This window comes from Podarcis melisellensis (assembly GCF_964234715.1).
Source record: "Podarcis melisellensis genome assembly, chromosome: 6".
In the NCBI taxonomy this organism is placed as follows: Eukaryota; Metazoa; Chordata; class Lepidosauria; order Squamata; family Lacertidae; genus Podarcis; species Podarcis melisellensis.
Window position 1 is genome coordinate 77197672 of NC_138538.1, and position 288358 is coordinate 77486029.

General features: G+C 43.5%; 2 protein-coding genes and 3 long non-coding RNA genes across 8 annotated transcripts; 3 read left to right on the forward strand and 2 right to left on the reverse strand.

Annotated features, from left to right (window-relative positions):
* Window positions 1-6358: 6358 nt before the first annotated feature.
* Window positions 6359-29641, forward strand: LOC309372436 (pancreatic alpha-amylase-like). Its single transcript, XM_081916051.1, is given in 12 exon segments — window positions 6359-6390; window positions 6392-6451; window positions 10280-10501; window positions 12685-12831; window positions 14572-14769; window positions 15952-16182; window positions 17851-17984; window positions 19661-19783; window positions 21723-21822; window positions 28712-28833; window positions 28973-29098; window positions 29321-29641. Coding segments are annotated over 12 exon segments (1683 nt in total). The 5' UTR covers window positions 6359-6360; the 3' UTR covers window positions 29511-29641.
* A 6595-nt stretch (window positions 29642-36236) lies between these two features.
* On the forward strand, window positions 36237-46237 carry LOC309372440 (pancreatic alpha-amylase). The gene is made up of 10 exons (XM_081916059.1): window positions 36237-36472; window positions 39994-40140; window positions 41520-41717; window positions 42063-42293; window positions 42472-42605; window positions 42717-42839; window positions 42964-43063; window positions 45211-45332; window positions 45492-45617; window positions 45941-46237. Exons 1-10 carry the CDS (start codon window positions 36305-36307, stop codon window positions 46128-46130), a joined length of 1539 nt encoding a protein of 512 aa, XP_081772185.1. The 5' UTR covers window positions 36237-36304; the 3' UTR covers window positions 46131-46237.
* A 1688-nt stretch (window positions 46238-47925) lies between these two features.
* Window positions 47926-73761, forward strand: LOC309372467. The gene is made up of 3 exons (XR_014169513.1): window positions 47926-48092; window positions 71856-71932; window positions 73552-73761. It is a non-coding gene; the product is annotated as an uncharacterized lncRNA (long non-coding RNA).
* LOC309372463 lies at window positions 52184-196032 on the reverse strand. Of its 4 annotated transcripts, none has more exons than XR_014169498.1 (4): window positions 195980-196032; window positions 164052-164166; window positions 67764-67844; window positions 52184-52296 (listed from the first exon to the last, which is right to left on the reverse strand). It is a non-coding gene; the product is annotated as an uncharacterized lncRNA (long non-coding RNA). The 4 variants fall into 4 exon arrangements; XR_014169499.1 differs by having other exon boundaries at window positions 195939-196025; XR_014169500.1 differs by lacking the exon at window positions 195980-196032 and adding an exon at window positions 193266-193382.
* LOC309372479 lies at window positions 102447-118180 on the reverse strand. The gene is made up of 3 exons (XR_014169524.1): window positions 117247-118180; window positions 103340-103427; window positions 102447-102778 (listed from the first exon to the last, which is right to left on the reverse strand). It is a non-coding gene; the product is annotated as an uncharacterized lncRNA (long non-coding RNA).
* Window positions 196033-288358: the final 92326 nt, after the last annotated feature.

Below are 288358 nucleotides of genomic sequence, written 5' to 3' on the forward strand. Positions count from 1 at the left end.
AGAGGAAGATTCCTGTCAGCGCTTGTCCTACTTCAGAAATGCAAATATTAAAGTGCAGCTGGAATTAAGTTAGGGTGGGACAGACTTGTCCATCCCTATTCCCACATGGATATTTTGAGGTAGGAAGGAGGGAATAGCTCAGTAGGGCACAGGGCTCTTAATCTCAGGGTTGTGGGTTTGAGCCCCACATTGGGCAAAATATTCCTACAATGCAGGGGGTTAGACTAGATGATCCTTGTGGTCCCTTCCAACTCTACAATTCTATGTATCATATTTTTCGCCCTATAGGACACACTTTTTCCCCCTCCAAAAATGAAGGGGAAATGTGTGTGCGTCCTATGGGGCGAATGCAGGCTTTCGCTGAAGCCTGGAGAGCGAGAGGGGTCGGTCGCACTGACCCCTCTCGCTCTCCAGGCTTCAGGAAGCTATCCGCAAGCTGTGGGAGAGTTGCACGACTTCCCGCCGGGCTCCCTAGGCTTGCGGATAGCAGCCTGTTCTGGGGGCTGGGGTCGGGGGAAGCTCAGGCTGGGGGGAGGGGAAAATATTTTTTTTTCTTTATTTCCCTCCCAAAAAACTAGGTGCGCCCTATGGGGCAAAAACTATGGTAGATTATTTAGGCTAATGATGGAGAAATCTTAAGGAAACTGCTCTAAAGCATCACAAATAAATTGAGTATTTGCAAGGTGGAGAGAAGGCCACTTTCCCTTCTTGTTTTAACACACACTGCAGCTATTCCAAGCATATTTACACTGCATCGCCTCTGCCACACCCTTTAAAAATTATATTTAAAATTGTGCAATTGTATGTCCAAAGGGCCAGATTATTATTTTTTAAAAATGGCTCCATCCATGTTGTATCGGTGAGGATAGCTCTCTTTTTGTCCATACGGTGTGGTTTTGTACATAGTTACATGAGAAGTATTTTTACCCAGTAGGGTGGTGGTGTTGAGCTTTGAAGCTGCCCATGCAAAAAGAAGAGGCAACAAGTGGTCCACTCTCCAAAGTGCAACATTTGAATCAGTCCTTGAGAAGGTTGAGTTGTACGTTCCGTGCCAAAGATTGGGATCAATGGGATGAAGGAGGGAGAATTACGCTAAATGGTATTTTACGATCACAGTGTTTGGAGCACAGAAGAAACGCCACAGTGCTGCTGCAGCAGCACAACCAGACACCTTCAGCTGCCCTGGTCGCAACAAAACATGTCTCTCCCATATCCGGTCTCTACGGCCACAGCAGGCGCTGTAACTCCCCAACGCTTCGACCACCCCAGAAGCCTCACTCTTCCATTGTCTCCCGAAGCAGAGGGATGCCAATGTTCCATTCCAAAGATTGCTTCAGTGGGATGAAGGAAGGGCACATTACATCAAAATTGGAGGCCAAGCCAAAATCCTCTAACTTTCCTATACTGTATTAAGCACAGGATCTCTCTAAATGTCTTCCATGTCATTAGGTTTGACAGAGGCCCTGTTCCTAGGGCACTGAAAAGTAATGAGCGATAACAGAGGAGGATGACAAATGTTCTTACTAGAGCTGAAGGCTGCATTTGTGTCTCGATAGTCATTTCCCAACCATGGGCTGATACATGCACCTAAATTCAAAACCCACTCCTGGATTTTCATTACAAACTCGCCAAGACTCTTTATTATTATTATTCAACAAAAAGCTGAAACGTGCTACTAAAACAAAACAAAAAACAGTTACAGATAGGTAGCCGTGTTGGTCTGCCATAGTCAAAACAAAAAAATTTCCTTCCAGTAGCACCTTAAAGACCAACTAATTTAGTTCTTGGTATGAGCTTTCGTGTGCATGCACACTTCTTCAGATACCTGAAGAAGTGTATCTGAAGAAGTATCTGAAGAAGTGTGCATGCACACGAAAGCTCATACCAAGAACTAAATTAGTTGGTCTTTAAGGTGCTACTGGGAAAACCAAAAAACAATGCCACTTGCTATGTTGTCGCTCCTGTCTTTAAAAAGTAGCTAGCAAATATCTTAGTTGGTAGAGCAGGAGACTCTTAACCTGAGGGTTGTGGGTTTGAGTCCCATGTTGCAGAGGGGTGGATTAGATGACCCTCGTGGTCCCTTCCAACTCATATAATTCCAAAGGAAATAAACAACTATCTGACTTTTAGAAGACCTCTGAAGGCAACCCTTTTTAAGGAAGTTTTTAATGTTTGATGTTTTATCGTGTTTTAAATATTTTGTTAGGAGCCTCCCAGAGTGACGGGAAACCCAGCCAGATGGGCGGGGTATAAATAATATATTATTATTATAACTGCAGTGGTACCTCAGGTTAAGAACTTAATTCATTCCGGAGGTCCGTTCTTAACCTGAAACTGTGCTTAACCTGAAGCACCACTTTAGCTAATGGGGCCTCCTGCTGCCGCCACGCCACCAGAGCACGATTTCTGTTCTCATCCTGAAGCAAAGTTCTTAACCCGAGGTAATATTTCTGGGTTAGCGGAGTCTGTAACCTGAAGCGTCTGTAACCCGAGGTACCACTGTGTACAATCCTATGATTCTGAAACCAGGCAGAGAGAAAAGAGCACCTTGCGGTGAAAATTAAAAGCATGAACGCTAGAGGGCAGCATCCAGGTGTTTATGTAACCAGGCATGAGAATTTTGCCCAAGACTTGAGTGAAAGACAACCTGAGCCACACAAGCCGGTTGCAGAGGCGGGACGTCGTTTGCTCCCTTTCCAACGATTGGCTGCCGTCCCCTCTACTCCGAGCCGTGCATTGCAAAGGTGGGAGCCCTTAGGGGAGCCGCGAGGGGAGCCGAGCCTTGTATTAAGCCACCCAGCGCGTAGGTATGCGACCTGCAATGCATTCAATGGGATTCTTCTCTGCTAATCCGGGGAGGGAGGGTGCCTGCAGGAAAACGCCAAATAAAACTCTTTCCTTCTCGGGAGAGGTTGCAGCAGTAGAAAAGTGACGCAGCAATTGAGATTGTTGCAAGAATTTTTTTTTTAGAAATCCCGTTCTTGGCAGTCCTACTTTTAGGTTCTGTGCTCCTAAAAATCCGGATTAAAAACAAAACGAGAGCTTTAGTGTGATTGTTCATGGGCCCCTGAAATTTAGTGCGAATAGGATTCACTCTCAGAGTCCTTTAACTGGCTCTGAGAAGGGCTGCAATTCGTTAATTCCTGTATTGCATGGGGTTGGGCTAGATTTCTCTGAGGGTTCCTCCAAACTCTACAGTTCTGTGATTCTGTTCGAACCATAATGCAACTTTCATGGATTTTGTAGAGCCTATTTCTAACTAGGCATGCGCCAGGATTGCTACCAGATTTGCAAGGGGTTTAGCAAGGCGAGTCCCATATTTTTTCATGAAGCGCTGCCCAGTAAGGCTTGATGATGATAGTGATGGGTCAGGCAGATCTCTCCATATTTCTGCTTATTCCAAGGAAGTATAACCAGACCCAGATAAGAGCCAAACCATGTGTAATCTAGAAGTTTTGAATCTCCCAGATTTTGCTGGCCTGCAACTCCCATGGTTTCTTAGCATTTCCCATGTTGGCAGGGGCTGATGGGACTTGGAGTCCTATTTGGAGAGCATCAGTTCACCATCCCTGATCTGGAAGAAAATCCTGTCTATGTCCTGCCCACTTTCTAAGGCTAATGGCAGCTCTGGAAGGGTAGGGCATTTGCACTGCAGTAATGTTATTTCCACCTCCTCCCAAGTCTTACATCCTCCCCTCCATCTTCCTGTTTGTCTAATGGTGACAATTTATATATGTGTGTGTGTGTGTGTGTGTGTGTGTGTTAGATATACTAGCACTCCATTGCAAATTCTGCCAAATACCAGGCGGCCTGGGAACTAACTGTGTGCATGTACAGTGGTACCTCGGGTTAAGAACTTGATTCATTCTGGAGGTCTGTTCTTAACCTGAAACTGTTCTTAACCTGAAGCACCACTTTAGCTAATGGGGCCTCCTGCTGCCACCGTGCCTCCGGAGCATGATTTCTGTTCTCATCCTGAAGCAAAGTTCTTAACCCGAGGTAATATTTCTGGGTTAGCGGAGTCTGTAACCTGAAGCGTATGTAACCCGAGGTACCACTGTAATTCCGATATATTTGGACCTTGAAGCATCCCTAACATTGCATAATGAGTTCCCATTGCAGCAAGGTGGGATTAGCGAGCTATCAGCATTTTCCACAGCCATTTGGGGATGCAGGCTGCTGGCTTGGAGATGTGCCTTGCCTAACATAGTTTCAGCCACAGTTGATGGCCCTGTGTTAATGTCTCTAGCACCCTTCACTTTAAGTGGGACTAAGCAGGTACAGTAATCTCAGCTAAAGCATCCCTGACAGAAGGTCATCCAAACTCTGCTTGGGAACCTCCAAAGGAAGGAGAGTCCAAGAGTGGATAGACAAGCTAATATCATTTGTGGAGGCCAGTAAGTTTCCTGGGTTTATTTGCAAGGCTGTCTCCAAAAGTCACTTCTGATGCACAAATAGCCTGAAATATACTCTCTTAAATAGTAATATCCTCATTCCGCATAATTCAGCAAACAGGTTCTATTTTCCCCATGGGAAAGCAGGCAAAGCATCCTAATCTTACAGTAAATTAATTCCTCCGCTATGCTGGCTCACATTTAGTGAGAGCTGAGCTCATTAAACAGTTCATGGGTGGCTGTTTTGTCTCTATTCTGGCGGGTCTGCCGCCGTTCCCAAACTCGATTTCTGTATTGAAATGGGGCAGCGTCAGTTTTGCCCGTTCCAAGCAGTTGTGCTTCTAGCTGCGGCTGCAAAATGCGACGACAGCTGGTGGCAACTGCGTCTGGCAGGCCTGCACATTGTCGACTGGCACACTGCGCAACGAAGCAGGTTCCAAAAGAGCACATTGGCACACAGAGGTTCGTTCTTTCTCCTTTGTAGCCGAAGCAACAGCAAGGAGATTGCTCTGCAAAAATAAAGTGCAGTGTAAGAATTTTCTCTCCCCTTCCAACTTAGGGACATACATGCACAGAGAGAGATTTCTGGGTGTGCATCTGTGGCTGAATGGGAGACACCACATGCAGTAACCGTTCCTGTGCATGCATTTCCAGTTCTGGAAAACTGGTGTCCCGCTGATTAGTTGTTTGGAACAGAGAACTGGATTCTGTTCTCTTCCCTGCCAAACAGCTGATTGCTGGGTGTTCAATGCTTTAAAAAAATGCATTTTGAAAGGCTCTCCTTGCATTCTGCTGGATTGGAATCTTGGTGTTCAGAAATGCAGGCTCCTCCTTTCAGTCCCTCTGATTGGCTCAGGCATGGATTCAGAGTCATCAGAGCCCACCTGCCACTCGATCCATGTGGTTCTGAGAGATTCTGCCCATCAGTCTCAGGATGCCATTGAAGAACGAAAACTTATGCTGCTCCTGACTGTAGGTGAGGCAGCCCTTCTTCCTTTTTTAAAAAATAATAATTTTTATTGAGTTTTCCATATTTCATTTCAATTCAATACGCATATTCACAACTTATATTATTTGCTCAGAGGGAGCACTGACCTCCTGCTCTCCCTCTTTCTGACTTCCCTATAACATTAACGTATCTACCACATTTCCATAATCACTTCTTTACCTTATATCAGCATTTTTAAAAAATCACTCTCTCATTTGTAAATTAGCATCTTAATTTCACATTACTAAACATTTCATGTTAAAGCTACAAACGTTTTCACGTAAGTACAGTTTTCTTTCAAATAATAAATAAATTTGCTCCAGTCCTTTTGAAATCTTTCATCAGGTCAATTCCTGATTTCCCCCGTCAACTTTGCCAACTCCACAAATTCTACCATCTTTATCTGCCAGTCCTCCAATGTGGGGAGTTCTTGCTGTTTCCATCTTTGGGCCAGGAGGATTCTTGCGGCGGTTGTGGCGTACATGAATAAATTTACATCTTTTTTTATGAATTTCTTCACTAATTAGCCCCAGTAAGAATGCCTCTGGTTTTTTACTGAAATTATATTTTAGTATCTTTTTTAATTCATTGTAAATAATGTCCCAGAAGGCCTTAACTTTGGTGAGGTCCCTTCTTCCAACCACTTGCCCAGTCAGAAATTGGCCACCTTCTCTCTTCCTATAAATAAAATAATAATAATAATAATAATAATAATAATAATAATAATAATAATCCATCTGAGGATGAGGATGAATGGAGGAGCGCCTCAGTTTCCTTGCAGTTTATGTGAGTGGGAATAATATTTCCATAGCCTAGAACATAGAATAATAGAATTGTAAAGTTGGAAGGGACCACGCGAGGCATCTAGTCCAACCCCCTGCGTTTCAGAGTTGCGGGGTGTGTGTGTGTGGGGATGAATCTTCATGCCCTTGCTGCCTAAAAGTCACTGTTGCAAAATCCGCTTCCTGGCAGCTTACTATGAATGCTGGAGTGCAAGCGACCTCGGCCTGCGTTGCGAAGAGTGACTTGGCTGCATTTGGTGAAAAGACCGCACACACTTTTCCCCGAGGTATTTCAACCGATTTGTATGCTTTCCAATCTACAGAGGTGATATGCCGATAGGGTGGGATCATTTTAAAAATTTATTGAGCAACATAGAGCAATAGAATCGTAGAGTTGGAAGTGACGCTGAGAATCATCTAGTCCATGGGTAGGCAAACTAAGGCCCGGGGGCCGGATCCGGCACAATGGCCTTCTAAATCCGGCCCGCGGACAGTCTGGGAATCAGCGTGTTTTCACATGAGTAGAATGTGTCCTTTTATTTAAAATGCATCTCTGGGTTATTTATGGGGCCTGCCTGGTGTTTTTACATGAGCAGAATGTGTGCTTTTATTTAAAATGCATCTCTGGGTTATTTGTGGGGCATAGGCATTCGTTCATTTCCCCCCCAAAGTATAATCCAGCCCCCCACAAGGTCTGAGGGACCTGCTGAAAAAGTTTGCTGACCCCTGATCTAGTCAGCCCCCCTGCAATGCAGAACTATGAAACTCCTGTACGGGCATCGAACCTGCAACCTTGGCATTATCAACACCACGCTGTAACCAACTGAGCTACCCAGGCACATGGAATAGAGTGTGAAATGGGGCCGACTTCTTCCCACTGCTTACATTAAGAGAATTGTGTTTTTAAGGCTGTTTTAAGCATGTATATTATTGCAAGACAAAGGGAAGGGAAAGGTTACAGCCTGATCTGTTGGTACAGAGCAGAGTGATGAACATAACAAAAGACCTTTTCAGTCTTTTTGGTGCATAGCAGAGGTTGGTGAGACTGTAGACCTTCAGCTGGACTTGTCGCCTTCCCAGTTGGTGGTAACCTGCCCAGTGGGTCTGTGGCACCATTCATATAACAAAAGCTACCATGGAGATGTAACTTTTTCTTTCTTTCTTTCTAAAGTAGGGGACCCATAGCTTGGCTTTTGAAAAACAAGGGGTCTGCAATACTTACCGTATTTTTTGCTCTATAAGACTCACTCCCCCCCCCTCTTTAAAAGTAAGGGGAAATGTGTGTGCGTCTTATGGAGCGAATGCAGGCTGCGCAGCTATCAGAGAAGCCAAAACAGCAAAAGAGATTGCTGCTTTCACTGCGCAGCGATTCCTCTTGCTGTTCTGGCTTCTGGGATTCAGAATATTTTTTTTCTTGTTTTCCTCCTCCAAAAACTAGGTGCGTCTTGTGGTCTGGTGCATCTTATAGAGCGAAAAATACGGTAGCTAACTGGGGACCACTAGAGGGCATGACAACAACAACAACAACAATTTTATTTATATCTCACGCAACTGGTTGGGTTGCCCCAGCCACTCTGGGCAGCTTCCAGCACATATAAAAACATGATAGAACACCAAACATACTATAGATTCAAATTCCAGACTGACCCTGTTTAGGGAGATGGCTTTGCTTATGCAGTGGTACCTTGGGTTAAGAACTTAATTAGTTCCGGAGGTCCGTTCTTAACCTGAAACTGTTCTTAACCTGAAGCACCACTTTAGCTAATGGGGCCTCCTGAAGCTGCCGCGCCGCTGGAGCACGATTTCTGTTCTCATCCTGAAGCAAAGTTCTTAAGCCGAGGTACTATTTCTGGGTTAGCGGAGTCTGTAACGTGAAGTGTGTGTAACCTGAAGCGTCTGTAACCCAAGGTACCACTGTACCATTATATATGTGGGAATTAGCCAAAGGGCTTGCTTAGTATGAGGCATAGTGGGGACTTCTGTTACAAACAGAACCTGGACCTTTGCCTGATCATACAAGGCAATGAGTCTGTTTTTATAGGCTTAGGTGTTCTCCCACCCACCCCCCAAAGAAAATACCTGAGTGAAAGGCTGGTCTGCTACAGAACTGTGCCACAGATAGAGCTGGTGTGTGTAGTGCTTAGAGCTCAGAGTCACTAACAGTGGCGTAGCGTGGGGGGTGCAGGGGGGGCCGGCCGCACCGGGCGCAACATCTGGGGGTTAGGGTTAGGGGGCGCAAATCCACGGGTTAGGGGGCACAAATTACTTGCCTTGCCCCGGGTGCTGACAACCCACGCTACGCCACTGGTCACTAATGCAAGCCGAACTCATAATTTGGTCCCTTCCTTGCTTATGGTTAGCTGGCATAGATAGTCAGTACCTGCAGTGAGGTGGTCATGGTGCCACTTTGTCGCTGCTGTTGTATAAACCAGCAGGCTTTGAAAATCAAGGAGGGGAAGATTTAGGCCCCCACCCATGTCAGGGCTCTACAGTTTGACTTTCGATGGAAAAATCCAAGAAAAAGGCAGAATGATCTTTGAATAAACATTTCTGCTAAATAGGTCCGGGATCCTAAACGAACACCAAAAGTGGAAAGAAAAGATGTTCCTCATCATCGTAGTTTGTAATCTCAGCCTTCAGCAGTCACATCTGTCAATTCTCCAATTTGTTTTGTTGCCAGAGTAACTAAGGTATTCTAACGCCAACTTGCACGGTGTTACATCTGGGCTTTCTAACAGCTCGGGTTTTTTTGTTGTTGTTGTTGTTTTAAAAATTGGTTTAAAATTTAAAATGTTAAATCCAGTTTGAAGTGTTGCTAACGTGCTGAGAGCTTTGCAAAGAGCTCTCGTTGGGTCTGGCAGCTGGGGTTGGGCTAAGCTTTAACTGGAATTCGTTTGACAAGTTCTTTTCTTTGATTAAGCAAGCTCAGTTAGGGGAAATGAAGCTGTGCTATTCAATATCACCTAGGGAACTTTGGCAAAAGTGAATGCTTAAAACATAGGTCAGATCATTGGATCAGGAATCGGGGAGGATTGAATGCACACCACCTCAATATAGCAACGTTGTGCCCTTTCCAGTTTGATACGATGCTGCAGTGGATTTATATTTATTATGATTTAATGTTTTTAAACGAGTCACATTCCTGTGCCGAAAAAGCAGTGCCTGCAGCAACATGCAAAACCATTCTCTCTCTCGGGGCTCAGTGTGAGATAATAACATATTCAAAACTGAGAGCTAAAATACAGAATTTAAAATGAGGATCTTTGGAACAGCAAATTTAAGCCAGGTGAAACTCTCATCTCATGCCCCGGCCTGAGACAAAATTCAGGATTTCTAAAATTATTATTCTGAAGAAACATGAGCAAGGGTGGGTATTGCACATGGGTTTTTGCCCTTCTGTGGTTGACACAATTTCCCTTATTATAGACTCGTAAGTTCATGAATGCTGAGGTGAATGCACACTCTCCATGCTTCGATTTGGTATGGCCACACACATGACCCTAATCCTGATGAAATCTGTGTTTATCACAGTCTCTGTGTGTGATTGCATACCCTTCAGCATTTCTCCACTGAAAACAGTGACATCCTATTCCATAATAATATTACTTTTATTATTTATACCCCACCCATCTGAGTGGGTTGTCCCAGCATATATAGAAACATAATAAAATATTAAACGTTAAAAAACTTCCCAATACAGAGCTGCCTTCAGATGTCTTCTAAAGGTTGCATAGTTATTTATCTCCTTAGCTCAAGGGTCACATAACTCCATACCCTCCGACATTTCTCTGATGAAAATAGTGACAGTAGCAGCACATTCCAGGATCAAATACCGGCTTCTGTAAATCCAGAACTGTCCCTGGAAAATAGGGACACTTGGAAGGTCTGTGATTGGGACTGAATGCAGAGACTCACTATAGATTTCTGAACTTGTCCAACACGGTGACCACATTAAAACAACAAGCACTGTCTCTTTCACCCCACTGACATTTATATTATTGGTAGCAGCCTGTGCCACAGATTCCCCACAGTCGTCTGTGCTTTAAAACTACATGCTACAGACAAGGTGGAGTGTTGGGGTGAAATTGTTAAACTGTGCTTTACTCTCCCTCCAGAAGTGCAGAAGGCTGTTGAGAAGGATGTCGCCGAGTGTCAAGGACAACATGAAGAACCTGTTTCTTCTTCTCCTGGTGGCCTTTGGACTTTGCTGGACCCAATACAAGACCAATCCGAAGCCCGTAAGGGCATCTATTGTCCACCTCTTTGAGTGGCGCTGGATTGACATTGCTCTTGAATGTGAACGTTACTTAGCCCCAAATGGATTTGCAGGTGTCCAGGTTAGTTCTCTCTCTTGATTGCTGAAGGCAAAATAATTATCTGGTAGATTCTGGATGAGTTTCTACCATCCAGTTCATAGCACCCAGTTAAGACACTCATAGTCTTCTCACCATGCATGTATGAAATGGATGGTCCACTGATAAACCCATGTTTGTCTGGGCCTCACCTCACAAAGGATATTGTGGAGCTGGAAAAGGTTGAGGAAAATGGCGTCTCATATGGCTACTGTGCTGGAGCTTCTTCGCTTAGAACAAAGGAGGATGTGACAGAGTTGGATAAAATGATGCCTGATCTTGAGAAAGCGAATAGGGAGAAGGTTTTCTCTTCTCTCGTAATAATAGAACTTGCGGCCATCCAATGAATGTTAGAAATACTAGAATCTGGGGCCATGTTCAGGTCAGACAAAAGAACGTCTTTCTTCACATAACATGTAGTGTGCAGTTTGACAAATTCATGCCTAGGAAGGCTATCTTCTACCTCCACTGTTGCATTTAATGTAATATTTTTCTCCCCCCTTAAAGAGGAGAAGAATCACACAAATCGGTCTTCTCCGCCTGTAGACCAAGTCATGGGGTGACTGACTTACACGATACCTAAATATGCCTAATGGGGAGGAGTGTATTTGCTGGCTCTGTCCACTATAAAGCAACAATTCCCAGCAGGTGATTGTGTGAACTTGCCCTCAGTTTACCAGAATACCATTTATTGAGGATCTGCACTAGGTTAAATATTAATAGAGTTTAGAAAAAGAAGTCCTAGTCAATGAACTTTAGTAACAGGGTTGTGAATGCTCTGTACTGAGATAGTAACAAAAATTGTCTCACTAAAGGCTGGACAAGGATATGTTATACAAATCAAGACACTTGACACGTATTTAACAGCTACCATGTGGGAATCAGGCATCAAGTTCACCGGGGCTGACCAGTGAGATCCCTGGCCTACTTCACAGGGTTGTTCTGAGGATAAAATTGCTGTGGAGGTTGGAGAACCTTCTACCACTGCAAACTTCTTGGAGAGCTGCTGCTGCAAAATGGAATGAATGAATAACTTTTATATATATATATATAATCCTTTTAATCATTTATTCTGGTTCTGCGAAATAAATGATAAAAGAGCTAGGCAGGCTACTGAAACTCTGCACCCTAAGAACTGGAAATCCCACTCAGCAAATCCTCTCCTATCACGACTTCTAAGATATTGCAAGCACCAGCTGCATGCCTTTAAAACTGCCTTTGCAATCACAAGAGGAAGAAATGAGCTTTTGAAAGTAAAGGTTACGCCAAACCAGAATATACCTCAAGACAGGCATAGGCAAACTCGGCCCTCCAGATATTTTGGGACTACAGCTCCCATTATCCTTAGCTAACAGGACCAGTGGTCAGGGATGATGGGAGTTGTAGTCCCAAAACATCTGGAGGGCCGAGTTTGCCTATGCCTGTCCTAAGGCCAAACCGGAACATACCTCACGAATCCCTGCATCCAATACTAATATCTGAGTATGCGCAGTTGGATTGTGGGATGCTTATTATTTTGCAAAATCCCACTTTCTTCTCATATCATTTGATACATTTTTTTTCCTTTCGCTTGGGAAGCCATTTTTCATGCTCCCCATCTATCTGAAATGTAGCAATCAGAGACTAGAGAGGGGACATTGTGGTCCATGGTGCCCAGATAGTGGAAGTCGAGGCCTGGCCTCCCAGCTTCAGATGTGAAGAAAAGATGGTAACGTTATTCCAGTGAGCTTTCCCGTGGGCCACTTCTGGATTACATAAAATGCTACATAGCCAAGGTATTGGCGTTTGAAATGAACCCATATGGAGAATAGCATCTCCATATGGAGATAGCTATTGTTATGCATCAGTTAAGAATACTTGAAGGTAATAAGAGTGTATGAGTAAGGGATGCAGGATCTGTGATCCCACCGAAATTATCTTGGAGGGGGTATTACAAACCCCATACACACACACACACACACACACACACACACACCCCTACCCAAACTAACCATCCTTAACATAATTGCTAATGTTTGCACTGCTGTATTTATTGTCACATCCGTCACATTCTTTAGTTTAAACTATGATTTAAAAGGGACCTATCTACCTTCAAACATCAGACTGATAGGAAGAGTTCAATTACGTTTTTATCTCCTACTCGCTCACTACATTTTTGAATTATATAGGTTTCTCCTCCAAATGAAAACCTTGTCGTTACAAGTCCCTGGAGGCCGTGGTGGGAAAGATATCAACCAATCAGTTACAAGTTATGTTCGCGTTCTGGAAATGAAAATGAATTTAGAGACATGGTGGCCAGGTGCAACAATGTCGGAGTAAGTGGCTTTGAGTGGCTGTTTATTTTTGGACAATCCTGCTTTTCAACCCAAAGAACGTTGAAGAGCATAATAAACCAACAATTGATTAAAATGGTAAGACTGCAAAATTCTGAGACGAAGTGATGGGAAGCCTTTCCAAGCTGGTAGATTGGGAAGGCTACATCCTGAATGCTAAGGACTAGAAACCTGAACAAATATAGAGAGATGCTAGAACAGTGTTTCCCAACCTTTTTTGGGCAAAGGCACACCTGTTTCATGAAAAAAATCTCGAGGCACACCACCATTAGCAAATGTTTAAAAAATAAAAAACAAGTTGATTGAAATAAAAAAAAATAATAAAACAAGTTGATTGAAATATAACTTAAAAACAAGATTAAAATACAACATTTAAACATCAAAATGCGGTTGAGTTGCAGAATTCTGCAAGCAGAATAAATTCCACAGCCCCGATGCATTGGCACCTCGTGCCGTTTGAGTTGCAGAATTTATTCAGCACACAGAAAATGGCCTTTTGGGGGGTGAATGTGGATGAAGCAGGAAGAGAACTTAAAAAAAAAAAGGCATGCATGAAATCTAGCCCCAAACACACACACGCACACTTTCCCCAAAGTGGTTGATGACGCAGGATATTTCCACATGCTTCAAAAATGCACATTAAATAAAATGAGAGAGAGGAGTGCACGCACTCACCTGCCAGCCTCGGAGCTGTGGAATGCAGCGACATGAAGCAGTCTGTGTCCTTCCAGGCACCAACTCAGACCTGCCGTGCTTTTTCGTTCCCCCGGCGTCGCTGCCTTCATCCAGCCGGATGCCTCTCCTGCCCAAGGGACGTGTCAGCAGCCACCCGGCGCAGGACGGCCCCACTTCCTGCTGCCCACAAGGCTTTGGGGTGAGAAACACGGAGGGGCAGGAGAGTGGAGGTTCCCTTAATTGGAAAAAGCAGGGAGGCAGGCTGCTTGATGCCTGTGGAAGGGAATCCCCCAGGCAGCGGAGCAGCTCGCCCGTCGAAGCCTGCACGGTGGCTGCTGCACGATCACCCGCCGCGGGGAGCCGGGGGCGGCGGCGCGGTTGCCGGGCAGCGGGGGTGGTGGTGGCGGTGGCTGCTTGCCGCCCTCCTGGGTGGAGGCGGGCACGGTGGGCACCGGCACGGCCAAGGGCCCCTGCTTGGTGCCGTCGGCTGTGGGAGCTCGCTCGCTCGCCGCCCCGCGTGTGCTCACCGAGCATGCACAGGCCCAGTAGCGAGCGGCGATCGGATGTAGCGAGCGGCGATGGGGCTCGCCGGAGAGGGCGAGCCCCCTCCGCTCCGGCCCTAAAAAGGGCAAGCCACACCCCCTCCAGCCAGCCGATTGCCTGGCCAGGAGGCGTGGCCGGATGGGATTCCCCTGCTCTCGCGGGGGCTGAGATGGGATTCCCCGCTGACGTGGGGGCGGAAGAGAATCCCCGCTCACGTGGGGAAGGGCAGGCCCAGTAGCGAGCGGATGCGCAGGCCCAGTAGCGAGCGGCAATGGGATGTGGGAGCTCGCTCGCTCGCCGCACCGCGTGTGCTCGCCGCCGCCGCCCCGCCTCTCACTGCCCGACTCGCCCGCCGCCACGGAACACGAGGCAAAGTTCCACGGCACACTGGTGTGCCGCGGAACACCGGTTGGGAAACACTGTGCTAGAAGAAGCTAAAACAGATTACTGAAAATAAGTGGCTTGCTAACCACCATGCAACTCTGCTGCTTGTATCTTCTGCAGGTGTATATCTATGTGGACGTTGTAATCAACCATATGTGTGGCTCCGGGGCTGGCTCTGGGAACCGGGGGACTTGTGGCAGTTATTTCAATGCAGGGACCCGAGATTTCCCAGCCGTCCCATACTCTAGCTTTGATTTCAATGACGAGATATGCAAAACACCCAGTGGGGATATTGAGAATTACAGTGATCCTGTTCAGGTAAGCTTTACACTATTGATACCTGATATCGCTGGCTCTCTTAAGATGCTGTTGGGCTTCATCTCCCATCAGCCTCAGCAATGTGGCCATTGGTTAAGGCATCATGGGAGTTGGAACCCAGTGACACCAGGAAAACTCCAGCTTCCCCTCTTACCATATAGATAAGCTCCTACCAATACCATTTATTTCCTTCTCGGGATCTTATTGGGTCTTAGGTTTGAAATTGTGTTCGAAATGTATTTTGTTTTCTTTAAGTGGCTAATAATAATAATAATTTATATATTTATACCCTTCCCATTTAATATTCCAACCGAATATTAAAAACAATACAGTGTCAGACATTAAAAACTTCCCTAAACAGCAAAAACCCCAACATTAAAGGAGTAGCAATTTAAATTAATGGATTATTTAGAATTGGCAAAATTGACTCAGAAAATAAGAAATCAAAAACGTACAAAATTTAGTAATGAATGGGATAAATTTAGAATATATATGGAAATAGAGACAAAGGGAAAATCAAAATGTTAATCAGAAATATAGATGTATCTAAAAAAAAAAATTCACAGTAGGCATGAGATAACGCTTACTATGTTATAAATTTTATTTTGGAATAGATACAGCAGAAAGATAATTAAGATAACATTATCCAAAATCGAGATAAAGGAAAGTCGATCAATGTTGTTGTAAAATTAATGTAAGTTGTGTTGTTCATGTTGTACGTATTTTATGTTCTTTTTCTTTTCTTTTTTTCTTTTCTTTTTATGTTTATTTCATTTACTTTTGTCTGTTGTATGTCTGTGAAATATATTTATGCAAAACTTAATAATAATAAAAAAAAACTTCCCTAAACAGGGCCACCTTTAGTTGTCTTTTAAAAGTAAAATAGTTGTTTATTGCCTTGACATCTGCTGGGAGGGCATTCCACAGGGCAGGTGCCACTACCGAGAAGTCCCTCTGCCTGGTTCCCTGTAACCTCACTTCTCACAGTAAGGGAACCACCAGAAGGCCCTCAGTGCTGGATGGGCTGGATGATGGGGGGTGGAGATGAATAAATTGGTGGGGTCAGTAGATCCTAAGAGCTTTTGTTCAGGGTGGGTGTTGGGCAGCTGTCACAAGTACTTTGGGGATTGCGTGTTTATGCTTTGGCCGCTGAACCAATGGTGGTTTTCCCCACACGCACAGGTTCGGAACTGTCGCCTGTCTGGTCTCGTCGACCTCACGCAAAGGAGGGATGACGTGCGTTCAAAAATGGCCGACTACCTCAACCACCTGATTGATATTGGTGTAGCAGGGTTCCGAATCGATGCTTCCAAGCACATGTGGCCTGAGGACATTGCTGCTATTTTAAGCAAAGCACATGACCTCAACACACGGTGGTTTGCCAAAGGTTCACGGCCTTTTGTGTATCAGGAGGTAAGTAACAGGAATTTTAAGCATTTTGTCTAGCACTTTCCAGTGTTCAAACTGTTCTGCATGCCCTACTTACTTATGTGTCAGGCTTCGGGGAATTGGCTTCCTCCCCCTGTGGCAGTAGATAAGAAGATCGAAGAAAGGAAAGCCTTACCTGTTCGAAACTTTAATAATCACAGCACGAGAACAAAGAACACATTTGCTCGAAATGGTGGTGTTCCCAATTAAGGATTACACCCCCTTCCATTCCTATTAATCTACGTCACTCCTACACCTTGTAATCTGAGCTTGTACCCTCTGTGTTTTCTGTTCTGCCACTTTCTGAGCTCTTCTTGACCTTGGGCTGAGCAGAGGAAAGCTGTCCAGAGACTGTGAATCTGTTAACCCTCTCCCTTCCATTGTTGCTTCTCCTAGCTGTTCCCCATCCAGTATTTCCCAACTTCTGCCTTCTGAACTAGGCCCCTCTGCAAACCACTGTTCCAAATATATACTGTCCTCCTGCTCCTGGGAAGATGCAGGAGCAGGGGGAGGGGTGGCTCCCACCATTCCTCCTCAGTGCAGCCCTCCTCAGCACAGTCCCTGACACCGCACGTTCTCTCCCTGGGGGGCTCTTGGGCTGGCGGCTCCGAGCTCTCCTCCTCATCCAACCAGGTTCTGGCAGGTGGACAGGAAGCACTCCACAATGCAACATTTTGCTGGAAGTCTAACTTGTATGCTCTGAATGCCAGATACATGGGCATCTGCTATTTGGAACAGAATGCTAGACCTCATGGAGCTTTGGTCTTACCCAACAAGGCAATTATTTTCTCCAAGTCAACCCTTAAAGGTAAAGGTAAAGGGACCCCTGACCATTAGGTCAGGTTGTGACCCACTTTGGGGTTGCGGCGCTCATCTCGCTTTATTGGCCAAGGGAGCTGGCGTACAGCTTCTGGGTCATGTGGCCAGCACGACTAAGCCACTTCTGGCGAACCAGAGCAGCACACAGAAACACAGTTTACCTTCCCGCCGGAGCAGTACCTATTTATCTACTTGCACTTTGACGTGCTTTCGAACTCCTAGGTTGGTAGCAGCAGAGACCGAAAAATGGGAGCTCACCCCGTTTTGGGGATTTGAACCGCTGACCTTCTGGTCGGCAAGTCCTAGACTCTGTGTTTTAACCCACAGTGCCACCCGCATCCCAAGTCAACCCTTAGACATTGCTTAAAAGAATGGAAGAACACTTGGGCACAACTGCTGCTAGTGGAAATATTGGGTTGGGAAGGAGTTTGCTGTTCCATGTGGAGCCCTTTGTAAGAACCGTTAATTTTAGTGCATTGCGATTGGGGGGGCTTGAAAGTGCTTCAGGTCAGCTGCTTCACATCCTGATATATTTCCATTATTCACGCTAGTGCCTCGTTTCAAAAGTGTAAGATGCTAGAGCCCAGAGGAAACCAGCTCCATAAGGTAACGGCCATAATAGCCGAAACCATTTCTCTGGTCATATTGGAGATAAGTCGAAATTGATACCACTAGATGTAACACAGTACGTACCACAATATATTTACGTCTTAGTTCAGCTCGCCGACTATTCCTACAGTAGCCTACCTTCTCTCAGTGATGTTGGTTTCTGCAGCAAATTGAAATCAATATCATGTATCCTTTTTCTCTGTGTCTTCCCCCGGCTTTTTCCAGGTAATTGACTTGGGCGGTGAAGCGGTCCACAGCTCTGAATACTTCAGAAACGGCCGGGTGACTGAGTTTAAATATGGCGCAGAACTCGGGACAGTCCTCCGCAAATGGAACGGAGAAAAGATGGCAAATTTAAAGTAATTTGCTTTAGACTCAATCCATGCCCAGGGGCCCATGCACTATTACCTGTTTTATGACAGATTCTGGGTGCTTTTATAACCCCAATCCTGACCTGGCTTTACTGGCTGCCAGTTAGTTTCCAGGTCCAATTCAAAGTGCTGGTGTTGACCTATAAATTCTTCAGCAGCTCAGGACCTCAATAACTTAAGAACCACTTCTCTCCATATGAACCAACCCACACCCTGTGCTTGTCACCTGAGGCCCTTCTCAATGTTCCCGCTCCCTGAGAGGTCCAGAGGGTGATGATGACGATGATGATAATATATTTATAGCCTGTCCATCTGGCTGGGTTTCCCCAGCCCCTCTGGGTGGCTTCAAACACACTCAATAATAATAATAAAACATCAAACATTAATAGTAGCAATCAGATCCTATAAAAAAGGTTACAATAACTTTAAAACAAACAATTTATTTCAAATAAAGCAATATTCAACAATCCATTAGAATCTAATAGTAAACAGTAAAATTAAACATCGGCAAATAATAATTTAACAGTTTACATTTCTTACAGTAAAGAATTACTAATCTATACAGTGGTACCTCGGGTTAAGAACTTAATTCATTCTGGAGGTCCGTTCTTAACCTGAAACTATTCTTAACCTGAAGCACCACTTTAGCTAATGGGGCCTCCCGCTGCTGCCGCGCCGCCGGAGCACGATTTCGGTTCTCATCCTGAAGCAAAGTTCTTAATCTGAGGTACTATTTCTGGGTTAGCAGAGTCTGTAACCTGAAGCGTATGTAACCTGAAGCATCTGTAACCCGAGGTACCACCGTAATCAGTAAAATAACAGCAAATTGCAACGTATAAAAAAGGTAAAGGGACCCCTGACCATTTTTCACATATAAAAAAGGTAAAGGGACTCCTGACCAGTTGTGACCGACTCATCTCGCTTTATTGGCCGAGGGAGCTGGCGTACAGCTTCTGGGTCATGTGGCCAGCATGACTAAGCCACTTCTGGCAAACCAGAGCAGCGCACGGAAACGCCGTTTACCTTCCCGCCAGAGTGGTACCTATTTATCTACTTGCACTTTGACATGCTTTCGTATAGAAAACAGTAAAACGTACAAAACCATGTAAAAGGATCAAATTGAGAAACAAGGACACCAACAAGAAATAATAAAATTATTTCTAAAAACTGTCCCTGAACATAAGAATGGGCTTTTTCTGTGATGGTTCCTCGACTGTGGAATGCTCTCCCCAGAGAAGTCTTTAGGTGCCAAGCAAACCATTTCTCTTTTCCAAGGCCTTTGACCGTTAAATAATCTATGGCCTGTAAAAGGTGGGGATTATCAGACCATTATTATGATCATTTTTTATTATGCTATCTATCATCATACTTTTTATTATGTTATTATTATTATGCTCTGTAAAATGTGTTTTATTTCTTGATAAAAGGCAGTATATAAATCAAATTAATCATTATCATCATTATCATCATCTTCACCAAACTTCTAAAGCTGCGCTTTTACCTGCTCTTAAGCTGTCTGGAATGGTTTTTGTTTCAGTTTGGCTGTCACCCCCTCAGAGATCGTGTAATGAGCAGTGGGCTAAAAAAATATACCTGGTAAATAAATAATAGTTTGCACCGAAGTGAATTGTAAATAAAGTTTTGATTATTTCTTCACAATTTAGGCGCTGGGGAGAAAACTGGAGTTTGATGCCTTCTGACAAAGCCATTGCCTTTGTAGATAACCATGACAACCAGAGGGGCCATGGTGCTGGTGGAGCCTCCATTCTTACTTTCTGGAACCCAAGGTAAGGCACGTCCTTTGGGGGTTATTGAGCAACAAGGTTTATTTCCTGAGGTCTGAATATCCAGGCATGTTGAAATGGACCGTTTCCCCACCTGTGCCACTGAAGGCAAGAAATATGTGTTCAAAAGCTCATCAATAATAGGAGGGATGGATGTACAGAGTTGTAACTGGTTTATAAAGCAACCCTCACTCCCACATCAAAAGCAGTTCAAAAGAGAAGGAATCCTATTGGTCTGCTGGGTACCCAGTGGTAAAACAATAACAACAAACCTATGGTTACGTGAAACATTCTCAATAAACACACAAGACGTAACCGGCTGCACTTTTGAATAAATAAGGTATACTATTCATTGTATCAAATTGTGGATTTCAACGGAAGTCTCATAAAGTTCAATGAAAAAAGCAGAAGACCCAGTGGATCAGTTCATTCTTTAGTCAGTTCATGCATAATGTCCATACATGTATAAGTATCGATTCCACCTGTCTATTCGTAAAGTCCAATAATCCACATGAAGGGTTGTTACAGTTCCACAGAATCCTTTCACAGAGTCTAAGACAAGGATTTCTGGTATATCAGCCTTGTTTTGCCACTACTATTCTATAAGATCCACTATCCTATAACATTACGTGGGGCTGCCCTTGAGATTGACCCAGAAACTCCAGCGGGTGCAAAATGCCATGGCAAGACTCCTTATGGGGTCTTCGCTGCGAGATCACATTCATCCGGTACTATACCAGCTGCACTGGCTCCCGGTGGAGTACAGGATCAGGTTTAAGGTGCTGGTTTTAACCTTTAAAGCCCTATACGGCCTAGGACCCTCGTACCTACGGGACCGCCTCTCCTGGTATGCCCCACAGAGAAACCTACGGTCTGCAAATAATAACATCCTCAAGGTCCCAGGCCACAGAGAGGTTAGGCTGGCCTCAACTAGAGCCAGGGCTTTCTCGGCTGCGGCTCCAATCTGGTGGAACGCTTTGTCACAAGAAACTAGGGCCCTGTGGGACTTGACATCTTTCCGCAGGGCCTGCAAGACAAAGTTGTTCCACCAGGCCTTTGGTTAGGGCGCAGCCTGACTCCCTCCTCTGGCAACCTGCACAGAATTTTGCTTAACGGTTGCCATCAATTTGATTTTAATTAATTTTTATAATGAAATGTTTTTAAAATATTGGATTATTTGATTGTTGTTAGCCACCCTGAGCCTGGCTTCGGCTGAGGAGGGCGGGATATAAATAATAATAATAATAATAATAATAATAATAATAATAATAATAATAATTACATATGAACCTGTTCTACTGATGAAGCCTAGGCTAATGTGGATTATTGGACATATATTAATATATAAAAATGTCTTCCCATACATTAATATATAAAAATGTGTATAGTCTTGTTATCCAAATACTAATTTCTTTATCAGTAACCTCATATATTCTATATAAAGTCATTCCAAATATCATTACATTTATCCAAAGTAATTATTTGTCTATAAATTGGAACATTACTGTGCTGTATCTAATCTCTGCTTGAATGATCTTCCTATTGAAGAGATTTTTGCTGGTCTGACTCAGTGTTTTAAAAATGTACATATTTGGAGAAAGTGCCAGGACTCAGAATGTCCTCTGGATGGTGCTAGCATCTAACATCCTTGGCTATTGGCCATGCTGACTGCAGCTGATGGGAGTTGGTCTCCATCAATGTCTAGAGGGCAGCATGTTGGCTGCTTCTGCACTTGTACAAAAACTACCTATAATGAATTATTAGCATGGTGCAAAATTCAGGTTTCCTTGGCAGTATACACAGCATGAATATAAGACACCTGAGAACTGTACTATTGGGAATGGGGAGTTGCTTTGGAAGAGAATATGAAATTCTTGGGCCTGCTTATTTTCTGTACTTTGGTACACTTTTGGCAACTAGGTGCCTCTTATCCATTTTTCAGACTCTATAAGATGGCAGTTGGGTTTATGCTTGCTCACCCCTACGGATTTACACGAATAATGTCAAGTTACAGGTGGCCAAGAGTTATCCAGCATGGAAAGGTAACTTTATTCCGGTTCACAACAGCTGTTTGTTAATTCCATATCAAAGGCGTTCTGTCTTAAGGGATAGTATTGACACTTAGAAAACAGGGGGTTTTTTGCCCCAAAGCCAGAGCAGCCGTTGAAATCTATGCTTTAAGTTGACTGTTTCCAACTTAGCAGTGTTATCCTGTGCATGTCTACACCCAGAAGTAGGATTTACTGGATTCAGTGGGACTTAATTTCAGGTAACCGTCATAGGACAGCAGTCTTTTGTCTTGATTAGTTTTGGTGAGATTTAAGGAGGACTCATGTTTTTGACTGAGATCACTGACTGCAAAGCCCTCCTCCCTGTTGGGATTTGCAGGATACTGGATAAGCCTGCAGGCTTCAGGATGATGCAATACTCTGCTGGGTCAGAGTGACTCAGCAGGAGTGTAATTAGTATCACCTGCTTTAAAAGGAAGGCCTGTGTAACAGTGGGAGTGGTTGGTGTGGTGGTTGTCCTGTATGGTGGTTGTGCTGTAGAGCTGTGGTGGAGGAGAGTATTCGTTTGTAAGTACTCTGTATGGACTGTTTCTTTTGTATATGCCTGTGTAAATAGCTCACATTAAAAAAGACAGAACTGGACAAACCTGGAACTCTTAGCGTCTCTGCTGAAAGCTTCGCGTAGAATACGCGACAGGGTTATGGGCCCAGCACGCTTCCGCTGCGCAAGAGTACAGGTGGCAGGTATCTAGCCGTGGGTGCTGGAGGTGAGCTGCAGGGATGGAGCAGTCCAGAACTGGCGTGTTGCTGGAGAAGCTGACGGCCACTAACTACAGCATCTGGTCGGTCCGCATGCAACACTTCCTCAAGCGTGAGGGACTGTGGAAGGTGGTGGAAACTCCACCGCAGCCCCCTGAGGAAGATGAGGACGACGACGAAAAGCTGGCACTAGCAGAGGCCCAGCTTGAAAAGGATGAGAAAGCTTTGGCTACGATCATCCTTGGAGTGGACGACAGCCAGCTAGTCTACGTAGCTGATAAGGTGACAGCAAGTGAGGCGTGGAATGCGCTCAAGGCTGTCCATGTGCGAGAGACAGCTGGCTCACTGATAACACTGACCAGGAGACTGTACCGGTGTCGGAAGAAACCGGGGGACTCCCTGGTAAACCACCTAAAATTCCTAACAGGCTGTTTCCAGGAGCTAGCCTTAAGAGGGAGGCCTGTGGGGGAAGAGGACAAAGTCTTTATAGTCCTGAGTTCCCTTGATGACAGCTATGATATGCTGGTCAACTCCCTCGAGTCTGTAGAGACTGATAAGCTGACTCTGGAATACGTTACCGGACGGTTGTATGCAGAGGAGGACAGGCGTGCAGAGCGAAAGATGACCTCAGCCCAGCTGTTGGAGCATCCCAGAGGGAACAACAGCCGGGAAGAGCAGAGGTGTCGGGAGCCGGAGAAACAGCCAGGAGGAGCTACTGCAGACCAGCCGGTGGTCAACAGAGTAAAAAGGTGTTTTTGCTGCAAGTCCAGTGGACATCTGCTGCGGGACTGCCCGAGAAAACAACAAAAACAGCAGAAGCACAAGAGGCAGCAGAGAGAGTCTACCGCTTGGGTGTCTGCAGATGGTCAAGAAAATGAAGAGCTGTGGGTTCTGGACAGTGGAGCTTCTCAAACCTTTTGTAAAAGAAAAGGACTGCTAACTGATGCTAGGGCTTCAAACAAAAAACATGTAAGTCTTGCTACGGGCCAGAAAGCTAATGTGGTTTGTGAGAGGGAGGTTGTGTTCCCACAACTGGGACACACATTCAGGAATGTGTTGTGTGTGCCTAGTTTGCAAAACAATCTCCTAAGCATTCCTGACTTGGCAAAAGCAGGCTTTGAAGTAAACTTTGTGGGAGACCAGTGCCAGATAAAGCAAAATGGGGCAGTGTTGGCAAATGCTAACCTTAGAGCTAATATGTATGTACTGCAGTGTGAGTCTAAGGTTGCTAATGTGCAAAATGTCCCAACCCATGATATGTGTATTCATCTCCTGCACAGGCGTCTGGCTCATGCTAGCTATAAGGTGCTAAACAAAACATTGGAGTTGTGTGGGGGGATGAAAAACATAAAAAGTTGTGATAATTACTTAGACTGTAATATCTGCAAGGAGGTTAAAAGCAGGGCTTGCCCAGTAGCAAGAGCAAGCCAGAGAGAAACCAAAAAACCACTGGAGTTGATTCATGCTGATGTAACTGGTCCTTTTCCACCAAGTGTCTCCCATAACAAGTACTGCTTGATCCTAGTGGATGACTATTCTAGATTTGGCTGGGTCTATCCATTGAAGCAAAAGTCTGACGTTGCCCAAACTTTGAAGTTCTGGGTAAGAAGGGTAGAACGGCAACTTGGCGAAAAGGTGTGCTCTATTCAGTCAGACAGGGGAGGAGAGTTTATGGCAAGCTCCCTAAGAAACTGGTTGCGTTCCCAAGGGATCAAACATAGGCTTACCAATGTGGCGACGCCTCAGGAGAACGGAGTAGCAGAACGTAGGGGAGGTGTCTTGCAGACACAAATGAAAGCATTGCTAGCAGATGCAAATCTCCCAATTAAGTACTGGGCTGAGAGTATTAAGACCGCAAATTATATTGGGAATCGCTTGTGGTCAAGGGTACTAGATGACATACCCTATAAAATTCTCTATAACAAAAGTCCCAGTTTGCAACATTTGAGAATCTTTGGGACAAAGGCATGGGTTGACATACCTGTAAAGAACCGAAGAAAAGGTGGGAAAAGGGCACAGCAGTTGCTATTTCTTGGGTATGAAAGTGGTACGAAAGCTTACAGGTTTGAAGATGATAAAAATCTTTTGAGTTATAGTCGATCAGCCAGCTTTAATGAGCAAAGAAATTGGCCCAAGATACATGCAAACCTGCTGCCAGAAAAAGTTTTACTGCCGAGCATACCTGATAAGGCAGTTGAAACAAAGCTGAGAATTGGCAACTCTCCCAGAGAAACTGAAAGGGAGGAGGTAAAGGTTGAGCATTTTTCTCCAGCTGCTAGTATGGAGCAGGGGAGAAAAGAAAGTGCAACAGGGACAGGAGGAGGTAGATCTACAGAGTCAATCCACCCCAAAAGCAGTCCTGAAGGTAGCCCAAGGGATGAGATTAATGAACCAAGGAGGTCTGCAAGAAGTAATAAAGGTCAGCCTCCAGACCGTTATGAGTTCCCAGCCACCATAAACCAGGTTTGTGTAACTGAGCCAGAAAACTTTGAAGAAGTGCAAGAGTTACCTACTCTAGAGAAAGAGGCGTGGTTAAAGGCAATGCAGGCAGAGTATAACTCTCTGCTAAACAACAATGTGTTTGTCCCTACAGAATTGCCTGAAGGTAAAAAGCCCATAAGCTGTAAGTGGGTTTTTAAAGTGAAAAAGCTGGCTGATGGTAGTTGTCAGAGGAAAGCCAGGTTGGTGGCAAGGGGCTTTACACAAAGGAAAATGATACATTATGATGAAGTGTTTGCCCCAACAGCAAAGGCTGAAACAGTAAAATCAGTTTTAGCAATGGCAAGTCTGAGAGGGTTAAAAGTTAATCATTTTGATGTTGCCTCAGCATATTTAAATGCTCCTATAGACGCCGAGGTGTATTTACAGCAAATACCAGGTTATGAGCTGGAAAAAGACAGCATGGTGTTAAAGCTGCAAAGGGCACTATACGGGTTGCACCAAAGTGCACGTCTATGGCATGAATGCATAGACACAACTTTGAAAAAGATGGGATTCAAACAAAGCCTGGCTGATTCCTGTTTATATTCAGCAGTGGTGCAAGGAAGTGTTTGTTATTTACTTTTGTATGTTGACGATATCTGTCTGATAACAACTGCACAAAAGCAAGTGTCTTGGTTTATGAACAGCCTAGGTAACAAATACAAACTGAAGTATTTGGGCGAGATTCAGAATTACTTAGGAGTAGAAGTTCAGAGAAATGAAAAGGGCATCTACTCTCTGAGTCAGAAGGAAAAAATCGAAAAATTACTAAAGACATATGGAATGGAGAGGGCAAATGAGGTTGATACTCCCATAACTACCCAGTACAAAAATGAACCAGAAGGGCAAAAATGTGAGAATGCAACAGCGTTTCATTCTCTGTTGGGTTCTCTGTTATATTTAAGTTGTTGGACAAGACCTGACATAACATTGGCAGTGCACATGTTAAGCCAAAGAAGTGCAGACCCGGCTCAGAGAGATTGGCTAGCACTTAAAAGAATCCTAAGGTATCTGAAAGGCACAAAAGATTACAAACTGGTGCTGGATACAGGATATGATCAGCAAGTGTATGCATACGCTGATGCCAGCTGGGGGGACAGAGAAAATGGAAAGTCTACCACTGGCTATGCCATATATATTGGAAATGCCCTGGTTCAGTGGAAATCCCAGAAACAAACATTTGTTGCCACAAGTACTTGTGAAGCAGAGTACTCAGCCATAAGTGAATGTGTATCACAAATAGAATGGTTTGCTTGCCTAACAAAAGAGCTTGGAATACCTTCTGAAATGCCAATCACTGTGCTAAGTGACAACATGGCTGCACAACAGCTTGCTAACCAACAGAACTTTAAAAGCAAGAGCAAACATATAGCTATAAGATACGGAAATGTGAAAAATGCTTTGGAAAGAAATGTGTTAAAGGTACAGCACTGTAACACAAAATGTAATGTGGCAGATTTGTATACAAAATGTTTGGATGCTCCTAAATTTCGAGACTTAAGAGAATTATTAGGTCTCAAGCCTTTGACTTAAGGAGGAGTGTTGGGATTTGCAGGATACTGGATAAGCCTGCAGGCTTCAGGATGATGCAATACTCTGCTGGGTCAGAGTGACTCAGCAGGAGTGTAATTAGTATCACCTGCTTTAAAAGGAAGGCCTGTGTAACAGTGGGAGTGGTTGGTGTGGTGGTTGTCCTGTATGGTGGTTGTGCTGTAGAGCTGTGGTGGAGGAGAGTATTCGTTTGTAAGTACTCTGTATGGACTGTTTCTTTTGTATATGCCTGTGTAAATAGCTCACATTAAAAAAGACAGAACTGGACAAACCTGGAACTCTTAGCGTCTCTGCTGAAAGCTTCGCGTAGAATACGCGACACTCCCTCCCATACGCACAAAATAGACTTAGGCGGGCTTCCACAATAAATTTAGCCTGAGGCTGTGCCTCACAAGTATCAGGCCATCAAACCTAGTGTGCAAGGATGGGCTATGTCAGGGACTGGCAGGATGAAGAGGAGTGGTGGGAGGCAACAGCCGGGGAGCCTTAAGGGAAGCCTGAGAGAAGGAAGGCTCAGAGCCTGGAGAGTGGTGGTGGGACACTGAGAACAGGTCAGAGGATGAAAGAGGGGTACAGAATGGTGGGAGGCTGAAGAAGCAACAGGTTTGAGCGAGAGAGAAGAGCCAGTTGCATGTCGAGGTCCCCAGGGCCACATCAATAACTCACACATCACACAGAATTTTTGTTTAAGATTTTTGGCATAATTTTGGCCACAACTTTATTGAAATACAAATTTGTGAGTGGTTGCTTAGGCATTGGTTGCGACTATCTGCCCCCACCATGGGGAACAGATTGACATTCTGCACGATGCAAAAGTCAGAATAGGGGAATACACTTGGGGGTTACGCGGAGCAGGGAACCTGCCCTCACCCCAAATGCAACCAGGAGCTCATTGCTATGGCCCGAGCCCCCTTGACAGAGTGGACAAGCAATAGTTAGCCCCCAATTCCTTTAACGGAATCCCTTGCAGCAGCAGCATTAGAGGGGCAGGCACTCAACCTACCAAGGGCAGGCACTCAACCACTTCCCCTCAACCAACCAAACCATAAACCAATGCCTAACCGCAACCTTACAAGTTGTGACGATTTGCTACGCAGTAGGCAAAAACCAAATGGCCCCAGCCAATCAGCCAGATGGACAAAATTCCTATCAGGCCCCTGCCCCAAGAGGAGATGACCCCATGACAGGCATAGCAAGGTCAAAGTGTAATTCTAGGGAGGGAGGGACGGGCAATCCGATGCACTGTCGAAAAGAGGAAGCCCTAGCCTTGTGCAAGGAGTTTTAGCATTTCTGGCTGTCAATCAACAAATGGCAACATTAACTTCTTCCCGACAACAAGGGAAGCCCCAATCGCATCAGTGGCCAATGAACAATTAGCCCGCCCCCAACTTTGGAGTGTCCTGGAGGCCCCCACCGCAACACGTGCTCTCCATGAAGGAGAACACGCTGTGCAGAAAGCAGTGCAGACTCAAGACATGAAGCAGAGGAGGGGCCAAAGGCTGAATAAGCTGTAGTAAGCTGCCCTCCTCCCATGTCTCCAAGGTCCTTGACATAGTTTAAGGCTGCTGGGGAGACATCCAGCTGGGGAGGAGACAGTGGGAAGTAGAAGGCAAATACCTTCAGTTCTGGCAACAATTTTCTATTTGTAAGCAATGCTGCCTGGTATGCTGTTTTCTTGAATAAAGAGAAAGCTTTTCTGCCTGTCTCTGCATCTTGAGTGCTGGCCTGGATCTGAACCAACCCTGACAGACAAGCACATCAGTCTCAGAACCTTTGCTTGCTATGAGGTTCACCAGTATAATCAAGTAAATTTTGAAGCCTTGTTGTTGTACCTTAAATCAGGCCAGGTCTGTCATAAGTCACATGGCCCGACTACAAATCCCATCATACCTAACTATTTCCCATGCTGGTTGGGGCTGAGAGTTGGAGGGACACAGGTTAGCTACCCCTGTTCTAAATGGAGGCCATGACTACTCATTTGGGGAATAAACTAGTCTGTCATGCTGCCATGACTTACGACAGACCTGGTCTGGTTTATGGTACATCAACCAGCATGTTGAGGCTCATGGCCAGCAAATTTTATTCAGCATGTTATAGTCTAATCACTTTAAATATCATCTTCCATAACTAGGACCTAAATGACTGGGTTGGACCACCGAGCAACAGTGATGGATCAATTAAACCTGTTACGATTAACACAAATGGCACCTGTGGTAATGGCTGGGTCTGCGAACATCGTTGGAATCAAATAAGGTAATGGAAGCCGCCAGATGTGTCATCTGTTCCTGCGGGAGCCTTCTTGAGATGGAGGAAGCCTTTTTCTCCAGATGTTTAGGATTCCAGTGACTTGTGCCTTTTGCATAAGGGCGTGATACACGTGTCTCATTTCTAGGAACATGGTGATATTCCGAAATGTAGTGTACGGCCAACCTATTACGAGGTGGTGGGATGACGACAACAACCAGGTGGCATTTGGACGTGATGGCAAAGGATTCGTTGTGTTTAATAATGATGACAGGTAATGTTTTTATGTAGAGATGAAGGCGTTCAGAAATTATGCGTAGCAAGTCGTTTGCCAAATTTGTATAGCAGATTAATTTTGCTGCTTGTCTTTTGCATGTCTGCTTGTGCACCCAGGGAAGCAAATGATCCAGAATGACAATGTGACCAGAAGCATATAAACCGAGTATGCAAAATGGCATTAAAAATACAATTATTATTTTTGTTTTCTTTTGTACAGGGCCTTGTCGGTAACGTTACCAACCGGTCTCCCCCCTGGCATTTATTGCGATGTTATTTCGGGACGAAAGGAAGGCAACCTTTGCACTGGAACGCAAATCCACGTTGCTGCTAATGGCACTGCTCATTTTCAACTGAACAGCCAAACTGAAAATCCATTCATTGCTATTCATGTCGAAGCCAAGCTGTAATCCACACTGAATCTCTTTTTGTTTGTTTTTCAGTCTTAGTTCTTCTAAGCTTTATGAAGCTAAATTAAAGTAAAATGCAAAACCTCATAAAATATCTCCGGATGAATAAAAGTCACTTGTGGCTCAGCTTATTTCTTTCTTTTCTGATTAGAAGGAATTTTAGAATTCCTTTCTCATTCGTCCTTCAAAGAAGGTAAGTCCTGCTGAATGAGAGCAGTGTGCCATCTTAGTGTGCCATCTTGTTCTTGGCATCACCCAGCCACATGCCTCTGGGAAACTCACAAACGAAGAATGAAGAGGACACCTTTCTCCATCACCGCCATTGTTTGTCCCCCAAACAAGCTACCCCTGCCAATTTTATGCTCTTCAGATCTTTGCTCTTTTTCTTTTGATCTCATGCGAATTTTGTGTGCACTAAGAAGACTTCTTTTTCTTTATATTTAGATATTTCTGTATGCATAAATGAAACCCAAAGATTTGCAGATTTCTTTTATTTAAAAAATGCAAGTCAACCAACACTAAATGAGCTCAGTCGTCCTTGAACGGTGATGGACTTTGGGGTGGGTGGAAGTGGAATAGAACCACTGGAACTGCTTCGTGCTGGAACACTTTGCTGCAGGTCCCATGTGTCATGCAATTATGCAGTCCATTCCTGCATAGAACTGTTTGCTGGAGGAGTGTCTACAAAGACAAGGGAATCGATCCCTGAGTCCAAGCAGAATGACTAAGGAGTCTTGATAATCATTCATCATTTGAAATCTTCATTGCTTTGCCCAAGGCAAAGTTGGCAATCTACACCCTGTAGGAAACAGTAGTAACTTCCCCAACTAAGCGTGAATAATGAACCATTGGGATTAACGTTTGGAGATAGGGTCATACTGACTCTTATTATATTGTTTGGGCTTATTTATGCAATAGTTACAGGTAATATTTCAGGAAGAGAAATCTAGCTCTGGGCGACTCCTGGTGACCTCAAGCACCTTAGAAAGCAGTTCTCACGGTTCACATGCTGCAGGGAGCTTTTGTTTTTGCTTTGCCACCCAAATCTTTGCACCTGTGCAAATATGAAAGCTTGTTTTCCTTTGGTGCATATCAACAGCCAACCTTGCTTTTGCTCATGGTTTCATTGATCGACTTTTCAAAAGCAGGTGTTGCAAGACCACCTTAATTTTTGACGCTGTTTTATTTCAAGGAACTGTAAAGCTGATTATATTAAAGGAATCGGCCTTTGAGTGTGGATTGGCAATAGCTCTGACCATATTTGCAGCACCTCCTGTGATTTGCCTAGTTGGTGGCACAACAAATTCTCTCTTTTTTATTGCGATTTAAAATTCCAGGTACACATTAACTTTTCCTTTACATTAACATACATCTTATACTTTATTCTTCTATATATATATATGCATACTCTAAATAGTAATTTTTGACTTCCCTCTACCTCTTAACAGCTTCTTCTCTCTTTATTTCATTTTCTTTTGTACTGTGTCAAAATCCTATCAACCTTCTCTTTATATATAATAACTCCTCTACACATTTTGTAATTTTGTGAAATTTACTCTAGGCACATCCAAGTTTTGACTGGGGAACCCTGTTTACACAAATAGTTTTTTAAACAATCCCATTCTTTTTTAATCCTTAAGCTTGAGTGAATTCTTATTGCTTCTGTCATTTTGGCTAGTTTGACATACACACTTTCTTTTGCCATTCTTCCTTAGTTGGAGTCAAATCCCTTTTCCAGTATTTGGCAGTTAACACTCTAGCTGCAGTTGTTGCATAAAAAAACACTCTTTTGCTTTCTCTTGAGATGTTTATTGACATGCCCAGTAGGAAGGCCTCTGGTCTTTTGGGAAATGTTTGTCTGAGCATTTACTTTAATTCTTCATACACCATGTTCACCCCCTTTTTTAAAAATTTGGTGGCAGGTGGTGGCACAACTAGTTCTCTACCGATGAATTCTCTGACCATTTTAAAATCTTCACAATTACTTTCCATCAAACAGTCCTGTTCCATGGTAGTGATAAAGCTTCCTTTTCCTTTCATTTTTCTTACACTTAACCATCATTCATTCATTCATTCATTGCATTCTTCCTTTCCAACAGGGAGCTCAAGGCAGTATTTGTCCTCAAAACAGACCTGTGAGGTAAGTTGGGCTGAGAGATGATGATTTGCCTAAGGCCACCTGGGGGGCTTTGTGGTTCAAGTGGGTCTTTAATACTTGGTCTCTCAGGTACCAATCTGACATACTAACCACTACACCATCTTAAGCCAAAGAATGAGCAGTGGTTTGGACATTGACACAGAGGGCCAGGGTGGCCAGGTCAGATAGGCCAATGAGAAAAGCTGTGAGGGCACTGAAACTGAACCCCCATGAGCTACGGACTCCAGTTGTGGTCCCCTAGAAAAGAGGTGGAGAACCTCAGGCCCAGGGCTTCTGTATTTGGTGCAGGAAGCTGTCCTCAAGCCAGACCTTCTACCTCCCTGGCTACCCTGGCCTCATTTCATACCCTCCTTGAGTGTCGTCTCCCCCAGCTGGACTGTGCTCTTGAACTCTGCTTTTGTTTGCCTTGAATGAAGGATGTGTGTGTGCGTACAAATTAGCCTACCGTACTGAGGTAAAATTGACATAAACCGTTCCACCCGCTTTTGTCACTGGCCTTGCCCAGCCCTGGCATGTGCATACTCTTCAGTATTTCTCCAATGTAAACAGGGATGTCCTATTCAATGACAACAATTTTATTATTTATACCCCACCCATCTGACTGACATCCACTCTGGATGGCTTCCATCATGTATAAAAACATCATAAAACATGAAACATTACACAACTTCTCTATGCAAGGTTGTATAGTTACTTATCTCCTTGCCTCGGGGGCCACATAACTCCACACACTCCAACATTTCTCCAATAAAAATAGGGACGTCCTAAGTGGGATAAGCTCCCGTTGCTCGGTCCCAGCTCTTGCCAACCTAGCAGTTTGAAAGCATGTCAAAGTGCAAGTAGATAAATAGGTACCACTCCGACGGGAAGGTAAACAGCGTTTCCGTGCGCTGCTCTGGTTCACCAGAAGTGGCTTAGTCATGCTGGCCACATGACCCGGAAGCTGTACACCGGCTCCCTCGGCCAATAAAGCGAGATGAGCGCCGCAACCCCACGACTGGACCGAATGATTAGGGGTCCCTTTACCTTTAAGTGGGACATTCTGGGATCAAATCAGAAATTGGGGTGGCCTCTGTAAATCGGGACACTCCCTGGAAATTAGGGGCACCTGGAGGTTCTGAATGTGGCCTCCAGAAGAGAATGTGACCCTTCTGCAACCTCTTTAGAGGCCAGAGCTCTCTTGACCAGGAGTCTCCTGCTTCCCCTTGCCCCCCCCCCCCGGCAATAAACCCAGTTGGAACTAGCCGAGACAAGTAAGTGCTTGGTTCTGGGACAGAGGGCTGTCCCTTTAAGTTTCTCCACTCCCTGGGAAGAATGCAGAGTTTGGGATATAGGTTTGGAGTCAGAAATCTGTTGGTCATCTGCTCCATGGGATCTGTCTAGTATACCAAGAGACCTTTCTCTCAGTATCCTTGCTCTCCAGGACATAATTCCTGAATTTATCATCTGTATCAGGGGTTCACAAACAGAGATCCATGGACCACCAATGTTCTGTGAGCTGCATTCAGGTGGTCCATGGTGTGTCTGTGAAGAACAGAGCCTCCAAGTGTCCCCATTTTCCAGGGACAGCCCCGGATTTACAGAAGCTGCCCTGCTTTCTGATTTGGTCCTGGAATGTCCTGCTTTTCCTTAGAACGTCCCTATTTTCATCAGAGAAACGTTGGAGGGTATGGTAGGATGTCCCTATTTTCATAGAAGAAATGTTGAAAGGGGCGTCTCTATTTCGTGGAGAGTATGAGTACAGTGGGTGATTTACTGACCATACCGTTTTTTAATTGTATTTTGATTGCCTCTTTTATTTCTTATCTTGCACTTTCTATTTATTATTGTAGTTTCTACTGTATTCTACAGAATTAAAACTGAAATAAAATTAAGATATGAGATACAAAACACATAAAATGTAGAAGAAGCATTAGAAATATAATTAAAGATCACACAGCATTTAGCACAGCTCATTGCTATTGCTGAAATAGGCAGAAAAATCATTAAGTGGTCCACCAAGACTTTCAGCGATTTTCAATGCTCTGCAAGGGGCTGTGAAGTTTGAGAACCACAGACATACCAGTACATATCAGCTCTTCTTAATGAGTTCCCACTCAGGTTCACAACAGAACACTGTCAGTGACTCTCAGTACTACCGCTTTGAAGCTCCTGAGATATCTTCAGTACATCTTGTCATGTTAATATATTAACAATACTAGCTTAACCAAGTTCCTTCTTTTTTCTTAACTCAGTATTCCTAAGAAACAGTAGGCAACAATGAAGTCATAAAATAAAATGTTACTAGGAAGCTGTTTAGCCACTAGCCACTTAATCTTTGTTCTAATCTCTTAAGGGTAACTTTGAAATACAAGTGTATTCTAAACTTTCAGAGAGGTTAATATAATCAAGGAGATATGAATCTGAAGTCATCTGTTGCTGAAAAATTACCTTTAAACCTATCATTCACTTATCAGAATCTTCTGGTTATTCAACAAAACTGGTAAATATGGAGATGTCTGTCTCTCTGGGAATTGTGTATGTGTGTGTTGGGAATTGCTGCTTAGGAAAGTACTAGACTTTGTGGCTATGGGTAGTAATCAGCTAGGTTTTCCTCAGAGCAAACCCTCTAAAATGAATGGATCTAGTGAAGTCATGCTTGTTAATCTCACTGGCTCTAGTTTGAGCAAAATATCCGAAGCACATTTTTCAAATAAAAGAATTCTGGGCACTGTAGTTTACCCCTCACAGAGTAACAATTCTCTTCACCCTTAACAAACAAAAGAGCCCAGAATTCTTTGAGAGGGGAAATGTGTTTTAAAGGTATGTGTGTGTAAGCAGCCTTAGTCATGTACCACCCTTTGTAATTGTAGGTTATGCTTCTCATACAATGTACCTTTTTATACTCTGTGGAATATAACAGGAGTTTTCAAAGAGCCTCTATTTCTGCAGACTCCTAATTTGAATGTTTAACACCAGTACAATCCTTGGAACCCAGGGCAGACTGGGACACTTCTCTTATGGGTAATTGTGACACATCTAGATTAATACAGTTGACATACAATTTGCTTAGGTACAGAAGTGTTAGGTCTTGACTATAGGGAGCAATTGATTATATGGAAGTGAGATTGCAATGCCTATAACTTTTGGTTGCTGTATCACTGAATGAATATGCTAGTGGGGCATGCCACCCCAATTATTAATTACTTGATTAATAATATTTCTATACTGCCCTTTGTCCAAAGATCATAGGGTGGGTTACAATATAAAAACACAAAAATACATACCATAATAACAAACAAAAACAATACCACACCGCAGTACAGAATGGCATAGATCAGGGGTCAGCAAACTTTTTCAGCAGGGGGCTGGTCCACTGTCCCTCAGACCTTGTGGGGGGCCGGACTATATTTTGGAAGGAAAAAAATAATGAATGAATTCCTATGCCCCACAAATAACCCAGAGATGCATTTTAAATAAAAACACACATTGTACTCATGTAAAACACGCTGATTCCCAGACCATTTGCGGGCTGGATTGAGAAAGTGATTGGGCCAGATCCGGCCCCTGGGCCTTAGTTTGCCTACCCATGGCATAGAAAGTTTAATTAGCCAAGGATCTAGGAGAAGAGGAATGTTTTTGCCTGGTGTCAATGTAGCTGCATATGGGCAGGGTACAACATGATGATGATGATGATGATGATTTAATGAAGGTTCCAGGGAGGCCTCCCTGGAGAGAGCATTCCACAAGCAGGGAGCCACCACAGAAAAAAAAGTCCATTATTGTGTTGTTAAATAAATATGAGCATCCTTAAGCCTAAGGTCACCTCCTTCTAAAGTAAACCAAATCTGGGTAAGCGTTGTGGCCCTGCAACATCTTGCAGCTTGGAGACGTAGGGCAAGTGTAAAAAAAAAGAAAGAAAGAAAGAAAGAAAGAAAGAAAGAAAGAGAGAGAGAGAGAGAGAGAGAGAGAGAGAGAGAGAGAGAGAGAGAAAGAAAGAAAGAAAGAAAGAAAGAAAGAAAGAAAGAAAGAAAGAAAGAAAGAAAGAAAGAAAGAAAGAAGAATTCACCATGATGGACAACAAGTAACAAGCTCTGAATGGTGTAACCTATGAAAAGGGATGATTGGCATTGTGTTGAAACCTGTGTGTGTTGTGAAAAAACATGAGGACACCAGGAATCACTTGCACCGTCTACTACTATTCACAGTATTTGCAATGACACTGATTCCAATTAATAGGTTCCCATTAAAATATACTCCATGCACATAATAATTTTCACTTTGCAAGTGTGGAACGGCTCCTTCTGTTGAAAGGAATAGGAGAGTGTGTCCATGCAAACTCTTCACGGTGCATACAAGTTCATGGATTCAGCCTCTGAATGTCTGTTCCCAGGACTATCTAATCTATTTAGCTGCGAACACAGACATGAATAATCACACGGAGCCTTATCCTGTGGATTTGAAGTTATTAGCCAGAGAATTTGGTCTGTTATCTTCACCTGTTACTTTTGTTTAAACCACCAAATGGAATGACCTTTGATTAAATATAGCCAATTGTGTTGAATGCATCACGACTGAAGTGTACTTTGATCTGCAGCAAGAATATAAATAGAAAGGCAAAGCAGAGCACTCAACAACGGCAATTGTCCAAGACAACATGAGGGTCTTTCTTCTCCTAGTTGCTTTTGAGCTTTCTTGGGCTCAGTATAACCCAAATACAAAGCCCGGAAGGACATCAATAGTCCATCTCTTCGAATGGCGTTGGGCTGACATTGCTCTGGAATGCGAGCGTTATTTGGCACCTAATGGATTTGGCGGAGTCCAGGTAGGCAACTTCTATTCAATGTTTGCTTGTCACAGTTTATTTGGACCAAAGACAACAAGTGGCGATTTCAATATAACTAACAACTGGAAATAATAGATGCTTACAGGAGTGTGCTTAGACCAGTCATTGGAAACAGACCAAGGTGAAGGACTCAAATATATAGTTAATGCTTAATGGTTTAATTCAGGGGTAGCCAATATGATACCCTTGAACTCCATGTCATAACCTCCAGATTTTGCTGGACTCTTAACTCATATCAGCACCAGACAGCCTTGCCAAAGAACTATAGTCAAGCACCACCTGGAGGTTAGGATGTTAGCTACTCCTGGTTTAATTAATGTGTCCGAACCAATAAGACTATTGAAATACAATGTCAAAGTGACAACTGAAGCTTTTGAAATTTGTTCGGAATGTGGGACCGGTTCACATAGCCAACTTGGCAACATCCAACAATGTAATTTGGGGTAGGAAAAAACACCCCAAATAATATTTTGGCCAAGGCTTTATTTATAGGTCTGGTTTAGAGTTAAGCAAACCACTCCATGAATAATGGTGTGTGGGGAAGAAGATGGAAGCATTTTGCTATGGGCTTCATGATCTTTAATGATTCTTCTGTGCATAACAATGAGACACTCTTTTAATATTAATAGAGATAATGGATAATGAAAACTACTCTACAACTTGCTAAGTCACAACGACCACAATTTTGCCAAGAATTAAGTTAGCAAGGAATGTATAAAATTAGCTGGTAAGCCAGACAACTCTATTGTCCAGCCAAGTGATAATGACCGCTCCCCGCTTAAAACGGGGGGCACCCTTTGCGTGGACGCGTGCAGCCCCTAGACCTGGAGCGGCTCCAACAGCATAGGCTAGGCTATGCCATCCCTCAGGTGGGATACCTGGAGGTCTCCGCCTACCTCAGTCAGTTGTCCAATCCCACCTGGGGGAAAGGGTTGCCAAGGAGACCAGGCCAGGTGGGGGAGGGATTACCTGCCCACACAAAGGAGGGAGGATTTTACCTGGGAATTCTCACTTGGCTCCAGAGCTTGCGTTCCGCCACCCGCCAAGCGCGGTTGTGCTCCACCTCGGCGAAAACGACTTGGTCGTGCGTAAAAGCATAATTCTGATCAAAACAGCGATCGCAGACCTGGAAAGCATACACGCCACTCACCCCAGTATCACATTTTTCTGGTCCGAACTTCTGCCACGCTTGCATTGGCGTGGCAACATCAAACCCACTAGACTGAATTACACGGTGGAAAAAATCAATAGGGCAGTGCGCTCTGCGACCACTCGCATGGGAGGTCGGGTCGTGAAACACCCCAACATTAAAGTTTACATGCAGGAGCTATTTCGGCCCGATGGCGTGCACCTATCGGACCTTGGTAACGAGCATTGGCTGAGCGACATCAGGCATGGCCTGATTGACTGGTTGGAGGATGGCAAAGGCGTTTTTCAGATGTAGGTAGTCTTGGCGGCGAGACCGCAATCTTTGCGGTCTCGGGTGGCGGTATCAGGCCTTGGGCGGAATCCTTTTGTCCATCTTCCTCTTTGCGGCGGCGATACCAGGGTTCCCCGTTAAAGGGGTTTCTGAAGGGAGGCTTTGACCGTACGCCGGAAGGTCGTCATTGCTCTCCCCTGCGGCGGCGGCGTTACGGGGGCGGCTATCTCTGCTTGAACATATGTTCTCCAGAGCCGGCCCATCCCCCACACACACACTGGATAACCCTGATGCTCCCTAGGTCCCCGGCTGGGGACTGGGGAGGGAGAACGCCCAATGCCTGAGCCAAGGTCTACCCACATTTGAAATTTAATAAAGTTGTGGCCAATTTAATCCCATAGCACGTTGTCTTGAGTCGTTATTCCACATGACGGGGGGACCGCGCAGGATCTGGGGACTCCGCCTGTCCACGCAATGACCGCTCCCCGCTTAAAACGGGGGGCACCCTTTGCGTGGACGCGTGCAGCCCCTAGACCTGGAGCGGCTCCAACAGCATAGGCTAGGCTATGCCATCCCTCAGGTGGGATACCTGGAGGTCTCCGCCTACCTCAGTCAGTTGTCCAATCCCACCTGGGGGAAAGGGTTGCCAAGGAGACCAGGCCAGGTGGGGGAGGGATTACCTGCCCACACAAAGGAGGGAGGATTTTACCTGGGAATTCTCACTTGGCTCCAGAGCTTCTCCCACCCTACCCACCCTCAGTCAATGTCTTATGTTGCAGGTTAATTTTCCTCACATGTTTTGCAAGTTAATTTTCTTCACAGGTATGCGGGCGCTGCTACGTTAAGGTCGCTGTTAAAGGGCCGGAAAGGAATTTCCCTGCATTGGCAGGTTTCGCCTTTCCCGTAGCAAAACGTCACAACTTTGGCAGTATCAGGCCTTGGGCGGAATCCTTTTGTCCATCTTCCTCTTTGCGGCGGCGATACCAGGGTTCCCCGTTAAAGGGGTTTCTGAAGGGAGGCTTTGACCGTACGCCGGAAGGTCGTCATTGCTCTCCCCTGCGGCGGCGGCGTTACGGGGGCGGCTATCTCTGCTTGAACATATGTTCTCCAGAGCCGGCCCATCCCCCACACACACACTGGATAACCCTGATGCTCCCTAGGTCCCCGGCTGGGGACTGGGGAGGGAGAACGCCCAATGCCTGAGCCAAGGTCTACCCACATTTGAAATTTAATAAAGTTGTGGCCAATTTAATCCCATAGCACGTTGTCTTGAGTCGTTATTCCACATGACGGGGGGACCGCGCAGGATCTGGGGACTCCGCCTGTCCACGCAAAGAACATCTTATCACACTTCCCCATTAGAGCAGAGTGGTCCAGTGCAATTGGAGAGTGATAACATTCTACTCCTCATTCCTACTCCTCAGGGCAATATAAATCAGGGAGGGAGAGAGAACACAAGAGGTAACTCCATGCCTGTTTTTGTTGTCTTTTACAACATGCAACATGGAACCTTCTGTATCCATGGTGTCATTTGGAAACCTGGTTTTTCCTGTTTCCCTTCTGAAAGGATGGGTGAATTGGCAGCAGGAACACCTTGCTAGTGGAGCCAAGAGAGATTTCCCTGGGTTCTGCTTAGCAGGAAGTGGTGTTCCTGGCCATAGTCATTTTCTGTCAGGATTCTTGGGATTTGTAGCATTCAATTCATTTGAATCATGGGCATAGAAACATTAAAATTCCTGTGAATTCCAGAAGGCAAGGACACTCCTGACTTTGTTGCATGAGTGTCATTTCCAAACGTGTAGATGCCTGCAAGGCCTCCCTGTTGCTTTGGATGAAATGATGCTGTCAGGGAGGGCTGGGGGCAGTTCCTCTCACATTTGGTTCTTCTGAAGACTCTCTGAGGAAGATTGGGAAAGCTTTCTGAGGAGAATTTACTCATCACTTGTTTTGTATTGTCTGTACATATTCTGGCTATGTCAACCACAGCCCACAATAACTTAAGCAGCAGCATCAGCTCTCTACTAAATTGTTGAAATGGTATTTATTGGTGTATGGTGTTTTAATATCTCTTAATTCACAGATCTCCCCTCCAAATGAAAACCTCGTTATTACAAATCCATGGAGGCCATGGTGGGAAAGATACCAGCCCATCAGTTACAAGCTGTGTTCACGATCTGGAAATGAGAATGAATTTAAAGACATGGTTACCAGATGCAACAATGTTGGAGTAAGTGGTTTGGAAATCCTGTCTATACCTGTAGCGGGGAACTTCAGATCAAATCAGCTATGGTTCTATGTCAGTGACATGTATTCAGTTAGGGAGACAATTATTCCAGGGAGATGCCTGGTAAAATTCACTTGTCACCCCAACAAGCTAGGGATGGGTGGAGTCCGCCTAACTCGATTCAGAATGGACCCATTTCAGTTGGATGAATTTGGAGGACATCCCCTGGACGCCCTTAAATTAATCAAATGTAAAAGCAACACTAATCTGAATCAGTTCTGAGAATGCAACAGGATCTAGAACCACTTTGCGATCAAGAGCCCTGTCTGCTCTCCCCTTACCTTTCCCAAACTAACTAAAGTTAGTTACTTGAGGGGTAACTCTGCCATATGTAGGGCTTCACAGTTTAACTTTCAAGGATCCTGCAAGCATATACAAAATCATCCAGTCCCACAAAAAGCTATGGGAAATGTCCAGAAAGGTCAGAAACCATGGAAATGGCATTTGCTGTGGTTCCTGGAAGCCCCCGAAGAGCTACTGTGCATGTTCTCTATGTCGGGAGACATAGAAAACTACCATTCCTTTAACTTCTAGTTAAGTTAGTTATACACAATGCTGTATAAGCATGTGTGGTTTAAATAGTGAGGCTCTTTTATTATGGACAGCTGTCTCTTGGAACCTAATATTGCCATTTCAGTAACTTTGCGAAGGAGGAGCAGGAGGGAAAACTCTAGGGTTACTGCAAGGTCAAAACAGACCCCTTAATGAATTTTAAATTGTGTTTCTCACTTATTATATGCATGTTCGATGTCTCCTTTGCAGACATTTTAAAAGTAAATAAAGGAGGAATGGCCCAGACTCTAGAGGACTGGGTCCATGAAATGTGCTGCTTTTAAACCTTCCATCACTGACACAAAGTGCCTTGTTTTAATTTACCGAGATTTCTAGTCAACCCCATCCTTAAGATGTGGAGTGGTTAACAGATCAAGCACCTGCAAGACAGAATTAATATTTCACCTACATTAATAACACTTCTCACCAACTTAACTCTGATCCCTCTAGGCCATCCCAAACAGATAGGTCCTACGATCCATCCCAAAATGCCCTCGAGCTTAGACTTGGGAAATCTGCAGCAGGAAAGTGTTCCGTAACTGGGGAGAAGGGCCGCCACCAAGAACATCTCTCTTCATTCAGTTGGTAACTAAGCACAGATGGTATGATTAAGAGAGCATCCTCAATGGAACTCAGTGCTTGAGAAGGGACCCAAGAGAGGAAGTATGTTGGGCCTTCATAGGATATAACCAGCTCCTTGAATTATGCCTAGAAGAGAATAAGAAGCAATGATAATAAATACAACCTGGTCATGCCTTTTCTGTACTCAGGTATATATTTATGTTGACGCTGTAGTCAACCACATGTGTGGAGCTGCTGCTGGATCTGGTACCCACTCTACTTGTGGAAGCTATTTTAATTCAGAGACCCACGATTTCCCTGCTGTCCCGTACTCCGGCTGGGATTTCAACGACTGGAAATGCAAAACTGGAAGTGGAGAGATTGAAAATTATGGTGATCCTTACCAGGTGAAGCTCTTGCATTCATTTTTTTACCCACTTTCTCCTTTCTTCCCTTGTATATTTCTTCTCTTCATCATCCTCATGCAGTTCCTCTTCTTCAATTCTTTTCTGCATAGGAGAAGTTGGTTTAAATGTGACACCCAACCCACTAATGATAAACTGGGCATCTGGGATAGCTCAGCTGGTAGAGCATGAGACTCTTAATCTCAGGGTTGTGGGTTTGAGCCCCATGTTGGGCAAAAAGATTCCTGCATTGCAGGGGATTGGCCTGGGCAGCCCTCGTGGTCCCTTCCAACGCTACAGTTCTATGATTCTATGAAATTGATTTCTCAAAACAACCTTTCGAAACAGGTCCGCGACTGTCGCCTCGTTAGCCTTCTCGACCTTGCGCTCGAAAAGGACTATGTGCGCTCCAAGGTTGCCGAGTATATGAACCATCTGATTGACATTGGAGTAGCAGGATTTCGAATTGATGCTTCCAAGCATATGTGGCCTGGGGACATGAAAGCATTCTTAGACAAGCTGAAAAATCTGAGAACGACTTGGTTTGCTGAAGGAACAAGGCCTTTCATCTTCCAAGAGGTACTTTGACTGTCTGTTATGTTGAAGACAACCATTAAGCACATATAAGGCTAGCTTGAGAGGACGGCAAGGGCAGACATTTGAGATGTAGAGCTGATTTCAGAGTGTACAAAAAACACTTTATTTTCTACTCATATGTTGCTGTATCATAATAACTTTTCTTCTTTTCCCTCAACAGGTAATTGATTTGGGTGGAGAGGCAATTAAAGCCAGTGACTACTATGGAAATGGCCGGGTAACTGAATTCAAATATGGTGCAAAACTAGGAACGGTCATTCGCAAGTGGAGTGGAGAAAAGATGGCTTATTTAAAGTAATTCAATTTTATATACTTCAAAGCAAAACTGAATACCGAAGCTTAGAGCCTTGCACATATTGAAATTCAGTGTTTAGCTAAATTTGACCCTTTCTCTCTTTTCTTCAGGAACTGGGGAGAAGGCTGGGGTTTTATGCCTTCTGACAAAGCCGTTGTCTTTGTAGACAATCATGATAACCAGAGGGGGCACGGTGCTGGTGGATCTGCCATTTTGACTTTCTGGGATTCCAGGTAAGGGACACTTTGAGACTTGAAGCCTGACTGGCTCCTCCTCCCCACCCCACCCCTGAAATAAATATAAATCTCAATTTCTGATCCTCCCTTTCATGTTCATTTTCTTAAAATATATCTTCAGGCAATACAAGATGGCAGTCGGCTTCATGCTCGCTCACCCATATGGTTTCACCCGTGTGATGTCAAGTTTCCGCTGGCCAAGATACTTTGAGAATGGAAAGGTCAGTTTCTATTGTGTGATAACAAAGAGCCTAAATAAATTGGCAATGGGCATTCATTATTTAGTTTTAAAGGATGTGCGCCCCACTTTTCTAGATGTGTACCACATCTTCAAAGAGGTCTGCACTGAGAGCCAGTGTGGTGTAGTGGTTAAGAGCAGTGGACTCATAATCTGGTGAACTGGGTTGGCATCCCCGCTCCTCCACATGCAGCTGCTGGGTGACCTTGGGCTAGTCACACTTCTCTGAAGTCTCTCAGCTTCACTCACCTCACAGAGTGTTTGTTGTGGGTGAGGAAGGGAAAAGGAGATTGTTAGCCGCTTTGAGACTCCTTAGGGTAGTGATAAAGCGGGATATCAAATCCAAAGTCTTCTTCTATATAGGTGGCTATTTCAGTTTTCAGTAAATTGAAATGGGGTGGTGGAAGGAAGGTATATCCCAGGGAGGTTCAAATCTTTCAAGGCTACAAGCCTAATCCAATTGATTTGAGAGTAACTTCTACTGAGTTCATTGAGATTTATTTCTGAGTACACATGGTTGGGATGCGGGTGGCGCTGTGGCCTAAACCACTGAGCCTAGGGCTTGCCGATCAGAAGGTCGGCGGTTCGAATCCTTGCGATGTGGTGAACTCCTGTTGCTCGGTCCCAGCTCCTGCCAACCTAGCAGTTTGAAAAGACGTCAAAGTGCAAGTAGATAAATAGGCACTGCTCCGGCTGGAAGGTAAACGGCGTTTCCGTGCGCAGCTCTGGTTTGCCAGAAGCAGCTTAGTCATGCTGGCCACATGACCCGGAAGATGTACGCCGGCTCCCTCGGACAGTAAAGCGAGATGAGCACTGCAACCCCAGAATCGTCCGCGACTGGACCTAACCGTCAGGGGTTCCTTTACCTTTACCCATGGTTATGATTACACTGTTATACTCCAAAAAGAATTAATTTATCTTAACTTCACTTTTGGTATGGTTGCTTTGTAATGATTGGGCATGTGGTGTCCCTGACGAATAATCACCTGCACTCTGAAGCACACTTGCAGAGAAGGTATGGTGGGCTTGCAACGCTTACCTGACCTACCTTTGGCAACGTTGCTGCTTCACACCAGGATGGGGGGAGGCTGAGGTGGTAGCAAGGTTGACGTGGTGCAAACAGACCGGCAAGAGCACCAGATTAGACTCCATCGGCCTAACTGCATCTCACCAACCTTACTCTTTCACGTGATGATATGCACTAAAAATGTAGCTGGAGGAAAGTCAGGTGAGCAGTGCAGGCTAACCATGCTGTCTACCACTGGGTTTTATTTATTAGACTTGAACTACTTATGGAATGCAGGTGCTAACTCTGTCCTTTAGACTCATTGGCATCATTAATATGCACCTTGCTCCACAGAACCAACAATCCTACACATCCTAGAGATTGACCAAGTCATGTGTGTGGTCTTGCGCATACAGCAGAATGTCAAGGAAGGTGGCAGATAGTACTGTACTATTTCAGCCTATCAGTTTTGAATGTTCCTCCACATAAAACAAAAACCCTGACTGAAACAGACAGTAAAAGTTCATCCAAACCAAGAAAAAACCCTAGTGTATTAGTTATTGAGGTGACAGCCAAGACTGTTGCTTTCTGTGAACCAGACAGAGGGCGTTCTTGGTAGTGGTGCCTGCCCTGTGGAACGCCCTCCCGTCAGATGTGAAGGAAATAAGCAGCTATCTTCTTTTTAAAAGACATCTGAAGGAAGCCCTGTTTGGGGAAGATTTTAATGTTTAATGCTGTATTGTTTTTAACACTTGATTGGAAGCCGCCCAGAGTGGCTGGGGAAACTCAGCCAGATGGGCAGGGTATAAATAAATTATTATTATTATTATTATTATTATTATTATTATTATTATTATTATTTATTATTATGTGCTAACTTTCTACTGGTAGGGGTATAAGGGAATATCATGATATGATCCTCCATCTGAAGTGGCATCATCCATTCTAACATATTGGGACCCTAGCAGCTTCTCAACTCATTATGTTACATGTGTAGACCAGGCCTTTGCCTCCCAGAAATATGATAACCTGCAAGTTTGGTTAGTTTATACGTTCCAATAAATGTGTCCTGTTATTATTTTTCACCTCTAATATTTATGTTTTCTCAATTCTTTGACAACCAGGATATAAATGACTGGGTTGGACCTCCGAGCAATGGGGATGGGTCTACCAAATCTGTTACCATTAATCCAGACACAACCTGTGGCAATGACTGGGTCTGCGAACATCGATGGCGTCAAATAAGGTTGGAATGTGCACATGGCTTAATGGCTACAAGCCAACACATAGATTAGCACTCTTTAAGTCCCCTTAATCATGCTTATCTCTTTATTGCACTTTGGCATGTCTGACTCTGTTCTACAGTACATCAATTACCAATGAACCCATTTTTCCCCCTCCAAAGGAATATGGTGATTTTCCGCAATGTTGTGGACGGACAGCCATTTACCAACTGGTGGGACAATAACAGCAATCAAGTGGCATTTGGCCGTGGCAACAAAGGATTCATTGTCTTTAATAATGACGACTGGTAAGTAGTAGGAAGAGATTTCTCATGTGTTTAAAGCAGAGAAGTCTAGCTGGCACCTAGAGCTATACAGAATCTAGCAATAATGTTTAAACCAACCTTGCAAAGCACCCCAGAATCTTCCATAGAAGGAAGGATGCAGTGGGCAATTGAGCATCATCAGTTTTATCCTTAGAAAAGCAAGGATGGGGACAAACTGAAACCTGACTTTATTGTTAGCAACGGCATAGCAGAATGGACCCACCAAGGTAGCTTAGCGTGCAAAGCTTGATGATAAAGGATAGCTCACTACATTATCATTATTTTTGACTCTCTTTTTAAAACAGGAACATGTCTGAAACTCTGCAAACTGGCCTCCCTGCTGGCACTTATTGTGATGTCATTTCTGGGCAGAAGGAAGGCAATGGCTGCAGTGGAATTAAAATCCAAGTCAATGGCGATGGCACAGCTTATTTCCAGATCAGCAACTCTGCTGAAGACCCCTTTGTTGCTATCCATGTTGATGCTAAATTATAGCTCGGGGAGAGGAATGTCCTCACCTCGGTTTTGCTTTCCTAAAGCACTTCTGAGCGAGATGGAGTAATTTTGGAATCCCTCAAAAGAATAAAAAGTTGCAATGCTCACATGGATCTGCCATTTGTTTCCCTGATAAAACAATGCTTGCCACCAACACACACACACACACAGAGCCCCCATCTATCTAAAACAGCCCACATGTAGCTATTCTTTAAAGGAGAGCAAGAATGCATAGAGCAGTCGCCAAGAGAGTCAGTGTGGTGTAGTGGTTAAGAATGGTGGACTCGTAATATGGTGAACTGGGTTCGCGTCTCCGCTCCTCCACATGCAGCTGCTGGGTGACCTTGGGCTAGTCACACCTCTTTGAAGTCTCTCAGCCTCACTCACCTCACAGAGTGTTTGTTGTGGGGGAGGAAGGGAAAGGAGATGGTTAGCCGCTTTGAGACTCCTTAAAGGGAGTGAAAGGCGGGATATCAAGTCCAAACTCCTCCTCCTCCACCATGTGGATGATACCAGCATAGCAGTGACTTCCATCCCACCGACTAGCTGCAACAAGCTAGCCAACTTCTAGTGCAGAGTGGGTGCTTTCATACTACACACTACATAGTATAGGCACTGAATGCTGAGATTGCTAATCAGAGGCTGTTTTGAAAAGCCCTCATAGTGGCATCAGAATGCATGGACTGGCCCTATGCTATACTTCCAGGTTTCTCCTGTGTTCACCCCGGCTGGCCACCCACTGTCCATGGATGGGTGGGAGGGTCTGCAAAATGGAATCTGCCCTCAGCATCATGCAACATATCTAATCTGTCACCAGTCTGTGCACCACCAGAGACCATCACCACTTTCAACCCAGACCTGTTTCCTGATTGGCTGTTGTTTGACACTGCTGTCTCCAGCACTTTCGAATGGGAGCCAAGCGGGGATTGGAGCCAGTATGCTTCTGAATATCAGTTACTGGGAACCACAGTAGGGGAGAATGCTGCTGCTCTCCGGTCCAGCTTGCAGGCTTCCCACATGCATCTGGTCAGCCACTGCCAGAACAGGATGCTGGCTCCTTTTAGGTTCAAAATACAGCACCAAGCCCAATGTCAACTGAGCACTGGCTTAGGTCCCATTCAAAAGTGTGCTTTCTCACCATCTGAGGTGGGTGAGGTGAGCTGCAGTGAGGGACTGGTGGTCCCATCAGCAGCGACAGCAACATTTTCCTTCCACAACATCATTTTTATTGTCACTTTGTAGTGGAGATTTATGGGAATCCATGTACTTGTGTGCTAGAAAAACTTTGCCCACAGAAGTTGTTAAGCTATCATTTATTTCCATGCCTTTCAGAGAGAAAGGCCCAAGCTGGTTCAAAAGGGGGTGAAATACAAATGCAATGTTTGAGCCTGAAACACTTTTTCTCAACCCCACCATCCCCCAGCATCGTACAGCTGTGAAAGACACACCAGTGGTTTGCGAGGCTGGTGGTTGTTTTTTAAGCCAACCTAATCGGAGCTCTCTCTCTCTCTCTCTCTTTCTCTCTCTCTCTCGCTCACTCACATCCTTTCAAAGTCAAAAAAAATACGAAGAGACCTTCAAAGACCATTTCGTTAGGAAACAGACAGATGGGAAAACCCTGCAGTCTGTTTGTTCTATCTGTCCTTGAGTATGAATTCTGGGGGAAAGTGTGTGTGTGTGAGAGAGAGAGAGACACAGAAGCAGTTAGCTTGTTTTGGAACGAGGTACATAGTATCTGACAAATAAGCACAGGTACAAAGTACTCAGTGTACAGATTGCAATCACAATGATGAGCCTGGGTAGCTCAGTTGGTTAGAGCATGGTGCAGATAAGACCAAGGTTGCAGGTTTGATCCCAGCTGCATATTCCTGCATTGCAGGGGGTTGGACTAGATGATCCTTAGGGTTCTGAAATTCTATGGTTTTGATTTAAAACAGCAACAGCATCTGATGCCTTCACTATGTGAGTGAGATTTTTTCTAATGCTTTCGAGATGTTAGAGGTTAATAATTGAAATGCTAGCTTTGGATCTTAATATAAATGTTTCTGTGCCTGTACTAATGACCAAAGACTTCACCGTACAACTGAATAATCATCACATTAATATATTTTTTTAAAAATAAATCTTTGTAACTGGAACATTTCCTGGAACAAAACAGGATGTGTAGAGTACGTTTTCCTCATTGTGCCAAGTGCCCAGTACTGATTCATTGCCACAGATGTTCATTCTTTTTATATTTCATGTTTTTGTAGATGTACATCATAATAGTCAACTCCTCATAATAGTCTAAATCAGTGTTTCCCAACCTTGTGCCTCCAGCTGTTTTTGAACTACAACTCCCATCATCCCTGACTAGCAAGACCAGTGGCAAGGGATGATGGGAATTGTAGTCCAAAAACAGCTGGAGGCACAAGGTTGGGAAACACTGGTCTAAATCTTGATCGTTTGTGCCAATTTTGACCCAGCATTCTAGAACCACTTTGGCTGTGTACACCCTATAATTCTCAAGCACATTTGAAGCAGGCTTTTGTCCAGTGCTTTTTCCTGGGGGGACGCAGAGGTACACATACCCCTAAACATTTTGTGAATCTGAGTCTGGTCTCATTGAGGGGCAGTATTTCAATATGAGGAGGAAAATGAGAGTACCCCTAAACATTTTTAAAGAAAAAAAGGACTGCTCTTGTCCACTCAAAGAATTCTGGGCACTGTTAAGGGTTTCTGGGAATTGTAACTCTCGGTTGGGGGTGAACTACAGTGCTCAGAATTTTTTGAGGGGACAAAAACATGGGGTAGGGGGCTACTGAGGAGGCAGCAAATCCAGCCTCCAAGGAATGTATTGCCTGCTACTGCAGTGCACTCCTTGAAAGCTGAATCTGCTGCCCTTGTGGATTCTGCCACCTGAGGCAGTCACCTCACCTTGCCTCATGGGTGGGTCAGCCCTGCAAAGACACTCTGTGTCTTTAAAGCTTCATTCTTGCATCCTGCAGTAAGAATCCTAACAGCAACGTTGTTTTTGGTTCGTTTTATTTTCTCCTGTTATTTTCCCCACCTTGGTGCGACATATGCAAGTGGATAAAATAATTTTTTTAATTTTAAAAAAAGAGACAAGATAAGGAGCAGATGGGACTGGGAATAAGCTTAGCATGGAGAAAGCAGGATTTGAAATGTGAGAACGTAGTGGTCCTTAAATAAAGAACTTCACGTGAAAGATGTGTGCAATTGTAGTGGTTGCGTTGGTGGGAGCAAATTTTATAGATGCCATAACCCAGATTAATCAGTATCCTGGAGATATTAAGATGTTGTTCAAGCTTGGTTTGTTTTGTGCCATATAACATATGGAGGCATTTGGGAGAACTGGTCCGGAACAGAAGGAAGATCAATGATATGATAATTAATTTCGAGTGTAGGTGTGAGAGAATGCCTTGATTTATACCACCCAGATGGTGAGTACTGTATACATCCGTTACTGGCAATGATAACTATAAGCTGGGCTTGTAGAATGTTTTAGAGATTTAAGCGCTCCACGAAGGAAACCTTAAGTGTTGGTAAAAGGAATAGTGATGTCATGGCAGCATTGTACTAAAATGTCCCCCTTTCAAGTTAGCTCCTTTTCATTGAGTTGTCAACTAAATGGGGAGAGTCTTGCTCAGAGAATGGAGATGGGGTGGGAAGAGTCTTAGCCAAATTTCTGCCCCTGTTAAGATAGTTCGCTTGGATTCACAGAATTTCCACTGATTTATACCTAAAACAGGAATCAATGCAAATTTGGAACATCCAACTCAGATCTGTATTTCTAAGGAGTTTAGAAGGAATTTAATTGCATTCATAGAATCAGAATTAATGGTTGTAACCTGCAGTGTTGTCCCATTGCCTCAAGGCCTTCTGCATGGACGTCAGGAATTGGCTGGATAAGGAAGAGTGGTGGGAGTCCTCTGCCCAGGAGCCCCCAAGAGACGGATCCAAAGATGGTGACTTAGGTCCCAGATCCTGGTGGTGAGACACTGAGGAGCAGCCTGGAGAAGGGAGGTGCTAGATACAAGGGGGGTTGAGTAATCAAGAAGGGTCAGGAGAAGGACCCTGGACAGGGTTAGAGGCTGAGAGTTGCAATGTGAGTGCAGACAGTCCCAGTCCTGCTGGCTCTCCTACCCCACTTACAACCCACTCCAGGAGAGTTCTGCATGTTGTTGAGCAACAGGCCAGACAGGTCCAGAGCAGAACTCCACACCCTCAAGGCAGCCTTCATCTGCTTGAAAGGTTAAAAGAGGCGGGTGGAGCTAGTGGTCAGTTTCAGCAACGTCAGCTGGATTAATATGAACCAGAGGATTCTGCTCTGTTGTTATTTTCTGTTAATAAACAGCTAATTGCATTCCGTGCTTCTCGTGTGTGTGCCTGGTTCACTTGGCTCCTTGACATTGTACAACAGAATTCTATCCACCCACCCTGCTCTGCTGCCCATGTGTCTCCATATATGCTATGGGTTTCTTCTCAACTCTCTGGAGCAGATTTGGGAAGGTGAAGGGGGAAGTTGAATACAATCATTGTTTTATTTATAACACACCTTTCTTCCAAGGAAAGCAAGATGGGATAAATGGTCCCCCCTTAGCCTTGCAACTACTTTGTGAGACGTGCTAGTGTGATACATAGTGGCTCCTATATGGATTCACTATTCCTAAAATTACCGAGGTGTCATGGGAAACAGGCATAGGATAGTCCATCCAAAGATGAAGATGAGACAGAATGAGACAACCTCTCATAGGCATAATCTTTGATTACTATGCCTATTTAATTTCTGGTGTAATAGGCATACATGCCACCTGTGTAACATAAGTGCCTGACCTAAATAATAATAATAATAATAATAATAATAAATTTTATTTATATCCCGCCCTCCCCAGCCAAAGCCGGGCTCAGGGCGGCTAACAAAAATAGAAAGAAAGAATGGAGGAACAGGAGAGCACAAAATGTAAGCAAATAAAGAGTAGGGTGGCTGGATGGGAGTGAAACAGGGTACAAATATATCAGGGACTAAGTGTAAAGGTAGGACTGGACCATTAGGTCCATCGTGGCCGACTCTGGGGTTGCGGCGCTCATCTCGCTTTACTGGCCGAGGGAGCCGGCGTGCAGCTTCCGGGTCATGTGGCCAACATGACTAAGCCACTTCTGGCGAACCAGAGCAGCGCACGGAAATGCCGTTTACCTTCCCGCCGGAGCAGTACCTATTTATCTACTTGCATTTTGACGTGCTTTTGAACTGCTAGGCTGGCAGGAGCAGGGATCGAGCAATGGGAGCTTACCCCGTTGCAGGTATTCGAACCGCCGACCTGATCGGCAAGTCCTAGGCTCTGTGGTTTAACCCACAGCGCCACCCGCATCCCTCAGACTAAGTGTAAGGTAAAGGTAAAGGTACCCCTGCCCGTACGGGCCAGTCTTGACAGACTCTGGGGTTGTGCGCCCATCTCACTCAAGAGGCCAGGGGCCAGCGCTGTCCGAAGACACTTCCGGGTCACGTGGCCAGCGTGACATCGCCGCTCTGGCGAGCCAGAGCCGCACACGGAAACGCTGTTTACCTTCCCGCTGGTAAGCGGTCCCTATTTATCTACTTGCACCCGGAGGTGCTTTCGAACTGCTAGGTTGGCAGGCGCTGGGACTGAGCAGCGGGAGCGCACCCCGCCGCAGGGATTCGAACCGCCGACCTTTCGATCGGCAAGTCCTAGGCGCTGAGGCTTTAACCCACAGCGCCACCTGCGTCCCTCAGACTAAGTGTAGTTCTGCTCAAATTCGAAACACTTGGGGGAGTCACTCATTTGGTTGCTCCCTGCCCTCCCCCCTATCCCAAGTTGTTTTATTGGTGCAGTCCAGGCATTAAAGATGGAGAACATCTGCATATCGTGGCAATTGGAATGAAGTGTTATACCCACTTAACAACAATTTACTGACTAACAAAGTCTATTAGGAATAATTTAGTATCAATGATAAGCTTTCTTCCCCCACTTTGGTAATTGTACCGGTGTTTAATTGTGCTGTAAATAAAACTGCATGCTTTGCTTCCCAAATAAATGCTGCAATAAGGTGCTTTAATTGAGCCAAGGTAGAAAGAAGAGTAGCCTTTTGCTTGAATGAACCGGAATCTAAGACGGAACAGTCACTTTCCCCACAGAAAACAGGGCTGCAAATGAAAGGAAAGAGAGAGCATGATTTAGAAGCAAATATCATTGGCTTTGCAGCTGTTGTCACTGACTGCTGCCAGCATTGCAGGTTTTGCCAGTTGCGATTATAGTTGTGTGCATTTTTCTCTTTAGACTAAAGAGAGAACCTGGAGCCAACAATTTACAGTACTTACAAATAGGAAAAGAATGCCTACTCCAGCTGTGAATTTAATCTCTAGCCTGGTAGACAAAGGCGACCAAAAATTGCATGCAGGTGAGTGAATCAGGTTCCATGCAGGAGATTGAGCATAGAAATGTGGCTCCTGTCCTTCCTCTGCCAGCTCCTAACTGTGATTGTTAAAAAGAAGTTATAGGCTAGTCATTTCGGTGGCCTTATTTACAAGACTGACCTATTCTCATATCAATCTGCCTTTGGAAGTTCTCCTTTATCCCCTGCCATCTGAGGTAAGATGGGTGGTGACCAGAGAGAAAGGCGTCTCAGTGGTACAGCCCCATTTGGGGAATTCCCTCCCCAGAGAAGGCTGACTGGATGCCAACGTTGTTAGGCAAATATATTTGACTCTTCTGGGTTTTAAAACTGAGGCATTTCTGTTGCAGCTGTGTTTTGTTCATTTTTGTTTGGACCCCCTGTATTAAGTTTGTTGTTGTTGTTGTTAGAATTTACGTGAACAGCCCAAGACGTGTGTGTGTGTGTGTGTGTGTGTGTGTAATACACACACACACACAGAGAGAGAGAGAGAGAGAGCTTTAAAAATTAGGTATAATAAAGGGTTTTATCTTTGAACTACTAAACAGGGCCAGCGTTACCATTAGGCAGTCTGAGGCAGTTTCCTCAGGTGGCAGAATCTTGGTGGGATCCAGGAACAGCAGATTCTGCCACTGTGCCTGCTGGTTGCTGCTGCATCGCCAAAGATGCCTGCCGCTTCTGAAGCATGTGACCTCGGCACTAATTTGGGAGGCCAAGGTGACTGCTTCACCAGTTCCTTCTGGCGCTGAAGCAGCTGTTGTCATCGCCTCCAAAATGGCATCAGTGCCAAGGCCTGTGGCCTACCCCTCTTTGCCTTCAGTGGCAGCTGGACCAGAAGCAGCCAAAAGACCAAGCCACATCTTCAGTGCTCTCCTGGCTTCCGGCTCTCCTGATTGGTTCGCCACTGCCTCCTGGCTCTTCTGATTGGTTCTTTATTCCCGGGCTTTCATTTGTCTTGTGCTCACTGCTGCAACAAGGAGTTACTTTTCACCACATTGAGAGATACTGGTGTTTTGATGCTTGTTAAAAAAACCCTGCATTTACTCAGAAATAATCCAGCTACTTGCAACTGGAGGTGTAGTGTGTTCTGGATTTATAGTTGGATGGTTTGTTTGGTTTTTTAACTGCCTTTACTCAGAAGTAAGCCCAGCCGTTGTTGTTGTTTAGTCATTTAGTTGTGTCCGACTCTTCGTGACCCCATGGACCAGCGCACGCCAGGCACTCCTATCTTCCACTGCCTCCCGCAGTTTGGTCAAACTCACGTTGGTAGCTTTGAGAACACTGTCCAACCATCTTGACCTCTGTCGTCCCCTTCTCCTTGTACCCTCCATCTTTCCCAACATCAGGGTCTTTTCCAGGGAGTCTTCTCTTCTCATGAGGTGGCCAAAATATTGGAGCCTCAGCTTCAGGATCTGTCCTTCCAGTGAGCACTCAGGGCTGATTTCCTTAAGAATGGATAGGTTTGATCTTCTTGCAGTCCATGGGACTTTCAAGAGTTTCCTCCAGCACCATAATTCAAAAGCATCAATTCTTCGGCGATCAGCCTTCTTTTTGGTCCAGCTCTCACTTCCATACATCGCTACTGGGAAAACATTAGTTTTAAGTATACGGACTTTTGTTGGCAAGGTGATGTCTCTGTTTTTTAAGATGCTGTCTAGGCTAATTACTCCGAAATCTGGTTCCAGGTATAAAAGTGCATAAGGTCAAAACCTGTCTTGGGGTATGTATAGACATGGATAGAATTGGGATGCAGGCCTCACCTCTGGTCCCAAAGCACTATTATTGTTGTGGTTCTGGCTGCAATTTGTATGTGTGCCCTTGGTTTGTGTGTGTGTGCTCAGTTCTGTTGAAATAACCAAAAATATTTATTTTCCCTGGTTTAATGTATTCCACAGCCAGAGTAAGTGAGTAACTATGTGCTTTGGACAGGCATGATGGGGGCAATTTAGCACCCGTTAAGTGTTTGATGTCGTAGTCAGGTCAGGTTATTTTTGTGGCAGAGGAAGGCTGCAGAGTGGCGTTTATTGGAGTTGTTTTTAGAAGTCTGGTATTGCATTCCCCCCCCCCACCAGACAAAGCAAAATTTATTCCACACCATCACCTTCACCAGAGTGGTGTGTCCTTGTGTGGTTTGCCTCTGCTTCCAGAATGTCTTGGGCCAACTCTGCTACCCAAACATTCTAAAATGGTTCAGTTTATTTTCAGTGGTACCTCGGGTTACAGATGCTTCAGGTTACAGACTTCACTAATCCAGAAATAGTACCTCGGGTTAAGAACTTTGCTTCAGGATGAGAACAGAAATTGTGTGGCGGCGGCGTGGCGGGAGGCCCCACTAGCTAACGTGGTACCTCAGGTTAAAAACAGTTTCAGTTAAGAACGGACCTCCAAAACAAATTAAGTTCTTAACCCGAGGTACCACTGTACTTTTCAATCAGCACAGGCAGCAGAACTTCAATTAAAACCAGACTGTGATTAGATAAAAAGGAAAGCTCAATCATCCAAAATAAATAAATAAACACAAGACTTTTAAAGTCCTCATAATAAACCATCTAAAAGTTAGCATTGTCAACAGCTGGGGAGGAAACTGGGGGACACCTGGGTTGACAGCAGTACATGTGAAAAGGATCAAAGGGTTTTATCAGTAAACCACAAGTTTACCAGTGAAAGCTTCCAGACTGCCTCTGTTTTCCAGTGGGAGGATTCAATCACATAGCAGTAGTTTCAAGTTGCACAATTACGGGTGATTGGGAGGTCTTGCTTGCACAACAAAACCACTTTCCCAAGACTTTGGGCGATAAGGAAAACGGTGGGAAAATGCACTGAAAAGTGTATGATAACCCTTGTGTTGATGCAATATCCTCCAAACTCCTCACAAACAAATCAGAATGAATGAAATAGCCAGAGGCGACTAATCTCCCTGAACAAAAGTTTATCCATTTGTTGTGGGCATCCGTTTGTCTGAAGAGACAATGGAGTGCACCTCCGAGGGGAGGGGGTGAAGCCAAGCAGCTGCGTAACAGCACCAAAGTGACTTCCCTGGGGTGAAAGCCTGGGCAGTGTGTATGGAGGTCCTGGGTTGCCCAGATGACAAGATCCACCCCCAGACCTCACTGATGTGGTCCAAAGGAAAGCAGAGCAATACATGTGGACAAGGTGCCATCCAACTGTCTTAGGGACTCCACTCTGGATTTGTGTAGGTTTTCCTCCTTAGCCTTTTCTTCTCCTGAAGCTATCCCACAAGGCAGTGGAGGTTTAGAGTCAGAGTTTCCTTCTCCTAGATGGGCTACTCTCCCAAGTGGATGAGCCCTATCTGCCCCACACTTCCCTTTGAAGCATGAGCTTTAACCATTGGCCCCACAACTGGTTTCATCTGCTCAATCCACTGGGAGCCTGTCTTCACATGCCTTCAAGGGTTTGAGACCCCAAGCTGTTTCTGGGGTGTGGGCACATGCCGACAGCTTCTATACTTAGATACACACATAAAAATAAATAAATCTCTAAGCAATTCACATTTCAAACCAATAGACAACATCATTGCAACCAATGGGCTCAAAATACAAAGGGCTGGGGGGAGAAATTCATGTGTGATAGATTGTAAGACTCTCCTTGTTAGAGTTTTTTAAGCAGAGCATATCAAGGAGGGTTTTTAAGTGAAGTCTGGATGGCCACCTATCAAGGAAGCTGCAGAAGTAGATTTCTTGCATTGGCAGGGGGTTGAACTAGGTAACCTTTTCAGGGTCCCTTCTATCTATATCTATAATGTACGATTCTATCTACCTGGGAAGCCTGTTTCACAAAAGCAGCAGTTCCCAGAGTGGTTTAACAATCTATCTCTCTTCACAGGGAACTCTGGAAACTGTATCTCTGGGAGACTAATAGCAGCCTCCTAACAACTCTCAGCATCCTATAGCTCCCAGAATTCTTTGGGAGAAGCCATGACTGTTTAAAGTGGTACCCTAGTTCTTGAAATGAATGGTGTGAATTAGGGCATGGCCGTAGCAGGTGCCAGACTGACAGACCCTCCAAGTGTCTCTGTTTCCCAGGGACACCCCTGATTTAGAGAAACCATCCCAGTTTCTGATTTGATCCCAGGATGTCCCGCTTTTCCTTAGGATGTCCCTATTTTCACTGGAGAAATGTTGGAGGGTATGGAGTTGTCTGACCCCCAAACCTTGTGAAGGCAATCCTGTATAGGGAAGTTTTTTTAAAAAATGTTTAATGGTTTATTATGTTTTTAATATATGTTGGAAGCCGTCCAGAGTGGCTGAGGCAACCCAGTAAGATGTGTGGGGTATAATTAGTAAAATCATCATTATGGAATGGGATGTCCCTATTTTCATCGGAGAAATGTTTGAGGGTTTGGACTGATGCCAGACTGGCCAGTAACCAACACTTTGGTCCACATCTATGTCCGCTTTGAAAAGTGGCAAGGATGATGGTCAAGCAGCTGAACACAGGTACAGACAATTAGCATGCAGCTGTGGGTTAAACCACAGAGCCTAGGACTTGCCGATCAGAAGGTTGGCGGTTCGAATCCCCGTGATGGGGTGAGCATTGCTCAGTCCCAGCTCCTGCCCACCTAGCTGTTCGAAAGCATGTCAAAGTGCAAGTAGATAAATAGGTACCGCTCTGGCAGGAAGGTAAACAGTGTTTCTGTGCACTGCTCTGGTTCGCCAGAAGTGGCTTAGTCATGCTGGCCACATGACCCGGAAGCTGTACGCCGGCTCCCTCGGCCAATAAAGCAAGATGAGTGCCACAACCCGAGTGTCGGCCATGACTGACCTAATGGTCAGGGGTCCCTTTACCTTTACAAAATAGTGTGCAAACACCACCACATGCTAAATGCGTGCACAGCTTGTGTACCTATGTACACAACAGCTGAGCTGTACAAATCAAGAAGGGTATACTCTCTCACATAAACACTTGTAAATGTGTAGAGATATTTTGAACCTGTGTTCACTGCAAAGTGTGAGCGAGCCTCAGTTGTTTGCTATTAAAGGCCTTGTCTCTTTTCTTTAAAAATAGGCAGCTCATATCCTTGGGAAAATATTGCCACACTACAGTAATTTCAGTTTAGAATATTAATCGTTGCAATATTTCTACAGTGTGTGTGTGTGTGTGTAAAACAATTCCTTGCAACAGCTTTGAATGGTTTGGGGGCAAGGAACTCCAGTGGTAAACAAGCATCATGCCCTGACACGAGCAAGGTAAACCCAAGATTAAGATATCTCTGACATTCAGATAATTATGGCTTGAGTTAAAGAACAATACCGCTCACTGCCGGCTGCCTACAGTGAATCCATCGATTGGGTTTCAGCTGTTTAGATTGTACTCTAATTTACACATTGAATTTCAAGACCTATAATACATTACAACCAATGCGAGACAGAAGAATCATTAAACTGACCAGATTAATAACCCTCTCCTATGTGGCAAAGGAAGGTAATTGTGTGGTTCCCCTGCCCTAGCACAGCTGATATTGAAACCAATGGTGCATCGTAGAAATGGCTTGCTATCCTTCATTTAAGTATAAGCAGTGAAATAAACAAACTGGATTATTTATTAAATAGTTCAAGATTCATAGACTAGCCTATCACTCTACTGGTAGTGAGTGTGTTGTTCTGAGGTACCTATATAGCTTTTCCATGGGATAAAACATTGCTTTGTGTTCCCAGTTCCCTAGACAACTGGGAAATTCAGAGTAACCGTTATTCCTTTTGAGAAAGCAACTCTCCTGAGAAATTTCACTAATCTTATTGAAATTCATAGATCTCTCCTTGAAATTTGCAGTGTTTTGCCCATTCAGCTGCTACCATGTGTCCTTGCCTACCTACACATAGCCTCAGGTCCTGCAATGGCTCAGTGAGTTTGGCTGTTAACCACAAGGTTGGTTTGTTCGACCCACTCACACAGGGATAGCTGTGGGCAGTGTTCCTGCATTGCAAGGGGTTTGACAAATGACCCTGAAGGTCCCTTTCAAGCCTACAATTCTATGATTCTATGGAGGGATGTGGGTGGCGCTGTGGATTAAACCACAGAGCCTAGAACTTGCTGATCAGAAGGTCGGCAGTTCGAATCCCCGTAACGGGGTGAGCTCCCATTGCTCGGTCCCTGCTCCTGCCAACCTAGCAGTTTGAAAGCACGTCAAAGTGCAAGTAGATAAATAGGTACTGCTCTGGCGGGAAGGTAAACAGCTTTTCTGTGCGCTGCTCTGGCTCGCCAGAAGCGGCTTAGTCATGCTGGCCACATGACCCGGAAGCTGCACGCCGGCTCCCTCGGCCAATAAAGCGAGATGAGCGCCGCAACCCCAGAGTCGGTCACGACTGGACCTAATGGTCAGGGGTCCCTTTACCTTTACCTTTTATGATTCTATGTGTACAGTCAAGGAATACACACTAGGCGATTCAACAAAATTCACAGTATGCCATGGCAAAAGTCAAGTTTTCTTAGATGGAAAATTAGCAACAAGACAGTAAGTTTTGGTATAGGATTACAAAAATAGAGTAAGGTCCCACAATATAGTAAAAGAGTTGTTAGGAGACCTCTATTGCTCGGGCAGGTGCATTATGTGACCCATGAGAGCAGCAAAATAACCAGGCTGTACAACAGCGACGGAATAAAATCAGGCCAAATCTTTGTTGACAGCAGCAGGCAGCGCAAGGGTTGGCATGGCATTGGGTCCCAGGATCAATTCATCATTCCACGAGCCCCATGTTGATGGAATGGATCTGCTGGGTTTGGGCCACTCCAAACCAGTGCCATGGGAGTTGGCTAGTGTTGAACCTTGCCGTGGTGCAAGCCAACCAAGCAAGGCCTCACTGGGTGACCAGGGTGCAGATTCCAAACAAGCAGATACCGAACCCACGCTTGGGTTTGCTATGGTCATTCCTCCCCTCAGACCCCTTTATGGGCTCCCCCATATTATGTTGATCCTGACCAATGCCATTTCTGCACTCATACAAACCATGTTCTTCTGCCTAACAAAGGAAGGCCATAATTTCACTGAAAGGCAAAAAACCCCCCAACCAACCGCCAATCAGGTTGAGAGAGAAAAATTCACTTCTGGCTCTGTCAACCAGTGACCCAAAACTGCTCAATGAAGATTCTAACCTGACAGTGGGCAGGCGGAAAACTCTCAAAGTAAAATGGCTGTGAGCGCCAGGGGAAGCAGCCTTATATAGGCTTCCCTGTCCTCTCTGCAGCAAGGGCTCATGGGATAGCTTTTTCCCATGAGCCCATCGCAGAGCGAGGATAATGGGCAAAACCTTGGCCAGTATTTTGCTGCAATATATGGGCCACAGTACCACTGGTCAAAGTCGTCTCGTGCTCATTGAGAACGGAACAGGGCTTCCCCTCATGCAGCTACAATTACCAGGGTGTCCTGGGAAAAGGGATTGATTGCCAAACCACTCTGAAGACTGTAGCTCAGTTGTCTCCCCACTCCTCCATGTGTTTCATAGCTCTCCCACTGTCAGTTGTTCACATCAGCATGGCTTCAATCATTTCCGTTTGTGTACACACCAGGAACCAATTGGTGTGAAGCTGGTTTGAGAAACCATGCATTCTGTAACAAAGTACAGAAACATATGCATTTTGGATAATGCCACATGAACTTGGATGAAAAACCCAGCACTTGGAATTCAGTATAAGAGTGTGGACTCTGCCAGAGTGCCAATAACAAGTTACATGTGTTCCAAGTGGTTCCCCCAACCTGGCAGTTTACAGGGCCAAACCTGCTTGCTTTCAGAAGTAAAATTATATCACATGCCAAACCACATTCCCACAGCCATTCTCTGCATAAGTTTCCCAATTTCTGGGAATGATCACTCCCTATCAGTAGCAATAAACTTTGTTATAGGCACCTGTCTGTCTCAAGATACAATAGAGCGCTCCTCCGGTGGTGAAGTCAAACCACAGCGTTAGCAGCACTGAAGTGATTTCCCTGGGGAGCATACCTGGACAGTGTGTATGGAGGTCCTGGGCTGCACAGATGGCAAGATCCGCCTCTCAGACTCACTGATGTGGTCCAAAGGAAAGCAGAGCAATACATCGGGCACCAGCTTGGCTGCAGGAGTTACCAGAAGGAGACATACAAGGTGCCATCCAATCATCTTATGGACCATAGCTGTCAACGTTTCCCTTTTTTTAAGGGAAATTCCCTTATTCCGAATAGGATTCCTCACAAGGAAAGGGAAAAGGTCCCCCCCCCAATTTTTTAATTCATTTTATAACACAACTAAACAACACAAACAGAAAAACAAACAATACAAACAAATTCTTGTCTTATCCTTATTTTTTCTAAACATTGTTAGGTGGGCTTCCCCAAGTCCCCGCTATCTGATTTTCATTTTACCTCATCTTTAGCAGTTTACATATATCATAATTTTTAGGAAAAGGGAAAAGTTGACAGCTATGTTATGGACTCCACTCTGGATTTGTGTAGGGTATACTTTTCTTAAACTTTTTTTCTTAAACTTTTCTTAAACATTGAACCCCCCCCCCCCCACAAATCTGCAGGAGTCCCATACATGGTATCTCCAAAATCTTCCAGACATCTTCCCCTTCTGTCTAGCTCAGCCACAGAGTTTTAATCTTGCTGAATTCAAGGCACAGCTTCCCTTCCCACCTATCTACAAGTGATCCTTGAGTTCCCTTCTTGATAGCTGACATGACAAAACAAGGCACCCTGGTGACAGTGACAAAAGAGTGACAGACAGACAGCATGGCAGAGCAATTAGGTAGCTGATAAGAGAGAATAAATAAATACTATTGTTGACAAATAGCTGACATAAAAAGGCCAATACATGATACATGATAAGATAGAGCTCAAACAGTAGAATAGAGGCAATTCCCTTCTGGATCACTTGATGGAAGCAGGAACCTGCAGAGATCCCCAGGTAAGATTTGCAAATAGCTGCAATTGCAAAGGGAACTGCCAGCTCTTTGTTAGAGAGAAAGGAACTTCAGCTGCACACAGTGTCATAGGAGGCTGGAGGAAACAATCATGCAAATTTAGCAGGACCAAATAAATTGGGCCAATATTTATTTTTTAAAAAAAATCCAGTAAAGTCATACCTCATGTTACGTTTGCTTTAGGTTGAGCATTTTTAAGTTGCGTCCCGCGGCGACCCGGAAGTACCGGAAAGGGTTACTTCCAGGTTTCACCGCTTTCGCATGCGCAGACGCGCAAAATGATGTCACGTGCATGTGCAGAAGCAGCGAATCGCAACCCGTGCATGCGCAGAGGCGGGTTGCGTTCTGCTCATGTTGCAAACAGGCCTCCGGAATGGATCCCATTTGCAACCAGAGGTACCACTGTATATATATGAATCAGAGCATGTGGAAGCAGGGAAGACTTCCCTCTACCTCATGACCTTGATCCAGGAGCTGTTTTTTTAGCCAAAGTAGATGGTGTGAAGTGATCCAGTCATGGCTATCCTGTGCCAAGTCTAGTTTGGCCTGAAACATGGTTCAGTTTTACATGATTTTCTAGCAAAGCTGCTGCTATGCTCTGGAATTAACTGCACTCTGCATTCATTCACCCCTTCATTGATGCCTGCAAAATTATAATTAATAGGTGCTGTATTTCCGTGCTGAATACTGGTCTAAATGGAGCATTCACACAGGCTGACCCCACACTGCAGATATTTCACCACTGCTATTTCTTTTTCTTCCTCTTTTTAAAGGACAACTTTCCCACTCTAAAAATTTATCACATTCTTTGTAATTGCTTAGCTTCAACGAGAGGAGAATTGTATTTCTATGCTCCAGCAATAATATTATTTGCAGGAGGATTATATAAGCCATAAGTCTTTGTCAAAACCAATTACTGGAATTTTCAAGAAGCACTCCTAACTACTAGAGAAACTTCTGAAGCAAATGGAGGCACTAGATCCGTGCTGTTTAAAATTACCCTGCTGGGCTTCAGCCAATATTCAGGTAGTATGAGGACAATGGCACCACATAGGGATGAATGTTCTGCTTCCCTGGCTGGTTTCCCAACAGCCTGAAGAAATAGAGCCATTAATCTTCTTATTTAATTTTACAGGTGTCACCTATATCTAAGTTTCTGAGAATTATTTTCACCTGTTTTCCCTTCAAGAGAACAGGAACGGGAGATTTGGATGCAGAGTACGAGACTGCCAAAGCAATTTTTGTTTGAGGTATTGTGTTTCAGGTCGCTTTACCAAGATTGGAAGAATTATTTTTCCTTCACAAATGGAAATCATGTGATTATGTACAAAATATACTTGCAGGAAAGAGGTGGAAGAAAAAGCTTCCTCTCTCACCTTACTACTTCTTTATGAGCTCTCTAGGACTGATAGATAGAAGCTTACCTAATAATACAATAATGAACAGTATAATAACATAGCCCCAAAGAACCAACATGGGAAAGTAAGTCAGCACAGAGGTGGCAGCTGCCATTTACTAAATCAAACTATTGATCCACCTGCCATAGGAGAGTTTTAGGTAAGGGTTTCTCCCAGACTTACCTGGACCCACCAAGGATTGAATCTGGATCATTTGAATATAGAACGGGTGAGCTAATGGAAACAGCATTCCATTTTTAGTATGGCCAACAGCTAGATAATAGCATGATTGTATCTCCTGTTGGTTTATGTCAGCAGGGAATTTTGAGTATGTTAGGAAATTTCATCCTTCATAAGCATTGGAAAACAAGCAAACCCAGAACTAAAATAAGAATGTTGTTACATACTCTGCTTATGCTCATGTGAGGACTGGAAAGAACTCCTTTCAATTGAATTCTCTTTCCATTGCAATACCAGCTCCAGGAGACCCACAAGGAAGACACACCCAGAACTCTCAAAATGTGAGGAAATGGACCTCCACTCAGGTGCCCCCACCCACTCTAAGCAGTGCAGGATTTAGAGCATTGCAGGAGGCTTCCCTGCACAGGAGCTGAGGGGGTACAAAATAACCATAATTTAAAACCCTATATTTATAAGGGTAAAGGTAAAGAGACCCCTGGCCAATAGGTCCAGTCGTGGCCGACTCTGGGGCTGCATCGCTCATCTCGCTTTATTGGCCGAGGGAGCCGGCATACAGCTTCCGGGTCATGTGGCCAGCATGACTAAGCTGCTTCTGACGAACCAGAGCAGCACATGGAAACGCCGTTTACCTTCCTGCTGGAGTGGTACCTATTTATCTACTTGCACTTTGACGTGCTTTCGAACTGCTAGGTTGGCAGGAGCAGGGACCGAGCAATGGGAGCTCACCCCGTCACGGGGATTCGAACCACCAACCTTCTGATCGGCAAGTCCTAGGCTCTGTGCCACCCGCGTCTCAAAATTGGGAGGGATGCCAAACTTTGTCCTGGCTCAGGGTGCTATATTATTAAAGTCCGTCCCTGCCTCTATGGGCCCTGCACTGTCAGGGCAGGGCAGCCCAGCAAGCATGCCACAGCATCTGCTGCCACCTCTCTTCTCCTGCCACCCCATGCTGAGCGTCCAAACAAGCAAAACGGTATGTGGTGGGAGCTACTGCTGCTTCTCCATCTAGTACAGCCTTTCTCAACCTGTGGGTCCCCAGATGTTGTGGAACTACACCTCCCATCACCCCTAGCTAGCAAGGCCAGTGCTCAGGGATGATGGGAGTTGTAGTCCAACAACATCTGAGGATCCATAGGTTGAGAACCGCTGATCTAGTAGATAGGACAACAGCCAGAGCTGCATGTGAGCAAAATTGGAAGCAGCATGGAAGCTGGAGACACGGGGACATGCTTGTTCTGCCCTAGAGGTCAGGGCTCCCCTCAATAGAGAAGCAAGATCTGTGGGGTGTTAACACGGTGAGCCATTCCATCTTACGTTCAAGCTGTATACTTGTGGAAATAAAACCATATATCCCGAAGACACCACAGTCACTCCAAGGAAACCTAACCCTAAATGCAGACACCCCTGTAGTCTCTCACCATGTGGAGATTGGGGTGGCATGTAACAGTACAGTGGTACCTCAGTTTACATACGCTTCAGGTTACAGACTCCGCTAGCCCAGAAATAGTACCTCAGGTTAAGAACTTTGCTTCAGGATGAGAACAGAAATCGTGCAGCGACGGCGCAGCAGCAGCAGGAGGCCCCATTAGCTAAAGTGGTGCTTCAGGTTAAGAACAGTTTCAGGTTAAGAACAGACCTCCAGAACGAATTAAGTGCTTAACCCGAGGTACCACTGTACGTCCCCAGTGAAGGCCTCTGTTTTTAAGCATAGATGAAGTCTAAGAAGGGTGTTGGCTATCACATAATCCTTCATTTCATTTCCCTTTTCTCCACAGGTCAAAGGTATTATTAGATAAGGTGCCCTATGACTGTAGCTTGACTAACTACTGCCATTTCAACATCCCTTTATTAAGGCATCCTTCTATTTCCTTGCACATCTTCTTCAGCGAAATTGTCCCAACTTGAGCATCCCGTAAACTAAGCCTTGATATTTAATAAATACTTGCTGCAATTTTCACTTTATATGTGAAATGGCTTGTTTGAATATCTCAAATGCGGAGATATATAATATTAGCATACTGTATCTGAATGAGCCACTTTTCTCTGCACCTAAAATTGTCCAGAGTAATGGTGAAAAGTAATTCTGAAGGTTATATTAAGTATAATGGGATGCAATCAGAGCACAACCACAAATCTTTTGAAGTTGTTATAAACTGTGGTGCAAACCACTTCCTCGCCGACAGTTTGCTGAGCATTTCAATGAGGCTGAAGAGCCCAAGCTATCTATTTCAATTCCATTCCATACACGGCAAATCTTATCATGCTCCAATACGCACTACCAAAATTCAGATCTGAAAAAAGGGGGGGAAATCTGGCACTTAAAAATCTAGGTGCTCCCCAGATACCTGCACCAATAAAATTACAATTGTAAAATAAATACACAACTATTCCTATTTACCTTTCTCCTTTCTACTTGTCTCTTGTAAACAAAAACCCTCTGTCCCTATTTCCCTATTTTGCCATTGTGGGAGTTGTCAGGGATGCCTTTTGAACATTTTGTTAGTGTGTTCACATGCACACTAGAATGATTCTGGTGTCTGGTCCCTTCCTCAGGCCTGTAAAAATAAAGAAATCTTTTCACAATAAGCTGCTCAAGAAAGCCAGCCTCCATCTCAGGTTGTACAAGTTAACGGCAAAGAGTACTTTGTTGTGGATTTAGCCCACGTATATTGCTCAAAGAATATTATCGGTCTCCATGAGGCTGTTCTTAGTAGCAGGCAGTTCAGACTTCCGCATGGGTCCCCAGGGGGTGGGGCCAAGAGCGTGGTCAATGCTGGGGTGAAGCCAGTTGACTGTGACTGCTGGCTGCATAGAAGCAGCTGCTCACGCCTAGTCTAGTGCAGTCGAGATGTCTAAAAGTAAAGGTAAAGGGACCCCTGACCATTAGGTCCAGTCGTGGCCGACTCTGGGGTTGCGGTGCTCATCTTGCTTTATTGGCCGAGGGAGCCGGCGTACAGCTTCCGGGTCATGTGGCCAGCATGACTAAGCCGCTTCTGGCGAACCAGAGCAGCACACGGAAACGCCGTTTACCTTCCCGCTGGAGTGGTACCTATTTATCTACTTGCACTTTGACGTGCTTTCGAACTGCTAGGTTGGCAGGAGCAGGGACCAAACAACGGGAGCTCACCCCGTCGTGGGGATTTGAACCGCTGACCTTCTGATTGGCAAGTCCCAGGCTCTGTGGTTTAACCCACAGCACCACCCGCTTCCCTGTCGAGATGTCTACTCCACACCAATGCATGAGTGTTCACATGTAGGAGCATAGCCAGCAGTGCAGCCCTGCTCTGTGATAATTGTACGGCATATCCTTCATGCCATTCCCAATGAAGGGGTTAACCCCTCCTTCAACAGAGGCAGGGATTCTCCTTGTTCCAACCCCAAGGTTAGAATTTACCATCAAGTTAAGGCACCCTCTAGGGCAGCCTTTCTCAACCTTGGGTCCCCAGATGTTTTTGGCCTACAACTCCTATCATCCCTGACCACTGGTCCTGTGAGCTAGGGATCATGGGAGTTGTAGGCCAAAAACATCTGGGGACCCAAGGTTGAGAACCACTGCTCTAGGGTTATTCTTTACAGCAGTGAGCTGCTGGTAGCAGTTCCATCAGGCGTGCGCAACACTTGGCATTTTCATTCATGGGCAGCAATGGTGGCTGGTGCCCATTTGGGTCTGGTGGGGTGAAAAGCGGACAACACAAGGAGGGGCCAGAGCCACCTATCTAATGCTCGCTCTCACCCATATCCTCCTCCCCGGTGAGTTCTACAAGGGGTAACACTAAGATGTGTATCTGAAGAAGTGTGCATGCCCACGAAAGCTCAAACCAATAACAAACTTAGTTGGTCTCTAAGGGGCTACTGGAAGGAATTTTTTAATTTTGTTTCGACCATGGCAGACCGACACGGCTACCTATCTGTTACTAGAACTAAGACAAAGGAAGGGGAAGCTGACAGGCAGGGCCACCGCCTGGGCTGGATATCAGCAAGAAGGCAATTGCAGGTGGAGGGTTGGCTGAGGACAGACTGGGGTTGGTGGGACAGGGCTCCATTTATTCTAATGGACCAGCCCCAATGGATTTAGGAAGCAGGGCTTCTCATCCAGGTAGCTGCACTTTGTTGTTCCCACTTCTTCCCAGTTCCAGTGGTGACTGATGGAAGCACAGGGTGGTTCAAGCTTGTCCTCTCCACAGCCTTTAGGTGTCAATGCTGCTGCAATGGGTGCTAAGAGTCATGGGGATATTTCCCTCCTTTGGAATTGTGCCATGTAACAAATGGTGAGGTAGAAACTGATTTGTTTGCCTCTACAGAACAAGATGGGACGCAGGTGGCTCTGTGGGTTAAACCACAGAGCCTAGGACTTGCCGGTCAAAAGGTCGGCGATTCGAATCCCTGCAACGGGGTGAGCTCCCGTTGCTTGGTCCCAGCTCCTGCCCACCTAGCAGTTCGAAAGCACATCAAAGTGCAAGTAGATAAATAGGTAAGGTAAACGGCGTTTCTGTGCGCTGCTCTGATTCACCAGAAGCGGCTTAGTCATGCTGGCCACATGACCCGGAAACTGTATGCCAGCTCCCTCGGCTAATAAAGCGAGATGAGCGCCGCAACCCCAGAGTCGGTCACGACTGGACCTAATGGTCAGGGGTCCCTTTACCTTTACCTTACAGAACAAGATTATAACCAGTGCCATTTTTATAGAAAAAGAGGTGCTGGAACTCACCATGAACACCTTCCTCAGTCTCACTGAATGGCAATGGCGCTCACCTGGGAGGTGCCAGAACTGAGTTCCAGAGAGTTCTAGCTGAAAAAAAGTCCAGATTATAATTATTACTGCATTACTCTTAAATTATGTTACTGAAGCTAGAACTCTTTCTCCCTGCTGACACGAGAGCTGCCCTTCAATTGATCCAGTTCCAAAAGCAAGAAGATAGAACCAAAACAACGGCCCATTCTTCCTGAGAAAGAACACTTAATTTAACCCACCCTTACATCCTGTCTCCTGCCTGCTGGATGGCTGTGATAAATGTTTTTGCACAATATACACATTTGCTCAAATACGAAGAGTAACAAGGAAGCGATAAGGGGGTTTAAGATTAATGAAGTGTAATATAACCACTGCAAATTTAACTTGAACGCCAGAAGTGGAAAAATCCTGTTTTTAAGGCATATTACCCACTAGACTAGTTTGTCAAAGGAGGAAGGTTACAGAGGTACCAACCACAATGTTCTCAGGATGACAAAATAAGACACTTAAGAGATTAGAAGAAATGATAAGCTTGTAATAACAGAACAGTCTGGATAGCCCAGGCAGTCTCTTCCAGACAGAAGATCTCTGACAGTGTGACATAAACTAAATATAGGCACACGGAGCCAAACTCTTTAGGAAGACAAAAGTGAGGGTGCTTGCAACCCAGATGGATTCAAGTCAATGGGAGTTCAGTCACCGACTTGAACAGGGAATGGATTACTTGACATAATGAATAGTTCCTTGGGTTTCTGTTCCAAAGAAAAATGTAGCAGAACACAAATCTCCTTGTGACAAATGAAATATAAATACCAGCGCCTTAAGAGAATTGGCAAATAATACAGGGTCAGCACTAGGATACCCTCCAACATTCCTCAGATGAAAAAAGGGACATTTCTCACTCCTCTACAACTCAGCCTCCTTGGCCCCCAATTTTTGTACCTCCCCAGAGTATTTCTTTTTAGAAGAAGGGATGGGCCACCAGCACTACGCTAATGGAACACAACACACACACCACCATCCTGAGAAAACCCCTTAATCCCATTTTTAATTCAAAAAATCAAGACTCCTGGCACTCCACTCTGCTCCCCCTTTCTTCCCACCCAGGGTGCACCTGTCTCAGAACCGGCACATTGTGTGAGGCTGGGCCGCAACAGTAGCAACCTGTCTTCCTCCTTTTTTTATAAATATTTTTATTGGGTTTTAACATACAAAATTATAAAACATACCACACAATTTATCACAAATACATTCTTATTGAACTTCCATCAGCACCTCTGATAATCCTCCGTCTTAATCACTTCTTATGCATTTCCTAACTTAATATTGCCTTTACATCTCTTAACATATCATCTCCCCTTCTCCATTTTTACAATATTTCTAATATTATTCCTCACAGAACTTCTTGCAAACCTACAAACGTTGTCTGGACATCACAAATACTTTTCAAATAATCCGTATATTTACTCCAGTCTTCGGTAAATTTCTGGTCCCACCGGTTTCAGATCCTTCCCGTTAGTTTGTCAAGTTCCGCGTAGTCCATTAATTTCATCCTCCATTCTTCCATCGTTGGTAATTCTTCTTGCCTCCATTTTTGGGCCAATAGTATTCTTGCTGCTGTTACTGCATAGAGAAAAAGCTTACATTCCTTTCTATTTATTTCGCTTCCAAGAGAAATGCTTCTGGTTTCTTTATAAATGTATAATTCAACATTTTGTTCAACTCGTTATATATCATCTCCCAGAAGCATTTCACCTTTCTACATTCCCACTGCAACCTGTCTTCCTCTTTGCCCACTCTCCAGCAGCTGCTACGAGCTGCCCAACAGAGGGTGCTGGCAGCAGCAGCCATGGAGAAGCAACAGAATGCTCCCTTACAGCTGCCACTGCTAAGGAGAAGTGTCAGCTCAGCTGCCTCTCCCAGTTTAGCAGTGGCACTAGTGGGGGAAATAGGGACATTCCAAGATAAAATCAGAAACAGGGAGTGTGGTAGGAAGATTCAAGCTCAATCAATTTTTTTTTTTGGGGGGGAATGATTCATGTTATTATGTACAGAAGCTGCATTGTTTTACATTTTCTGGATGCCTCATGATCATGTTATAAAGTAGTCGTGTTTTGTGTTATAAATCAAGCACGACTAGGAGTTGCTTCTCTTTGTTTTCTTGTCAATTAAAAAATCGGTGCAGTGTGAGCAAATTTTTATTCTGAAAGTGTGGCCCAGAGAAAAAAAGTTTGAGAACTACTGTTCTAAACTCTTGTGAGAACCTTAAATTCAATGCATATTTATTGTTCTCTGTGATGTTCTCTGATTTTTCTATTGTTGTAAGTTGCCCTTGTACTGGAGAAATGGTAGAAGAGAAATTTAAAAATATATAAATAAAATCTACCCTGGAAAAACGTGTGGCAGTGACTATGCCAGCGTATTAGAAAATATGAAACTGCACAGGAGGGTTTTGCTGCTGCATTGTGCCAATAACTCACCTGTCAGCAGCTATTCCACCTGGCTGCAGCAGAGGGAGACGTGAGATAGAGGGAACTGAGATTAACAGCCACTTGCCCATTCTCAATCTGCAGAGAGAGGGCTGTGTAATCCTTGAAGGGTGCTTTGTAAATAATAATAATAATAATAATAATAATAATAATAATAATAATAATAATAAACAACAACAAAAATGTTAAATATGTTGGTGTTTATGTAGAGATCTACAGCTTACTGGCAATTATCTTTTTTTGCTGTGCAGAAATGCATACACAGAGAGAATGCTTTTTAAATGGAGACAGTTCACACATACGGCTAAGAGTTATTCAGTGTTAATTGATCAAGCGAGGAGAGATCTCTCATCTCATATTGTAGAGGAGATGACAGTAGGTGCTAAAAATAAATGTGTCCTGTTGGGATTAACTTGAGATAGCAAAGCCACATATCTGGTCATTGCGTGACACCTCACTCAATGAATGTGCATGTGAACCAGCCCACCGAAAACTAAATTATTATTTTTTTGACAATTTTTTTATTGGTTTTCACATATTACATTACAATACAGTGGTACCTCAGGTTACATATGCTTCAGGTTACAGACTCTGCTAACCCAGAAACCCAGGTTAAGAACTTTGCTTCAGGATGAGAACAGAAATCGTGCTCTGGCGGTGTGGCGGCAGCAGGAGGCCCCATTAGCTAAAGTGGTGCTTCAGGTTAAGAATGGTTTCAGGTTAAGAATGGACCTCTGGAACAAATTAAGCACTTAACCTGAGGTACTACTGTACCACTGTACCAAAGCAAACACCATTGCTTCCCCATCCCCCATACATTTACATTTATATTTCCTCAATTCATCATATTGTAGTTTTCGAATTGAATCGAAAACTACATTCTTAAGCTCACCAACATACTTAAAGGTTTTGGTCCCAGTCCTGATCTATGAAAGCAGCGTTATCAGCAGGGCTTTTTTCAGTAGGGACTCACAGGAAATCAGTTCCAGCACCTCTCAGGTGGGTGCCATTGCCATTATAAGAGAATGAGGGAGGCGTTCATGGTGAGTTCCATCACCATGTTTTCTAGAAAATTAGCACTGATTATCAGCATTATTGCGTAGCAAAATTCTTCTAGGACTCTAACACCTCAGATGACTTTGAGGGGGTCAGGTCTTGCAATGCTCCTTCATGAGAGGAAAAAAACTCTTCAAGACGAAAACTAGCTCAGACACCTAATTCCTGATATCTGGTTTTCTATGTATGTTTTCAGAGAGAGAATTCTCCCATGCCATCCCCACCTCTTAGTCTGAAATGGTAGAGTCCAGAACCAATGTTAACATATGACCAGCTGCTTATGTACATATTGAAATTGTCACATTTACTTTACATAAAAGAAGTGTATTCTTATTTGTATTACTATTCATTTTTACATGAACGCCTTATTATTCACGGAGTAGAATGAACTTTTGACAGAGTATTTCCTCCTCCCCACACCTTCTAATTTAGAATACATGTAAAACATTTTAATTGTCCTCCCCCCCATCTCCAGCAGCACCTCTGGCTGCTCTGTGACCATCTAAACATTTTTGTCTTCCAGGTCAGCACTCACAGCTATAGATGAATGCCACTGAAGTTTTGCTTGTGCTTAAGGGAGAACAATGCGTGGCTAAGCAGGTGATCTTTTGATTTCGCTTCTTGAACGAGATCAGTGCTGATGACAGAACAGATGGTCATCTTTGTTGCAGGGCAGGGGGGAAGAAAATTAAAATAACCAGATAGAATTGGGCAGATGTTTGCTTACATCCGTGCTTAAATAGAACTAATCCTTATTGGTTAACTCTGCAATCTGGACTCTTGGGCGCAAGGGAAAGGTGATAGAGTATACACAAGTACAATACGCAGTGAGCAAGCCAAACCCATTTAAGATGGAACCTTTGAATATCTATTCCAAAGCAGAAGATACAGAATATGGTGGGCTTATTCTAAAGGGTATGGTCAGCAGAACATTTCTTGAAGCAAGAAGAGCCTTTCTGAATTCTTGCAGTTTCTCTTTGTTCTGAGATTGTTTTATTTGTTTTGCCTTTCCTTGTCAGAGATTGCAGCACATGTGTGATGTATGCAAGTTTCTTCTGTTTTATATTTTTCAGGGGGTTTTGAACAGCATTTCACATTGATCAGCCAGCTAGGTGGATGGCTCTTTCCCCATCCATCTCAGAGTTCCCTACAGCTTTTTCTGTGCATGATGGAATCTGTTACAAAGTCAATGTCTTTGTGATGATTCTCTCTCTAGGTTAAAAAAAAATCCAGATCTGTGTTCTTTCTATGAGTTCCCAACAGCTGCATCACTCCTGCTGCATTAAAAAAAAACTGGAACATGGAACGAGACTATGGTCCGTAAGGTCAGAAGGAATACTCATATTTGGGGCAAGTTTGAGTCTGTTATCACTTCATTGCAAAGGCATTTGCAGTAGAAGAGGGAGAGGACATATCATCCTGGCATTCATACATCACAGTGACTTTAAAGCTCTCTGAGATTCCTTGGAAGCCTATCATTGGTTCCTCAATGAGAAGATCAGTGATGCCAGGAAGCTTCCCAAAAAGACAGCTTGCTCTTCATTACTGATGTCCCCGTAGCCCAGAGAAGAGGATGCAATTGACTTAGGCTGCAATCCTGTTAGTGGGAGTTGGTTCTACTGAATTTACTTCTGTTCTGACTCAACATAATCATGATCACACAGTTAGTTGTTGTGGGTGGTGATGATGATTCAATAGACTTGACCAATGAACTGGCTATGAACTTTAGCACAGACTCCAGACTTCTCAAATATTTTGTGCAGGTAAATGTGGAGAGGATTCCCAGAAGGTAGACAGTTTGAAATCCCCCAGCTCGATAAAATACTGCACTGCTGATCTTGTGGCAGTTGCCAACAATTAGCTACCATTTTGTAGCTGCATATTGATTCTGCTCACAATATGTGGAACTCTGATCACCTGACCATACTTCCTGACCCAGGTGATTTGTTTTAAACCCCCCCCCCTTGACCAGTGGCTCATTGAGGTCATGTGTTAGCATAAAACAGCCTCAATCTTCTGAGAAATCATTCAAATGCTTTGGCAGTCATAGTGAATAATCCCTTACTCTTGAATGACGCACATTTATGGTTTGCAGACCCCACAAGTGCCTCTATTTTCCAGGGACCCCACAAGTGCCTCTATTTTCCAGGGACAGTCCTGGATTTACAGAAGCTGTCCTTGTGTCTGATCTGATCCTGGAATATCCCCCTTTTCCTTAGGACACCCCAATTTTCATCAGAGAAATGTTGGAGGGTATGGAGTTATGTGACCCCCAAGCCAAGGAAACAAGTAACCATGCAACCTTTAGAAGACATTTGAAGGCAGCCCTGTATAGGGAAGTTTTTTTAAAAATGTTTGATGTTTTATTAAGTTTTCTGTATGTTGGAAGCCACCCAGAGTGCCTGGAGCAACCCAGTCAGATGGGTGGGGTATAAATAATAAAACGATGGTGGTGGTGGTGGTGATGGAATAGGACATCCCTATTTTCATCAGAGAAATGTTGGAGGATATGGGTTTGTAAGACTGTGTGGCCAATGCACTTAATTACCCATGAGGCAGAATTGGATCTTGCCACAAGGTGGCAATAACGATTAAAATATAAAAGCATTACCTGAAATAGATTCTATTTGCTTGATTAAGTATGACCCAAACATTGTGACCAGTCATATAAAGAACAGTACCTATCCAATTCTCTCTCTCTCTCTCTCTCTCTCTCTCTCTCTCTCTCTCTCTCTCTCTCTCTCTCTCTCTCTCATAGAATGACAAGTCAAGGACTATGGGGAATGATTTCCACTTTAGCATCCCATGTAAGGGGTGCCTTTATCCTGTTTAGGACAAACACAATGATAAACTTACAATGCTGATCATGCTTTCATAAATATATGCTATTGAATTCCAAACCTGAACTGGAAAAAAAAATAATGAGAGAAAGAAAAGAGCTGTATTGCAGTTGAGAATCAAATTGTCTGTTCATGTTCTCTTGTACCGTAGGTTCATATTCTTTTTATACATCTCCCCATTAATGCTCGCAAGCGATCTACAATCATTAAGTAGCGTGTGACAACGATGTTTGTTGATTAGCTATCATGTAATAATAATTACTGTCACTTTCAAGCCAAAGACGGAGAGCAGATGAACGTTGCGGTGTTTTAATCTGGAAATGTTGATGGTGGCAGAAGACGACAGCAAATAACAATAAAAACTGGTGCAATGCATACACAGCGCCACTCAAAGCAGCTAGATGAAATGATACCCCATTCTCCTGTGTAAACACCAGCTCTCTGTCATACGCGGATGTCAGGGAACTGACATCTAAAGCGCCGGAGGCGCAAAGGCTCACTGAGGGTGAGAGAGCAGTAGCAGCGGAAGAGGGAACCAGTAGAGGGCGAGCAAGAACTCCAAGGGAAAGTGAGTCGGAGGGATGGCTCAGAGACGCTTCAAGCGAAACCAGTGGGGAGGTCTCAGGACCTCCTATAGGGACACCCACACCTCGACGGAAACTGTCACGCCGAGAGGCCAGACGACGTGTTTCCGTTAAGGAGCTTTTATGTTGGAAACGTTTCCGAAAGCAGCCACTTTCGGATTCTACTAGTGATTGACGCAGCCATGCTGGAGGGGCTCCGTCACAGGCAGAGGTTTGAAAGCCTGATCAAACTCTGAGGGACTTGCATTTTACGCACAAGCAGCTCATCGTCCCATCACAGCAATCCGAAAGTCTCCGAAAGCCAGCTTGTGCAGGGAGAAGCATCATGAGCAATCCAGCCGGAACCGGGGAAGCAGGAGCAGCTGGAGGAGGTCCAAGCCTGGAAGAAAGGTACAGGGCGTTGGAGATCCAGTTGGCGCTGCAAACGGCGAGGCTTGAGGAGAGGAGGGCTCAGGATGCAGAAAAGGGAAAGGAGAAAACCACCCCGCTCGCCAGAAAGGTGCCAGGATTGGTGCAGAAATTCGGGGGGGATCCCAGGAACTATCATGCCTTTAGAACAGAGATGCAATACGCTCTAAACTTGCAGTTTGATGACTTCCCCGATGAGGAATCGCGAGTGGCGTATGTGATTGGCCATCTCGAATCCGGGGCGAAAGATTGGGTTAGACCCCTGATGGCAGCGAATAATGAGATCTTAAAGGACACGAGGAAGTTTTTTCGTGCCATGGACCTGATGTTTTCCAGCGATATTGAGCAGGGGGTGGTGCGAAGGCAGTTAATGGCTTGCCAGCAAGGAAGCAGATCTGTCCGTGAGTACTGGACTGAATTTACCATGTTGATTCACAAATTGGGGTGGGACCTATCGGCGGAGCCCATCCAAATGCTTTTCGAAGAGGGGCTTTCTTCAACCGTCAAAGATGAGCTTTCCCGGGGCCCCAGGGCGGAGTCTATGGACCAGTTAACCAAATCTGCGCTGGCCATAGGAGCGCGCCAGGAGGCGAGGGCTATGGAAAAGCGGGAAGGGAAAGGAGACCGTTGGAGGGAGTTCCGCATTCCAGACATTCCAGAGCCACCTTTCCCGCCGGCAGAGCCGATGGAAGTTGGAACAGCGCGGGCGCGCGCAGTTTCAAATCCCAGTGAAGGGCGGAAAAAGGAGGGAAAGAGCGCCAAGAGATGTTATCTCTGCCAACAGCCAGGGCACTTTGCCAGAGTTTGCCCACAAAGAAAGGAATGGCAAGGGATGGCAGGAGCTGTTGGGGGAAAGGAAGAGGAAGGCAAGGAGCAAGTAAAAGCCAACGCCTGGCTGCCACCGTTGGGGCACAGCAGCCAGGCCAAAGAGCAATGAAAGTGCCCATGCCAGAACCCCCCAGACCCGCTTTAGTGATAGAGGTGTTACTAGAACTGCCAAACGGACACCCACTAAAGGTCAAGGCGCTTTTGGATTCAGGCAGCTCCTGTAATTTCATGAGTAAGGAGTTTGCAGCTGAGCACCAGATACAGACTATCCCTTTAAGTAACCCCTTGCAGGTGACTACGATTGACGGCAGAGAGCTGTTGGGGGGAGAAGTTAGCCAACAGACTGTCCCGATGATAATGAGAGTGGCAAGGCACACCGAACAGATAGCGTTTAATGTGGCCATCCTGGGAGGAGCGCCCATCATTTTGGGGATGAGCTGGCTGGCGCTACACGATCCGCTAGTGGGCTGGCATCAGAGGGTGGTCTCCTTTGGGTCAGCGCATTGCCTAGAACACTGCAAGGAGGGGAAGGTTTCGGGAGGAGACAGAGTCACCCTAGCGGGGATGGAAGTGATGGACAAAGGGAAGGTGCCCCCGCAATACGAAGATCTGAGCAACGTATTCAGCGAAAGGGAAGCAGACAAACTGCCACCGCATAGACCCTTTGACTGTCAAATCAACCTACTCCCAGGGGCCCAACTCCCAGTAGGCAAGCTGTACGCCATGTCAGACAGGGAGATGCAGGAGCTGAGGGAGTTCATTGACAAAAACTTGAAGCGAGGTTTCATCAGAGAGTCCCGAGCGGTGGGGGGCAGCCCAGTGTTCTTTGTGGACAAAAAGAACACAGACAAACCGAGACTGGTGTGTGACTTCAGGGCCCTCAATGCAGTGTCGGAGCCCCTGGCTTTCCCTATGCCCCGAATTGATGACATTTTGACCAGAGTAAGGAAGGGAAAGATTTTTACAAAACTGGACCTGCGGGGGGCGTACAATCTGATACGCATAAGGAAGGGAGATGAATGGAAGACCACCATGTTTACCCCGTTGGGAGCCTTTGAATACCTCGTTATGCCCTTCGGTCTACAAGGGGGCTCCGCGTGTTTTCAAGCTTTTATAAACCACGTTCTGGGACCTTTGCTCTACAAGAATTGTGTGGCCTTTTTAGACGACGTGTTGGTGTATTCGGAAAATGAGGAACAGCATGTGAGGGACGTTCGAGAAGTGTTGGGCAGGCTGCAAGCCAACCAGCTGTGGGTGAAACTGGAGAAGTGCCAGTTTCATACCAAGGAGGTGGAATTCCTGGGGTACCGCTTGTCAGACAAGGGATTGGCCATGGATCCAGGCAAGGTCCAAGCGGTACTGGAATGGAAGACACCGAAGACCAAGAAGGACGTGCAAAGATTCTTGGGATTTGGGAACTTTTATCGGAAGTTCATCAAGAACTTTGCCCACTTGACGGCGCCCATCACCGACTGTCTCAGCAGCAAGAAGAAATTTGTTTGGACGGCAGAGGCGGATCGAGCCTTTGAAGAACTGAAAAGGGCTTTCGCCTCGGAAGAACAACTTCTGCATGTGGATTTACGAAAACCCATGAGAGTGGAAACAGATGCATCCGACCGGGCGGTAGGGGCGGTCCTTCTTCAACCGGGGAGGAGTGCGTCGGAGTGGAGACCGTGTGCCTTCTTCTCGCGGAAGCTGAATAAGTCCGAGAGGAATTACACGGTGTATGACAGGGAACTACTTGCCATTCACGAAGCATTCCGGAGGTGGAGACATTTATTAATTGGGGCACAACACAAGGTGCAAGTGTGCACCGACCACAAAAATTTAGAGTATTGGAGAACAGCTCGAGTGCTCAACCAACGACAAGTGAGATGGGCACAGGAATTCTCCAAATTTAACTTTGAGATTTGTTATGTGCCAGGCCCAGAAAACGTCAGGGCGGACGCGCTCTCACGCAAACCAGAATATTGGGAAGGGGAGGGGGTGATCGAAGAGAGACATGTCATCCCGGAGGACCGCTGGGTGTGTGGGGCGGCGATGGTGGGGCAATGAGAACTGGTGGAGGAAACGGAAAATGATGAATATGCCCAGGATAAGCTCAGAGGTCTCAGGGGGGAGGGCGAGAGCCCCGGAGGTTTTGAGGAAAGAAATGGGGCATTGTATTACAAAGGGGCACTGTATATACCCGAAGGTGAATTGAGGGGGAGAGTACTCAAGCAGTTGCATGATAGCCCCACGGCGGGACATTTTGGGCAACACAAGACCATGTGGTTGGTTACCAGGGAATTTTGGTGGCCTAAGGTGAGGGAAGATGTAAGGGAGTATGTAAGAGGGTGTGACCAATGTCAGCGAGCCAAAGGGGAAAGAAGGGCGCCGGCAGGGTTATTAGAACCTTTACCCACACCAGAACGGCCTTGGGAAGCGATATCAATAGATTTTATGACGGATCTGCCAAGGTCCAAGGGGAAAACAGCCATCATGGTAGTAGTAGACCTGTTAACTAAGATGTGCCACTTTGTAGCATGCTCACATGCAGTCACAGCGGAAGAAACGGCGAAGTTGTTTGTGGAACATATCTTTAGGTTGCACGGGGCTCCCTCGAGGGTGATCTCAGATCGAGGCAAACAATTTACTTCCAGGTTCTGGAGGAAGCTCATGAGCTTGTTACACGTGGAAGTCAATTTTTCAACTGCCCGGCACCCTGAAACCAACGGGCAGGCGGAAAGGGCAAATGGCATTCTTCAACAATATCTTAGGTGTTATGTCAATGACAGAGAGAACGATTGGGTCGAAAAGTTGGCGTTGGCAGAATTTGCCTACAATAATGCGGAGAATGTGTCCACAGGGATGAGTCCCTTTTTGGCTAATTACGGGTGTCACCCCAGGGCATTTCCAGGGGAAGGAGGGGAGAGATGGAGCGTCCCAGCGGCTGAACATTTTGTAGAAGAGATGGAAGCCATCCATCATCAGCTCCAGCTCAACTTAGAAAGGGCTAAGGCACAATATAAGAAGCAGGCAGACAAGAACAGAAGGGAAGGTGAAACCATAAGGGTGGGGGATCAAGTGTGGTTGTCAACCCAAGGGTTGCCGTTCAAAGGGGGTTGTAAGAAACTGAGGCCCAGAAGATTGGGACCCTTTGAGGTGATTCAGCAGGTCAACCCGGTAGCTTTCAAACTCCGATTACCCAATCACATGAAATTGCACCCAGTGTTCCACAGGTCGTTACTGTCACCATACAGGGGAGGAGGTGAAGGGGAGCACGTCAGGGGACCAGCCTTGGAAGAGAGGGAACGCCGCAACCATGTAGCGGAAATCCTCGATTCCAGGTGGAAGGGAAATCAGGTGGAGTATTTAGTGGCGTGGGAAGGGGAACCGGAGTCAGAAAACACCTGGGTAAGTGCGCAGGAAGTCAATGACGAGGTTTTAACAGAAACGTTCCATCAAAGGTTCCCGAGGAAACCTCAGCCGATAGCAAGGTTTAGGAGGGAGTATTTCGGCACCACCGATGAGGAAGAGGAAATGGAAGGGTTCGCGGAGTCGGAGTTGGAAGAGGGAGTGGACTCTGATGACGAAGAGTACCTAGAGAGTAGGAACAGCAACAAGTGGAAGGAAGTGTTCGCGACGTCGGAAGATGAGGGAGGTTCTTTCAAGGGTTTTACCTCCTCACCGCCAGTAGGAGAGGAGACGGGAGGGGGTGAAGGGGGCCCTGGAGGGGAGGTGGATGTCAGGGAACTGACATCTAAAGCGCCGGAGGCGCAAAGGCTCACTGAGGGTGAGAGAGCAGTAGCAGCGGAAGAGGGAACCAGTAGAGGGCGAGCAAGAACTCCAAGGGAAAGTGAGTCGGAGGGATGGCTCAGAGACGCTTCAAGCGAAACCAGTGGGGAGGTCTCAGGACCTCCTATAGGGACACCCACACCTCGACGGAAACTGTCACGCCGAGAGGCCAGACGACGTGTTTCCGTTAAGGAGCTTTTATGTTGGAAACGTTTCCGAAAGCAGCCACTTTCGGATTCTACTAGTGATTGACGCAGCCATGCTGGAGGGGCTCCGTCACAGGCAGAGGTTTGAAAGCCTGATCAAACTCTGAGGGACTTGCATTTTACGCACAAGCAGCTCATCGTCCCATCACAGCAGCTCTGGCGCACTAGTTGTTCATCTGCATTATTCATTATTATTGTCTGCAAAATTAAAAACGAAACCTTCCAGGACAAAACATCTAAGCAACAAGAAGCTAAGGTGGGAGGCACGGCAACCTCTAAATTTTGTTTGAGTGCTAGATGATCTCAGTAGAAGAAAAAGGTTGTGTGAAAAGATAGCCCTGGTATTAACGCAGGTCTATTTGAGTCTGTGCTTTGTAGTTTGAAAACAACCAGTTGACAATAGCTAGAACTGTACATATATTAATATTCCATCCTTTTCGTACAGTAAGCCTAGGCTGAGGGCAGATCAATACCATACATTTAAAGGACACTTGGTGCAAATTTGAAGCGCATTACTTCCCCAAAAGAATTCTGGGAATGGTAGTTTGATACCTGGGAATTATGGGTCTGTGAGAGGAGGGAAAACTACCATTCCCAGAATTCTTTGGCAGAAGTATTCAGTGTCCTTTAAGTGTATGGTGTAGTTCTGCCATCAGTTCAATTTCCCCAGTACCCTTTCCTTGTAATCATGCCTTGAAGTTTATATGCTGAGCAACCAAATCCTAAAATTTATAGTTACAGATATCTGAAGTGTGTATCTGAAGAAGTGTGCATGCACACGAAAGCTCATACCAAGAACTAACTTAGTTGGTCTTTAAGGTGCTACTGGAAGGAATTTTTTTTGTTTTGACTAAAATTTATAGACTGCTGCATTTCCTGACTTTTTAGGGAAGAATGTCCTATCTATCTGCATACATTCCCAGCATTTATTTGACATGCTTTTATACATCTTGATCTGGATAGGACTTGTGAAACCAACTCTGCACCTCTGCAGAGTGAATGTATTTCTGGGTGGATGTATCAGCCCTTAAGCTTCGATAGGTCTTTAATGTAATGGCATTCTGTAGTTATGAGGAAAATACTATATGCACCCTTATAGTCCTAAACAGCACAGTGTTTGCAACAGATTAACCCATAGACAAAAATATCAGAAACTTCAAATGACTCCAAACTGTTTCCGGGCATGCTCAGATCAATCGTTACAAAGGATGTTGCCTTCTCTTCCTCATCCTAATAAATAAACAGCATCATCCTGCTCTGCTTCTGGTGACAAGATGGTGTGCAAGGGAGCTGCAGCTAAATAATAAATAAAGTGACCTGCAGAGTGATGTTCTCCTAAGTTCAAACATATTAAGTCATTTTCGTGTATATATTTTAGGTTGACATGCCATTAAAATAAAAAATTTAATACACACAAGCAACAGAAAGCAGCACATTTCATTTCACATTAAAAACATCTAGGCGGCTTGTCACTCCACCATTTCTGTCTCTGGAGATGGGTGGTGAAAAAGCATATAGAGAAGGAAAGCAAATAATGATAAAATCCTTGATGTTTGAACACAGGGATTGCCACACAAGCTGAGAGTTGTGGTTCAAGTAATTTTGCAAATGCTGTTTCAGAAAAATGAATTCACTATGTCCTGTGCTAATGCTTTCATTACCCAAAGCTTCCATTTTTAAAATAAATAAATACATGCTTAATACTTGAATTTGGCAGAGGGGAGACTACAGTCTCAAAGAGTGAATTTTTCTTTGTTTCAAGTATGCCAATAGATTGCAGGAGGAAGATAATCAAACCAGATCAAGCAATAAAATATAAATATTGGAGAAAATCTAACATTACATTCAATGATAGTTTTCTGCAAAGATAAGCATGCTCCTTGGAATAGCTATTTCTAGCCTTCCTCATCTGTTTTTCTTTGCTATCTTTACATACTGAAAATTTCTTCCAAATCACTGAATTCCTCTTTTGAAGGTTCACAGATTGATGGTGTTTGCTTCTATCTCTCTGTTGTCTGATGACAGTTTCAAAGAAACCCTTATGTTTTGCTGCTCGGCAAGACTGGGTCATAACAGATGGAAAGCACGCAATTCTAATCTGAGCTCCTCCTATGTGGTATATTCCTCTTACCCTACCACAATCTTGTACACCCTAGATTATCACTCTTTCCCATAAGAACTTCTAAAATGATCTGGCTGCTTTTTCTCCTCCCTACAACTGGATGTGAACTAGACTGCCGATGCTGGTGCAATCACAAGACTAACTCTACGCTGATGTTGCCACAAGTCCTAGTTGTAATCATGCCTTGAAGTTTATATGTCCCTTATTGATGATGTCCCTTAAATGTTGTCCCTTAAATTTCAAAGGAAGCAGCTCCTCTCCCTCCCTGCCAGCCAGGGAGGAGGGAGGCTCCAACTGTGTTGCTCACCCAATAAGAAGTCTAAGAATGACTGGGGGTGGAGCTTGCATGCCTTGTGCTGATCAAATCGGCTGTGTTGCCTGGGGACTCGCCTTTGCTCAGCGCTTCCCAGCGGAGAAGTGACGGTAGTTTTCCTTGAGGCTTCATTTGGCTGCTGGCTGGGCTTTCTGCCTTTGGCTCAGAGGGGCTCAGAAGTTGAACATACCTGTACAGAGTGCTCGGATTGGAATCAGATACATCATCAACGGCCCACTCACCCTTGCTTGTGAAAAGGTCTGTCTGGAGTGGGGGCACATGGTGGAGGAAAAGGAAAGGAGATCTCGTGGGAGGGGGGGCTTTTGAATTTGTTTTGGATGCTCCTTCGATTGACTTATGGAGGAAAAGAAAGGAGCTGGTTGACTAAAATGGTGGGTGACTGGCGATTTCGTGGCGAGGGGGGAGGCTGTGTGTGTGTGGCTAGTTAATGCAAGCTGAGGGGGTTTTTGAATGCTGGACGTCATTTTGTTGCACGTGCTGCTGCAAACTTTGCAATGCAAAGCCAGGCCGGGGAGCCATCTTAAGTTGAGGCTGCATAGGCCTTGTGGTGCATGTGATTCAGATTCTATTCAGTTGAACCTCTGGTTACAAAGTTGGTTGGACAGTGTTCTCGAAGCTACCAGCATGAGTTTGACCAGACTGCAGGAGGACAGGAAGACTGGAGTGCCTGGAACAGGTGAGGCTGCAGGTCCCTTATTTTGGCTGCTTATCCCTTATTTTCAAAGCTGCTGGTCCCTTATTTTCAAATCTGTAAGTTGACAGCTATGTGTTCCCCTCTCCTCTTTTTTCTCCTGAAAAATATATGCAAATATCCTCCATATTTCCCCTCTTCTATGTGATGAACAAGACACAAAGATTGCATTCCTCAGACCTCTGCCTTACTAACCAGAGTCTCTGAACTCCAGCCTTCCCTGTTGTGTACTTGTGTTGGAAAACCACAAAGTTACCCAGTGAGCATATTTTTAACACCACAGGTTGCTCTCCAGCTTTCCCTATGTCTGTTCGTTAAATCCTGCCCTATACTCAATAAGCATTTGGATACAACTGTAAACAATGGTTGATCATCATCAACCATCATCAACAAGTCTAGGCAAGCTCTGGGCTCTCTTTTCCTTCATCTCTTCTTCAGCACCGCTGCTAAGATATTACAGACCCTCCAAGTGTCCCTATTTTCCAGGGATGTCCCTGATTTAGAGAAGCTGTCCCAGTTTCTGATTTGATCCTGGAATGTCCCACTTTTCCTTAGGATGTCCCTATTTTCATTAGAGGAATGTTGGAGGATATAGAGTTGTCTGCTTCCTGAACCATCTGAAGGCAATCCTGTATAGGGAAGTTTTTAAAAAATGTTTATTGGTTAATTATGTTTTTAATAAATGTTGGAAGCTGCCCAAAGTGCTGGGGCAGCCCAATGAGATGTGTGCGGTATAAATAATAAAAATTATCATGATGGAATGGGATGTCCCTATTTTCATCGTTGAAGGGTATGATATTAAGGTATATTGGAGGGTATAATATTAGAGCTTTTGCTTCTGTTTTTTACTATCCACAGTTTAGTGACTAATGACTAATCTTAACTGATTAACTTAAATAGAACAGTTTGATAAATGATGGGTTGAAGGAGGCTGGCTTTAGTAAACCATAATTAAGGATTTGTGACATTTAGCTCATTTTGTTTTTTGTATTCACATTTCAGTTGTTGTATTTTTTCCTCCCTTTTCTTGTAAACTGCCCAGGGAATGTAACTGAAGGGTGGCATAAGAAATACTTACAGTGATGAATGATTGAACAACATACTCCTTTAATTACTTGCCGATGGTGCATTTCTTTATTATTAACAGCAATATTAATACATCCGAACCAGCAATGAAAAACAGCAAGGATGTTTACTATTAGTATTATATTGTAAAAATTAACCACAAAGTGTAATAATGCCTAATGAAGACCACATTTTTAAGAAAGGGGATGCTAAAGAAGATGGTTAAGGATAACTAGGGAAGCAGTTTCAGTATTTCAGGCATGATGGCCAGTGTGGTGTACTGGTTAAGAGCGGTAGACTCGTAATCTGGTGAACCGGGTTCGCACCCCCGCTCCTCCACATGCAGCTGCTGGGTGACCTTGGGCCAGTCACACTTCTCTGAAGTCTCTCAGCCTCACTCACCTCACAGAGTGTTTGTTGTGGGGGAGGAAGGGAAAGGAGATTGTTAGCCGCTTTGAGATTCCTTCGGATAGTGATAAAGCGGGATATCAAATCCAAACTTCTCCACAGCTAGGTAAAGGTACCTCTGCCTGTATGGGCCAGTCGTGTCCAACTCTAGGGTTGTGCGCCCATCTCACTTAAGAGGCCGGGGGCCAGCGCTGTCCGGAGACACTTCTGGGTCACGTGGCCAGTGTGACGAAGCTGCTCTGGCGAGCCAGCACCAGCGCAGCACATGGAAACACCGTTTACCTTCCCGATATAAAGCGGTACCTATTTATCTACTTGCACTTAGGGGTGCTTTCGAACTGCTAGGTGGGCAGCTGGAGACCGACATTTGGGAAACACTGAGTTACATGAAGGGAAAGGGCTGTTTTGTGCCTGTTTTGCATGCAGAAAGTCCTGGGTTCAGTCCCAATGGCATCTCCAGATAAAGCTGGGAGAGAACCCTGCCTGAAATCATGGGTGGCCGCCAGTGCGGGCAATACTAAGCTAGATGCAGCAATCGTCTGTGCACAGCTCCAGGCTTTATAACTGGTACAGAAAGCACACATGGCTATGTTTCTACTGCAATTTGTCCCCTTTCTCAGCGCCTTTGTGCCGCAGCAGAGCTTACATCTTTATAAGGAGGACCGTGCAAGAAATTGAGACTGACTCCCATCTATAACTATCTTATGTTATGTGTAGTTTTAAAATCAGCATCCGAATTAAAGCTGTCAGGGAAAGATATTGCTATTTCAGGATTTGCTGATTGCCTAAAGTCGTACTGTCATTCCAGGAAAGATTGCTTGTCAGGAGCCGTCCTTTGGGAAATTACGTATGTCAAATGAGACTGCCTGGAGTTATGCTGGTCAAGATGGCGAATGGGGGACGACGACGGGCAACAAGCTGATCCATAATTGGATCAAATCTCCATTCAACCCTTGATCAAAGAAAATTAAACTCTCTTAAGACGGGCTTTTGATTTAAATCGCATCCAGGCTATATCCAAATGAAGCAATACTGCTGGGGACACATCTATATCACAGGCATTTAACCTTGACGCCCGCAAAGTCATGGGAGGGGATAGTGATTTCTAGCAGAGAATTCTGATTGGATACCCTCAACAAACTGTGCTTCCCAGGATTCTTTGGGGGAAGAATTCTTCAATCGAATGTGTACAGGCAGGAAGCTCCTCTCCTCACTTGGCCTAAGACACAGAACACACAGAGGAGCCCTTGATGCAATGACTGGAAGCACTGTCAATTTTAAATTTCCGGAATCAAGCTTTTGCTTTATCAAGCAAGAGGTATACAAATCTTGTTTAAAAAATATATATATTAAAAAATACCTGCTTGTTTATTTTTCTTAGGCAGGATCCCTTTCCTTCTATCAAAATGGTTCTATGTTTAGGGAAATTTTCCTCAATTTATGAATACTGATAGGGAAGAACTGGAGGAGAGAAGAGTATGCACTTCGTACCAGTGACTCTTAAGATCCAACAATTTTTGGCACAGAAAAACCTTGTCTAGTCAGCTGGACAACAATATCTGAGAGAGAAAAAACAGCCATTGTTCTTGCCTGTCTTCTCTTCTCTTCCCTTCCTTCCTTCCTTCCTTCCTTCCTTCCTTCCTTCCTTCCTTCCTTCCTTCCTTCCTTCCTTCCTTTTTTTGGTATCTAGCTAAAAAGCAAATGATGAGGCATTGCATCCAATATAAATCTTCCCCGCAGTAGGCCAACTGGAATGAATGGATAATCCTAAATTAGGTCCATTAATTTCAGCAGATCTACTCTGAATAAAACATTGTTGGGTACAGCTCACTCTTATTTCTTGTCAGCTGGCCGCCCAAATTTTGGTGTAAGCCTGCTTTGTGTGGAAAACACACTGATTCTGCTGTTTCTGCTTGTATCAGTTCTCTGGTCAGCGTTCCTGTAATGAAGAGGGATTGTTTTGAAATTTCATTTAGGTATTCCTTAATGAAAACAGGTAAGCAAGGCTGAATCGTACTTTAAGTGTGGAGGGAGGGCAGGCAGGCAGGCAGGGACACACACCTAGCCAAACACCTGTCTCTGGAAAATTTTATGCATCACCTGGGAGGACAGGTAAACCAATGCCAGGGTACTGGAAGAAGCAAAGATCATCAGTGTCAAAGCAATGATTCTTCAACATCAACTTTGTTGGACTGGCCATGTTGTGTGATGCCTGATTATTGTCATCCAAAGCAACTACTCTATTCTGAATTTAAAAATGGAAAGTGTAATGCTTGTGGTCAACAAAAGAGGTTCAAAGACTGTCTCAAGGCAAATCTTTAAAAATGTAGTATAAACACTGACAACTGGGAAACACTGGCCTGCGAGCACTCCAATTGGAGAACAGCCTTTACTAAAGGTGTAATGGGTTTTGAAGAGGCTCAAACTCAGGAAGAAAGGGAGAAATGCGTTAAGAGGAAGGCACGCTTGGCAAACCGTCACCATGATCAACTCCCACCCGGAAACCTATGTCCCCACTGTGGAAGGACATGTGAATCCAGAATTGGCCTCCACAGTAACTTAAGGACTCACTTTTAAAACAACAATAATAAAAAATCCTTCCAGTAGCACCTTAGAGACCAACTAAGCTTGTTATTGGTATGAGCTTTCGTGTGCATGCACCTGAAGATATCTGAAGAAGTGTGCATGCCCAAGAAAGCTCATACCAATAACAAACTTAGTTGGTCTCTAAGGTGCTACTGGAAGGATTTTATTTTTATTTTGTTTCGACTACGGCAGACCAACACGGCTACCTACCTGTTTTTAAAACCATGTTTAATGAAGACAATCTTACTCTGCTACGAGTGATTGTCAAAGAAGAAGACACCTAGCCAGTTTGTAGAAGCATTTGCATGTCGAGGTCCCCAAGCCACCCTCAAATAAAACACAATTCACACAGAATTTTTGTTTAAGGTTTTTGGCATAATTTTATGGCCACAACTTTATTGATTACAGAATGTGAGTGGTTGCTTAGGGATTGGTTCGCGACTATCTGTTCCCACCTGGAGGTAGGAACAGAACTGACATCTGCAAGCCTGCGAAAGTCAACATTTTGGGGAGAGAATAGAGCTGGGTGCCAGGCCCTCACCTCTCCCCAAATGCTCCCAGGGTCTCTTGTGTGGCCCTAGCCCCTTGACAGGGGTCTGAACAAGAGCATGGTGAGCCCCTGGATTCCTTTAATGGAATTCCCTTGCAGCAACAGCATTGAAGGGGCAGGCACAGCCAACCATACCCCCTCCACCAACCAAATTTAACCAATGCCTAACCACAACTTTACAAGTTGTGACGATTTTGCTATAAAGTAGGCAAAAAACCAAATGGCACCGGCCAAACAGCCAAATGGAAAAATTCCTACCAGTCCTCGCCCCAAAGCAGACGACCCCATGGCAGGCATAGCAAGGTCAATGCAAAGAGCCCTAAATATAGGGAGGGTGGGCGGGTGATCCGATGCGTGCGGCAAAAAGAGGCAGCTCAAGGCTGTGTGCAGGGAATAAATAGCCCCTTGGCTGTCTTGTTTGCCCCCACCGCAACACATACTCTCCATGAAGGAGAACACGTTTTCACATTTCTTCAGTATCTGGGGTCTTTTTTTAAAAAAGGAAATGTAACGTTAGGAAGCTGCCTTATACCACGCCAGACCATTTTTTCATCTAGCTTGGCCCTGTCTACCTTGATTGGCAGTGCTCTCAAGGGGTCTTTCTTGTCCCACCTGGAGAGGCCAAGAATCAAACCTGGGACCTTCTGTATGCAGAGCAAATGTTCTGCTGCTGGACCGTGACCCATAATTCATGCACTGATTCTATAAACTGCAGGTGGGGCTCACAGGATTAATTTCTCTTTCTGGCCTATCTAGTCCAGTATTGTCCACAATGAGTGGCAGTGAATTTCCAGGGGTTCAGACAAGGGGTCTTTCTGTTAGGTTTCTGTTTATTGCCACTGTGCAGTGCTTGGAGTCACAAGACTCTGTTTACATTCCAGACTGTTGGAAGTCTCATGGGAGACGGGAGACGGATGTTGATATTACTGTTTTCCTGTTTTCTTTGTACCAGTTGCCTCTCGGCTTTCACAGAGAGAGGCTGTATATTTCTTTTCTGTCTGTGTAGTTAGAAATAAAACTCTTAGCATGTAGCTCATATTTCTTGTCTTCTGCTGCTGCTGTATACTCTGCGTAATGAGGGAATGTGCCTGGAGCCTCATTAAAGGCTCAGGTTGTTAATCAGCGTCAGAGGGCTTGACCGGAGGAGTAGCTCGGCCAAACACAAGTATGACAGTTTTGGTTATGGGCGCCTAGAGATGCTGAAGATTGGAAGCTTCTGCACTCCAAGCAGATGCTACTGACCTCTGGCCCTTCTCCTTTCCTCTATGGAAAAGTGAAGGTAACACCTGCTTACCATGAAGGATAAAAATATAGAGCTTAAATGTTTTAACTGTTTTAAAATGTTGACAGCTAGAGTTAAACGAGGCAGAGTATCCTGCCCCCAAATAAAATGGCACTCTTTCAACCCTGCTTATTTTATTCATCGGCAAAATCACTCCCCCCCCCCTTTCCCAGAGGCGACTTTTTAAAAAAGAAAGAAAACTTTTCTAGCTAGCGGAAAGCCAGCACTGTGTGTTAGTGATAGAAAAATCCCCCCATGGCAAGAATGACACAAATGGATGCTTCTCCTTCTGAATTTATATCTGATTCTCTTTCTATTTCTGCTATTTTGTCGTAGCTCTGTACTGAGTTTCTCCTAGTCCGCCCTAGTTGGTGTAAATCTGGTTCTGCAAATGCAATAGATTTTCAAAGAACAAGGCACATCATATGATAAAGGAGGGACCTTTCTAGAAGCCCTCAGGGCTTAGCTGAGATCAAAATTAACTCATCCATTATCTGCCAAACAGCAGATAATCTTTAATTTGGGCTTCCCTTGAACAAGCATGTCTGTCATGACTCACAGACACATGCGTGGGATGACTCCATTGGAAAAATCCTGTCTGAAAAGTTGTTAAATACATAATTTTTGATAGAATATGATTTAAATATGGATTTAAATATTTTTGTTGTTGCTGCAGAGTATTAATAACAAAAATTCACAGATTAATTCAGAAACAGAGTGGAACAGATTCATGAATGAATAAATGCAAAGTTGCCATTGAGTGGAACTAGATCAGTCTGCCCTTCCTGATGGAAATTAGTGCTTGATACTCTTATTCTTAAAAATAATAAATAATTATATGTTAAAGCAATTAGCTTTATTTTGGAAACTTGCTACATTAAAGGAGGAATCAGCAGTGATAGGTAATTCAAGGCACCCCACTACTTTCTTCCTAGCTAATGCTTTGACAACCTGGCTTCTTATAACCTGGACATTCTAAGGGAGTTGCTCGTGAGACTTTCCATTGGCTTACCCCACAATAAGGTAGTCTAGGAATAAATATTAAGTTGCAGCACAGTCACCCTCACTTATCCCTAAACATGACTACTTATAAGGTTTTCACCACTTTCTTTACATCAGAAGATGGAAAATTAGACAGAGCATTCTTTCTTTCCTGGATTCTGTGAATTCTGTGAATTTTTTGTGTAGACGTTTCTGAGCACAATTGGTCAGTGCAGGTGCTGACCTTTAAAGCCCTGAATGGCTTTTGCCCTGTATACCTGAAGGAGTGTCTCCACCCCCATTATTCAGCACAGATACTGATGTCCACCTCCAAGGGCCTTCTGCCGGTTCCCTCACTGTGAGAAATGAAGTTACAGGGAACCAGGCAAAGGGCCTCCTCAGTAGTCACGCCTGCTCTGTGGGACACCTTCCCAGCAGATGTCAAAGAGATAAACAGCTATGTGATTTTTAAGATACATCTGAAGGCAGCCCTGTTCAAGGAATTTTTTAGTGTTTGATGTTGAATTGTGTTTTTACTATTTTTTGTTGGGAGCCACCTAGAGTGGCTGGAGCAACCCATTCAGATGGGTGGCATACAGTGGTACCTCGGGTTAAGAACTTATTTTGTTCTGGAGGTCCGTTCTTAACCTGAAACTGTTCTTAACCTGAGGTACCACTTTAGCTAATGAGGCCTCCTGCCACCGCCACACGATTTCTGTTCTCACCCTGAAGCAAAGTTCTTAACCTGAGGTACTATTTCTGGGTTAGCGGAGTCTGTAACCTGAAGCATCTGTAACGTGAAGTGTCTGTAACCCGAGGTACCACTGTATAAATAATGGCGTCTTCTTCATCATCATCATCATCTTTGTCTTCGTCTTCTTCAGAGGGAGATGATGGATCCTTGTTGTGACTCAACGCAGGCCAAAGCCACAGGGTGGGAAAATGTCTAATGTTGGGCTTCAGAATTTTAGAAGGTTGTTGTACAAGATACCCTCCACTGGCTCTCTTCCTCAGTGACTCTATCTTCTCACCGCAGAAAATTCAGGGGACATTTGTCTGTGATCCCCCTTTCTGGCGTGCAGGACCTACATCTTACACACCTAGGATTCTGGGATAAAGTTGCAACAGCTGCTCAAAGTTGGTCTTGTAACCCAGTTCTTTCCCAGCCTTAATTGAAACTGCTTTGAATTTTATGGAACTTGAGAAATCTGCCTTGGCAGTTTTACCACCTAAATATAATAAAACCAAAATTTCAGCACTTCAGGTTTACACTGAGGGGAAGAGCTCTCTATGTCTCTTTGACATATTTAATGCTCCTAATGGCACAGCATTTCTTTTAAAAATAAAACCTCCCCCAACTCCTTGTTTGAAAATGAAATCCAAAGGAAAATGCAATGCAGTTGGGGAAGGACTGATAAATCGTTTGTTTCTGATTTGTTGCTGTGCTATCATGCGTGTATGTGTTTGGGGGATGGGGTGAGGAATGAAATTTGCATCCCCTGAGTTGTGTGCACAGATACTATTTTTAAAATAATTGCTAGAATTACAATAGAAATAAAAGAGTCCCATGTCGGATCATCAAGATAAAAACAATGCAACAAATCAAATAGCAACAATGACAGCAGGAAAAGCAAACAAAAAACAAAAAACACACCCTTTTGCATTCCCGAGATTTTGATTTGGGTTAGATCCAATAGAGATCTATGGAAGACTTTGGAAATGGAGCTTCCAAAAGGTTTAAATCTTCTTGTCTTGCCCCCTTAGTGAGAAAAATGCTCCTTGGATAAATTTTGGGATCCTTAAATGAAGAGGTGGGTAACCAATGGCCCATGCACTGCATCCAGTCCCCGAGAATCTTTTTTTTGGGGGGGGGCTCTGTGACCCACAATATTTTTCTTTTCTTTTTTTTAAAAAAAGCATTGACTGTTCCTGTGCGTGATACCTTGATGTTGAAAGGTTTTGGTGGCCCTCAAAGCTCCTGCATTTTTGTTGTTGAAACTCTTTTTTAAAACAAAGGTTTTGTGGGGGGAGGCACCTGTTTCAAAGACCTGTTCAAACACACGATTTGGCTACGTATGTGTTATGTACTGAGTTGAATAGGATCCAAAATGCAGCAGTCTGATTGGTCCTAGAACAATAGGATCCAGAATGCAGCAGTCTGATTGGTCCACAGGAGCCACCCAATCCAGCTCCAGGTGGAAGTGAATCCGCAACCTGATTGGCCTACAGGAGAATCCCAGAATTAGCCAATCACGTGGGGCCCATTGTGTAAATAATGTATATAAAGCAGATATTTTGGGGGAACTTCCATTCCTCCTCACCACTATGAGCTGAATAAAGAACACGAAATCCACTCTCAACTCCAAGTATATTTCAATATGTTTTTAAATTTATCAGGTGCTTTAAATTTTTTCAAATTACAATGTTTTCAAAATGTTTACTTTATTTTTAATGTTACTGCTTTATCACAGAAGTGCTTGCTGCTCTAGGCTCTGTCGGGAGGAAAGGAGGGATAGAAATTTAACAAACAAGTATGGCTGTTTTTCAGCTGGAACTCACTGGAACTCAGTTCTGGCACCTTTCAGATGGGCACCTTTGCCATTATAAGAGAATATGTTGGGTTCTGGCACCTATTTTTTTAGTAAAATAGCACTGCAAACAAGTAAAACAGCCTTAAGGAGCCCTAAGCTTGAGCGTGATGAGTGAGGTATTCACTGCTTCCGCCCTCATCATTTCTGGTAAGTACAGCAATTCCCTCAATTGTAATCCATGGTGGCAGCCAGCAGTTCTGACTTTACCAGCCACCACTGCTGCTAACAATACTTGATCCAGCTTATTTAATTCAATTAAACAAAAGATAATGCATGCATTTCTGGAAAACTGACATTTGAATACCAGAGCCACAGGAGGTAGGAGAGGAAAAGTTCATCTCAAGGAATAGAAATGGAAAAGTTCCTGTCTTCCTTCCTTCCTTCCTTCCTTCCTTCTTTCTTTCTTTCTTTCTTTCTTTCTTTCTTTCTTTCTTTCTTTCTTTCTTTCTTTCTTTCTTTCTTTCTTTCTTTCTTTCTTTCTTTCTTTCTTTCTTTCTTTCTTTCTTTCTTTCTTTCTTTCCCTTTCCTCCAGGCTTCCATATATTGGGATAATATCTAGAGAGGCAGAGTAGCAGAGCTATATTTAGTAAGTACGTCATGGAGACTATTTCATTTGTTGAGCTGAAGAGCTCTACCCTTGCGCTTGTCTGAGTTCTCATGTGTGGCTTGCGCACCACAAAATCCTGCTTGCATCATCAAAACAAAGGCCTGTAAGGACGCCTCATAGAAATTTCATGAAGCAACAAAGCGCAGATGGTAGATGGCATATGCTCATTCTTCAGTTGTAAGTTCGCTCCTTTGCTGCAAAGACTCTTTTCTTTGCAGCGCCCCAAAAGTACTTCTTACACAGCCCCATATGAAAATGAGGATGAAAACGCAACAAAGCAACATTCTGCTGGGACCTTTCCAATATGCTACAACAGTAGTACTTGTCCAGAAGTTTAAAGGCAGAACTATAGGTTATCCACCACACAGGCTTGCTGCCCCAAATGGTATCCCCACAATGGGATCTCACTCCACTCCCCTGTAGTTCACAGTAATGGAAATTCCTGTCATGGGTCACTATCATCTCAATCTCAAGAAACCGATAAAAAATAATTTAGCATTAAAAAAGAAAAAGAAAATAGTCATCAAGTCCACATTGTCATGAAAAGTGTATTTGTTTTTGGGCCCTCAATATTTATCTTTGGGCTCTTGGGTGTTTAGACACCACAACATGAATAATATGAGATGGGTTGTTTCCAATGTTAGCCATACTAAGAGTAGACCCATTGAAATTGATGAAATTAATGAACCTTACTAATTTAGGTGCACTAATTTCAGTGGCTCATCCACACCTCCACTTGTTCCATCACTTTCTAATGGGAAAACTTGCTATTTATTTATTTATTGAATTTATATCCCACCCTAAACCCGGAGGTCTCAGGGAGGTTTACCCCCTGAATAAATATGGGTTGCGGGATGCGGGTGGCACTGTGGGTTAAACCACAGAGCCTAGGACTTGCTGATCTGAAGGTCGGTGGTTCGAATCCCCACGACGGGGTGAGCACCTGTTGCTCAGTCTCTGCTCCTGCCAACCTAGCAGTTCGAAAGCATGTCAAAGTGCAAGTAGATAAATAGGTACCGCTCTGGCGGGAAGGTAAACGTCATTTCCGTACACTGCTCTGGTTCGCCAGAAGCGGCTTAGTCATGCTAGTCGCATTACGTGGAAGCTGTATGCCGGCTCCCTTGGCCAATAAAGCAAGATGAGCGCTGCAACCCCAGAGTCTGTCACGACTGGACCTAATGGTCAGGGGTCCCTTTACCTTTTAAATATGGGTTGCAGATAATGTCATGTGTACACCACTTCCCAAACCAGCAATAATAATAGTAATAATAGTAATAATAATAATTTGTATCCCGCTCTCTCTGGCCAAGGCCGGCCTCAGAGTAGCTAACATCATAAAAACAACATAATATGCATAAAAACAGACATCAATTAATTAAAATACATCTTAAAATTAATTCAGATAAGTTAAAATTTGGGAAGGCGGCAATTATCTGGTTGGAACTGAGAGTGGTTAAAACTTGCCAGGACCAACTGTTTCCACTGATCATACAAGGACCTGTGAGTGGGTTGGGGGCCTCCTTCGGGCTTCTTTTATACAAAGGAACTTGTCAAACTGCATCCTATCCAAAGGCCTGGAGGAACAGCTCTGTCATGCAGGCCCTGCAGACAGATGTCAAATCCCACAGGGCCTTGGTCACTTTTGGGAGAGCATTCCACCAGGCTGGGGCCACAGCCGAAAAGGCCCTGGCTCTAGTCGAGGCCAGTCTAATTTCCCTGGGGCCCAGGATCTTCAAGGTGGTGTTGTTAGCAGACCGTAAGGTGCTCCGTGGGGCATACCAGAAGAGGCAGTCCAGTAGGTACGATGAGAGTGCACTGGATGTAGAGTTGGAATGTGCTTCTTGGCAATTTTGTGTGAAGTGGTTGCTGCCACATGGGAAGCCAGTCACCTCCACATGGTATGGAAAACTGTCCCATGCCTTACTACAAGCTGGAAATGTAGGAAACTTGCCCATGTGTTACTGGTTTCTCCAAGTGCTCAGATCCAGATTCAAATATGGCCACCCATCGGATTGGTTTGGCCGTAACAGTAAATTCATGCAGAAGTCGGGGGTGGAGAAGAGCCAAACGGCAAAATCTAATGCTGGGACAATTACTATACATTGTTATGAATGACTTAATAGCTTCTCTTGAGAATCTGAGAAGCAGAGTGGGAGGGCAAAACATGCATGGCTGATTTTAGGGATCATGAAAAGGCAGCAAATTGTTAGCGACTTAATTTATTATTACTGTACTTTTACTGTTAAGGAGGAAGAGACAGATGACCTTGTGTATCATGAAACTTGTGGATGGAGTCTAATGTATCCTCTGTGAGTTGTAGTGCTTTTTTATACAACTTGGCTTGTTTGCCAGCTGCAATTATGCCTTAAGAAAAAGACAGAAAGAGAGAAGCTGGCTGTAGGTATTCCCCTGTATTTCAGGAGGTTAGACTAGATGACCCTCAGAATTCCTTCCAACTCCACAATTCCATGATTCTATGTTCTGATGGGTAAATTAAATGACCACAATGTGCTCCCCATGAGGTTGCCTTTGGAGATTGTTCAGAAACTACGGTCGGTACAGAACACAGCAGCTAGGCTGCTAACTGGTACAAAGAATAAAGGACACGTCTTGCCAGTTTAAAAAGAACTGCACTGTGCCCAAAATGTGTTTCTGGCCACAGTTCAAAGTGCTGATTTTAACCTTTAAAGTGCTAAATGGCTTGGAATCTGATTCCTTGGAGGACTGCTGGTTCCTGTATGAGCCTGCCTGGCTTTTAAAAGATCATCAAAGACTTTGCTCAGGGTATCTGCGCATTTTGAAACCAAATGTCTGGTAATGAGCAACTGGGGCTTCTTAGTCAGGATGCCTCTCCTCCAGAACACCCTCCTTCTGCTTCTTCATCAAGCCTTAACTTTGATGCATTTTAGGAAGAACATATATACAGTGGTACCTCGGGTTACATACGTTTCAGGTTACATACACTTACGGCTACAGACTCCGCTAACCCAGAAATATTAGCTCGGGTTAAGAACTTTGCTTCAGGATGAGAACAGAAATCGTGCTCCGGCGGTGCGGTAGCAGCAGGAGGCCCCATTAGGGTTCCTGTGGTACCTCAGGTTAAGAACAGTTTCAGGTTAAGAAGAGACCTCCGGAACGAATTAAGTACTTAACCCGAGGTACCATTGTACACTGTTCCCGCACCACCACTTTTAACACAACATGAGCCTGCTGTTTACCTGATTTTTATTTATTTTACCTGTCTGCTTATTGCTTTTTGTATTGTGAATCTAATGGCCAAATGTGAGTTTTAAAGAATCTTTTACATGCTGCCAGTGCTTTTTTTCTGGGGGTATGCAAGGGTATGGATACCCCTAATCATTTTGTGAATCTCTGTACTTTTGTCCATTTATTGTATTTATCTCCCCCCGATTTGAACTATAAAATGGTGATTTTCTTGAGTCAAAATGAGATTACCCCTAAACATTTTTTTAAAGAAAAAAAGCACTGCATGTTGCGAGCTACGTCATGAACCTTTTTTTTGGTTAAGAAGCTAGGGGGAAGATAAGGTATATACCAAATAAAAGTTTATTTGTGTGGCAGTTTTAAAATTTGATCTGGCTGAGAAAATCCTTGGTAGACGGCAATTTAGAAAGAAGAAGAAGAGTTTGGATTTGATATCCCGCTTTATCACTACCCGAAGGAGTCTCAAAGCGGCTAGCAATCTCCTTTCCCTTCCTCCCCCACAACATACACTCTGTGAGGTGAGTGGGGCTGAGAGACTTCAGAGAAGTGTGACTGGCCCAAGGTCACCCAGCAGCTGCATGTGGAGGAGCAGAGACGCGAACCCGGTTCCCCAGATTACAAGTCTACCGCTCTTAACCACTACACCACACTGGCTCTCATTGAAATACATTGAGGGCATATTTCTAGACATTGGCGGTACTTAACCAACTCCGTTGGCTAGTGCGTGGTGCAGATTTGATCCCCATATGGGACAGCTGCATCTTCTAGCATTGCAGGGGCTTGGACTAGGTGATCCTCAGGATCCTCCAACTCTACAATTTTATGAGTCTATGATTCATGTGGCCACTTACCTGCCTAAGCTGAATCTAAACAACTACTTGGTCATAGGAAGCCAAGACCCCTGATCAGGTGTGAATCCTACAAAATGGCCCTACTGTCCCATATCCTTGCTACGTCAAATATTTGTGGTTATCATAGCTAAAGGAGCTCTGGAAAGTGTTACAGAAATGTTCACCAACCAAAAATTTGGTGATGGAACTCTTCCTTTCCCAGGGAATTATTATTTCTCCAGCAAAAGGAACTGGGTTTGAGTTGATTGTTTTGTTTGGCAACATGAGCAGAAAGAGGACCTGGATCGACTGGTAGAGCTCTATAGTGGTGGGTTTTTGTTTGTTTGTTTTGTTTTTAAGAAAAAGGGGTGCTGGTAGTCACCATGAAGTTCTTACAGTGATTGCCACACTTTTGACATTTGGAAAAGGTGCTGGTACTGTATACCCTTGAATATGCCCAGAAAAAAGCACCGGATCATCTCTAAATGATTGGCAGTAAATTGGCAAGGATTTCTGATTCTAATTGTTTAACAACAACAGCGTCAAAATGTGCTCCCCCTGCAAATTATACTATTGAATTGACGAAACTTTGGAGTAACTAGGAGGCAATTTTTTTGTCAGAGGACTGTGTGTCGGTACCCAAAATAAACTTCAGGGAACAGAATTTTTTAATTCTAAGGGCCTGCAAGTCGGTGGTTTTCACAGTTATTCTTTAAAACAAAGTAGATTCCGAAAACCTGAAGTCTGTCCACCCTATTGCATTTATGTCAACTGTCCCAGAATTGCAGAGGCCACCCTGGCTTCTGATTGGATCCCAGATTGTCCAGTTCCTGCGAGAGTGCAGTCCCAAAAAGTGCCCATTTTGGGGGGGGCGTACTCTCTGGCAAATCACGTGGTTCCTGCAAGAGCACAGCCCGGAAAGACGTGCATTGCAATTTTCCTCTGCAAGATATTGGAGGGTATGCCATTGTTCAGCAATCTTAGATTAATCCCTGTTCATGTCTTTCTTTCTTTTTGCCTTGCTGTCAACCCTCTTCCTTTGCACGGAATTTACTTTCACAAAATATTACGAAACATAAACATGGACTGAGAAATCAATACAATCTGTGTAAGGGAAAGGGTATCTGTTTGCATCTCTCCTTGCTATGCTTTGTCATAAGAGGGCTATTGTTCAGCGAAAGAGAATGTCCTGGGGAAAACAGATAACTATCAGCCCCTTTGGTCTTTTCAGAACTATCACTCGCAATGAAAGCTCAGAGGGGAGAAAGGGGATAAAGAAAAGCAAGACAGAATTTGGATGTGATGGATGTGCAATGTACAGTTCTTACAATCCCACAGCAGCTGTATGAGCTCTGTGTTTCTGAACTGCCCTGTTTCCTCCTAAATGTTCAGTCCATGTCTGAAGCATAGAGTTCACAGTGGTTGGTACAGATATAAAAAGCTGTTATGAGGAAATTATGAGGAAATTAGGGATGTGGGTGGTAGTGTGGTCTAAACCACTGAGCCTCTTGGGCTTGCGGATCAGAAGGTCAGCGGTTCGAATCCCTGCAACGGGGTGAACTCCTGTTGCTTGGTCCCAGCTCCTGCCAACCTAGCAGTTCAAAAGCATGTCAAAGTGCAAGTAGATAAATAGGTACCGCTCTGGCGGGAAGTTAAACGGTGTTTCCGTGCGCTGCTCTGGTTTTGGTGTTCCGTTGCACCAGAAGCAGCTTAGTTATGCTGGCCACATTACCTGGAAAAACTGTCTGCGGACAAACGCCAGCTCCCTCGGCCTGTAAAGCCAGATGAGCGCCGCAACCCCAGAGTCATCCACAACTGGACTTAACTGTCAGGGGTCCTTTACCTTTTATATGAGGAAATGGGCCTAAAACTATTTAAGAGCTGAAAATGCACATGTGCAAATATGAGTTTTATGAATTTGCTAATTTTGCCACTCAGATTTTGAGAATGAAATTTCAAATTTCTTATCAAACTAGCTCTAAATCTCTATCAAATACAAGATATTTAAGCCAACATTTTAAAGTAATAAGTAGTAGTAGTAGTAGTTAGGATTTTGGCTGCATGCCAAGAACATATCACTAGTTAATTATCATCACTGCAAAATGCATGTTTCATCTATGTTGCAAGGATCACCACTATTTACTAAATGGGTCACAATCCATTTGCTCCAGTGAAAAAACCATTGGGAGCTGCTTTTAAGCTCCTGAAGTTAGGCTTGATTCAAGGCTTAACAGGGCATTCTATAGTGGTATAGAAAAGCAGAACTGATTACTTTGCTAGAAACTATCCTTCTAGCAATTTACTGTCAGCTGTAAAGAAGCACAGGCAATTGATGAGCGTGTTTCAACACTTCCTCAGTTGTTCTTTTATTTGAATAAGAAGGCCAATGGTTTCAAGTTACAAGAAAGGAGATTCCGACTGAAGATCAGGAAGAACATTCTGACAAAACAAAAAAAAATTCCTTCCAGTAGCACCTTAAAGACCAACTAAGTTAGTTCTTGGTATGAGCTTTCGTGTGCATGCACACGAAAGCTCATACCAAGAACTAACTTAGTTGGTCTTTAAGGTGCTACTGGAAGGAATTTTTTTTTGTTTTGACTATGGCAGACCAACACGGCTACCTATCTGTAACTGGAACATTCTGACAGTAAGAGATTGTTTGACAGTGGAACTGTCTCCCTCAGTAGGTAGTAGACTCTCCTTCCTTGAAGGTTTTTAAGCAGAGGTTGGAAGGCCACCTGTCATGGATGCTTTAGCTGAGATTCCTGCAATATAGGGACTAGATGACCCCCAGGGTCACTTCCAACTGTACAATTCTATGCTTACTCCTTTGAAATCTTGGCCTAATGCAGCCCATATATGTCCTGATGTCATGTACAGCATGGGAAGGCATGGCTTACCCTAAACTGGCTGTTCAGCCCAAATGGGGAGGGTTGGAGGGCCCAGTTTGAGCTGCAGGCCAGAGGTTCCCCATTCCTGAAGCAAGTACTACAATTACTTGCCAATAGAAAGACTGGGGAAGTTATTCAGGCCACAGAGTATGCTGCAGTTTTTATGTCCATGTGTCCAAGAACTGGGCGGGTGGACAGCAAGTTTCTTCTACTAGCACAAAGTGATGAATCAGATATTTTGTCTTCATAAGTTTGGGTGCTTGATGTGCTCAGTGAAAAGTTTGCATCCAACACACAACTCTAATAATTATTGCTGGCTCTCATGGATATATCTTGCCAGTATAATGGGCTCCCCCCCCCTTTTCTTTTCTTTTACTAAACCTAGTTTCTATTGTGCTGGATTCCTCATACTGTAAAACTGTGTTAAAAAGAAAAACAGCATTCTTATTGAATAGGAAGAATACAAGGCTTGAGATCAGATAAGCTTTCTTTCCAGAATGTGAGTTTCCTTCCATTTGCTTAGGATTCGCTCCCACGTCCCACCATGTATCTGAAGACACTTTGATGGTGAGTACACTTTTGTTCCTGTGTCTGCAAGGAAATTTTAGATGGACGGAAATTTCTTTGGCACAACATGTTTTACACAAAGACAAATAATATTGCTAGGATGAGGGGGAGACAGCTTGGACTTGCTGCCAAGAAATGTAGAGTGTGATAAAAGGACATATATTTACATAATGCAAGTATTGGAAGTTGTGGGTGTGGGATTGTAAAAATGGAAGGGAAGGAGGGAAGAAGGGAGAGAAATCTTAAAAATAGTGTGTATCACATAAAACGTACAAAAAACATACTGGATTTTGTACCAATGAAAAGAATGTGCATACATTAGAGTGGAAAACTACACATGCTAACAATCTCATAGCCAGTGTTGCCCAGGAATTCTAAGAAACTGAAAAAAAAATCAATGCTACTTTCAAATGGTTAAAATCTATGCAGTTCTGAAAGGTTCTGCTTGATTCAAAATGGCATCCTATTGTATCCAAACTTCAGTGAAAACCTACTCCTTGATCACAGGCACCACCATGCAAAATTTAGCTTTAATTGCCAAGTACACAAAGCCCATGCTCACCCCTCCCATTCACCATTTTAAAATATTATGAGAGATATTCCACCATGTTGCCTAGTTGTGCCCTGACAATTTGCCATCATAGTGCTGCCACCTTCTCCAGCCTGTCCTTTGTCCCCCCCACCCCTGTTATTTTTAATTTTCTGACCAGTTAGAACATTTCTAAAACATTCTGTAATATCTCAATAGCTGAGCCAATGAATAGCGATGGCTCTTTTCAGTCAACTGAAACTAGAATTCTAACTCTCAATAGCTATGAAACTTTCACAGCCTGTAGCCTGGGTTCAGTGTTTGTCCTTACTTTGAATTTATCCAATAGTGAGGGGATATTGCAACACTGCCATGTGTCCTTGCAAACCTGTGTAGTAGTAAGGGTGTATTGGTTAAGAGCGGTAGACTCGTAATCTGGGGAACCGGGTTCGCGTCTCCGCTCCTCCACATGGAGCTGCTGGGTGACCTTGGGCTAGTCACACTTCTTTGAAGTCTCTCAGCTTCACTCACCTCACAGAGTGTTTGTTGTGGGGGAGGAAGGGAAAGGAGAATGTTAGCCGCTTTGAGACTCCTTTGGGTAGTGATAAAGCGGGATATCAAATCCAAACTCCACAACTTCTTCTGTGTTTTAATTTGAAGCCCCATTATTTTCTCTTCAACCACAGATAGTGCCCTAAAACACAATCCAAACCTGACAGTGATACTGATCATAGATCTCGATACCTTTGAAATGCATCTTTTCCAAAAAGAGGCGACTGTGCACCATTCCCAAGGTGCTTGCAACCTTAGCCACTTCACCAGTAACTTTCCATGTGCAATTCTGTAATTTTTCCTACAAAAACATTTTCTCAAACAACATAAACAAACCACAATTTCAAGAGGAACCACCAAACAGTTGATATTTGCCAAGCCTAACTCTATGCACCAGAACAGCTGAGACCCTTGCTCTTCCCTAATGTACTATTTTGTATAGTCATACCTCTTATTACATCAGTCTCCAGTTGCATTTTTTCAGGATATGAATGCGGCAAACCCGGAATTGTATACTTCCAGGTTTCATCACGCACGCATGCACAGAAGTGCTCTGCGCATCTTGCACATGTGCAGAAACATTCTGCGCACCTCACATGTGCACAGAAGCACTCTATTGCGCCATGCACAGAAGCGGCGCTCTAGTTGTGGACTTTTTGGGGTGTGAACGGCACCCCAGAATGGATCGAGTCCGTAACTAGAGGTATCACTACACTATATAACAGGATACCCATGCTAAATGGGATTTTAATATTCATTGGCATAAAAGAACATGGACAGATGTCTTCTCTTCACTATTGTTTGTGGCACATACCCTCTCTGCCAGGCACACAAGAAGCCATGGGTGATTCATGCAAAAATGCTTTTTCTGGATTTGGAGTGCTACTGTTTACATGATGACTTGGATGCCTAACGCACGTTGAACTTTTTCAAAATGAAAAAGGAGGAGGCTCAGTTTCATGTGAAATATCCTCATGGCAAACATTTCCATACTGTGAACAAGAAGTGCAGGTAAATCATAGTCCAATAGACACTATGTGGATAGTATGAGCACAAGCCTTATTACTTGGTTCTCAGAGCTGTTTTGCTGTTGCAAATATGATAAATATATACATATATATATTATATACCAAAAAGTAACAAATAAAATCAAACAGAATACATTAAACATAATTTCCCCCCAAAAGAGGCTCATCTGGCAAGGTTATAAAACAAAGAAGCCATTATCATAAAAATGGTTGCTAAAGTACCAAGGCTTTTTGAAGCCCCAGTCAATGAAGAACACCATATAAGAAACATTGTACCCATCTGCAATTTGCATAATTTGGGAAAGACCACAGAAAAATGGCACTACATAGTCGGCTAATAGTATTTCTGTCCTTGGAATTCAGTTGCCCTTGTTCTGGAGGAAGGGCTAGCCATGTGTGGGTCAAAATTCACAGCCACAAAATGACTGACCATGGTCCCATCCAAAGCACAGACATGGAAAAATAATTTTGGAAATAATTCTGAATATTATCTGTCCTATTTATGCTTGGTGACGTTAGGCTTACTAACTGGGTGTTTTGCTCCCAACAGCTAAATTCACAAGCACACATCCATAGACTGTTGCTCCATCTTATCTTCTCCTAATTGTTTATTCTACACACAATAAAGAAATGTCATAAGACACTTGGAGAAAGCAAAAGAGAATTAATGTTTACATTTCCCCTGGTAGGTGTTAATCTCAGATTGCTCTATGTTGAACAACACGCCTGTTGTTTCTTCAGTGTTTTCCAAACACTCATAAATACGCAGATTAATATATATCTTATCTGCTAATCCAGGCATGTGCTTCTGAGCAGGACACTGCAAAGACGTACGACATGCTGAAACACTTATTTGTTGATTGACTTATGAACGCTGCCCTCCACAGAGTAGAGGTCCAACAGTTTCCATATGAAAAGTTCTAAAAATCCAGTGTTACCACAGTCAGATATATATATATATATATAAATATATAATGTGTGACATCCTTCATGTTGTGCAGAAGCTAAACAGCTAGTTTCAAGTGAAAAACGTCTTAATGTGATTGGTACCATAAAATGACAATATGAAGGACATCTCATTAGTGAAATAACATAGTGCTCTCCAGCTATTCAGGGCCAATTCACATATGTGGCAACAACTGCCTAGTTTCCCCACACTTTGCACATATGGTGTTGGAGATGGAGCCACTGCCAAGCCTTGTCTGTTGTTGTTTTTTAATGTATTCTTATTAAAGATTTTCTTGGTTTACAAAAGTATGTGTAATCTCTCTCTCCCCCTCCCCGTAACATTTTTTTACAAATCAGTTTCATTTGTTGAGACATTAGGAAGAAGAGAGGGAAAGAGGTGGAGGGGGGAAGGTGAGTGGGGGTGGGGTCAGGTGGCGATGTTTCTATTTTACTTAATATATGTAGGGTTTGGTGCCAGCGTTGCTTGTGCAAGTTCTCTGCTATTCACTTGTGTTCCTTTGGTGGTGAGAGAGGTTGGGGCTGGCCTAAGGTGTGGTTGTTTGTTTGTGATTGACTGTGGTGATCTTTGTTTTCATGTGTGAGTGGGGTGGGTGGGTGTTTTGGATCAGGTTATTGATTTGTATGCTGTTGGTAGATTTTTGTCATTGTTTTGTTGGGCTGTGTATGTGATAAAGTGGCGTTATACCGGGGTAAAGGCGTCTTCTTGTGTTTGTCCCCATGTCAGTTTCAGTTTATTGGTTAATTTTTCTAGTAAGGCTGTTTCCCATACTATTTGGTACCATTGGCCCATGCTTACTCCTGACAGGTCTCTCCAGTGTCTGCTTATGCTGTTTCTGGCTGCTGAAAGTAGGTGGGTTATGGGTTCTTTGTGGTGTAAATGGGCATTATTGTCTTGGAAGATGTTTAAGCCTAGTTCTTCAGCACATATTCTATCCTGTAGGCAGCCAAAAGCAATCCTTTTGCCCCAGAAGGTGCATTATGTGACCCATGATTGCAGCAAAATAACCAGGCTGTACAACAGTGATGGGATAAAATCAGGCCAAATCTTTATTGACAGCAGCAGGCAGGGCAAGGGTTGGCATGGCATTGGGTCCCAGGATCAGTTCATCACTCCCCAAGCCCCATGTTGATGGAATGTATCTGCCGGGTTTGGACCAGCCCAAACCTGTTCCATGGGAGTTGGCCAGTGTTGAACCTTGCCATGGTGCGAGCCAAGCAAGCAAGGTCTCACTAGGCACAAGGGTGCAGATTCCAAACAGGCAGATATCCCAGGTTTGGGTTTGCCACGTTCAATCCTCCACTCAGGCCCCATATCGGGTTCCCGCTATGCTATGTTGATCCTTCCGAATGTCACCTCTGCCCACAACAAACAACATTTTCCCACCTAACAAAGGAAGGCCATAATTTTACTGAGGGAAAAGAAGGGAAAAAACCCAACCAAGTGCCAATCAGGTTGAGAGAAAAATAAATTCTGGCCCTGTTGGTCAGTGAGCTAAAATTGCTCAGTGAAGGCTCTAACTAGAGGGTGGGCTGGCGGGAAGCTCTCAAGGCAAAATGGCCCTGAACTCCATGGAAAGTGGCTTTGCAAAGGCTTTCCCTTCCCTCCTCTGCAAGGGCTCATGGGACAGCTTTTTCCCATGAGCCCATCACACAGACAAGATACTGGGCCAAACCTTGCTTTGTATTTTGCTGCAATCTATGGGCCACAGTGCTGACAGGCAAAGGCAATCCATGCATATTGAGCAAAGAAAGCGGCTTTCTGTGCTCACATTTTAGATGCAAACCCTGGAACACTGCCCCCAACATACATTTCATGGGGTTATGGCTGCTGCAACCCCCCCCCCATTTCCCTGGATGATTCCACATGTCATAGTCATTCCACTGCTATTCTGGAAAAAAGTAGACTGCTTTTACTTGGCTTGTAAAAATACTGACAGCTGTGAAAGGTTGAGAATGGTGCTGCAATATTTTGATTGTGCACAATTCCTTGCTTTTATGTATGGTGGTAGATTGAGAGTCATCTCTTTCACATCTTCTCCAACAGAAGGCCTGTCCCTGCAGTCTCAAAAATGGTGGATTGCTCAGACCAGCATGACAGTGGAGTAAGAGACGGATCTGCATATTGCAAGAAGGAGAGGAATCATGTGACCCCTTTGCGGATCCCAGACACACAGAGCCAACTCCAGGTTTTAGGGCCTGCACTCAAAGGTTCTCTGGTGGCCCCCATCCTATGTCAGCACACGGTGGGCTTACTTGCATTGGATTTGGGGAAGCGGCAGTGGTCCAGTATTGGGGAATCTAGGGCATTGTGGGAAATTTAAATGGGGCTCCCAGCCTCCTGCTGATCATGAATTACCATTTTCCCCCTGTGTATAAGACGCTTCCATGTATAAGACAACCCTAATTTTTTTTACCCCAAATTAAGAAATCAATATTTTAAACATCAAACAGAACAACTTTGATATTTTATTTAATACTCAAAGTACTGGTATATTTAATACCATATATTTAAACACCAGCAGCAGTCAGCCTGTAATGGGTGGTGGAAGTGGTAAGCAGAGGCAGAATGTGACCCACCGGTGCCAGGCATGCATGCACCAGAGGGATGCAGAAGCTCCAACTCGGTGCAAATGCAGAGGCAGGTAGGGGCAGAGGCAGGTATGGGTTGTTGGTGTGCCCTGTTGAAGTACTGGGGCACCAGCAGCAGTGCAAGTGTGCTCCTTGCTGAGTCCAGGAGGCTGTAGAAGCATCGTGAAGCATGGCGTGAAGAACCACAAAAGCGTAATGCAATGTGGTGTGTGCTAGGAAGACAGATGTTTGCCATTTCCTTCGCAGATAGCTAAATTGACAAGAAACGTTCATAGCCAGCAATATATATATATATATATGCAGAGGAGTAATCTGTTCTACAGATGAGGGAAGTAGTTGAAGTTAAGTTGACTAGAGTCTGTAATGTTCTGGCAACCTCTGGAGAAGAGCAAAATCTGCTTTAAAGCAGCAGGAGAAATGTGTAATTGAATCATCCAGGTTAGCTTTAAACAGGTAAAGGCCAACTGAGGCACATATGACTAAGTCGTAAGAAAAGTGCTACAAATGAGAAGCAGATGGCTGTAGAAAAATATAAACCATCTGGAAGGAAGGAAAATGGCAGGAGTGCCAATTTTGAGCATTTGAAAACCAAGGGATTGATGGGGACTCATCTCTTCTTTAAAACCAAACATTACTTTTTAATTGTGCTCAGGCTTTAAGAATGTTTGCCTGCCCCCATTTCTTCTATTGCATGAAATTAATAGGGTTAGCGGGACTTCCTGTATTTTTTTTAGCAAAGCATTTCTATGTCTTCTGCTTTGGTCTCTGGAAATGGGAAGAAAAAGAGGTCACATGCCCACATTAAAACCAAGTTAATGCAATAAAAATCTCTTTGTAAATGGGACCATAAAAAACAAACAGAGCTTTCCATTTCATCAAACTCCTCGCAAACATTCCCTTTCCATCTTCCACCTGGGCCCTTCTTTTTCTGGAAAGATATCGCCAAGTTTAAACACAGAGGAAAATAGCTCTCGAATCCAATAATATGTGGAAGGCAGAGCTTGCAGCAATACCGAGGGATTTTCACCCAATATATTTGCCAACAAATCAATAACAAGAGTAAATCCGTCTGTGTCGTGTGCAATCAAATGCTCACTACCAGGTACTGCTGCCTAAATTAATATAATCCCTGAAGTGCACAGTATGTGTCAAAGTTAATACCGAGGGAAGCTTACGCTTCACATGAGATAAGCTGAAGGATATCTCTTAATAATGGTTTAAATAACAGGAAATTATGTGGAGATTTTGAATTAAATGATCCTGAACTCACTTGGCTCAACACACGCTGAAGTCTCTCCCAAGATGGTGTGCTTTCTCATCCTGTCAGCCTGCTGCCCAAAAAGTCATTTGAAATGAAGTGACTACACCACTGAGAGAGAAGCTGCAAACACACACACACATACACACACACAATTTTACAAGGCAAACATTATTCTTAAAAAAAACAAAACCAAAACAGACACCATTAATTCCAGCTTTTCTTTCATACACAACAGGGGTAGACAAGCAAGTGTCTCTTGGTGAAGCAAGACAAAAATCTCAGGATGTGTTCAGCATTTGTAGGAAATCCTTGCTGTGTTTTTTGGTTCACTTATGATGTAGATCCTAAATTTCAGGAAACCTTCATTATCGGATCAACAATCTTGTGATGGAACAGCTCTATAGAAAGCATTTTTTGTTAGGTGGGGCTGCCACATTTCTAGGTGTTTATTTTCTTTCAGGGAGGGGCATAGCACCAACCAATTGTCAGGAGCTCGTCCTACACTTGAGTAGGACTCTGGCAGAGACACATGCCCGACTGGCATGTTCTCTCCCTCCTGGCCATTCACTCAGGAGCTTCAAAAGCTTTCTTCTGCCCAAACATCACAGAAACCGATGCCAACAGACAACGGCACACTTAGGGATCTGCAGAGTCTATACAGTTCGCGTGACAGACCTCAGCAACTCAGCATTTTGGCTAATCTACTTTATTTACATATAAACACACACGGAGCACTGCAACATGTCTCCCTCTCTCTCTAGCATCAGACAGCAAAGACAAAAAGAACAAAGGACAATAGTCCCACTTCACGGAACACAGTAACACAAACATCCTGTCTCCGTCACTTCCCACTGTGTGGAGTCAAAACATATACCCTCATGTGATAGACAACAATCCCATGACTGCAATCATGGAGCAAGAATTCTAACACCAATAACCCCACCCCCTCACCTGGTGGAGAGGATGTGAGGGCTAGGCTAGGGGACGGGGAAGGCAGTGACATTGCCCCTCTGTGCAGAGTGTGTGTTCGGGTTAATAACTTAATTTGTTCTGGAGGTCCGTTCTTAACCTGAAACTGTTCTTAACCTGAGGTATCACTTTAGCTAATGGGGCCTCCCGCTGCTGCACAGCCACCACATGATTTCTGTTCTCATTCTGAAGCAAAGTTCTTAACCCGAGGTACTATTTCTGGGTTAGCGGAGTCTGTAACCTGAATTGCCTGTAACCTGAAGCGTCTGTAACCCGAGGTACCACTGTAAAAAGAAAACACCAGGAATTAATTGACTGATAGGAATTCCACCCCTTCCTCTCTCCCACCAGGCAGGAGCTGCCAGCAGGTTCACATAGGAAACTGTTATTGGCTGCCACTGCTTGTAAGAATTTGCTGTTCATAATCTTGTTAAATGATGTGATGGCACAAGGTTTACAAAGTATGTCAGCATCTGTTTAGTAATCCCATTGTTAAGCAACAAAATTGGAAGGGTGTCATGGCTGCTGCAGATAGCAGTACCTTTCTTTTAAACAACCACCACAATAACCACCACCAGGTGCATAATAATAATAATAATAATAATAATAATAATAATAATAATAATAATAATTTATTTATACCCTGCCCATCTGGCTGGGCTTCCGCAGCCACTCTGGGCGGCTTCCAACAAAATATTAAAATACAGTAATGCATCAAACATTAAAAGCTTCCCTAAAGCATTCTGTTGTATTGCATTTTTTGTTTTCACCTACATGTTACTATTTCTAGACAGGAGGTGGATATGGAAGGCAACCTTCTCCAGACTACTGATAAGACATCAGACTTCTGGGCAGAGTTCAACAGCGTTGATAAGCATCTGAAATGCTTTCCACCAGATCCTTGCCTGATGATTAGCAAAAGCAACATGGAGCTCAAGAGCATCTTTCAAATGCAGATGACTCTTGTATTTGCTTCCAGGGCCAATATCCACTTACCACCCCTTGCAGCCTATATGGAGTCCACAGAGATTTCCAACAGTTCCATGTAAAATGTCCCAGTTCACAAAGATGTGGTTGACTTACAGCACAGTCCTAACCATGTCTACTCAGAAGTAAGTGAGGGGTTTATGCACAGGTATGTGGGACACAAGAGAGACAAAATGTGGTTTCTATTTGGCTCTAGTATGGGGGGGAGGAAGGTGGAGAAATGCTGCAAATGCTTTCCATTAACATCATTAAGGTTAATATGATGCTGAAGCAAGCTGAAAGTAAGGAAACATATTATTGGATAACAAGGGGTTCCAGAGAGATTGCTGCTTCACTTAAGGACTGGTGGTTATGGAAACAATAGCATGATCATTACTTGAAGTAGGTATATAGGAACAAAGGATGCTGACAAGGCATTGACCCATTTAACTCAGCGCTGTCCACAATGATTTCAGACAGGAGTCAGCCCATGTGCTACCTGGATGCTGAGGATTGAATCTGGGACCCTTTCCATACAAAGCCACTGCTCAGCTGCAGACCTTCACCTGTACAAGCTTGTTCAGGAGAATTTATATTATAGTGCAATCCTATTCGTCTTCATTCAGGAGTAAGTCCCATTGATTTCAATGGCGCTTATTCCCAGGGAAGTGGGTATAAGATTGCAGCCCTCGGTTTGCTATTTCCCCCTGGCGCAGTCATTTTTGATACATCCAGCAGAGTTCTGACAGCATACCACCTTTGAAAAGTAAGGTGACGAGGGACTCATCCATACTTGCTCCGTGCATGGGTCTAAACAGTTTTCCACCCGTCAAGTGATTTCTAGGCATGGGTCTGAGCGGATTTGCAGCTTCCCCCTTGGAAACCCACTCCTGTAGTGCTAAATTGGAGCAAACACCCATCTGGAGAAAACCCAATTGACGTTTGCTCTGGTAAAGGTAAAGGGACCCCTGACCATTAGGTCTAGTCGTGACTGACTCTGGGGTTGCGCCGCTCATCTCGCTTTATTGGCCAAGGGAGCCGGCGTACAGCTTCCGGGTCATGTGACTAGCATGACTAAGCCGCTTCTGGCGAACCAGAGCAGCACACAGAAACGTCTTTCACCTTCCTGGTGGAGCAGTACCTATTTATCTACTTACTCTTTGTGCTTTCAAAGTGCTAGGTTGGTAGGAGCAGGGACCGAGCAACGGGCGCTCACCCCGTCGCAGGGATTCAAACCGCCGACCTTCTGATTTGCAAGTCCTAGGCTCTGTGGTTTAGCCTACAGCGCCACTTGCGTCCCTGACGTTTGTTCTGAATCAGTGCTAATGATTGGGTTTTCCCCAGGGGAATGCAGCAGGGCAAACGGAAGTGTGGAGGAGCTCCAGCGCAAGCAAGCCAAGCCATGTGTCATTAAAATATTAAAAATAAAAGTATCAGCTTCCAAGTTTTGGCATGCCGGTGCTGTCTTTAATTATAAGGAAAGTGAAAATTGAGAGGACAGCAAAGACCACACAGAGTATCTGCATGAAGGTTTGGTCTAGTTTTCATAAACCTCATAAGTGAGTCGGTAGCTGTCCTGAAGGACAGATCGTGAAGCTGAGGCTCCAATACTTTGGCCACCTCATGAGAAGAGAAGACTCCCTGAAAAAGACCCTGATGTTGGGAAAGATTGAGGGCACAAGGAGAAGGGGACGACAGAGGACGAGATGGTTGGACAGTGTTCTCGAAGCTACAAACATGAGTCTGACCAAACTGCGGGAGACAGTGGAAGACAGGAGTGCCTGGCATGCTCTGGTCCATGGGGTCACGAAGAGTTGGACATGACTAAACGACTAAACAACAACAGCTGTCCTGAGACACTCAAGACCCTTGCACCTGCCCTGTCTTGCAAACCCATACCTCTTGCTATCATTCTGTGAGGAGCTCACTGTTGTAAAGTCAGCCCAAGTAGTGAAAACGGAACTTTGTTACCTGGAGGGCTCCAACATTCAGTGGGAGCTGCATCCACTCTGTGTCGGATAATGATGGCAGTTTCAAATCCCACTGGTCTGCCCTGTTGTCTTGCAAATGTATATTGCAAAGATAATTGCGACTCTTCCTTGTGCCATCATTCCTACCGATTACCTTGGTAGCATAAGGACTTTAAAACTTAGCAGGATGTTGTGATTCAAGCCTCACTGTGCTGTCAGCATGATGCTGCTTGGTCAAATTGAGAGTCACAGCTACTTTTACTGCTTTAACATCCGGGGGTAAAAACAAATCAATAAAATGACTGAAGCTATTACTAAGAAAGACGGAGGGGGCAGAGGTGAAGATTTCAGAAGGCAGATCGGTGACATCCAGAAGACAGCCTCGAGAATGCTTTTAAACTCATTTGCTGTTCTGAAATTGTGTAAAATAGCATACCACTAATTTATCGATTGTTTTCATTACATGTTCCTAAGAGAGAGTGAAATGATTTAACTTTTTAAAACATGCATCTATACTCTGCAATGAGAGCTGAAGGTTGCATTTAGTTCTGCAGATTGTTGAAAAGAGGCCAGCCCTGTCAGTCACACAGAAAGGTGTTTTTATTTGGGCACCATAACGTACTATGCCTCTTATCCTCTTAACAATCAAGCAGGTATTTTTATCGTATGATTTATGCTCTCATTGTCATGATTTTTTTATGTACTGCGCGTCTGCAAGGCCTAGTCAAGAAAAATCACCTCAACAACAAACAAAAAACTACACAACCCAAATATCTTTAATTAGGTGAAGCACATCCTTGGAACTTTTAAAAGCAAACTTACTTGTGAATTCATTGACAATTTATTCTGTGTTTCAAGGGTGGGTGTGGGAAATTTTGAGGCTGATATACTGCATTATTCACACATCTCAACAGAGATTCAATGCTCTGTTTTAAAAGTGTGAATTTCATATCTTTAATCGTGACAATTCTCCTACTATGTTCGATCAGAAGTGAAGTATTTTCAGTGTAACCTTTTAGCTTCTATTTGTTGTGCATTGGTTATCCGAGAACAGAGATTACTCTAAACACCAATTGTGTCAGGTCAGTAAACGGGTACAAAACTGTAGTTATTCTGAGCACAATGTGGAGTCAGATCTACCCACAGCTAAGCCGTGTAAGCGTGGAAGGGATGAAAGAGAATGCTGGCTCTTAACACAGATACATTCCCACAAAAGAGACACAGAAGAACATTAGTCAGCTGTGTGGGAGGAATCTGCTTGGGTGAAGTCCCATTTTTACCTCGTTTTCACTTCTTACATAATGACCACTTATCACATTATGATTACAGCCCACTGATTGTGACTATGGTCAAGCTAAGGTTGTGTTTGCTATGCCTCCTCTTTTGATGATGGACCAAGGAGTCCTTAACCTACTAATTCATAAAAAAGAGCTTGTTTTGCTTATATGCATTCATGCAAGAAAAGGATTAAAACAGTACTAGCTTTCTTCATTCTTCTTTGTGCCTGGAATGCTAGCAAGTAATTATCTCCTTCCTATCCAATATAAATTAACTGGTACAAAGAAAACAAAAGAACATGACATCAGAGTCTGCACTGGTTTTCTGGTGTTTTGGCATATTATAGAGAAGGAAAACAGGAGACGAAGCAACTTAATTCACACCTCCTGGACTATTAATTTTTGGCATGCTTTATGAGCTGAGAACTTTATCACAAAATTCTGTTGAAGTGCAGAATCCAAAGGATGACTGCATTTTGAGCTGTATCTGAGGCCCTTCCATACTATAGATGCAAAGCAGCACCATACCTCAATAAACAGCCGTGGGTTTCCTCAAAGAATCCTGGGAACTGTAGTTTGTTAGGGGTGCTGAGACTCTCTACAGTTACAATTCCCCAAGTGCTATAGGAAAAATGATTGGCTGTTAAACTAGAGTGATATCACCTGCCACTGAGAACTACTGCACAGATCGGGAGTTTCTTTGTCAGCCTTGTACAAGACAGGTGTTAATCATAGAATCACAGAATCAAAGAAGGATGAGACCCTGAGGATCATTTAGTCCAACCCCCTGTGATGCAGGAAAATGCAGGTCTCCCATACGGGGATTGATTGAACCTACATCTTTTTTTGTATAGTTGCAATTTTATTGTGTAAAAACAAAAATCTACCTCAGCTTCCCTTTTCCCACAGTGGCCAACCAGATGCCTTTGAGAAGCCCATGACTGGGACATGAGAACAATAGCCACCTCCCATGTTGCAGTCCAGTAAGTCTCAAGAGGCACATTGCCTCTGATTTTGGGTGAAGCATGTAGGAACCATGACGAGTAGCTCATGGACAATCCAATGCATACGTGTTCCTGAAGAAAATGTGAGTGCTCAGTCCTCATGACCAGGCACAGGCAAACTCAGCCCTCCAGATGTTTTGGGACTACAACTCCCATCATCCCTGACCACTGGTCCTGTTAGCTAGGGATGATGGGACTTGTAGTCCCAAAACATCTGGAGGGCCGAGTTTGCCTATGCCTGCTCATGACCCATGTGATAAATCCAAATTTGTATGGGACTTATAGAATAGTATGAAGATGCCATTCCAAACTTTATTTCCATAGCTATGAGCAGGGCCCCTGTTGGGTTTTGCATTGTTTTAAAATTAAGCAGAGTACTTACATATGGAGGGAATATGACATAGTATGAATATTACTTGAATAAAAACAGTGGAATGTTGTTTGGTAGTCCTTGGACCCTTGCTTAGCTTTTGGCAAGGAATCTGAGCCCAGACTTAACTTTTCATGAGCCCTATAGGGCAAATCAATCACTCGCCAGCTTTTGAGCTCTCTTGGACTTTTAGGATTCCAAAGGCAATGTCCTCTACTTGTATTTACAGAGGACAGTGAGACAGAGGCAGGTGGAGCAGCGACTCACATGCCAGGTACCGGATCCCAGCATGATATGCAATAATGACCTGTCACGAAAGTAGGCTGTGTACCGTCACACTGTGAAATATCCTGGGGGACTTCCTTTATGAATTCTAAAAAAGATACAGCAGCCCTTCAGGCAAGAATGAAGTCACAAATCATTTAAATATTTGTTTTGTGCCTTCCTCTAAGTATATTTCCTCTTGTTTTCCGATTTATTTGTATTTGTGTTTCTTGTAATATGCTGCATAAAGGATGCACTGAAACAGCCTAAATTTTACCTCAAAAATGTTGTATTTGCTCAACTGTTGCACCAATCCATACACTAACATTAGCACATCTACGCTCCCAAGTAAGGAAATAGAAAAGTGGGAGAGAAAGAACAATTTGCTTCTTCATCTTCATAGCGTGATGTGAAGTTGGCGAAAGGCATTTAACATTTGATCCAGGAAAGCTTTGCAGGATGATGATTCCTGTGTGTGGCATATGTCAAAATGTCTAGGCTGGATACAAGATCTGTTGCAGGGGTGAGGAATCTCAGGTCTGGGGGGCCAGTGCAGCCCTTCAAGGTCTCCCTATCTGGCTCCTATAAATCTTTCCAAACCACACCCCTCTGTGTAGCCACAGCTACTTTCTTGATTTTCCCTATTTTTCTAGGCCTTCACACTTCTGTCCCTTTACCATTGGATTATTCTTCCAGGCTCAACCCACATATCAGGTATTTTGAGAACTGGCAATAATAATAATAATTTATTATTTGTACCCCGCCCATCTGGCTGGGTTTCCCCAGCCACTCTGGGCGGCTTCCAACAAAGATTAAAAATACATTAAAATGTCACACATTAAAAACTTCCCTGAACAGGGCTGCCTTCAGATGTCTTCTAAAGGTCAGGTAGTTGTTTATCTCTTTGACATCTGATGGGAGGGCATTCCACAGGGCGGGCACCACTACTGAGAAGGCCCTCTGCCTGGTTCCCTGTAGCTTTGCTTCTCGCAGTGAGGGAACCACCAGAAGGCCCTCGGCGCTGGACCTCAGCATCCAGGCAGATGGGGGTGGAGACGCTTCTTCAGGTATACTGGGCCAGGGCCGTTTAGGGCTTTAAAGGTCAACACCAACACTTTGAATTGTGCTCGGAAACATACTGGGAGCCAATGTAGGTATTTCAATATTGCCAGGCCATACCTCATGGCATTATATCACTAAGCCCTGACATGTGACAGACACCATCAACATACTGAACAACTGTCTTGTCTTAAGCAGAACATCCCAGAATTACAGGAGCTCTCCCGGTTTCTGATTGTATTCTAGGATGTCCCACTTGTGTTTTTGGGTCCCATGCTCTGGTGTGGGTCAGTTGGTTCCCACAAGATGCAGGACCAAAACATGCACATTTTTGGGTGCCACACTCTCACCTTGTGCCCGTGCACTGCCCCCTCCTCTTGCTCTTTCCAGAGCCAGTGCCGGCAGGATGGCGCAGTGGGGGGGGGAGTGGTCAGCCCCGAGAGAGGGAGGAGGAGCCAAGAGAGAGGGGGACACAAATAAGAGGGGAAAGACCTGAGTGAGAGGGGCAGGGTCTCCAACAAATTCATGTCCCAATTTGCCTCAGCAGGATGTTGGAGGGTACGCACTAAGCCCTGCACATTAGATACCGGAAATCTGGCAACCCTGCAAAAGTTTCCATATTTCATTACAAAATGGTGATAATAATGCAGCAGGATAGTCAACTGATTAAGAATAAAAAGGGGCAGGAACAAATCTGGAATTAACATGTCGGAAAAGAGGGGAGTATATCACCAAATCATGAGGTAAAGTACAGCACCTGTGTATGGCTGGATAATATAGAACAGAATTTTTTACATTATCTGTTGAAATTATGCAGTGAGTCACTCTTGCTCCGGGGCTGCCTGCATTGTTATATCTGTTCCTCTTAAATACACAGGAGAACAGCTTTTAACAGGGTCCCCAGCACTACCCCCCTCTCTTTGCTATTCTGCATATATTCCAGACATTAGATGTTCCAGAATACTTTCTGAGGTGTGCTAAGCCTTTCATGTGGCTCTTTTTGGTGTATCAATGGAAAAGGGCTCATCATTTCTTTGCCGTAAAAGATGAGGGAAATCACAGTAAAAAGCACCCGACCCATGGGATAAAAGGTAGCCATTTACCATTCTAAATAAAGATTTGAGCCCCTGAATTTAAATTACCTGATTTCTATAGGGGGCAGGGTGAGAGGGGGAATGAGGAGTGAGTCAAGATTCTTTTTTAAAATAAATAAATAAGGGCTCCATCCCTGCTATATCCACTTCTTAATTTAACTCCTGGTGAGTACACCTTGTGTTCTGCTTGTCTTTCTATATAAGCAAGTGAAGAAGCAATCACGGGGAGAGTGATGACAGCTCTGAATCCATAATAAATTCAACCCAAGGTGCCCTTTTGCATGCATTAGACTTGTGGGTATTTTAGATACGCGGCTTGGAACGATTGCCTCTCCCACTGTAACACCTCCCAAAATAATTTCAGAAGCAGGGGCTACTGAGATTATTATTATTATTTCTCCTCTGTATATGAGAGAGAGAGATTTTATCACAGCGGCTCTGCTGCACAAACACAAACATCAAACAATAATTAAGAGCATAAATACCCCCCCACAAAAATATTTATGCCTTGAGGCCTGTCTCTACATCATTCATTTAAATTGTTCATTTAAAACGATCTCCCAGTTTAAAATTCATGTGTTTCCCAAATAGGCACACATCACGTTTTGCACATATTATGCCATGATAGCCAAGGCAGTGCCTTGCAGATGGTGTTGGACCATCAGCTACTGCCAGCATGGTCAATAGTCAGGAACAATGGGAGCTGCTGCAGTGCTGGATCTACAGATTTTGCCATGGGGGACAAAGGTCTGCGCTGCTGTGAATATTCCTGTGAATAAACCTTGACATAAACACTCACATTTGCAGAAGATCAGGAAGCATTTCTGATTCTTCCTTTTCAGCAACAACTCACTACCCCCATCTTTGCTATGACAGAGAGGGGAACCCAGAAGTGGATTTTTGTGTGCAAGGATAGCAATCTTGGCTGAGATACACAAATGACCATGTATATCTGCCCCTTCTTCTATTTTACACTTGGGGCTAGATGATGGACCTCAGGGAGGCATTTGGGGTCATGGGGGTGGTGGTAAGTAGCTCCCACAAGGTTGAAGTCCATCTACCCCTGGTCCACTAGGGCAGGTGGACCAATGGACTAACTCAATATAACTTTCTCTCTACGATCCTACATGGTGTTGTGGAAAGAGTGTGGCCCCAAGGCCTGAGGTTTCTTATCTCTGAGACAAGCAGGGATTCAGGACACTTCCATGAGAGGACCCCTATGCAGAGACCTTTGCCAAAGCCCCCTTAAGAGGACTTCTAAGCATCATTTGTTCCAGAAACTGTGATACCATCAATAGTTCTGGAAACTGGCAGCCACATGGCAGACCTGAATGTTAACCACTCTTCCTAAGCCATCCAACCCAGCTCTCACTATTGCTCTATTCCTCTGTGGCGTAAGCATGGTGCTCACAGGTGGCCTATTGGATAGGACTGAGTTTCTAATGAAAGCAGGAAGATCTTCTAGGTGCTCATCATCTCTGCCAGCTCAGGGTCCTCAATCCACAACATTCCACCCTACCGCAAAGCTTCAGGAACCTGAATCTTCACCTCATCTCATTTAACAGACAATGATCTATAGAGGCAGGGCTAAGAAGGGTTTTCCCCATGTCTCTGTCAGTTCAGCCCTATTTCCTCTTCCGAGGTTTTCTTGCCTTCAAGTAATTACAGCCCCCCCCCCAATATATATATATATATTGAAAAGCATTGAAAGTAATCAATTAACTGGAGAAGCCTGTCCCCCCCCCCAACCAAAAAAAGCTCTACCACTTTGGCAGTTCCCCTTAAAAAACACAACTCAACAATTTGGGCGGATCTGGCCTGCATCCCCCACTGCCATTCATGTGGTGGGTGAGAGGCAGGAGAGGTCTGAGGCAGGGAGCCTGCAATACAAGTACAGGCTTTGCAGAAAATTTGAAAGCCTAATCACACAAGTTTAGACAACGGTTATCTAAATTCTGTTGCAAGCCTGATGCAGGCAAATGTTGCATGCTTCTGAAAAATCCTTGGATGTCAAACGCTGCTTGATACCAAATATTTGCCAGCTTTCAAGAATATGGAAGAATATGCAGAAAACTTCAAAATCCATAGGGGTGGGGTGTTTTTTCTGGGTGGGGGCATATTGGTTTCAGCTTACTACTGCCTAAGAGCATATGCATGCCTGCATGCATATTCAAATACTACAACAAAAGAGGGGGAGTGTGGGCTTTCTCTTTAGAGAGGTATTTCATTTGAGAGTTGACTGGCATTATTTTCCATCAGGATTCTCCACCCTCGACACCTCCCGATTATTAGTGAAGGTTCTCTGACAGCATTCCCTTAATAAATGTATATGGAACATCATTTAATTAATCTGATCCATTTTTCAGGGCAACAGATGTTTGAGCTTGTTTATTGATTGCACACAGCCGTCAAATGAGCAATAATGATTAAAATACTCACAAGCATATTTCAGCAAAGTGATAAACCTCATTAGATTACCGAAAAGGGAGGCATTTTCCAGCAGCCATATCTTCTTCTATGCATCCAAAGAAAAGGAAAGAGGAATAATGGGGGCACATCTAAATCCCAACATGGAAGTAAAGAAACAAAAACATTGTGTTCCTCATCTGTGGCTACAGCCACAGATTCTATGTCTAGGACCATACACAGAGCCTTAGGATTATTTTTATTATTATTATTATTATTATTATTATTATTATTATTATTATTATTATTAAATCTATGTCCCACTTTTCCTTCACAAGCTTAAGATGATGAGCATGACTCTTCCCCTGTCCATTTTATCATCACAGGGAGGTTAGATGGAGAGACAGCAATTGGCCTAAGGCCACTTGGTGAGTTTCATGGCTGAGCAGGGATTTGACTTCTGGGCTCTCAAGTCCTATGTCACAGGCTAAGTTCCTGACTCTTACCCTCTGCCTTCAACTGAGTCAGACCATTGGTCCATCTAACTCAGTATTTCTACATCAACTGGAAGTGGCTCTCTAAGGCTCCAGGCAGGGGACATTCCCAGTCCTACCTGGAGAAGGTTGGGTTGAACTTGGGACCTTCTGCATGTAAGGCAGATGTTTTGCCACCACACCATGATGACTTTGGTTCACACATGTATGGTCAATACCTGATGCCCATCATGGGTCTAACTGCATACATGGCAGGCTTCCTTTCACCTCACTTCCTCTCAAACACAAAAGGGAGTCAGAGCCTACATTCATCTAAAAGCCCTCAAAAGGTAAAGTGATACACTTGCACATGTGAACTGGCTGTTTGTGAGCTGGAGAAGCAGTAAAAGGGGGGGGGGGAAATGCTTACAACATGGATATTTATTGTCTACTGCATTAAAACCTATTATATATTTTGACTTCTCAGCTTTTATCCCACTACAGCTTAAAACAGCAGTTTTCAGATATATTTTGAGTAGCTTGTTGGAATTGGCACACGTCAACCATCACAATTATATGTTGACTATGCAGAAGCGTATCCCCAGATAAATGGGCATAGAATTTTCTTATTCTTAATTATATATAAAATTATGTCTAGACTGCCCCTCATGCAAAATATCAGGGTGGTGTACAACAAGAGCCACACATAAAACTTCATAAAAGTGAAACATAAAACTTCATAAAAGCGAAACAGAATGCAGCCTGGGACTCATTTTTCATAATTCTACAGACATCAAATTATACTAGGATTCCTTGAGTGAAGAACACAAAAGCCCATAATTCATATAAGGGCAATACCTTTATTAGGCCAAAAAGAGTGAGCAAGACTTCAAGTTCTCCAACTTCATCAGATAAGAGTGTATATATATATATATATATATATATATATATATATATATATATATTTAACTAAATGTACCCTATTCACCTATTACAAAGCAGGCAAGCCATTTACAACACGAGGCTAGAACAAGTTGGGATGTCATTGCTATTATCAGTAGACAGACAATAAATCAAAGTTCAGTAAAAGAGAAAGCTTTTAAGCCTTAGCAAGTTGGGTCAATCAACTGAGTGCCTCACCCATAATGAGAAAAAGGTTGGAAAGGCAATGATAGGACTCAGGTGGCAAATGTTACAGTGATGAAAGAGACCGTAGTGCTTCTTAAAAAACAAAAGCAAGAAACCAAGAGGGAAATGTAATTTAGATGTAAGGACTAAAATGAGTGAAGAAGCAGGGAAATAAAATCCAGACTTTTAACATTAAAGCAGCCTATTTCAACATAGTCTGAACAAACACTTATGCTGAGCAAGGGTTCCATTCAGCTTTCTGTATCAAGCAGAACTGAACTCCCCCTAGATCAGCTGATCATATATAATGACACCAGGTGTGGGGCAGGTGTGTGTGGTTGTGGTGGAAACAGCCTTGTAAGCTAAATACCCTAGGATCAGAGGTACCCCATCCCTGATATGGATGCCATCCCTTTGTTGATTGCATTAGCCTCATCATCAGCCTCTAGAAACAATAGGTATCACCCCGCTTTGGCCAGAGATCTTGGGCAGAAAGTAGAACATCAAAGGGTAAAAATCTAGCCACAAACAACAGTTTAACAAAGCACTCCCAAAAGGGAAATGGGGGGGGGGGAGTGAGACAGTAATCTACTGTGGAGAGATGCCTGAAAATAGGTACAGTCAGGACAGATGGGAGGTCTGTGGGAATGGTACGCTAGGACCTGTAATGTCTCCAAGGCCAAGCAAGACAAGGCAGCTGCCCAAACACCTCATTTGTAGCCAGCAGGAAAGTGGGAGTTTGTAGTCCATGCATGTCACATTAAAATTATGTAATACAGTGTAAGTGGTCAGGTTGTCAAACCCTAATGCTACCCTTGCTTTTTAAGGGAGCTTTCACCTTTGAGCACATAATTTTCTGCCCACATAACTTTCTGCTTGCAGGAATAGGAGTTTAGTTTGCATTCCTGTGCTGCCTTCTATCCAAGATTCTCAAAGAATGTCATTAAGACGTTATCCTCACGCCTCCTTTGTGCGATGCTAAGCACTACTCTGGGCCTATCATTACCCTTTTCTTTAGATGTAGAAACCGGTATTTCGATCCATTAAAACACTTCACTGTGTACTGAGTTTTCAGCCGCTCAATGTCTCCACAGTCCCAAATGGAACAGTGAAATGTTAAGCGTGGGTTTATAATGCTTTGCCGGACTGGGGCCTAAGGCTACAGAGATATGGTTGATTTCAAGGTGAAGCAGGATGCCTTATGGCTGCCAAATCAAGCTTCCATTTGTTAAAAAGCCCTGCCAGCATTTGAAAAATTCAGAATGATAGATTTAGGGTCCTCCCTCCAGGCTTGGGTCAGTACTTCAAAGAAAGTGAGTGTGGGCATTCTGGGTCTCTCAGGCTACCATTATATAAAATCTCCTCACAACTTCAAGCAAGGGCCAGTTTTTTCCTGTGCAGGGTTGTGCCAGTAATGTTTCACAGGGAAGAAAATTGCAAAGTAAAGTAAGGAAATATGCTTTCCTTCATGCAGTATAGCTGAGATATTCTGAGATAATTTCAGCAAAGTTCTCAGGGGAGTTCCTACTTCTGTGTTATTATAGGAAGAGCTGCTTTTTTGAGCTGCAAGGATTTTATTTTATTTTTTTTAAAAAAAGACTGAGACCAAGAAATTGGAAAGAGGTGGCAGTGGAACCCAGTAAGAATCATAGAGTTGGCATAGCAGACTCCACTGGGCTGCCAAGCATCTCCTTTGGCGAAAGAGTCTACTTGGGAGAAGACCCACCTGTAATCAATGACGTAGCAGATGGTGAACATTCAGATGTGAGCCAGCCCTCAGAAAAATTTAGTTCCTCCCGAAGAACTCTTTGATCTGCTGCACTATCTTGATGCTTGATCTCTCTTTGTTGTGCACTGTAGTGTGGATCATGGAGGTTTACCTGTGGAATGCTGTTTTTGGGAGGCCAGGTGATGTTCTAAGGTCAGATCATGTTCTGATGACTTCCTGTGTCTATGAAGTTATCCACTGTCCTCACTTTGTCCCCATTTACACAAGTTAATCACATCTAAAGGAGAGTCACTTTAGGCGTAACCCAAAAGAAGACCTTAGAGTTGAGTAAGAGGACTTCTGTGATGGCATTTCCAAGGCATTTGCCTTGAAAGTTCTGGGTGCCTAATCCTTTTCTTGTAGCAACTTCATTGTTCATTTAGCCCAAAGTCATGCCAAGAGAAAAGTCGAGACAGCCTGACAATTTCCTTAATCGAAATGTGTCTGTTTGTACTAAGAGGGAGCCTTTCATGAAAAGCTTTGTCCATCTTAAAAGCGAGTTCATAAAGCAGTTGAGACATGTGATGGCGGTCATTAAAGGGAGGAAGGATGAATGCTGGTTTGTGAAGTGCTGCCTTTGGAGTCTCAGGAGAGTGACTGCCAAGCGCAGTCAAGGAAGAGGTCTGAAATCAGCCATCTGTATGTACATTGCATCCACCATATTTGCTCTGAGGAGACAGAACCATATGAGGCAAGACAGCAAAGGTGAAATCCACTAAGGCAGCCTACTTTATTGCCATGGCAACCCCACCCTGATGAAAAGCAGAAAAACAAAACATCTTTAGGAAAAAAAACTGGGGGTGGGGGAATCAGTGCCATCTACCAAGGGAATCCAGGAGAAGATGTGATTTAAGAAGAGCATGACATTTCCACCATTTGGCGACTCCTCTGAACAAAAGTAGGGGTTGCAACTTTTTGCAAGCTGCCGAGTTGGAACATATTGTACTTGTTAAATTATTCAGCATGTTTTGAGGCTGAACTCGAGATGATAAGTGAAAGCTGTAGTCAAAGATTAGAATCATTAGAGCCAGACGATGAGGTCAGAGCATTGCCACTGCCATTTTCTTTGATGTTGTCTGACATGCCGGTGGCCATTTTGCACTTGGAACTTTTGCTGGAGTTGACTCTCTCATACAGAGGCTCCTAACTCAAATGGGCTGGAGGGGCCTGTACTTCATCCAACACATGTCCAGTGGTTCTCAACCATCATCTGCCGAAAGGAATGTCACTGTTGCCTAAATTTGACCTCAAACCATCTATTTCACCTCAAATTAGACACTAAAATGTGGGGAGGTGGAGAGAAAACACTGTAGTTTCACCAGTTTATCTGTTCATAAATGTGCGCAAATTGAATACAATAACAAAATGGAGTGGCACATACAGTACCTAAACTTGCCTCACAGTGGCCTGGGACCTCCAGAATCAAGCTGTTACCACTCACAAAAAGTTGTAAAACCAGTGTCCTCCACAGGTTCCCTCACAGATTGGTTTATCCCATTTGAATTCTTCCCAGTTCAATTGTCAGCCCATTTGTATTCTCTATGTGGAAGTGGACATTGTCTTATTCTTTGCCTCAGGCAGCAAGATGTCTTGGAATGGCCTCGCTTGCCCTTCTGCCAAAGCAGAGGAGCATTCTGAGGTTCATACACAGCGGCTCTCCTATTTTATGCTCATAACAAGGGATGTGAAGCAGAGAGAGAGAGAGAGAGAGACTCACCCAGGGTCACCTATGCCTGAGCAGGGATTCAAGTCCAATACTTTTTCTGAGTAATTTCTAAACTGTGCCAGAGTATAGAAAGTGTGTCACGAAAGAACTGCTAAGAATTTATGGACTAAATAAATCAGTGGTTCCTTATCCTGAAAGCATTCATCCACAGAAGAGTCTGCCCACTATGTATCGGCATGATTTGTTCTACGTACTTCAATTGGCCTCCCTGAAGATAATTTCTTCCGCATTTGTGCAATTGTGTATGATTCGTTCATTTTTTTCAAAGTTTTTTTCATTAAGTTCTCCAAAATTTCACACATACCGTACTTTTCAATACTTAATAAAAACTTTTTTAAAAAACAACTTCCCACCTTCTTTTCCATGGTGTTTCTGTTTCTGCTGCAGCCTGTCTTCTATCTCTTCAACCTTAACAAAACTACTGTAATCTTTAATCCCTTCTGTTGTTCATAGTTCAAATCCTGCTTGCCTGTTCATCATATAATACTATTTCTTTAAATAATCTGAAAGGGGGTTTCCATTCTTCCACAAAACCTTCGCCATTAGGTCGTCTTATTTTTAGCTGTTAACTTTGCTAATTTTGCAGAGTGTGATCTGTTCACTGAGTTGCTGCTTGTGAAGGTCTGAGCAGAATTACCCACAGAGGAAGCTTTTCAGTGAATCTCTGCATGAGTTCCTGTTCTGGACTTGGCTCCTTCCAAAGCACATCTCTGTCAGGAGCTTGTCCTACACTTGAGTAAGACCCTGGCAGAGACACATGCCCGACTGGCATGTTCTCTCCCTCCTGGTATTTTGTTTGGGAGCTTCAAAAGCTTTCTTCTGCCCGAACATCACAGCGACTGATGCCAACAGACACCGGCACACTTAGGGACCCACAGAGTCTTTGCAGCTTGCGTGACAGACCTCAGTAACTCAGCATTTTGGCTAATCTACTTTATTTACATATAAATAATAATAATAATAAATTTTATTTATATCCCGCCCTCCCCAGCCGAAGCTGGGCTCAGGGCGGCTAACAACACACACGGAGCACTGCAACATGGCTCCCTCTCTCTCTAGTATCAGACAGCAAAGAGAAAAAGAACAAAGGACAATAGTCCCACTTCATGGAACACAGTAACACAAAACATCTTGTCTCCGTCACTTTTCACTCTGCGGAGTCAAAACACACACCATCATGTGATAGACAACAATCCCATGACTACAATCATGGAGCAGGAAATCTAACAATCTCCACATTTAATTCAGGAAAAAATGTGCTGCAGCTGTCAGAAAGACACCATCCTGGCTCCGTAAATAAGCAATGTGAATGTTTCTCCTGGAGGAGGCAGTGCTTATTAATTAGGTCCACTGGATCATAGCATAAGCTACCAATCCCTTAAACTGGATTGGCTCTCAAGAGCGATCCTTGGGTAGAAATGGTTTCATATTACTGCAGTGATTAGGATGCAACAGGAAGAAAGAGAAAATTGGACTTGTAGCTAAATTAATTTGTAGTCTTGTAACAAAGCAGCTGTTTTAGCTTTTTGTTGTTAAACTAAGTCACGTGCAGTAAATCTTAGGCAGCAAGAAACTCCCCATGAACATCTTTATTACAGCAATCAGCCAGAACTACATTCCTGAAAATATTGCAAGCATTTAGGACCATACTCTTCTCCTCATTGCACTGATGGGGAAAAAAGAGAGAAGCGTAACTTTGTTAATTGCGGAGGTGCTTTATTGCACTTTGAAATTTAAGAGCCCAATTCTGGACATGTGGAAGGAATTAGACAGAGAAGAGGGAGGGGTAGATGTTAGGTTCCAACAGGATATTATTTTCTTGTGATGAAAAGTAGCAGCTCCAGGAGATGGGGATGATTTAGACTGGGGAAACAGCAGCATGGAAGTGGGATGAATGAAGTATCTTCTTAGTGCCATTTCCTGAGCTGATTCAGGTCCTTGTCTTTCTGTTGCTGCTAGTTTGGCCCTTATGGCTAGTTCTTCCTCCAAAGAGCTCAAATAAGCTTCCATGTGGCTTCCGGGTAGGCTTCAATCCAGGAATGGATGTGGAACCTTAAATTCTTCAAACCTTGGTGGACATACAACTTCCATCAACCTGGACCACTGACCATGCTGACTGGGGCTGATGGGAGCTGGAATCCCAAGAACATTTGTGGAGCCACAGTTCCCCAACACCTAATCCAGGCAGTTTACAAGGCCAGCAGATGTATTTGGACGCAGGAACTGAATTTCTCTCCTTTGTACAGCCATGGAATATGTACCAGGTCCAATGCACATGGCTTTGCAGTTGTCACAGGAAAAGCGTGGCAACCCAAGCAATGCTGAGTAAGCTATGTGAATCTGCCACCACTTTCTGCCCTTGTTTCTGTTTTTTAATGCCAGGAACCCATCAGGTAACAGAGCACAGCTATAATATAGTACTAAGCCATGTAATTGCCACCGTTCAAATCTTGCCTTGGGCAGGCAACCCCCCAACTTTTGTGGGGATTATGTTCCTGGTTATTTCACACGTTGGCATGTATAAGCCCACTCTGCCTCCAGGTCTGAAAACTGCCCACGCATGCACAATTGTGTGTGCTTTGAATGCATGCAAAATAGGAGGGGCCTGTACATATTAGGATGGGCTTAGGCAAGTCACCATCTTATACTGAGGAAGGGCTGTAACAGAGCGGTGGAGCACATGCATCACATACAGAATATTTTACAGAATAGATATAGGATGTTTAACTGAAATCCCAGACAGCCAATCAGTGCATACAGTATTGAGCTAGATAGTCTAATCAGGTTAACTCGCTATGAGGCAGCTCCCTATGTTGTTTGTTCCCAGGTTTGGGGCCTCATGCCCCATCATTCACATGGAGATATTATTATTCATACAGCACCATTGATCTACAGTGCTTTACAAAGAAGATGTTTGATCGGTTCTGGTCCTAAGAGGTTTGCAAGCGAAGATACAGGGAAACAACTGAGGAGGAGGGTGGAATGGATCCAGGAGTGCACAGCAGACAGTAAGAATTACAGGTGAAGTACTTTTACAATTCTACACTGCTATATATAGTCATGATTACAAGGGTTCCGAAACTGTGATCCATAGGCAGCGGCAGACTTTGGGCTCTCAATATCTGTGGCACTCTAAAATTCGACATGCCCCCCTTCTCACACTCCATTCTACAGCATTGCTGTTTTACCTCTTGAACTGGTCATGCTAGCCTAAAACTGCCTCTGCCATGGACCTCCAGTTGTGTGAGAGTTTTATTCCGGTTACCTATGGCATGTCTGTGGATTTGTGGCTGATGAAGGGAGGCAGCACATAAACTGCATTAAATACAGCTTTCACATTGATTTTTAATTTTATTTTTATTGCTTCTTTTACTCCTTTTTATTGTTATTGCATTTTTGTCTTGTATTGTATTCTATGGTATTCTAATTGCAACACAATAAAATACACTATACAAGAAATAAAAGAAGCAGTAAGAGATGCCATGGAAAATCATACAGCATCTAGCACAGTGCACTGCAATTGCTATAGCAGGCAGAAAATCACTAAGTGGCCTGCCAAAACTTTCAGCAATTTTCAAGTGGTCTGAGGGGTGGGGGGAAGTTTTGAAACCACCGTACTACACAATGACACACACACCCTCTTCAACAACCTAACTGGTTATGAAAGAACTGCTATAGGCGGTTACACAAAATATGCCCTGTAAGGATTGCTCAGACAACTATTTAACACGATAAACTGAAAGAACAGAGCTGGTATATTGAATAAACAGTGCAACTGGCTTCAGAGCTGTTACGGTCTACTGGGCAAATAACAATAAAAAATTTTTAATGCTCCAAATATTTTTTGTTAACAGTAGAACCAAATGGCTTGAAAGAAAACTATTGAGTATGTTTCAAGCGGCTGATTTCCTTCCCTTTATAATTCTCCAGGTGATTTGTGATTTACATACGCCATGAATAAGCTTTACGATGGCCATAGCCACTTGTGTATTCACATTTCTAATAGCTTATTCCTCAGAGTTAGGGTAACAACAATTTTTATTATTATTATTAAATGAAACATGTGCCATCCTAAAAAGCACATAAAGCATACTTGAAAGTGCTGCAGTCATTTCTGTTTCTATGCCCTTCACCCTTCAGTAAATCTTTGGATGTACAGAACCTGCCCCCCTCCCTGCCCCGATAAATTTTGATAGTCAGGTCAGAGCTTTTCTTTTCCCCTCCTGAGCAGAAAGCCCAGATTAGCCTCGACATTTTGCTTTTAAGTGAATATCACTGACAACTTTAATCCCAGATTGTATCAGCTCTTCTGAGTGCAAGGCAAGTTTCTACGCAGCCCCAGACACTCAGCAGGATATCCATGGTAGGTAAGAGGTAGATTAGCGGGGCTTCATCAAGATCTTCTGAGTGCCCCAAGTATTAAGACTCTGCTGATAAATGTTATAAATCTCATCAAAATTAACCTGCCTCTCTTCCCTGAGCATCACTCTCACGTTGGTGTTTTTACTAAGGAGGGACCTCAATGCGAGCCTCATTGAAATTTGGTGGGAATTCTGAGGAAACCTCCTATAAATAGTGCCACGGGCTAATCTGTGGGATGAGAAATCTGAACTCTTGAAAGAAAATGAGGTCCTAGATCTCCCAACAGAGTGAACTGGGCATCAACTGTAAGCATATGCACTGTCCATCTAATAAAAATGTGTACATCCCAAACTTTCATCTGCACAACAGAACTTCCCCCTTCTCTCCTCCCCCCATGCTCCACTCAAGTCTGCTGTGGGAGTTCCAGAAAAATGTACTTGCTCAGTAGCTTCACTGGATTCATATTATTATTATTGTTACTATTATTATTACTACAGTGGTACCTCGGGTTAGAAACACCTCGGGTTACAAACACTTCGGGTTACAGACTCCACTAACCTGGAAGTAGTACCTTGCGTTGAGAGCTTTACCCCATGAGAACAAAAATCGTGCAGCAGTTAGCTAAAGTGGTACTTCAGGCTAAGAAAGGTTTCAGGTTAAGAATAGACCTCTGGAATAAATTAAGTTCATAACCAAGGTACCACTGTAACCAGGGTAGCACTGTGTTGTTGTTGTTAGATTGAGACCCAGCCTAAATTACCTCTATTGATTTCAGTGAGAAATGCTTACTGATTTAGGAGTAAGTGTCATGCATCCCATATTTCTGAGTTGACATGCACAAGTTGCTCTAACTCCATGCCTTTATGTAGCAGCAGTGAAGTACCCCAGTACTTCTGTATTTTTCACCTATTCGTTGTGGCAGTGGTTTTTTTGTTTGTTGAAATCTCCTTTGTTTATCTCCTACTTCTAAAATAATGGGAACATATATTTTCTACCATTCTGCAGTTAACAAAAGGGTGGGAAGAGCCAAGAATTGTGATCCCATATCCACTGATCATCTAAACATCCCTTGTATCCCATTCTTCAGCATTAAAAAATGCAGAGAAAACAAAACTAATCACAAGTTTGCCGCATCCATCACGTGAAATGCAATAAATTAACAAGCTGATGAAAACTGATTGCTACCCGCCACTAACAAGCAGTCTGTTGTCTAATGGTCCAGAACCAAGTTGTTTGTTGTTAATGTTCTAAGAGGCTGGGAGCAGCTAAATTCACTGAGCCAAATTCAGCCTTTCAATGTAAATCAGAGGAATGCAATTTCAAAGAACTTAATCTGGGCAGAAAGTAGGTAAGAATCATTACAATTTAGCAGACCAAGCTAATCTGGATGTAAAAATAGGATCAATGCTTTTCATTATGTAGAAAAAGAGATGAATATCTGGCTATCCTGAAGGTTATTCGGGGAGCAATCCTATGCACATTTACCTGGAATTCAGTTGGATTTACTTCTGAGTAAACACACAAAGGGTTGTGCTATTAGAGCTGGGGAGAGATATTGCTGCAGTCTAACTTCTGAAAATTTTAGTTCTCCTTGGAGGTTTTTAAGCAGAGTTCCGGGTAACAAAATTTAAGAAGGACATTGACAAGCTGGAATGTGTGCAGAATAGGGCAACTAAGATGATCAAGGGTCTGGAAACCAAGCCTTATGAGGAGCAGTTTCCAGGCTAAACAGACCCAGCTCCTTAAAGAGGAGACAGAGGAGATATGATGGCCATCTTCAAATATCTCAAGGGCTGTCACATGGAAGATGGAGCAAGCTTGTTCTCCCCTGCTCCGAAGGGTAGGACTCAATCCAATGGTTACAAGAAAGGATTCCAACTAAACATCAGGAAGAACTTTCTGAGAGTAAGACCTGCTTAACCATGGAACCGTCTCCCTGAGTAAATGGTGGGCTCTCCTTGCTTGAAGGTTTTGAAGCAGAGGTTGGGTGGCCATCTCTCATGCTTTGCAGGGGGTAGGACTAGATGACCCTTGGGGTCCCTTCCAACTCTACAATTCTACAAATCTATGATTCTATATGTGCGGTCTGTAATGGAAGGAAACTGCTTGCTCCAGTGCCAACCATATGGGGTAGGCTTGTAAGAAAGGATGTCCCACTGTATTTCTTGTTCTTTCTGCTGCCACTAGCCACTGATACATCACCTAGAGCATTGGCTGTGGAATTTCCACTGCCCTGCAGTGATCTCCCTGGAAATAGGGATTCCAGATCTCCTGCTTAACAACTCCAATCTGTCTCCCCACTGCTCTTGCTGGCACTTTAACAACCAGAAGCACAGCCCAACCCATTTGAGCAACATGGGAGAACAACTAGTCCTTGAGTATGTCCAGAAACCAAGAAAGCCCAGAAATCTAGCTCAACAGTTTGTTCAAAAGGAGTATACGTAATAAAGGGGAAGAAACAGCAGTATGCCAATCAAAATGGAAATAACACACCTTTTGGTCTGACTGTTCCTGTTCTAAACCTTGTTTCCAGAACATGATGTAGTTCATCCAGGTGGCATAAGTGATGTGCTCATCAGCATGGTTACCTCTCTGAGCACTATATAATCTGCTAGGATTATAGCTCGGAAGGCAGTCCATCAAAATGTTATATATTGGCAGGCTGCACTTAATTGGACAGCGTGGAACTGGGACGGCAGCATTATGGGGTTATCACGAAAGAAACGGATGGCAATAAATGGTAGTGACTGCTAGTTAATCAGGGCGATATTGGCAGGTGCTTAATGGGGGTGCAATTAGTGACAAATGGAGTGTTGCTTAAGAAGGTGATGCATTGGTGCATAATTTTTAAGTCCAGACTTGAAACATACAGTTTGGAAAATATATATTTACCCTATGGACTAGGGGAGCAATGATCAAGATCATTTCAGCAACTTCAGTAATGAACTGTAGATTTCCTTAAATAATTTCTGGCTTTTCTTCAACTTCCTGTGCACCATCTCTGAGGTTTTTCTAACAGTCATTCAGTTTCTACAATCTTCTGTTTTGCATACAGCTGACATTATTTTCAAAATGAAGCCTAAAAAGGTTTCCAAAGTTCAGTCACCAGCCCCAAATAAGCAAATGGCTGACCAAGGCCAAACCTCAGAGGATAATTTTAGAAAGGAGAACACTGCCATTCTAACATTTCTAATTATCTGTACTGTGCAGTTCAGCCTATTGGTCTTTATTATTCCCAAGTTTTTTTAATTTGCTGATACCTGGTGTGGGTGAATTCCTATGCGCTGCAGCCGTGGAAACCAGGTGTCTCCTTCAATTGTGGTTGAAGCTGTTGGAGTCAGTTAACTAAAAACAAAATTCTCATAGGACGAGAATTTAAATGAGAACCACTTTCACCCATCACCGAAATGTGAATGTGACACGCAAGTTCTTTAGTGCAATGCTGCACTACTGTTTATGCCTCAAGCAAAGTGTAAGGCCAGGGTCCATGAGGAAAGTTTGCTACTGGTGCTGTTGACACATGATTTCTTTTCCCCTTTTGCTGGAAGGCAGTGTTAGTCTGGCACTACATCTCAGAAAGCTTATTTTAGCATGTGGTAGGTGAAATCACTTCACACTTTCCACCTAACAACCTAAACCCTAACTTACGTAGCAGCAAAGGATAGGCCCTACTTAAAATGTTGTGTCCCTTCTCTTGTTCAGGGAGTTCAGTTCACCGCAGTTCCATCTCTGTCAGTGACATATTTACATAATCACAAAAATAATCAGCATCTTACTGCACATGTAATATAATATTTTTGTATGGAGTTTTGTTTAATCCACACGTTTGCAAGCAGTTTCCCCTGATACAATGTATGTGTGTGTTTATGCTGTCTTTATTAATGTGTTGTCATGGACTGGCTGGATGCAGAGGAATGGTGGGAGGCAGCAGCTGGGGAACCCCCAATGGGACCCCCTAAGGGATGAATGTTCAGAGTCAGGTTATTGGTGGTGGGATGACGATGAGGGGTCAGAGGGAGAAGAGGGAGCAGACTGGGAGGAGGAGATGTTGGAGGCTGAAGAGGTGACAGGGTTTAGTGAGCAGGAAGAGGCTGTGACAGAGGGCAGTGCAGAATCAGAGGCAGAAGTGGAGGCTGGAGAGGAGGCGGGCCAAGAGGCAGAGATGTGTCAGGCTGCTAAAGACAGGGGGTCTCCCACTCCTGCTGCAGCCAGCTTCCCTTCCCCCTAGTTTCCCATGACACAAAGAGGAATAAAGAGGGTGGAGCAAAGAGAGATAAGACAATGGAGCTGGGGGGAAGGAGCGGGGGGGGGGAGGAGCCTTAGAGAGCAGTAGGAAGGCAGGGACCTTCTGCCCTTGCAACTGCCTCATTGGGGCAAGACCTACTGGGAAGTGTTGCTGTGATCACTAGGCCTGCACTGTTTGGGTTTCTTTGAATAAAGAGTTAGCTTTGCTGGCACCAGGTGTTTTATTGCTAACCTACCCTGACTCTTGCTCCCAACTTTCCTTCAATCTACACATCTTTGTACCCATCTTTTGACTGAAAAACTACACCACAACATTCAGGGAGCTGCAAACAGTGAAGGACAGCTGTGTTTCGGTTTGCATATTGTTTCAGGAAGCACAAATTCTCAAATTATGAAGCAGCAAGTCTTCTTATGGCAGGGGTCGCCAATAGGGTGCCCTGCAGAAGTTGTTTTGCTGCATCAGCCAGCCTGTATAATGGTCAGAGATGATGGAGACTATTAGTCCACCAACATCTGGATGGCACTACATTGGTTACCCTTGCCCAAAGTCAAGACAGTGAGTGCTTCATGCCTTCTTTTCCTGAAGGTCGAACTAGGGCTGCATTCAAACAGCACTTTCTTCCAATGTTTCCTTCTCTGGTAATTTCCATGTTTTATATAATCTTTCACATGACACAAAGTCACTTCTGGAAATGTCATGGAATCCAATGGAGTTTTGAAATGACAGTGATGTGGGAATGGTGACTTGTAAGTTGGTGGGGTGGGATTCATTTAGTCCACAATTCTAGTTAAACCGCCATACTCTGCAGCTCCCAGATTAATAAAGGAATCGGAACACAACCATCCTGTGGATTTTCCACTCCTAATTTTGCAATATACAGGCAGTGAGTATTTTGTGTAGGGGTTCTGTTCCCAGCCCCCCATGTGAATCAGTGGAGCATGCCTAAGTGTGCCCAACCCATCATCTTCCAGGTCCCAAAGGGCCCATGTGTCTATAATCATGCGCCAATTGGACGTACATAAAATGGTTGCCACCTGTAATTTTCAGCTCAAAACATTGTACCAAGATGCATTAAAACTTACATTTTAGTACAAAATACATTTAGAAATTGGAACAAATGTATTTTGTTTTAGAATATTAATTAAATATGGATTTTTGTATGGTTTGCTTTTTGCCAAAAACAAACAAACAAACAAGAGCCACCTATTAATGTGGGGAAAGGGAGAACATGTTTATAAATGAACACACATAGAATTGACATGGACCCAGAAATAATCTGACTCATCCCGTCCCCACTTGAAAACCACCCCTAAGCCTCTCAAAGTGGGACACATCTCCCACTTGAATAATCGTTGCTTGTGTTTACCTCTGATGCGCACTCACCCCTTTATTTATATCACTTCATCGATCATGGTGGAGTTTTTTATTTTTTTTATTTAATAAGGCTAACCCAACATTGTGCAATAATCAGCATTCTAGCTGAAACTGGAAATTACTCTTAAGACAATGCAATTTCCAAGAGGCACAGTGTTTCCGTCTCCATACCGTTAGGACTGTGGCTAGTTTCTCATTATAAGTTCCATCTTCACAATCCTCCGAGCTTCAGCAAAACTAATTCTATTCATTTGAAGTTGTACTGGCTTGCTACTACCTCAGGGTAGAGAATTTGATGAAAACCTGTCATGGTTTTGACATCTGTTCGGCAAAGTGTAATGAGTTAACAGAAGATGTAAATGCACAGTGCCAACTTCAAGATTGTGGCAGGAGGGGGCTGTTCTTCGGTCAAAGCATCTTCAGTGGACCCCTCTATTCTGGGAGATACTTTTCTCATGCTGTCTCGGACATTTTTTTGGTGTTCTGTATAAAGTGAGAAGGGAGGAAGAACTGTTGATGTAGCAGGCCTTCCGCAAGGCTCGGGTGCCTAGCAACTTATTGACCTCTTCACCCACTGAAATCTGATGCATACAAACCACAAAGATTTGAAGCAACGCACTTTGGCCATACAGTTAATATAGAAGGGGTTACTGTAAATTAACTGATGACATAATCAAATCAGCTGTTTAACTTCTTTATACAAGTCTGGGAGAAGAAGAAAATATATATGCACAGTTGTATGAATAGATCCCCCCCTTTATCTTTTCTCTTTTAAACCTGAACCTTTCAAATAAAAATTGAATTATGCAACAATTCTTGCAGGCTGCTTTTCTCGAAATGCTACCATTTATGAAAATGCGAGTATAGGCTAAGGCCTATAGGTGGCAACATTGAATAATTTTTTGCAGAAATGCTTGCCTTCTACAGCTGCCCTTAATTAAAGTTTTATATATTTATATGAATTATCTTTCCCCTTTATTTTCAGCAACCTTGAATACATATGTTTGAAAATGTTTGCTTTTTTAAAAAAAGAAAATAGGCTGCACAAATAAAGTATACAAATGTAAGCACCCCCATTTTCCATTTAAAAGCAGAATAAGGCTTTATCTGCTGTAGGTTTTTTGTCTAGACCGTACATTGATAGACCTATTTAATTCCAACTCCAAATCTGTTTACTCTTTCAAGTGGAAACTTGGTTGTATACTCAGTCATTTCACCTGTATTTAGGGAAGGCTTTTGTTTTAGAAAGTGATGCATTCATCAGGTAACAAGACATGACATTATGTGTGATGTGCTCAGTTTCTACAGAGTCTGAGCACAATACAGAGTGTCAGGTTATAGCCATGGTGGTGTATGTTGAAGGAGAGCTTAGGGTCCAGAAAACAATTATACCGGAGGAATGTTATGCTGGGTGCCAAAATAATGTGATGATATTTTAAAATTAAGTTCTTAGTTCAAAATCTACTCAGTTCAGAGATGGAGAACTTGTGACCCTCTGATCTCATTGAAGAAGAAGAAGAGGAGTTTGGATTTGATATCCCGCCTTTCACTCCCCTTCAGGAGTCTCAAAGCGGCTAACATTCTCCTTTCCCTTCCTCCCCCACAACAAACACTCTGTGAGGTGAGTGGGGCTGAGAGACTTCAGACAAGTGTGACTGGCCCAAGGTCACCCAGCAGCTGCATGTGGAGGAGCGAAGACGCGAACCCAGTTCCCCAGATTACGAGACTACCGCTCTTAACCACTACACCACACTGGTTCCCACCACCCACAAATTGTGATGTGCTGACTTATTCACAGCCCCCTCTTGTCTCCTATTTTTACAGTCCCAGCCAGCCAGCAAAACCAGGTCTATCCAATCCCTTGTGGGTTGGTAGATCACAAACAGTAGCAGATGACATGCTGGGGCAATGGCACTTGCCTGACCTCCCTATTAGAAGAGAGAGTGGGGGAGGTGGTGGAAGGTCAGCACGGCGCAAACACACTGGCAGGAGCATCACATTTGCTCTGCCAGCGCACTTGCACTGCATGAACCTCCCCACCACCAGCAAGCAGCAGTGACTCAGCTGTCAGGAGGTCATGTGACCTCCCACCTGCCATGCTGTGCACTACTGATTACAAATGACATAAGCCTGAGATTCACCATTTTGGGGGATACTTAAGACCTGCTTGCCCTGAGGGAAGACAGAAGAGAAATCCATTTGAAAGCCATCAACAGGGGCCACCCGGAGCATAAGAAATAAGAAGAGTCCTACTGGATCAGACCAAAGGCCCATCTGGTGAGATTCCTGCCTTGACCCTTCTATTCTATGATTCTATTCTATGCTTTTATTATCTAGTCCAGCATCCTATTCTCACAGTGCCCAGCCAGATGTCTATGGCAAGTATGTAAGCAGAACCTAGAGCATGGCAGAAATGTGATATATGAATGCAAAGAAGAAGAAGGAAAGAATAATGGTCAACTTAAATAACAGTTTCCCTTTACTTGATAACTCATTGAGAATTAAAGAGCTTTTGACACTTCCTGTTCTCTTATAAGCGTTCTTCAGGTTTTATACATGATCAGGGAACTTAAGCATGAGTAGGGAGTGGAGAAGCATGTATGCTTAAAGAATCTGTATAGTCAGGAGCCCTGAGGAAGCAGCGTTCCCAGTCAGGTCAAGGCTTCTAAATGTATTCAATCAACACATGTGGGATGGTGGGGGATAAATCATGCAGGGACCAGCATGTGCAAGGGCACTGGATTAAGTCTGGTGTTGGTGCCCCCTACTCCTGTTTCCTTTCCCTGTTCTATCATGATGTCTGAATAAGGTATCATGGTAGTAGCAGTGTCAAAGGTAGTCTCCTAACTGATAATGGACATGGTCCATCTGGACTGTTCTCCTGCACCAGCTTGATTGTGAATGTACTGTGTCGCAGATCTTAAACACTGCACAGTTTGAAGTGACTGGAAGCATAAGAACGGACTCATTTGGAAATGAAACATTCTTCAGGCCCATAGAAAATATTATTTAAACTCTTCCTGGCAGAATGTCCCTTCAAAACGAAATTAAAACATCAAAAACATTCTTACTTTATCTTGTGCTGTCCAGCATCTAACAAAATATGAAACCATCTGAACAGACCTATAAGCAAAGGTCTCTTTCCCTCAGGCCTACTTTCCAGCCTCCAGGCTGTTTGCTCTCCCTTCAGCTGAGCCATTTACTTGCATTGCTCTCCCTGTGCCATTCAGAGAGACAACTTAACTCCATTTGCATCTTCACTCCATCAAGTTTGGGAGGCAAAGATACAAAGACAACTCCTTCCAAAATGGAGATCGCAATCCGATACTTCTCATATGATCCCAGGTTTACAGCCCTCACATTTGAGCTACCAGAGAACAGCAGTCAGTTAGTTAATCATGCTCAGAATCCTTTAGAAAAACTCTTGGGGGGGGGGGACAATGTTAGCAATACACAAACAGTGGTACCTCAGGATAAGTACTTAATTTGTTCCAGAAGTCCGTTCTTAACCTGAAATTGTTCTTAACCTGTAGCACCACTTTAGCTAATAGGGCCTCCTGCTGCTGCCGCGCTGCCGGAGCACGATTTCTGTTCTCATCCTGAAGCAAAGTTCTTAACCTGAAGCACTATTTCTGGGTTAGCGGAGTCTGTAACCTGAAGCGTATGTAACCTGAAGCGTATGTAACCTAGGGTAGCACTGTATAGCCATTTTCCATTTTAAACCTTCATTAATACACATACATTTTCCATTTCTCTGTGAATTAAACCATTAACATACAGTGGTACCTCTGGTTATGAACTTAATTTGTTCCAGAGGTCCATTTGTAACCCGAAACCATTCTTAACATGAGGCGCGCTTTCGCTAATGGCGCCTCCCGCTGCTGCTGCACCGCCGGTGCGCCACTTCCATTCACATCACGGGGGAAAGTTCGCAACCGGGAGCATCTACTTCCGGATTAGCGGAGCTCGTAACCCAAAGCATTCGTAAGGAGGATGGTACGTAACACGAGGTTCCACTGTACTATAGTAATGGCAGTGCACTTGTATAGCTTCTCTTCAGTGCTGAGAGGCTTGTGTAAGAGTATGTCTAGGCCAATCATGCACAAGAGTTTACTGACCTGATGTGGGTTGGGGTTCAACCCTTTGGGGAATCTTCATTGTCACTGGAGGCATTTCTCTGGACGCCCTCACCATCAGAGGTGAGGTGGTGGCAACTAGAGAGTGGTCTTTCCAGATGTGGTGCCCTGATTGTGGAGTTCTCCCCAAAAGATTTGTCTTCCTCCTTCTCTGAGGCCATTTTGCCACCAGGTAAAGGCCTCTTCACCCCAGGCTTTTAATTCCTTCATTTTAAACTTTTTGCAGGCTCTTTCTAGTTCATTTTGTTGTGATCTGAACTGAAAATATTTGCATTGAACGGTAGCATATAAATCACAGAATCATATAATGGTAGTTAGAAGGGACCCCAAGGGCCATCTAGTCCAACACCCTGCAATTCAGGAATCTCAACTTGATCATCTATGAAAGACGACCATCCTCTAAACCTCCAAGGAAGGAGAGTCCACCACCTGTCAAGGGAGTCTGTTCCAGTATCAAATAGCTGTTATTGTCAGAAAGTTCTTCCTGATGTTCAGTAGGAATCTCCTTTCTTGTAACTTGGATCGATTGGTTTGGGTCCTAGTCTCTGTAGCAGGACAAAAAAAGTTAATAAAAACAAGCAATGAAATCTTGGGCTCTGGGATATAAGTAACACTGCTGGAGCTGGACATCAGATTCTGGGAAGCAAGAATGAAATGGCAGGATGTCAAATAAGAGCAACTTTGTGAAAAGGCTTTGAAGTGCCAGATCAAGTTACATTATAGAAATAAAGGATGGCATGATAGCAGCCTGGGAGTACTCAAAAGGAATTAAAAATAAGCAATTGAAAGGATATGTAATAGCACTTTTTTTGGGTAGAATAATACAGACACCTGTAGCAAATATGGCTCTAAATTATAAGAGGGAAAGAGCCTTATAAGACAGCAATCCTATACCCACACAGGCTGCAATCCTAACTATGTATACATAGAAGTCCCATTTAATTCAATGGAGCTTACCCCCAGGTAACTGAGGTTAGGATTGCAGCCTTACCTGAGAGTATGTCCCACTGAATTTAATGGGATGTACTTTTGAATAGACTTCTTCTTCTTCTTCATTTAATTTCTATACTGCCCTATACCCGAATGTCTCAAGGTGGTTCACATAAAGGATCACATACATAAAATCAAAATACAAACAACAACCTAATAAAAAAAAACCCCCAAGAGCCAGCATTTTAAAAAGGGTATAGGATGTAGATAAGATAAGATAAGATAAGATAAGATAAATTTATTCTCATTGTCCGTATATACACAGTATACACAACAACGAAAATCAAACACCCAAAGACCGGGTTCACATTTGCACGTATCTCCAACACTCTCATCCTATTCAAACATAATCTATAAAACATAACATAATCCAGAATATAACATAACCTATTAAAGGGAAGATAAGATCAGGTCAGGCAAAGGCCTGGTTAAAAAGGAATGTTTTTGCCTGGCACCTAAAGGTGTATAATGAAGGTGCCAGACGAACTTCCCTGGGGAGAGCATTCCACAGATGGGGAGCCACTGCAGAGAAGGCCTGTTCTCGTGTTGGCACCCTCCTGACATCTTGAGGAGGCACACAAAGAAGGGCCTCAGAAGACGATCTCAGGGTCCAGGTGGGTTAATATGGGAAAAGGTGGTCCTTGAGGTATTGTGGTCCTGAACCATTTAAGGCTTTATAGGTCAAAACCAGTACTTTGAATTGGGCCCGGAAACTAACTGGTAGCCAGTGCAGTTGTACCAGGATTGGTGTAATATGATCAAACCCTCTTGCTCTGGTGAGCAACCTGAAAAAATGAACCTATGCTGCCAACTCTCATAGTAGACCAGTATAAAGTAAGCAGACCATAAGCAGCTTATGTGCTGCTTACTTTATACTGGTCTACACCGGTGAGCAACCTGGCTGCTGAATTCTGCACCAGTTGAAATTTCCGAACCGTCTTCAGAGGCAGCCCTACATATAACACATTGCAATAATCTAACCTTGAGGTTACCAAAGCATAGACAACAGTAGTTGGGCTATCCCTGTCCAGATAAGGGCGCAGCTGGGCCACCAACCCAAGCTGATGAAAGGCACTCTGGGCCACTGAGGCCACCTGAGTCTCAAGCGACAGCAAAGGATCCAAGAGTACTGCAATTATGGAATTGCTGCAATTATGGAATTGCAGTGATGTCCACCACCTTGGAAGGATTTAAGAGAGAATCGTACAAATTAGTAGAGACCATGACTAGTAGCCACGATGGCTAAGTTCTACCACCACTGTCGAACACATTACTATATGCCACTAAAGATCAGTTGCTGGGAATGGTATGCAGGTGGGCAGAGTGTTGTTGCCCTCAGGTCCTGCTTGAGGGCTTCAAACAGGCATCTGGTTGGCCACTGTGAGAATAGGACACCCAACCAGATGAGCCATTGGTTTGATCCAGCAGGGATCTTGGTTGGACCACACCTGGAATACTGTGTCCAGTTCTGGGCACCACAATTTAAGAAGGTTGTTGACAAGGTGGAATGTGTGCAGAGCAGGGCAACCAAGATGATGAAGGGTCTGGAAACCAAGCCTTACAAGGAGCACTTGAAGGAGCTGGGTATGTTTAGCCTGGAAAAGAGGAGACAGAGAAGAGATATGATAAAGGTAAAGGTACTCCTGACCGTTAGATCCAGTCACGGACGACTCTGGGGTTGCGTGTTCATCTCGCTCTATAGGCCAAGGGAGCCAGAGTTTGTCCGCCGACAGCTTCCGGGTCATGTGGCCAGCATGACTAAGTCACTTCTGGCGAACCAGGGCAGCGCACGGAAACACTGTTTACTTTCTCACAGGAGAAGTACTTATTTATCTACTTGCACTTGATGTGCTTTTGAACTGCTGGGTGGGCAGGAGCAGGGAGTGAACAATGGGAGCTCACCCCGTCGTGGGGATTCGAACTGCCGACCTTCCGATCGGCAAGCCGTAGGCTCAGTGGTTTAGACCACAGCTCCACCTGCGTCAGCCATCTTCAAACATCTCAAGGGCTCTCACATGGAAGAGGGAACAAGCTTGTTTTCTCCTGCTCCGGAGGGTAGGACTCAAACCAATGGCTTCAAGTTACAAGAAAGGAGATTCTGATTAAACATACAGTAAGAGTAAGAGCTGTTCAACAGTGAAACAAACTCCCTTGGGAGGTTGTGGACTCTTTCTTCCTTGGAGGTTTCTAAGCAGAGATTGGATGGCCAACTGTCATTGATGCTTTAGCTGAGATTCCTGCATTGCAAGGGGCTGAACTAGAAGAATTTTGGGTCCCTTCCAACACCACAATTCTATGATTCTCTTTCTGCTCTTATGCTTGCCAGTATTGGTCTGGTTCATTGTTGGTGCATGTATGTCACATCCCTTTCTCTACCTTCCCATGTTCCAGTTCTGAACCCCAGAATTTCCAGCAGGCTTATTTTAACTTTGCTCTTACCCACAAACTCACATTGGTAGGATATCAAAGAGAAGCCTTAAGGAAGATTAGAGAGATAATCCTTCCATGCTGGGAGTTGTATTTCTCCAATTAAATGTCCATTGCAAGCAATGAAGAGCCTGGCACAGCTGACAGGGAAGGAAGATATCACTGAAGCTCTGGCTCTTGAGTGCTTTTCTGGAGTCAGTTTAAATTATCAGTTAATAGATAGCTATTACACACACTTCTCTCCTTCAGTGAAAATGTATGATGTATATTATATCAGCATCAGTCGTTAATGAAGTTTCATTAACACAGACAGTGCCATATTAATTGGAGCTGCATATTTAATTTTTTCCCCTTTTCTTTTCCTGGGGAGAACCTATCAAGAACATAGCCTTAAAAAATGAAAGAAGAAAAGAAAAATCTGTCCCTTCCTTCCACATTTAAAATAAAATGAATACATTTTTTGTAGCACGTCAAGGAATTTCAGCAATTCAGCTCTAAACCTGTGCAAGGGATATTAAAGCTTTGCCATGGCATTTGATAAAAGCGGAGGTTTTGCATCAGGCCCATCTGCAATGACAGATGAAGGAGTTTCTCGATGTTAAAAATGACTGCCACCAGTTGTGCTTCTCGACACAGACGGCAGCCATACGGGGAGAATTTGAGTACAATAAAAGCGACAAATTGTGTGTGTGTGTGTGTGTGTGTGTGTGTGTGTGTGTAGGGGGAGGGAAAGAACTGGAGACATGATAATCTCATTAAATAAATATGTCTGTCCTTATTGGGGGTAGGGGAAAATAGATGTAATAATCAACACGGAAGGCGAGGCACATGCAGAATTTTTAAAAAGGCAGAATTGCCCCAGGGCTGAGACATCCACATATTTGCCACTCTCATTAGCTATGTGCCAGGGCCAAATGGCATGTGATGCTAAATCCCTAAGCGCAGGATTTTTCCTTCACAAATCACCAGTGGTGGTTCCTGATCCACCTGGAAGCCTCACATGGGAGGGGGTGTAAGCCATGCTGTAGCTAAAGGGGCACTAGCTGGGGGTTTTGCCCTGGGTGAAGCCTCCAGAAGCGCACCACTGAGGCTCACAACCTGTGTGTGTGTGTATGTGTGCATGCGCGCCAAACTGGCCCTCTGACCCAGGTGAAATAAAGCCTAGTTTCACCCCTGGTTTAAGGGTTTTTACTCATTGTAGGCTGCTCTGCCACCTCAATCCATGGGAGCTTTCCCTCTATGCCAGAGCTTTCCAAACTTTCCATGTTGGTGATACACTTTTTAGGCATGCATCATTTTGCAGCAGAGTTTTACTCGCAAACCGGAGGTTAAATCGACCCCTATCCAGCCCAGGGAGGAGCACAGGGAGCGTTCACTCGACACATCTACACACTGTAGCCGATGCACTAACGTGTCACGACACAGAGTTTGGAAAGCTCTGCTCTATGCCAATGATAGGTAAGGTCCACTGATCCAGATCAGGGCCTATCTATCTGACCTTCGAGATTCTCCCCCAAGCTACACACCTCCTTGATGGCTCTTTGCTTAGCTGGGTTGTGTCTCTGATCAGGCTTCTTCTTTGTCTGGCTACAGAATATAGAGGGATATGCAGGTGTGTAAAAAGTAGCATTTGCCGCTCTGCCCACTTTTGTCTCTGACTATTTTTTTGCCTCTGGCCCCACACAGCACTGCCATGTGGCCCCCAGAAAGTTGTCCAGCAGGGAATCATTTGGCAAATCTTTTTAAGAAGCCATCTAAGCCAGCGGGCATCACACTTTATGGCCAAAGAATTCCAGAAGTGTTGTTGTTTTTTAACTGCATGAGAAACAAAAAGATTAAGACTCTCCCGAGATAACTCAGAGAGTATATTTGCATGGCCATGTTTTCACACTTGATCATTACAATCATCACTCATCATCTAGGCATTGGGAGGTTTTCATTGTGTCAAGTCAGGGGGAAAACCATTCATTTGCCCCTCCTGAGTTTGTCAATGGGTATTCTGAATCCACCCCAAGGCAAGACAAAAATTAAACGGCTGGCTGAATCCTTTTTTTCCTCTCTTATCACAGGCTTATCATTCAACTGAACAGCATAGGCACGACATGCTTAAAGGGTAAAAATTACATGTTTCAAAGCAGGCATCAAGTTCCCAACCTTGTGTTTGCCTTTTAACGGTTATGCAGAGGCCAGGAGAGGTGATTTGTAGGAAAGAATCAGTGAACAGGAGTGCATGCTTAATCCTTCCCACAGCCAACACTTTTGCAATCGTACTTTGGATTTTTTAAAATAAAAAAACCTGTTCCCTCCCCAGTCAGGCTCTGAGATAAGAAGAATCCCAGCTATAGAAGCTGGAACAGATAAGGGATAATTTATAAGGCACCATATAACACCGGTCCTAAAGGATCTACACTGGCTCCCAGTACATTTCTGAGCGCAAATCAAAGGTACTGATATTTAAAGCCCTAAACAGTCTCAACCCTGTATATATGAAGGAGTGTCTCCACCTACAACGTTCAGCCCGGACAATGAAGTCCAGCTCCAAGGGCCTTCTGGAGGTTCTCTCACTGTGAGACGTGAAGCTACAGGGAATCAGGCAGAGGGCCTTCTTGGTAGTGGCGCCCACCCTGTGGAATGCCCTCCCATCAAACAGGTAAACAACTACAGTAGTACCTCGGTTTTCAAACGTAATCCGTTCCGGAAGACTGTTCGACTTCGAAACTTTTGACAACCGAGGCACAAAGGGCGGTCTGCAATTTGAATGGGGAAACTTAAAAAAACCTCAGTGGAAGCCATTCAACTTCCGATAAGCGTTCGAAAATGAAAGCAACTACTTCTGGGTTTTCGGCATTTGAAAATCGAATTGTTCAGCTTCCAAGAGGTTCGGAAACCGAGGTACCAGTGTATTTGACTTTTAGAAGACATCTGAAGGCAGCCTTGTACGGGGAAGTTTTTGATGGCTGATATTATATTGTGTTTTTAATACATTGTTAACAACAACAACAACAACAAATTGGAAGAGAGTTAAGCCTCCCCCTTGTAGACTACCAGTTCTCACTTCAGCCTGAGATCCTGCCCCCGCCTCAGCATTTACATCAATAAGCAGAAACGGGTTCGAGGCACATGAGTTTACTGCTACGACGTGCTATAATCCCACCTCCAAGAGAAGGGACTACAGAAATGCAAATATAAAAATCTTTTTTGGGGGGGCATACTTCACTTGCCCCCAACTCCTACATTGCTGAAAGAGGGACACTACTTTCATTGGCTCTTCAAACTAGTTCAGCTGGTACACGAGAGTCTTAAACACAGGGTTCTGGGTACAAGCCACACATTGGCCAAAGATTCCTGCATCTAGGGTGTTGGACTAGATGTTCTTTGTGGTCCCGTCCAGCTCTACAATTCTATGATTCTATGGCTATTCTATGAAGTGAGTCTAATATGGATCCAACATTGTCATGAAGTGAATTGCATGTTTTCTGCAGATGGAGATGTGAGTCTAAGGCAGGGGTCAGCAACCTTTTTCAGCCGTGGGCCGGTCCACCGTCCCTCAGACCATGTGGTGGGCCGGATTATATTTTTTTGGGGAAAGGAATGAATTCCTATGCCCCACAAATAACCCAGAGATGCATTTTAAATAAAAGGACACATTCTACTCATGTACAGTGGTACCTTGCGTTACAGATGCTTCAGGTTACAGATGCTTCAGGTTACAGACTCCACTAACCCAGAAATAGTACCTCGGGTTAAGAACTTTGCTTCAGGATGAGAACAGAAATCGTGTGGCAGCGGCGCAGCGACAGCGGGTTGCCCCATTAGCTAAAGTGGTACCTCAGGTTAAGAACAGTTTCAGGTTAAGAACGGACCTCCAGGACGAATATAGTTCTTAACCTGAGGTACCACTGTAAAAACACGCTGTCTGTGGGCTGGACTGAGAAGGCGATTGGGCCACATCCGGCCCCTGGGCCTTAGGTTGCCTACCCCAGTCTAAGGTAATGAAATGAAATCATACACAGTTCTATATGAGCAGCTCATTATAGCGCTTCACAAGTCAGTAAACAGACTACAGACTACCATTTCTCTCCTTAGCACTCTCGTGGCAGGGGAGCACACTTGACTACTTATTTGTAACTACTAGATCCTATGCTAAGAACTGAATCGCTTGATTAAATGTACCAGTGAGCACTGTCATTCAAGCCTGTCGCCAATAAGTAATAAAAGCAAAGTTGCTAACACACATACAGTCTGCACTGAGAGATGAAGGCTGACCTATTAAAAAGGAGTCCCTCTCTTTTTCCTCTCATAAATCAAAATTTGCAAGAGGCTAATGAATGCATTTCGAAGTCTGGCATGATACTTTGACTTCCTCCTCACAGCCTCCCTTACTTTGAACCAGCTCTTATAGATGAAAGAGATGCATTCAGGAAACATTATTTCCATTTCAGCATCCTCACTCCTTTCCTGTAGCATCCTGTGCTTTCCCTTTCTGATCTGCCTTGTCAATCAAGCAAAATGAGGTTCTGAATCTTTTACTTACCATTAGCAGCAAACACTTGCGCACCCTGGGAACTCCACCATTTACACATACATATATAGCTGCCAAATCTTTGCTGTCAATAAAATTGACGGGGCATCATTCTCTACCCCCGTAATAAACATAAATAGCTTAATGAAGCTCCATTGTGCTGTAATGCAGTACCTACCTCTTCTTTTTATCATTTAGGATTTTTTAAAAAAAATATCCCTAAAATATGGTGTGCACTAGCAAGCTGTCTTGACCACTTTGTTGAGAAACTGATGGACAGTAGGACAAAGCCATGTCTCCCCTTATCACCACTGACCAGCATAGGTCAATTTTGGTTTCTCTCAGTTCTTTTTCCTATTCTGAGTTCAGATCAAGATCAGGTCAGGTTCTACATTTCCACATCACATTGTAATAATAATAATAATAATAATAATAATAATAATAATAATAATAATAATAATAATAATCCTTATGCAACTCATCAGTGATATACATGTTTGTATGCAATTTTGCCTATAATATGCATTTCTGCAAAGCAGCTTTCCTGAATTTAATGCATGCTTAAATGTTATTTTTACCAATATATGCATTTTTATGTACACTTTCCCCGGCATTTGCCTTTTTGAATGCATTACTTTGGCACTGCAAAATTTGGAGCCATGCAAATTGTGAAGGTGGCAGTGTTTCAATTCTGGTATTGTTTTGGAAGGTGCAAATTAGGCCAGTTTTCCTTTAAATGTGGATGGAATAGAATCTCTCCATCATCCCTGCCATCGACACAAATGCTGCTTGCTCAAACCCCAATTTCGCTTCTTGAATGGGCAACCGACACGCTAGGTAGTATTGCTGCAGGGGATAGATTTGGATCGGGGTGGCAAATTGTTTACTCTCAGTTGTCTGTTTATGGTAAAATCTGTGAAAATTTCATAAACATTGGCAAACCTCAATGCTTTCTCTCTATTGCAGCATGGGGGTATTAACACTACCCATCTCCTGAAGTTTTGATGCGGACAGATTTGCAAATGATGGCCACAGAGTATCCTTCAGAACCTCATTTACTCTCTTGAGACCACATTTGGCAAGACTTAATACATGAGACACTCATTTGTTAGTTATGACATTTTCTTAAATTAGGTCTTTAGCTGAGATTTCCCTCCTTAAGGTTTTTAAACCCCGCTGTGTTTTCCAGAGCCTAAGCCTATTAAGCACCTTTCATTTGATACTAAATTGCAATATACTCCAAAATGAGGAGCTCAAACGTGCTTTTGAAGGTTGATGCAGTGTAGGGGGGACCAATATAATAATTGCTTTAAGTGGAGATGCTTCAGTATAATCTCTTTTTTAAAGAAATACATCCTTCAATTTGCCAAGGACAACCATATCTAGTGATAACTCACTATAGCAGCAGATAGAGAATAATGAAAAGCCACTTGTTACATCCATTGTAGGATTCAAAGCCTTATGCTATCCATGCTTAATTTGAAGTAAGTCCTGTTGGTTTCAATGATATTTAGTTCCAAACAATTATGGACTTGAGATAGGGATTGTAGCTTTAATTCCTGACTTTCATCTCTCGATTTCCCCATTTGTCCTCCCTGATTCTCAAAACTGTCATAAGCCCACCTCAGGAATTCTTGGAGGTAGAGTCCACAGACTCCCCAGAGGATCAGAAGATGACTGAGATACCCCCATAGCTTGAAAACCCAGGGCTTAGCACAGGCTTCCTCAACCTCGGCCCTCCAGACATCTTTGGCCTACAACTCCCATGATCCCTAGCTAGCAGGTCCAGTGGTCAGGGATGATGGGAATTGTAGTATCAAAACATCTGGAGGGCCGAGATTGAGGAAGCCTGGCTTAGCAGAAGTCAAACACTTCAGAAAGGCACCATCCCTTTAATTGGTCAGATACAGCATTCAGGGGGTGTGGCCTCTAGTTAACTAATACCTAGTCCAAGCTATAAAGATTCAGGACAAATATGACATATGTATGTCCTGTCTCAGCTGCAGGATTATGAACTGTGGCCTTCCTCTCTGGTTCCATATCCAATGGAAGCTATGAACAATTTCCAAATGTCAAATTGGCTCTAAAAAGAAGCCTAGCTAGTTCTGTTTTCTACCCTCAAGCTAATTCAATGTGAACAAGGGACTAGCTTAGAACAGTTCTAGACAAATATCTGCACCCTGACTGCAATGTTCATTTGGATTGTACTGAACTAGATTAATGTACCTTTTGATACAGAATAGACTGCTAGGTAGTTGCATGGTAGTTAGTGATAGAACCTTGCACTTCTTGGAGAAATTTGCCTTACACATTTCAAAATGTAATTTCAAGTTTCAATATATGAATGTTTCTTGCTGCTTTACATTTGGTGCTCATTATAAGATATTTTCGAGAGAAAACAACTGTGGAAGTGTATGTTGGAAAGAGTTAAATCATATAATCTTCTGGTGAAAAGCCCAGCTAGGATCTAGAACAGTGAAAGTTATCTCCAGGCTAAAAATATCTCTACTAGCAGTGCTGTTTTTCTAGAAAAATAGGTGCCAGAACTCAGCATGAACTCCTCCCTTGTTCTCTTAGAATGGCAATGGCGCTCACCTGAGGGGTTCTGGAACTAAGTTCCAGAAAGTTCCAGTTGAAGAAAACTCCTGTCTACCAGGAAGAAATAAGAAAGACACTCAGTGGATTCAGACAATCAATTCAATCTAACTGTTGAGCTTTAGCTATCAAAAAAGTGTAGGAATAAAGTGAAACTGACTTCTCTGAAAGGGCTCACCTGGTAAAGGAAGCCACAGTCATCATTCATAAACTAGCATTTTGTTAGTTGTCTAAGCCAGCTTCCCCGAACCACAGCCAACATTTATAAACTAGAATGTTGTTAGTTGTCTAAGCCAGCTTTCCCCCTTCCCACCCTCCAGATGTTTGGGAACAGAACTCCCATAATCCTTGACCAGTGGCCATACTGTCTGGTGCTGATGAGAGGTGTAGTCTGGAGCATCTGGAGGACACCAGATTGAAGAAAACTGGTCTAAGAGGTACATATCTGTGGAGTCTACACATGCAAGGTTGGAGAGCAGGAAGCTGTTTGAATCGTGCTGATGCTTTCTAGTGCATTGAAACTGTCTGCCTATAAATCTATATTGCAAACCCTAGCACCAAGACCTCTATTTACATCTCCACAGTAGAAATATCATTTTAGTCCAATCCCTAGTGACTTCACAAATTATTTTGTAGGAACACTTCAACTAGTCTCCTTTTTAGCTTCTTATACAACATCCTGAAATAGTTGTTTCTCCACACATATATAGGAAATCCTGTACAGATCAAAAGTGTACAGAATATTCTTTTTGCCTCATTTTATCCTGTTGGATGAGCTCCAGAGTGTCAAATAGCTCATGCTGCAGCCTGCCCTATATGCCCTTGAGAGACTTCGTCTCAACTTGGCTTTAGGAATTTAACATCTTGGCTTGAAACAAACCATTTCTCAGAGTGGCACACAGCTTAAGAATCCAATCCCTTTATTTCTTTTTGATTATGGTATTAAATCAGGATTCAGTGAAAATGAAGAAGAAAACATCCAGAAATGCAGCATTTAATGAAACTGGTTTCCATAACGGCTCTCAACAGATTATAAAATATTCTCTTCCAGCATCCTAGTAAAACATGACTTTTGTAGATTAAAGCTGTGATCCTATTCTCACTAACCCGTGGGAGTTAGCACCAAGTGAAATCAATGGGACTTACTTCTGATAGCACTGTGGTAGCACTAGGGAGATATATCTTGATCTTAAACTGATTAAATATCTCTCCATCTCCATCTGAAACTGATTAAAGAGTAACAGCAGGGTTAGGCTCAAAGGACATGTGATGCTCAGGGAACTGCTTGTTTAAACTCAGGTCTGCGCAAATCACATACAATTTTTAGAACATATGGTATGCATGGACTGTCAAGAGTTCAGCCTACACTTGAGTAGGACCCTGGCAGAGACACATGCCCGACTGGCATGTTCTCTCCCTCCTGGTCTTTCATTTGGGAGCTTCAAAAGCTTTCTTCAGCCCAAACATCACAGCGGCCGATGCCAACCAACACCGGCACACTTGGGGATCTGCAGTCTGTACAGTTCTCATGACAGACCTCAGTAACTCAGCATTTTGGCTAATCTACTTTATTTACATATAAACACACACAGAGCACTGCAACATGGCTCCCTCTCTCTCTAGCATCAGACAGCAAAGAGAAAAAGGACAATAGTCCCACTTCACGGAGCACAGTAACACAAATACCCTGTCTTTGTCACTTCCCACTCTGTGGAGTCAAAACATATACCCTCATGTGATAGACAACAATCTCATGACTGCAGTCATGGAGCAGGAATTCTAACATGGACATCCTCCCTGCTCTTACAGCTAAATTCCTCATAGCTGCTCCCAACCAGCAGTGAAGGCTGCTCTATTAGGGCTAGTGGGTTACTCCCCATCAACCTCTGGCCTGACCTCAACCAGTCCGCACCTATCTGTCTTCTCCTTTGCAAATGGTCCAGAAGTTTATAAACTGGTCAGCTTCCTCTTCCTTTATCTCAGTGTTGTCCCTTGTAGAACTCAGCAGGGAGGAAGATGGCAGCAAAACTAACATTAGTTGCCTGTGCCTGTAATCCACTCTGGCTCCATCTACTGTAGGACTCCATACTTTCTGAACCACCAATCCCAATAGGCACCAGACATCACTGCCCACAGGTGTTCTTCCACATGGGTTCACTTCAATTTTGGAGCCCAGTTGTAGGGAACATTGAGAGAGGCTATGCAGAGGTGAGGCAGATGGAGTTGGAGGTATCCCCTTTATTCACATACTCCTTTGCTCTCAAAAACAGTAGCATACCCTCCCCCCACTTACAATATGGGGGCAGGCCTGAGTTTAAATAGTTTCAGCCTAAAAAGCACTTTTAGTTTGTACACCAGCTGTATATGGCTAAATCCCCACAGATTTTAGTAAAGTTATTTCAGTCATTCTTCACAATAAACTAATATCCATTATGCTTTAGGGCCATTCTGCAGTTATAATAATATTTCCATGCATAGGCCATAATTCTAGGAGACTGCTTCTCTCAGCACCAACAGAGACGCTTCTGTGATGACCTACTGCCAGCATGAAAAGACATTTTTATTCAAACAAGGCTTAGGTTCAAAGGACATGTAGGAAGTCTAGGGGCTAGGCCATTGTTCTCCCTTTTTACTATTCATGATCTGTAAACCAGACAGGATAGCCATAAAACAACAACAGAGAAACCTTTCTAATAGGAAACTGTCCCCTGCAAAGCAGGACACATGGCCAGACTAGATGGGAGTTAAAAAATTACAAGTCTATTGGTTTCATGTTGGCTATTAACAATAGGGGCAGGAAAGTTTGCTCTGCAAAAAATACATTTGAGCTGCAGGGATCTGTCATTTCTGCCAGGAATGATATATTAATGTTCAGGGAGACAGAGAATGAGACAGTGGGAGATGCACTACTCACCTGGCTTTCCTGATCCTCTTAAAAAGAGGTCCTGCTCTAGAATATCATTCAACCCTTGAGTCCATCTGTTTATCCTTCAAGAAGCATACCTGGCAGGATTATTTCTCAGGAGTGCTTCTATTTTTGGCAAGTAGACTAACAGTGCAATCCTAGACATTTCTTTTCAAAAGTAAGCCCTATTAAGTTTAATGGGGCTTACTCCCAGGAAAGTGGGTGTAGGATTTCAACAGATTCCATGCCCTCCAACATTTCTCTGATGAAAATAGGGATGTTCTAAGGAAAAGTATACAAGGCTGTATATTGTCTCCTGCTTATTTAACTTATATGCAGAATTCATCATGCGAAAGGCTGGACTTGATGAATCCCAAACCGGAATTAAGATTGCTGGAAGAAATATCAACAACCTCAGATATGCAGATGACACGACCTGGATGGCAGAAAGTGAGGAAGAATTAAAGAACCTTTTAATGAGGGTGAAAGAGGAGAGCACAAAATATGGTCTGAAGCTCAACATCAAAAAAACTAAGATCATGGCCACTGGTCCGATCACCTCTTGGCAAACAGAAGGGAAAGAAATGGAAGGACAGATCCTGAAGCTGAGGCTCCAATACTTTGGCCACCTCATGAGAAGAGAAGACTCCCTGAAAAAGACCCTGATGCTGGGAAAGACTGAGGGCACAAGGAGAAGGGGACGACAGAGGATGAGGTGGTTGGACAGTGTTCTTGAAGCTACTAACATGAGTTTAACCAAACTGCAGGAGGCAATGGAAGACAGGAGTGTCTGGTGTGCTCTGGTCCATGGGGTCACGAAGAGGTGGACATGAATAAATGACTAAACAACAACAACAAAGGAAAAGTGGGACATTCTGGGATCAAATCAGAAACCGGGACAGCTCCTGTAAATCCAGGACTGTCCCTGGAAAATAGGGACACTTGGGGGGGTCTGAGATGGTACACACAGAGACTTGAAATAATTTACTGCATGGACCTGAGCATGCCAGAGGAACAGATCCTCCTGCTTATAGAAGGATGAAAGAGTTTGACCTGTGTTGGTAACAGTGCTATAGTTGTCATGGGGGGTGTATTAAAAAAAGCAATCAACTAATGCTCTGAAAACAAGCTACTTTTACTTTCTTTGACAATTTTATCTTGAAGAAATGCAGGAGCTGGCCTCTAAAGCTTTCTGGTGCTTCTGCTTCTTCTAAGCCCTCTTTCCACCCATCCGCTCTGCCCTTGTGCTATTTTTTAAGCATCCCCAGGGCGCCAGGAAGCTGGGATGTGGCTTTTTTTAAAAAAGAAAAGTATAACACCTCTTAGGATAATTTAAGGAAATATCTATGCAGTAAATTCACCTTTGAGCCTTTCCCACATTATTCATGCAAATGTCTGATTGGTTGAAGTATTTGCAATATGAATGACCATCATGCCGGAGGAAGTGTCGCCATTTGCATTACAAACCCAGGGAAGCAAGACCCTCTTGAAGTCTCATGTGTAAAAATGCCCAAAGAGACCCTTTATTAAAGAAATAGTTTCAAGGCCTCCACCAACCTGGTATAAAAACTGAATTTGAAACAGCTTTTGAATGGCAATTACAGAGACATGAGCTGTTTACTAGCAGACAGCGAGGTACAGAGTATCTATATATGCATACACTATATATTTAGAGATGTGTAGGTCACTTCCATGCTAACATGCAAAAGAGATTTCCTTTTGTGGATTAGCAATAACCAGTGGCGTAGCATGGGGGTGCAGGGGGGGCGGCTGCACCGGGTGCAACATCTGGGGGGGCGCGCTCACACTCGCAGCTATCTGCCCCCTGCTAAAATCCACAGGTTAGGGGGCGCAAATTACTTGCCTTGCCCCGGGTGCTGACAACCCACGCTATGCCACTGGCAATAACACATCCGATTCCCTGACGAATCAGTGTGCGGCAGAACCATTTTCCAGATTCTGGATTTTACTAGTTTACAAAAGACTTGAATATGCATTGCTTCATTCCCAGACATGGGACTACAACCTTTCTTGGTCGATTTGCCTGGCCCAGCTGAAACTAGTAGTGACCCTGTGTTAATCTGACTCAAAAATATTTCACACTTTTCAATTTGTTTCTCTGCATCTATGTTGTGAAGACCAGGGCTCATGTCTTCTAAGTTGCCCCACAAATTATTCACACAGCGTCAGTTCTGCATTGTGTAAATTCTCTGCACATAAAACAAATTGAGACAGTCTTAACACTTCACAGAGACAAAGAACATATGCAGGGTGAAATGGTATTGAGGAAGACGTCAATGTATTCATAAACCTAGATAATGTGTATTTGAAGTTTAAAGCTTCCCTTTGAAATTTCCTTGTACAGAGATATAACCAGATGAATATAGTTACAAAATACAAGCACTTGCATCATCACGAGAGGAAAAAAAATATTGTGTGCCTCTCCCTCTCCCTCCTCATTTTGTTTGCATGTTGCTTTTGAGCAAATGTTCATCAAGCAATTTATATTAAATCGCTCAGACATAATGCTTTACAAACAGCTGATGAAAATTATAATGAGTATTCCTAATTAGTCAATCATCAAGCTATAATCACTTCAGGATAAATTAGGCTGTGGGAATTAGAGAAATTCAATGCACTGAGTTTGGCAACCCCCCCTCCTTTTCTTTTTAACATTGGCTGTACATAGAGGAGACATGAAAAAATATTTCACAGGCACACTTTGAGCTCAACTCTGACTTGTATCTGATAAGTAAACATGAATTGTCCAGTTCCCAGGAAGAACGTTGTACCTCTAGCCTCAATCTGTTGGTTACAAAAGGTATATCTAGGGCTTTCCTAGGATTAGTATCATTCGTCTTCATCTTTTTGAACAAACTCGCAGAGTATTTTTCATCAGCATCATATACGATCGGCACACATTCATAAATCAAAGCCTTACACAAGTTCAGCCAATTTGATTCCTGGAGCCTGAAAAAGTTGTATTGACCTGTTATTTGGGTGCTGAATCATTCATAGGATCACAATCAGCCTGGTTTCTCACTAAGTGCTGGTTTTAAAAGTCAATGTGGTCGTATAGGAAGCTACATAGTTATAAGTTGCAGACCAGCTTAGGCTCACCTAACATCTTTTAGTTTATTATACATGTATTACTACTTTTTACTATGTTTTAAAAATAACTATACAGTGGTACCTTGGGTTACATACGGTTCAGGTTACATACGCTTCAGGTTACAGACTCCGCTAACCCAGAAATAATGCTTCAGGTTAAGAACTTTGCTTCAGGATGAGAACAGAAATAGTGCTCCGGCGGCACGGCAGCAGCAGGAGGCCTCATTAGCTAAAGTGGTGCTTCAGGTTAAGAACAGTTTCAGGTTAAGTACGGAACTCCGGAACGAATTAAGTACTTAACCCGAGGTACCACTGTATCCTGCTTTTCTTCCAAAGAGATCAGCATAGGATGCATGGCTGATTTCTCTTACATTTTAATTTTTGAGGTTGGCAGAAATATGATGACTTTTCTAATGTCATCCAGTGAGCATCATTATCGTGTGAAGAGTTACTTCACAAGTTGTTAAATTTTCTAGATGTTTTAAGTATATAGCTAAAATGTAAAGAGTAATTATACAGGGAGTTACATTCACCAGGGTAAAAATAGTAATAATGAGGGACACACACACACACAACACACACACACACACTCCAACGTGTTTCAGATGACTAAGAAACAGAGGAGGCAGCACATCTGAATACTGAGCCAATATTCTCCGAAGAAGGACCAGTAGGGTTCAAAATGTGTTGGATTAATACATATCTCTTGTATATATCCCATTGTTTTTTGCTTCTGCTTTGAGTTCTTTTGGGGGGTTATTATTCCCCCCTTTTTCCCTGCATCGCATTCATCAGGGGGCCTGATTGCAGTTCCCTACTGAATGTACACAAGAAGGAAATTCTGGGTTTGGATGAATGTGCAAAATTCACCCCTTAGAATGAACGCAAGGACAGGCTGTTAGTAGGACCATTGCATAACCATGCCATGCTAGTTGGGACCACAGAAGCAAAAATGTTTTCATAGAATCATAGAATTGTAGAATTGGAAGGGACCACAAGTCCAACCTTCTGCAATGCAGGTAGCATAGGATACGATACGATATCTTTATTGTCATTGTCCCTTGCGGAACAATGAAATTGAAAAACTACATAAAACTACATTAAAAACTACATAAAACTACATAAAAACTACATAAAACTACATAAAAACTACATAAAACTACATAAAACATTCAAAAACCCCTAAAAACTCTAAAACCCCATTTTAAAATACACTATACTACAGAGACCCCTTATGCTGTGTTTAGAACCAGAATTGCATTAACGTAGAAACTGTTTTTCAGGCGGCTAGTCCTGGCCTTTATTACCCTATACCTTCTTCCAGAAGGCAGAAGCTGAAAGAGATCATTTCCGGGGTGCGTACTATCATGTGCTATCTCTGCCGCTTTCTTATGCAGTGGGGTAGTGTGGGTTGTCAGCACCCAGGGCAAGGCAAGTAATTTGCGCCCCCTAACCCATGGATTTGCGCCCCCTAACCCGTGGATTTGCGCCCCCTAACCCTAACCCCCAGATGTTGTGCCCGGTGCGGCCAGCCCCCCCTGCACCCCCCATGCTACACCACTGTTCTTATGGCACCTGGCAGCATAGATTTGATCTAAGGTGGGAAGAGTGCACCCGATAATTCTCTCTGCAGCCTTTACAACCCTGGACAGCATTGTATTTTCCCTGACCGTGCAGCTCCCAAACCACACGCACAGACCATAAGTTAGTACGCCCTCCACAGTGCAATGGTAGAATGCCATCAACAGGTCCTTTGAGAGATTGTTTTTCTGGAGGATTCTCAGAAAATATAACCTCTGCTGTGCTCTCTTCACCAGGTCTTTGCTGTTCTCTCCCCAGGTTAGGTCATCTCTCAACTCCATTCCCAGAAAACAAACATTTTGCCCAATGTGGGTCTTGAACCCACAACCCTGAAGTTTATGAGTCTCATGCTCTACCATGTGCACCTATGAGAGCACTAGTATCTCCTTTATGCCATCTGCTGTACTTAGTGAGTGGCATACTATTATTTAAAAATAGGAATAATGTTAAGTAGATTTTTATGCAATTAAATTGTTACAATAAAATAAAAATAGTGGGTACCTAGAAGTTTTAACATTCTTCCCAAATGCTGCATGTTTGCCTATGTAATTAGACTGAACATTGTGATATTGGCCAGCTAATATAAAAGGCATTAAAAATGCATAGCTTGAAACACATGGAAGCCTTCATAACACTGGGGACCTTAAAATTAATTTAAAAAAGAAAGAACTAGTAATGTTCAAATGTAGTATAAATGTGAATTCTCTAAAGTCGCTTCTTCATGTTTTGCTACTCAAAGCTGTTTAAGAGAAAAATAGAGACTTATTTATTTGGAATCACCTTGATTCGACTGCCTGTTTACACATAATATATGACAATTTCAGTTTCTTATTTCACAGGCATGGGTCTCTTAAAATCTTGTGTTAGGGGTTTCTTCCCCCTCTAAAAGTAATTATGATTTATAATGTATTTGGTTCCTTAAGTTTCAATGAGGTCAGCATTGCAGATTAGCCTCAACTGGCTTTTGTCTCACATATGCATCAGGCATCTTCCATTCTGCCATAAAGTGGAGGAAATTTCAAGGGATGATGAATTCGGAATTTTAATAGACTGCCATTAATCTTTTGTAATTCTTTCTTCCTCCGTCCTAACTGTGGATCCAGCATATCTACATTCTAGCCTAATTATAAGGCTCACTGTAGCAGTGTAATTTGTCATGCAAAACAGCTGTTTCCAGATCCTCCACTGTCGAAGAATTGAAGCCGGGATAGATCTGAACCCTGAGAAAACTGACATGTCATAAATTATTACGAAAAGGGCATTTTCCCTCCTGTAGGCTTGGAAGAAATGAAGGCAGAAAAGACCCTTTCCAACCCCCTGCCCCACCTCATCCGCCCTTTATGAATAACCCAAGCCTCTGCTTGTCTAAATCTGCAATCCACTTGCCTAGTCTCTCTGCCTTAGAAGCACATCAAACATACACCCATGTCCATAAGCTCATATGATCATGGTACATTTTTATTTTGCCATAGTTTCTAGGCGACGTTTCTTCATTTTGGAGATGTGATGTGTGGAAGTGACTTGAAATTTGAAATATGGCTAGGGGAAGATTGCCATACATCATTTATGCCTTTAAAGATTCAGAGCTACACATTCATTTAATGGTAAGGGTGTCGTTCGCACAAGAACACCATTGAGCCTCCATTGGCACAATGGGTCCATGCGTCTGGCTGTTAACCAGAAGACTAGTGGTTTGAGCAGGGGGTTAGACGAGACAATCCCTGGGGTCTCTTCCAACTCTACAATCCTGATCCTATGCAGTGCTTTTTTAAAAAAAAAATAAAAAAATGCTTAGTTGTACTATCATTTTCCTACTCATTGAAATACTGCCCCTCAATGAGGCCAAACTTGGTTTCACAAAATGTTTAGGGGTATGCATAACCCTGCGCCCCCCCCCCCAGAAAAAAGCACTGGTCCTATGTACTGATGGGTGGGGCACTGATGGTGGCTGTATGATCTGCTGCTGATGTGCATGTTGGCCATGCCTCCTATTGTGTATTTGGCCAGTTTGGAGGACCTTTATGCACCATTGGAAGACACACTCCCATCGATGGTGTGGACAGTGCTGGAGCATGATTTCTCTCTCTCTCTTTCTCCCTCTCCCCCCCCCCGTCTTTGTGTGCATCTCCCCTCACGCATTCCTTGAACAAGTTCAAAGGGTGATCTGACACCTCCCATAACATGGTATTATAGATTTGGGAGGGCAATTAAGAAACAATACAATGAAGACCATTGGCAATGCAAGTGAATTGTTCTTCTCCCCTGCCCTGAAGTGTGAACAGAGGGTGTCTCTGTCCACCCATGGGTGTGAGGTAATTGGAAGTGAGTCCTGAGCAAGGGTGGCTGGGAAGGAAAAGGAGGGAGAGGGGAAAGGATTGGGATCCATGTTGGGCAGGCTGGCTGAAGGCTGGCTGCACTGCTGTGGGGGACAAGCTCCTCTTGAAATGACCATGCTGGAGATCATGGAGTCTGGAGCACAGTGCAGACTGAAGGTGTAAATAGGTGAATAAACCATATTATTTCTTAGTTATAAACAGCCTCCGCCGTATCTCAGTTCTCCAAAGGACCACAGACCCTGGGTGAGTGCCTGGAACTTCACAGATTCTTGCTGCAGCTTGGCAGGGGGTGGCACCTAACTTTTGCAACAATATTCAGGTGCTGGTTGTTACTCCAAACTGCAACTCTCACCCATCTCAAGAAATGCTGAATGTGCCTGCTGACCTTTATAATGCTTTGTGTAGGCTCTACTAGGTTAAGCAGATATATTTGAGTTTAGTTTAAAGGTAGATCTGGGACCTGCAGCAAACATCCAACCAACCAGTCATGCCTTTTCCCAAGAAACTCTATTTCATTCTCCATCACAGTGGTTTTCAGTTTAACTCCCTGCCCACCCACAACAGACACACAGTATTTCTGCAGCCAATGAACATGCTCAGTCCTCATGCTTGGGTTGTTTACCTTCTTAAGATATCTGCCCCTCTTGTTTCACAGTAGACAAGAAAAATGGACGATGAAGTTTTGGAAACAGACCCATGGGCCTCAGTGTCTCTGGATCACTGCTTTCACATGTTACTGCTTCTACCCTTGCAGAATTGGATATTTGTTTTATCAGTTGAGCAAAGTTTCCTCCAAGCTTCAGAAACATCTTTCAGTTTTTGCTATGTGGTATGCAGTTACACCATTTGTAGTTTTAGTTTTTGGTCCATATGAAGGCCAATGTGCTTGCTATCTATCTATCTATCTATCTATCTATCTATCTATCTATCTATCTATCTATCTATCCATCTATTTCTTGAATGCTCACCTTCCAGAGAATTATGTTTGTGTGATGGGGAGGGGAGGGGAACTGAATTGCTTTCATCTTGCCTTTCATTTCCACCCCACCTAGATTCATCCCACCTTTCATTTTACCTCTCAGGCGACAGCACAAAATATGGGACAATGGTCTACTTTACCCTTTCTTGAACAGCAACAAAAAAGTTATAAAATATTCTTAAGGAAGAATGATGGGGAGAGAGATTTCATTTATCACAGCACAAGCTATCTGATAGCTATACCCACTGAGAATATTTTGCTCCCTTTTCTCACACCAATATAAAGAAAGCCAAAGACTGCCTGTGTGTGTGGAGAGGACTGGCAGGTTGAATCACATACAGTGGTACCTCGGGTTAAGAACTTAATTCGTTCTGGAGGGCCATTCTTAACCTGAAACTGTTCTTAACTTGAGGTACCACTTTAGCTAATGAGGCCTCCTGCGGCTGCCGCATGATTTCTGTTCTCATCCTGAAGCAAAGTTCTTAACCCAAGGTACTATTTCTACGTTAGTGGAGTCTGTAACCTGAAGCGTCTGTAACTTGAAGCGTCTGTAACCCGAGGTACCACTGTATGAATATTTCCGCATTGTATCAAGACTATTATTATAGCTCAGCACAATCTGCACTGATTGGCAATAGTTCCCCAGGGTTTCAGATAGGAGTCCTTCCTAGACTCATCTGGGATGGTGGGCACTGAACCTGGGATCTTCTGTTTGTAAAGCAGATGCTCTACCACACTCCTTCCTATAGCACCACATACCTTTGCCTTTCCATTGAGTTTACTATTGCTACAGATGCCATATTTGGTTCTAAAGCTCCAGTACAATGTTTGATTTGCCATATGGTTTTATGGGCTTGCACGACACATCTGAGTGGGAATCAGCCCTTGCTAGAAAAAGGGGCTCAATGGTGGCCTCTTGTCTGTGGGATCCATAGATCTTGAGGAACATAGGAATCAGTCTTATCCCAAGAGTGGGCCAAAAATTCATCTTTGGCCCATGTCACTTTTTCATGTGCTGACCTACATGTCTATCATGTTTCTACATTGTTCATCGGATATTTTTTTTTGGTTTGTTTTTACAGCAATCTGCTCAAATTCACATTTGCATACATATTTTAATATACATTTTCTCTCAACATACATTTCTAAATTAGTCTCTTAAATAAGCAAATAATTTTTAAGATGTTGATTTTTTGAGCTCAGAATTGCATTTGAACATTGTGGCAAATGTGAAAGTGAGTGGATGACTATTATTATTATTATTATTATTATTATTATTATTATTATTATTATTATTATTATCATCATCATTATTATACTGCTCTATATCCTGAGGTCTCAGGGTGGTTCACAGAAGAAAATCAAAATATAAAACCACAAAATACATAATCAAAATAAAAACAACAACCCAATAACCACCCTACTAAATTCTGATTGTACATTAGTTTCAGAGATGCAGATCAGATCACTTGCTGTCAGAATGGCAAACGTTATTTTTTTGCAAGCGTCCCTATCTGAGTCAGACTGAGTATCATCTAAGCCAATCGGTGGAAGCTCCCCAAGGTTTCAGATACAAGTGTTTTCCAGCCCTGTCTAGAGATATGAGGAATTAAAGCTGGGCTCTTTTGTATGCAATGCATGAACTCTGCCCAAGGAAAAATGGTCCTACCTTAAGTTGACCCTGAAACAAAGAGACTTTTAGAACAGGTGATCCTGCCCCCCCCCTTTTTTTGCTTCTGGCTGAGAATGTTCCAACCATCTTTATTTTCACAGAAATTCACATCTTCCTTCATGGTATTGTACGTATTGACACTTCTTCATGAATGCATGTGTTTTACGCAAAACTGATCTAAGTAACTGTTGCTCGTCACACACATGTTATACTAACACAGTGCTTGTACATACTACAGGCAACCCCCCTATTTTCAAGGTGCTTACGTTCTGAGGCACTGCACACGTCAGTGAAATCACGTATATTTGAAACACCATTGAAAAAGCTTACAAACACCCTCCCCTGTCCCATTCCACCCCTCTTTGTGACATTTTCTGGCTCACTTCCGGGTTCGGCGCAATGTGAATGTGCACATTTGTGCACATAGGGAAGGCGGGTAAAATAGCCACACACAACATACATGCAACAAAGAACTGAGAGCAGAGTCAGACAAATACTTCTCTATTGCACAGAGAAGAACAGACCTGTAAATAATTAACTGTGAATGTGGCGATCACACAGGTTCCCCGGACGTTTAACGGTCTATTGATCCCTGTGCCACCACTGTGCTCACTTCCCCGCTGCCACCAACCAGTTACTCTCTGGTAAAACACTGAGTCCAGTCAGTTGTTAAAAGTGAACCAAAAAAACAAGTTTATTTTACAACATTAACAAGTTTATGGTTTCTCAGATAATATTCCTGTCAGTATCTTAACTTTAGTTTCTTTACTGGCCTATACCTTCCTAATACCTTCTGACTGATTATCTCAACTGTTTGACTGGCTCCTCTTAACAAATTCTCTCACTCTCTCACACCAGACTAGCCGAACCCACAGACTTGTCTTCTCTGTCTCTTCTAACTCCAGACTGTCTTCTCCACAACTCTAACTCCTCCCAAAAACCTCTGTGCTTCAACCTTATACACAATTAACTCTTCCCCCTGAGTTCCCACTGGTTAGTCATTTTACAATTAGTTAACCCTTTCCCTATGAACCCAGTATGATGTCACACACATATGAGGGCAAACGCCATATACCTCCCCCCTTAAGAAGATTGACTCAGGAGGGATAACTTAACCAGTTATTCTCCTGATCAATCAGCATTACATATCTAATGCAAATAAACATTTACTAACCTGTTATTATACCCTTCACATCCCCTGTAACATTGGTACATTGGCCCCAGATGTACGGCTTCAGTTTCTGTAATGCCCACACAATGGCAAGGCATTCCTTCTTGATGGTCGAAAGATGTCTTTCTCTCGGAAGTAATTTCTTGCTTATGAAGGTACCTTTATTTCTTGTAGATTGCACAGTTGCTCCCCTCTCCCTTCCCAGCATGTTATATCGGCTTTGTCTGGATCTTCACGTATTGTATACAATGTCCAGCCTTCTGGTCTAATATGAGGCTTTAACACGTTCACATGGACCACCTTACGCCCTTCTTCCCCTTGTTGGATTACGTAATTCACATCACTCATTTTGGACACAATTTTGTACGGTCCCTCCCATGCTAGTTGCATTTTATTTCCTTTGGTTGGCCTCAACAGCAACACTTCACTATCGGGTTCAAAAGTTCTTAGTCTGGCCTTTTTGTCATACCAGGTTTTCTGCTTTGTTTGGGCCGCTTTTAAATTTCCCCCTGCTATCGCTAAGGATCTTTTCAATGTATTTTGCAGATTGTATACGTAGTCTATCACTGACTCTGGATCTCTGTCTTGATACTCATCCCAAGTCATACGGAGCAAGTCTAACGGTCCTTTTACTTTTCGTCCTAGTAACAGCTCAAAAGGACTAAACCCTGTACTTTCTTGGGGTATATCACGATACACATAAAGAAGAGGTTGTAATTTGCAATCTCAGTCATTGGGGTTCTCTGCTGCATAGGCTTCGATCATGCGGATCAAAGTCCCATTAAACCTTTCAACCAAACTGTTTGTTTCGGGATGGTATGGTGTTGAAGTTATGTGCTTGATGCCACACACTTCCCACAACCTTTTCATTAGTCATGAGGTAAAAGAGGTTCCCAAATCAGTGACAATCTCACTAGCAAAACCTAACCGACTCATATAATTAACTAAAGCATCCGCCACGTTCTCCGTCACTATATTTCGCAACAGGATGGCTTTGGGGTACCTGGTCGCAAAATCCAAAATTGTGAGGATATATTTGTGTCCTCGTTTAGTGGCTCTAGACAATGGTCCTATCAGATCAAGACCCAATCTCTGGAATGGTGTAGAGATTACAGGCCAAGAACACAGCTTGGCCTTTGTCTTCTCCTGGCATGTGTGGGCCCAAAGGTGGCACCTGGAACCCCCTGACTACACCAACTCTCAGGGCTGGCTTTCATTTCAAAAGCAGTGAGCATGCTGCTGGAACTTACTCTATTGGGTTCGATGTGTTGCAACACCTATGGGAGTTGTTTTCTTTCCCATTTCTTGAGTAGGTACATTAGCTTCAAAGAGATTAACTCAATTTAATGAAACAATGGGAAAGGACAGATATAAAGTAAAATTACTATCATCGCCCTTCTTCCAAAGGCATGCCAAATGTTTTCTTGAATCAGAGAACTGCCTCCTCCTTATTCAACCAGCAAGATTTTCACTGGTCTCACAATAATGCAAAGGACATTTCCGCACTTCAACTATCTGAAGCAGTCATGCACATTACCTTGACGTTGAGTCTCTGATAGATGATATGATTTGTGTCCGCTTCTTGCTGGCTAGGAGATGTAGCTTGGACTGTCGACAGCACATCTTGGAAGAAGTTGCATAGCCTTTCCAACCTAGGACAGAATGGGGAGAATATAAGAAACTGGTTTGCAGTTTCTGTACTGAACCTGGGGCACATGACATCTTCAGGATAGACATGAATTTAGTGTCATGAGCATCTTCTGGATGGGAATAGGACCCAATAGAATTTTTTTTTTTTTGTTAAAACACCCTCCAAAATGTGGAGATGGCCTTCTTCTAATTATATGCAGAAATGAAAAAGACAAGACACCTTATCTGAAGCATTGTGTTTCAGTGCGCTATGTGCTCCCTAAGCTGCACTCCCTTTTTTGCACCTAGTGGGAAATCTTATGATGCCACTGGTCACTGAAACTTGTTGCTGGTTCTACAAATGTAGCTTGCATGGAGGTGTCCAGCCTTCTGCATTGTATTTTTTTACCGTTTGACTTTATTTCCTAGAAAATTTCTCCCCTTTTCTCCTTTGCAATGTAGGTTTTAAAAACTAGTTTCTGGAAAGTGAGATACCTTGTTCACAGCAGCGTAACAATAGTTTCACTGTTTAAGGAAGTATGCAGACAACCAAATATTAGGGAAGCCATGTCACATACAAGGAATTGCAGAACAAGAGCAAGAATTTTACCCCCACAGTCTTCTCCCTCTCTTTCAGTCTGATCCACTGCATGCTTATTCAAGTGTAAGTGTATAGGATTGCAGCCTTACAGTGCAATCCTAACCAAATCTACTCCAAAGTAAATAATAATAATAATAATAATAATAATAATAATAATAATAATTTGTACCCCATACATCTGGCTGGGTTTCCCCAGCCATTCTGCGGGCTTCCAACAAAGATTAAAAATACATTAAAATGTCACACATTAAAAACTTCCCTGAACAGGGTCTCCAGATGTCTTCTAAATGTCAGGTAGTCGTTTATCTCTTTGACATCTGATGGGAGGGTGTTCCACCGGGCGGGCACCACTACCAAGAAGGCCCTCTGCCTGGTTCCCAGTAACTTGGCTTCTCGCAGTGAGGGAACCACCAGAAGGCCCTCGGAGCTGGACCTCAGCGTCCAAGCAGAACGATGGGGTGGAGACGCTCCTTCAGGTATACTGGTCCGAGGCTATTTAGGGCTTTAAAGGTCAACACCAACACTTTGAATTGTGCTCGGAAATGTACTGGGAGCCAATGTAGGTCTTTCAAGACTGGTGTTATGTGGTCTCAGCTGCCACCCCCAGTCACCAGTCTAGCTGCCGCATTCTGGATTAGTTGTAGTTTCCAGGTCACCTTCAAAGGTAGCCCCACGTAGAATTGAAATCCTGTTCAATTCAATGAGGTTTAGTCCCAGGAAAGTGGGTTTCAGTCTGCCTCCTTCATATGGCTTTGAGTAGCTCCTAGGTTATTTTCCCGCTCATTCGTCCTTCATACAGATGATCAAATGCCAAAGCAGCCATCATTAGACTAGATCTGGTTAGTGGTGTATTTTATTGAACCTGTGCAGTAGACTAATCTTATATGGATTTTCTGCTACTTGTTAATTCCATCACTCCAAGCAATGTTGCAACGGTCAGCTCTTATAAGCAACTTTTGATTGTCTGCTGTTATTGTTGATGGCTTTCTCTCTTCTCCCCACCAACAACTTTCTTTAAAAACAAACATAAAAGCAAACCCAAATATACCAGGAGTGTTGATGGAAAAGAGCAGAAGAATTAGCACTTGTACACAGAAATTTGAGGAAGAACTATTTGACACGGCAAACATTTTCTTCCCATGAGGAATAAACATTACAAACAGTTTATTCTCATGAGGAGTGAGGAAATAGCATCAAGTAAAACAAGAGTATTCATGCATTACCTGTCAAGCAGCGCTATAGCTTTTATACCTACTGTGGGGAGCTTCCACCTCTACCACCACAATGTCATGTATCTCAATCCCTGAGTCTTCTTTATTTATACACAAGTGTCTTTATATATGCATTTTTAATTCATTTGCTGCCACCCATTCCTTCAAAAGGCTTTACAACCTCTGAGTAACATAGTTGTGCCTGGATGTGAAAGGGGCTCCATCGCCAGAGACAGGATAACCTAAAAGTAGGCCAATTAAGGGGATTTTATATAGATAAAGAAAAACTGATACACGTATCAGGTGCTGGATTGCAGTTTCCACAGGCTGAGGAGCCAGGATTGCTGGCTTTAGCTTCCAAATGCCCTCAAGTCAATTTTCCTAATACCCCACCCCACCCAGTTATATCCTCTTATCCCCAACCAACTCATCAGTCCCAATCCAAGTCATCTCTCCTTCAAGGTTAACCCCCAACAGACTTTTAACCGTCCAACTGGCTTGAACTGGTCTGATCCAAGCCACACCTACTAAAACTCAAAGTCTCTTTTCTCTGCCAGAACCTACCACCAAGTAACCACTGCTAAACAGGCTTGTCACATTATAACAAAACAAAGCCTTGTGGCATACAAAGACATAACACATCTTCTTTTTAAATACAGTGGTACCTCGGGTTAAGTACTTAATTCATTCCGGAGGTCCGTACTTAACCTGAAACTGTTCTTAACCTGAAGCACCACTTTAGCTAATGGGGCCTCCTGTGCTACCGCGCCGCCAGAGCACTATTTCTGTTCTTATCCTGAAGCAAAATTTCTGGGTTAGCAGAGTTTGTAACCTGAAGTGTATGTAACCTGAAGCGTATGTAACCCGATGTACCACTGTACAGACATAACCAAACACATACATAGCGTTTCTCTTCACTGACCTAAGAAAATTGCAAAGGAAGTGTGAGCTCTTCTCAGGCCTTTAACTTTTGTGCATGCCCTGTTTGGGTCTGGAACAATATGCCCTTTCTTTCTTTCTTTCTTTCTTTCTTTCTTTCTTTCTTTCTTTCTTTCTTTCTTTCTTTCTTTCTTTCTCTCTCTCTCTCTCTCTCTCTCTCTCTCTCTCTCTCTCTCTCCCTCCCTCCCTCCCTCCCTCCCTCCCTCCCTCCCTCCATTTTGATCTGCAGAATGGCTTGCAAACCAAGGCTTCAAGTGAAAAAGATCACTTGAGGAATGCCCCCAAGCTACACGCCTGTTTATTCAAAGTGAGTGAAACCCAGGCTGCATACACACATTTTATTCTAGAATCAATTGCTAGCCTTTTCTACATAATCCACCCACAATCTAGATCTGTTGCATAGTTCTTGCCCATGAAAATCACCTCTTGAGAAATGGGCTTCCTTCCGAAAATAAAAGCTCATTGATTCTGCATTATCAAGCAGTGTGTGCATTTGAAAACAGATATAGGCAGTCCCAACAATGGTGTGTGTCCCCGTGTGTGTACACACCTGGCAAATCATGCTCTGGATGGGCATCTACCAAAATCATGATCGTCATTTCAGACATGTTAGCCATACATATATTTAGTCCAGGTCTGAGAGAAGAAGAAAAAATCCTCTCTGTAACTTTTGTGGCTGTATATGGATGCTGCATAACTGCAGGAACATTTTGGATATTTTAAGGAAGTGGGTATGCATTTGGAGATGAGAGGGTCATACAGTAACTCACCAGCACTCCTCCTGGCTCTCTAGCCTAGTGGGCACCTTTTTTTAAAAAAAAAACCACTTCATTTATTTACTTATTAAATTTCCTACCCGCCCTTTACCACAAAATCCCAGGACAATTTACAACAATAAATTATACAATTATTAAACAAAATAAAGCAGTTACTGGTACATAAAACACAAAAAGTGCAAAAACAAAAATAATTTCATATAAAACAATTCCATATATAAAAACAGTTAAGAATAGTTTTAATACAAATGCAGACCGGGGGGGGGGGGATGAACACATTATAATATCAACATCTTCAAATTGGTATCATTTTATAAAACCAGACAAGGCACTACCGTAAGAATGTAATATAAAGGTAAAGGTAAAGGGACCCCTGACCATTAAGTCCAGTCACGGACGACTCTGGGGTTGGGCGCTCATCTTGCTTTACTAGCCGAGGGAGCCAACATTTGTCCGCAGACAGTTTTTCCAGATCATGTTGCCAGCATGACTAAGCCGCTTCTGGCGAACCAGAGCAGCACACGGAAATGCTATTTACCTTCCCGCCGGAGGGGTAACTATTTATCTACTTGCACTTGACGTGCTTTTGAACTGCTAGGTTGGCAGGAGCTGGGACTGAGCAACGGGAGCTCACCCCATCGCAGGGATTCGAACCGCTGACCTTCTGTTCGGCAAGCCCTAGGCTCAGTGGTTTAGACCACAGCGCCACCCCCATCCCTTAGAATATAAAATACTGGGCTAAAAATTTTACATCATACAAGCAAAAGCCTGCAGTTGTGATTTCATGCAATTTATTTTAAGTCAATGGAAACCCAAGTGGAACAAGTATCTTTCTTTTAAAGAAAAGAGATGCAAAGAAAAAGGAACAAGAGGAAATAAACAAAAACTTACTTAATTTGCCTGACCCCCTAGGACTTTTTCTTTGACAATGCCACACCATTTCTGCATCTTTCTAAGAACCATGGGGAGTCAGGAACAAATATTCCTCTTTAACAACAAGCAAACTGAGGTTGCGATGTCAGTGACATTCGCCCCAGGCCAGCTAGTGAATCCATGGCAAATATGTGGTTTGAATCAAGATCTCTCAGGTCCACACCAACTTCCCTGTCTTCTGAAGCACACGTGAAATACTTGATAGAAGCTGAAATCACATTACTATACAGTAACCACTCTCCTACCTTCCGTCAAAAGCAGCGGAAAAACACTTCCAATTATTTCACATTCACTTATCCCGACTTCTGAACATTAAAATGTTAACATGATGATAATCAGACTTAAATCAATTACTGCGTAATTGCTGAGTCAATGGGAGCATGGTTAAATATTGATAAGAGTCTTAAAGCTCCATCAGGATGTATTGACAACCAGAGTGACGAATGCAGCCCTTATTCAAGAGGAAAACTGGACAGCAAAGGGTCGAGTTTATTCTTATTGCTGCTGAGAGCATGGGCAATCAATATGGACTGCCTGTGCTCTTTTAAGCATGGGGCAGGGCAGGGCTGGCATCCAAGGGTTATTTCCAATCTTTTTCATCCTGAGATTTACGCGGCAGAGATACTACATGTCATAGGGCAAAGCATTTGACTTAAAAAAAAAAGAATATCCAATTTGCAGATTAAAAATACGGGATGGAAGCAGTGCATTGTTCTTTCTGCTCAGAAAGGCATAGCTTTTCTCTGCTTAGCATTCTCTAACCATAATAGCCCCAAGCCTCGCTCGCTCCGGTGGTGATGGTTAAAAATTATAAGTCATTTTACTTGGACAGATAGATGCCAAATGGCTGCGAGGATTTTTAGCCACCTGATACAATTAGGTAAAGGTGGGCCACATTTTTAATTATACTGAGCTTTGGTCTGCTTACCATGCATACCCAAGGAGAAATAATGTTAAAGAGTTTTGTGTTGTTGGCCACTGAACATAACAAAAATAAGCAAAAATAGCAGTTAATAGATAATGTGCATCGAACAAAATTGCTGCAGAACTAATAACCCCGGTATGCTGATTGGAGCAAAGGATTAAAATGACGCATCTAAAAATAGAGAAAACATCTTCACCAAAAATAACAATTAATGGTTACTTCAGATATCCCATGGCCCTTCATCTGGTTTCAGAAACAGCCATGACAAAGTTTGCATGTCTGGTTTTTGGCTCCTCACATGCTCACCAGCATGTGGATATGAACAGGGCTGCTAAGTAATCAATGAGTTTAGTCTATAGCCTGGTTTGCATGACACAGTATGCCAAATTCAAAGTGTTAGTGCTGACCTTTAAAGCCCTAAACAGGCTTTAAAGGAGCGTCTCCACCCCTATCGTTCTGCCTGGACACTGAGGTCCAGTGCTGAGGGCCTTCTGGCAGTTCCCTCACTGCGAGAAGCGAAGCTACAGGGAACCAGGCAGAGGGCCTTCTTGGTAGTGGCGCCCGCCCTGTGGAACGCCCTCCCATCAGATGTCAAGGAAATAAACAACTATTTGACTTTTAGAAGACATCTGAAGGCAGTCCTGTTTAGGGAGGTTTTTAATGTTTGATGTTTTATCGTGTTTTTAATATTCTGTTGGGAGCCGCCTAACCATGTTGGGAGGGCTTAACTATGAGTCTCAGCCTACACACACACACTATATACATTTAAAGCACTTCACTAAGGATCATAGGAACAATATTTTACCTTTTACAGAGCTAGTTTCCCACAGCATTGGATTTAGCATGGCGCAGGTTGTTCCCCTGCACAGGGTGCTGAGTTCAGGGGCTGCAAAACACTACTAATACTAATACTACTACTACTACCTATCTTCATATGGGTGTCTACTCAAAGTTAGGTAGGAAACATTTAGGGGGCAGACAAATTTTGTCCTCGCTCAGGGCAACATGTTACTGAAGTCGATCCCTGTTCCCAATATTATTTGTGCTATATATGGATGGTGCGTATACAGCCACAGTTTGGATGACATGCTAAGCCTAGCACATTAAAACTGGTCAGGCAGAAATTCACAGACTGTTTTCTTTTGAAAGAAAACTGCATGAAAATGATGTACAGATGGTATATAACAACAGTACAGATAGCAAGAGTGTATAAAAACGGGTCAAATATATGTTGGAAATGTAAAGAAATGAGACCTTTTACCATATGTGGTGGGAAATGTAGAGAAATTAAAAAATTCTGGGAAATGATATATAATGAATTGAAGAAAATGTTTAAAACGACATTTGTAAAAAAAAAACCAGAAGCATTTTTGTTAGGGATTGTAGGACAAGACCTGCCAAAGAAATTAAAGAACTTATTTATGTATGCTACAACTGCGGCAAGAGTCTTGATAGCACAAGGATGGAAGAATGAGGAAACCCCGACAACAGAACAGTGGCAAGAGAAATTGATGAACTATGCGGAACTGGCAAAACTGACATAAAAATTGCAAGATAAGGACAACTGTGACTTTAAAGAAGCATGGGAACTTTTTACAAATTATTTAAAAAGACAACAAATGAATTGGACTGCTTGGCAAGGTTTTGAATAAACATACACAAATTTATTGAGGGTTAATATAGTAGACAGATAATAAAAGGATATATACCATTTTACAGTATGCAGAGAATAACATGAGTTGAGAAATCAGACAGAGGAGCTGAGGGAAGTCTTGGGGGGAGGGGGAGAGGGTTCTTAACGGAGGGGGAGGGAAAAAGGGGGGAAATAATGAAGATGATTTGTTTTGATAATCGTTATGTTAAAATTGTTAATAAAAAACTTAAAAAAACAACAACTGGTCATGCAGGAGCAAAGAGGCAGCTCAGTGTCTTTTCATATGCCTTCTACATCCAATTTGCCTAATGAGCTCAGTACCCTGAAGCAAACGTCTTTCACTGCTTCTTTCAAAACTGTGACTGGCTGAGTAAATGGTGTCTACACATTTGGGCTCTTTAGACGTAAACCATGTTCATTTTTATTTCTAGACAGCAGCAACAGAATATTACTCCCTCAAAGAGCAAAATCGGATGATGAGCGTCAAAAAGAGTGTAGGGAATATGCTGTCACTGAAAAATAAGAGGGAGGTATCAGCATGGTTGGGGAACTCCCCCAAGATTTGCAGAAATATCCCCCCCCCCATTTTAGGGGAAAATCTAAGAGGGTAAAAAACAAAAAACGCCCAAAGAGCAGCTTCAGTGACCACAATAATACCATTATGTGCCACCCCATCTCCAAACAGTGTGAGATTCTAGGGATTCCAGAGAATTCCAGGCGGTTACCCAAGGTTCATGCTTATTTCAGAAATATGTATATATGCTTCTATTTACACATATACAGTATACAACCTGAACCTAGATGGACGGGTTGCAGAGCATTCACATCCTATGAAGGTCAAGCTTCCCCGCTTAGGGGACAGCAAAAAGCCATCCTCTGTGTCTCTAATTTTCAGTCTGTCATCCCCAGCTCAAATGGAATTCTGCACCTCCTTCTCCTTCTCACTGCTGACCAACTCCACGGACCTCCCGCAGACTACGTCATTCAAAATTGAAACCCCAAATTTGGCCTGTGCCTCTGCCCACTAGCACCCAGCAAAGAAGGGCCCCCACTCCCCTTTGCCTTTGATGGTTTCCTTCTTGCACCATCACTGGCCTTTGTCCTCTTCTAATGGTCCATCCATTTAATTTTGAAGAGGTGGATTGGCTCATTAGCACAACTGAATCTAGTGGGTTTCTTTGTTTGGCAAAGTTTAATCAAACCTTGATTAAGTCTAGCTTTTACTAAATCCAAGGGAAGGAGATGGCACCCAGGAATTTAGGGGAATCTACCATATATACCCAATATACCCAAACCTATAACAATACTCAGCATTAGGTAGCTCAATCCAGTTGCATTGAACCATGCGTGTACAGTGGTGGACCTACATTTTGGGGGCCCTGAAGCTTGAACTGTTATAGGGGCCCCTTCACAACCAGCAACAAGATTTGGGTAACCACTTATCTTCTTCAGTGGGGTTGTTTACAACAGCATCTGAGCCACTGACTCTCAGACTTTGGGGTTGTTGAAATATATACAACAATTTGAATCGTGCAACCGAAATTTACATGAGGCTAAGTGGTATTTTGAACAAGTACTCGTGAACACCGTGGATATTCTGATCAATGTCTTAAGGAATGGATAGTCTGATCTGCCTCCCATTGGCCCCCTTCTCTGCTTGTGGTACCCAGATATCAAGATAAATTTGAGATCCAATATTGGAAGATCCAAATTATTCACTGGAATAATATGTCTTTCTATGGATAACTTGATGCTGTATTGTTTTTAACACTTGATTCGGAGCCGCCCAGAGTGGCTGGGGAACTCAGCCAGATGGGTGGGGTATAAATAATAAATTATTATTATTATTATTATTATTATTATTATTATTATTATTATTGAATTAGGTTCTCTTCCTACCCCTTCAAGGAGCTCCATGTGTTTGCTTTGTTACTAGTCTCACAGTTGTCACTGGCGAGGAAGAGGAGTAAGATGGTTGTGATGGATTTCAAAACTGGGGCAAAGGCCAGAGTGGCTTGGAAAGTTGTTTTGGCTCAATTCCTGGAGCCTCGTTTTCAATAATATGAAAAAAGAGGTCAGTGAAAAAAGAAAATCATTGTTCACTCTGAGGAATAAAAATAGACAGTGCTAAGGCAGGACAGCTAGTGATCCAAACAATGTCTTTAACACCTACACTGTAATTATTATCAAACTGTTTGAGAAGATAATCAGGAGAAATCATTAAACAAAAACTTTGGACAACGATGTTCTCTCTCTCTCTCTCTACGAATGTGTGCCTGCTGCCACCGCTTTATTTTATTTTTTAATACCAACTGATATTCATGAGGGTAAAGTGAAATCTTCTGCAAAAAAAAAAAAAAAGAACTTTCTTCAGGTTTCTCATTTTAAATTGATTCAGGGCACTGTACTTATGATTTCCCTTTGGATGCATAGCATTTCCTTAGCCGTCAATGCCTATGTTTACCCTCTCACTGAAATTCAATTCAGAATCTCCTGCAAAAATCTGTTCAATCAAAATGTATTAGCATTCCTCAGGTTAAGTCAGGATATACCTGTACACTGACCTCTATTTTGAATCAATTTTGCAGCCTTAAATGATTAAGGCCTGAAATAAATGATTGAGTATGCCTTGAGAGAAAATGTATCATGAATAAAAAGTTGACAGATATTTCATTTCTGGGCAAGATCTGAGCCAGATTTATCCTGCTCCGAAATATTATGAGAGTGATCGTGAGGTAATAATCTGTGTTTTCATTTTCAATTAGCATAAGTCTTCATTTATAACCATGGGGGAATCATGGGTCTGTCACCTTCATATCTCTGTGGTGCTTCTTCCTCTCGATCTTTCATTTCCCAGAAGCAATCACCCCCTCTCCACATGACTTCACGGGAACTAAAGGGCTATCCCGGCAACTGTGGTCCCAGTAACAACTGGGCTCTTCATGTCTGTGTTTAACTGAAGAGAAAGGGGGGACCAGAGACACAGCTTACTGCTACACATTGGGTGTGTGGGCTGTGAAGTTTAACCCATAGTTTAACCCTATGGACCAAGAAACTGGGGAAGCATGAAGCTGTACCACAGGCTGTGGAGCAGAGTGCTGTACAAGTGATGTCACATGTGGTAATGGAGTTTGTCCACACATGCATGTCAGACTTTCTACGTATCCCTATTTTCCAGGGAAAGTACCTGATTTACAGAAGCCATCCCGGTTTCTGATTTGATCCCAGAATGTCCTGCTTTTCCTTAGGACAACCCTATTTTCACTGGATAAATGTTGGAGGGTATGGAGTTATATGACCCCCCGAGCCAAGGAGATAACCTTTAGAAGACATCTAAAGGCAGCCTTGTATAGGGAAGTTGAATGTTTAGTGTTTTATTATATGTTGAAAGCCACTCAGTGTGTCTGGGGCAACCCAGTCAGATGGGTGGGGTATAAATAATAAAATTACTACTACTACTACTACTACTACTACTATGGAATAGAACATCCCTATTTTCATTGGATAAATGTTGGAGGGTATGGCACATTCATCACTTGTTAACTGCAGCTCAAAGAAATGGCTTGGCTTGCATATATTTTGTTTTGTGCAGTTTCTGCATGCACAGGTTCAGAAGCGTTTCCTCACAGCCTTTGTTTGGACAAGAAAGGAGGAAGGTTATAATTGCGGCTATACAGTGGTACCTCGGTTTAAGAACAGTTTTGTTAACAAACTATTCGGTATACGAACTATGCAAAACTAGAAGTAGGTGTTCCGGTTAGCGAACTTTACCTTGGTCTACGAACGGATGCCGAACCGTCGAAGGGCACTGGTGGTAGGAGGCCTCATTAGGGAAAGAGCGCCTCAGTTTAAGAACAACTTTGGTTTAAGAACGGACTTCCGGAATGGATTAAGTTTGTAAACCGAGGTACCACTGTATCTAAGGAAAAAAGAACGCAAAATAATATGGGTGGGAAAGCATTATACAGAACTATATTATCACTTATTTTGTCATTCCAAAAGTTAATCTTTATATGCCTCTCTCTTGTCGATTATTTAATATTCTTCTCTGAGAAAGAAATGACTTGCATGTTTGAACGGGCCATGACACCATAGGCTGCCTTTTCACTTCCTCTCCATCCCCATCGCTTTTCATTGGAGCCATCCTACACCTTTGACTCCCAGTCCTCAAGTACTGAGGAATGACGGGACTTGCATGCCTGCACAATTACCCTCGTCTTGAGAAAATCCACCTCTGATTGATCAGCGATCACTCAAAACACTGGAAGACAGTAGGAATTATGTGTGTAAGTTTCAGATCACGTCTGCCAAAAGAATACCCAAGGGCCAATGCCCCTCCCCCCTATTTTTTTGTTCAAGTAAAAAAGAGGGATCATCTCATAATTAAGTGAATTCAAGCTTCTAGCGAAAACTTGAGTGCAGCACTGCCAGGCTAATCTCAGAAGCTGGCAACAAAGGCATGATGTCCTAGCCCTGCCCAAAGCTGTCCTTTTTGAATGTCTTTCACCTCAGACTTCCCAGCACACAGTGTAATTAATGCACACAGCAATTTATCTTCTATCTCTGTGGGAGTTGCTACCCTCTTGCCGAAAATGGAAAGATCACCTTCTTAATAGACCTGCTGAGCACAACCCGAGGAAACCAAAGTCCCTGTGCTCTCTTGAACATACAGATCCACATATGGTGGTGCTGAGGAGCAGCAGCTGTTCCCTTCCAGTCTGTCTTGCTAGTCTCCTTAATTCAATGCAAGCTGCCCCCCACCATTTTGAAACAGGGCCTTTGCACTCTCCATTGCTTTCTTGACAACACCACCGATTTACAATTATCTTAAATTTTTTATTGGTGGGTCTAACGAGGATGTTTTCACAGCTTGGGCTTCTATCACTTTCCCCCTCAGCGCTGCCCTGAATTTCTCTCTCTCAGTATGCGAGATACACACACACACAAATCTCTCTCTGTGTCTCTGTTTCTCTCTCTCTCTTTATCTATTTATCTATCATAGCTGGTAAATGAAAGGGAGCCTCATGGAAAGCCAGAATGATCTTTGTTCCCAAGGTGAAAGCAATGCACCGGCTGATCTCACGGTTTGCAAAAACACAGGAGAAGCATCTCTCCCAGGCAAATTTCTTTTATCTGGATACTCCGTTCCTAATTAAAGCATTTTCCGTACCTGTGTTCAGGGCAAGATCGACTCTTATGCTGACTGAGCATGGGAAGAGTCATTACAAGAGCCCCTCCTCGTTCTCAATTGGCACCTGGTTGCATGCACAGTGTCACATGCTAGCTATTAGGAACAGTGTTTAATAAACCTGACACTAATTTTGCTGCTCTCAGGTCTGAATGTGTAGATCTTTTTGAATCCTAGCCTCCCCCTAGTTTTAGGTATTTCTTGTGGCTTGCCTCACCTTCCCTTCAATCTTCCTGATCTCATTCTTCTTTTCATCATCATCATCATTTTATTTGTATGCCGCCTTTCCATAGTTAAAACAATGATCAAGGCTGCTTACAACACGACCAGATTTACATAATTACCAACATAACAAAAGTCATAAGCAATAAATAAAAGTACACAACCAAATGGAAAACAATTTCCAAAAAGTACACAACCAAATGGAAAACAATTTCCACATAAATCATAAAATCTAAAACTAAGAATACAGCATATCAATTACAATTTAAAATGGCATAGATAAAAAATAAAAGCAATTTAAAAAACAAAAATGGAGCCCTCTCTGCCCAGATGGAAAGAGGCAGACAAGGCCCTTCTGGCCCTCAGCAGCAGATGAGCCCATCTTTTGCTCCCCCCACTTTCTTTTTTATGTATTAAGGGGATGGGATACATAGTGAGTGTGAGTCCTGCTGCAGGCTTGTTTGATTTGCATTCTCATTTTCTTTTAAAGTGTTTCGTACACTTAAAAAACAAACAATGAGGCCCATGTGGAGATGCCTTGTTTTCATCTAGCTGTCACTCTCCTCCTTAGGACTCAAGTCCACAAGATATTCCTACCTGATGCACGTCTGACCTGAGGAGAGGGATGACAGGATGAACACCTGGGACTTTTGTATGAAGCAAACATTGGTGCTCTAGATGGTATGATCTTGCTCCTGCGCCAGCCCAGGTAAGGAAGATGGGGCTCTCTGCTGATCCCTTGTGCAAGGCAGTTGCATCCACATGGATATAATTTCTTTCTGCCCTTTAAAGCCAAACACACACTCTCACCCCACCCCCAAAAAGGTAGCTCCTATAAACCAATAAAATACAATTAAGCTGCTCAGAACATTACCACCATCCAATTACACCATGCAACAAGAACAATAAATCACCAAGAAGAAAGCACATAGAGATCCAGCGACAGTGTTGGCAACAGGCCTATCCAAAGGCCTTGTGTAAAAGAAATAGGCCTCCTAATCCCAGGCTCCTGAAAGCTGGGTGGAGAGGGGGGCATAAAATTTTGGCTTTACTCCTCCCCTAACACAAGACAGTGATAGCCTGGGGGTTCCATGTACTCTTGCAGCTCACGGTATGAAAAGTTGGACCATCCTGGTCTAAACAAGAATATTTGAGGTGAGGAAGACTTATAGGAATGGCCAACCACTCTTATTAAAAGCACTGCAAATAAAAACACAGCCCTCAAACTCCACAGCTGAAGAATGAGGGCAGTTATTTAAATAAACCAATGTGAGAAATTTACCTTTTCTCTCTCCTGTTCCATCTGTCTTTCCAAGTTCCATCTCCCAACCAAGAGCACGCAAACCTTTATTCTCTTAAATCCTGCACTGAAATTTGCCCTGGCCTCCATTTAAAAAATCAAATAAAAACCAGTTCATCTACTGTCTGTGTGTCTGTCCCTTTCTTTACTTCAGTGTGACACACTTCTCATGCAGCATGAGGTATCCCCCTTGGCCATTTTTCATAAGCGCACACCTAAAATTGAATTGTGCAAAGGAGACCTACAGAGAGTCAGGAGCCGCTCATTAACAAACCCAGGTTAGTTACTTTGTAATGAGTGAAACGCCTGTGCCAATCTTGCAGCCAAGGTAATACATCCGTATGAACAATGGCTGTTGAGTCTACCTTGTTACAACGGACTGTGGCTAGCAGGCCATGTGAGAGGATTTGGCCTTAGATTTGGTTGGCATGGCTTGGGCAGCCAGAGAGATAATGAGCTAGCACACTTATCCAATTCCAAAAAGCCTCCGAACACGATGGAAGGCAGGAAGGTTTAGAGTAATATGCCTGGAGGAGCTTCCTTTTATGTGAAACCAAGTGGTTTGCTCTCCAAATTTAGGCAGAACCGAATGCACTTCCTTTTGCCTTTCAGGGCTTTTTGATCTTATTGGCCGGATCCGGTAGCAGACCCACTCTATTACAGGAAATTGGCATCATCTGGTACGTGTATGCAGAGTACACTTGTCCGCGTTTATGATTACAGGAGTCAAGCTGCTTGCGCGCATATATATATATATATATATATATATATATATATATATATATATATATATCTCACATGGAAAATGTGTATCTTTTGATGGGCTGCCAGCAGCGTATAGATATATAACCACTACGGCTACGGTGCATCATAAAATTTTATTTCCTGTAGATTTGCCCTGCCACAGAACATTTACTCGCTGTCAAAGAAAGTAAAAAACATGCTAACAGCCTGAGGTTCCCTTTACAAGCATTGAAATTTCTGAAACCACCCCACAGCTAGTACTTTTTCATAATCCTCCTTGCAACACTTGATGTGTGCGATTTGCGACGTGGGGAAAAGAGAAAGGGGGAGCGGAGCTTATCTTTAAAATACAATATTTTGGAATGGATCTCTGGGGTTTGCAGACTATGGGAGGCATGATTTAATTTGGGCCGTCTTTGTGACATTTAAGCAAGAAGCTGTCAGATGGAATTGTATGCCTCACTTTAAAAAATAATAATAAATGGGAATGAATCTTCCCGGAAAAGGACACTTATGTGGTTTATTAGATCTAGGCATTGTTAAATTCCAGGATCTCTCTTCAGCTGGCATGAATGTGTAGCAACTTTACTGTCAATGTTAAATTTCATTTCATGTCTCCTTTTTTATTCTTTAGTTATGCATTAAAATAAAATAAACTGCCCCATCTAAGAGAGGAAATACAGAGCAAACACTGACACCTAAAATTTGACATCCCCACCAAGTACTATCAAGCAGATCAGTGTGTAGTAGAGGAGGGAAATCTGATACATCTACCAGTGCTATTTCTCTAGAAAAAGAGGTGCCAGAACTCACCACAAACGCCTCCCTTGTTCTCTTGTAATGGCAAAGGTGCCCACCTGAGTGGTGCCGGAACTGACCTCTGGCAAGTTCCAGCTGAAAAAATGCCCCACATTTACCTGCATACGGACCTATTAATACTGTGCCAAATTACCGGTAGATATCTTCAGCAGACTACAACATTATGAGATATACAAAAGAGCTCAGAACCACAACTCCCTCTCCCCATCAAATCAGGCAGATTCCTGGTTTCAAGGGATTTCATTGTCACAGCTCTGGGCTGCTTCTAAAAGGTAAAGGTAAAGGGACCCCTGACCGTTAGGTACAGTTGTGGACGACTCTGGGGTTGCAGCGCTCATCTCGCTTTATTGGCCAAGGTAGCCAGTGTACAGCTTCCGGGTCATGTGGCCAGCAAGACTAAGCCGCTTCTGGCGAACCAGAGCAGCGCACGGAAACACCGTTTAGCTTCCTGCCAGAGCGGTACCTATTTATCTACTTGGACTTTGATGTGCTTTCGAACTGCTAGGTTGGCAGGAGCAGGGACCGAGCAATGGGAGCTCACCCCGTCACGGGGATTCAAACCGCCAACCTTCTGATCGGCAAGTCCTAGGCTCTGTGGTTTAACCCACAGCACCACCTGCGTCCCCTCTGGGCTGCTTCTAGGCTGTCACAATTTTGGGATGGAATTTAATTACATACAGCCAATTGTAGGTTGAGCAATTAAGATTGATTGGGAGGTCTTGGGAACAAACCTGCTTCCCCGAAACAGTGGTCTTTTTGCTACAAGGAAAATGACAGGAAAAAGCACCGGTAGGTGTGTGGTAACACTTGCTTTGACACAACACCATCTAACTTCATGAACTAGTCCATGTTTTCTAATTTCCCTGCAAACAAATCAGGATGAATGCTTGTCACTAGTTTTGCACATCCAGTTGCCACAGAATGAGAGGAAGCTACTACCAACTTCCAAGGGGTGTGCAGCACAAAAATAGACACATTCCACATCAAATCAATGCAAAAAACACGGGTTTTGCCACTCACACTCTCGGATTTTGATGAAACTTGGTGTACACCCTGCTCTTATGGTTGAAAGAAAACCCCTTATCTCCCCCTCATCACAAACAATTTCGATTTTATAGCACTTCAAAGTTTCGTGAAATCTGCGTCTCTGTCCCTCTTGAAATCCTCGGCCTTTTGTACATTTTATTTTTTTTCTCCATAACCAATGATCAGATCTCTTTGAAATTTTACACAGATTTTATAAAGATTTAGAAAGATTTTATAAATGCCTTTAAAAATGTATACCATATTTTTCGCTCCATAAGATGCATTTTTTCCTCCTAAAAAGTAAGGGGAAATGTCTGTGTATCTTATGAAGCGAATGCCATGGAGGAGGGACAGACGGCAGCCATGGCTCTCCTTCCTTCCCTCCTCCGTGGCTAGCTTTAAAGCAAGCAAAGGGAGAACCGCTTACACGTGTGTAAGCAGCTCTTGCTCTGGTTGCTTTATAGCGAGGCAGGAGGACGGACAGACTTCAGCCCCTTCCGCACCTCCTCCCAGCTGATTGTAAAGCAAGCAGAGCCGCTTACACGCTCTGCCAGCTCTCATCACAGTTGATTACCTTACAAGTTCAATGTTCCTCAGTGTCTTTGCTGTAGCCTCAGTATCACCTGTAAGTTTTTCATTTTTTCTTCCCTCAACACCATGCACTCATTGGGAAAGAAGTATTTTCTGCCAGTTATTGTCTGTGGGAATTGTACAATACCAAGCATATGAGGAACCGTATTACACAAGAATCGTCATGGCATGGTCCGCAGAATGAAGGTGAAGGTCCATTAGGGTGAAGAAATTTTACAAAAGGATCTTCTTTGTCTTGATTAATCTCTGATATCATTCCAAAGTACCACAAATGATCATGCTTGCAAGCGACAAAACATCCAGGATACAGATCATCCGCATTCATGGGAAGTTTGGGGAAGGTCCTGACGTTGAAAGTGAGGGAGGGTTCTTTATTAATGCTCATTCTTCTTGCTTCAATTGTGTCTGTAGAATTGAGTGGTTTTTAGAGTTGTGGAAATCTGCGAGTTCCAGGGAGTGTGTCCACGTCTCTGAAACGGGTTTCGAAGGAAGAATGGATTATGTCTATGTCTTCCCTTGCAATATAATGGAATTTGACCTTGTGATGGGGGGGATTAAGGGGTTTTCTTTCAACCATAAGGGAAGGGTCTACACCAAGTTTCATCAAAATCCAAGAAAGTGGGTGGCATGACCGCGTCGAACTGACGTGGAATGACCCGGGAAACAACAAAGCAAGGCAAGCAGGAAGGAATATATGATTATTTTAGTTAAACTTCATATCAAAATATATACCTGCTGGCAGCTGGAAAAAGTCAGGAGTTCCTGGAAGAAGTCACTTAAAATTACATCACCTGAAAATATCTTGGGTGAAAGGGGACTGAAATCACTGAAAGGAGGCCTGAAAGCCATACAGAGTGGCTGGGGAAATTCTTGCAGACCACGAATATCAGGTGACAGCAAACACGGCACATTTTTTAGCTGGGGCAATTAGAATTAGCTCTACGACATGCTATTTTATTTGTTCATATCTTATGCTAATGCGTTCTGCAATCGCTATAGGAGACGTAACACATTTCTAAAAGTTGCGGCGTGGGAATGATGTTTGAGTTAACTCTGATTTCAGTTTTCCAGAGAATTTAAAAATCATAATATTTGTACTTCTATTGTCATTGTATCTTCTTTTTTCTTTTTTTAAGCAAATCATCGCTACGTACGGAATAAACACATCCAGTTCCCCACCGAGATTTTTCACTGCAATAGACATTTATGACAAGCAAATTGCCGGGAAAACATTTACAATGAATATAATTTTCATGTTAAATCAGCATGTGCATATATATATATATATATATATATATGGATTTCACAGTTTTATAGCAAGAGACTTGGGGAGCGTACTTTCCTTCTGAGAAATAAAGGAATGGGATAATTGCTGAGCTGCCGTGAACCATTTGGCAGAAAGCTACTCTCAGTCTCTGAAATCCTCCCTGTGGTGAGTTTTACTTTTTATCCTAAACCCTGAAGCAACTATTAGTTGGTAATAAGGTATTAGTCTGGAAGAAAAGAGGCCCTTATCTTGTCACCGGGCCAGTTGGAAACAGAGATCTGATTGTTCCATGCTGAAGGAGTTGTTGGAGATGTGGGAATGGAAGGCTAATTTCAAAACAACACAGTTGTGCTTTGGAGAATGAGAAAAAGGACGTACCTGGAAGCTAGGTTAGAGAGGATTTTCTGAATGGAAAGAGAGACCGCAAATTGAAACCTTCAGACTGAGCTGCTGACTTGGGGAAATGAAGATGGTGGCTGCCACTCTCAATCACTAACCACTTTATCCAGCACTTCTCTTTACAGTGCTGGTTTTCTGCCACTGGGCAGGGGTTAAAAAAAGTGTCCCGTCCACCCCAAAAAAGCTCAACAACTTTGAGTTGTCCTTCAAAAAAAAGAAAAAGAAAAAAGTGGGAGTTCCTGCACCTATTTTTCTAGGGGAAAAAGAACTGTTTCAGGGTATGAGGAATACAGTGGTACCTCAGGTTATATACGCTTCAGGTTACAAACGCTTCAGGTTACAGATTCCGCTAACCCAGAAATAGTGCTTCAGGTTAAGAACTTTGCTTCAGGATGAGAACAGAAATCGTGCTCCGGCGGCGCGGCAGCAGCAGGAGGCCCCATTAGCTAAAGTGGTGCTTCAGGTTAAGAACAGTTTCAGGTTAAGAATGGACCTCCGGAACAAATTAAGTACTTAACCTGAGGTAAAACTGTATACAGAATGTGAGATCGGAAGGCAGCATGGAGATATATGAAAAGATGGATTTACATGGTCCTGGTTATTTATCTCTGCTTGCAAAAAAGCAAAAGCAAAAAACCCAGCACAGCCAATTGCAAACTATATGATTTGGACAGCTCACTAAAGTTTTGTCAGTAGGCAAATGCCTTGCAGTTACTAAGCTGAAATATAGGCACAACAATCTAATGGGTAGGAAACGGAAGAGGTGCTCTTATTTATAGCTAGAAAAAAACCATGTCAGTATGACTGGGTAGGCATGTGTGCAAGGAAAGCTTGAATATATTGTGAGGATTCTGGTGGTCATGTGTTGATGTATCCTTTATGCCCAGAGGTGCATTGCAGGACTCTTCACCATACCTATTAGTAAGGGCTGAACCATTCATTGTCAGGGCAGGAGGCAAATTTCCCCCCCTCTGCAACTGTGTCTCCAATTAGCATTTTCCTCAATGGTCAATGTTATCTATTAACTGATACTGCTGCAAGCCTTTTTCTTCATCGGCATAGTCCTGAACTGTGGCCCAGCATCAAAGTCGTACACCTGAACTCACTTTCTAGCTTTTTCTCAACACATACTTGGAACCACGTGATAACTAATGGTACAGATCCAGGGCCCCTCCGGACTGGTGTTTTATGTGGGTGTGGCGCTGTGAGTTAAACCACAGAGCCTAGGACTTGCCAATCAGGTCGGCGGCTCGAATCCCCGCGACGGGGTGAGCTCCCATTGCTCGGTCCCTGCTCCTGCTAACCTAGCAATTCGAAAGCCCGTCAAAGTGCAAGTAGATAAATAGGTACCGCTCCGGCGGGAAGGTAAACAGTGTTTCCGAGCGCTGCTCTGGTTCGCCAGAAGCGGCATAGTCATGCTGGCCACATGTCCCTGAAGCTGTACGCTAGCTCCCTCGGCCAATAAAGCAAGATGAGTGCCGCAACTCCAGAGTCAGTCACGACTGGACCTAATGGTCAGGGGCCCCTTTACCTTTATTCTGAAACATGTTTTTGACACAATAATGGTGTATTAGGCTTTTTCCGCCTTGTTTTGTTCTGTGCTGCTTTGCCAATACTACTGCTTTCCAGAGAGGACATAGCACAACAAAAGCGGGACAAAAGTAAACTAGAACATGTGTAGTATTAAAGCGGGGGGGGGGGGGATTTCAGCAGGAAATTACTGCAACTGGCACAAAATGCTACAGCATGATTGCTGACAGGAGTGAGACCTTGTCATCATGCACACCTCTGCTCAAAAATCTGCATCGGCTGCCCATTTGTTACTGGGCCAAATTCAAATTCAAGATGCTACTTTTGGAGCAGTTTCCTTGCAATCTCCCCTCCGCCCCCCCCCGGTGCTTTTTTCTGTTACGCATACCCCTAAACATTTTGTGAATCTAAGTTTGGCTTTATTGTGGGGCAGTTTTTCAATATGAGTGGGAAAATGAGAGTATCCCTAAACATTTTTTTTAGAAAAAAGCACTGTACACACACACACACACACACTTCAATCTGTGGGATTGGCACTTTTACAAGTGTCACATAGTGTTTGTTCCACACTTTCAAAGAATCAATATTTCAATGTGGCAACACCCACACTTTGGAATTCCCTGACTGTTGGAATTCAAGCCCGTCTCAGAGGTATGTGCCTATCTGTTCAGGCACCGGCTGAATTCCTTAGACCTCCCTCCGGCGACTCCCGGCAGGATAAAACACACGCGAGGTCCGTTCCGGCGATTTTCCTCAGGCTGTGAGGAAAACACACCAACTGCTCCTCTCTCCCCTTTGGTGTCCCCAGGGAGGGGAAAGAAGCAGACAGAAATCTATTTACATCTTTTATTCCTGTCTTTTTCTTCAGTACAGAGAAAACATGTCTGTGTCTGCACTCATCAGCAGTTAGAATAAAACTCCACCCATGTACTTCCAGCACAGGTCATATGACAAAACCACTGAGCTAACATCCGGTGCTCAGTACAGAATGGACTGCCCCTTTGTTCCCATGGCAACAGTCACAAACTTCCTGTTTGGCTTTCCAGCCACAAGCAGCAGTCTTGGCTGCTATAGCCTTTGCTTGCTGCCGCATTGCTGCTTTAGAATAACATACTCCCCCTAAAGTATCAATGCGTGCTGCGAGCAAAGCGTCATCCAGAGAAGAAAACAAACAGTTGTTATACTTATAACATCCCCCTGTTGTTTCAGTTCCACCCTTGGAACTACCCGCCACTGGTTTTACCAATGTACCTCTCTGGTTGTGTGACTTCCAAGGAATGAGTGCTTCTGCATTACCTTGGTTAGCAACTCTCTGTTGTGCCTTTGTCTCTGACTCAGACACAGCTTCAATTTGACCTTGGTCGTTTACAACAGCAACAGCTAGGTTAGCAAACTCTTGTGAATACCTCTTGGGTGGTACACCCTTCGTTGCTCTCTCAGACCTACGTAAGAGGTGCTGCTCTTCTTTGATTTCTGGTTCAGACTCTGAACTCTCTGGAGAACCAGTACTAAGCTTAATCAGTGGTTCATCCTCCTCTTCTGAGGGTCTAGTCATTACGTGAGATTTCCTCTCAATGACCGTGACAACTGAGCTGTCTGAGCTATCGCTGTCATCATCAGTAGTACTGAACTCAATAAGATCAAACTCATCATCATCATCATCATCAGAATCATCACCAGTGGGAAATGTGTGAACAATCACTCTCTCCTGTTCAGGAGCACTCTCTAGAAATTTTGTGAGAATCACCTTTCCAGATTCAGACAAAATTACTCTGTAGAGACCCTTTTCATAACCCACAAAAATGCCTCTGGCATTCTTTACCCCACCTGGAGCTTCTGTTCTCACATGAGACCCAAAAACCTTGAAATGGGCAACTGAAGGTTTTCTGTGGAACAGTTTCTCAAAAGGAGAACTTCCCAACTCTTTTGAAAATTTTCTCAACCACGTGTAACAGAATGACATTAGCGACTCAGCCCAGTACTCATGTGGCAGATGTGAACTAAGCAATTGCGCATGCATTCCCTTTTGCAATTCTTTGTTCACCCTACTACAGACACATTTGTTCCAAGCTTCTTCGGAACTAGCAATTTTGTGTCTAATCCCTTTCTTCTTCAGGAACCTCTGGAACTCCTGTAAAAGAAAAATTGGCTTCTCATCTGTGCAAAGACAATTTATGTCAGCATCATGCATGTTTTTAACCTTGTCACAAAACTCTTTAAACCTTTCTAAGGCTTCTTTCGGTCTCTCCAAAAGATAAATCCAGACAAAACCTGTAAAAGAATCAACACATATTAGGTAATATTTCGCATTGCCTCTAGAAGGCGCTAAGGGACCAATCACATCAGCATACACCCGCTGAAGTGCCTTGTCGACCCTCGAGGTGACCTGCTTGGTGTTCTTCTTGGCTACACCTGTAAAAGAAATCATGTTAGAATCACAAGAATTACATTTCATGTAATCACTTTGATCAAAAGTCAACAAATACAGTCCATCTTTCTCTTTGGCAGAAAGATACAACTCTCCATCTTTGTAGATCTTGCAGTTCTGATCATCATAGGACAGTTTTAGTCCCTTCTTGGCAATCTGCGAAACGCTGAGCAGATTAAACTTCAACTCTGGAACCAAATAAACATTGTCTATAGTCAAGTTCAGACTTTTAAGATACACAGTCCCAATTCCGGTCGCTTCCAGCTTTTGACCGTTGGCTAGTTGCACAGCGAAGCTTTGCTTCTCAAACGTAGAAAATAGTCCTCTGTGTCGACACATATGCTGCGTGCATCCGGTGTCTAGGATAAAGAAGTTTCCCACCTCTGGTGTGGCTTTTAGCGACATCAAAGCCTTTGCAGTCTTTGCCTTTGGCTTGGTGTGACCTTTGTCTGACGCCTCAGACTTTGTGGAGCTTCCCTTGGCTCCTCTGTTCTTACGTGGCTTCTTGCAGTACCGCTGAAGATGCCCAGTCTGGTCACAATTGTAGCATCGGACAACGTTTAAAGCTTCAGCGCTTTCTCCAGTAGCAACAGCAGTAGGGGCGTTAGAACTCCGTTCTTTGCTCCCCCTGTCCTTCACTTCCAGGGCGGCAAGTCTGTCATGTTCATTCAACACGACGGCAAAGACCCTCTCCGAAGTGAGATCCGCTGCTGGGAGAGACCCCAGCTGACTGGCAACCGTTTTGTAAGTCCTATTCAGGCTGTTGATCACCATGAAGCAAAACACTTCCTCCTGCAGACGGAAATTGCATTCCACCATCTGTTGACGCAGAAATTTCATTTCCGTCAGGTGCGCTTGAACATCTCCATCAGGCGCAAGCCTCAGGTTGGTCAGCTTCTCAAAATACAGCAACGCTGAAGAACCTGCATCTCTCTGATGTGTCCTTCTCAGCGTGTCCCAAACATCTTTCGCGTGCAGTAAATCTTGTATGTGGATCAACTGCGAATCTGACACGCACAGAATTATAGCAGTTCTGGCCTTCACATTCTGTGACTCCCAAGCACGTGTTGGTGCTGCTGGAATGGGGTTCTCAATCACCCCAAACAGTCTCTGATTCTGCAGCAGGGCCTTCATCTTAATAGACCAAGATGCATAATTGGCACTGGTCAGGAGGTCTGGAGTAGGCAGGCCTCCCCCCTTCTTGGCATCCATTTTGAGTCCTTGCATTGACTCTCAAACACAAGCCTCTAAAATCCAATAGCTGGCTTGTTTACACTCTGTGCACCTGGCAGCTCTCAACGCTGGCTGCGTTGGAATTTTCCAAGAGCTCTTCAGACTGTGTAGTCAAAACATTCCATTTTAACTTTCACTTCTCCTCTCTGAGGCATGGCCTTCGTTGAAGGGCGTCGCTTAGCAACAGTGCATTCCATCCCTTGGACAGGAAACCACAGGAATGTTTGGAATGCGGTTTCTCTTTTGACTGGAGCTGTTTTACCCAAACGCTGCTCCCCGTGAAGCAGAGAATAACTCAATCTGCATTCACTCTTCTAAGCCCGAAAAACTCATACCTGGGCTCCGTTGCTTGGCTTTCAGATTCTTCTGGTCAGCTTCTGGCTGCAGAGGATCAGCTTTCTCACCTCAGGCTTCCATGGAGGCCACTTCTTGATGCAGAGGTCGATGAAAACAGCAACCGGCGTCTGCTACCACTGTTGGAATTCAAGCCCGTCTCAGAGGTATGTGCCTATCTGTTCAGGCACCGGCTGAATTCCTTAGACCTCCCTCCGGCGACTCCCGGCAGGATAAAACACACGCGAGGTCCGTTCCGGCGATTTTCCTCAGGCTGTGAGGAAAACACACCAACTGCTCCTCTCTCCCCTTTGGTGTCCCCAGGGAGGGGAAAGAAGCAGACAGAAATCTATTTACATCTTTTATTCCTGTCTTTTTCTTCAGTACAGAGAAAACATGTCTGTGTCTGCACTCATCAGCAGTTAGAATAAAACTCCACCCATGTACTTCCAGCACAGGTCATATGACAAAACCACTGAGCTAACATCCGGTGCTCAGTACAGAATGGACTGCCCCTTTGTTCCCATGGCAACAGTCACAAACTTCCTGTTTGGCTTTCCAGCCACAAGCAGCAGTCTTGGCTGCTATAGCCTTTGCTTGCTGCCGCATTGCTGCTTTAGAATAACATCATCATCATCAGCAGCATCATCATAAGACCTCATGCTGGTTCACAAGATAAAATCTGGGACAAAGTCCCTCCTGCACGAAGAAGCTATCTTAGATGGGCTTTGCATTTTATAACATTGAGGGTCATAGTGTGAGAATTCCTCAGAGAATTCCACCACACCAGTCACCAGCCTTCCCAGACAGCAGGAAATATCAGAAGATGTCATTGATAAGAAGCAAGCCTACCAAGACATGAACATACAGTATGTATTTTCATATTTGTTAGTTAATATCCCACAATTTTTTGGGCTGGGGGGCAGAGATAGGCTAATTTGAATGCATGCTGAAGTATGCATGAGTTTCTACGAGGTGAGACGTAGTGATTACAGCAAGATACTTTATTGAGCAAGCAGAACAGAGCAACAGGGGCAAAGCAACTAATAATGTACATATTTCTGAAGGCCTGGGCTACTCACACTCTCAACGTGATTGGCTGTCTAAAACCCCAAGCTGCGAATTGTAACTCAGAGCTTAAGAGCCAATGCCAGCAACCCAAACCCTGACAATGCTACATGACAGAACAGAGAGGCACAGAATCCTAGTCCGGACCACTGAGTACATAACACATACCGTATTTTTCGCTCTATAAGGCGCACCAGACCACAAGACACAACTAGTTTTTGGAGGAGGAAAAGAAAAAAAATATTCTGAATCTCAGAAACCAGAACAGCAAGAGGGATCGCTGCACAGTGAAAGCAGCAATCCCTCTTGCTGTTCTGGCTTCTGGGATAGCTGCGCAGCCTGCATTTGCTCCATAAGAAGCACACACATTTCCCCTTACTTTTTAGGAGGGAAAAAGTGAGTCTTATAGAGCAAAAAATACGGTACTTTCTGTAAACTGCTTGGTTTTTTATGATTAAGCAGTATATAAATCCTGCTTAATATATAAAATCAGAGAAAACAACTCAGTACTTACTGAAAAGGAGAACTTCTAGCAGCTCTACAGGGGTCCAACACACTTTGTAAATTGTATACAAATTTGAGCATGCCCCACTGGACAGTTTGTTCCAAGCGAGTTAGATAAATTGCTCTGAATGTTGAGAATGCTTATTTTAAACGGTGCAAGAGTCTGCTCCGAACAAATTGTATAATAAATATGTCAGCACTGATAAATTACAGTGTTTGTGTGTATTTTGCTTAGCATGTAGCGCTTAACTCCCATCCCCTTGGATCATCCTCAACATGGGATGCTGCTGTTCTTAAGGATGGGGGCAAAGAATATTTGAAAATCATTCACATGCTACAGTAAGTAACCACCAGCTTAATCCCAAATTAATGAGCCGTATCTGTGCCTGATGTTTGAAAGAGCAGAAACAAAATTGTATTTTGATGTTGGGAAAACCATATCATTGCAGCTAGATAATCCTTAGAAAGTCTCAAGATTTTTTGATTTTTTTTTAAATTCACTGTTATCAGTAATTGTTATTGGCTTTTATCCGAATGTATTACGCATACCTGAAATGTTATTACAATTAAACAGTGTTTAAAACAGTGGCTGCTTTTTGTGATCTATTCTTGCTTGGCCAGTTTAGCACAGGTGTGGCAAGTTACAAGACTCATTGTGAATCACTGAAGCCAAAAGCTGACCATCTTTATTTTAATAAGGGGGAAATGAACCGGGATGGGGAACCAAAGCCTCAAAGCAAATCCTTAAATTGTTTCTGCACGCAGAACTAAAATTCTCTGGTTTTTGCATTCAGCACCCAGTACTGCATCCCACCCAACAAGAGTGATTTTGTCAAGGACACAGAGGACCCCCAGACCAACATTTCCTTTAGCAATACAGATGTGGTGCTCTCCAGATGTTGTTGTACAATTGCCATCACCCCTGAATATTGGCCATGCTCGCTGGGGATGGTGAGAGTCACGACCCAGAATATATGGATGGCACCTAGGGGACTGGCTGGATGGGAAAGAGTTGTGGGTGCCACCCGCCCAAGAACCCCCCAGGGATGACACAGAGGAAGAAGACTTCCTCTGTGGTGGGACACAGAGGACCAGTCTGGGGAAGGGACAAGCTGGGAGGTGATAGAAGCAGGAGGTTTGAGTGAACATGGGGGGAGGGGTGGGGTCAGAAGGAGAAAGCCATTCTAGGACAGGGATGAGTGCCAAGGATCGCAGTGTGAGGACAGAGCGGAGCCAGACACTGCTTCAGCAGCTGGACAGCTCCCCTTCACTGAGCTCTCCTCCTCTACTGACAGACAACCAAATCACGAGGAGCCTTGCACATCACTGAGACAGAACCAGAGGGAGATCCTTTCCCCTTGTAAGAGTCTACGGCTGCTTGGGAGAGGGCTAGAGTGAGGAGGAGGGTCCAAACGTCAGCAATGTCTTCAACTAGGGCAGATTAGCCTAGATAAACTCCACTGTGTTTTTTTATTTTTGTGAATAAAAGCTGATTGCAATTTGCGTCTTGAGTTCTTTTCCTGATCTGTGGATGAATCTGCGTTCCTAACACAACCCCAGTCTAAACTTTCGACAACCAGTAGGCACGGAGAGTGTTAGAATTTAGAAGCCAAATGAGAACTTGGCTGTTCCTAACTGTTTATTTGTTTTTGATTTGTTTTGTTTTGTGGGTTAAGTGAGCTTATGGAATTTTATTGTTATTTGCTCAGAGATGCACTAAATAAACAACCACCTGGAAAGGGCCACTACTTGTTTCCTAGTAACACACATTCCATCATTACACAACTGAATCACGGTTGTATAAGCATACCTTTGAAAAGGAAGCATGAATCATGCATCGCAAGGTGTAGGTTGTTAACGGCAAATAGCCAGGTTGAAGTCAGCAGAAAGCTGTTTGTGATACCTTTAATTCTGGCAGAGAGTGGGGGGAAGGACCACGCTTTTCTTTTGGATGCTGAGAGTGGGAGAGATGGGTAGCTTAATCACAGCACTTTAAAGAAGGAAGTAGGTTTGTGATCTGTTTTGCTCCTGCTGGCTTTCTTTCTCTGGACCGGTGTTTTCCTCTAGTGTACAACTTTTTATATTCAACCCAGGGTCCAACCGTGAGATCTGATAATATTTTTAAGACTTTAAAATGAAGGCTTTAAGTTTCTGAAATGATGGGTTTGAATCTGAATAGGATGCGTTCCAAAGGGCTTTTATCATCAACCATAATCTTCTCTTTTTTTGTAATAATATTTTCTTCTTTTTCCCCGTATAGGAAGTTACATTTGTTACTCAACAATTATATTCCAGTTCAACAAAACTAGTGACGCCCCGCTCACCCAACATCAAATTACAAACAACTAAGGTTTAAGGTTTCGTCTTATCTAATTTCATCCTCTCTAACATGTTTCTTAATATATTCTGCTGTTTCCTTACACTTGAAACCCTGCTGTGGTCTTCGCATATGGGAAATATCAACCATAATCTTCTAACAGCAAAGGGAGGAGGAGGAATGAGAGAGCTAGAAAGTAAGAGAACCAGGAAAGATGCATGTCTCACTAGCAGCAAAGGCACAGCCCAGGTCACTTCCCCTAACCATGCCCATTGCACAATGGTAAAATTCTCATTCATTGCTCTGTCTATTCTTTCCTCTACCCCCTGCCCACCTCTGGAATGTGTCACCTGGAAGGTTACCTTACCCAGAAAGCAATGCAGTCCTTGGGCTGAAAGACATTCCCCACCCCTGCTTGAGAATAGCCACACTCCCATGTCATTGATGCATTGTTTCAATAACCGAAAACTTTGTTGCTGAGGCATACCAGTGTGGAGTTCAGGAGGATTGTTTTGTATTGACGTGACAGAAAAGGAAGAAAGGAAGGGGGGGGGGGACAAACAGCACAGCCTGCTTTCTTTCTGTCATGTTTACACGGGTTCTTTCATAAATGTGCTCTGTTCTGTTTCATAAAATTATAGGTGATGTTGGTCTGGCACGAAAAACCCATGTTGCTGTGTTTCTTTCCTAAATGATTGCAGACTGACTGCTTAATGATAACGTACAAGGTTTGGGAATCAAGACAACTAGTCAGTAGCTTTCTGTGTGCTCTCCTTTTTTTTCTCCTTTTCGTGGGTGAGAATAACAGTTGCCTGCCTCCAGTCTCTCAGAATCCCTTTAGTACCCTGAGATGCAATTTGCCTTGCCCCCAAAATTCATTTAGAGTGGTTAGGCACTCTTCTATCACCTTTTTACCTATGTTACCTCACTACCTTTCAACACCAACCTCCATTTTCCACCCAAAACAAGCCTGCACCAAAATTCCCATTTAAATGCTTAGTGGTAAATCTACATTTCTCTCTCTCAAAATACAGCTTTCTAAATATATTTGTCTTCAAAATATGTATTTCTAAACATATCTCCTCTCAAAACAGTGGATAACTGAATCCCAAACCTTCATTGGTCTTGGAGATGTGGATCAAGTCAGTTCATACTGGAATTTCTCAATTTTTTTCCTCAACTCTATAACTCTGGAAGCAGCTAGAGTCTTTCTGGCTGTGGTGTCATAATGTGTGTGTCTCCTGGACAAATCAGGTTGACCTGTCTTGCTTTACTGCTTACATATTATAAAGACTTAAGTGGTTTCAAAATCCTTTTAAATTAATAAAATTAAATGTTCTAGGGTCAACCCCCCACCCCTGACCTCAACAGAAGTTAGAAGTTTCAAAGAGCTTACGATCCTTGAATGGTACAAAACAAAGCCTAACCGGTTAAATTTCTGTTATGTCTGTTGGCCAACCAGTCTTTCATTAGATGTATTGGGGGATAAAATTCAAGAATGGTTGACTGGGGAACTAATCAAGGGGAACTAATGCTTGGCAGAAGGTCCACTGACAAGTAGGAACCACTCTGTGTTTTTTAAGTGCAATACCAATCAGAGCAAATGACACATGTTCAATAAAGGGAAAGGGTAAAAAGGAACGGTAATAATAATAATAATAATAAATTTTGTTTATATCCCGCCCTCCCTCCCCAGCCAAAGCCGGGCTCAGGGCGGCTAACAAAAATAAAACAGTACAAAAGTACAGTACAAACAACACTCTAAAATCATTCATTGTAAAATTGATTCAAATCAAGCCACTGGCAACCATTGTGCCAGAGCTCCACGAAGATTGCCGAGGGAGGGAGTCAGGCTGTGCCCTGGCCAAAGGCCTGGTGGAACAGCTCTGTCTTGCAGGCCCTGCGGAAAGATGTCAAGTCCCGCAGGGCCCTAGTCTCTAGTGACAGAGCCTTCCACTAGATTGGAGCCACAGCCGAAAAAGCCCTGGCTCTAGTTGAGGCCAGCCTAACTTCTCTGTGGCCTGGCACCTTCAAGATGTTTTTATTTGAAGACCGTAAGTTTCTCTGTGGGGCATACCAGGAGAGGCGGTCCCGTAGGTACAAGGGTCCTAGGCCGTATAGGGCTTTAAAGGTTAAAACCTTTAAAGGTAGAAAAAGCAAATGCCAGATTTTGAGAATGAACACTTCTAGCTGAAATTCTATTGGCGTAGATTCAGGAGAGAGGGCTGCCCAAGTTGTTGGGGCTTTGTCTCCTACAAGTGTCTGGCTGTATCTATTTGTATCCTGGTAAATAAAAGCAAGTCTTATATTTTAAACCTCCAGTGCTTTTTACTGCAAAGGAAACTAAATACTGATACCTGTGGACATTCTCTTTGCTCAGGGAAGTGAAGAGCATGTAATGATTCCATATGGAAAGTGAAGCATTAACAGACCCTTGTTGCTCAGTTTGAATGCTAAGCTAGGGAGAGAAAGGGGGATATTATACCAGGGCATCATTTACGAGATGTTGCAACTTTAAAACCATCTAGGAATAGCCACCATCTCAGCCAAAGGCTTTCCCCCCTCATGTTGACAACAGGAATGTGAGGAGACTCACATTGTGTCAGGTGTCATTGTTTCTGAGCCTCAGCTTGACATGATGGAATGGGGGGGATTTAATAACATCTGCATGAGAAACGAATGGCTGAAGGCCTGGCGCTGGCAGAAAATGCTGCTGCGGTAAGATATGCAAAGAGCAACAGCCCCACTGAGACAAACCCATTGCAACCTTTCTGAGCTGGCCAGAGGAAGGCTTGGCAGTGACATCTTGGAGAAGGCTGCTTGCTGCTGAGGCTCCGGTTCATACTAAAGCGACAGCACAAAGGTTGAGGGCATCTAACAATAAAGAGTTCCAGACAGTAAAGAGATCACTTTGTGCTCTTTGGAACAAAATGTTGCTCTGCGTTGGAAAGAGTCCCATTGGATTCCACTGGCTCCTGCTCGATGGAAGCCATGGCAACAAAGGAAGCAGTTTGCCCTTAGGATTTCAAGGGTTTGGACTAACCGTAAAAGTTATCCTCATTTGGAAATGAATGCCTTCTGATGTGGGTGGGGACAAGATGAGAGCGGAAAGAAATCTGTGTGCAATGTCTTCAGCCACCGAATACTTGTCTCCATCTAGAAGTATTTCCCAATACATAGTGGAACCTCGGTTTTCAAGCGTCTCAGAAGCCGAACAATTTGGAACGCAAACACTGAAAACCCGGAAGTAATTGCTTCCATTTTCAAATGCACCTCGGAAGCCGCACGGCTTCTGAGGCGCGTTTCTCCATTTTTTCAATGGATTTTGCAGACCGCCGATTGATTCTCAGTTTTCGAACGTTTTGGAAGTTGAACAGTCTTCCGGAAAGGATTAGGTTTGAGAACCAAGGTTCCACTGTACATAGTATTGTGAGTTGGGGGGCAGGCGGGGCTGTATGTCTGAGTTTTCCAAAGCAACTACTCCATTCCCAACTTAAGAATGGAAAGTGAAATACAACAAAAGAGGTTTAAGGATGCTCTTAAGGCAAATCTTTAAAAATGCCGTATAAGGATGGAAAATTGGGAAACACTAGCCTGTAAGCCCTCCAACTGGAGCGCTTTACCAAAGGTGTCATGGACTTTGAAGAAGCATGAACTCAGGATGAAAGGGAGAAACAAGCTAAGAGGAAGGCACGTTTGGCAAATCCTCACTGTGATCAACCCGGAAACCTATGTCCCCACTGTGAAAGGACATGTGGATCCAGAATTGGCCTCCACAGTCACTTACGGACACACTGTTAAGACCGTGTTCATGGAAGACAATCTTACTCAGCCACGAGTGATCGCCAAAGATGATGCCTGAGTCCTTTCTAATTCCTGGCTGCATGTGCTGGAATGGCTAGGCAAGTTTCTTGGCAACAGCCTAAGCATTGGTCGTTAAGGTAACAATGTAAGTGGCTCTATGACAGAGGACAATGGGTGGGTCTCCATCCCACAACTGTCTGTTAGAAAGACAAAAGCCAGAGTTGAGGTTTGTAAGCTAGGAGATGGAGACTGCAGGCTGGGCAACTGAGAGATAGAGCCATGTCTGATTTCTGGTGGAATCCAAGGCTGTGGCTATTGGGATAAGTAAGACTCTCCTGGGGTTTTAATTCTTTGAACCCCTCCATCACAGGCTCAGGTTGAATATGTGTGTAAATAAACTGCCAAGAGGAAGAGGGACAAACACTGAAAGGCATCTTGAAAAAATAGCTCAGGCTGCTGAGAATGGGTTGATGGGTGCTTGATCCTGTTGAAAATAATTCTGAAGAGTTCCTATGTTACTGAAGTACTATACTGCAATACAAAGAGACAAAGTGGAGTATTACGTCTGGCCTGCTTCCAAATACATTTTGATTGAGTGGTTCAAGAGGGCTTCAAAATGAATTATGGGGCCATTTCTTTAAATAAAACAGATATAATTACATGTTTCCTTAAAAGATATGAGACATAGCAAGAGTATGGGACAATTCAGTATTGGGAGGGCAAAAATCAAAAGGACGGAAGAAGGATAACAAACAAAGGAGGAACAGAAAGACAAAGCAACCTGAAGCACTATGTTCTTCAGCCATAAAACTATCCATAGCTGCCCAATCATTAAAGCAAAAGCGTGTGCATGTAACTAGAATATATTTGTGGTTCCTATGCATAGTATGACTTTTTGTTAGGCAGCCAATGTTATATTAGGGTCGTTGTTCTGTCCTTGATAATGCTCATTTTCTGCTGAGGTTAAATCAATTTAGACACCATCTAGTCTTACATTGTAATTATTATTTTTCTATCAGTTAGAATCAGCTGCCAATTTATGGCATCTAGTGACATGCATTAGAAACCAAACTGATAGCAACAAACAGTCCTGAACAGGAAGATCTTGGTGTGTATTCCCTACTCAGGAGATGGGGCTGATTACAAGGGAAGCACATTTTCTCAAGCCCAAATTCAAACCCTGCTTCGGCTCAGTCTTCCATGGGCAGTGAATGGATTAGTTCTCCCCCCATCCCACTTTCCTTACAAAAACCGAATGGTGTATTAAGGAGAAAGGTTATTCATGTTAGCTCCCAAAATTCAATTGTCTTTTCATTACAGGCATTTTATTAAATATGCTATGGTCTGATGATGTGCGTACAGATGAATATATATGAGAAAATGAGAACAGAAAGTAGAACAGTAGAGTTGGAAGGGACCACAAGGGCCATCTAGGCCAACCCCCTGGAATGCAAAAAACCTCTGCCCCATGTGGGCCTCAAACCCACTACCCTGAGATTATGAGTCTCATGCTCTACCAACTGAGCTATCCAGCAGCTAGAGAAGAGAACAGGAACTGCTGGGTTACACCATCTAGGCTAGGGATGGGAAGCTGTTACTCTCCAGATGTTGCTAGACTTACAGCTTCTGTCTTCTTCTTTGGCGATCACTCGTAGCTGAGTAAGACTGTCTTCCATAAACACGGTTTTAACAATGAGTCCATAAGTGACTGTGGAGGCCAATTCTGGACCCACATGTCCTTCCACAGTGGGGACATTGGCTCCTGGGCGAGAGTTGATAATGGTGTGGATTTGCCAAGTGTGCCTTCCTCTTAGCATGTTTCTCCCTTGCGTTATAAGTTTGAGTGTCTTCAAAGTCCATGACACCTTTGGTAAAGGCTGTTCTCCAACTGGAGCACTCACAGGCCAGTGTTTCCCAGTTGTCAGTGTTTATACTACATTTTTAGCTTTGCCTTGAGACAGTCTTTAAACCTCTTTTGTTGACCACCAGCATTACACTTTCCATTTTTAAGTTCAGTATAGAGTAGTTGCTTTAGAAAATGATAATCAGGCATCTGCACAACATGACCAGTGCAACGAAGTTAATGTTGAAGAATCATTGCTTCAACACTGGTGATCTTTGCTTCATCCAGTACACTGATATTAGTTCACCTGTCTTCCAAAGTGATGTGTAAGATTTTTCGGAGACACCGTTGATGGAATCTTTTGAGGAGTTGGAGATGGCGTTTGTAAGTGGTCCATGTTTCACAAGCATACAGTAAGGGTGGTAGTGCAATAGCTCTGTAAACAAGCATTTTGGTTTCCCTGCAAATGTCCGGGTCCTCACTCTGTACTTCAATCGGAAGAAAGCTGCACTTGTAGAGCTCAGGCAATGCTGGATTTCGGCATCAATGTTGACCCTTGTAGGAAGATAGGTAGGTAGGAGAAGTGATTGACATTTTCCAATGTTACACCATTGAGTTGGATTTGTGGTGCTGCAGAGGGGTTGTTTTGTACTTGTTGGTGCAGCACTTTGGTTTTTTGGATGTTGAGCGACAGGCCAAGCTTTTCATAAGCTTCTGCGAATATATTTAGGATGGTTTGGAGGTCATCCTCTGAGAGTGCACACACTACGTTGTCATCAGCATACTGAAGCTCTATGACGGAAGTTACAGTAACCTTACTCTTTGCTTTCAGCCTGCTCAGATTGAAGAGCTTTCCATCTGTTCAATACATGATTTCTACTCTGGTGGGGAGTTTCCCTTCGACAAAGTGTAGGATCATGGCAATGAAAATAATGAACAGAGTTGGGGCAATAACACAACCCTGTTTAACACCTGATCCCACTGTGAATGGTTCACTTTGAGAGCCATTGTTATCTGTGATTGTTGCTGTCATATTATCAGGGAGGAGCCAAATGATGTTTACAAATTTATCTGGGCAGCCAATTTTCAGAAGGACAGTCCACAGTGCATTACGATTTACAGTGTCGAAAGCCTTACTCACTCAGGTTGATAAACACCATATACAGAGGTTGGTTTGGCTCTCTGCATTTTTCCTGAAGCTGTCGAGTGGTGAAAATCATGTCCACTGTCCCCCTAGAAGGCCAAAAACCATTTTGGGATTCAGGAAGGGTCACCTCGGATATTGTTAAGAGACGGTTTGCTAAGATCCTTGCAAGAATTTTGCAGGCTGCATCTAATAGAGAGATGCCTCAATAGTTTCCGCAATCAGTTCTGTCACCTTTTAAAAAGAGATTGATAATTTTGGCATCCCTAAAGTCTGCTGGGATCGCTTCTCTTTCCCAGATTTTTTTGATGAGCTTGTGAAGTTGTTGTGTAAGTTCAATTCCACCCACTTTGAAGATTTCAGCAGGTATTCCATCAGGTCCACTGGCTTCGTTGTTTTTCATTTGGTTAATAGCTGTACACAACTCTCCCAGATTTGGAGATACTGCAAGCTCATCTCTAACTTGTTTTTGCGAAAATTGTGAGAGGACCTCAGCAGCTACGGGGGAGTTGTGGTGAAGGAGATGTTGGTAGTGTTCTTTCCAGCACAGTGCAATAGCTTCATTATCTTTTAGAAGTGTGGTACCATCTGCTGAGCGTAGGGGGCATATGCCATGATTTATTGGCCCATAGATGGTCTTTGTGGCTTTAAAGAAACTCTGTGCATCATGAGTGTTGGCTAAGTGCTGGATCTCTTGAGCTTTTTTCATTTACCAGGTATTTTTTAGTTCTCTCGTTCTTCTTCGAACCTCAGCCTTAGCGTTGGCATAGGTTTTTTTCTTAGTGGCAGTTTCTATCTCTTTGCCAGATCTGAAAGGCCTTCATTTTCTTGTCAATCATGCGTTCAATCTCACTGTCATTCACCCAAGGTGGTAAAGTCAAAGGGAAGGAGCTAGACACAGAATGATCCAAGAAGTCCTCAACGGCACAACAGGCGGATGATAACAAGCCGTATGTTACAACGGCTGTGAAGGCGGACGAAGGCTGCAGCTGATAGGATCTACCGGTTTGTTGTCACTACTCATGCCATCGGAACAGAGCCCTACTGTGAAGACAGCTCCTGTAACCTCTGCTGATAACACTGACTGGGACTAATGGGAATTGGAAGTCCAACAATGCCCGGAGGACCACAGGGTCATCATCCCTGATCTAGGCCAAAATCCTGCCTCCAACATTCTGTGCACTCACAAGCTGGTCAGACAGGTGATCCCCTTTCTCTGTTGTGTGTTCCCAGGTGCCTCTGTAGGAAGCACCATTTAGCTATACAGTCAAACCTTGGTTCTCAAACGGCTCCAATTTTGAATGTTTTGGCTCCCAAATGCCAAAAACCCAGAAGTAACTGCTCCAGTTTTCGAACAATTTTTGGAAGCTGAATGTGCCACGTCGCTTCCGTTTTGAGTTTCCCTGTTGTATTGAAGCTTCCACTTTCAGTTTTTGGTTGCCAAGCGTTTTGGAAATCAAACGGTCTTCCGGATTGGATTGCGTTCAACAACCGAGGTTTGGCTGTATCTACAAGCTGCTCTAGCTTTTAAAATTATGGCTTGTTTAGTTGGCAGTACAGCTACTAAACTAGACATATATTGTACACGGGGATGTAAAAGAAGGGAATGCAGGTATTTAGGTGTTGTTTCAAACACTACTAAAATCCAGTTTGTTCATTGTGTCCACGTTCATCCGTATAATAATTTTGCACTCTTGTAAGAAGCTCTGCTCCTATTCCTGGGCAAATGGCTAGATTTTAAAAAGGGGTCTGAAAGGGACATGAGGGGGATTTGGTGCCAAGAAGATGTCTCTAGGTCACTCGGCACATTCGCTGCACAATTCCTGAAACTTTCTGCACGGCCGTTTCTGCTTTTTATTTATTTACTACCTACACACCTGCATTTTCGCCGCTTTCCATAAAACATGAAAATACGGTATAAAACAATAAAAATGATGAATTGACTAAAAGGCTCTGAAACACAATCCTGTACATGTAAACATAGGAAGCAGCCTTAAACTGACACAGACCATCGCTCTATCTACCATCGTTTGTCAGGGAGACATTGCCTGGGATCTTTTGTATGCAAGGCAGATGCTCTGCCACTTAGCTTTGTGAATTGTGTCGGGGAGCCCTCTGCATGAAGAGTTTATAGTAGGCACCACTTGCTTGGCTTCTCTACCAAAACTATCAAAGTCTCTGGTAGAACCCCCTGGAAGGATTATTCATCAGAATATCCAAAGCCATCTCAATCCCAAACCCAGGTCGAAATCCAGATGAAATGGATTGCATGCATAGAGTTTGGATTTTAATCTCCTCCATTTTCTATATTGATGTGTGTGGTCCCGCCCACCCCACCCCCCACTCCCTGCCATCCCAATAGGCTATGATTCTAGAATTAACCCTGGCTGGGAAAAATATGAATCTTTGCAAGAGAGAGGGTTCAGCTCTCCTCATCCATGTCTCTGCTTTTCAGACTCTATACACAGTTGGAGAAGGCCTCAAATGAATCTTCTACCCTCACTTGTAGTTTGATTTGCCACTATCTATCTGTCTGTCTGTCTGTCTGTCTGTCTCTCTCTCTCTCTCTCTCTCTCTCTCTCTCTCTCACACACACACACACACACACACACACATATACACGGATCCCTACTTAGTCTATCTCATTTCCAGAAAAGATAACTCTTTGTGTTTGTGCATTTAGTTGCTTTTGTACCCAAGGCTCAGAAAAGCAGTCTCTTATGAAGTTAACCTAGCCTTTGAAGTAAAGGTTTTACAAATTACAATGACTGTTCGGATTTTGTTTTAATTTCATCTGCTTTGAAGTCAGGTCCTTTTGCTGTTTCCCATTTTTTGGCATCAGATATACACCGACATATGGTTAGGTAATATCTTCTATAATAATTCATTTCACAGTTTACATTGCTAACCACGGTCTGTGTCCAAAAGGGATTAATTCCACACACACCGCACACAGTGTTTTCTACAATCAGACATTGTGGTTTTTCTCTCTAGAACTCATGAGAATGTTCACTTTAAATTATTCAGAGCTAGATTAATATGTATGTCTAGAAGGAACTCCTACAATGCTGGGGTGAGTTTGAGAGAAGGTAGATGCAAAGATGACTTGTTAAAGTAAGTAAGTAAATGCATCTGGCTTCTCTTTTTAATATAAAAAATAAATAAGTCACAATGTATAAACACAGTATCTAAACACAGTTTTCTCAGGCTAGAATTAGTGGTCAAAATAAAATGAAATTGCTAAAATTCCATTCATGATACAGCTTAAATTCCTGTTCTGCAGTGTTCAGTGGACATTTTCACAAGAGTCAGTAAGGATAGTCTTTCATCCACTTTTGTAAATAAAACGAAACAGCTATATTAATACGAACTTACATTCAAACGACTTTTTTTGCTTAAAAAACTCTCTGCTTTTCCTCTGTTGCTTTCATGAGATTCAGAAATCTCACGCTCAAAAAGTACTTTTAGCACTACTCGTAAAGAAACATCCTGCACTTGAGATTTCTGAATGAGTAGTTTCTAGAACAAAATCAAAGCAGAAAATCTGTGAAAAATCTAAGGGGTATGCAAGAACTTCCCTTATTCTTTTCACTCTTCCATTTGTTTTAATTATTAAACTCTCCATTAAGTTTGCTATACATCCGATGAAATAACATGCACACATATTTGTGGCCCTAGAACCAGGAACCTACACAGGCCTTAGGCTGAGATATCTTGAATTATGCATTCTCAGACCTCTATCACTTTGCAAGAACTGCAGGAAAAATCTGAGGCATGCTAGAGCTTAGCTAGGAACTATTTATGTCAAAACTTCTGGAAGATCTCGAGAAAAGCTTAGACTAGGACAAACATGCCATCACACACCACCCCAATCTCCCAGCGGTGTGAGATTCCAGAGGTACCAGGCATGCTTATCAAGGTCTGTGTTTCCTTTGGACAATGAGGCACAGCAAAGACTGTAGTGTCTTTATGATGTATGGCTTATTTACACATATATACAACCTGGGCTTACTGTGGATGGATTCAAAACATTACACTCAGAGCGGGTTCCGTCTCTCTCACAGCTGCAGTACTGGATCCAAACTGCCAACCCCCATGGTACTTTGACTCTCCTTTGTCCAGCTCACAAACTGCTTGCAAAACCCCACCACCACTATTACATTAGCCCACTGCAGTTCTGAAAGTCCAGCTCCCACCTCTGCAATGTCTTTTGCTAGCAACCCAGAGCCCAGGGCTTGGCTCCACCACTCTGTGTCCAGCAGAGAAGCTTGCCTTGTTGATAGCCCATCACCTTGTCTAATCTCTTACTGATCCATCTCTTCAGGCTATTACTTCATCAGGAAGCTAGCCTGACTTTTAAAAAACAGGGCTTAAATTTAAAATGCTAAATTCAATGTCTGGCACCCCAGAATTAGGAGGAGAGTCCAGGAACCCCAATAACTTATAACACTATGTATTTACCTGCTTAGTTTGTGTGTCAGCCCAGCTCACTTCTGTTGAGTTGATGACAGTGATGATGTTGCAGCAAATGATTACTGCCTGAAAGCAGTGTTGTAAAATGGTTGAACCTCAGTAAGTGCTGGTAGGAAGCATTCGGCCACAATATAAAAAAAAATACAGTGAAGCAATCTCTTCAGAGCCCCTCTGATGCACAGAAGGGAACAGAAGTGTGTGACATTAGTCTCTGCAATGGTCAGGGAACATGAAGCTTCTGAAAAGGAAAATAAAAAAAATTCCTTCCAGTAGTACCTTAAAGACCAACTAAGTTAGTTCTTGGTATGAGCTTTCGTGTACATGCACACTTCTTCAGATACACTGAAACAGAAGTCACCAGACCTGCTTCTGAAAAGGCTAAGCCTAGTATAAAACTAGGAACCTGGTCTCCTGCCTTTGGGCAGCAAAAGACACAAGTACTTTCCTTATGCATGCCAGACTTCTGTCCTAAGACCCAGTAACCCAATCCCAGTGTGGAATTGTAAAAGCAATAAACAAATAATATCTATAGCTTTTTATATTTTATTGATATCATTTATACAGACCCACCAAGTGTCCCCATTTTCTAGGGACAGTCCCAGATTTACAGAAGCTGTCCTAGTTACTGTACTTGCTGGAAGAGTACTGTGTTTGGAAGAGTACTTGCTGGAAGAGTACTGTGTACTGGAAGAGTACTGTGTTTATGCTTATTTTGTAAATAAAAAGATCACAATAGCCAGAAATATGTTTTCTGTAGCAGTAAATGACATGGAACAGAGGCAGAGGGAAGGGGAATGCACAAAAAATAAGAAAAGAGAACAATATGATTCCCAACACATTTCAGGGAAACTCCTTTTCCTAAGGGGAAAGTTTCTTTTAAAAAAATCTCTGCTTAGGCCAGCCGTAGGCCACAATTTAGCTTCCCGGAACTCCAGGGTTTCTAAAGGCATCTGCAATAAAGGTGACAGTTCAGATAGGCCATAGGAGCAGCTTTCTCTGAAGCCAAATAAAATCAAGCTGCTCTAAACAGAAAGCTTGTTTCATTGTTCTAGCAAGCTGGCATACTCTGTAATGTTTTCTCTACCAGGCAGATGATTTGCAATTGGCTTGATCCGCATCAATGGAAATTACAAATAGTTTGCTGGAAAGCTGCAAGCCCTATTTGCATTCCTCTTGTTCGAAAGGCTGAAAACATACTGGCCATAACAAAATATTGCCTGGTGCACGGATTTAGCAGACAAATGTTGGTCTGGCAGCAAGCTGGGTACAGTGCTCTCTTTTCGTTTTGCATTATAATTGCTGAGGGCATAGTTGCAGAATCTGTGGGAGGAAGCAATGGCTGGCCTGGGAATATAATACATCATCATAGCAATAAGCAGAGTGTCCCTGCCCCCCCCCCCAAGCAGCTATTGCCTTGCTGAATCCAACTACGGTCTAGCTAGCCCAAAATTATTTTGGCAATAGCAGAGAGCCTAATGTACCTGGATGCTCACAAGCAGGATTTGAAGGGAAATGCCATCCCCTGCTCTTTGTCCTCAGCATCTAGTAATCAGAGGAACAGTACCTCTGAATATGGAAATGCCATACAGCTATCATAGTTGGGGGGGGGGTTTGAATATCAGTGCCTTTTTGGACCTCCTGAGTGTCTGTAGTTTTCATTTTGCTTTTCATTTGTATACCACCTTTCTATATTACTACAGTGGTACCTTCAGTTACGAAAGTAATTCGTTCCAGAGGTCCGTTCTTAACCCGAAACCGTTCTTAACCTGAGGCACGCTTTTGCTAATGGAGCCTCCCGCTGCCGCCAGTGCATGACTTCTGCTCGCATCAGGGGGCAAAGTTCGCTACCAGGAGCATCTACTTCTGGGTTAGTGGAGCTCGTTACACAAAGCGTTTGTAAGAAGGACAATATGTAACCCGAGGTTCCACTCTATACACAGGGTGGTTTGCCGCAACAAACTACAGTCATACCTCGGGTTGAATTTACTTCAGGTTGAGCGTTTTCGGTTGCGCTCCGCGGCGACCGAAATGCACAGAAGCGGCGTATTGTGACACGCACAGACGCGGGTTGCATTCGCTTCAGGATGCAAACGGGGCTCCGGAACGGATCCTGTTCGTATCCAGAGGTACCACTGTATACAACAAAGAACACAAACCTGTTCCCAATACAAAAAAAGTAATGATAAAACATGACTTTAAAATGGAACAACTTATATCAAATAACATAATATTCAGTAATCTATTAGAATAGAATAGCACACAATAAAATTAATTCTAAGAACATCAGCAAAAATAACAATTAAACAGAAATTCACTCTTTACCATTACAACAAATAATTACTAAGCTATGATCAATAAAAATCACTGCAAGTCGCACAATGCATGTTATGCAAATGATGGCCACTCATCCTTCTCAGGTGAGTGGCAGCTGTGAACCTTCACCCCATCTGCTGTCCCCAGCAGCAGAAACCCATGTGTTGGCTGGCTGTTTAAGGGGATTCCTTGCACAGCAGAAATACTGAGTAGGACTCCTCACCAGAAAGTCAAAATAAAATGAGCCAATCAAAGGCCCCGCTGGAAGGGCAGTGCATGTAAAAGTCAGCTTGATCCTTGCCTATGTTCCTACTCCCCCAGTGGCAGTGTGGGTGACTGCAGAAGGGAAATTTTGTTGTTGTTGCTGCTGCTGTTGTAGCTTTATCTGGGCCTCACAGTTCTCAACAAAGCCTTTCTGTTACGGTGGCATGTTTCTATGTAGTCCTGTTCAGATCCCCAAAAAAGTGCTCCTGACCCTATCTTCCTCACATGAAGGTGTAAATAAACCTCTACATGTGGACTACTGTACAGTGGTACCTGGTTTACGAACATAATCCATTCCGGAAGCCCGTTCTTAAACCAAAACCGTTCTTAAACCGAGGCGCGCTTTCCCTAATGAGGCCTCCCGCCTCCGGTGCCCTTCCACCGCGGCAGCAGCAGGAGGCCTCATTAGCTAAAGTGGTGCTTCAGGATAAGAACAGTTTCAGGTTAAGAACGGATCTCCGGAACGAATTAAGTACTTAACCTGAGGTTCCACTGTAAATGTTTGGGCTCTTCTGCATGACTGGGAATGCTGTGTACAGTCAGGTTTACTGATTATGTGTACATAAAATCCATACACAGGCAGTGGTTCATACCTTTTGCTAAATGTGAAAATTTGTAGTGCAAGCAGCCGCCATGTTTTGAAGGTCTGAACAATAAACAAGCCTTCTGTTTCTCAAACAACAGATCCAAAAGTTTTCAAACAAGCAATTTCTCTCATTCTCTCTCTCCTGATATGGTTTTTGTTTTGTTTTTATTATTTATTAGTCAGCCCATAGCATGGTTCTCTTGCCAATGTGCAATGAAATAAATTTTAAAATTATAAAAGGAAAAAAAATACAAATAATATAATTCAAAACAACAACAACACCACACAACAATGGCAATAACTTCAGCGGGTCGACTCTAACTAATGTGGGATGCCACATAATAAAATTACCACACCATGATTTTAACAAGCCAGTTTGGAAGTTCCAATAGGTTGTTTCCACCCTTGTGCAACATTGGTGAAATTTCTTCCACCCCTTCCACTAGGGACTTAGAGTGCAAACGAACAAACAATTTAAAAGATAGAAAAGATTAAAATGTCAGAGGGAACAAGCAAAAATATAACTGCACTGTTCTAAATGCAAAAATAAGCCTCATCAGCAGAACAACCAATGAACAGATGCCCAGCAGAAACGTAAGATAAATAATCCAAACCCTCAGATATTAAATCTGAAAAGTAAGAGGTGTTCACTGATGATAAATAAATAAATTATAAATATAAATAAATAAATACCCACCACACAAAATCTGGAGTGCTAAAGTCGCTTCTGTCATTTTAACAAACCAATCTGTTCTGTGTTGACCAAGCGAGAAGCAGAGGAGCAAATGGCCTCTCCTACTGGAAAATGGGCCTGTGAATCTCTAATTCAAAATTCACATTTTGAGGGTAAAGAACTTCTTTTCTTTTCTTTTTGCTTCCAGGGCTGGCAGAGGAGATTCTGGTGCCTGAGGCGGGCAAGATGTGTCTCATCCTTTGCCAACCGTGTACAACCAGACTGGCAGTCGAATTGTCTCTCAGCGCAGGATGAGACAGGACAAGGTCATCCACCGTACCTGAGTGGCAGCTATGGGGCTGTGAAGCCAGCTGTGCTCCTTGGGGAGGGGGACTGACAGTTAAACTGCTGTGGCAATTGTTGCTCTGTAAACAGAACAGTGGTCAGCGGCCTTAACTACACTTCCCAGGATCCTCTGGGGGAAGGCAGGGTCCTCCACCCACCACCCACCCCAGGATCCCAGTTCTTTAGAGATAGCAAATCTGTGTATTAGTATTAGGTAGAAGGAACAATAATGCAGCTCCTTTGAGAAAAAGGAAAAAGTACCTTCCCCCATTTTCCAGACCTCAAGGCAGACTGGGAAATGAAGGCACAGTAATATTCTAGTTTTTTGGGCTCTGCACAGAGCAGGGGAAAAACTCCCTCTCTCCTTTGCAACCTCGTTCTGTTTAGTTATTGCAAAAAAAAAAACTTATTAACATAACTTCGTAAATAGCTTCCTAACCACATTCATTCAAAGCCCAAAGCATAGCCTACTGGGACGTGAGTAAAATACCTCTACATGTGCCTTGTGAACTTCAATAAAATACATGTTTGAGAGCTTTGTGGAGTTTTGTTTATGCTATCCAGATTGAGAGGAATCTCAGGATGGAACAGGCAGGGCTGTTTAAAACGGTATGACACCACTTTAAATGTACAGTGCACCTGAAGTGACTGCCTCATCCTGCATTTTGATAGACCATGGGTAGGCAAACGTAAGATCCAGGGGTGGGATCTGGCCCAATCGCCTTCTAAATCCGGCCCACAGACAGTCCAGGAATCAGCATGTTTTTACATGAGTAGAATGTGTCCTTTTATTTAAAATGCATCTCTGGGGGGCATAGGAATTCGTCCTCCCCCCCTTCAAAATATAGTCCGGCCCCCCACAAAGTCTGAGGGACAGTGAACTGGCCCCCTGCTGAAAATGTTTGTTGACCCCTGTGATAGACCCAGACCCTCCAAGTTTTCCAGGGACATCCCTGATTTAGAGCAGCCGTCCCGGTTTCTGATTTGATCCTGGAATGTCCCACTTTTCCTTAGGACGTCCCTTTTTTCACTGGAGAAATATTGGAGGGTATGGAGTTATCGGACCCCCAAGCCATGTGAAGGCAATACTGTATAGGGAAGCTTCTTTTTTTAAAGTTTTATTTATACTTTTCAAATTTTTACATTTCATCAATTTTACAATCAGCTTAACCTTTCAAAGTTTGACTTCCTCCCCCCCCCCCTTTTGCAGTTCCTTAAATTTATTTTTTAATATATTCTGCATATCCAAATTCATTTAATTTGCTTATTTAATTATCTACTTTAAATATATACTCTTATGAAGCTGCAACTTATTACAATCATCCTACCAATGTTTTTATCTGTTTGCAATTTATCTGTAAATATTCAATAAACAATTTCCATCCTTTTATAAAAAGTTTGTTATCTTGATTTCTTATTCTTCCTGTAATTTTGCCCTTTCAGCATATTCCATACGTTTTTGTATCCATTCCTCCTTTACTGGGACTTCTGTTTCTTTCCATTTTGGGGTGAGTAACATTCTTGCTGCTGTAGTAGCATACATAAACAAATTTATATACAATTTAGGCAGTTCTGTCCCTATAATTCCCAAAAATAAAGCTTCTCTGTGTTTTTTTTTACAAAGGTTATTTTGAACATCCTTTTCAATTCCTTATATATCATTTTCCAGTAAGCTTTAACCTTACTACAAGACCACCACATATGATAAAAAGAACTTTCTTTCTCTTTACAACACTTGTTTGATTTAGATTTATACACTTTTGCCAGTTTACTCGGTGTTAGATACCAATGATATATCACTTTTAGAGCATAACATGCTGTAAATTTTATATCCATATTCAACATTGCTCCCATGCTTCCATGTTTATATAATGACCAATATCTATTGCCTGGTGTATCACTGAGGATTTACTTACTCATCCTTTGTATAGGGAAGCTTTTTAATGATTAATGTTTTATTACATTTGTATATATGTTGGAAGCTGCCCAGAGTGGCTGGGGCAACCCAGTAAGATGTGTAGGGTAGAAATAGTGAAATTATCGTTATGGAATGGGATGTCCCTATTTTCATCAGAGAAATGTTGGAGGATATGTAGACCTGGACAGAAAACTACCGTATTTTTCGCTCTATAAGACACACTTTTTCCCTTCTAAAAAGTAAGGGGAAATGTGTGTGTGTCTTATGGAGCAAATGCAGGCTGTGTGGCTATCCCAGAAGCCAGAAAAGCAAGAGGCTATCCTAGAAGCCAGATCCCTCTTGCTGTTTTGCCTTCTGGGATTCAGAATATTTTTTTTCTTGTTTTCCTCCTCCAAAAACTAGGTGCGTCTTATCATCTGGTGCGTCTTATAGAGCGGAAAATACGGTATTTCTTCTACACTGTACAATAGGAAACAGTCTGAGTGATATGCCATGGAAGTCCAGTTGTCCTTGGAGAGCCCATGTGAACCTGACAGACCTTCTGGCTGTGTGGATTGTTGCCTTAATGGGCTCTTTGATCCCACTGTGGCCAGAATTCGCCACCGTTTAATCCAGATCTGCTCACCCTGGCTTTCAATACAGCTTTGGCTCTTGATCCTTTCTTCTGAGCCTTGGCTTCACACTTCTAGTGACTGGTGTTTTGGCTCATCTTCCAGAGCTTCCTTTTTTGGCTTCCATCTTGGACTTGTCTTCAGAGCTATGATTACAACATAATTTGCTTCTGGACATCGATTTTAGCTCAGCTGCCATGGAACTTTGGCTGTCAGTTGTAGCCCAAACCAGAACTTGACCTGTTCAGTTTTTTTAAAAAAATACCTGTTCCCAAATCTATGTACATTTTATTCTGCTTCTTCATTCATATTCCCCTTACTCTGACCCATTTCTTTTCAACAGCCCCTTCCAAAACTAGCTTAGAGGCTTGCTTGACTTCTCCTACATTCTGAATTTCAACCATCACTTCAGGAATCCCTGTCTTCTTAGAGAGCATTTATCAAAATAAGGACTTAGCTTTCAAGCCTTTGGCCTTGTAGCTCCACCAATTTATATTCTAACAATCAAGAGAGCATTTGCATTTGTGCCCCAAGGTCTGGCTCACAGTATTTTCGAGCAAACAGAAAAATGGAGTCAAAACCAAGATTCCTGGACTTTATTCCTAAACTACATTCATTGACTTGCTGTGTTGCCTCGGACAAGTTATTTGATGATCTTTCGGAAACGATGTCCTATTTGTTTAGAATTACATGACCAAACAACCAGGGGAAATTAATTCTGGGTTAGCAACATCGGACTTTTTCTTGCAGCATTCCAATTTAAAGTTAAGTGTTTTGGCGGGCTGATTTCATAAAGTTTTGCAACTAGACCAAGTGCTGTTTCAAACTTAATTGCCTTCAGATCACTCCATTTCAGATCACTTGATGACTTAACACTGTGTGAATTGGCCTCACAGAAAATTATGGGCCCAAGCCAAACAAAACAGCAAAGATAATATGGAATGTCTTTGAATGAAAATAATAAATAACCCCAAGAAGGTATTAGAATCATAGAACTGTAGAGTTGGAAGGGACCATGAGGATCATCTAGTCTAACCCTCTGCAATGCAGGAATCCTTTGCCCAGTGTGGAGCTATATTTTGCTTATTATTTATTTCACCATTTATTTCCCCCCCACAAAATATATATACTGCTTGTTTGCAATAAAACCTCAAAGTGGTTTACAAAAAAGGGGAAAAAACACATCATTGGTAAAAAGAGAGAGAGTTAAAAACAACTATTTAAAATTATTTAAAACTATTAGACCATACTTCTGTTAATGTACTGGCTTGAGATATGCAGCAACTTCTAAATAATAATATTAATTTTAAGAGTGATCCTTAAATTCTTCTAATCTAGTCTGTGATTCTCAGGACGTCTGTATATTTCCAGTGCAAAGTAATGCAGATCCCTGCAGTACTAAATTCATTTTTAATTGCAAGTGCAGATGTCCCCGAGACTCGCTTTTCTATGTGCATGGTTATCATTCCCTGGGAAAGAGCCATGCATACATGTTGTCATCATTCAGACACAACCCCCAACTGCCTGGGCTCTGCTCAGCTTTAGGTATGTCTAAAGTCAGGAAATAATGGCATTAAAACAGCAAAAGTTATCGCTTGTAGAAGGTTCTTAAGCATAATATAGCTTATATGTCACATGATTTACCATCTCTTTTTCCAAATAGGAATATAATGAGCACAGTCCACAGAGCTTTCAGCATGTTCATTTCTCAGTGATTCCAATGTGAGTGTTAAGCATGTGTTTAGATATTTCTGATTGAAATGAATGGGGCTTCCAAGAGTTTCGCTCTGAGTGGATTACGTTCCATATATTTGTCTGACAGATATGTTGTAATTGAGTCGGTAATGGGATTTTTAGATAGTTCTATTTGTCTTTGCGTATAGCTGAGATTTAATTCGTGAGTTGTATCTATTCTTGTGCCTCGAAATAAAACTGAAGCATAAGAGAAAACCATTAATATACAGAAGAATTCAAAACACTAGATTCTATCATGCAAACTGTGTATCTAAACATCTACCTCATTTCATTCCTCTTGAGCAGAATAAGTCACATATTTAAAGCACAATTATTCCCATGAATGTAAATAATACTTCTGCACAGAGAGAAGTATTAAATAACTAAGATTGCTGTTGGGGTTTTTGGGGGGATGTGTGTATGTCTTTTCTTCTTCTTTTATGTTCTTAAAGAGTTTGTGCCAGTTGTTGCATCTGCATTGGGAGCAACAAGGGAATGGATTTCTCCATTTGCTATTCTCCTGGTATCCTTTTTCAAACAGGTATGGAAGCCTTAGATGTTTCATGCCAAAGGCCATAAAACTTATAAACATGACAGCCAGGATGGTATTTTTTTCTGTGTGAAGTGCAAACCTGGCATGGTGTTTGTGTTCCTTTTCAGTTCATGAAAGGGCTGATGTTTCTCAGGTGGTCCATAAAGTGAGATGGTTTGGTAGCAGACTGAGGAATATGCTCAGCCAGACATTCCGGAAACATAAGCCAAACAGTCATTCTTTCCAGCCTATTATTAGACTTGCTCAGTGCCAAAGCAGCCTGCTACTTGGGAACCAGCTGGTTATCAGTTTCAAAGCTCACCCAATTTCTTTCAGGAGTTCTTTTGTATGCCTCTGGAAAGACTACCTCTTTTTTTTTTTAAGTGTTCAGGGACATCGTGAGATTAGATCTTGCCAGAAATATTGCGTGTGCGTGTGCGTATGCTCAGACTACTCAGCTTGAAGTAAAAACAGAAGAATTATGACCCAGCAAGCATCCATACTGTTTTATCATTTTTGGAATTGGCTAGAAACAGGGGGGAAGTAACTAAAACAGACTTGTGTCTAACTTTTACTTCATAATAGTTCTGTTCCGTTCAATCCTCAGAAGGAAGCTCAACTATGTTCAATTGGACTTACTGCCAGATAACTGGGTATAGGATGGCAACCTACAATGAGGAAAGAAAATGTAGGCTTTTTGTGTCAAAAAAAAGAAAAAAAGCCTCAATGTCAGATTGAGATTCAGTTGAGAAGACAATAGACAGGGGCAGGGAGGAATCACATTTTAAATAAGATCAAACAAAATGTGATGCAACTTTTAAAACAAGGGTGGATAACCCTCAGCTCATAGAAAATGTTTTGGAGCACCACATTTGCCATTGTGTTTTATTTTGTTTTATTATGTTTACTTCTCCTGTGGGTCCCTTTCTATGTCAAAAAGATTTTTGTGGCCTCATAACTTTTTGAGGTTGTTGGTTTTTTTCAACTAACTGCTGCCATAGTTACCCTACTGTGATGCCAGAAAGTTTTTGTAGCTTCCAAGACCCCTCAAAATTTGTCCCTTATTATTATTATTATTATTATTATTATTATTATTATTATTAAACAAACAAACTATAATTCCAGTGGGTCCCCTCTGTGATTCTGTGATGCCCCCCCAAATGGGGCCCCCTCCCAGACTCCCTAAATGCATCCTTAAATATACCTATATTGTCCTCACCCACTTTGACACTTCAGCCACACCTACTATGACATGCAGCACTTGACACGGAAAAGGTCTCTCTGGTTTTGAAATATCATCTAAAAGCGGACTCTGTAAGTGCTATCAAAACTTGGGAAGATAAATTTCCTGAGATCTTTGACATCTCAGTCACAGCTAATGCAGCCATTCAAAATGGGACTGAAACATAAAGATAGATTACATGTCTTGACGAAAGCTACCAGAGAGCTGCAATTTAAACGTGAAATTCTCAAAACCCACAATCAGTAGGTGAACTTTAGATTTTGCAGGATTCCTGAGTCAGTGGAGGGAAATAGGGGAAATGATATGGTGGGTTTCTTAACCCTGCGGCTCTCAGAGCTACTTCCTACCATTTCTGTTTCTCCAGCAGACTTTGAGCACTTGCAGTTTCCTTCAATAACAGCTTCCTGGAAACAGAGAAGAGTTATGCAGCTGGAAGACAATTCTAAACTCTAAGTTACCTTGGGACTTTTTGATGGGGTGACTCGCTTCACAAGCATTTAGTCGCTGTTGCTGGCAACACATTTACTAATGAATGGAAGAATCATGCTTCGCTTATGCTGTTAAGTGGTACACAAGGGTACGGGGTTTAGCACTGATGAGCAAATTGACTGAATAAATTGAGACATCTGAGCGATGAACAGAATTTGCTAATTTTGGCTTTTGATATATACAGTGCATCTTACACACAGTGTTGATCAGCACAGTGTTTCAGAAGGACTTGATTAGGTATGCATTTTACATAATTGTTAATTCTATGAAGATTTGTCTTAATAAATGTTGATATCCATATCCAGTTTTGGCTATAATACGTACTGTATTTTCTAGTCTATCCCTGTCCCCAGTGTATTTGCCCTTTTAAAAATGCTTTGGGGATATAAGCTATGAACATATGTGGTACTGTCTCTTGGTGCTGTTCTCAACCTGGACGAACTTCTACTAGGTCCACTACCATCTTAAAATAATGCTTTCTTTTTTTGGTCTGCAGCCACCCTAGTATAATGTATAATGTTTATTTGCAAAACCAGTTCCCCTTTCAAATGTCCATACATAGGACATACAACTTGCAAAGCATGCAAGCTGGTATCAAGAGCTGGAGTCAGGTATAGGCCAGTGATAAAAGAATAGAGCACCTGATTTCAGTGAAGTTAACTCTTTATTCAAAGAAACAAAACAGCTCGGTCCTAGTGGTCACAGCAACCCTTAGGTAGGTCTTGCCCCATTGAGGCAGTTGCAAGGACCGAAGGTCTCCACCTTCCCACTGCTCGCCCTCCCCAGATCCTTCCCAAGCAATTTGAGTCTGTCTTCATTTCTCTGCTGCTTCTGGGAGACCAGTGGGGAGGGGAGCTAGTCTCAGCAGGAAGGGGAGACTCCCTGGATTCTTCAGCAGCTTGGCTCCACTCTGCTTCTTAACCCCCCTCTGCTTCTTCCCCCGAGTCTAGACTGCTTTCTTCCCCAGCCTCTTCCTGCTCACTAAGTCCTGTTTGCCTCTTCAGCTTCTGACTTGTCCTCCCAGTCTGCTCCTTCTTCTCTCCCTGACCACTGGTTGTCATCCCTCCACCAACCCCGTTGCTCCGAGCCTTCTTCCCCTGGGGGTTCCCTTGGAGGTTCTCCTGCTGGTCCTCTCCACCCACCCAGTCCATGATAGCTGATAATACGCCTGTGCTGTATCTATACTGACTTAAGTGTTCTGCTGTACATCTTACGTTACTCTGTCTAGGGATCCTGAAACAGGTTTGGAGAGATGGTTTGGGGAAACAATATTAGGAAATGGTTTTTCAAAGCCGTTCCAGAAAATATTTGTTTCCCTTCTCTGTAGAATCATCTACAGAGCGTGTGTGCGTTCGTGTGTGTGTCTAACAAATCATCTACTCCAATCCTCTGCCCTAAAGCAAAATACTTTATGTATCTCAAGGATACACAACAAAGGCCTGTCCAATCTTCGCATCAAGAAATCTCCCAAGGACCTCCCAAGGCAGCCTACATCATTTTTGAACTGCTCTCATATTTGGGGAAGTTTTCACAAGTACCATTTCTGATTTCAGCAGGGGGCTGAGTTGGGAGAAATTTCAGTAAGGCAAACAGGATTCTCAGCGAGGCTTAAAAGCCTGCTCTTGGATATACAGTATTCATGATTAATGCACAAAGCAGTGTATTTGAATAACATTTGCTGTGGTTAACCTTTTTTTCAGTACTCAAAAGTAAGTCCCACATATTAAATGGGGCTTATTTCCAGGTACGTAGATAGTGGATTGCAGTCATATCTTCATATCTTCATCACTATAGATATTTTTTCAACATAGTGCCCCCTATTCACCAAGCAGCCATAGCTGAGGCATCATTGGAGGGAGTTACCAAGGAGGCGACAGATCCGGCCTCCAAGTGGTATACGGCAGCTGTTACTTGCATTCCTTGGATGCATTCCTTGGAGGCTGGATCTGCTCCTCATGTGAATCCTGCTGCCTGAGGCGGTCACCTCAGCTTGCCTCATGGGTGAGCCAGCCCTGGTAAGCATACATGTGTTCTGATGCTGGACTGAGACCAGATAGTTCATAAACTATCAACAACAGCCAATGCTGCCAGTTTTGATGGTGTCAATCACCTGTATCCCGCAGATGTGTTTGGATTGCTGATTCCAGAATGTCTTCCTTTGCTGAGCCCTTAAACAGGTAATGAACACTTAACAGTACAGGAACGTGCCTTTTGGAGTCTGTGAGGAACATAGGAAGGAACATTTTGGGACTATATGCATAGGGTTGTTCAGGCAAAGGACACATTCTGATGGGGGTCTTTGTGTGGATGGTGAAGCCATAGCCAAATAGGATTCCTGAATTATCATCCAAACCAGGGCCAAGTGTATGTGAGCCAGGATACAGAACCAAACAGCCACAGACAGAAAGTCTCTACAGAGGGTGGTGAATACATCACATGATATCACGGGCTGTTCCTTGAGTCCGCTAGATGACATCGCAAGGGATCGTTGCCTTAGGAAAGGGAGAAAAACTCACACCCCGGGATGACTCACACCCCGGCCATCACCTCTTTAATCTTCTACCCTCAGGCAGGAGATATATATATATATATATTTATAAATATTTATTAGAGTTTTTAGAAAAAAGAATACAATGATAATAAACATTATTGCTTTGTTTTAACAAAATTTCATAATATCCTTGAACTTCCTCACGTCTCCCGCTCCCATTTACATCATTAATAAATTTTTGTCAAGCAAATTATCATCTTATTTCCAAATCTATAACCACTTACTTAAATACAATAAAATAATTCTCCTGCAAATTTGTTTCTCTTAATCTCTCTTATCATCAATTCTTGATCTATTTTAGTGATGGCCAATTATTTATAACCAAGCATCCTTCTTAACATTCCACTAAATCACAATATTTCTGCAAGTAAATCTTGAATTTCTTCCAATCTTCTTCAATCCTTTCTTCTCCCAGGTCTCGGATTCTGCCGGTCATCTCCGCCAGTTGCATATAGTCTATCAGTTGCATCTGCCATTCTTCCAGTGTGGGTAGATCTTGAGTTTTCCAGTTCTTAGCGAGTAGTATCCTTGCTGCTGTTGTTGCATACATGAAAAATGTTCTATCTTTCTTTAACACCTTCTGGTCGACAATGCCCAGAAGAAAGGCCTCTGGTTTCTTAGTAAAGGTATACTTAAATACCTTTTTCAGCTCGTTATATATCATTTCCCAGAAGGCCTTCACTTTGGGGCAAGTCCACCAGAGGTGGAAGAATGTTCCTTCATTTTCTTTACATTTCCAGCATTTATTATCAGACGAATGGTATATTTTGGCAAGTTTAACTGGGGTCATGTACCATCTGTATATCATTTTCATTACATTTTCTTTCAAAGCATTACATGCAGTAAAATTCAACCCAGTGGTCCACAACCTTTCCCAGTCCTCAAACATAATGTTATGCCCAATGTCCTGTGCCCATTTTATCATAGCCGACTTAACCATTTCGTCTTGTGTATTCCATTTCAACAGCAAATTATACATTCTTGAAAGTACCTTAGTCTTAGGTTCTAACAGTTCTGTTTCCAACTTCGATTTCTCCACCTGGAATCCTAACTTTTTGTCACTTTAAAAAATTTCCTTAATCTGAGCGTAGTGTAACCAGTCTCGCACTTTATCCTTCATTTTCTCCATACTCTGCAATTTCCAATTATCTCCGTCTTTTTCTAACAGTTCCCAATATTTTGGCCAGTAGGCTTCCATATTGGGTCTTTTCCAGGCCTTAGCTTCCAAAGGTGAAAGCCACCTTGGAGTTTTATTTTCCAATAAGTCTTTGTATTTTGTCCAGACATTAAACACTGCTTTTCTGACAATATGGTTCTTAAAGGCCTTGTTAATCTTAGCTTTGTCATACCACAAATATGCATGCCAACCAAAAGCATTGTTATAACCTTCCAGATCTAACACATCAGTGTCTTCGAGAAGTAGCCAATCTTTTAGCCAGCAGAAAGCTGCGGCTTCATAGTACAGCCTTAAGTGTGGCAGGGCAAAGCCCCCTCTTTCCTTTGCGTCTGTTAATATCTTAAACTTGATTCTGGGCTTTTTGCCCTGCCAGACAAATTTGGAAATATCTCTCTGCCACCTCCGGAAACACTCCGTTTTGTCCACAATTTGCAATGTTTGGAACAAGAACAACATCTTTGGCAGCACATTCATCTTAATGGCAGCAATTCGGCCTAACAAAGAAAGCTTCAGTTTTGCCCAACTTTCCAAGTCTCTCTTAATTTCAGACCAACATTTTTCATAATTATCCTTAAATAGACTCAGATTTTTGGCTGTTATATTAACCCCTAGGTACTTTACCTTTTCCACCAATGATAATTCTGTTTCTCTCTGAAACCGTTCTGACTCTGTATCTGTCACTCAGGCAGGAGATATAGAAGTATAATCAGCCATACCAACAGGCTAAAAAATAGCTTCTATCTGTGGGCCGTTAGGCTGTTGAACGGAAAATAACAGCGCAATTGACTTGTGAGGTGGTGTGTTGTTTGATAAGAGATTGAGTGTTTGCGGGGGAGGCTTGTTTAATTTCACTGTGCGCTGGTTGTACAATGACAATAAAGGTTTTAGTATGAGCTTTCATGTGCATGCACACTTCTTCAGCATGCACATGAAAGCCCATACCAATAACAAACTTAGTCAGTCTCTAAGGTGCTACTGGAAGGAATTTTATTATTTTGTTTCGACTAAGGCAGACCAACACAGCTACCTACCTGTAAATATAAGTATTATTATCAAATCAGCATAATAAAGGACTTGCATAAGAAAATACCCATTATGGCTGCAGGAGCAAAATCTTTTGCTTAATGTGCTAGATTAAAAACAACAACAACCACCTAACGTGTCCAGTGCTGAATGGTACGGATCTGAAAAAAATGAAGAAGGGAAGGGAAGAGGAATGATTCCTTCAGCTTTTCTATCTCCACAGCTAATTGTTACAAAAATCTCTCAATGCTCTACTATGTTCTTGTATCACTTGTCAGATAGCTTGTCCTTTTTAATTGATTTTTTTCTTCCTTTGCATTTCCCGGGTTAATGGTTTATGCAGTGAGCTTAAAAGGGAAAGTAGGTTTAATGACCCTACTGAGATATAACTGAGATACGAGTGAATATTTTAAACTGGCAAAATGCCTGTCATTATGATTCATGGGGTGTGTGTACAGGGAGAGTTGCACATTGCAAGGGTCCTTGGGATTGCAGTATGCCTATCTGCACCCTACAGGATTCCTATGAGACACAGTGGGGCCACTTAGCATAATGGTTTGCAGACAGATTTTGTGCTCACCCAAGTACTATGCTCTACGTTTACCCATAGGAGCAAGTACTAGCTACTTGATGATGTCGATACCTGAGTTGATGGGGTTTCCTGGTTTGTGTATTTTGGGTAGAAGATAGAAGGTTCCTGGTCAAGGTTCTGCTGGTGTGTTTGAGAGGATCTGTTCTTGGATGTGTGGGGGTAGCTCCTTAACAATCTTGTTCAGTTCTTTTTTGTATTCCTGTGTGGGTTCTGAATCCAGTTTTTTGCAAAAGGGCGGTATTGAAGACTTTTCTGTGAGCCTCAGTTTTGTTCATGATGACGACAGCTCCACCCTTGTCTGCCTCTTTAAGTATAATGTCTGGGTTGCTCCTGAGATTGTCTCTGGCCCTCCTTTCAGCATGGTTTAGATTTTGTTGTAAGCGATGGTGTTTTCTGGTCACATCAGTTTGGATTCTGCAGTGGAAGCAATTGATATACAGATCTAGTGTGGTATTATGTGTAGAGATAGATTGTGTCCCCTGGTCTCACATCGAACTAGCTTGGAAAATACTGTAAGCTGAGTTACCACCACCCCCCAAAAAAATCCCAGAAGTAGCTTATTTTTTTTGAGTCAGCCTATCTTCGGATGCGTGGGACGTGGGTGGTGCTGTGGGTTAAACCACAGAGCCTAGGACTTGCCGATCAGAAGGTCGGTGGTTCGAATCCCCATGACGGGGTGAGCTCCCGTTGCTCGGTCCCTGCTCCTGCCAACCTAGCAGTTCAAAAGCATGCCAGTGCAAGTAGATAAATAGGTACCACTCCAGCGGGAAGGTAAACGGTGTTTCCGTGTGCTGCTCTGGTTTGCCAGAAGCGGCTTAGTCATGCTGGCCACATGACCCGGAAGCTGTTCGCCAGCTCCCTCGGCCAATAAAGCGAGATGAGCACCGCAACCCCAGAGTCGGCCACGACTGGACCTAATGGTCAGGGGTCCCTTTACCTTTACCTATCTTCGGATGCAATGACAATAGCCCTTAAGAAAAAATACATTTCTCAAAAGCTACTAGAGTCTTTAAACTTGAAGGACACCAGGTCAGTCCAGGCAGCAGAGAGAGGAAAACTCCCCCATTTCCTCTCACCATTGCTGGACTGAAGAACTGCTGCTTCTCATCAACCACATGGCTGCATAAGCTGGATTTCAAGGGTATGGTTCAGAGGAGATTTTGAGGATGGAGTTGAGGAATTCCAGATTTTAATTCAGACTCAGAATGCCCATAAGCATTGTGAGTTCCCAAAGTATCCATATCTGGGTCCAAGCCCAGTGTGCTTCACCAGCATCTCTGTTTATAAACAAGTGAATCTGTACATACTATTTGGGTGAGGGGTAAAGCTTCTGCCGATCCCTGGTGAGATGCCAAAGAGTCAAACTTGCTTCTACCTGCTTGGCCCCTATGTGGGTTCTTTTTCATGGTCACACTAGAATATGTCAGAAGCACAGTTCAGATGCTATCCCACACACATTGGGCTAATGGGTGGAGGGGAAGAATGAGTTGAACCTAGATGTGTCACCAGCATCGCCATACTTCTGCTCCATTCGTCTTTAGAGTCGTACATTGGAAGTTGAACGGAATCCGTTCCAGAAGTCCGTTCGACTTCTAAAACATTTGGAAACCAAGGCTCAGCTTCTGATTGGCTGCAGGAAGATCCTGCGGCCAATTGGAAGCCACATCAAACATTTGGGTTCCAAAGAATGATTGCAAACTGGAACACTCACTTCCAGAGTTGCGGCATTCAGGAGCCAAAACATTCGACTCGCAAGGCATTTGTCAACCAAGGTATGACTATATATGGTTAGGGAAAGGTCTGAAGGAGGAATATACAGATTTTCAGCCCTATGTGTAGGTGTAATTCCTGAACAGGACTAGACTGTTGAGAGTGTAGGGTGGGGTGTTGAGAACTGTCTCTCCCTCTATTTATCCATCTATTGATGTGAGTGACAGTGAGGCTGGCAATCAAATGTTTGTCTTCTATTTAAATCCAGCCTGGGAAGGAATACAAAAGCAAGATTTCTCCAGCCTGACTTTCGCAGCTGCATGACCTTGATTTTCTGTGTTTGAGAAGGAATGGAAGGATCCTCTTGAATTGCCCATTCATCATTTATACTAAATGGAGTATTTGCTTGAGTGAGGAATGCAAGAGCAGGCTGTCAGCCTTCCAGCTCATTCAGTTTAGCTTTTCTAAATTGAGTCAGCAAATTAAGTTAAAAGTGTAGATGGTAATTTCACAATGCAAATGTCTTAACTTGTAAGTGCACCATTTTGGTGCCCTCAATCAAGAAAGGCCTAAGAAATGATCAGAATCGTAGACCGATCTTGCTGCTTCAGCAAAATAAGAAGTGTGACGGATAGTCCCCAGAGTTTTCCCGGAAAACACACACACACACACACACACACACACACACCGAGAGAGAGAGAGAGAGCATGTATACTTACAGGATGATTCCCTGCACATCAGTTGGTTTGTGATGTGTTTGTGTGTGTGTTATGTATCTTCCAATTTTTATCTTCACACACATCATGTTTAGACCTGCACCTACTTGTTCACCTAAAAATGTGCAAATGAAACAAACATGCCCACTAGCAGAGAATACAGATGAAGGTGTTTGCAAACATGCTTCACACTGTGTAACTATAGATAGTGATGACTGGTGCCCATTGGGACTGGTAGGGCAGAAGACAGGGAGCCTAACAGTAAGTGGCACCAGAGCCAATGATGTGCAGAGCCAACTAATTCTAGTTTTGTCCCCATCCTCCTCCCTGTTGAGTTTCACAAGTGAAACACTGAGGCAAAGGAGGAACAAGATGACAGCCAGGGCTACCCCCTGGACTGGTTGTAATCTGAAAGGCAGGCAGGTGGGGGACTGGCTGTGGGCAGACTGAGGTTGGTGGATAGTGTCCCATTTGCCCTTATTGACTAGCCTCCACTGACTATAGGCTTGTTCACATGTTTCACCCTCTTCCTTCACACAACTAACTGTAGGCTTGTTTACAATGAGCACCAGTGCAAATCTCTACATGTTCAAGTGTTTTGTAGGGGTCAACTACTGTAAACACAAGTACACAGATTATACGCTCGTTGGAAGTAACTTGTGAGCATCTCTTATGTCTATCCTAGAGGTAAACTTCTACAGGAGCAAGTATTGTCAGACACATTGGCTGGTCCAGGTTTGCCCTATGTCTGTGTGAAGGATCCTTCTATGTCAGCTTAGCAGTTTCAGCCTTATCTATCAACCAAAATGGCCTTCTTGGACTGCTTATGAAATCTCTCTAGGCAGGCAGAAGATAGTGCTGCTACAGCTCTAAGAGCACCCTTGTTCTAAGTAAGCAGTGAGGAACTAGCATTACATCTCTGAAGGCCCAGAAATTTAAGCAGGCAACAGCTTAACCCAGGATCTGTCCAGTATATTATTCATATAAAATCCCTCTGAGGTCTTCCAGCTGGGGAACCAGCATTGGAAATGCCACCTGGGTGCTATCCAGATGTTTTGGACTCCATCTCCCCTCCACCAACATGGGGGTGATGGGAGCTGTAGTTCAAAACATCTGGAATGAAACAGGTTTGGGAATGTTGATCTAGCTCCTGTAGGCAATTGTTACACTCCAGATGAGAGGGACTCTCCTGAGAAGACCTTAGCACATGAGGTGGGACTCACAATTGCTGCTCCTTGGATTAATCATGGGAGCTAACTGTGTGAACTGACAGTCCTGAAAAGCATTGTGGTGTGATATGAAAATTCTGTGGTGTTACAGCTGTGATGGACCATTCACACATGTAAGGAAATCATCACTAGCCTCACCTACAAGACATCTCTTGTTGCTATAGTCATCAGTTGGCCATTGCCACACACACAAAGTAGAAGCCAAGACAGGCAAGCAAGCAAGTAAACAAACATCAAAAATATCAGACTACATGATTGGACTGTTTTGGAGGAAAGGGTGCAGTAATGTCAAAAGGTGCCTGTTAGAGATTTAGATTTAAGTAAATCTAAAAAGAAGAAAATTGATCTTCCCTTTTTGGATAAAACTGGCATTATCATGACTATGAATAAAATTACTGTGTACAGATAATTAGCAAAGAACTAGGACGAGACACTGAGTTTTTATAATATTTGAGCACCTTTTTAAAATGTGTGAAATTTGGTCAATGATAATTAGCATGCATATTAAACCATATTCGCTTGCATGCATTTAAATTTGGAAGATAATATATTGTACTGTTGTACTTCTGTGGTGCTTCAGATCAGTGTGAGAAACTGAGATATGAAAGTTAGGAGCTAAATGGCCCCTTAAACCTAGGTTATGGGTGCAGCAACGGAATGTCCAAGCATGCTTTTTTATAACAAGAATACAAAACTGAAAATGAATGAACTGCACATAAAATATTATGTTCATTTTTCACATGGTCTTGTCCTTCCCCTTCTCACCCCCCTAATATTCTTAAGATGGTCTCTTCTCCAGTCTTCAGAGTGCAGCTGGAAGCGGGGAGGCAGAAAAAGATCTTCCTTCCCTTCCACTCTGCAGCTTTAATCTGAAATCTTAGGTGCAGTACTGCGCCCAGAGCTCAGAAACTGCTTGCACTAATGAAATTCCCTGTTGCAAAATGTGCCTAGAACAATGGGAGTTTCGAACACTGCTTCAGATATCTCTCTATCTGTCTGCCCCCCGGCCCAGAGCTACTGGTGTGGGGCACAGATATAATGGAACCATCTGACATAATGCAATATAAAGTTTATATTTACTCCAAGAGATTGTAAAATCACAATCCATGCTAAGAACTTGAATGCCTACGAAGGAAATGCTTCAGATAACTGGCCAACAAGACAAAAAAGGGGGCTCTTTCTCCCATCTTTCCTGAGCTCCTGAATGCCAAGCTACATAAGGAAATGTCCTGCTTGCGATCTCCATGAACAGACAGAAGTCCAGGCAATGACACGAGAGCAGTGGCCCCCCACACATTGGTGGCATCTCCTCGCTGTAAGGGGCAATGTTAGCTAGCTAGCAACCATCACCATTTAGGAAACTACCCCCTGGCTGACAGATGAGATGTCAGCAGAGGCACAGCAGTGAGACTGTTTTATTGACTAGCCTGTGATGGATGGCCATAGTACTAGTGGGAAAGAGACCAAGGGCAGTTTTCCATAGTGCAGTGAATTATGTAGCAGGGGATGATGGATGCCAAGAGCAGCCACTTAAGAGGGCTTTGTCTAGCAGACAGGCAAGCATCACAAGTACTAAGAGGTCAGCGCATCACAGTAAAAGTACATTTTGGGTTTGCTCTGCTTGCCATGTCAACGTCTAATGCTCTGTCTCCTCCAAGGACTCTTTTTCACCTATTAGATGTTGTCTAGATGTGGCTGTATATCAGCCTTGCCTCACGCTTAGAACCAACTTGTTTCTAGCTCCACACCCAGTGAGTGATGTTGTCACCCAAAATTATGCAGTCACAGACCAAGTTTGCTTTATGGAAGTCATTCCTCCCTTCATCACACGCTCCAGACTTTATCGCCTCTTTCTTCGTGAGCATGTGCTCTGATTCAGCTCTGAAACATTGTCCATTAACCACCACTTGTGAGTGGGTTAAGCCATTTGCTGGAGCTCCCGGCCCTAACCTTATGGCTCAGTTAATCCCTGCACGAGTGGGGAAATTAATATTAGAGAGGGTGAGTTTCATACGGGGAGGCTCACTTGTTTTTCGTAGGAAGCTTTGTCCATAATGTATGAACCAATGTCATTGGGGCACTGGCAAACTGATATAATGGGCCTGCACTTGGAAAACCACCTGGGCCTCTTTTCTAAACAGGTCAAGTTCTAGGGTCATGCTCAAATATATTTTAACGTTACAGCCCTCAGTTTCAGAGTTTCTCAGCCTGTGCTTGACTGCTGTGAAACCAGAAGTTTCACTCATATTCTCAAAAATGCTCTTTATAATGGGGGTGAGCTATGGGTCGTATCCAGCAAAACTGTCCCACTTGTGAAAGGACTTCCACCTGTGTAATGAGACTTCCTCTCCCTTTCCTCTTCCTGCATGCCCTTTGTGCCCAGTGCCAGATTTACGTATAAGCAAAACAAGCTATAGCTTAGGGCCCCACTCTCTTGGGGCCCCCCAAAAAAAATTAAAGAAAAAACAACTGGATGTACATTTCCAAAATATAAGATAAAAAACAAATAAAAGAAAACCTACACACAGCAACAGTGTTTCACTATTAATATACTGGTACTTCTGTTCAACAATTACTTTTATAAAATACATACAGTGGTACCTTGATTTATAAACTTAATCCATTCGTGAAGTAAGTTCTTAAACCGAAACCATTCTTAAACCAAGGTGCGCTTTCCCTAACGAGGCCTCTCGCTGCTGGTGCCCTTCCACCATTTGGTTTCCGTTCGTAAACCAAGGTAAAGTTCACAAACCAGGACACTACATTTGGTTTTGTTGAGTTCGTAAACAGGGCTGTTCTTAAACCGAGGTACCACTGTATTTTATTATGTGCAAATGGCTTTATATACCTATTAGGTCCATAAATTACCGTATAGCATATATTCAACACAAAAAACAGCGACAATTTGTTGTTGACAAAGGACAGCTGGAGATACAAAGGGTCCCATTACCTTCAGTAGCTTAGGGCCATCAAGCCTAAATCCAGCCCTGTTTGTGCCCCACAAATGTGCTTTGGAGGGCTGGGGGGGGGAATTCAAGAATAGATTTTGGGGGCACACAGGAGGAGAAAAGGAAGCTCTTTTGTTAATGGAATGAGCTTGTTGGATGGACCCCAAGTAATCGAATCACCGGATGAAGCTTTCTTTAGTTTGGTAAATATCTTTTCTATTTATATCAGTGTTCTCCATTGAGTGTTTTTATGTATGTTTGTGTATCCCCTCCCCCCCCGGAAATATTGCATGTGCTTGTTGTTCCACAAATCTTAACCCCTATCTTAGGTGTGTTTGTTTTGGCGGTGTGGAGGTGGGATTGAACTTTGAGGAGGCGCATTCCCACGGTTGATCCCAGGAGTTACAGTTCTCAGGAGGTGCTATGAAAAGATACATGTGCATAGCACCACTGGTGTTCATGTGCAATCATAGAATCAATTCTGAATTGAGCCAACAGGAGTTTTCCCATAGCAGGGGTCAATAATACAGTGGTACCTCAGGTTACATATGCTTTAGGTTACAGACTCCGCTAACCCAGAAATAGTGCCTCGGGTTAAAAACTTTACTTCAGGATGAGAAGAGAAATCGTGCAGCGGCAGCGCAACGGCAGCAGGAGGCCCCATTAGCTAATGTGGTGCTTCAGGTTAAGAACAGTGTCAGGTTAAGAACGGACCTCCAGAACGAATTAAGTACTTAACCTGAGGTACCACTGTACGTAAAAAAAACTTTGGGCACATATGGAGTTGTCAATGATTGCTTAGGTACCACCCCTCTGGTACCTTTTCTTTCTTTTCTCTCCCCAAGATCTCTCTCTCTCTCTCACACACACACACACACAAACACACACACACAGAGAGAGAGAGAGAGAGAGAGAGAGAGAGAGAGAGGGGGGGATAAAGAGAAAGCACATGCACTCATTGCAAGCGGTCAGGGTAAGAGCTGGATCTAGCAGAATTGTTCTGAGTCTTGAAAAGCGCATAGAGTTGAAAGAGGAAGTGGGAAAGAATGGCATCCTTCCAATCTCCTCCTTCAACTCTATGCACTTTTCAAGGGAGAAAATGGCACACAACCACCTTCACCACCTCATGAGCAAGTGGGCAGTGAGGGGGGGGGTTCAGACATTGCAACAGACCTTGGCACTAGAGGTCAGAGGACCTTGCTAGCTAGGGGTGATGGTAGTTGTAGTTCAACAACATCTGGGGACCCACAGGTTGAGAAAGGCTGCACTAGAGGAATATCTCAAGGGTGAAATTGCACTTACACATTCCTGACCCTGTCCTTGGAATAGCCTACATGAGTAGCATTGTTTTGTTATGGTTGTTTTCTTTGTTACATTTCCGTTATGTATTTTTCTGTTCCTCGGATGAACGGCGATAAAGAAATTCTATAATATAAGTAATATGATATAAATTCAATAAATAAATAAACAAATTGTAGTCACTGATAGCCTTATGTATAAGTTTAATCCTTAAAGAAGACCCATTGATTTTCATTACTGAGTTGAGATTTAAATCAGGATCTACTTCATCTAAGACTGTAGTCCTAGATACACTTACAGTGGAACCTTGTGTAACGTACCGCCCTCCTTACGAATACTTCAGGTTATGAGCCCCGCTAACCTGGAAGTAGATGCCCCTTGTTGCTGCAAACTTTGCCCCGGGATGTGAGCGGAAGTCGTGCGCCGGCGGCCCAGCAGCAGTGGGAGGCACCATTAGCGAAAGCCCGTCTCATGTTAAGAACGATTTCAGCTTAGGAACAGACCTCTGGAATGAATTAGGTTCGTAACTGGAGGTACCAATGTACTTGGAAGCAAGTCTTGCTGAATTCAGCCCAGGGTGTAAAACACTTAACCCAACACTCAATCTTGAACCACATCCTCTTCATTCAACTCCATCACTCACTGAATGAATGACTTTGCATCATTGTGGCTTGGATGATGAAGCTTCACTGTTTACATAACAGACAGGAGGATGACCCAGAGATTTAGCAGAATTAAGTGAGTGTATCAACCACAAGACCTCAGCAACATGATAGCTCTTGAATTCAATACAACTTAGATTACATTCAATAAGTTTTTTTAAAAAAGCCCTGCGGTATTAATGGGCCTCGTAAAGTAGTTTCCTGTGGGATATATGTTACTTCCACTCTTGTTAAAAGTTCTTTTGATAACTTATTCATTACTCTGCTGTTAAAGAGCCCTGCAGTGCTTGCCTTGATGCATTAAGTATGCAAGTCCTTCTGGAAATAGGTTTTAACCTAAAGTAATTTGAACCCTGGCGGTTTGATGTGCGCCCAAACTTGGAGGGCGATATAAAACATGCAACCTTTTGAAAACAGGCAAGAGAGGAGAAACAGGCCGGGCGTGTGTGTGGAGAGAAGAGAAATTGTGTGAGAAAATAAAAATAAAATATTCATTTGTTGGGAGTAATAAGAAATGGCAAATGTGAGGAACCAAACAAACATATTGAAAAGTGGATGTAATTTGAGAAGAGGGAGGAATGCTTGCCCTGCAAATTCCAGCCACTCCACATAGCATGCCCATTCTGAGTTTGTGACTTGAAATAATGTCTTCCAACTGCCCATCCCATTTTTAGCCCTCCCTGACAAGTCCCCTACTCCCGGCATGAAGGGCAGGGGAGAGTTTTCTGGTGGCATGAATAACACGTGCCAGTCTGAGGTGGTGTGCAAACCATAGAAGAGTTTGGATTTGATATCCCACTTTATCACTACCCTAAGGAGTTTCAAAGCGGCTAACAATCTCCTTTTCCTTTCCTCCCCCACAACAAACACTCTGTGAGGTAAGTGGGGCTGAGAGACTTCAGAGAAGTGTGACTGGCCCAAGGTCACCCAGCAGCTGCATGTGGAGGAGCGGAGAATCGAACCCGGTTCACCAGATTACGAGTCTACTGCCCTTAACCACTACACCACACTGGCTCTCATACATTTAAAGCACATGGCTTCCCCAAAAAAAATCTTGGGGGGAAGATTCAACTATAGTTGAATCCTCAAAGAATGACAGTTCTTGGCACCCTTAGCAAATGACAGTACCCAGAATTATTTGGGGGAAGAAATGTGCTTTAAATGTGTGTAGTCAGCCTTTGTATAAGTTGGACACATCACTTGCGAATCCTTTTATTCGGCTTTAGAGAAAGACAGCTGCCTGTTGGAGTACAGCCTGTCATGAGTTAGCCCTCCCCCTTTCACAAAGGTAAGCGGTTTTGCTTCCTGCCCCTCTCTCTCTCTCTCTCTCTCTCTCTCTCTCTCTCTCTCTCTCTCTCTTTGCTAGAAACTGGGGAAATTGCCACATAGCAGGAGCTTGCACAAAAACCGTTTGGGGTTTTTGACTCTTCTTTTCAACTACTCAGGCAAAACAACAGTAGGAGAGAGGTTTCCAAAGGAACTCTTGAAAATCTCAAATGGTTTCTGAAGTGACTTGATGAATCCACTTCACTCATTTTTAAAATGTAGGGGATACATTGCGCATTTCGGTGGAAAGATGGTGCATAAATATTTCCAGTAAATGAAGTAGGTAGCATTACTGAATCACTACTAAATAAATATGCTACTGAATGGGACTGTGAAACTGCTAGAACACCAAGTTGCACCAGGCTCCTCCATGAACCTCAGCCATTCCAGCCACCTACAAGAGAGGACAAGGGAGGGAGCTTTAGGGTCTCTCTTGTTTCTGTGGAAAGCCCAGCTACTTTCCCCTACTCTCTCTCTCTCTCTCTCTCTCTCTCTCTCTACTTCTTCTGTTCAATACATGACCTTTATCACTGAGGATTAACTGCCTGAGCTTGCTCCCCCCCCCTTGCCTCATTCCCTTTTGCATTCTGTCTCTTAGATGGTGAGCCTGAGTGTCACTATCTAAGATTCTTGCTGATATTTGTAACCTGCTCTAGGAACATTTTGTTGGCTGATGATGATCGTTCCCAACATTAAACGGGGGGCGCCTTTTGTGTGGACGCGCTCAGCCCCTGGACCTTGTGCGGCTCCATCAGCACAGGCTTGGCTTCGCCTCCCCCAGGTGGGATACCTGGAGGTCTCTACCTACCTCAGTCAGTTGTCCAATCTCACCTGGGGAAGCGTTGCCAAGGAGACCAGGCCAGGTAGGGGAGAGACTACCTGCCCACACAATAGAGGGAGGATCTTCTTGCCACAGGGCCTCTAAGGGATGGCACATAGGGGGTAATATATGCCTGAATACCCCTTTAAAGGGGACCCCCTTCACTGGCGGGCCTTCCCGCTGCCCCCATGCCCTTGGCAGGGAGCCATGGAAGGCGCCGCGTGGCCTGGGTGATGAATGGAAAACTACTACCACCAGGCTGGTCTCAAAGTAGTGTGATACCAGACATTATTACAGTTAGCTTCACTAATCCAGGTTCCATCCCACTACTAATATTGACCACCACCACCACTGCTAGTAATATAATTATAATAATATAAATCCAATCAGGCCATTGCCTGAGCAAAATGACATTCGCTCACTTCCTCTATCTCGTATCTGCTTTGTAACCCCTGTACCTTCAAAAGGGTTAAGGGAATGATCGGTGCTATTTTTCTAGAAAAAGAGGTGGGAGAACTCACCATGAACACCTCTCTTGTTCTACAATGGTAATGGCGCCCACCCGAGAGGTGCCAGAACTGAGCTCCAAAGAGTTCTGGCTTGGGGGGAAAAGCCTTGGGAATAATGATAATACTAATATAGACTACTAAGTATTATTGGCAAAAGTTACTTTATCTATGATCCTTGCCATCATTGCCTTTGAAATGTAATTTTTAGTCTTGTGTATATGTATTTTGTGATTTGAACTTGTTGCAAGCCATCCTGAGTGGTGCATGGGAACTAGAAGGTTGGGGTAGAAATGTACATTAAAACAAATTAAACTATAAGAATAGTAATCGAACAGATCAGCTCTTTTTTGTGCCATATGTTTGGGGCTTATCTCTAGTTTGAAACACTCAGGGGCCTATCTATCATACATAGTGAAATCCATCTTCAAAGCTGTTCAGCCGACACTCTAGGAATAGGGGAGAAATTGATTCAGTTCACCTTCAAAGGCAAACCCACTTAATTCACACTTTCCAGAACAATACATGAACTAAAACATAGACATCGTTTAAGATTCACAGTTGTGTTTGAGATTTGAATTTTGTAATGCAAAATTCTCTGGCTAGGTAATGTATGCAGAAATGCACATACTATGGTAAATTTGCCTTAAAATGTATATATTAATGAAAATATAAATAAGAGGGAAAAGCTTATTTGGATAAATGTGTATATTAGGCAAAGTTCCATGTAAACATACCTGTGTAGATGAAGAAATCCACACCAAAATGCTGATTAATTTTCTTAAGGACTTAAAAAATATATACATAAATCCACAAATGGATGTGGAAATGCACAGTACCAAATTTAACACAGGAAAAACGAGAAATTGAGAAAAACTGAAATTGACAGATTCACCCATTCCTAGTTCATAGCAGGTAGGGTGGATGTGGGTGGTACTGTGGTCTAAACCACTGAGCCTTGGGCTTGCCAATGAAAAGGTTGGCAGTTCAAATCCCCGCAATGGGATCAGCTCCTGTTGCTCAGCCGCAGCTCCTGCCAACCTAGCAGTTCGAAAGCACGCCAAAAGTGCAAGTAGATTAATAGGTACCACTCTGGTGGGAAGGTAAACGGCGTTTCAGTGCACTGCTCTGGTTTTGGTGTTCCATTGCACCAGAAGCGGCTTATTCATGCTGGCCACATGACCCAGAAAAACTGTCTGCAGACAAACACCGGCTCCCTTGGCCTGTAAAGCGAGATGAGCACCACAACCCCAGAGTCGTTCGCGACTGGACTTAACTGTCAGGGGTCCCTTTACCTTTAGGGTGGTGGGAGTTGTAATTCTGTTGAGAGAGGAGTGGCTCTGATAAAGAATTTGCAGTGCCTGAACTGAACAATTTCATGGGTCTTTGGTGGATAGTCATGACAATTAACATCCTCTCAAACGGGTTTAAATTTGTAGTGTTGATGTGACCCAGGTTTCCTGGAACTAGGCTCTCAAGAAGTGAAAGAAATGAAATTACCATTAGCGGCGTATTGAAAAGCTGACCTTTATCATGCTATCTGATCAAACAGATAAAAAGGTTAATATAATTCCAACGGTGAAGAATGGAAACAAATAATTCTCCATACTTCCAATGCAGCATACAAGTGAATTACAAAACTTAACAGTTAATGAAATATGCTGGTTGTGATTTGGTGAGAAACTTTATTATAAGGAAAGTTTCCAATATAATGCCAACACTTTGTGGCTTTAATAATAGCTCATCCATGTGCAAAGTCAGAGGGAAGTCAAGGGGTGGAGTCAGGAGGTGGAGTCTGGTGAAGACTGACTGGGCAAGGTCATGACCTGTCAAGCTTTTTGGAGGGATATGGGAAGAGTTTGGGGATGGGTCAGAGTTTGATGATGTTTAACTCAGAGGACACGGGTGGTGCTGTGGGTTAAACCACAGAGCCTAGGACTTGTCAATCAGAAGGCCGGCGGTTCGAATCCCCGCGATGGGGTGAGCTCCCATTGCTCGGTCCCTGCTCCTGCCAACCTAGCAGTTCGAAAACACCTCAAAGTGCAAGTAGATAAATAGGTACCGCTCTGGCGGGAAGGTAAACGACATTTCCGTGTGCTGCTCTGGTTCACCAGAAGCAGCTTAGTCATGCTGGCCACATGACCCGGAAGCTGTCTGCGGACAAACACCGGCTCCCTCGGCCTATAGAGCGAGATGAGCGCGCAACCCCAGAGTCGGTCACGACTGGACCTAATGGTCAGGGGTCCCTTTACCTTTACCTAACTCAGAGGAACTAATTTATGAGTGAACATGCCTAGGTAGAACATGCTTCCTAAGGTCTAAAGAACATGCAAAAAAGGTGGATGATCAGATATGGAATGCCAGAAGTATCAAAAAGCATAATGATTTTATTATTTAGGTATTTGACACATTTATTACCTTTTTTCTTGAGTCCAAGGATTTTCAGAGCAGCTTACAATAATTTATGAACAATATGTACAACATCTGTTTTATGAAAAAAGCAGAACAGTACACAGCCTCATCATGAAATGAAACATGGTGCCAGGAAGCCATCAAACCTAGTCCCTGGGAGAACATTTTATAGCCAGGATACCATTGCCAAAAGTGGCCTACAGTCAGCAGCCTACACTCACCAAAGAGGCTGAGATGCAGAGAAGCGTATCTGAGGAAGATCTTAGTTCCCAAATGTTTTTGTGCAAGGTAATGTGATCCTTAAGGTAGATTAAGCAAAACTGTGCTGAATATTGTCAATGAATTGGCTAGTGAATTGGTGGAGGACATTTCTTCTGGTATACAGTTAGACTGTGACAATATTCAAATGTCCTTCTGTTCTCAGCTATAGTTTAGGGTTACTGCTTCTTTGGTGAAATCCTCCCCCTGTCTCACATTCCTTCCTTCTACAATTAGTTATACAGGAAATCACATGCAATCATGTACTAAAAAGGTGAACATAATGATACTTCTGGCCGCAAAATATCTCTGAGGGCCAATGAGGACCTTTGAGAGTGAGTGAGGCCAATGCAAATGAGTAAGTGCTCATTAACAGTGCCAAAAATACTATATTGAAGAAGTAGGAGAGGTAGACCCAAGAACTGCTGCTATTTCAGAAGAGGCAACAGAGAGGCCCTCCAATCCCATCTCTCACTTTCCTGTAATCTGATGGAATGACTGTTGCAGATGACAGTTGAGGGAGGAGCCAGATTGATCTGGCCTCTCAGCAAATTATTTGGTCTCTCAAATAATTAATAGGCAGTCAGTGATAATGAGGAAAACCTGAGGCTTAGAAAATGAGGCTGTTTTTGTATGAATTATTATAACCTTGCTCAGAGAAAATATAGAGACAGTTGTCGCGTTCAGCTTTCAAACTTATTTGCAAATCTATTCATATTTTCAATAAAATTGGCAAACCCTAATTCTCCTCTTATTTGCATTTCTGTGACTCTGGGGTCCTGAATGTGTTTGGTTTATTGACTCCCTGCAGCACATTAGCAAAGAATTGGGTTTTGCTGTTTAATGTTTATCTCCAATTTCAGCAGAGCTCACCCATCTCTCGTGCCGTGGTGGGATGCATTATCCTGGGATGCATTTGACTTCTATCAGAGCTGCAATATGAACAGATCACTAAATGTGCCACCTTGACTGAGTTTCCTGGCTGAATGTGCTTTTGCTATTTCATCCTCCCCAGCCGATGCAGAACTCCAAGGGCATGAGAGTTTAATCATCTTCCTTATTGCAGAAACCACCTGAATTTAAAAACAAAGGAGAAAAAAAAATACCCCACAGCCTTATTTTTAATAATCATGGAACTGCCTCTTGCAAATGTAAATTTTGACATTTTTGGTTCCTCTGCCAAGAAAGGAAATTACACAAGGTAATTATTATCTGTGGTTGTGGTAAAAATGTCAGTTGTTGTTATAACTATTCTACTTTTCCACCAAGGAGTTCAAGGTTGCATACAAGGTTCCCCCTCCAATACATGCACACACATTTTAATCCTCACACCAACCCTGTGAGGTAGGATAGGCTGAGAGAGAGTGATCAGCCCAAGCTCCTCCAAACTCAAACTTTTGAATATGGTTCTTCCTCCTTGTCTAGCAGTCAAACCATTACACAGCAGTGCCTCTCTGAATAAATACATATCTCTGGGGTATAACAAGAGAGATGCCCACTGTTTTAATAACTCCATTCTCAAACTCAAGAAAGTAGCAGGACTTCTTCACAAGCCCTTGATCAGAATAAGTTGTATATGAGATTCACATGTATTTGGTGAGGAATCATTTGTCTCAAAGACAAATATGAATCCAGACAATATCAAGGGAACCTTCAAACAGAGACGTTTATCGTTATAGAGCAGTATTTCCCCAAAACTGTGAACCATTGCAAGTTCATATGCTGTGAGGAATACATCTCTTCAGAAAAAGGTAAGATTCCCTGTTAGTTCAAAGCAGTTATGGCTAAATCTCTCAATTTTTATTACTCTTGGAGTGCACTCAGATATGGGGATTATTGTGTTAGTGAGTCCTTGTGTAATTCCAGTAATTCTGTCCTAGTTTCTAACATTCTTTTTTTACATTGCATTACCTGCTGCATTGTGGAACTGTGTCTTTTTGGTTGATATGCCGCCATGTCTCACCAAATTCCATTCACACCTGTGGGTGTCGTGTAAGACAACAGCAGACATTGGACATGCCACCACCGTTTCTGCACATGTGCGCCTTTGTTTCCCCAAGATTCACCCATGAAAATGGCTGGAAAGAACGGGATGCTGGAATATTGTCTCAAATTTTGTCACATGGAATGACCCATGAAAACAATGAAGAAATATACGAAATACCCATGGTTTTCTCTGTAGGTTAACTGGGCTACATTATTTTCTGGAAGTAACATGGAAACAAGTACTAAACTTCTGTGATATCCCACTATACTTTCATAAGCGGCTCTTAAAACATAATTCAGGTAGGTAGCCATATTGGTCTGATGCAGTTGAAATAAATTTTTAAAAATTTAAAAATTGTCCAGTAGCACCTTAGAGACCAACCAAGTTCGTTCTGGGTATAAGCTTTTGTGTGCATGCACACTTCTTCAGATACACTGAAACAGAAGTCACCAGATGTTGCGTTCTGAGGCCAAAGGAAAGGACCGGACCCTGATTAAAATAAGACACGAGGCTTTGACCAGCAAGGCTCTTGGAGAAAGTGTGTTCACCACACCTCTCACCAGGCCATTTTATTAGCAAAAGAATCCTTTACACGGTGCTCATAAGAACCAATCAGATTTCCCCTGAGCATTTAAACAAACCCCATGTGGGGACAAAGTTATAAACACTAGTTAGGCATACATACTCTGGAGTAAATGAATGAAAAGCTACAAAGGAGCGAATACAGCAACCCCGGAGGTCATAAACAATCAGTACACATGATAAGAGGGACGCGGGAGGCGCTGTGGGTAAAACCTCAGCGCCTAGGACTTGCTGATCGCATGGTCGGTGGTTCGAATCCCCGCGGCAGGGTGTGCTCCCGTCGTTCGGTCCCAGCGCCTGCCAACCTAGCAGTTCGAAAGCACCTCCAGGTGCAAGTAGATAAATAGGGACCGCTTACCAGCGGGAAGGTAAACGGCGTTCTGTGTGCTGCGCTGGCTTGCCAGATGCAGCTTGTCACACTGGCCACATGATCTGGAAGTGTCTGCAGACAGCGCTGACTCCCGGCCTATAGAGTGAGATGAGCGCACAACCCTAGAGTCTGGCAAGACTGGCCCGAACGGGCAGGGGTACCTTTACCTTTACCTTACACATGATAAGAAAGATGGCCAGGAGGACAGGGACCATTATCACCTTAATGTGAAACCTGTTTCCTGGCCCTAAGATTAACATCCTAAGATTAATATATAAGAAAGCTACATCGACGAAACTTGCCCACTATCTTTATCTCCCAGGATGCCTGCCTGGCGACAACTGGGCTGTGTACGTGACTTGTCAGGCAAGGAGAAATGGGCAGCAGAGTGAAAAGGGCATGAATGTAGAATCTTATGGGATTTAATCAGAAATTATTGTCAATATATCAAACCCAGTCAACACAATGTGTTCATCGTGGACACGATGGCTTGATGTATATTTTATAATTCCTCATGGTAATCCCATCTGATCCCTACAACCAGACCCTTATATATAGTGGGAGGGTGGGATGGTTTTTTTCTCAGAAGGGTAGTAGGAGATGGGTGATTGACTCAATGGGTATGGTAAACTGTTAACAACTGCAGTTAGTCCTACAGGAAAAAGCAAGGGATAGTATGCAGATGACCAAAAATAGCTTTAGCATATGTAATGAGGCAAGAATCCAATATCTTCCAATATTCAGACCAGGTCTCTCCTTAGTTTTCAGTTTAGTAATAAGTTGTAATTCAGCTGACCATAATTCAATTCAATCACCCATCTCCTACTACCCTTCTGAGAAAAAACCCACCCCACCCTCCCACTATATATAAGGGTCTGGTGACTTCTGTTTCAGTGTATCTTAAAAAATGGAAATTATTAGGGAAAGAAACATTATGAGTGATATGAGGATGAACATTGTTAAGATCATATATTTAAGGGACATTTTTTGAGTGAAGTATTTCTGATGGTAAAGTCAAACTGCAGTGTCTCAGGTTCACCACCACCATCAAGTTCAAGGCAAGTTTTACAAGAATAAAAAACTTTTTCTGCTCTTATTTTCTTCCTATCACCAGCTGGCATTTGTAGGTTTTCCTGTTGTCATATTTCATTTTACTGCTGCACTAAACAACCATATAATTTACCATATAATTCTCTATCTCCAGCTATTCCCCCTGGCACTCAGTACTGCAGAGGACTAGCCAAAATGAAAAACCAAATGAAATCCATTTCAGAACAAGCGTTCCAACTCCTTTTTTTGAAATGTGTATGCATAACATATGCCCTAAATTAAAGCTGATGCAAGTATCAAGTATTTCCTTTCACAGAGAGCCGGTTGTTCTTTTGATAATTCCAGAATTGGAAGGCACCACAGAGACCTTTGTTAAGAATCGCTTCTCAGTCCTAGCATACCTCAGAACCCAAGCATATTTGAGGTCCCTTGACAATTCTCTGCTCTCTGTAGCTCCTGTGTCTCATTGCCTTTCACAGCACCTGGAAAAAGGAAACTGGAAGTAGTTCCCTGTAATGATATAGGCTGATGGGAACCCATATTTTCTATTTTTAACAAATAAAAATAAAAATTCAGACGTGACACCATCTTCTTGACGTTCCTCAACAATCATTACATCTGTTTCTATGCTTGTTGTTTAGTCGTTTAGTCGTGTCCGACTCTTCGTGACCCCATGGACCAGAGCATGCCAGGCACTCCTGTCTTCCACTGCCTCCCACAGTTTGGTCAAACTCATGCTGGTAGCTTCGAGAGCACTGTCCAACCATCTTGTCCTCTGTCGTCCCCTTCTCCTTGTGCCCTCCATCTTTCCCAACATCAGGGTCTTTTCCAGGGAGTCTTCTCTTCTCATGAGGTGGCCCAAGTATTGGAGCCTCAGCTTCAGGATCTGTCCTTCCAGTGAGCACTCAGGGCTGATTTCCTTCAGAATGGATAGGTTTGATCTTCTTGCAGTCCATGGGACTCTCAAGAGTCTCCTCCAGCACCATAATTCAAAAACATCAATTCTTTGGCAATCTGCCTTCTTTATGGTCCAGCTCTCACTTCCATACATCACTATCTCACTTCCATACATCACTATGCTTGTACAAATGATCAAATCCAACCTGTATCTGACATACTTGATGAGATAATTATCTAGGTAAGAATCATAGAGGACCTCAAAGGTTTTCTGGTCCAATTTCCTGCCAGTGGAGGAAATCTACTGTTACATCATCCCTGATAGGTGGCCATGCAGTGTATGCTTAAAAACCTCTAAGGAAGGAGAGAGACAACCACCTTCTGAGACATTTTGTTCCACAGCTAAACAGCTTGTGCTGTCAGGAAGTTCTTTCTCATGTTGAAAAAAATCCTCTTCCTTATCATCTGAACCCAGAAGCAGATATCAATGCTGGTACATTGGTGTTGTAGTGGAATGAAATAATCCAATGGGGAGACATTCCATCCTCATCCCCCCCCCCCGGAGAAGACAGTTATAATGACAGAATTATCCTCAAACCAGGAGAGGTTTTGTACTTTCCGTGTGGAGTCTTTAAGAGTCTAGACAAATGACATAATTTCTTTACTGCAGAACTTGGCACTCTAATGGGTTTGTGAACTGCGGACCATTTGTAGCTCTTGAATCATCAATAATCCTGCACCACCATTGGGTCCTGATGACTACATATCTCATGTCTGACTTTCATCTATACTTGCCTATGCAACAGATGTGTATGGGAACAGCTGAAGGTGTCATGCGGAATGAATAAACCTCCTCATTCAGATATGTGCTAAAGCTATTCAACAAACGAGCTGTATTCTCCCATGCTGGGACAGCGGGTGGACAATCTCTCCATCAGATTATTTGATTCTACTATCACACCGGTCCTTCAAACTGGTGATAAACAAACTTCCTCTCAATGCCCCAAAGAGAAATTACAGATCCCTAAGAAAGATTTACAGACTCTCCTAGTGTCCCTATTTTCCAGGGACAGTCCTGGATTTACAGAAGCCATCCTGGTTTCTGATTTGATCCTGGAATATCCTGCTTTTCCTTAGGATGTCCCCATTTTCATAGGAGAAATGTTGCAGGGTATGGAGTTATCCAACCCCTGAGCCATCTGAAGGCAGCCCTCTATAGGGAAGGGTTTTTTAAAAAAGCTTTTTAAATTTTTTTTATTATATTTTTATATATGTTAGAAGCTGCCCAGAGTGGCTGGGGCAATCCAGTTTGATGGGCAAGGTATAAATTGAATAATAATAATAATAATAATAATAATAATAATAATAACCAGTGCTTTTTTTCTAAATATATATATACTTAGGGGTACTCTCATTTTCCTACTCATATTGAAATATTGCCCCTCAATGAGGCCAAACTTAGATTCACAAAATGTTTAGCGGTATGGGTACCCCTACGTACTCCCAGAAAAAAACACACAGTTGTTGATGATGAAGATTTGTCCCTATTTTCATTGGAGAAATGTTGGAGGGTAGAAGATTTATAGAGGGGTAAGCGTATCACCATGACAGCAGTCGGAGAGATGGTGCAGTGCTTGTAGATCTTTGTGCAGTTACAGATGCAGCAGTTCTTCTGTCACCATCTTCAAGAGCACATGGTCAATGTGATTGAAGTCCAGTGAGCTTTGGGTAGCAGATGTGCCTACCATGCATTAAAGCCAGCCCAGATGACAGTCATAAAACGGACTGTGCAGTTTTTTTTACAGTAGCAGAGACTCTACATTTGGCACACCTCTTCATTTCTACTAAATGCCAGAAGACCTTCCGAATGCAAATAGCTTCATTAGGGGTATGGTGTGCCATGGCTCTGTAATAAAACACAGGTGCCTTTCAGCGCTCCCCTCCCTCTCCCTTCCCAGTGCATTCATTTAGGATAACATGATTCAGAGTTTCAAGAAACACTTAATGAAAAGATTAATAACTCCTCACATAACAAGGATCATCATGCATTTTTGACCATGTCAGTTTCTAAAAAGGTTTCAGAGGTCCAGGAAGCCATTATGGTGACCTTGGAAGACTTTCTGCTCACAATGTAGACATATTAAGAGGAGTTCATGGATATATATATATATATATATATATATATATATATATATATATTAGTTTTATAACTTGTGTTTCTTTGCTTCTCAATTTGTATTGTGTTATTTTATGCTGTTATTTTTATTGATTATATTTAGAAATTATTTATGGTAATTGTTAAGAATGAATTTCTGCTTAATTATTATTTGCTAATTTTATTGTGTACTATTCGGCTCTACTGGGTTATTGAATATTACTTTATTTGACATAAGTTGTTTATTTTAAAGTTATCTTTTTATTTTTACATTCTCACATTGGATCGGATTGTTATAAGATGTGTGATCTTTGCTGTTTCTTCAGCTTGTAAACCAGCTTCTGTATAGTAATATAGAAAGATAGTATACAGATTAAAAGTGAAATGAAATTATCCCTAATCAGTTTTTTTTGAAGGTCATAGGTTGACTTTGGGCAAAATGCTTTTTCGTAGCCTAGCACACCCCAAAAGATTGTGGTGAAGAAAATATGAGCGATAGATGTGCTCTGACAATTCTGAGCCCTTGGAACGAGGCAGGGACAAACATTTGAAAGGAATAATATGAAAAAGAAAATTTTAAAATCCCCTTTAAACAGAATAACCTCTCCCTCTTCTCCCTCCCCACCCCCAGTGCTGCCCTAGATAAATATGCAACAGTAGAGACTTAAAACATTTCTGCATACTTAATCATTTATCGAAGTGGGATTTGATTGGCAAGCTCACTTGCCTCCCAACCAAAAGTCCCCCTATTTTGCAAAGACCTATAACTGCATGGGCAACAAGCATGACTGCAACACCTGGTTTTCCTCTTATAATTATTCTACCCTTAATTGGAGAAAGAAAAGAGAAATCATGACTCTCATTTGCATATCAACTCCTACTAAGGGGGAAAAAACATTCCGACAAAAACCTCAGACAAATAAACATATTGTAGCTCTTTCGAAGGCTTGACATGAATTCTCCTGTAAAGCAGACGGGGGATGAAAAGAGGTTGCCTAATAGTAGGGTTAAATCTGACACTTAAAATAAAAATTTAAAAAACACACACAAGTGCAAGTAATGAAATGGCTTCCTTCACCACCTCACCCCCTTTTCAGATCAGCCTGGGCACATCAAGGCAAGTCCCTGTCCTTTGTTGCGCTTGCTCTTCCACCTCTCTCCATACCTCTCGTGATTCGGCTTTGAAAATTAATGGGGCTCAGTCTGAAGCCAATTTTGAAGCCCATGAATGACAGATCTAATAAAAGCATCTTTTTCCATGCCAAACTGGGACACACAGATCTGTTTAGGTTAACCACACACGCACACACTTTTTATAGTCGCTGCAGACATTCCCACTTACATGCAGGGGAAGCCTCAAAGAAAGTGGAACAAGGATGAGCTCAGTGGCCCCAGATCATGTAAACACCCACTGAAATGTTCTCCAGTGCAAGCGCCGACAAATATGCAGATGGCCTTGACATTATCTTTCCAAGAGCAGGCCAGTAATTCTTTTGAGGAGTTCGAAACCTGAGCGTATGTGATGGTGGTTGTCCCCCATGGTGACTGTCTCCAATCTCTGGTTGTGGCATTTGCCCGTTCTTTTTATAAATGTCTGTACAGGGGGATAGAAAGAGTTAATAGGTAGACCAATAGAAAAGCCAGAGGCGGAGCCTACCTGTTTATAAAAGGGCTTAGCCTGAGTTTTGGGTTGGTTGGTTGGGAAAAGGCAGTTGGGAAAGCAGTTGGCAGAGAGTTGGAATTAGAGAGACAGTTAGTGCAGTTGGTTATTGTGTGAGGGGAGGTAAGAAGAGTTAGAGACAGGATAAAAATAAGACTAAGAAGGTAAAGAGTAACAACGTTTTGAATGTTAACTTGAGAAACTGATTGAGACTAAGTAATTTACTGGGGAGGACCTGGTTGGTAGCAGTGGATTAGTGGTGTACGGGTCAATAATCTGAGAGACAACGGGGAGTTCCGTACGAACGCCACAAAGTTATTCAGAGGAATACTGCCAGTGTACATGGAGAAGGGGTGTTGGGGGAGGGGTAGTACCTCTGGTGAAGGGGACACATTGTGCTCCTTCTGGGGTAGTTTGACCACCTTGGTTCCCCATCCTGCACTCAGCTCTCACCTGTGACTCCTAGAAGCTGTCAGAATGCAACAGTGGCCACACCCTGGGAATGGATTTGACTGGCTGGCTAGACCCTCATTGAGTTAGGGACTTCTTCAGCACACAGACAGGCTCCGGCGGATTGAGCAGACGAGACCAAGAGTGGGTCCAATGGTCAAGAAGGCGGTTTCTGCACGTGCTGTAGAGGGAAGCGAGGGGCAGATGGGGCTCATTCACCTGGGAGGGTAGCCCATCTGTCAGGGGCTGGGTGGAGGAGGAAGTGTGGTGGAGACTGCCTCCCCATCCTGACCCTTCCAGGGAGGAGGAAGAGGAAGACAGTATAAATGGACAACAGTGGTTTGTGGGAGGTCACAGCTCAGAGGCAGATGAGGGGGAAAGTTGGGAAATAATGGGAGAGGAGGAGCAGGCAGAGCTGGAGCAGCAGCTGGCTGACATGTTATCACTAGAAAGCATTCCAGACCCATCATCTCCCAGAACCTGGCGAGCCTTAGAAGTAGGAGAGCAAAGAGCTCAAAGACAGAGGGCACCTAGCAGCACCTGTAGAGGAGGTGATGAGGATGATGAATGAGGAAGGGGGAAAGATGTGGGGTGGAGATTTACTCGGGACAACACTATTATCCAAGAGGCTGGGTTCTATAGCCTCTCTCTGTAAAGTTTGGAATAAAAAAGGACTGTAAAAAAATCTCCACCCCACATCTTTTCCCCTTCCTCATTCATCATTCTCATCACCTCCTGTAGAGGAGGTGATGAGGATGATGATGATGAGGAAGTGGGAGAGGCCCAGCGGTGGAGATTCAGTCGGGACAATGCCATTATTCAAGAGGCTGGGCTCTATAGCCTCTCTCTGTAAGGTGTGAAATAAAGGACTAAGAAACTTTTCCTTGGCTTTATAATTTCCTGGGCAACCAGCCGGGAGCCGCTGACAGCACCCTGACACCATCTTGGAGAAGGGAAACTCTGATCCTAAACCTCTGCTACTGGGTGTTTATTATGGGGTGGTTGCTTGTCACGCATGCATTTTTCTGCAGCATCCACATGGTGATAGCATTGTCAAAATGCCGGCTCATAGTTCCCCTCATTTTAATCCAGATTTCCCCGGGGGGGGGGGGGGAGTTACAAAACCCATTTGTGATCGCTCAATGACCTGTTCATTTCCGACCCAGAAACACCCTGGGAAGGTAGCAGTGGTGTTGTGAGTGTCCTTTTTTTGAGCCTTCCTTCTTGATGCTCGGAAAGCCTTGACCCCTTTTCAAGCAGCCAGCAGGAGGCCTGCGCATCTGTAACAGAGACTGTCAAAGAAAGCCTTATGAGAATATGTAGGCTGCAGAGGAAATGTGTATTTTTTCATTAAAACAACAAGAAAACGAGACTCGGTAGGTAATGTCTTGCTGCTTTCTTTTCTTATATGCTTACATTTCTCTTTCTGCATGATGCCATAAAAACCCATTAAAGTAAAACACCAAAACAGGAGCATAAACTGTCACCAGAGATCTTTCGGCCAGTCTGCAGTTGTCCATGCATGGCTCCTTCCAATTTGGAGCTTTGAATCCTTTTTTTCCTGTTTTCTGTGCAGGGTATTTTTAATGTAATTCCTCGCAAGTACCATGGGAAAGGATGGGGGGGCCCTTATCTTTTTAACACACCTATTTTAATCTCTTTGATGTGCAGTAATCCAATATGCATGTAACCTGAGGCTGCTTTCTAAAAAAAAAGAATGATCTGCCAATGATAAGGAAGACTTGTAATTTGACTGAATGGAATTTTTAAAGGTCCAGGAGACGAATTGCTGGATGGACAGAAACTCCTTTCATCTCGACCAGACTGCTTAGACATATGTTGAGTAATTCCATAACATTAATTCAGTCAACAGCGCTAATGTACATGCCTTTAATTTTACATAGTTGAAGATTGCAGGGCGGGTTGGGGAAGAAGGTGTTAGCAGAATCCCTTAAATAATGCAGATAGAATCTAGTGAGAAAAGAAACTGATAATACTTTACTGAGTAAACTGAATGAAACCTGCACATAATATGGGAAGTAACAAAGTGTGACATTTTGTTTTTCTTAGTCATTCAGGCCTAGTCCATAGCAAAGAGACATACAACTAACATGGTGGAAAACCTCCCTCAGATCTTGTAGGCAACATTGCCACTCCTCCTGGCTTGCTGATTCTAAACAAAGTTAACTCTCATTTTGTGAGTTCTTTGGATGGGGAAAAGTCAGTTGTCTCCTTGTGTTACCTCACAGCGCTGATTCTAACCAACAGAACTTGAAGGGCAGGTTGGTTTTGAGCAGACCATGTTGGTCTACTTTGAATCAAACCATTTCAGGCCCCTAACTTTAATCAACCTGAACCAAACATCTGCGAGGGATTTTTTAGTTGTGCCTGCGTTGCCTGTTGTGCCTGTTAGACTAGATGACCCTTGGGATACCTTCCAGGTCTACAGTTTTATGATTCTATGAAAGCAGAACCTCACATGCTACCAGGAATTGGGTGCCAAAGGGTGGGGGGAGCTTAATTCAAAGAGAGAAGGGAGGGAGTTGCAGAGAAAGTACATCTGAAAGCCTCTAAAGATCTGAATGCTGTGGTTTGTAGTGCTGCAGAATCTTGAGAAATATTTGAATGAAGTTTTGATACACACACAATTATAATAAAAAAAGAAGATGAGCAGAAGGCAGCTATATTCCTGAATAATGCAGAGACCAAAGCAGTTGATGTTTTTAATAGCATGCAGCCGAGTCGGGATGAGAGGGTCTGCCAGGATACCCTTATGCAGAAGTGTGCAGAGTTTTACATACCAAAGGAAAGGGAAACATTTGAGAGATACCAAGTTTCACAAGAGGACACAGATACGAGGCAAGTGACTTGAAAGATTTTAAACAGGCTTGAAACTGGTAAGCCAGAACTTCATCATAACAGACGAGCTTGTGATTGAAATTGGAGATCGAAGGAAGGAAGGGGTAAAAACGAAGAAAGGAAAGGAAGGAAAGGCAAGGAAAAGAAAGAGAAAGGGAAGAAGGAGGGTGGGAAGTAAATAAAGGACAGGAATAATTAGGTTTCTGAAAAAATTGGAACTTGGTTTAGACTATGAAGTCTGAATTTGCTAGGAATCTCAGATAATCAGCAGAGAGAGAGAGAGAGAGAGAGAGAGAGAGAGAGAGAGAGAGAGAGAGAGAGAGAGATGTCATTACATCTGATGGAGCAGAATGCAACAAAGACAGCAAGCAGACAGCAAGCACAATTCAAAGTGTTGGTGCTGACCTTTAAAGTCCTAAACAGCCTCGGTCCTGTATACCTGAATGAGCATCTCCCCCCCCCCCACCACCATTCTGCTTGGACACTGAGGTCCTCCTCTGAGGGCCTTCTGGTGGATCCCTCACTGTGATAAGTGAGGTTACAGGGAACCAAGCAGAGGACCTTCTCAGTAATAGCACCCACCCTGTGGAACGCCCTCCTGTCAGGTGTCAAGGAGATAGGTAACTATATAATCTTTAGAAAACATGTGAAGGCAGCCCTGTATAGGGAAGCTGTTTAAGCTGTAATGTTTTTACATATGTTGGAACCCACCCAGAGTGGCTGTGGCAACCCAGTCAGATAGGCAGGGTATTATTATTATTATTAATTAGCAGTAGGCCAACATATCAAGGAAGTCCACACAGAGAGTCAGTGGAAGTCAGACTCCTGAGGGGGGTGGACAACATATGACACCATTGTTAAAACATTTCCACCGGCTGCACATCTACTACCAAGCCAGTTCCAAGTCCTTGAGCAACACAGCCTTGAGCAATGCAGGTCCAGGGTACTTGAACTCATATATCTCATTTTGATCACTGAGATAATCTGTAGGAGCATCACTGGTCATTCTCCAAGCTGGCGAGGCTCAATGGACAACAAGAACCTGAGCCTTTATAATGTCATCGCCCCAGTATTGTGGAATGCTCTGCCAACAGAGATTCATCAGGTGCCTTCTGTTTCAACTTTTAAATGCCTGCTGAAAACTTTTCTATTTTGTCAGGTTTCTGCAGGCAATTAAGAAGAATATGTCTTTCAACAATGATTAATTGATGTCTGTTTTTAAACTTTATATATTTTTTATTGTATGGTTTTATGCATAATTGTTGTAAATCACTTTGATATTTTTACGAATATATTTTTATAAGTAAATAACATATTAGTTTCCTGTAGTTATAATCATCAGCTTTTATTAATTAATTATGTTTGTTTTCATTTTTAATTGGTAAGCCTTAAAGGCATCTGAAATATATGTTAATGTAGATTAAGGAAATTGAGCTTTTTGGAGTCCCAGAAAATAACTAACGAGAGAGAGAGGAACCTTCAGAATAGATGCACTCACTAGCAATACTACTACTACTACTAATAATAATAATAGTACCATAAGATGCTACAGTTGTGTTTTGCTCCTAAGGAGTTGGACAAATGTATTAAAAGGAAATACTTTCCCCTGATCCCAGGGAATAAATTTTGGGTAGCATAGGTGGTATGAAATATTTCTCAGCATTTTGATCCAGCAGCTGGATTTTGTTGAATTCCACTAGAGGAGCAGAGTTCACTTGAATGCACTTTTAATATTCCCTTTGGAGACACTACTTTTGCAGGCTGCTTTTTTGGAAGAGCATTGGCAGGCAAGATCTTTTATTCTAGCAGTAGATATCTGAAAGTACTGAGGGACCAAGGTATCTATTGATGAAGCTCTTATTTGAGGCAAACTAGTAGAGCAAGGGGTGGCGAATCTGTTGGGCTACAACTTCCATCATCAACATTGCCCACAACAGTTCCACTGGTTTGCCCAAATGGTTGGTGATCCCAATCTATATGTAGTTTATATATCGCAATCTACACATAAGACACTGGGGACATCAACAATCGCAATATACACATAAGACACTAGGAACATCAACAATGGGTGGTATCTAACTTATTATATCAGTGCAAAGATTTCCACTTGTACAGTGGGGTTTCTCTTCAACCCTCCAGAGCAGGGTTTTTTGGGGAGAGGGGGCACAAAGCACACACCAGGGAGAGGAGATGGAGGCAAGTTGTGTTGTGCAAGCAGAAATCCTTGCAATGATGAAATGTGTTAGGTGGCTATCACTTAAAAGTATGGGCTGAAACTTGATTCTTTCTGTTTCTTGGGGATCAATCCACCGCAGCAGTGTCAGCAAATATGTGCCCCCCTTTTCATTTTACGAAGTTACCCAAAGATGGTAAAAGAAGCTTTCCAAACCTGCTTCTCAGCAACAGGGCAACAACAGCTTCCATCAGAGCCCAGTTTTTGTTTCCCACCCCTCTTTGGAGTGAAGTGATGAGAGCCAGACAAAGGCAACTATTTTATCTCACTCACAGCACAATATTTACAATCTGATGAACAGGGATTTAAATGACAAAGGAATCAAAGTACAGAAGCATCAACAAATCAAACAGCTCCCAAAGCTCACAGAAGCAGCTGTGCTCAGAAGTTCAGTCATCAATACCTCTCTGCGTTCCAAAAAGTCAACTGTCAGTGGCTGCTGTTCTCTTTTTATGGTGATTTAACAGAGGTTCAGAAGTAAGGAGGGACCCTAGCTGACTTTAAAGCTGAAACCGTAGTTGCCAGTTAAAGTGGACATATGAATTGTGATGGAGCACTTGGTCCATTTAGTTCAGTACTAAGTGGGCCAACTCAGATAAGACTGAGGAACTGTTAGTGGGTGGTTGCCTAGACTGGATGGGTGGGAGATCATCTGCTCTTGATGGGGTTACACTTCCTCTGAAGGAGCAGGTTCGTAGCTTGGGGGTACTCCTGGATCCTTTGCTATCGCTCGAGGCTCAGGTGGCCTCAGTGGCTTGGAGTGCCTTCTATTAGCTTCAGCTTGTAGCCCAGCTACACTCCTATCTGGACAGGGATAGCCTAACTACTGTTGTCTATGCTCTGGTGACCTCTAGGTTAGATTACTACACTGCGTGATATGTAGGGCTGCCTCTGAAGAACATTGAGAAACTTAGCTAGTGCAGAATTCAGCGGCCAAGTTGCTCACCGAAGCAAGATGGTTTGAGTATATTACACCGATCCTGGTCCAACTGCACTGGCTACCGATTAGTTTCTGGGCCCGATTCAAAGTGTTGGTTTTGACCTATACAGTGGTACCTCAGGTTACATACTGTCAGAGCTGCCCGAGGTCCCAGCTCACAAAGGACCAACGCCAGTTCGTTACTATTTACAAAGATCTTTATTGCAGTTCAGTTTCGATTTCAAAGCCGTGGCGCGCAGCCCTACGTCTCAAACTCTAGACCGCTGAAGCTCCGTCTGAATCTCCTCCCCCCAGACACCAGTTTAAGACTCTAGCCTTGCTCCACCTCTTCCTTTGCTCTTTTCTCCTCTGAGTCCACCTGTCCGCTGGGGTCTCGCTCCTTCTACACTCTTCTGACGCTGATTCCCCTGAGTCTTCCCCCTCTCTCCGGCGGGCTTTAGGACCTGGTTCCCAATCCTGGTTTCCTGCTGTGCCGCGCGCCTGCACATTTGAACTTGGCGCGCGCGCCCAGCCGGCAACCTTCCTCCTGACCGTTACACTGCTCCTGTCACTGCCTTCTCCTTCGGGGAGGCTAGCTGAACCTGACTTCCCCTCCATTCCCTCACTCTGCAATGGAGGCGTGGCCAGCTCTGGCTCATCTTCTCTCCCTGCTGGGGGAGACGCTGGCCCTGATCCATGGGACCCTTCCTCCCCACTACGCTCTGGTGGGAAGCTGGTCCTGCTCTCCAGCTGCTGCTTTGGGAATCCCCGCTGGCCTCTTGTTTCTGGTGCGTCCCCCCTGGGACTCCCCTTGCCCTGGCCATGGGCGCCCCCCTCTGGGAATCTTCTGATTCGCTGGAGAAACTCATGGAATCTCTTGGGTCACTGTCATACTCCCCTACGCTTCCCTCAGATTCTTCCCCTTTGCTCTCCATTCCCTCTCTCCCCTGTGCCTCTGCTCCTGAGCCCCTGACACATACGCTTCAGGTTACAGACTCCTCTAACCCAGAAATAGTGCTTCAAGTTAAGAACTTTGCTGCAGGATGAGAACAGAAATCGAGCTCCGGCAGCGTGGCAGCAGCAGCAGGAGGCCCCATTAGCTAAAGTGGTGCTTCAGGTTAAGAACAGTTTCAGGTTAAGTACAGATCTCCGGAACGAATTAAGTACTTAACCTGAGGTACCACTGTAAAGCTTTAAAAGGCTCAGGACCACAATACCTCAAGGACTGCCTCTTTCCACATGAACCCTGAGTTCAGTTTCTGAGGCCCTTCTTCATGTGCCACCTCCTCGAAAGACCCGGAGGGTGGCGACACAAGAAGGGCCTTCTCTGCAGTGGCTCCCCATCTGTGGAGTGTGTTGGATATTCTCTCTGTATGTGTGAGAATCATTTGTTCCAGAATCAGAGAAGAACAGAGAAGTTTCAAGAAGCAGCAGAGGGCTGAGATTGTTTTGTCTATACAAGGATGTTTTTCGCTGGGACTGTTCTTTGGACACTTGACTGAATCTTTATGGCATCCATGAATGTTTATTGCCTTCTGTGTGTACATTCAGCCTCAAAGAATCTTCCAAGAAAGGAGCTGTGTTGAGATGTAACTCTGCTAAGTATGGATACTGGAACACATGCACAGCAAAAGTGATTCTGGACCCAGTCCTTCTAAATCATCCATCAGAGGTTTATGGATTGATGCAACAGAATGCTGTCCCCAGGGAAATTCACCTGGTACCTTCATTATACACCTTTAGATGCCAGGCAAAAATGTTTATTTTGGCCTTTGGTTGATTTGATTAACATCCCATGCCTTTTCAAAATGTGGTGGGGTTTTTTTTTGGGGGGGGGGGTTGCTGGGTTGTTGGTTTTATTTTGATTATGTATTTTGTGGTTTTAGATTTTGATTTTATTCTGTGAACTGCTCTGAGACCTCCAGGTGGTATATAAATTCAATAAATAATAATAGCAAAATACGTACATACATACATACTCACTCAAGGGCAGTCTTGTTGGAAATGGCATAACACAAAATGGCTGCCCAGAGGGGTGTGGCATAGCATAACATGACTGTCACATACAACAGAGCCAAAAAAGAGAGGGCTACCAAAATGTGCATGTATGCCCCTTCATCAGCCACCATCAGTTGGGTGTGTGAGAGAGAAGGCACTCCCATCAGCCATTGCCATACTCACAGAGAAAGCCTATTTGCAATTCTCTGATGTTCACCAAGGAAGGAAGGTTGTGGGTGGGCAATCCTGTCAGCCAATGAAGCATGGGCATGTTTAAGGGGGCACCTTCAGCGTAAAGAGAGGCCTGGTAAACAGGAATTGAGCAAGGAGAGCAAACAACCCACAGCCACCTGTGCAACTCAAAAATCTGCCCTGGAAGGTCTCCCAAGAGGGAGGTGGGAAAGGAAGATAAAGTCTCAAGTTTACAAGAGGAAGTTTGTTTTCTTCACACATTGATAGCATTGGATGCAACCCTCTGAGCTGTTACCATGATACTGTGTTTTCAATCATATAAAGACCACCTTTGTGGGCTGTGCCCCCAATGGTGGCGTGATAAAACGAGCTCATATATAAACATATGGTGTGAATTAAATGTTGAAATAGTAATTTCAACTCTTGGTTTCCCCTTATGATGCTCTTTAGCAATTTAGAGAAATTGGTACTTGTCTTGCACAGAAGAGTGGTATGAGTCGTGGCATGGCACAGCCCAACAGCAGTGGCTGGTCCTGAGAGCTGATGACCCTCAACAGTCCTAATCTGCATTTCAGTGGAGCTCGGATGAGCAGAGGCATCGAGATGAGCCTTGTGACACCTGCATCACTTGCAGATACAAAATATTGCTTCTGTGCAAAACACCAATAGCCAAACCAATAAATGAGCACACTGAACTTTCGTCCGTCCTATGGAACAACATATTTCAGGGAAAGTTTCAAGTCACTGAAAATCCTAAAGCAGCGTTTTTGGAACACTAGCTGCAGGGCACAAGGTAAAGTTTGAATTATCTCTGAGGGGTCAGTTTGCATTTGTAGATTTCCCTTTGGAATAGTCTCCCACCCCCTCCTCAATATTCATTTTTTATCCCTACTGAAATGTTCGTAATAATAATAATAATAATAGTAAGCACCTGGGGTTGCCACAGCCGGTGTCATTTGTTTGCTTATTTTTTGGCCTCTCTGAACATATTTGCAGTTACAATTGAGATTATAAAGGCAGCATTTCCTTCTGTGATGCATTCAAGGTCATACACCATGTTCCCTTGCTTTGCTCTGTATCGCCAGAGTAATAAAAAAAGGTAATGCTACTTCTTACATTGAGGAGCAGATCTCATTTCTGCCGAACATCTGTGCTGTATGAATTGTCCTATTACACCCCGAACACCAATTCTTTGGTAATATTATCAACTTCATTCTTTCCTCTACATTTATATTTATGTTGATATGAGGCAACTGGGAGATGCTGTGTTTGAAGCATGCATAATTCGAATGGGCATAAAGTGCAAGGAAGGCCATTTTGCTAATAGGAATATGTAGATTCAAAGAAGGAAAATCACAGGCAGAAAGCGGATGCTAGTAGAAAAATGGAAAAGGTACAGTGTGCACCACTGGGCTGTTTGAAGAATGATGCAGGTAACCCGCTAGGGCTGCTGGTCTAGAGGCAAGGCAGGAAGCCAACCAACCGGCAGCCATGCAGGTAAGCAGAGAGTCTAAAGCAGAGTTTCGGCTTGCAAGTTCACCTTCCATCTTTACTAGAACCCCATGGTCCATCAGTTGGTGCCAGGTACAAAATGGTGGCTCGGAGGACAAAACCAATTACCCACTGTACCATGGGACACTGAAACAACCAGGGGACACAGAGGAATACAGTTGCTGAGTATTTGTTCTCATTGCAGAGGAGGGGCTGTAGGCTTTCTTTGTATGGCCTCAGTTTGTCTCGTTGGTCTTATACCCATGCCCTTAAGCTCCTCTAGCTGAACCTCTAATTCGTTATGGTATCAAAAGGTACATTTTGCTTTTTGATCAGAGGATTGTTTTTCCATGGCTGAGCCACAGCATTCAAGCCAGTTCTGGTGGGTGGCTTCCAACATATATAAAAACATAATAAGACATTAAACATTAAAAAACAACAACACTTTCCTATACATGGCTGCCTTCCTTCGTCTTCTAAAGGTCGTATTGTTATTTCTCTCCTTGGCTTTTTTTTTGGGGGGGTCACATAACTTCATACCCTCCAACATTTCTCCAATGAAAATAGGGATGTCCTACCATACCCACCAACATTTCTCCAATGAAAACAGGGACATCCTAAGGAAAAGCAGGACATTCCAGGATCAAATCAGGAACCAGGATTGCTTCTGTAAATGTGGGACTGTCCCTGGAAAATAGGGATACTTGGAGGGTCTGCTCTCGTCTGCCCCCACTTCTGGCCTAAAAGTTCACTCTTTGTTTTGGTAATGGGACCAGCTGTATAGGAACAGATGGAGTCAAATTGGCCTGTTGTGTCATCTACTTATCTGGCTCCCATTGCAGGGAACTGCACTACAGACAGCCGCAAATATGACCTTGATCCGTGTTAGCCTAATTGTCCATTGCATTTGTGAAATCAAAAACTGGAGATCAGACCAAACTTAACCGCACGGAGAAAGTGAGTCTTATTGTTAAGTTGCCTTAATACAAAGAGTAGCTACTTGAGATGCAGGGAAAACAGCTCGAGGAATAGACGGGAGGACTCTTCTCGAAGATTGCTGTCAGGAGGAGGTGCAGACTATTCCTTTGAAGCTAATGTAGTCAAATTTCCTGGGGCTGGTGCCGCCTTGGGCTGGAGCATCATCTGAATGAGACACATTTCTGTCTAATCCTGCTGAACGTAGATAAGTCTGCCAATTGAAACTGTAAGAGGCCTGACAGCCAATGGCACCAGCTTTGTAATAGCAAATGACTGGTGCTGAAATATCAGAAATGGAACAGCACTTTCTGACAGCACGAAACGAACGTGTATGACAAGACATTAGAGCCACAGTCATTTTCTGCTCAAACAAGTTGTCTCTTCGCGCCAAATATCAGATCTACCTTAGTAACTAAATGGGCAAGTTTCATTTCCTTGCTGACATTTAGCGCTTCTTCTTTGCCCATAGATTGGTTAGCATTTCACAAGTGGCTTTGGTGTCACTTATGCAATCTCACCCCTTCGTGTCACATCAGAAGCTTCTGCTGTTTCTTTTGTGATAGACACTACGCCAAAAAAGAAAAAGAAAAAAGTTTTAATTGTGCTTCGCTAGAAGTTTGTGGTGCCCTTTTGAGACCAGTCTTTGATGTGGCTTCTGATTGCTAGTTGGACAACCCATCTCAGGAGGCCACCATTTTGCTGAAACTAAGCAGGTCTAGGTGACATTGGTGTCTGAATGGGTGACCCATTGGGAACCACTTTGACACCACCTTGGGCTCCATAATGGAAGGAAGGTGGGATATAAATTCAAGAAAAATAAGTACTATTAGGCCAAAGTGACTCACTGGGTGGAGAGGAAATGCCAGCACCATCAGGTCTCAGGGACTGGGCAGAAGAGGAGTGTTGGAGACCTCCTCCCAGCCTGACCCTTCTAGAGAAGAAGAAGGCAGTTCAGAATCACAACCAGAGTTTGAGGGAGATCACAACTCAGAGGTAGATGAGGGGAAAAGCTGGGAAATAATGGGAGAGGAGGAGGGGGAGGAAGCACCAGGGGCGACAGCTGAAGGACACTGTGTCTTTAGAAAACATTCCAGACCCCCCCTCCCAAACCTGACGAGCATTTAAAGTAGAATAGCAAAGAGCTCAAAGGCAGAGGGCACTTTTCAGCACTCATCGTGATGATGCATGAGAGAGGGAAGTGGGTGGAGACTCACTTGGGGCAACGCCATTATCCCATGAGGCTGCATTTCCAAGCCTCTCTGTGCATATTGACTAAAAAGCAGTTGGTAAGGACTTTTCCTTGTCTTATCCATTCCTGGCAACCTGCCGTGGGGGTTGGATCCTCTGCCGCCTGACATAAGGACTGGAAATAGTGAGGCAGCAGGGAGGTCAGTACAGTGGAAGTCCACTAGTAGAAGCGCCAGATTGACTCTGCTGCTGTGTTTGTACCATGCTGACCTCTCCTGGTATGCTACAGCAACCCACCTGCCAGGAAGCTATCATAGCAACCCCTCTGGGATTCATGAACCTGTGAATTTTGTGGTTGGCTTAAGAAGAGTTTTATACAGTGCTCAATGTTAGTTTCTGTTTGCCACTGTGCAGCTGCTTGGAGTCACAGGACTCTGTTTACATTCCAGAGACAGTCCAGGCTGTTGGAAGTCTCATGAGAGACAGGAGACGGATATGATGTTTTACTGGTTTCCTCTTCCATTGTTCCTTTGTTTCAGTTGCTCTCTGCTTTCATAGAGAGAGGATGTATATTTCTTTGCTGTCTGCATAGTAAGAAATAAAGCATAGCGATGTAGCCATAAATCTCATCACTTCCTTCTGCTGGAAACTCTGCTGAACGAGAATGTGCCTGAGGCCTTATCAAAGGCCCAGGTCATTAATTATCGTTGGGAGGCAATCCCGAAGGACTCGGCTGGAGGAAAATGAACTTTATCAGCTTGGCCGAGCAGAGATCCCGACATTTTTGGTTATGGGCCCAGAAGAACGGCAGAAGACCGGAATGCAGCAGTTTATCTTCTCCTCGTGTCTAGAAGATTGATGAGAGTGTTGTACAGAAGTGTGCTAGGCAAACTAAACTTCATTGCCAGATGTTCAAGACTCCCTACAGTATATTGGATAATCAGGTGGTTGTACAATGTAAAGCAGCCTGGCGAAATAAATAACAAGGACAAAAAGAATAATATTCATGGTAACAAAACAGTTTCAAAATCATAGAACCTTGGTTTTATAATAGGCATGAGGTTGGGAAATGACCTGGTCATTTTTATTCCAATAATGGAACTTCCAACAAACTTATTATTCTGCATGTTTTGCTGAGCTCTGGAGCAGTACCCATTTTGTGTTTAGGAAAGAAGCAGTCTGTGATGTTAGGGAGTTCAAAGGGAGTGGTGTCCTTTGAAGGCTCTTTGTCCAATGGAGCACTATTACAACCATTCATATCCTGTTGATTTTTTGTTAAAAGATCTCATCTCTTATAGGAAAACATTGCCATGACTGGCATCAGCATTTTAGCCAGGTGCTCACTTAAACGAGAAAGGCAAAAGGTTTGCTTGTTTTGAGTTTTGTTTCTGTTTATTTTTGGCAAGATATGCCGGTGGTTATTTTAAAACCATATTTCACATATCTGATATTTTGACAATGTGCTCACATACATTATATTTCTCAATGATAATAACAGCTATTTGGTGGCCTTCTTTTCCCAGGAGAGTTTAAGCAATGGTTGAATGATTTGCTAAAATAATAACCGGAATCACACCTATACTGAAAAAACCTCCCACCCCCTTTCTAGAGGGGTGGGAGAGGAATGAAGTGCACTGATTTGATGACCTACTGCATTATTTATGTTTGGTTCCATCTATGTACATTCAAAGGAACACAGGAAGAAAACAAGTGCCGTCTGAGCAAAATGCATAAGCTTAACTTGGAAAAATGTGGCTACTGAAAGTAAATAGAAATTCCTGAGACACCTGCTGTTGAGCATACACCCCCTGCCCCCTCCACAATGTATGTTTAATGGCAACTGTGCCAACCTGTTGCTTTGCATTGTTTGCAGTGATTTTCCCAGGCTTTTAGCCTCTGATGGATTTTCTGTTACTGCTGTGATTGTTTTTAATACTGCCTTTTACTGCTCTTAATGGTGTTGTTGATTATTGCTGTTTTATTGTGCTTTATGAGCTATTGTTAACCACTCTGTTTTTTTATTATTGATGGACAGTATAGAAATGTTTTTTTATAAATACATACCTTGTATCTCTCTCTCTCTCTTTGTGTGTGTGTGTGTATGCACACACACACACACAAAATAAGGATGATTTCATAGTGAAGTAACTATTTGCTCTTTCTGCTTGCATTTTTAAACACTAGCAGGGATACTGAATGCTGGCAGAGATAGGGAATATGTGGGTCTTTAGGTGTTGCAGGACTCCAACTCCCATCAGCCCTAGCTAGAACAGCCAATAGCCAATCATCAGGAATAATGTGAGTTGTAGTCCCTCAACACCTGGAGAACCACAAGCTCCTTTTATCCCCGGTCATCTTAGTAATGTGGTATTAGGTAAAGGTAAAGGACCCCGTGTGGCTAAGTCCAGTCAAAGGCAACTATGGGATAACGGCACTCATCTTGCTTCAGGCTGAGGGAACTGGCATTTGTCCACAGACAGCTTTCCAAGTCATGTGGCCAGCATGACTAAACCGCTTCTGGCGCAATAGAACACCATATCTGAAGCCAGAGTGCACGGAAACGCCGTTTACCTTCCCACCTCAGTGTTACCTATTTATCTACTCGCAATGGCATGCTTTCGAACTGCTAGGTTGGCAGGAGCTGGGACAGAGCAACAGGAACTCACTCCTGACCTTCCAATCGGCAGACCCAAGAGGTTCAGTGGTTTGGACCACAGCGCCACCTACGTCACTCTAATGTGATATTACAATTACATAGCTGTACTAGTCTACATTTTGATTAGTGTCCCAGTGTTTAAGGTAAAGGTAAAGGGACCCCTGACCATTAGGTCCAGTCGTGACCGACTCTGGGGTTGTGGTGCTCATCTCGCTTTACTGGCCGAGGGAGCCGGCGTGCAACTTCCAGGTCATGTAGCCAGCATGACTAAGCCGCTTCTGGCGAACCAGAGCAGCGCACGGAAACACCGTTTACCTTCTTGCCGGAACGGTACTTATTTATCTACTTGCACTTTGATGTGCTTTCGAACTGCTAGGTTGGCAGGAGCAGGGACCGAGCAACGGGAGCTGACCCCGTCACAGGGATTCAAACCGCTGACCTTCTGATCGGCAAATCCTAGGCTCTGTGGTTTAACCCACAGCGCCACCCGTGTCCCTTTCGCTCCAGTGTTTACCTGCAAATATTTCCAGGAGTCCAAAAGTATGTCTGGAAAAACCCATACCTCACCTTGCTTTTAGTTTATCACAGCCTGTTTGGCGATTGGCTGCTCCTTGATAAGATGCTGCTTCAGTCTCATGCTTTTCTTCAACCTGTATCCTTTCTGGGAGCGGCGGTGTCATCACAATCTGAGTTGGCTGTGTGATGACATCAGAGAGAGAAAATGAAACAGATTTGGAGCATTTTCTGGACGACGTTGCCTGCAGTGTGAGCCAAGTGGGAATTACATACCGGACATAATGGTAATGGTATCATGATGCCATAGATATTTGGCTATGCACTGAAATAATGGAATGCAAACTCAGAGTTAATAATAATAATAATAATAATAATAATAATAATAATAATAATAGTAAATTTTAGTTATACCCCGCGCTCCCCAGCCAAGACCGGGCTCAGGGCGGCTAACAACCAATAATAAAAACAAGTTGATTAAAATACAATTTTAAAAAAACAAGATTAAAATGCAACATTAAAACATTAGGATGCAGCCTCTTCACAGGAGGAGAAAGGAAAAAGAAAGAGGGGGAGGGAATCAAACTGATTCTAAGCCAAAGTCTAGGTGGAACAACTCTGTCTTCCAGGCCCTGCGGAAAGAAATCAGATCCTACAGGGCCTTGGTCTCATGAGACAGAGCGTTCCACCAGGCCGGAGCCAGTGTAGAGAAGGCCCTGCTCCAGTTGAGGCTAATCTAACTTCCTTAGGGCCCAGGACCTCTAGGGTGTTGCTATATATAGACCTTAAGGTCCTCCGTGGGGCATACCAACTATTATAATTTCAATAATAGTTAGGGCAACACTACCTGCATATACATCAACCAGAAAACAACCCTCTATAGCGGTGCCCTGTGTGATGCCCTGTGGAGCCCGCTGGGTGCTCAGTGTGGATGAATCGGTCATGCTACCCTAAATACGCCCCACACCTGGTAGACTGGTGGAAAGCTCTGCCTCCTCATAGATGTTAGGATGGTAGTGTTTCACCAGGGTGTTTTGAAATAAAAATAGAAGATTTTAAAAATAAAAGATAAGATGATATAATGTGTCAACATGTCAAAAAAAGAGGAAGGAACAATGGGGGAGATCAATAAACATGCAGACAGATGGCAGAAAGGAAGGAAGAGCATAAAAATAACTATCCGATGAAAAGCTAGCACAGATTTAATGATTTGTTTTGAATTAACCTAACCATTGATGCTGTATTGAGCCTGCTGATAGAGCCTGGGCAGCATAATTTATAAACCTAATCCTTCAATTTGGCCCGCATATTATTATGGGGGGTGGGGTGGGGAGAGGGGAGGAAGTTATATAATTCTCTCATTCAGATACGCGGGCTGGTGGGTAGTTCTTATGTCATCATCAGTTTGAGACGTCTCCTTCTCTAGCCCATAATGTGGGAAATGATTGCCAGCAGGTGTTTAAGGTGCTGTGTTAGATGAAGAAGTTATTTAAGCTAATGTGCCAGCTGCAGAAGGCAGTGGGAGGAAGAAACAACCTGGTGTATTGGGTTTCCTTTGATTAAAGGCTTCCTAGCTTGATATTTACCAGCTTCTACAGCCATCAGTTAGGGATTTTGTGGCTGTGAATTGCACTCAAAGTTTAACCTTATTGCTGGGATGCAGAAACCCATACATAAAACTAAAACTTAGTGTAGGAAAAGACTTTCTGCCCACCCAAAGTAGGCTCGACCAAGCTAACTGGAGGGGCATCAAACTGTTTGCAATGAATGGACTTAGAGGGACCTAATTGGGCATCAGTTTGAGCTGTATAAGGGACGTGAGTGGCGCTGTGGGTTAAACCACAGGGCCTAGAAACTTGCTGATCAGAAGGTCGGTGGTTCGAATCCCCGCGACGGGGTGAGCTCCCGTTGCTCGGTCCCTGCTCCTGCCAGCCTAGCAGTTCGAAAGCACGTCAAAGTGCAAGTAGATAAATAGGTACCACTCTGCCGGGAAGGTAAACGGAGTTTCCGTGCACTGCTCTGGTTCGCCAGAAGCGGCTTAGTCATGCTGGCCACATGACCTGGAAGCTGTACGCCGGCTCCCTCGGCCAATAAAGTGAGATGAGTGCTGCAACCCCAGAGTCAGCCACGACTGGACCTAATGGTCAGGGGTCCCTTTACCTTTACCTTTGAGCTGTATGCTTCACAATCTGAACCTTGAATGTTACCTGCCACTGTAAACTGGATATTTGCAGGGGCAAGGTGGTGGGTGCATTTGTTGATCCCATGCTTGTTGGACCGCCCATCGCCTTGCTATTAAAGACCCAATTTTTTGATCCAGAGCAGAGTCAGCAGGTGAGTGGAACCCCACTGGTCCCCCAGTCCTTGATGAACTACAATATTGCACTCGTGTATTGGGCACATTCAGTTAATTTTTCCTTTATTCCTTTATTTGCTCCAAAATTAAGGTAATGAGAAACAAAAGGGTATGAATAGTTCCTTCTGCTTTTTTTAAAAGTATTGCATGCATCATGCATATCTATTTATCACTCATTTCATGGTCATGGGGTCATTCCTCTAATGTCAGTTGTGCCAGCAGAGCTGATTTTCATTTAATCACAGAATTGTAGACTTGGAAGGGATCCCAAGGGCCATCTAGTCGAACCCCCTGCAATGCAGGAATCTCAACTAAAGCATCCATGCCAGATGGCCATCCAACCTCTGCTTAGGGCCCTCGTATTTACGGGACAGCCTCTCCTGGTATGTCCCACAGAGGACCTTAAGGTCCATGAATAATCATAGTTTAGAGGTCCCGGACCCTAAGGAAATTAGATTATCTTCCACCAGGGCCAGGGCCTTCTCAGTGATGGCTCCGACCTGGTGGAATGCTCTGTCCCATGAGACCAGGGCCCTGTAGGATTTAACTTCCTTCCACAGGGCCTGTAAGACAGAGCTATTCCACCTGGCTTTCAATTTGAACTTAGCCTGATCTTTTATACCCCTTTCTTCCCTCCCCCTCCCCCTTTTATGAAGATTACCTGCTCTGGGACCCCACAGCTAATTCTCCCCTGGTCTCCTCACTGGCCCAAGTAGGACCAATTCAGCCAGCTAACCCTGGTGATCATCTAATGTTTATTGAATGGATTTCCCCCCTAAATTGTTTTTTGAATTCTGAATTTATTGTTATTCACATTTTATACTGTATTTTATGCTGTTTTTTGTTGCATGAATTAAGTGTTTTAAATTTGTTGTTAGCCACCCTGAGCCCGGTTTTCTGAACTGGGAAGGGTGAGGTATAAATAAAAATTTATTATTATCATCATTATTATTAAAAACCTCTAAGGAAGAACAGTTCACAGTTTCCCGAGGGAGTCCGTTCCACTGTCGAACAGCTCTCACTGTCAGAAAGTTCTTCCTTATGTTTAGCTGGAATCTCCTTTCTTGTAACTTGAACCCACTAATTCAAGTCCTACCCTCCAGAGCAGGAGAAAACAAGCTTGTTCCCTCTTCCACGTGACAGCCCTTGAGATATTTGAAGGTGGCTCTCATATCTCCTCTCAGTCTCCTCTTTTCCACACCCTGCTCCTTCAACCGTTCCTCATAAGGCTTGGTTTACAGACCCTTGACCATCCTCTGGCTTGCCCTCCTCTGTACATTTTGTAAAGCCACTCCTACTTACAGAGGGGAGGAGTTATGAGCAGGAGCCGTTTCTCACATTGGCAGGGGCATTCCAGCCCCCTGCCCAGCTGGCCTGGCTGCCACGCCACGCCCCCCGGTAGCCAACCAACCAGGTGGAGGCTTGGGGGCGGGGTTTTGCCGCTCAAACGTGGCCCCGGCAGCACTTCCCTTTCATTCCACTGCTGGTTTTCGTCGGATCACCCACCCACCCTCCCTTTGGTTCACTGCTTGGTTCTTGACATTGCTATGGACCTGTGGTTGGTTGCCTTGGTTGTCCAAAGGGCCTGGTAGGAATTTTTATCCAGCTGGCAAATTGGCACCAGCCACTTGGTTTTTCGCCTACCTCGTAGCAAACGCCTTGTAACAGTTAGGCATTCGAATATGTTTGTGTATTGGAGGGCAGGGTGTGGCCATCGCCTACCCCTCCACAGTATAGGTATTCTGAGAAAGGAATCCGACGGTCATGGATCCTGTCCGCCGCCCTTGCTGGTGGCTAGGGCCATGGCACGACCCCTGGTGACATCAGGGGGAGCTTTCAGTTGTATTTGCATCAACAGGTTCCTCCCACTGGTGGTTAACCCTTGTTAGACTCACCCCTCCCTGAGGGGGTGGAGTCACGCTCTGTTGTTTCATCCAATGCCTAAGCCAATACCTCTCACATGCTGTAATCAATAAAGTTGTGGCCTTTTTTAGCCCATTAACCTAATATACTGTGTTCACGTGTCTTTCTTATCCCCAAGTGGGTGGCGAGTCCTTGAATCACAACTACCGTATTTTTTGCCCTATAGGATGCACTTTTCCCCCTCCAAAAATGAAGGGCAAATGTGTGTGCATCCTATGGGGTGAATGCAGGCTTTTGCTGAAGCCTGGAGAGCGAGAGGGGTCGGTGCGCACCTACCCCTCTCGCTCTCCAGGCTTCAGGAAGCTATCCGCAAGCCTTGCGCGCCCGGCGGGAGGCTCACTGGGCGCACAAGGCTTGCGGGCAGCAGCCTGTTCTGGGGGCTGGGGTCGGGGGGAAGCTCGGGCTTCCCCCGTACCAGCCCTGTGCCTGCCTGGGCGGGAATAAATTTTTTTCTTTATCCCCCCCCCAAAAAAAACCCCTAGGTGCGTGCTATGGGGCGGTGCGTCCTATGGGGCGAAAAATACGGTACATCATGGAGGCAGAAATATGTTCCCTGGTGACATGACTGTAGGCCACATTGGGAACCCCTGAAGGTCCTGATACAGCCCCCCCTTACAAGTTACATTAGACATAATTGTTCTGCTGGGATATAAAATCTGGTGAATTTAGTATCTGCAGCGTGGTTTGAAATGACAGTCTTCTTCTTTCTTATCTACTTACTTAGTAATCTAAGAGTGCAGGTATTCATTGTCCTTTTCATGAGCTGCCGGTGCAGTCTACTTCCAACTGATCAGCACAACATGGTTTTAACAATGTTTTAGCATCACATTTATATTTAGTTCGCCTCCTTGTTGCAAGGGCTATTTAAATATGCAAAGGAATTGACATGCAGCGAGGCTAAAAATGTTTGAGAATGCATCCAGGAACGCATTCCGTTCTCAGCACAGGTTCCTACTTAGATACAATGCCCATTTTGCCATAAAACGTCTTGTTTACTGCACTAAAAAAAATAGGTAGATTCATATTTCAATGAGTCACACTCCACTCGGTCCACCTTTCATCATGGCTATATGCAGCAGCACCGTTCAAACCATTATAGTACTTTAGTGTCATTATGCTGTACAGTTTGCAAATAAGATACACTGTTATAAAGGAGAAATCAATGCTCTTTCTCCTCTCTTTGGAGCACTTATTTCTGAAAGAAATACTGTTATAGTTATCATTCCCATAACTCTGACAGCTTTCCTTATCCGTCATGCTGAATTATTCTTTTTATGATATTAGTACTTTTACTTACTTAAAGCAGCTTTCATTTATCTGATGTATTTTTCTTACATTTTATCCCACTTTTCTCCTGGAAAGGAGATCCCAGCTTTTTCAAAAAGCCTCCATAAAAGACCAGACCAGGCCTGCCTGCCTGCCTTCCTTCCTTCCTTCCTTCCTTCCTTCCTTCCTTCCTTCCTTCCTTCCTTCCTTCCTTTCAAGTTATCTTAAAGCCACTCTTTGAGCTGTGTCCTCATACAAAGTGACGTACAAAGGAACGAAACATTAAGGTAGAAATGACCACAGCAAATTAGATGCTCTGGAGATAATTTAAGACATTGGCATGCCACCCCATAACACAAAATTCTGTGGGTGGCCTTTAACAATTATGGGGAGGGGACACAACTGAAATACAGCGTATTAACACCAGGTAAAGCCTGCCGAAAAGTCTTCAAAGCCTACCTAAACTCCAGAATTGAAGAGGCAAAGCAAAAATGCATTGGGAAATAGTTGTGAGGTTTGGGGGGCCACCACTGATAAGCTCATGTCTCTTGTGCATGCTCAGCCTGATTGTAACTGTGGGTACTTGAGAAGTTCACCTGAAGTTGATTTTATAATATGGGCTTATATCAGGCATCCCCAAACTCGGCCCTCCAGCTGTTTTAGGACTACAACTCCCATCATCCCTAGCGAACAGGACCAGTGCTTGGGGATGATGGGAGTTGTAGTCTCAAAACAGCTGGAGGGCCGAGTTTGGGGATGGCTGGATTATATGGATGAAAACCATGTAAGGCTTTAAAGCTTCTGACCAGCACTTCGAATTGGATTCAGAAGTCTACTGGTAGTCTCTGCAACTGATGCAAAATTAATTCTTCACTACCACCCGGGCAACCACATTTTGCCACTGTAGCTGTAGGGTCTGGAATATATTCAGAGGCATAATCTAATCTGAAGGAAACCAGAATATGGGTCCACTCTCCTTGCTCTAGAAAGGGCAGCAAGCAGTTGTTGTTTAGTTGTTTAGTCGTGTCTGACTCTTTGTGACCCCATGGACCAGAGCACGCCATGCACTCCTGTCTTCCACTGCCTCCCGCAGTTTGGTCAAACTCATGCTGGTAGCTTCGAGAACATTATCCAACCATCTCGTCCTCTGTCGTCCCCTTCTCCTTGTGCCCTCCATCTTTCCCAACATCAGGGTCTTTTCCAGGGAGTCTTCTCTTCTCATGAGGTGGCCAAAGTATTGGAGCCTCAGCTTCAGGATCTGTCCTTCCAGTGAGCACTCAGGGCTGATTTCCTTAAGAATGAATAGGTTTGATCTTCTTGCAGTCCATGGGACTCACTGTTGGTCACTTTCATAATTTCTGCATCAGTTTACATGAATAAACTGAAGGGGCACTAAATCCACCTTCTTGCTCCCAAACAGCTGATGGGAGTATAGTCCTATTTGTGTGTGTAATTCCATATCCAGTTAGAAGTCTGCACAGAAAATGCCATGCTAGTTCAGGACACCAGACTCTCTGTCTCTCTCTCTCTCCCCTTCCCCCTCATTTCAGCTCGTTTTTCTCATGTATGTGCCAGGTTAAACTATCCTGTACATATAGACAGGTTGTTAGCAATTAGCACCTATGTGGGATGCCATGGTTTTAACACAGCCAGAAACTGAGGGAATAGTGTCATGTTATATTCTTATGGGTACATTTCAGGTCACGCAGCCTGATGATGTTGGCAATCTACTTGAAGGCTGGAGGCTTACCATGTCTTCTCTTGACTTACAGATGGTGGCTTTGAAAAGCTGTATTTCTGGGATGTTTAATGCCTCCTTAAAGGAAGATGTGAACCAAGCTATGTTGAAAGAGGCACTGGAGAGTTCGCTGTTTAAGAAACCAGCCACTGCTCTGTGCCAGCTATTACCCAGTTGAAATCCACCATTCTTGGGTGAGGTGACAGAAGAAATGGTGACCTCTCAACTCCAGAAAGTACGGGAGGAAGTTGATCATTTGGATCCATTCCAGTCTGGTTTTTACAGATATAACTGACCTTGTGATTTGTTGTTAAGCTTTCTGCTTTTGCCCATTTTAGTTATTTTAGATTACACTGTGGTTTCCTAATAATACGGTCGGCCATCTTGGATGAGGTAGGCTCAAAAAGCCATCATATGAATAATAAATACGAAAAACTAGGGAGCGCCCTCCTTCTTTCTCTACAGCTTTCCCAAATTATGAGCTTGACTAATTTCTCAGTATTGTGAGCTTTCCTTGCTTGGCTGTTTATTAGTGACTCGGGTGTTGGTTACTGACGGAGGGTTAATCAACCATAGAGAACTTGATTTAAATTTCTGCTCTGGGATTGGGGTGGTGGTGGTGGTTTAGCCATCCAAATAAAAACAAACCATTAATCCATGTGTTGCTCTCAATAGTCCGCTACTCTGAATAGTCAGCTAATTAAAGCATCCTTTGGGTGTGGAGATCCAGTTCTGTTCACCTAGGAAAAATAAAGCCACATTTGATGCCTGAGAAATATGTGCATCATGTAAGCAAAGCCTGCAGTAGTTAATCATGACTTTGCGGGTGTCCAAGGACAAACTGCTTTGCTAGAGTGTGCATGTGAAAGGAAGCACATCAGGCAGGCTGAATGGGTACATCCAGCAAGGATTAAAATAGTGTATAGAGCTCACTCCCTGATGTTTCTTCTCATGATACTGCAGAAAACATAATCATGTTTTTTGCCCCTGTTTTGCCCTCTGCATGAATAGAGGACTGTTGCTAGCACCAGAAAGTATTCTGGGAGTCCCCTCTGTGTGTGCTATCCCTAGGCCATTTCATCAGTTCTACTGTAGGTATTCATCACTTGATCTGTGAGACAATATAATCATCACCAGACCCTTCTGATTGTCTCTAGGCAGCAGGCAGGCTAGATAAAAAGACAAAGGGAACTCGTTTCCTCTACCATTACATTTTGAAAGTTGCTAGATTTAGCTGACTGTTTTATAGACTACTTAGGCAACTACAGTATTAACCTTTTCAAACACATTGGCATTTTTAAACACTCTCCATCCTCTCAAAATAACAGAGAACGTACTTTTTCAGCCATCTAAGACCAAGTCAGACCAAGTCATGATTTGTCTCTGGAGCTTACAGAACCACAACAAATGAACAATCGGTAATTTGACACCTGAGATCTGAGGCTGAAGATCAAGGAAACACTGCATACTACCCTCTAAAGAAGAGCTGTCCTGGCAAGAGCAGACTGAAGGAGAAGCTGGGCTGTTAGAGGTGTATATCTTGTTTTATTCATTTTTGTGATCTGCCACAAGGGTAGGGCTCACATGAACGAATCCAGCCTTCTTTGTACATGTTTCGAGAATGTTTGAAAGTGAACATCTGAATAGGGCTTGTGCCTTTCACCCAATTTAATTTGTGGCTTAGTTCAGGGTAAGATACAGATAGAATTTGGGCCTTTTTGAAATACATATTTTCACCCAGTACGAATTACATGCACAGCCAGGGTTGCATAAAGGGAAGCTCAGTGGCAAATTAATGACAAGACAAGACCAAACTCTGAGAGTGAAAGATGATAATGACAAAATGAACAGTGGGAGATTCATTAACAGGAGCGCACTAAAATGAACACACTGCTTCAATATGAGCATAATTCAATTAGATTTTTATTAGAGCTTCCCAAAATTTCATTTTCATTTGGTTTTTGCACAGAAATTAGTGTTTCATATCAGAAATATTTCAACAAGGTAATCAATGCAGATATCCAATATTTAGTGTTTGTGACACAAACAGAAAGAGATTAATTACCATGTCAAAGGGATGAAACACCTTCTCCCCCCAAACCTATTTTCTGTTCCCTTTATATAACATACTGTACTTCCTACATTGTAATGTGATTCCACACACAATTGCTACGTAAAATGTAAGAGCAGTATAGAACACCCCCAGGGGCAGTTAGGGACACCCCCATGGGCCAAATTAACTGTCAAGGACTGGCTGAAGAACGAGAAGTGGTGGGAGGTACCAGTCGGGAACCCCTAAGGAAATCCCAGAGGAGGAAGGCTCAGAGTCCAGGGATTGGTGGTGGGACACCAATGAGAGGTCAGAGGGAGAAGATTGGGAGGAGGTACTGGATACTGAAGAGACAACAGGGTTTAGTGGGCAGGAGGAACCTGTGACAGGGAGCAGTTCAGACTCCAAGGCTGAAGCAGAGGAGGGGTGTCAAGAGGCTGCTGAAAAATCCTGGGGGGGTCTCTCTCTCCTGCTGTGACAAGCTCCCCTCCCCCCAGTCTCCAAGAACAGAATAACGAGGAGAGCAGAACAGAGGCCAGAAGTGGGGAGACACAGTTTGAGACTGCTTGGGAAACAGCCAGGAGAGGAGGAGCCTTAGAAGGAGTGGAAGGCAGGAACGTTCAGTCCTGGCAACAGGGCAAGACCTGCTGGGAAGTGTTGCTGAGTTGTATGCCATTTCCTTGAATGACCTGCATCTGACTCCAACCCTGCCATTTCGCCTCTCAAACCTAATTTGCCCCATGAGACCATTTTGACCAAGCCATGCCCACTTGCCCTACACCTCAAGTGTGGGGCTTTTAATTCTTTGCTTCCTTCCCTTATGTCTTAAGGGGATAAGTAAATTTAGTGGACGGGATTCACCCCACCAATGGAAGACCTATGTAAGGATTTCTGTTCTTCCACCATGCACCACATGTGCCCTCACCAAATTGACCTGGGGTGTGTCAGGAGAACACTCCCCCCCAAAACAACAACAAAGCACATGTGTATGTGGGAGAGGATGTTCCATCTGGCAAGCTGGAATGCTTGCACAGAGAGAATGACTGAAAGGGCATGATGTTGATGTCATGAAATCCTACTCAATATGGATCCAGAGCAGAAGTCTGACATATAGTTAGCAGAGTAAAAACTTAAACACATTGCAGGATCCCCCCAAAATAGACCAGAAGCAATTAATTCATCCAGCAGAGCTTTACTGCTACCAAAGGCAAATGAGCATAATGGTCACAAATCCAATAAATGCAGGATTGGCACAGTCCATAAGAAATGCAGTTGCAGCAGACTTAACTTAAACTTACAATAACTTATAATAAGTCTAAACCTTAGGGCGGTCCCTCCCCCTACCTGGCCAATCCCCTGGCAACGCCTCCCTAGGCGGGATTGGGCGATTGGCTGAGGTAGGCGGAGACCACCAGGTATCCAGCCTGGGAAGGGCGAAGCCAGCCCAAGCTACCAGGAGCCACATTGGGATCTGGGGGGCTGCGCATGACCACGCAAAAGACGCCCCCCCATTTCATGTGGGGAGTGGTTACTATGGGCTAATAGCCGTAATAAATAAATAAATATATACAGAACACCACACCAGAAGAGAGATAGAAAGAGAAAACGAAACCCAGGCTCCTTCTGGTCTCTTATTACAGCCAGCATGACCTTGACAGAAAAGATAACAGAACCAGTTTAAGCTAGCTGTACTCATCTTCTCTGAAGTAACAACCCAAACATCATGAACCTCCTGCTTGTTTCTTTCACATAGAGAAGCTTCCAGAACCCTCTTGAATTAATAAGAAGAGGAGAGATATCTACACATCAGATCAATACTTTATGCACTAAGAAATGCAGACAGTTGAATCCCAACCAATGCGTCATCTTGGGCTCAACTTTTCTCTCTCCTGTGAACTTCTGAACATCCTGCCTGGAATGTAACACTGAAAGCAACCAACTATTTTGCAGCAGCAGCAGCAGCAACAACAGCAACATATAAAATGATGACAATGACATCTCTCCGCAGTATTACAACACAAATTGGACCTGATGAACCTCAGGGTCTCTTCCAACTCTACAATTCTATGATTCTATGTTTTACAGAACTGACATCTCAGCTCCACAGAATCCTCTTTATGAACGTGCGCCCAACATAAAGGAAAGCATTACTTTGCCTTTAATAAACCTCGCCCTGTACATTTGGTGTGGTAAGAATCACATCATAATTAAACTGGAAAAGTAGCAATTATACTGCAAACTCATGGTGACGATGTTTCCCTGTGTGCTTGTACCGTGCCACGGTACAACAAGATCTTCTTTACAAATAAAATAAAAAAGATGACTGCTCTTTGGCACAAGTACAACAATAAAAAACAACAGTAACAAAGTATATGACAGCCTTTCTGTGGATCAAGGGCAGTGCAAATGACAGGCTATCATTTGTCTTGCTTTGTCTTTATATTATCATTCAAGGGAATAAAATGCTGGCTGATGTCCTTTTTTATGCTTCCGCATGTTAAAAGCTCAGGGTGATTAATACCTATCATCTATATCTATCATCTATCTATCTCAGCTTCTACTCAATATAATGAAAACGTAATATATAGCAGCCCTTCCAAAATTGTGTCAGGTTAACCCGTGTAGTCAAAATATAGCCATGCGCCTATGATAAGGGAATTGGGGAGGAGGAGAGAATATTACACTCCTTCCAAAAGATGTTCAGCACATGGGAGTCTGATAAACAGTTCCTGTGGCGACTGGAAGTGGTGGTGGAATATTCCGGAAGTGGTAGAATATCAGTGAGAAGGAATGTTATGGAAGGTACCCTGAGAATGACATAGCTGGGAATGACTTTACACAGCAACCAGCCCCCCTTTCAAAAAACAAGATTCTAGAAATATTGGAGGAGCAATCTGGCTCACATCCAAGGACTTCTGCTTCAGTTGTGATTAAGTTTTGAAACGGATGCAAGTGTTACAAAAAGATGATATCCTGACTGACCTTCCAGACTTCTTGTGATGGGTTCTGAGGCAACATATATTTCAGGTTCCAAATGCGGTATAAGCTTGCAAGTCTTTTAACTTCTTCCCACTTCCTAGCTTAGCCCACTGCAGGCCTGAATTTTGCCTTGCCAGGGAGCTGGTCATATACCCTCCAAGATTTATCTGATGAAAATAGGGATGTCCATGGAAAAGTGGGACATCCCAGGATCTAATCAGAAACTGGGACAGCTTCTGAAAATCTGGGACTGTCCCTGGAAAATAGGGACACTTGGAAGGTCTCTGAATATAAACTTGTGTAACAAACCTGTTATCTTCCCCACAACTGTGTGGACCCTGGATCAATAGACAATTCATGCAGTACCACCAATTTTATACAGGGGCCTCTGGCTGTTAGACCAAAGTGCCTTGTTCTTTGAAAGACCAACTTGCCTTATTCTTCAAACTACCATGTACATTTTGGAATTGTGAGATGGTGGCTTGCTCTCTGCTAAATCCCAGTGCCACCAGAGACTGGAGGACAGTGACCAACCCAGCAGGGATTGGGTGACACGGGGAGTTTTTCAGTGTTTTTAAGCTATAACCTCGCATTCCATTCTCTTTCGCCACCAACTTGTGCATGCTTACTCCATGCTCACGGTCTGGTCTGGTGTTCTTTGAGAGTGATGTCATGCAGACTGCAGAAAGTTAAATGGGAATGCAAACAGCTGAGTATGCATTGTGAAGTCTGGTGCGAACCGGGATTTGATTCGCTGCTGGGTGTAGTGGTTATGTAAATTGCAAAGCTAGGTCATAGAATTAGAAAACCATTGAATTGTAGAGTTGGAAGGGACTCCCAAGGTTCAACCAGCCTTTCTCAACCTGTGGGTCCCCAGATGTTGTTGAACTACAACTCCCATCACCCCTGGCGAGCAAGGCCAGAGCTCAGGGATGATAGGAGTTGTAGTCCAACAACATCTGGGGACCCACAGGTTGAGAACCACTAAGCTAGTCCAACTCCCTGCATTGCAGGAATCCCAGCTGAAGCATCCATGAAAAGATGGCCATCCAACTTCTGCTTTAAAAAGGAAGGAGAGTCTGTCACCTTCCGTGGTAGTGTGTTCTACTGTTGAGCAGCTCTTACTGATAGAGAGTTCTTCCTAATGTTTAATTGGAATCTCCTTTCTTGTAATTAGAATCCATTGACTCTCTCTGGAGCAGCCCAATAGAAACTTGTTCCACCTTCTGTGGGGCTCTCATATCTCATATCTCTCAGTCTTTTCTGCTCCTTTTTCTGCTCCCTCAACCATCAGTGTGTGACTGGTTCCAGCAATTTATGCATCCTACTTTTTCCAGGGCTTATTTTTGAAAGACACTAACAGCTGGGAGAGGGACCTGCAGCAAAGTTCAATGCAGCTCCTCAAATATCAGTGATGATTATATGTAAATGTGTGACAATTTTACTAAAGAAAATGAGTAATAATGCTTAGCATTTATTGAACACATTTCGAGTGTTCAAACACTCCGCCTACATGATCCTAGTGATTCCACAACGACCCTGTAGGGTAGGCCATATTGCAGACAGGAGACAGAGACAGGGAAGAAGAGCTGTTTCCCAGGGCCACCTCTTATATTTGCAGTGGAGGTGCAATTCAGTTCTCACACCAACTCATTTCAAAGTTTGTTTGAGGCCTGCTCCTACTGTCATTAATTCCTGCGGGAACAGGAAACAAGCCCAGACTAGAAAACTTTCATCCATCTCTAGTGAAAAGTATGTGATCAGCTGAATCTATTTTTACTTAAATTGTTCTTTGATTTGTTTCCCTTGGAATGTATCGTGGAATGCTGAGATGTCACTAATGCTAGAATACATAAACATTATTCATTACAAAATACCGTTTCCCAGCTGGGCAGCTCCACATTTCCAATGGTCATTTAATTAATGGATGTCTAATAGACCCATCTGCAAATCTTACAACAATGCAATACTTCCAGAAACTGAAATTGAGCTTGCCACTGCAAAAAGGATGCAGAGGGAGGAGTGAGTGGGGCAGTCGGGGTGCCAATTAACGATACAGAGGCATACTTGATCTTAGAAGCCTTAGGGGTAATCAATAATGAGTTTCCTTTCTGAGAACGTTATGTAGTTATAAGCACAAGATGATAGGCTTGAGTTGCTTGCATTTTGATGACCTTTTCCTGCATAGTTCTAACTTCTTAATAAGTACAAAAGCTAGACCAAGTTTTATTGTACAATAAAATTCTCAACCAATTCTTGGATCAAAACACACACACACACACACACACACACAGCTCCTCCAGCCACCTAGGTTGTAAAGCACTGTCTAGTCTCCGTAAAAAATTAATAAGTACAATATTAATAAAACAACATGGGAGCTGACTAATATATACTTTCTGTCTGTCATTTCCACGGACACTGGGACACTATTTCATTTCACGAGACGTTATAAGGCTGGCAGAAGAAATGGTCTTGTTTCATGGGCTAATAAGAATTCCGAGCTGAGCTCCAGCCTAGTTCACGGCTTGAAATTTACGAGTCTCATCATTAAATTAACAGTAAGGAATTTCAAGTTCAGTGATTATAATCAGCACAATTCGTAGAGGATGGGGATTTATGAGCCTCATCAATTTAGCAAGGGAGGCCGGAAGAAATGGAACGACCCCATTGGTTAAAAAGAGTGGCAAGAGTCACAACTTCATTTGAGCTTCACTCATTGGGATCTGAACAAGTGAATAAGTGCAGGTTTCACGACGATGAAAAACTACAAAGTCGGTACGGAGAATATGCCTTTGGATGCTAAACGTGTCAAGTGGCTAGAACCATACATTAAGGATGACAACAAATGTAGCAGTCCTGGGTCTCCTTCTCTTTCTCCTTCCTTGTCTACCTGTAATGTCTAGTAACTCTAGTTCCTAGATGGGTGCTAGTCAACAAAGTTGAGAGCCAATGTGATGTAGTGGTTAGAGTGTTGGACTAGTGCATGGAGCACCATGGCTCAAATGCCCACTCTGCCATGGTTTGACCATTCCACAACTTCAATTGATTGGTTAATGGGAAAGGAAACTTCCATTTCCCATGGCAAACCACAAAACTAACAATTCATGACACTGCCGCCAAATCTCCAGGAAGCACCATAGCCGGAGTCCCCTAAAGAATCTAGAACTGCTGTCTAAAGGGTTATCCTTACACTTTAAACTAAGCTAACTTCTAGAGATTTTGCACGAGAAAGTTGTGATAACAACCAGTTTGGATGACAATGTAGGATCAATCTACTAATCCCTATTGGGAGGCATGCCTTTTGTGTTTGTCCCTGGAATTTTCTGGGCAGGGATACTGGAGTGGCTTGCCGGTTCCTGCTCCAGGTGGATCACGTTTAGTCAAAACTCTCCACTATGACCTGTCCATCTTGGGTGGCCCTGCACGGCATAGCTCATAGCTTCTCTGAATTCTTCAAGCCCCTTCGCCACAACAAGGCAGTGATCCATGAAGGAGAAGCAGTATGCGGACCGAGAACTCCCAGAAGTGCAAGCTGGATTTCGAAGGGGCAGAGGAACCAGAGAACAAATTGCAAACATGTGCTGGATTATGGAGAAAGCTAGAGAGTTCCAGAAAAACATCTACTTCTGTTTCATTGACTACACAAAAGCATTTGACTGTGTGCCTGATCACCTCATCTGTCTCCTGAGAAATCTCTATGTGGGACAAGAAGCTACAGTAAGAACTGGATATGGAACGACTGATTGGTTCAAAATTGGGAAAGGGGTATAACAAGGCTGTATATTGTCTCCCTGCTTATTTAACTTATATGCAGAATTCATCACGCGAAAGGCTGGACTGGATGAATCCCAAACCGGAATTAAGATTGCCGGAAGAAATATCAACAACCTCAGATTTGCAGATGACACAACCTGGATGGCAGAAAGTGAGGAGGAATTAAAGAACCTTTTAATGAAGGTGAAAGAGGAGAGCGCAAAATATGGTCTGAAGCTCAACATAAAAAAAACTAGGATCATGGCAACTGGTCCCGTCACCTCCTGGCAAATAGAAGGGGAAGAAATGGAGGCAGTGTGAGATTTTACAGTCTTGGGCTCCATGATCACTGCAGATGGTGACAGCAGTCATGAAATTAAAAGATGCCTGCTTCTTGGGAGAAAAGCAATGACAAACCTAGACAGCATCTTAAAAAGCAGAGACATCACCTTGCTGACAAAGGTTCGTATAGTTAAAGCTATGGTTTTCCCAGTAGTGATGTGTTGAAGTGAAAGCTGGATCATAAAGAAGGCTGATCGCCAAAGAATTGATGCTTTTGAATTATGGTGCTGGAGGAGACTCTTAAGAGTCCCATGGACTGAAAGAAGACCAAACCTCTCCATTCTTAAGGAAATCAGCCCTGAGTGCTCACTGGAAGGACAGATCCTGAAGCTGAGGCTCCAATACTTTGGCCACCTCATGAGAAGAGAAGACTTCCTGGAAAAGACCCCGATGCTGGGAAAGACTGAGGGCAAAGGAGAAGGGGACGACAGAGGACGAGATGGTTGGATAGTGTTCTCGAAACTACCAGCATAAGTTTGACCAAGTTGTGGGAGGCAGTGGAAGACAGGAGTGCCTGGCGTGCTCTGGTCCATGGGTCACAAAGAGTTGGACACGACTAAACGACTAAATAACATTGGCAGGCATACATGAGACCTGTAACAAAACATTGCAATTACGCGTTCCTGTCCAGTCTTTCAGCCAGTCGGCCATGCCCTATCTTAGGACCCTCCATTCCATTTCCTCTCCCCCAACTTTCCTATATCTCCCACATTTGGCAAAAGATTCCTGCATTGCAGGGAGTTGGACTAGATGACCCATGTGGTCCCTTCCAACTCTATACTTCTATGATTCCATCCAACAAGCACACAGCATTCTGTGGCCACTGATTCCCATTTTTCTGTTTTGGAGTCCTTCATCTGTTTTTCATCTCCACCACCACCACTACAAACACTCTCTTTCTTTGCCCGCCTTTAGAGCTTGGGTTTCTTGATATCATGAGAGGACTCTGCACTCTGCTTTGGTTTTTCCCCTTCTCCAGTGTGTGGAAGGCAGCAAGAAGAAGAAGAAGAGTTTGGATTTGATATCCCGCTTTATCACTACCCGAAGGAGTCTCAAAGCGGCTAACATTCTCCTTTCCCTTCCTCCCCCACAAGAAACACTCTGTGAGGGGAGTGGGACTGAGAGACTTCAGAGAAGTGTGACTAGCCCAAGGTCACCCAGCAGCTGCATGTGGAGGAGCGGAGACGCGAACCCGGTTCACCAGATTACGAGTCCACCGCTCTTAACCACTACACCACACTGGCAAGATCAGGTGTTGATGCAACAGAGCACAGAGGGTCAACAGAGTGAACACCCACATAGGGCTTCTGTAATCCTTCCTTACACCCATGACCAATCCAGTTTGCCAGCTATCTCCAGGAAGGTTGTATAACAACTCCTTCTCTCCGGAGAGCTCCTCTGGCTCCTCGCCAAGCAAAGCACAGTAGGGCTGAAATCTCTAGTGGAGGTGTTTTTATGACGCTCCAGTCAAGCAGCCTCCAAAGGAAGTGCAATATTTATTATGTGTTGTAAGGGATGAACATGAGAGAGCAGAGATACATGTTCAGCAGTGACTATAATTCAGAGATTCCTTGCTGTGCAACATTATTTTTGACATCATTTTTTGGTGTTTATTTAATACATGCAATAATTTCTCTGCCTTCCCACACTAAACACCACTGACACTTACACAACATAGTCCTTGCTCTGTGGGATGTCTTCATTAAATTGCTATTGCTGCTGCTGTTATAAACCAGGTCCTTTTGGAGAAGTGGAAGGTAATAGTCAGCACATATTCCATTTTCTTCTTTTTCTATTTAAACTAGATATTCCATTTATTTTCGTATGTGAAATGGACCACAACTATACATTATTAATCTCTCAAACTATCACCATCTCAGTTTCACATACTAATTTCTCCTGCTTCCCCTCAAAGGAAAATATCAGAAAAAAGATGGAGGGAGGAGATGGCTACCCCCCCCCCCCCATGGCTCTATGAGGGAAGCCATCTTGTTTTTCTGTTCACTCTTAGGAGGGATGGCATAACACCTTATTGTTTCCAGGACCCTCCAAGTGTCCCTTTTTTTCAAGGACAGTCCCAGATTCACAGAAACTGTCCTGCTTTTCCTTAGGATGTTCCTGTTTTCACTGGAGAAATGTTGGAGGGTATGGAGTTATGCAACCCCCGAGCAAAGGGGATAAGTAACTATACAACCTTTAGAAGACATCTGAAGGCAGCCCTGTATAGTTTTATTATGTTTTATATATGTTGGAAACCACCCACAGTGGCTGGAGCTACCCAGTCAGATTGGTGGGATATAAATAGTACAGTGGTACCTCGGGTTACATACGATTCAGGTTACATACGCTTCCGGTTACAGACTCCACTAACCCAGAAATAGTGCTTCAGGTTAAGAACTTTGCTGCAGGATGAGAACAGAAATCGTGCTCCGGCGGCGCAGCAGCAGCAGGAGGCCCCATTAGCTAAAGTGGTGTTTCAGGTTAAGAACAGTTTCAGGTTAAGTACAGACCTCCGGAAATAATTAAGTACTTAACCCAAGGTACCACTGTAAAATGATTACGATTATGATTGATTAGGAGATCCCTATTTCCATCGGAGAAATGTTGTAGGGCATGTGTTTATGGACCCATTTTAAAAGCACATGGGGTTGTGGGGTTTCCTCCTGCAAGACACTTGCTTGGTCCTAACCTCTAGATCTTTTCCAAAAGATTATTACAGAAGGCATTTGGTATGGGCCCAGTGTTCACTTTAAACTGTGTGTTGTATGGTATGGCCATGCAAATAATAATAATAATAATGGTTTTATTTTTTATACCCCACCCATCTGGCTGGGTTTCCCCAGCCACTCTGGGTGGCTCCCAACAGAACAAAACATCAAACATTAAGAACTTCCCTAAACAGGACTGCCTTCATATGTCTTCTAAAAGTCAAATAGTTGTTTATTTCCTTGACATCTGATGGGAGGGTGTTCCACAGGGTGGGCACCACTACCGAGAAGGCCCTCTGCCTAGTTCCCTGTAGCCTCACTTTTCTCAGCGAAGGAACCGCCAGAAGGCCCTCAGAGCTGGACCTCAGCGTCCGGCCAGAACGATGGGGGTGGAGACACTCCTTCAGGTATACTGGACCAAGGCCGTTTAGGGCTTTAAATGTCAGCAGCAACACTATGGATGGTTTTACTGGCATTTATTTTATTAAATTGTAATCCAATGTTGGCCTATATTTTCGTGAAAGGCAGTTGTTGGGAAACACAAGTGTGGAGAAATGCTGTTGCATTGAGAGGTCCAGCTTGTGAGTTGTCCATCTGGTTGGCCACTGTGAGAACCAGATGCTGCACTTGATGAGCTTTTAGCCTGATACAGGAGAACACTTCAGACAGGTAAGAAATTTAATTACATACATACATACATACATACATACATACATACATACATACATACATAAAAACACACCAAAAAACAGTCCCAGCACTCCATCATTCTGTATTGTTTAAGAGGCAGAACATACAATGGGACTACCATATTTTTTGCCCCATAGGACACACTTTTCCCCCTCCAAAAATGAAGGGGAAATGTGTGTGCGTCCTATGGGGCGAATGCAGGCTTTCGCTGAAGCCTGGAGAGCGAGAGGCATCAGTGCGCACCGACCCCTCTCGCTCTCCAGGCTTCAGGAAGCTATCCGCAAGCCTTGCAAGCCCGGTGGGAGTTCCCGCGGGCTCACAAGGCTTGCTTCGGGTGGGTGTGCGCAAGGCTTCGGGCGGCAGCCACGGCTGGGGGGAGGGAAATAATTTTTTTTTATTCATTCCCCCCCCCCCAAAAAAAAACGAGGTGCGTCCTATGGGCCGGTGCGCCCTATAGGACGAAAAATACAGTAAGTCATACCCTCCAACATTTCTCCAATGAAAATAGGGACATCCTATTCAATAATAATAATAATTAAAATATAATAATTTTATTATTTAGATCATGCATATCTGACTGGGCTTCCCCATCCACACTGGGTGGCTACACCCCCCCCCCAATACTGGGCTGCCTTCAGATGTCTTCTAAAGGTTGTATAGATAAGTATTTCCTTGGCTTGGGGGTCGCATAACTGAGGTCCTACCATACCCTCCAACATTTCTCTGACGAAAATAGGGCATTCTAAGGAAAAGTGGGACATTCCAGGATCAAATCAGAAACCTGTACTGCTTCTGTAAATCTGGGACTGTCCCTGAAAAATAGAGATGCTCGGAGGGTCTGAGCGGTTAGGAATAGGCTTGATTCCTAGTGGTTGGCTGCTGGTACCACCAGAATCAGCGAGCAGGTTTAGCCCACATACCCCAAATGGTCTAACCTCTGGATCTTTCCCAAGAGGAGAAAGGAGTGCAGCCCTTTATTTTCACCCATTAAGGAGAACAGATGTGCTTCAGTTCTGCAAGGGGAAAGACGAGGACCCCATTTCTGAGAAATTAAAAAGTGCTTTCCAATAGTGAGTGATTCAGCCCTTCCTGCAAAGTGGGTGGGAAGTACAATATCTGTTTGAGTGCTGGAAGACATGTGGTGTTCTGTACTGAGCTGAATAGGATCCAAAATGCAGCAGTCTGATTGGTCCTAGAACCATAGGATTCAGAATGCAGCAGTCTGATTGGTCCTAGAACAATGCAGCAGTATGATTGGTCGGCAGGAGCCACCTAATCCAGCCCCAGGTGGAAGTGAACCCACAACCTGATTGGCCTACAGGAGAATCCTGGAATTAGCCAATCACGTGCAGCCCAATGTGTAAATAATGTATATAAAGCAGATATTTTGGGGGAACTTTCATTCTTCCTCACTACCATGAGCTGAATAAACAGCATGAAATCCACTCTTGACTCCGAGTATATTTCATGTGGCATTGATGATGTGCAAGCCCTACACACACACACAGAGAGAGAGAGAGAGAGAGAGAGAGAGAGAGACTTAATGGGGATGGTGCTAGTTTTAACAGCAGCAGCGATAGTAACCATGACTAACAGCAGTTTAGAGGTGAAAGATGGTATGAGGGGGGAAAGGCATAAAGTAATGGGAAAGAGACAACAAGAAATGCGAGCTGGCTGTAATCATCGGAAGGTAGGATGGGGCCAGAGACGTTCTTTAAGCGCCTGCAAAATAGCTTTGAATAAGTCTTCCAGGGGAGCAATGATTTTTATACCTCAGTTTCTCAGTGGTTGGTATGATAGCTTGCCTTCTATGGTATTGTCCCTGCTGTGGCTCAACCTAAAAGGCAGTCAAGCTTATCTTTTCTCCAGGGGTGATTTTTATGCCATGACTTAGAGTCTTAACTAAAATGCTTTATTCGGCTGCTGTGACTTTGTATGCAGGTGGTTTTCCTTTTCTTTTTTCTTTTACCCCTCTGGATATGCCACATGTGACATTGAATATATATATATAGAGAGAGAGAGAGAGAGAGAGAGAGAGACTTCAGAAACCAACCTTATTTAGATGTGCCGTTCAGCGCCGCAAAGAAACACGTTTGTATCTCATCTAACAGAACTAGCATACAAAGACCCTTTGGAAGAAAGTTAATATTACAGTACAGGGGGAGGGGGAGGGGGGGAAATTCTCAAAATGACATTGTCCTTCATGGAATGTCCTTTATGCAATCGAGTAACAAAACAACAACTGCCAGTAAAGCTTTTAACACCACATATGCTCAAATTGTGCTAGTTTCTGTTAGATAGATTTGCTATCGACGTGACAGGTCACAATGCAATTTAGAAGCAATTAAAAGGTAATGAATGTGCTGAACTGAAACCTCTGCCTGGGAGGCTTTTTTCCCCCTCCCAGTGTACAGGAGAAAGCAGATAGATCTGTGCCCTTCAGTAATTTGGGCTGGCAAAACGGCAATGCAGGCTCGGCTGAAATGGGGTTTTTAATGTCGGAAGGGCTGTTTGCAGATACTTCGCTGAGGTGGCAGGATACATCATAAATATGCTCGGAAAACAACAAGCCTTCCTCAGATGACCTGATGTTGGAGAGCTATGGGACCTAGGTTTGCAGATGAAATGAGATGAGAAGGAAAATGCCAAATTGTGTTGCATTCAGGCACAGTGACTTAATTACGCACAGTTCCGTTAAGTGTAACTGAGCCTCCAGATTCCTTCATTCTTTTCCTTCCTTGTTCTAGGAGAAGATCTACTACAGGCCTGCATTAAGAGCCTTGCCAGGGGGCTGTACCAAACCATATCTAATAAATCTGCTATTTTACCAACACTGGTGTGGAGGCTGGATTAGTAACCGAGGTTTAACAAACCAGTATCTGAGATTCTGTCGTCACTCTTCTCAGTTACAGGTATATATACTTACAGGGAGAGGTGAGACTGTAAGCAGTGAGATCAGACGAAATGAAATTAGAACTTCAGTTATGCAAAATAAACATAGCGGCCCTTAACCCCCCCCCCAAAAAAACCCCCAACAACTTAGCAATGCTGAATTAATTAACTTCTGAAGAGGGACAGGAAACCATTGTCTGCATCCAGGCTCAGCTGAACAGAACTGAACTTTAAGGTGACATCCATGCATCCTTTGACATTCCTTTGTACAAGAATGGCCACCATAACATCAGTAGCATGGTAGGTTGAAATGTTGTCCTACTGGTTTCTGAATATTGCCAGATTTGGTGTCAGATTTGTGTCCATTTATTCTTTTCCATAGGGACTGGCCCATTCGTCCCACATAGAATGTAAAGGTGCATTTCCCTGTGGAAAAGAAGTGGACTCTAGTCTTTAAAAACCTTATGCCTTAATAAATTTGCTATCACAAGATTCAGTTATTTTTGTGTTGTCTGAGTGTAGCCTAAGCATGGGGGGAGTGAATGCATTGAGGATGGCAGAATACGGATGTCCTTCCTTCTTGTCCCGCTGCCCAGGATAAGACAGATGGGGAAGGAAGGAGAATCAGAGTGGAAATTTCAGCAGACAGGCACAACATCTTTATTTTTAATATCCTTGTACTCGATTACGACATGATTTCATGTTTTGTGAAGATGGTATCTTTGTCGGGGCACCCACACATTTTCCGCAGACTCCAGCATTACTTCCTACAGGATTAATGGCTTGGTAAATGAGGCAGAACTGCCCGCACAGTTAATTAATGGTGGTATATGTCAAACACTGATAAAATCAAAATGATGGATAGTGCATTAAGCCACAAAGTTTGGATTGGTTTATCCTCATTCTAAAGATTTATCTCAAACAGTGCAGGTCAAGGCCATATTTGTCTCAAAATGACGATGAGTGGTCATTTCCTAAAACAGTTTTGAGCAGATAATACGGGATCCTTCACCCCATATTTATGTTTATTTCCTCCTATATAGCCTCCTATAGTTTTCTGTCATAAACTGTTTAAAGTAACGCTAGTGCTAATTAAAGTTATTCTGGTGATACCTTGCTTAAAATCTCAGTCTGAAATGCAGTGAGCAAACACGCACACACAAGACACACACCGCACTCCTCCATTGTTGATGCATGTGTGTATAATGGTTTTGCTGAGGAAGTTACTATGGTAATTGCAGGTTTAACAGTCAGAGGTGCGATGGCTGAAAACATAACATTCATTTTGCAGCCAAACAAACAGTAATCTTACAAAACAAGTTATTCTTAGTTCATTTTCAAATGTTTCTTCTCCAGACAATGGAGCTTCCCAGATTCTTGAGTAACAGTCCAGATTCCTGGATGAGCATTTGGTGATCTTACCAGACATGGGTCACTAGAAGCGTGTTCATGCTCCAGTCTCCCAGCATTTTCACAGACATATTCCGTATTTTGTATACATTTGATGACCATTTTACATGGGGGGGGGGGTCCATTTCTGCCCCCATTCCCATTGACAGAGTGTGTATAAGTGTGGCCCACCTCGTTCCACCCCTGTTCCACATTTTAGTGACATATTTGGTGACTTTTTGGTCACTTCTGGGTTAAATGTTGTACATGTATTCGCAATCACACATCTTTCAGACAGGTGTTAATCAGTCGTCATCTTATATTTATTTTTCCAGTGCTCTGTATCTTGATGTTTTGAATGTTTGCTGTAAACCGCTTTGGGCACAGCTCATTGTGGAACAGCGGTATACAAGTATATCGATCAATCAATCTTAGTAGTTTACACGAAATGTTAAAATTATCCATAAGAAAACAGTTCAAAACAGTAATTTAAAACATTTAAAAGATAATAAAAACAAACAGTAAATGATTGAATGTCACTATCGTCACCTACATGACTGAATAAAGGTAAAGGTAAAGGGAGCCCTGACCATTAGGTCCAGTCATGACCAACTCTGGGGTTGTGGCACACATCTCACTTTATTGGCTGAGGGAGCTGGCGTTTGTCCGCAGACAGCTTCCGGGTCATGTGGCCAGCATGACTAAGCCACTTCTGGCGAACCAGAGCAGCGCACGGAAACGCCGTTTACCTTCCCGCTGGAGCGGTTCCTATTTATCTACTTGCACTTTGACATGCTTTTGAACTGCTAGGTTGGCAGGAGCAGGGGCCGAGCAACGGGAGCTCACCCCGTCGCAGGGATTCGAACCGCCGACCTTCTGATCGGCAAGCCCTAGGTTCTGTGGTTTAACCCACAGCGCTACCCGCATCCCTTAGACTTGCCTAAACAAAAATGTTTGAAGCAAGTGCCAAAAAGAGTACAGCCAAGGCTGATGTCAACAGGCAGAGAGTTCCAAAGTGCAGGAGCTGCCACATTTAAATATTGATTTCTTACAACTGTGGAATGAATTTAATGTGGCACCTGGAACATTGCTAAACCCACTGATCAGAGTAGTCAATCGGGCACATATGAGTTAGAGCAGATCCACAAGCAAACTGGTCCTAAGCCTAATAATAATAATAATAATAATAATAATAATAATAATAATAGATTGTTTATACCCCACCCATCTGGCTGGGTTTCCCCAGCCACTCTGGGCAGCTTCCAACAAAATGTTAAAAATACAATAAAACATCAAACATTAAAAACTTCCCTAAGCAGGACTGCCTTCAGATGTCTTCTAAAAGTCAGATAGTTGTTTATTTCCTTGACATGGAATGGGAGGGCATTCCACAGGGCAGGTGCCACTACCAAGAAGGCCCTCTGTCTGGTTCCCTGTAGCTTCACTTCTCTCAGCGAGGGAACCGCCAGAGGGCCCTCGGAGCTGGACCTCAGTGTCTGGGCTGAACGATGGGGGTGGAGATGCTCCTTCAGGTATACTGGGCCGAGGCCATTTAGGGCTTTAAAGGTCAGCACCAACACAATAGTAACACCTCAAAACTGGTCCAGTAACAAACTGGCAACCAGTGCAGATCTCTGAGCAAAGATGGTCTCACATTTACCAGAAGCTGTAATTTCGGTGTCAAACGCAAGGGAAGCCCCATATGGTGCACACTGCAGTAATCCAATCTGGAAGTCACCAATGTCTGAACCACTGTGTTCAAGCTCTCCTAGTCCAGGAATGGCCATAGCTATTCCACCAGTTGCAGCTGGTAACAGGGGCTTCTATAGTCCTCCAGTGACAAAGCTGGACCCAGAAGTACTCCCAGAGTGTATGCCTGGGAGTGTGAGGGTTATGCCAGCCCCCTGAGCTGGGACTGAGGGTATTTAAGTGATGTCCCAAGATCCCTCAAGGGGATCCCCATAGGGAGATGTAGGGTGTCTGGCCCCCACTTAATATGAGCATGAATCCAGTCTAGCCTCTCTTATGCCTGTTATGAAATGTTTGTGCATATCAGAGGTAAGAAGCTTCAGCCAAATGCAGCCCTCCAGAACTCTCTTTCTGGCCCTTGAGGCTTTCCCCAGCCACCCTTCTCAGGCTTTGCTTCACACACCCCTTGAGTGTTTTTGACCACCTGGACGATGTCCTTGAACTCTGATATGCCTCTTTCTTCTCTGGGGTATGTAGAAAGGAACCTACTGTACAAAGGTAAATTTTTCATTCAGTGCTCCAACCACCTTTTTGCCTCTGAACCCACCCAACACTGGCACTTGGGCCTTGGAAAGCCGTTCAAAAGGTAGCACAGACTTCTCCACCCCTGGTGCACCTCAACAGCAGCAAACCTAGCAAATGTTGTTATGGGGAACAAGAAAGCCCCTCAACCCTTGGCTGAATTGTGAGAAGAATCCCACTGCAGCCTCATCAGCTAGCGACGAGCTTCCAATCCAGAGCAACTACTGAATATATTTTTATGCAGATTGTTAAGAATTTGCAGCAGAGTCAAAACTCAGATTTTCTACTCACATTTGAATGGATCTCAAATCTTAGCATTTGCGGGACCAATTTTCCAACAGTTCGTTTCCTGTCTTTTAAAAATTTCTTTCTATGCATGTGCCGCCTTTGCAGTTCCATGGTTATGACATATTCCCTCTTTTTCTCATGGAAACTTTTAAAAAAATAATATTCTGAGCTATAATGAAGTGCAAATAACATGCACCTGGTTCTTCCCTTTGAACAAATATTCATGTTTTCACAGTATTTACTTGGCTTTGGCAGTTTATGATCATTTTCGTTGGTTACCAGTTTACACAGAATTTACAGTCTCATGCATAATAATGGCAATGCAAATTCAAAAGCAATTTGGAATGTGTAGAGAAATAGGTTTAATTCTGTGGTCCTGTGTGCTGCATCCATTTATATTCTTCTATCACTTATTAGCTCAATGTTGTGAATCATTTCTATTTTATTTGTATATAATTTTGTTCCTTAATGACAGGCTGCTCGCCAGGAACTGGTTCTGAAGTTGAATAGAATCAGGGATCTCAATGCTTCTCTCTTCCCCTGCACCTGAACAGACAGAGATGCTATTGGTGGATGGTGCATCCATCTGGATGAATGGCGTTCAAACTGGACAGGTTTGCATTCCTTGAAAGGATCTGGTCCTCAGTGGTGTGTTCATTGAACCAGGTCTGCAGCAATATGTTTATTAATGCAAAATTGCCATAAGAAGTGGCTCTAAGCATCTTTGACCAGCTTCAGGTGACGTGACAGCTGCAAACATGCCCAGATGGAGTCAGCGCAGCCGTATTTACTAGTAACCTTGTTGATAACCTCTCATTTTGACTATTGCAATGTTGGGAAGCCTTTAAAAATGGCCCGGAAATTGCAGTTGGTCAAATTTTGGGCTGGGTTTGGGAGGTTCAATGCATTATCTCCAAGTCTGTTTCCGGGGCCAATTCAAAGGGCTGCTTTTAACCATTCAAGCCCTTAACAGCTTGGGATCAGGTGACCTGAAAGATAATCTTCTTTCATAGATATCTACCCAAAATTTAAAATCATCTTCAAAAACCCTGCTCTGTACAGCCCCACAAAATGAAGAGTTGAGTGGCTACAAGCATTCTCAGTTGTGGCAACCTTGGGCATGGAATTGCTTAACCAGAGATGCTTACCAGCAGTGGCATGAAGTCAGTGGACTGGGGGGGGGGCTAGGTTAGACCCTTAAATGTTTCCCTGGTGCCTCCTTCCCAAAGCCTGGGAAGATCCTGTCCAGCTTAAGGAGGGAGCAGTGATGCTCACATGTAGGACATCACAATGTCATGTGCACATTGGGCTCACTCTCAATTGCCCTTGCAAGCTGGCACCTCTGGCCCTAACTATTCCTGCACACCACTGATGACCAGAAACCTTTTCATTCTCCCATGAACAAAGAAAATCTGGGTTCTCACTCTGGTGCTTACTTAAGTAGAACAGACTCCCTGCTGCAAACATTCAACCTCTAACCTGTGGTGGGTTGCGGAAACTGTGATGTGGACGTATACAAGGGGTGTGGAGCCAGTGGGCTTGTCCCTGCTCAGCCCGTTATGTGATAGTAATCATATGGTGGTGGTTGAGAGAATAAGTGAATATGGCAGGCATGGCCAAACTTGGACCTCCAGCTGTTTTGGGACTACAGTTCCCATCATCCCTGACCACTGGTCCTGTTAGCTAGGGATGATGAGAGTTGTAGTCCCAAAACAGCTGGAGGGCCAAGTTTGGCCATGCCTGGAATAGGACACTGGTGACTGATCCAACACTCGCAGGGGTATGACAAGGCAGAGGTGCACTGCAGTCCCTATGGAGACTTGCATTGTCCAGGCCCTTCCACCATACATGTACTGCCCATTATAAGAAATTCACTCTTCTCCTTTATATTTTGGAAAGTTGTTTGTCTGTTCACTGTACATTTGGACATCTCTTAAGATATCGCAACCCAGTTTCGCACGATGGTTTCTGAGATCAGGGAACAGGTTTTCATCTCCACAGTGGCACAGAGTGCCTGGGGCCCTTGCAGAATGGGGGTGGGAGGCAGGGAAATTGCATTCAACTGCCTAATGATGTCTGCATCACCCAGAAGCTGCAGAGATAAGAAAAGAAGAGTCATTCCTTTGTCTGGAGAGGTCACTTCCTGGTTTGCATGGAGAAGACCTTTTCAACAGAGCCCAGTGATGGAAGCGCACAGCTGTATTGAGGCAGTATTGGGTTTTGACATTTTGCGCCTCTAACAATTTTGCTCCCAGGGAAACTTCCCCTGTGGCCCACCCCTATGCTTTGCCACTGCGTCTCCATTTGGATACAATTGGGTGCCATTTTGGATCAATATGTCAGACTGGACCTTTCAGAGCTGCACTGTTTTTAAACCACTGATTATAAAACAGCACGGGCCATTTGGTTTCCTAATATTCCAGAGCCTCGCCCAGGGGGCGGCGGCAAGGTTGCTAGCATTTCATAATGTCCGAAAACATCAGAGCAGCTACAGAGACATTACATCATCTCTCATGAAGCCTTCTCCACAGCTCCTGTCGATCTGTTACAATATATCTTACCTAGGCTCGGAGAATGTGCTGACCACGCAATTCAACAAGGGAGATTAACAATCAATAACAACGTTGGCTTCTTTAGATCCTCACATTCGCCCAGGTTCAATGAATAAAAGCTGCTCCTGTGCATAGTGAGGCCGGGGCAGGATGCAAAGAATTCATTTGGACTGCTCTCTGTGCACTGCCCTGTCAGGGTTAGCAAAAGCATTAGAAGAAGCCAGACGGAGAAGAAAGCTGATCTTGATTTCTGCAGGAAAGGTCAGGGCTATGGCTTTGTATAAATCTTATCTGCAACGCTAAGGGAAAGAAAAGTCTTCGGGCGCCCTCCAACTTGCATCTTGTTTCCGCATTATGTTACGTGACACAGAATAACACCGCATAACCCCATTTAATGTGATGTGCCATCAATTTTTATTAAAGCAATTTATTTCCACTGCCCCTGGAAAAAAAGGCTGAAGTCCTATTAAATGGAAAGAATTTCAGAGGTACCCGTTTGTAGACCGTTTGCAAATATAGGTATCTCAGAGCGAACCTTTCCCCACAACAAAGGTTATCTCCAGTGCTCAGCAATACCAAACAGTCAGCACAGCAGCCGCCAATTCTATAAAATGGAAATTTCCGGGAGGCGGGGGGAAGCATTCAGTCACCCGGGAAACTGTCATTTTGACAGGATAGACTATACTGAGCTGTGTACAGCAGACCTTGGAGTCCAGCTGGAGTATGATGAATGGAAGAGACTGGAGGCCATTTTATACAATCAGCAGAATCAAGTGGTAAAGCTTTTCCCGGACTGTACCACTTTAGGCTGCAAATGCGCCTGTGGGGAGAGGGGGGGGGATGCCAGAAAGAAAGAAAGAAAGAAAGAAAGAAAGAAAGAAAGAAAGAAAGAAAGAAAGAAAGAAAGAAAGAAAGAACCTGTTGGGTGACAAAGTGAAATAACTAAATATAATGGTGTAAAAAAAATGCATTAAAAAAAAACAGATCTGCAGTTTTGTTCTACGCAGAAGAAAAAGAAATGCACTCAAGGTGGAAACAAACTCAAAGAGGCGGTGCTCGGACTCCCACTATTGCAATGGGGTGTTCCCTGTCTCTTCCCCATGTGTGCTACCTTCTTCTCTACAAGCTGGCTCTGGGGGATCAGGAGAAGCCTCAGAATACCATGGCAGGGGTGAGGAAGGGGGAGATCATTTTGTTGGGCAAGCAGCTCCCCTTTCTCAGCAGCCCTACACATTGCACAGTTTCTAGATAATTCAGCCGATCCCCTACTCTGCCCCTGCCCAATACTCCTGCTCACCTGTCTCTATTCTTCTAATTGCGTGTTCAGACCTTTAAACCTCCCCCTTAAATAAATTCAGACAAGACTCAAATTTTGGTTTGGTTTTTGGCAGAATTTAGGCCACAACTTTATTGATTACAGAAAGTGAGTGGTTGCATAGGCTCTGGTTTGACTAGCTCCCTGCACTGTTGCAGGTCGCGCTGACCCAGGGCACCAGCATAGGTCAGCCAAGGGTGAACACCTGGATAAGCAGAAAGCCGGGAATGGGCTATGTCCACCACCCAGATGTCCCCCAGGACTCAGGCACAGGCACAACCCCCTCTCAGGGGTTGACAAAACCATTGAGTCCCTG

Bases quoted from the DNA above. Each gene is read 5' to 3' on its own strand.
- LOC309372440 (XM_081916059.1), top strand. From the start codon at position 36,305: ATGAGGGTCTTTCTTCTCCTAGTTGCTTTTGAGCTTTCTTGGGCTCAG. The intron at 43,064-45,210 runs GTCAGTTTCTAT...TTTGACAACCAG, and splicing joins GATACTTTGAGAATGGAAAG to GATATAAATGACTGGGTTGG. The intron at 45,618-45,940 runs GTAAGTAGTAGG...TTTTTAAAACAG, and splicing joins GTCTTTAATAATGACGACTG to GAACATGTCTGAAACTCTGC.